Here is a 288,358-nt window from a genome sequence, read left to right as displayed (position 1 = left end):
TCTATGGCAGGATGCATTATCATCTTGAAAAATGATTTCATCATCCCCAAACATCCTTTCAATTGATGGGATAAGAAAAGTGTCCAAAATATCAACATAAACTTGTGCATTTATTGAAGATGTAAAGACAGCCATCTCCCCAGTGCCTTTACCTGACATGCAGCCCCATATCATCAATGACTGTGGAAATTTGCATGTTCTCTTCAGGCAGTCATCTTTATAAATCTCATTGGAATGGCACAAAACAAAAGTTCCAGCATCATCACCTTGCCCAATGCAGATTTGGGATTCATCACTGAATATGACTTTCATCCAGCCATCCACAGTCCACAATTGCTTTTCCTTATTCCATTGTAACCTTGCTTTTTTCTGTTTGGGTGTTAATGATGGCTTTTGTTTAGCTTTTCTGTATGTAAATCCCATTTCCTTTAGGCGGTTTCTTACAGTTCGGTCACAGATGTTGACTCCAGTTTTCTCCCATTCGTTCCTCATTTGTTTTGTTGTTCATTTCCTGTTTTGGACACATTGCTTTAACCCCTTAGTGACAGAGCCAATTTGGTACTTAATGACCGAGCCAATTTTTACAATTCTGACCACTGTCACTTTATGAGGTTATAACTCTGGTACACTTTAACAGATCCCGCTGATTCTGAGATTGCTTTTTCGTGACATATTGTACTTCATGTTAGTGGTAACATTTCTTCGATATTACTTGCGATTATTTATGAAAAAAATGGAAATATGGCGAAAATTTTTAAAATTTTGCAATTTTCAAAATTTGTATTTTTATACCCTTAAATCACAGAGATATGTCACGAAAAATAGTTAATAAATAACATTTCCCACATGTCTACTTTACAAAAGCACAATTTTGGAAACAAAATTTTTTTTTGTTAGGGAGTTATAAGGGTTAAAAGTTGACCAGCAATTTCTCACTTTTACAACACCATTTTTTTTTAGGGACCACATCACATTTGAAGTCATTTTGAGGGGTCTATATGATAGAAAATAACCAAGTGTGAGACCATTCTAAAAACGGCACCCCTCAAGGTGCTCAAAACCACATTCAAGAAGTTAATTAACCCTTTACGTGCTTCACAGGAACTGAAACAATGTGGAAGGAAAAAATGAACATTTAACTTTTTTTTGCAAACATTTTACTTCAGAACCATTTTTTTTTATTTTTGCAAGTGTAAAAACAGAAATTTAACGATAAATTTTGTTGTGCAATTTCTCCTGAATACGCCGATACCCCATATGTGGGGGTAAACCACTGTTTGGGCGCACCGCAGAGCTTGGAAGTGAAGGAGCGCCGTTTGACTTTTCAATGCAGAATTGGCTGGAATTGAGATTGGATGCCATGTCACGTTTAGAGAGCCCCTGATGTGCCTAAACAGTGGAAACCCCACACAAGTGACACCATTTTGGAAACTAGACCCCTTAGGGTACCGTCTCACATAACGATTTACCAACGATCACGACCAGCGATATGACCTGGCCGTGATCGTTGGTAAGTGGTTGTGTGGTCGCTGGGGAGCTGTCACACAGTCAGCTCTCCAGCGACCAACGATGCCGAAGGCCCCGGGTAACCAGGGTAAACATCGGGTTACTAAGCGCAGGGCCGCGCTTAGTAACCCGATGTTTACCGTGGTTACCAGCGTAAAAGTAAAAAAAAACAAACCGTACATACTCACATTCCGGTGTCTGTCCCCCGGCGTTCTGCTTCTCTCCACTGTGTCTGTGCCAGCCGGAAAGCACAGCGGTGACGTTACCGCTGTGCTCGCTTTCCGGCCGGCCGGCGCTCACAGTGCAGAGAAGCAGAACGCCGGGGGACAGACACCGGAATGTAAGTATGTACGGTTTGTTTTTTTTTACTTTTACGCTGGTAACCACGGTAAACATCGGGTTACTAAGCGCGGCCCTGCGCTTAGTAACCCGATGTTTACCCTGGTTACAAGCGAACGCATCGCTGGATCGCTGTCACACACAACGATCCAGCGATGACAGCGGGAGATCCAGCGACGAAAGAAAGTTCCAAACGATCTGCTATGACGTACGATTCTCAGCAGGGTCCCTGATCGCTGCTGCGTGTCAGACACAGCGGTATCGTATGGATATCGCTGTAACGTCACGGATCGTACCGTCGTAGCGACCAAAGTGCCACTGTGTGACGGTACCCTCAAGGAACTTATCTAGATGTGTGATGAGCACTTTGAGATCCTGTGTACGTTGATACCCCATATGTGGGGGTAAACCACTGTTTGGGCGCGCCACAGAGCTTGGAAGAGAAGGAGTGCCGTTTTACTTTTTCAATGTAGAATTGGCTGGAATTGAGATCGGACGCCATGTCGCGTTTGGAGAGCCCCTGATGTGCCTAAACAGTGGAAACCCCCCACAAGTGACATCATTTTGGAAACTAGACCCCTTAAGGAACTTATCTAGATGTGTGGTGAGCACTTTAAACCCCCAGGTGTTTCACAGAAGTTTATAACGTAGAGCCGTGAAAATAAAAAATTGCATTTTTTCTACAAAAATTATTTTTTTGCCCCCAAATTTTTATTTTCACAAGGGTAACAGGAGAAATTAGACAACAAGGGTTGTTGTCCAATTTCTCCTGAGTACGTCGATACCCCATATGTGGGGGTAAACCACTGTTTGGGCACACCACAGAGCTTGGAAGAGAAGGAGTGCCGTTTTACTTTTTCAATGTAGAATTGGCTGGAATTGAGGACGGACGCCATGTCGCGTTTGGAGAGCCCCTGATGTACCTAAACAGTAGAAACCCCCACAAGTGACCCCATTTTGTAAACTAGACCCCCCAAGGAAATTATCTAGATATGTAGTGAGAACTTTGAATGCACAAGTGCTTCACAGAAGTTTATAATGCAGAGTCGTGAAAATAAAAAATATTTTTTTTTTCCACAAAAAAGATTTTTTAGCCCCCAAGTTTTTATTTTCACAAGGATAACAAGAGAAATCGGACTGCAAAAGTTGTTGTCCAATTTGTCCTGAGTATGCTGGTACCCCATATGTGGGGGTAAACCACTGTTTGGGCGCACGGTAGAGCTCGGAAGGGAAAGAGAGACATTTTGGAATGCAGACTTTGATAGAATGGTCTGCGGGCGTTATGTTGCGTTTGCAGAGCCCCTGATGTACCTAAACAGTAGAAACCCCCCACAAGTGACCCCATTTTGCAAACTAGACCCCCCAAGGAACTTATCTAGATATGTGGTGAGAACTTTGAATGCCCAAGTGCTTCACAGAAGTTTATAATGCAGAGTCGTAAAAATAAAAAACATTTTTTTTTCCACAAAAAAGATTTTTTAGCCCACAAGTTTTCATTTTCACAAGGGTAACAAGAGAAATTGGACCCCAAAAGTTGTTGTCCAATTTGTTCTGAGTATGCTGGTACCCCATATGTGGGGGTAAACCACTGTTTGGGCACACGGCAGAGCTCGGAAGGGAAGGAGCGCCGTTTTGGAATGCAGACTTTGATAGAATAGTCTGCGGGCGTTATGTTGCGTTTGCAGAGACCCTGGTGTACCTAAACAGTAGAAACCCCCCACAAGTGACCCCATTCTGGAAACTAGACCCCCCAAGGAACTTATCTAGATGTGTGGTGAGAACTTTGAATGCCCAAGAGCTTCACAGAAGTTTATAATGCAGAGTCGTGAAAATAAAAAATATTTTTTTTTCCACAAAAAAGACTTTTTAGCCCTCAAGTTTTTATTTTCACAAGGGTAACAGGAGAAATTGGACCCCAAAAGTTGTTGTCCAATTTATCCCGAGTACGCTGATGCCCCATATGTGGGGGTAAACCACTATTTGGGCGCACGGCAGAGCTCAGAAGGGAGGGAGCACCATTTGACTTTTTGAGCGCAAAATTGGCTGTCGTTTTTGGAGACCCCCTGATGTACCTAAACAGTGGAAACGCCCCAATTCTAACTCCAACCCTAACCCCAACACACCCCTAACCCTAATCCCAACCCAATCCATAATCCTAATCACAACCATAAGGATAATCACAACCCTAACCTCAAAACAACCCTAATCTCAACCCTAACCATAACCCTAATCAAAACCCTAAATCCAACACACCCCTAATCCTAATCTCAACCCTAACCTCAAACCTAATCCTAATCCCAATACACCCCTAACCCTAATCCCAACCCTAACCTTAACCCTAATCCCAAACCTAACCCTAATCCCAAACGTAACCCTAATGCCAACCCTAACCCTAATCCCAACCCTAATCCTAACCCTAATCCCAACTCTAACCCTAACTTTAGCCTCAACCCTAGCCCTAACTTTAGCCCCAACCCTAGACCTAACTTTAGCCCCAACCCTAGCCCTAACCCTAACTTTAGCCCCAACCCTAACTTTAGCCCCAACCCTAACCCTAGCCCTAACCCTAATTTTAGCCCCAACCCTAGCCCTAACCCTAACTTTAGCCCTAACCCTAAATTTAGCCCCAACCCTAACCCTAAATTTAACCCTAACCCTAGCCATAACTTTAGCCCCAACCCTAACCCTAGCCGTAAGGCTACTTTCACACTTGTGTCATGTGGCATCCGTTGCAATCCGTCGTTTTGGACAAAAAAACGGATCCTGCAAATGTGCCCGCAGGATGCCTTTTTTGCCCATAAACTTGTATTGCCAACGGATGGCCACACGTCGCGTCCATCGTGCACTGGATCGGTTGTGTTTTGGCAGACCGTCATCACAAAAAAAAACGTCCAATATAACCTTTTTTTGTACGTCGCATCCGCCATTTCCGCTCATGCATGGCCGTAACTCTGCCCCCTCCTCCCCAGGACATAGACTGGGCAGCGGATGCATTGAAAAACTGCATCCGATGCCCACGTTTTGCACAATTTTCACAACGTGCGTCGGTACGTCGGGTCGACGCATTGCAACGGCCCCGTACCAACGCAATTGTGAAAGAAGCCTAACCCTAACCCTAACCCTAGCCCTAACCCTAAATTTAGCCCCAACCCTAACCCTAAATTAGCCCCAACCCTAACCCTAACCCTAATTTTAGCCCCAACTCCTCTCTCCTGCCGGCCGGCAGATGGCAGCAGAGAGCGGGCTCACTGCGCATGCGCCCGGCATTTTCTTTCCAAAGGAAGAAGCCGGCAGGCAGGAGGGGACACAGGAGGACCCTTGGACACCGGTAAGTATAGCAGGGTCCCCGAATCCCCCTATTTCTCTGTCCTCTGATGTGCGATCACATCAGAGGACAGAGAATTACCGATCGCTTTTTCTTTTTTTTTGTTTGCGACCGCTGGTAAACAGTTAATTACCGGTGATCGCAAAACAGGGGTCAGTAAGATCCGATCCCGATCATGTTCTTTGGGGTCTCGGCTACCCCCGGCAGCCGAGACCCCAAAGATCCTCCGAGTACCGGCCGGCGGGCGCACTGCGCATGCGCCTGCCATTTTTTTGCCGGAAGAAGATGGCGGCGCCCATCGGGAGCCACGAGGAGCACCGGGGAAGACAGGTGAGTATCGGGGGGCTATCGGGGACCCCATTTCTCTGTCCTCTGATGTGCGATCACATCGGAGGACAGAGAAATTAAAAGGGAGATCGCGTTTTTTTGGGTTTTTTTGCGATCGCCGGTAAACGGTTAATTACCGGCGATCGCAACTTGGGGGTCGTAAAAAAACCCCGAATCATGTTCTCTGGGGTCTCGGCTACCCTCGGCAACCGAGACCCCAGAGAAAATCTGACTCTGGGGGGCGCTATTCACTTTTTCCACAGCGCCGCTGTGGTTTAAGTACCCTTAGCGGCCACCGTTAAAAGGCATATCGGCGGTCGTTAAGGGGTTTTACGCTCTTGACGCTTTGATGTCTTCTTTGGTCTACCAGCCTTTAACAACCTTCCCATGTTGTTTGTATTGTAAGAGTTTAATAATCCTCTCCTTTGTTTCAATTGACATCTCTCCTGTTGGAGCCATGATACATGTCAGTCCACTTGGTGCAACAGCTCTCCAAGGTGTGATCACTCCTTTTTAGATGCAGAATAATGGGCAGATCTAATGTGATGCAGGTGTTAGTTTTGGGAATTCAAATTCAGATTGTGATTCCATAATTTTCTCCCACATAATTGGGTGAGTCCATAATTTTTCCCCTCTGCTTGTTATAAAAAAGTAAAAAATACTGACTACAACACTTTGTTCTTGATTTCTTTTAGTGTTTATTAAAGCCAGAAAGTTGTCATTTGAAATGACTGAAGTGTTGTGCCATGTCTGTGATCTGCTTTTTTTTTTTAATAAAAAAATAAACAACTGAATGAGCATCCTCCATGGCCAGTGAATACATAATTTTTGCCAGGGGTTGTACACCTGTAGAGAAATTCGTAAAGGGGTGTAATTTCCAAAATGGGGTCAGTTGAGGGGGGATTCGGCTCATCTGGCACTTAGGGGCTCTGTATATGGAGTGCAGAAACTATTCTATAATAATTTGTTCTCCAAGAGTCAAATAGCGCTCCCTCCTGAGTCTCGCTGTGTGGCTAAGGCTGCTTTCACACTAGCGTCGGTACGGGGCCGTCGCGCTGCGTCGGCCCAATGTACCGACGCATACTGTGAAAAAAATGCCCGAAGTGGGCAGTGGAAGCAGTCTTACGACGCTTCCGCTGCCCCATTGCAAGGTCCGGGGAGGAGGGGGCGGAGTTTTGGCCGCGCCTGCATGGTCGAAAATGGCGGTCTCGACGCACAAAAAAACATTACATGTAACTTTTTTTGTGGCGGCGGTGCGCCAAAACACGACGCAACCATCGCACGACGGTTGCGACGTGTGCCAATACGTCGCAATGCGTCGGTAATGTTAGTCTATGGGGAAAAAACGCATCCTGCAGACAACTTTGCAGGATGCTTTTTTTCTCCTAAACGATGCATTGCGACGTGCAGCCAAAAACACTAGTGTGAAAGTAGCCTAAGCAGTACTGTACAGCCACAAATGGGGTATTGCCACATTCAGCAGAAATTGTTTGACACAATTTGGCATCATTTTTACCCATTTCCCCATGTGAAAATGTAAAATATGGGGCTAAAACAATTTTTTTTGTGGTAAAAATATAATTATTTTTCTTCAATTCCCAATGGTATAAAATTCTGTGACCTACATTTGTTGTCAATATGATCACTACACCCCTAGATAAATTAATTCACAGGTGTAGTTTGTAAAATACATTCACTTACAGGGGTTTCTACTATTCTGGAACTCCATGCGCTCTGCCAATGTGACATGGCCCCTCAAACCAGTGCATCAAAATCTGCACTGTAATTTGGCTTCCCTTTTGAGCTTTGCACTGTGCCTCAAAGTAGTTTTTGACCACTTATGGGGTAATGATATACTCAGGAGAAATTGTATAACAAATTGTACTGTTTGTTTTCTCCTATTACCCCTTCTGAAAATTGCAAACTTGGGGTCAAAGCAACATTTTAGTGGAAAAAATAGTAATATTTCAGTTACTCAGCCCAATTTTAAACAAGTTTGTAAATCGCCAGAGAGTTAAAAATACTCACTACTCCCTTAGATAAATTCTTTGAGAGGTGTAGTTTACAAAATGGGATCACCTGTGGGGGTGGCATGTCAGGGGCTCTTCAAATGTAACATGGTATCCACAACCTATTACAGCCAAAATAGCGCTCATTCCCTTTCCAGCCCTACCATGTACCCAAGCAGTCATTTTTCAACAAAAAAGGTGTACCTGCATACTTTTGAAAAATTGCACAAAAAATTTTGACATCCATTTTCTCCTGTTACTCTTGTCGAAATAAAAAAAAAAGTTGGGGCTAAAATAACATTGTGTCTTTTAGTTTTCACAGCTCAACATTATAAAATTCTGTGAAGTCCCCGAGAGTTCAAGGTGCTCATCATACATCTAGATACAGTCCTTTAGAGGTCTAGTTTTCAAAATGGGGTCATTTGGGGGGGGTTCCACTGTTTAGGCACCTCAGGAGCTCTCCAAACGTGACATGGTGTCAGCTATTGATTCAAGCCAATTTTGCATTCCAAAAGTCAAACAGTGCAACTTCCCTTCGGTGCACTGCCATACGGCCAAACAGTAGTTTTCCACCACATGTGGGGTATTGGCATACTCAGCAGAAATCGCACAATAATTGTGAGGCCGGAGTCACACTAGCGTGTTTTACGGACATATGAGTGGCGCTGAAAATACGCATTGCACACGGTACAATGATTCTCTATGGCCCAGCTCCTATCTGGCGTATTTTACATATCCGTATTTTACGGTCTTGTACGGCCGTAGACAACTGCAGCATGCTGCGTTTGTCAGCGTATTGCGCAAATAAATCGCCAATGAAAGTCTATGGGGTCGAGAAAAATACGGATTACACACGGACCAACAGTGTGACTTGTGTAAAATACGCAAGATTACAGTAGGTGACAGGAAATGTGTCAAGCCCTCAATTAGGAAGCTCAGACATGCTTATTAGCTGAAAAAGCCAGACAGACATCCCGGAAGTCTGCCGCACGCCTCCACGGAGTCACAAGCAGCATGGCATCCATTATTAATGTGGATATGCTCCTCACCCTGGTCCAAGAAAGGCCTGAAATATGGGACCAGCGGGATCCCAACTATTCTAACCGGGCCAGGAAAGAGGCAGCTTGGAGGACCATCTGTGGGATCCTATTCCCAGATTTTGAGCAACGAACACGTGCGGTGCAGACACAACTTTGTAAGTACGCTCATGTTTCGACATTAATTAACCTAGAAAAATGCTTTACCTACATGATTTCATGCAGATTATTTTTTGGCTTAGTCCGGTATTTTTTGTTTTTGTATTTTTGATTAAAAAAAATGATGGTGGACATGAGAAAGGGGTTACGTACAGAGATAGAGATGTTGCTTACGGTAATATTTTTTTGAATGCCAGACTGGTACAGAGGGGAGTGGACCCTGTCCTTGTGGGGTTACACTTTATTGTGTATCTTTTTTTTAATTTTATTTTTTATCCATTTTTTAGTTATGAACTTCATTTAAAAAGTAATTTTAGTATCCACGTTAAAATATGATCAATCAATGACAACTTTTGTAAGCAATGTGCAGAATGACCTTTTAGAATATTTGATTCTATGTCATTGCAGTGGAAGATGTTATGAGTAGCGTTGAGCGAAACGGATCGGTCATTTTCATAAATCGCCGACTTTTAGGCAAAGTCGGGTTTCATGAAACCCGAACCGATCCTAGTGTGGGATCAACCATGCGGTCGGTGATCAGAGCGCCAAAGTCGCGTTTCGTATGACGCTGTTACCGCCGTTCTTCATCCAATGAAGGAGGACGCAGAGTGTGGGCAGCGTGATGACATAGGTCTCTGTCCCCACCATCTTAGACAAGGGCATGGCAGTGATTGGCTTGCTGTCTGCGGCGTCACAGGGGCTAAAAAGGGGCATGCACGCCGACCGCCATCTTACTTCGGCCGATCTGAGCATAGGGAGAGTTTTCTGCAGTTAGTCAGAAGCAGGGACAGAGTTAGGGAGGAAATATAAACCCCCAAACCGCTTGTGCTGGAGCGATTTTCACTGTCCCACACCACCTTTTTGTGCAGGGACAGTGGAGGTCGTATTTTAGTGCAGCAGCTGCATAGCTGTGTGCACGGTGCTGTGCAAACCAACTGCTTTTTTCAAAGCAAAAATCCTGTTGCTCCTTTCTGCAAAGTTACCTGTCTTGTTTATTTGTCTACCAATTTTTTTGTTCAGCAGTCCTTTTTATTGCTGCCATACTTGTCCTGAGATCATTGTAGGAAGCTTGTTATTGCAGTATTTTTTTTTATTTTTTTATAATAATTACAGCCACTTTCTGCCACGTTCATAGTGTTGTGTTATACCACTGTGCCAGAGTTGTGGTTCAGTGTCTCCCCCCAAAAGTGAGATAGTAATTCTCACACAGTTTATATTCTGCTGTACTGCTAGTGTGTTGTATATCAGGCAGCCACTTTCTGCCACGTTCATAGTGTTGTGTTATACCACTGGGCCAGAGTTGTGCTTCAGTGTCTCCCCCCAAAAGTGAGATAGTATTTCTCACACAGTTTATATTCTGCAGTACTGCTAGTGTGTCGTATATATACACCAATGTCCAATGTAAATATAGCTGGCACTTCCAATATACTATGAACAACAACTGGTCACCCAAAGGGTAACTATAACGAAGAGATCCAGAGTGATAATGATTAAGACTTTTATTGAAAAACTTGATAAAAAGCATACAATTGCTCTAGCACTTCAACATAAGGTGGAGGTCATATGCAGTATATCGCTTTAAAGTATCAATTGCATGGTAGAAATATCATAACAGTACATCAACTGAGTACATCTTTAGCTGCCTAAGCATGCCCAAATTATAACGATAGTAACAATGTACACAATCAGTTTATATATTCATATCTACCTGCAAACAGCACGGCACGGCACTCCACCTCACCCCAACGCGCGTTTCGCACCTGGCTTCTTCCGGGGGCGTGACTGGGGTGGGTAAGTGCGGGGTTTTTAACTAAGCAATCTGCCACTGATGGACGTTCGGCTAGAGCATGTGATCGGGAGTAAATTGGAGTAGTTACCAGGTCTATATCCAATATCCTACCTATATCTCCTCCACGTATATCAATATTGATTTGATCGATACCCTTAATTTTAAAACCACCAGGCTGCCCACCATGGTACTTTTTGAAATGTCTGGGCAGTGTCTTTAAGGTGGTTTCATCCTTAACCGACTTCGCCTTAATGATGTCCCTAACATGTTCCCTTGTTCTGATCTTAAGTTCCCTGGTGGTTAGCCCTATATATATTTTACCACATGGGCACTGGGCATGATAAATTACTCCTCGGGAATTACAGCTCAGATGTTTCCTAATGCTGTATGATCTTGATCCATCAAAATTACAGAACTCTGTAGATCTGGTATGGTTGAGATATGCCTTACATATGCCGCAGGGAAAGAACCCTTTACGATCTCCACCTACCGATCCAGTGGATCTTGACTTGGGGGCCACGTAATGGCTTCGTACTAATGCATCCTTAAGGTTCAGTTCCGGATGCGCTCACGCCTGGATTGTTTGCGTACCAGCAGGCGTTCCAGGGAGCGCAGGCCCGGAAGTGACCTTTATCTCAGGAAGCAGGCAGCGGTGCAAGCGCTGGAAAAGACCTGGTAACTACTCCAATTTACTCCCGGTCACATGCTCTAGCCGAACGTCCATCAGTGGCGGATTGCTTAGTTAAAAACTCCGCACTTACCCACCCCAGTCACGCCCCCGGAAGAAGCCAGGTGCGAAACGCGCGTTGGGGTGAGGTGGAGTGCCGTGCCGTGCTGTTTGCAGGTAGATATGAATATATAAACTGATTATGTACATTGTTACTATCGTTATAATTTGGGCATGCTTAGGCAGCTAAAGATGTACTCAGTTGATGTACTGTTATGATATTTCTACCATGCAATTGATACTTTAAAGCGATATACTGCATATGACCTCCACCTTATGTTGAAGTGCTAGAGCAATTGTAAGCTTTTTATCAAGTTTTTCAATAAAAGTCTTAATCATTATCACTCTGGATCTCTTCGTTATAGTTACCCTTTGGGTGACCAGTTGTTGTTCATAGTGTGTCATATATCAGGCAGCCACTTTCTGCCACATTCATAGTGTTGTGTTATACCACTGGGCAAGAGTTGTGGTTCAGTGTCTCCCCCCAAAAGTGAGATAGTAATTCTCACACAGTTTATATTCTGCTGTACTGCTAGTGTGTTGTATATCAGGCAGCCACTTTCTGCCACGTTCATAGTGTTGTGTTATACCACTGGGACAGAGTTGTGGTTCAGTGTCTCCCCCCAAAAAATGAGGAAGTCTGGTGGAAGAGGCCGTGGGCGGGGGTTGCCAGCTAGTACTGATGGTGGTGGTGGTGCTGCATCTGGTGGTAGTGGCAAAAGCACAGTAGCACCTAAGGCTGGAAGTGTTGAGCCTGCGTCATCGCATGGCTACACAAGGCCTCGAAGGCTCCCTTACCTGGGAGTAGGAAAACAGCTTTTAAAGGCGGAGCAGCAGGAAAAAGTTTTGTCTTTCCTTGCTGACTCAGCCTCTAGCTCTTTCGCCTCCTCTTCCCAAAGTTCAAAATCTAAGAGCAGCCAGTCGTCAGTGGATGCTTCCGGTCCGGAAAAAGACGTTTCCTTGTGTCCTTCTCCCAAACCAAGTGAAGGATGCGTCAGGCGACACTACAGGTTACTCCATGGAGCTCTTTACCCATACCGTGCCAGGGTTAGAAAGGGAAGTTGTACACTGCCCATTACAAGAAGAATCGGACATGGAGTACACTGATGCACAGCCACAGCTAGATTGTGATGCTGTTCCATTGACTCAGATCACTACATTGACCTCGCAGTTTCCTGAGCCAGAATCTGACCCTGATGAGACTATGGTGCCCTGTCCCGAACGCTATAGCACCGGCTTACACGGTGACACTGAGGAAGGTGCACATGACATTGTGGAGGAGGAGGTGACTACTCCAATTTACTCCCGGTCACATGCTCTAGCCGAACGTCCATCAGTGGCGGATTGCTTAGTTAAAAACTCCGCACTTACCCACCCCAGTCACGCCCCCGGAAGAAGCCAGGTGCGAAACGCGCGTTGGGGTGAGGTGGAGTGCCGTGCCGTGCTGTTTGCAGGTAGATATGAATATATAAACTGATTATGTACATTGTTACTATCGTTATAATTTGGGCATGCTTAGGCAGCTAAAGATGTACTCAGTTGATGTACTGTTATGATATTTCTACCATGCAATTGATACTTTAAAGCGATATACTGCATATGACCTCCACCTTATGTTGAAGTGCTAGAGCAATTGTAAGCTTTTTATCAAGTTTTTCAATAAAAGTCTTAATCATTATCACTCTGGATCTCTTCGTTATAGTTACCCTTTGGGTGACCAGTTGTTGTTCATAGTGTGTCATATATCAGGCAGCCACTTTCTGCCACATTCATAGTGTTGTGTTATACCACTGGGCAAGAGTTGTGGTTCAGTGTCTCCCCCCAAAAGTGAGATAGTAATTCTCACACAGTTTATATTCTGCTGTACTGCTAGTGTGTCGTATATCAGGCAGCCACTTTCTGCCACGTTCATAGTGTTGTGTTATACCACTGGGACAGAGTTGTGGTTCAGTGTCTCCCCCCAAAAAATGAGGAAGTCTGGTGGAAGAGGCCGTGGGCGGGGGTTGCCAGCTAGTACTGATGGTGGTGGTGGTGCTGCATCTGGTGGTAGTGGCAAAAGCACAGTAGCACCTAAGGCTGGAAGTGTTGAGCCTGCGTCATCGCATGGCTACACAAGGCCTCGAAGGCTCCCTTACCTGGGAGTAGGAAAACAGCTTTTAAAGGCGGAGCAGCAGGAAAAAGTTTTGTCTTTCCTTGCTGACTCAGCCTCTAGCTCTTTCACCTCCTCTTCCCAAAGTTCAAAATCTAAGAGCAGCCAGTCGTCAGTGGATGCTTCCGGTCCGGAAAAAGACGTTTCCTTGTGTCCTTCTCCCAAACCAAGTGAAGGATGCGTCAGGCGACACTACAGGTTACTCCATGGAGCTCTTTACCCATACCGTGCCAGGGTTAGAAAGGGAAGTTGTACACTGCCCATTACAAGAAGAATCGGACATGGAGTACACTGATGCACAGCCACAGCTAGATTATGATGCTGTTCCATTGACTCAGATCACTACATTGACCTCGCAGTTTCCTGAGCCAGAATCTGACCCTGATGAGACTATGGTGCCCTGTCCCGAACGCTATAGCACCGGCTTACACGGTGACACTGAGGAAGGTGCACATGACATTGTGGAGGAGGAGGTGATAGATGACCCAGTTCTTGACCCAGATTGGCAGCCATTGGGGGAAGAGGGTGCCGCTGGCACTAGCTCACAAGCGAAGGAGGGTTATCCGCAGCAACACCAATCTACATCGCAACAGCTGTCATCAGCCAGGCCCATATCAGGCCCAAAATGTGTGACAAAAACAGTTTTAGGACAGCGTGGCCAACCGCTGAAAGTTGCACAGCGTACAATGCCTGAAAAGGAATTTCATAGTAGGAAGAGTGCAGTGTGGCATCTTTTTGACCAAGATCCCAATGATCAGTCTCAAGTGATCTGTAAGAAATGCTCAAAGACCTTTAGCAGAGGGAAGAATCTTCTAAATTTAAATACAACGTGCATGCGTAGACATTTAACCAGCATGCACTTGCAAGCCTGGACTAATTACCAAACGTCCTGTACCGTTGGTGCACCTGGTCAGAATGAAGGTAGTCAGCAACGCTACATTGCTTCCCTCACTGTAAGCCCACCGGTTCGGACACCACCAGCAGCAAATGTGGAGGGATCGTCACAAGGCCAAAGCAGGCAGGGAATAAGAAGGTTATTGGTAGGAAGCACTGTATGTAGGCCAACATCACCAACTGTCTCTCAAACCGCCATGTCCACCACCACCACCACCGCTAGTTCCACCATCTGCAGGTCTCCTGTCCAGCTCACCCTAGAAGAGACTCTCGTGAGGAAAAGAAAGTACTCATCCTCTCATCCGCGTACACAGGGTTTGAACGCCCACATTGCCAGATTAATCTCGTTAGAGATGATGCCCTACCGGTTGGTCGAAAGCAAAGCTTTCAAAGACCTGATGGCCTACGCAATACCACGCTATGACCTACCCAGTCGCCACTTCTTTGCGAGAAAAGCCATCCCAGCCCTCCACCAGCATGTCAAAGACCGCATTGTCCATGCACTGAGGCAGTCTGTCAGTGGAAAGGTGCACCTTACTACAGATGCATGGACCAGTAGGCATGGCCAGGGACGTTACGTGTTCATCACTGCGCACTGGGTTAATGTGGTGGATGCAGGGTCCACAGGGGACAGCCATAGTGGGACAGTTCTGCCTAGCCCACGGTCTAGGAAACAGTTGGCAGTAGGCGTTCGACACCCCTCCTCCTCCTCCTCCAGAAGCGACAGCTCGTCCACAGAGCGCAGTCACCTGGCAACTCCATCCGCAGCTGCCAGTGTTGCACATGAGGTGTCTCATTATGGAACAGCTAGTGGTAAGCGTCAGCAGGCTGTGTTGGAAATGAAGTGTTTGGGAGACAACAGACACACCGCGGAAGTACTGGCCGAGTTCTTGCAGCAAGAAAGTGAGTCATGGCTGGGCAGTGTACATCTTGAGGCAGGCAAGGTAGTCAGTGATAACGGAAGGAATTTTATGGCTGCCATAGCCCTTTCACAACTTAAACACATACCTTGCTTGGCTCACACTTTGAACCTGGTGGTGCAGTGCTTCCTGAAAAATTATCCAGAGTTACCAGCCCTGCTCCTGAAGGTGCGAAAACTTTGTTCGCACATCCGCCGGTCGCCCGTACACTCCAGCCGTATGCTGAACCATCAGCGATCGCTAAATCTTCCACAGCAACGCCTAATTATAGATGTTGCAACAAGGTGGAACTCCACACTGCACATGGTTCAGAGGCTGTGTGAACAGAGGCGTGCTGTCATTTATTTGTGGGAGGATACGCATACACGGGCAGGCAGTTGGATGGCAGACATGGAGTTGTCTGGTGTGCAGTGGTCGAAGCTACAAGACCTCTGTCAAGTCCTTCAGTGTTTTGAGGAATGCAAACGGCTGGTAAGTGCAGACGACGCCATCATAAGCATGAGCATCCCACTTATGCGTCTGCTGATGCAAAGTTTGACGCACATTAAGGAGCAGGCGTCTGCAGCCGAGGAGGAGGGAACCCTTGGTGACAGTCAGCCATTGTCTGGTCAGGGAACTGTCCAGGACGAGGTGTCGGACGGAGAGGATGAGGAGGAGGATGATGGGGATGAATATGTATGGGAGGAGGGAGCTTCTCAGGGGGCAATAGAAACTGGTGCCGTTGCAAGGTCTGGTACAGGTTTCTTGCGGGACACTTGTGATGTAGATTTGCAAGAAAGTGCTCCTCAACCCAGCAGTGAATTGACACCTGGAACATTGGCCCACATGGCTGAGTATGCCTTGCGTATCCTAAAAAGGGACCCCCGCATTGTCAAAATGATGACCAATGACGATTACTGGTTGGCCTGCCTACTAGATCCACGCTACAAAGGGAAATTTCAAAATATCATGCCACATGAGAACCTAGAGCAAATATTGGCTACCAAACAAGCAACTCTTGTAGACCGTTTGGTTCTGGCATTCCCAGCACACAGCGGCGGTGATGGTTCTCACACGAGCCGTAGGGGGCAACATGGCAGAGTTGCTAGCGGTGCAGAAATCCGAAGTGGCGTTGGACAGAGGGGTTTTATGACAAGGTTGTGGAGTGATTTTTCAATGACCGCTGACATGACAGGGACAGCTGCATCAATTCAAAGTGACAGGAGACAGCATTTGGCCAGTATGGTTACAAACTACTTTTCCTCCCTTATCGATGTTCTCCCTCACAGGTCATTCCCCTTTTATTACTGGGCATCTAAACTAGACACCTGGCCTGAATTGGCAGAATATGCATTACAGGAGCTCGCTTGCCCTGCTGCCAGTGTGCTATCAGAAAGAGTCTTCAGTGCTGCTGGTTCAATACTGACACGTCTGGCTACCCAAAATGTTGATGATCTAACCTTCATTAAAATGAACCAATCATGGATTTCAAATTCTTTTGCCCCACCTTCCCCTGCTGACACGTAGCTTTCCTTTCAAAAGGTCTTGCTTTTGGACTCCTCTTACTGACTGCTCCAATTCCTCCATTTGCTGCTGCTGAATGTCCACCATAGGCCATTTTTAACACCTCCCTAAATGGGCTGACTCCCCCCACGGGCCCGTGGTCACCACTTGGGGCAAGCACCCGTGCGAGTGCCGTTTGCCTGGACAGGTGGGTGTGCCCACTTTTGGCCGACGGCACTGGCACAGGGTCCCTCATAGTACAATTAAGTGTCTCTGGTGGTGGGGGTGCACACCCAACGTCAGACACACCGTCGTAATATCAGGGGCCCTGGGCCAGTACCGCCGCCCACGAGAGAGTGTTCCCCCCCAGCTCAAACAGTGCTCCACCGCTGTTTAGTCGTTGCTGTTAAATCCTTCAATGGCACTGCCAGTACAAATTGAGAGATGATAGTAAATATATACAGGGACCATGCCCTCCATTTTGACCTGTGAATACTGTGCGCGAACTACCACTATCTGGTACTCAGCAGAGGAACCCACCCCTGTACGTTGCTTTGCCACCTGTTTATTTACGAACATTTTTTTTGCAGACATTTAGCCCGCTTTACTATTTAGGCCAACGTACTGTGTCAGCCACTTATTCCAGTTGTCCTCCACCGAACAAAGCAGTGCCACCAGTTTACTCCTGTTACCAGTTTAGAACTGCATTGAGCCAACTTTTTTACTATAGGCCTAGTAAGTCTGTCTGCGCCACTCCTAGCAATTGTCCTCTGCTGACCAAACCAGTGCTGCCTGTGTACCCCTGTTACCCATTTTAAACTGCATTGAGCCAACTTTTTTATTTTAGGCCTAGTAAGTCTGTCTGCGCCAGTCCTACTAATCGTCCTCCACTGACCAAAACAATGCTGCCTGTGTACCCGTTACCCATTTTGAACTGCATTGAGCCTACTTTTTTATTTTAGGCCTAGTAAGTCTGTCTGCGCCACTCCTAGCAATCGTCCTCCGCTGACCAAACCAGTGCTGCGTGTGTACCCCTGTTACCCATTTTAAACTGCATTGAGCCAACTTTTTTATTTTAGGCCTAGTAAGTCTGTCTGCGCCACTCCTACTAATCGTCCTCCGCTGACCAAAACAATGCTGCCTGTGTACCCGTTACCCATTTTGAACTGCATTGAGCCTACTTTTTTATTTTAGGCCTAGTAAGTCTGTCTGCGCCAGTCCTACTAATCGTCCTTTACTGACCAAAACAATGCTGCCTGTGTACCCGTTACCCATTTTGAACTGCATTGAGCCTACTTTTTTATTTTAGGCCTAGTAAGTCTGTCTGCGCCACTCCTAGCAATCGTCCTCCGCTGACCAATCCAGTGCTGCCTGTGTACCCGTTACCCATTTTAAACTGCATTGAGCCAACTTATTTATTTTAGGCCTAGTAAGTCTGTCTGTGCCAGTCCTACTAATCGTCCTCCGCTGACCAAAACAATGCTGTCTGTTGTAGCATGGCTAAAGGGTGTATAATCGACTATATGTATATAGGGTGTATATCGAGATATGTGCCACATAAGTGCCTTGTTGCTGTAATGTAGCTCGGAGTATTTCTTTGTTGTATATAAACATGTATATATATGTCTTACAGGACCTGTGGTGATGTCAGACCACATGGCTAATCATGTGATGGGTTACTGGGTGTGGTTAGCTTTATATAAGACAGGCTAATGCTCAACACAGGTTAGATGTGTGGAGCTGCTAGCCTCCAGTGGATGTTCTTGGAAGCAGACAGGGCAGTTGTCTGCAGAGCTCTCTGTGCGGAGCAGCACAGAGGCTGAGGGAGCCTGAAGGACTGGACACTTTGTTTTTCTTTCCCTGAACTAAAGGCTATTTATTTGCTGTTATCTTTCCATGTGGTTTATGAGGTAATAAACCCTGAGAACTTTTAAAGAAACGTGCCTCCTGAGTGTCAGCCATCGCACCTGAGTGAGTGAAATCCCTACAATTGGTGGTAGACGTGCGGGCAGCGTTCCCAGCGGAGACGAAGAGTCTGTTATTGGATGTCCTGGGTCAAGTCTGTTGTAAGCCAGCAAGCATTGCTGAAGAAAATGGAGGATCTGCTGAAACACGTGCTCCAGTCGCAGCAAGAGACCAACAGGCTGTTGATGCAGCAGATACAACAGAGCCAGCAGGAGCAACGGCAGAGCCAGCAAGAGCAACGGCAGCAGATTCAACAGAACCAGCAGGAGCAACGGCAGCAGATGCAGCTTCTGGCAACTGCCATCCAGGGCAAAATGAGCGCCCCAACCCCAGGTCTGGCTGATGACACCCACGTCCGGAAGACGGTAAGACGCGCATTGCAGAAAATGACTCCCGGGGATGATGTTGAGGCCTTCCTTACAGTTTTTGAGAGGGTGGCTGAGACGGAAAAACTTCCACCAGAGCAGTGGGCAGAGGTACTGGCACCATACCTGACGGGAGAACCCCAGAAGGCGTATTATGATTTAACCTTGCAGGATGCCAAAGAGTATCACAAATTGAAAGTCGAGATTCTCGCACGTTTGGGGGTGACACTGACTGTCAGGGCACAGCGAGTTCACAGCTGGGCCTATCACCGGGACAAACCGCCTCGCTCTCAAATGTTTGATCTGTTGCACCTGGTCCAGAAATGGCTGCAGCCAGAGTCGTGTACACCTGCACAGATGGTGGAGCGGGTGATGATGGATCGGTTTGTGCATTCCCTCCCGAGGTCCATACAGACTTGGGTTGCCCAGGGTGATCCCCAGAATGCCGACGAGCTGATCGGACTAGTTGAGAGATACCAAGGGTTGGAAGGCTCCTCCGGGAGGCAACACATGCCGTACTGGGGTCCCAGAAGGGAGCTGAGTCCCAAAAAGGGGTGGCGCGTCCAAGGTCACAAGGGGCGGGGGAGGTGGTGCCCAAGGTGCCTACGGGTGATATTATTTGTTGGAGGTGCCACCGGCCAGGACATATAGCTGCCCGTTGTTCCCAGACCCCTGAGCAGATGGACTGCAGCATGGGACGCCGTTGTTCATACTATGCGTATCCAGCCTGCAGTGTGAACTCTCCGCCCAACGAGGGACCTCAAGCGTGTCCCGTAAAGGTGAACGGTCGAGCAGTAACGGCACTGTTAGACTCGGGGAGCCTAGTGACCCTGGTGAGGGCCACTTTTCCTCTCCACCTGCTCCCGGGAAAGAAGGTTGGAGTGCGGTGCATACATGGTGATGCAAAGGACTACCCTTTGGCCAGGGTGGACATTGAAATGGCATGTGGCACTGAGTCCCACATAGTCGGCATCGTGCAGGACTTGTTGCACCCTATAATTATTGGCCGGGATTTCTGTTTGTTTTGGGATTTGTGGGGAAAAGGTTCTGAGCTCCCTAGCAAGAGTAGGGAACCAATGAACCCTGGAAGGGTGTCGCCACACCCAGAGTCAGACAGGTTTCCTTTCTGTGTTCTGGTTGGGGATGAGGAGGAAGTGTCCCCTGCATCTGACATTCTGGAGTTAGAGGTAACCGGTGAAAATTTTGGGACTGCCCAACATAGGGACCCCACTCTGAGGGAAGCCTTTAATAATGTCACAGTTATTGACGGGGTAGTACAGGAGCCGGGGGCAGACACAAGATTTCCCCATTTTCTGATGAGTGGGGAGTTGTTGTGCCGGGTCACAAAAGTAAGGGAGGAGTTGGTAGAGCAGTTGGTAGTGCCGGGTCCATATAGACGGAAGGTGTTGGACATGGCCCATTCACACATCTTGGGTGGACACCTAGGGGTGGAAAAAACGCAGGAACGGGTTGTGCAGAGGTTCTATTGGCCTGGGTGTCACCGGGAAATAGTGAACTATTGCAGGTCCTGCCCTACATGTCAGCTAACTGCTCCCACTCCTCATTTCCGGAACCCCCTTGTGCCACTGCCCATTATTGAGGTGCCGTTCGAGAGAATTGCCATGGACTTGGTCGGTCCCTTAGTTAAATCAGCCCGGGGCCATCAGTATATATTAGTCATCCTGGACTATGCCACACGCTATCCTGAGGCAATTCCTCTGAGAAATTCTTCCTCGAAGAATATAGCCCGTGAGTTGGTCCATGTCTTTTCCCGGACAAGTCTGCCGAAAGAGATCCTGACTGACCAGGGGACACCTTTCATGAGCAAGGTGATGAGGGAGTTATGCAAAGCCCTGAAAATCTCCCAGTTGAGGACCTCGGTGTACCATCCCCATTCAGATGGCCTTGTTGAGAGATTTAACAAGACACTGAAGAGCATGCTGAGATGCTGAGAAAAGCTATGGAGAAAGACGGAAGAGACTGGGCTTGTCTCTTACCCTATCTGATGTTTTCCATTCGTGAAGTTCCACAGGCCTCCACAGGGTTCTCACCGTTTGAGCTTCTATATGGCCGACATCCGCGAGGACTCCTGGATATAGCCAAGGAAACCTGGGAAGCCGAAGTCACGCCCCACAGAAGCGTCATTGAGCAGGTGGCCCAGATGCAGCAGAGGATTGCAAAGGTGATGCCTATTGTGAAAGAACACCTCCTCCAGGCACAAGAAGCTCAGGCCAGAGTCTACAACCGGTCTGCAAGAGTGAGGCAGTTCAATCCGGGAGACCGAGTCCTTGTGTTAGTTCCGACGGTGGAGAGCAAGTTCTTGGCCAAATGGCAAGGGCCATATGAGGTTGTCGAGAAGCTTGGGGAAGTAAATTATAAAATTCACCAACCAGGAAGAAGGAAACCATTCCAAGTATACCATGTCAACCTCATCAAGCTGTGGCAAGATAGAGTGCCGACAGTAACTCCATCGTTGTTAAGCAACCCAGAAGGTGAGGTTGGAGCGGTTATGATAGCGGAGATGCTATCAAAGACCCAGAAACAGCAGTGCCGGGAGTTACTCCAGAAAAACAGGGACCTGTTTTCAGAGTTGCCAGGACACACGAAGGTCATAGAGCACGAGGTCCTAACAGAGCCACATGTGCGGGTGAACGTGAAGCCCTATCGTATTCCTGAGGCTCATCGAGAAGTTATCTCCAAGGAAGTGGAGCGTATGTTGAAGCTTGGAGTTATTGAGGAATCCAAGAGCGGTTGGTCGAGCCCAATTGTCCTGGTCCCAAAGACTGATGGAGAGTGGAGGTTTTGCAATGACTATCGGAAGTTGAATGAGGTCTCCAAGTTTGACGCTTATCCCATGCCCCGTGTTGATGAGCTTATCGAAAGGCTTGAGCACGCCAGATATATATCCACCTTGGATTTGACAAAGGGGTATTGGCAGATCCCCATGGCACAGGAAGCCAAGGAGAAGACGGCCTTTTCGACACCTGATGGATGCTTCCAGTATGTCCGGATGCCATTTGGCCTACAGGGAGCTCCGGCGACCTTCCAGAGGGCTATGGATAGAGTCCTTGCGCCCCATAAGGCCTACGCTGCTGCATACCTAGATGATATCGTCATCTTTAGCCCGGACTGGGAGAGTCATCTGGAGAAAGTCCAAGCGGTGTTTGATGCTCTAAGAAAGGCGGGGTTTACAATAAACCCGAAGAAGTGTGCCTTGGGTAAGGAAGAAGCTAAATACCTAGGCTATATAGTGGGTCGTGGAGAAATAAAGCCCCAAATCAGGAAAGTGGAGGCAATCCAAACATGGCCGAAACCACTCTCCAAAAAGCAAGTTAAAGCCTTTCTGGGAATCGTGGGATATTACAGGAGGTTCATCCCGAACTTCGCCACAGTGGCTGCGCCTCTGACTGATCTGCTAAAGGGGACAAAATCGGTGATGGTTAAATGGTCCGAAGAGACAGAGTCAGCCTTTCAAGAGTTGAAAGGGGCTCTATGTAAGCAGCCCGTTCTGATGGCCCCAGACTTCAATAAAGAATTTATTCTTCAGACAGATGCCTCAGATGTTGGGGTAGGAGCAGTCCTTTCCCAAGAGCTACATGGGGAGGAGCATCCTGTTCTCCATCTGAGTAGAAAGCTGTCCTCATCTGAGAAGAACTACTCAGTTGTGGGAAAAGAGTGTTTGGCCATAAAGCGGGCGGTGGACACGTTACGGTACTATCTGCTGGGTCATAAATTCAGACTAATATCTGACCATGTCCCACTTAGATGGATGAGGGAAACAAAGGGTAGAAATGCTAGGGTCACCCGTTGGTTCTTAGCCCTGCAGGACTTCAGTTTCCATGTGGAACATAGGGCCGGAAAGCTGCACGGTAATGCAGATGCCCTATCAAGAATCCCTTGTTTAGTGGGGGAAAGTGCCAAGCCCCACGGCTTTAGGCAGAGGGGGGAGGTATGTAGCATGGCTAAAGGGTGTATAATCGACGGGAGATATGTGCCACATAAGTGCCTTGTTGCTGTAATGTAGCTCGGAGTATTTCTTTGTTGTATATAAACATGTATATATATGTCTTACAGGACCTGTGGTGATGTCAGACCACATGGCTAATCATGTGATGGGTTACTGGGTGTGGTTAGCTTTATATAAGACAGGCTAATGCTCAACACAGGTTAGATGTGTGGAGCTGCTAGCCTCCAGTGGATGTTCTTGGAAGCAGACAGGGCAGTTGTCTGCAGAGCTCTCTGTGCGGAGCAGCACAGAGGCTGAGGGAGCCTGAAGGACTGGACACTTTGTTTTTCTTTCCCTGAACTAAAGGCTATTTATTTGCTGTTATCTTTCCATGTGGTTTATGAGGTAATAAACCCTGAGAACTTTTAAAGAAACGTGCCTCCTGAGTGTCAGCCATCGCACCTGAGTGAGTGAAATCCCTACACTGTGTACCCGTTACCCATTTTGAACTGCATTGAGCCTACTTTTTTATTTTAGGCCTAGTAAGTCTGTCTGCGCCACTCCTAGCAATCGTCCTCCGCTGACCAAACCAGTGCTGCCTGTGTACCCCTGTTACCCATTTTAAACTGCATTGAGCCAACTTTTTTATTTTAGGCCTAGTAAGTCTGTCTGCGCCACTCCTAGCAATCGTCCTCCGCCTAACAAAACAATGCTGCCTGTGTACCCCTGTTACCCATTTTTAACTGCATTGCGCCTACTTTTTTATTTTAGGCCTACTAAGTCTGTCTGGGCCACTCCAGTCCTGACAATCGTCCTCCGCTTAACAACGCTCTGCCGCCTGTGTACCCCTGTAACCAATTTTAAACTGCATTTAGCCAACTTTTTTAATTTAGGCCTACTACCTGTGTCTGGTAGTAGAAAAACGCTACAGCACTCACCAGGCTTGCAGTTCAAAAGTTCTTTATTAGATCGCACACAAAGGCATCTTCACGGCACGGGGGAGTAACAGAGTGCAGGAGTGCAACAGACGAGACGACGACGGCCGTTTCGCGCTAAGGGAGAGCGCTTCCAAGGGTCTATGTCAGAAGGGAAGTGACGCTGCAATAAGAAGGTAAGCGAATGCAAAGCTCCTCCTGCGTCAACTTCCAATCAGACACAAAGTGCATAGTGCTGCTAAAAACAATTTAAAAACAAATATCAAAGTACATCACTCGAGAATACACCAATGGAAAGGTACATTTCCAAAAAAGATGGTAATCCTAGAACGGAAAAAATCAGCAAAGATATAAGTAACAGCAAATAGCGATTATTACCTATCATGTGATTGCGGTCAACAATGAGTTATCATAGAACCTGCGAAAAAAGGGAGGACAATTCAGAAAAATTATACATCTGTATACATGCATAAATGACCTAAAAGGTACAACTAACACAATACAAGGACGATACCCGAGACAAAAAAACACTATGGTCTGGATCTAAAGGAAAACAGACATGTCTACTCTATCATTCATACCGGCCGGACCGGTGGCTCGTGTCCGCATAATCCATTTAGCCTCTTGTCGTAGTAGCATTTTATGGAGGTCACCTCCCTGTGCAGGAAGAGATATTCTCTCGATCCCTGCAAAGGTCAACACATCGGGATTCCTTCCATGAGTCTCTCTGATGTGATCAGTCTCGGAACCCCCTTCCCTGAAAGGATCGATTGAAAGTGCTCTCTAAACCGTATGTATAACCTGCGGATAGTTTTGCCGATGTAGAATCTCTTACACGGACAGAACACAACATAAACTACATACTCTGTCTTACAAGAGATGAATTGTCGGACAATATGTGTCACAGGGCCAATATTCAACGTTTGCCCTAACACGTGAAAGCGGCAGTAGTGGCAATGGCCACATCGATAATTCCCCTTAGGGGTAGTCCGTTCTAACCACGTGGTTCTGTCTTTAGTCACCCGGTTGTGCACCAACATATCTCTGATACGAGTCCCTCGTCTATTACATATCAGTGGGCCACCTACAGTCTTACCCACTAGTTCCCTGTCTCTCTCCAGTATATAGAGAAACAAGACGTGCACTCTGGGAATCGTGTGGTAGGTGCTGGTTGAACCCAGAGAAATCCAGATAATACGAATTTAGAAGAAAACAACCGCACTCAAACTGTAGATTTGCGTCATAAATGTAAGGAATTTAATAAGGACACCACAGTGATACAATCAATTGTTGAGGTATTGCAGAGGTAACGTTTCGACCCTTACATGGGCCTTTGTCAAACCTTACTGAAAAAGTACAGAAACAAATAATTAGAAACATGTATGAAACAAAAAGAAAATATACATATGCTGCTAGCTAAATGGGGGAGTGTAAACAAGGTGCCACAAGTAGATAGTATACAAAGGGGAACCCATACCATATCATAATATATACAATATTTACATAGTATGTACAAAAAGGAGCCCTAGATAATGCAATCAAAATTGGCAGTGAACTGCTACAAAACAAGGGGGCGGAGGCCAAGGAGGAGGGCAATCGTTGTCTACTAGAGTTCCAAATTAACGTTGTCTGCTAGGGCAAATGCAAATACAAATATAAGACAATAAAGTAATACATAGGATAAACAGTAATACCAGCAGTGTAAATGCAGAGTGTTACGCATACCTGACCTTCAGGAAGGAAGAGAAGGAAGCAACGTGGAACACAGTGGCTCCTAAGGAAAGTAAAGAGATTTGTAAGGAAACCATAATAGTAGGCAGGGAGGGGTAGAGATACAGACCAGGACGCAGCAGTACAATGGTGGATAACTAAATAATGGCAGGAAGTCCAGTAATAAAAAATGAACGCACATACCACTTGGACAGGAGAACTTGGTAATCCGGAACGGCACGGATAAGGGGTATGATCCATGTAGGAGCTGGAGCGCAAATGAGAGGGGGGGGGGGGCTGGTGAGATGAGCTAACGCTGGGAAGGATATACAGGAGCGTATGGCGATGTACAGTACCTGTGGGTCCTATGTCCGGGAAAGGCGGCTATGAGGTGTGCATTGGCCAGTGGCTGTGGGTAAAATAGACCCAGAGCAGGAAATGAGGTAGGGTGGGAAGAGAATGACGTCGGAGGAGGAGCGACAGCGACGCACAAGGCAGGGAACTGTGGTGGAACGCAAGGTGAAGCGCAAGGGGCGGGCGCATGCGCCGTGCTGAGGGAATAGTGTACGGCGCCTGCGTGTTGCGGGGATAACGTCAAAGGCAGGGCGACAGGGACGCACAAGGGAAAGGACACAAGGTGGAACGCAAGGTGGAGCGCAAAGAGCAGGAGCATGCGCCGTGCTGCTAAATGGGTAGCGTACGGCGCCTATGTACTGCAGGGCTGAGAGCGTGGTGGTCTGGTACTTGGGCCAGGCAGTGGTGGCAAAGCTAGATGATGTAGTAAGGGAGGGGGCCAGCGGTACCAATATAAATGGGCTCGAATACGTGATGTGGGGAAAGAAAAAGAAAATGGAAGGGGCGAATAGAGTAAAGATGAATAATAATATAATAAAATAATGAAAATAAATAAGGAAAACGAAAAATGGATATGGTATGATGGTGAATAGGATGGATAAAAAACATGTGAAAGTTGAAAAAATAAGAGCGAGAGAAAACATTAGAGAAAATATATTAGAAAATAGAATTGAAAAATAAATATAAAATGGAACAGAAAAGCTGGTAATGAGGAAATGTGGACATAAGGGTAAAAGTAATCAAAATACCTGAGAGAATAAGGGAAACGGAAAAACATAACGGGAAAAAAAAATGAAAGGAATGAAAAATTGAAAAAAGTGAAAAAAAGGGAAAAAAATGAAAAAAATGAAAAAAATGAAAAAAGGAAATGAATGAAATGAAAAAATGAAAAAAATGAAGAAAATGTAAAAAAATGAAATGAGAAAGATGAAAAAATAAATAAAATAAAAAACTAATAAGAAAATTAATAAATAAATAAATAAAAAAAAATAAAAAAATATATAAGAAAGAATGACAAAATATTAGAAGTAAAATTAGAAAATAATGAACAAAAATGAAAAATAAAAGGAAAAAAATGATAAAAATTTAAAAGAAAAATAAAAGTAAAAAATACAAAATAAAAATGATGAATCTGGGTACTTACCCCAGTGGAATACAGTGGATAACAATATTCAGGCCACCTGCAAGTAGGGGATAGGTTAGTAAAATCAGAATAGAGAAGGTCAGCATGCTCACACCTACAAAAGACAGTAGAATATAATGAACAAAATGTACAGTATACTATAACGTCATACAAAATCATACAAAATAGCAAGAGACTCAGCAGGAGATCACGAGGTCACCTGGTGGAGAAATATTAGTTGAAATAAGTCAGATTAGATCGAGTTCCCTATTGAGACCTTTGGGTGTTAGTGTCTGTAGGGTAAAAATCCAATAGGATTCACGTTGGCGTAATAGTTTTGTGTGGTTCCCACCTCGTCTGGGGCGCTCAACCTGCTCGAGCACCTGGAAACGTAGCTGGGATACTGAGTGGTTAGCTGCTACAAAGTGATGTGGAAGAGGGAGCCAAGTTTTTTTACACCTAATGGTGGACTTGTGGCTAGAGATACGTTCGCGAATATGTTGCGTGGTTTCACCCACGTAAAGAAGCCCACACGGGCATTTAATGGCATAAACTACGTTACTAGACTCACAAGTAAAAAATCCTTTAATGGGGATTTGTTTGCCAGAATGTGGATGGGTGATGGTATTGGACTTAATCACATTGGAGCAGCATGCACAGTTAAGACATGGATACGTGCCGCGCCTCTCGGTGCCCAAGAAGGTCTGGCGTGGTGACCTAGAGGAACTACCTATGTCTGCCTTCACAACTCGGTCCCTGATGTTGCTTCAATATGTGGGTATGCATTGTGCAATAGGGACCAGTGTCTGCGAATGATGTTATAGATCAAGGGCATGGCCGGGTGATGGGTATGAACAAAGGGAACTCGCTCTGGTTTAGTTGGTGATTTGGAATTTAAAGATGGGTCAAGGGCTGACTCCTTTTCTCTGGCAAGTAAACTACTAGGGTAGTGTCTAGCTGCGAACTTGAGGGACATGTCATCCAGAAGAGTAGGTAGTAAATCTGGATTAGAGACAATCCGTACCACTCGTTTAAACTGTGACCGGGGTAGGCTATTTTTGGTTGATAGTGGATGACAACTCTGATAATGTAAAAGGCTGTTGGTGTCAGTGGGTTTTGAGAAAAGGTCTGTGCTGAGCTCTCCATTGGGACTTCTAATGATCATAGTGTCCAGGAATGAAATTTGAGATGTGCTGAAGTTCAATGTGAACTGGAGTTCGGTGTGGACAGAATTGAGCTGCTCAGAAAAAGTTATAAGAGAATCCTGTGGGCCCGTCCATAGACAAAAAACATCATCTATGTAGCAGAGCCAGCAGAGATTGTGGGACTGAAACAGAGTTATTGTATACATACTCCTTTTCAAAAGAATCCATATAGGTGTTGGCGTAGGCAGGGGCCACGTTGGCACCCATGGCTGTACCTTGGGTTTGGAGATAAAATTGATCCCCAAATAGAAAAAAATTATTACGTAAAATCAAAGACAGGAGGTCAATGCATAGCTGTTTAGAGTGGTGTGAAAATGCAGATTGCTCGAGAAGATCACCAACTGCTGCTATACCCAGATCATGTTTAATGGAGGTATAGAGGCTTTTAACGTCAAATGTGACTAGGAGGCAATCTGGCGGGGTGATGGCAAACTGCTTTAGAATTTGAAGGAAGTGGCCCGTGTCCAGGATGAAGGATCTCATGTTTTTGGTAAGGGGAGTGAGACTTTTCTCCAAATAAATTGAGATGGGAGCCAATATGGAATCGGTTGAAGCGACTATTGGTCGGCCAGGTGGACTGAGGAGTGATTTATGTATTTTAGGTAATGTATAGATGACTGGAGTAACAGGATGAGGATTGGTAAGAAAAAGACTAGTTTTTGAGTCCAAGATATTGAGAGCTTGGTACTTGTGAAGAATATTATTAATCTGTAGTCTAATGTTGGGGATTGGATCAGAGGAAATTCTTTGATATGTGGTAGTATCTGATAGTTGTCTCAGTATTTCAGCCGAATAGTCAGCTGTGTTCTGAACAACAATAGCCCCACCCTTATCGGCCGGCTTGATGGTAATTTTTTTGTTGGACCTGAGTGACTCCATAGCCTGTTTCTCAACTGGGGAAATATTACTGTGGGTAGGGAGACTACCCAAGCGGTGTTGCTCTAATATGGTATTGATATCCCTCTGGATTAGGTCAATATAGGTCTCGGTGGCATGATTAGTGCGTGGTGGATTAAAGGTACTGGTGGTACGCAGTCCTAAGTTGATAATGCTCAGTTCAGGAATAGGGTCCACCACAGCCGTGGGGGTCCTATTTGTAGCGGAGTCCTGTGACAGTCCAAAGTGAGTCTTGAGGCGGAGATTAAAACCGTAACCGTAACCGGGTAAAACCGTTGTAGGTCCTGGGTCAATTTGAATTTGTCCCATGTTGGAGTAGGGCAAAAGGATAAGCCCTTTTGTAGAACTAATAGTTCAGCAGGACTCAGGGTGTAGGACGAAATGTTGATGACTGAGTTGGGGGCCTTACCTGTGACCTCGTAGTCATGCGTTCTCGGTTTCCTGGCAGCCCTCCTTGTCGGTCGCCACCGGGGCGGATGTTGGGTCTCGAGTTGGGTCGTCCGAATAAAAAACGATTCTGTGGACCGCTTGTGGAACTGTCGCTGTCTGAGCTGTAGGGCCCATACTGTCGAGGACCACTGTAGCCTCGCCTGGTGTGCGAAGATGCAGAGTCGTTCCATCTGTAGACTTGGCCCGAGGCGTAGTCCTCTGAGTCCCGTTGGAACTTGGATCTTTTTTTGTCTTGTAGGTACTTACGATGTTCGTCTATCGATTTGTCAGTTTTAGTCTTCAGAGAATTCCAGTCTGTGGCTGTAAGTGTAGTGGATAACTGTTCCTCAATGGCAGTCAGCTTCTCTTCAGATTCGATGATAGCTGTTTGAAGGAAATCGATAGTCAATAAACTGATATCCAATGAACACTTATTCAAAATCTTCTGAAATTTTTCACAAAAATCCGGTTTGTCAGAGAAAAGTGTGGGTCTAAGATGGCTGCGGAGACCACGTGGGATCCTGCTGAGTCTATAGTATTCAGCTAATGTAACTGAGTGTAGATCAAACGAAGTCAGCCTCCTTCGCTCGCGCTCATAATCCTTGGTACGAAGTTCTTGAGGCGGAGTCTTCAGGAATTCACCTGAGCTGGTCACTTTACCAAGTATCCTGGTAGCGGCAGTATCATCGAAGGCAAAAGTATCAGTAGACATTGAGGGCACAGGTGCGAACGTCCACAGGAATTAGCAATAGAGAAACAAGACGTGCACTCTGGGAATTGTGTGGTAGGTGCTGGTTGAACCCGGAGAAATCCAGATAATACAAATTTAGAAGAAAACAACCGCACTCAAACTGTAGATTTGCGTCATAAATGTAAGGAATTTAATAAGGACACCACAGTGATACAATCAATTGTTGAGGTATTGCAGAGGTAACGTTTCGACCCTTACATGGGCCTTTGTCAAACCTCACTGAAAAAGTACAGAAACAAATAATTAGAAACATGTATGAAACAAAAAGAAAATATACATATGCTGCTAGCTAAATGGGGGAGTGTAAACAAGGTGCCACAAGTAGATAGTATACAAAGGGGAACCCATACCATATCATAATATATACAATATTTACATAGTATGTACAAAAAGGAGCCCTAGATAATGCAATCAATATTGGCAGTGAACTGCTACAAAACAAGGGGGCGGAGGCCAAGGAAGAGGGCAATCGTTGTCTACTAGAGTTCCAAATTAACATTGTCTGCTAGAGCAAATGCAAATACAAATATAAGACAATAAATTAATACATAGGATAAACAGTAATACCAGCAGTGTAAATGCAGAGTGTTACGCATACCTGACCTTCAGGAAGGAAGAGAAGGAAGCAACGTGGAACACAGTGGCTCCTAAGGAAAGTAAAGAGATTTGTAAGGAAACAATAATAGTAGGCAGGGAGGGGTAGAGATACAGACCAGGACGCAGCAGTACAATGGTGGATAACTAAATAATGGCAGGAAGTCCAGTAATAAAGAATGAACGCACATACCACTTGGACAGGAGAACTTGGTAATCCGGAACGGCACGGATAAGGGGTATGATCCCTGTAGGAGCTGGAGCGCAAATGAGAGGGGGGGGGGCTGGTGAGATGAGCTAACGCTGGGAAGGATATACAGGAGCGTATGGCGATGTACAGTACCTGTGGGTCCTATGTCCGGGAAAGGCGGCTATGAGGTGTGCATTGGCCGGTGGCTGTGGGTAAAATAGACCCAGAGCAGGAAATGAGGTAGGGCAGGAAGAGAATGACGTCGGAGGAGGAGCGACAGCGACGCACAAGGCAGGGAACTGTGGTGGAACGCAAGGTGAAGCGCAAGGGGCGGGCGCATGCGCCGTGCTGAGGGAATAGTGTACAGCGCCTGCGTGCTGCGGGGATAACGTCAAAGGCAGGGCGACAGGGACGCACAAGGGAAAGGACACAAGGTGGAACGCAAGGTGGAGCGCAAAGAGCAGGAGCATGCGCCGTGCTGCTAAATGGGTAGCGTATGGCGCTTATGTACTGCAGGGCTGAGAGCGTGGTGTGTTGTGAATTTACCTTTTGGCTCCCTCTAGTGGTTACTAGTGATTTGACTCTGGGTATGTCATTCATCCCTTGTATGCTCACCTGGGTCGTTAGGTCAGGGGTGTTGCTATATAAGCTCCCTGGACCTTCAGTTCAATGCCTGGCAACGTTGTAATCAGAGCTAATCTGTTGTGCTCTTGTCTACTGATCCTGGTTCCTGCTAAATTAAGCTAAGTCTGCTTTCTTGCTTTTTGCTATTTGTTTTTGTTTCCATTTTTGTCCAGCTTGTACATAATCTGTATCCTAACCTTGCTGGAAGCTCTAGGGAGGCTGGAGTTCTCCCCCCGGGCCGTTAGACGGTTCGGGGGTTCTTGTATCTCCAGTGTGGAATTTTGTTAGGGTTTTTGTTGACCATATAAGTTATCTTACTACATTCTGCTATTAGTAAGTGGGCCTCTCTTTGCTAAACCTAGTTCATCTCTGTGTTTGTCATTTCCTCTTACCTCACCGTTATTATTTGTGGGGGGCTTGTATCCGACTTTTGGGGTCTATTCTCTGGAGGCAAGAGAGGTCTTTGTTTTCCTCTTCTAGGGGTAGTTAGTCCTCCGGCTGGCGCGAGACATCTAGCGACCAACATAGGCATGTTCCCCGGCTACTTCTAGTGTTGGCGTTAGGAGTAGTTATATGGTCAACCCAGTTACCACTGCCCTATGAGCTGGATTTTTGTACGTCGCAGACTTACTTGTTCCTCTGAGACCCTCGCCATTGGGGTCATAACAGTTTGCCAGGCCAATATTAAATGTTAAATGCATTGCAGAAGCGGGATTATAAGAAAGAAAGTTCTGAGTTTTTTTTTCTCTCTCTCATTTTTTTTTCTTTTCCCCTTTACCTCTGAGTGGCTTGTGTTTGCTGCAGACATGAATGTCCAGACCTTGATTACAAGTGTGGACCAGCTTGCTGCTCGTGTGCAGGGCATACAAGAGTATGTTATCAGAAATCCTGTGTCAGAACCTAAGATACCGATTCCTGAACCGTTTTCCGGAGACCGATTTAAATTTAGAAATTTCAGGAATAATTGTAAATTGTTTTTGTCCCTGAAACCCTGTTCATCTGGAGACTCCGCTCAGCAAGTAAAAATTGTTATTTCTTTTTTACGGGGCGACCCTCAGGATTGGGCTTTCTCGCTGGCGCCAGGAGATCCGGCATTGGCTGACATTGATGCGTTTTTTCTGGCGCTTGGTTTGCTTTATGAGGAACCCAATCTTGAGATTCAGGCAGAAAAAGCCTTGCTGGCGATGTCTCAGGGCCAGGACGAGGCTGAAGTGTATTGCCAAAAATTTCGGAAATGGTCCGTGCTGACCCAGTGGAACGAGTGTGCATTGGCTGCAAATTTTAGAAATGGCCTTTCTGAAGCCATTAAGAATGTGATGGTGGGTTTTCCCATTCCCACAGGTCTGAATGATTCTATGGCCCTGGCTATTCAAATCGACCGGCGGTTGCGGGAGCGCAAGACCGCAAATTCCCTCATGGTGTTGTCTGAACAGGCACCTGATTTAATGCAATGTGATAGAATCCTGACTAGAAATGAGCGGAAAATTCATAGACGCCAGAATGGCTTGTGTTACTACTGTGGTGATTCTACACATGTTATCTCAGCATGCTCTAAACGTCTTACTAAGGTTGTTAGTCCGGTCGCCATTGGTAATTTGCAACCTAAGTTTATTCTATCTGTAACTTTGATTTGCTCACTGTCATCGTATCCTCTCATGGCGTTTGTGGACTCAGGTGCTGCCCTGAGCCTTATGGATCTGTCATTTGCCAAGCGCTGCGGATTTGTTCTTGAGCCATTGGAAAATCCTATCCCTCTTAGGGGTATTGATTCTACGCCATTGGCAAAAAATAAACCGCAGTTTTGGACACAGGTTACCATGTGCATGACTCCCGAACATCGGGAGGTAATACGTTTTCTTGTTCTGCATAAAATGCATGATTTGGTTGTTTTGGGTTTGCGATGGTTACAGACCCATAATCCAGTCTTGGACTGGAAGGCTATGTCAGTGTCAAGTTGGGGCTGCCATGGAATTCATGGAGATTCCCTGCCCTTGTCTATTGCTTCTTCTACGCCTTCGGAAGTTCCGGCGTATTTGTCTGATTATCAGGATGTCTTCAGCGAGTCTAAGTCCAGTGCACTGCCTCCTCATAGGGAATGTGACTGTGCAATAGATTTGATTCCTGGCAGTAAGTTTCCTAAGGGGAGACTGTTTAATCTGTCGGTACCTGAACATACCGCGATGCGTTCATATATCAAGGAGTCTCTTGAGAAGGGGCATATCCGTCCTTCTTCTTCCCCTCTTGGTGCGGGATTCTTTTTTGTGGCCAAAAAGGACGGATCTTTGAGGCCTTGTATTGACTATCGGCTTTTAAATAAGATCACTGTCAAATTTCAGTATCCTTTGCCGCTGTTGTCAGATTTGTTTGCCCGGATTGAAGGTGCCAAGTGGTTCACCAAGATAGACCTTCGTGGTGCGTACAACCTTGTGCGCAATAGGCAGGGCGATGAATGGAAAACCGCATTCAATACGCCCGAAGGTCATTTTGAGTACTTGGTGATGCCATTTGGGCTCTCTAATGCCCCTTCAGTTTTTCAGTCCTTCATGCATGACATTTTCCGGAAGTATCTGGATAAATTTTTGATTGTTTATCTGGATGATATTCTGTTTTTTTCTGATGATTGGGACTCGCATGTGGAGCAGGTCAGGATGGTTTTTGAGATTCTGCGTGAAAATTCTTTGTTTGTAAAAGGCTCAAAGTGTCTCTTTGGTGTACAGAAGGTTCCCTTTTTGGGGTTCATTTTTTCCCCTTCTGCTGTGGAGATGGATCCAGTCAAGGTCCGAGCTATTCATGATTGGACTCAACCCTCGTCAGTTAAGAGTCTTCAGAAGTTCTTGGGTTTTGCTAACTTCTACCGTCGTTTTATCGCAAATTTCTCTAGCGTTGTTAAACCGCTGACGGATATGACCAAGAAAGGCTCTGATGTAGCTAACTGGGCTCCTGCTGCCGTGGAGGCTTTCCAGGAGTTGAAACGCCGATTTACTTCGGCGCCTGTTTTGTGCCAGCCTGACGTCTCACTTCCCTTTCAGGTTGAGGTGGATGCTTCGGAGATTGGGGCAGGGGCCGTTTTGTCGCAGAGAGGCCCTGGTTGCTCTACTATGAGGCCTTGTGCCTTTTTCTCTAGGAAGTTTTCGCCGGCAGAGCGAAATTATGATGTGGGCAATCGGGAGTTGTTGGCCATGAAGTGGGCATTTGAGGAGTGGCGTCATTGGCTCGAGGGTGCTAAGCATCGTGTGGTGGTCTTGACTGATCACAAAAATCTGATGTATCTCGAGTCTGCTAAACGCCTGAATCCTAGACAGGCCCGCTGGTCATTGTTTTTCTCCCGTTTTGACTTTGTGGTCTCGTATTTACCAGGTTCTAAGAATGTGAAGGCCGATGCTCTGTCTAGGAGCTTTGTGCCTGATGCTCCTGGAGTCGCTGAACCTGTGGGTATTCTTAAGGAAGGAGTTATCGTGTCTGCTATTTCTCCAGATCTGCGACGTGTGTTGCAGAGATTTCAGGCTGGTAGGCCTGACTCTTGTCCACCTGACAGATTGTTTGTGCCTGCTAGATGGACCAGCAGAGTCATTTCCGAGGTTCATTCCTCGGTGTTGGCAGGGCACCCGGGAATTTTTGGCACCAGAGATCTGGTGGCCAGGTCCTTTTGGTGGCCTTCCTTGTCAAGGGATGTGCGGTCATTTGTGCAGTCCTGTGGTACTTGTGCCCGAGCTAAGCCTTGTTGCTCTCGTGCCAGCGGGTTGCTCTTGCCCTTGCCTGTCCCGAAGAGACCTTGGACACACATCTCTATGGATTTCATTTCGGATCTTCCGGTGTCTCAGGGCATGTCTGTCATCTGGGTGATATGTGATCGTTTCTCCAAGATGGTCCATCTGGTTCCTTTGCCTAAGCTGCCTTCCTCTTCTGATCTGGTTCCTGTGTTCTTCCAGAACGTGGTTCGTTTGCACGGCATTCCTGAGAATATTGTGTCGGACAGAGGATCCCAGTTTGTTTCCAGGTTCTGGCGATCCTTTTGTGGTAGGATGGGCATTGATTTGTCGTTTTCGTCCGCTTTCCATCCCCAGACTAACGGACAAACGGAGCGAACTAATCAGACTCTGGAGGCTTATTTGAGGTGTTTTGTCTCTTCTGATCAGGATGATTGGGTGACCTTCTTGCCGTTGGCTGAATTTGCCCTTAATAATCGGGCTAGTTCCGCCACCTTGGTTTCGCCATTTTTCTGCAACTCTGGATTCCATCCTCGTTTTTCCTTGGGACATGTGGAGCCTTCTGACTGTCCTGGGGTGGATTCCGTGGTGGATAGGTTGCAGCGGATCTGGAGTCATGTGGTGGACAACTTGAAGTTGTCACAGGAGAAGGCTCAGCGTTTTGCCAACCGCCGCCGCGGTGTGGGTCCCCGACTTCGCGTTGGGGATTTGGTATGGCTGTCTTTTCGATTTGTTCCTATGAAGGTCTCCTCTCCCAAATTTAAGCCTCGCTTCATTGGTCCTTACAAGATATTGGAAATCATTAATCCTGTATCCTTTCGCCTGGATCTTCCGGTGTCGTTTGCCATTCACAACGTATTTCATAGGTCCTTGTTGCGGCGGTACGTTGTGCCTGTGGTTCCTTCTGCTGAGCCTCCTGCTCCGGTGTTGGTTGAGGGCGAGTTGGAGTACGTGGTGGAGAAGATCTTAGATTCTCGTCTCTCCAGGCGGAGGCTTCAGTACCTGGTCAAGTGGAAGGGCTATGGTCAGGAGGATAATTCCTGGGTGGTCGCCTCTGATGTTCATGCGGCCGATTTAGTTCGTGCCTTTCACGCCGCTCATCCTGATCGCCCTGGTGGTCTTGGTGAGGGTTCGGTGACCCCTCACTAAGGGGGGGGTACTGTTGTGAATTTACCTTTTGGCTCCCTCTAGTGGTTACTAGTGATTTGACTCTGGGTATGTCATTCATCCCTTGTATGCTCACCTGGGTCGTTAGGTCAGGGGTGTTGCTATATAAGCTCCCTGGACCTTCAGTTCAATGCCTGGCAACGTTGTAATCAGAGCTAATCTGTTGTGCTCTTGTCTACTGATCCTGGTTCCTGCTAAATTAAGCTAAGTCTGCTTTCTTGCTTTTTGCTATTTGTTTTTGTTTCCATTTTTGTCCAGCTTGTACATAATCTGTATCCTAACCTTGCTGGAAGCTCTAGGGAGGCTGGAGTTCTCCCCCCGGGCCGTTAGACGGTTCGGGGGTTCTTGTATCTCCAGTGTGGAATTTTGTTAGGGTTTTTGTTGACCATATAAGTTATCTTACTACATTCTGCTATTAGTAAGTGGGCCTCTCTTTGCTAAACCTAGTTCATCTCTGTGTTTGTCATTTCCTCTTACCTCACCGTTATTATTTGTGGGGGGCTTGTATCCGACTTTTGGGGTCTATTCTCTGGAGGCAAGAGAGGTCTTTGTTTTCCTCTTCTAGGGGTAGTTAGTCCTCCGGCTGGCGCGAGACATCTAGCGACCAACGTAGGCATGTTCCCCGGCTACTTCTAGTGTTGGCGTTAGGAGTAGTTATATGGTCAACCCAGTTACCACTGCCCTATGAGCTGGATTTTTGTACGTCGCAGACTTACTTGTTCCTCTGAGACCCTCGCCATTGGGGTCATAACAGTGGTGGTCTGGTACTTGGGCCAGGCAGTGGTGGCAAAGCTAGATGATGTAGTAAGGGAGGGGGCCAGCGGTACCAATATAGATGGGCTCGAATACGTGATGTGGGGAAAGCAGGGCGTCAGTCCAGCTGGCTTGACATAATTATCCACCCTGCTGACAAAGGGGGAAAGACCGTCCTTTTGCCCAAGGAAGTATATTTGGCTGAAGCCAATGGACAGCTATCGGACACGTCAACCTATGTTAGATTGCAGGGTGATCCGACTTCTAAATTTAAAGGCGAGTTATGCACCTTTCTCAGAAGAGTAGTAGAAAATGGGGTTATTCCACAAAGGAAGGCAGAAAGGTTACTTCCTGACTTCCCTACCAAACCCCATTGGTACTATCTTCCAAAAATCCACAAATCTATGACTGCGCCCCCTGGGAGACCAATCGTGTCTGGGATTGGCTCTCTTACAGAGCCTTTATCCCAGTACATTGATTGGCTCCTACGCCCCCTTTTGTCTGACGTTCCGTCCTATATTAAGGACACCAATTCATTTTTGAGTCAGGTGCAGGGCTTTGAGTGGCAGCCGGGGTTCTCCCTGGCATCCATCGACGTGGTCAGCCTGTACACTAATATCCCCCAGAGATTGGGTGTGGATACCATTAGACGCATATTGAATACTACCAATAAAAGTCAGGAGTATACTGACTTTGTTTGTGGAGGCTTGGAATTCATACTTACGCACAATGCCTTCACTTTCCTTGATTTCTGGTACAGGCAGACCACTGGGACTGCCATGTGGACCCCGGCTGCATGTACGTTCGCCAATCTGTACATGGTCGTCTTCGAAGAAGACTACATCTATTCACGTAACAACAGGTTTTTGAGACATATAAAACTCTTTGTGAGGTATGTCGATGATTTATTCATGGTGTGGGACGGCACCGAGGTTGAGTTTGACTCATTTGTTGACTATCTCAATCGTGACAACTCTATGGGGATGTCTTTCACTCATAAATTTGGGGGTATGAGTTTGGAATTTCTAGACGTTTGTGTGGAAGTGATAGAAGATAGGTTATGTACGTCAGTTTTTCGAAAACCTACTGCAGTGAACTCGATTTTACATTACAACAGTTTTCACCCCAATCACACAAAAAGGTCGTTGCCATATAGCCAATTACTAAGGGCACGACGTACTAATAATACACGAGAGGGTTTTGAGCGACAATCTGAGGAACTTTTGTCTAGGCTCCGGGATAGGGGTTACCCTGATGAGCTTTTAGAGTCCGCAGTGAGCCGAGTAGGGGTTACCTCGCAGGGTCCAAGAGAAAGAATGCATGATATTTCTGACCAACAATTTACTTTTTGCTTCCAATATGGTCCTTTAGATCGAGAGATCAGATCAATTATTTGGAAGCACTGGCATATACTGGAGAGAGACAGGGAACTAGTGGGTAAGACTGTAGGTGGCCCACTGATATCTAATAGACGAGGGACTCGTATCAGAGATATGTTGGTGCACAACCGGGTGACTAAAGACAGAACCACGTGGTTAGAACGGACTACCCCTAAGGGGAATTATCGATGTGGCCATTGCCACTACTGCCGCTTTCACGTGTTAGGGCAAACGTTGAATATTGGCCCTGTGACACATATTGTCCGACAATTCATCTCTTGTAAGACAGAGTATGTAGTTTATGTTGTGTTCTGTCCGTGTAAGAGATTCTACATCGGCAAAACTATCCGCAGGTTATACATACGGTTTAGAGAGCACTTTAAATCGATCCTTTCAGGGAAGGGGGTTCCAAGACTGATTGATCACATCAGAGAGACTCATGGAGGGAATCCCGATGTGTTGACCTTTGCAGGGATCGAGAGAATATCTCTTCCTGCACAGGGAGGTGACCTCCATAAAATGCTACTACGACAAGAGGCTAAATGGATTATGCGGACACGAGCCACCGGTCCGGCCGGTATGAATGATAGAGTAGACATGTCTGTTTTCCTTTAGATCCAGACCATAGTGTTTTTTTGTCTCGGGTATCGTCCTTGTATTGTGTTAGTTGTACCTTTTAGGTCATTTATGCATGTATACAGATGTATAATTTTTCTGAATTGTCCTCCCTTTTTTCGCAGGTTCTATGATAACTCATTGTTGACCGCAATCACATGATAGGTAATAATCGCTATTTGCTGTTACTTATATCTTTGCTGATTTTTTCCATTCTAGGATTACCATCTTTTTTGGAAATGTACCTTTCCATTGGTGTATTCTCGAGTGATGTACTTTGATATTTGTTTTTAAATTGTTTTTAGCAGCACTATGCACTTTGTGTCTGATTGGAAGTTGACGCAGGAGGAGCTTTGCATTTGCTTACCTTCTTATTGCAGCGTCACTTCCCTTCTGACATAGACCCGTGGAAGCGCTCTCCCTTAGCGCGAAACGGCCGTCGTCGTCTCGTCTGTTGCACTCCTGCACTCTGTTACTCCCCCGTGCCGTGAAGATGCCTTTGTGTGCGATCTAATAAAGAACTTTTGAACTGCAAGCCTGGTGAGTGCTGTAGCGTTTTTCTACTACCAGTTATTTTATCATAGACTTTATATCAATGCAAGCACCTCCGTTTTTTGTCAGACGTCCAGTTTTCTCTTTATTCCACGATAGCTAATAGCTCTGACATCAGGGGCTGTGCGGCTTTCTTTTTTCTTCTCATATTCTACTACCTGTGTCTGTCTGCGCCAATCAATACAGCTGTCCTTCACTGCACAAAGCAGAGCCTCAATTTGCAGCCAATATCACATATTAAAGTGCATTTGGCCTACTAGTTTGGTTGGGCCTACTAACGGTGTCTGCCGCTCCTTGGTATTCTCCTGTGTTTTTCTCCTGAGCTTCAATCTTCAGGCTTTCGGCCTATAGGAATTTTAAAACTGCATTTGGCCTACTGGTTTGGTTGGGCCTACTAACGGTGTCTGCCGCTCCTTGCTGTTATCCTCTACTGAACAAAGCAGTGCTGCCTGTTTACTCCTGTTACCAATTTTGAACTGCATTTAGCCTACTTTATTCTTTGGGCCTATATCTGTGTTTCCTCCTCATCCTGCCCATTGCCCAGCCACTGCTAGATGAGTCTGCTGATACATTGACCCAGACCACTGCATTCCCCTTGCACTCTACATAGCCAGTATCTGACCCTGCAGAAAGTCTGGTTCCCCTTCCCGCATACTATACCACCTTACATGGGGACAAAGAGGAAGGTGCAGATGAAAGTGCAGGTTCCTTCAACAGGTGGGGGGGCATACTCGTTGGCGACGTCACTGGCACAGGGCCCCTCATAGTATGCAAAAGTGTCTCTGCCGGTGGGAGGTGCCCCCGCCATCAATCACAACGCCATACTTTGAGGGGCCCTGTGCCAGTGGCAATGCGAACGAGTGTGCCCCCCCTGCTTGCTCAGGATCACAGCCCTTGCAAAGTTGAAATACTTACCTCTCCCTGCTCCACCACCGTGACGTAGTCCGCGTTTCCTGGGCCCACGAAAATCTTGAGCCAGCCCTACTCCCCGCACAACTGTTGCCAAATGACCCCCAAATTTTCAATGGCTAACTATTATTATAAGGTAAATTAAGATTTACAAGCTTAAATAACAAGAATTGATGTTTTTGGCATTAAAATGGGCTCTGTTGGTGTTTTCCTGTCCTCCACTCACTGCCGACTTTGATTCTCCATTGACTTGCATTGGGTTTCGTGTTTCGGTCGGATCCCTGACTTTTCGAAATAATCGTCCGATTTCACCCAACCCGACTTTTGACAGAGTCAGGTTTCGCGAAACCCGACTCGATCCTGAAAAAGTAAAAGTCGCTCAACCCTAGTTATGAGACGATGGCGCAGCATCAGGGACCAATATCGGAGGGAAAGGCAGGAGCGGGCCAGGAGTGGGTCAGCAGCTCCTAGCAAAAAAAGAAAATATATCTACTATGATCGCTTCTCCTTTTTGGATCCCAGTATGGATCTAAGACCGTAAGTAAAAACCTCACAACTAGTGTTGAGCATTCCGATACCGCAAGTATCGGGTATCGGCCGATACTTGCGGGTATCGGAATTCCGATACCGAGATCCGATACTTTTGTGGTATCGGGTATCGGTATCGAAACAACATTAATGTAATAATGTGTAAAAGAGAGAATTAAAATAAAAAATATTGCTATACTCACCTCTCCGACGCAGCCTGGACCTCACCGAGGGAACCGGCAGCGTTGTTTGCTTAAAATTCGCGCGTTTACTTCCTTACGTGAAGTCCCGGCTTGTGATTGGTCGCGTGCCGCCCATGTGGCCGCGACGCGACCAATCACAGCAAGCCGTGACGTAATTTCAGGTCCTTCAGGATTTTAAAATTACGTTCTGGCTTGTGATTGGTCGCGTCGCGGTCACATGGGCGACGCGACCAATCACAAGCCGTGACGTCACGGGAGGCAGGACATGCGCGCATTTTAAAATGCGCGCGTGTCCTGCCTCCCGTGACATCCCGGCTTGTGATTGGTCGCGTCGCCCATGTGGCCGCGACGCGACCAATCACAGCAAGCCGTGACGTAATTTCAGGTCCTTCAGGATTTTAAAATTACGTTCTGGCTTGTGATTGGTCGCGTCGCGGTCACATGGGCGACGCGACCAATCACAAGCCGTGACGTCACGGGAGGCTGGACACGCGCGCATTTTAACGCTTTACGCAGAGACCGCAGAAGGAGAGAGCTGCAAGAGAGTAGGAGGAATGTTGACACTGGGGTCCTTAATTATTTGGCCAGGGCAGCCCAGGATGATGGTGAGGAGGCCTTTGCTCGCAGCCTGGCCCGGGACCTCCATCCCCTTCCCCTTGAGGTGAGGCTACGTGTGAGAGGGTGTATTAAAATCCTGATTGATTTATGCACCTTCCCAAATTATCCCTATGAGGCGTTAGAATTTATTGAGACAAGGCAGCTGTCACCACATAACCTCATGCACCTTCCACGAACTCAACAGGTGCATGGTCAACCAGGATTTGAAGCACCTCCTCCACGTGTGCCTACACCTCAACCCCTTCCCACCCAAAATCCACCAAGGCCAGCACCGTACCATATTCCAGCCTACAACCAACATTCCCAATATGGAGGCTGGTCCCAACCTGGGTTTGGACGACTTGGCCATATTGGGGGAGGGTATGAGTCACAGCCCTATTTTCACTCATCATGAGCAAGGCCACTATTTTGAGCAACCACACACATCAGCCACACAGGGCGAAGGACAATTGGCCCAACAAAGGCCACCTGACCAAGACACCCAGCAGCCGGCTTTACCTCCACCAACTTATCGAAATCTGTAATTTTTATGTTTTTATTCAAAATTTGTCTGGTTTTCAGAAAAATATTGTTCTTGTGCTTTGTTTGCACATGTTTGGTTATTATTTTGAATAATAAAATTTTGCCAAGTTTCATTGGCCAAAAAAAACATATGAAACAAATATGTTATTTTGCAAACAAAAAAAGGTTTTTCTATAAGTAAAAATTGTATTACAAAGCAAAATTTTTTTTGTTTGGACAATCATTATTAAATCAGAGTCAATTACTATGTTCATAAACATCAGAAAATGAAAAAAATAAACACGTTATGTTTGTAAGGAAAATTTAACATTATGAAACATATACAACAAGAAACACATTACAACATAGAAACAGCATTATCTTGCCAGGGAGTGGCTCCCTTAGGAGAAATAAAATAATTGGTAAAAATATCACACACTTTTAATCCAGAAAGGGGACGCCGCGGAGGAGGGCCATGTGGTGTAGGCCTATGAACATTGCTCAACATGCCTTCAACACTATCAGCTGAGGAGCACTCATGAATTCTTGTGAAGTTGTGTAAAACGACACAAGCTTTGATTATTTCATTAACATTTGTCTCACTCAGCTGAATGGCAGACTGTAGGACCCGCCATTTGGCACACAGAATTCCAAAGGTGCACTCCACCAGTCGCCGTGCCCGTGAAAGCCTCAAATTAAACACCCAGCGCCGGTGGTCCAGGTTGCGACGGGGATAAGGCCTCATGACATGCCTTGTCAACTGGAAGGCCTCATCTACCACAAGGACATATGGCACTGCTTCAACATTGGAGCCTGGGAGTTGTTGTGGTGGTGGTAGGTCCAACTGGTTTTCACGCAGCCGCCGACCCATAATGGACGAATTGAAGACTCTATAGTCTCCAGTTTGACCACAGGCCCCAATATCTACAATTATAAACCTGTAGTGACTGTCAACTACAGCTCACAGAACTACAGAGAAAAACTGCTTATAATTGTAGAATTGGGACCCAGAGTTTGGCGGTTTACACACCCTGATATGTTTCCCATCAAGGGCTCCAATACAGTGGGGAAAATCGCAATTGTCCTTAAATCCACAAGATATTTTAAGCCAATCCTCCATTTTGGGCTCACAAGTTGTTGTAGTCTGGACCAAATTTCCATACACGTAGCCCGCACTATGCCGGAAATAGTGGACCTCCCAATAAGAAACTCCAGATGGAGTCCGGCATAAGACAAGCCAGTTGACAGGAACCTGAAAGAACAATGAAAATCTCTAATTAGCAATGTACTTGTCACGGGGCAGAAATAGGAAAACAGGAGATGAGGAATCTGGGCCCCTGATCTGCCCCTCAGGCTAGGGGAAGCCCTGTCTTTCCTTAACTTGGGGGTACCCTTGAAGGTAGGGAGGCCCAAGTCACCGACCTGTCCCTGTCTCCTGTTAAACCCTGAACTAAACCCCCAACCCCCACCCCAGGAGGTGAACAGTGTAAACAGCACCACAAAGCAATAAAACAGGAACAAACAATATGAGAGTGAGGGGAACAGGATACCAAAAGGTGAATGCACAAACTACAAAGTAACAAAACTCAGAACTTAGCTTGTGCGCGCCGCTGCAGACTCCACAACACAGATTGTACAGCAACAGAGCTCCAAACACCAGACTTGGCTGACACCAGGGAGCTGCTACTGCGAGGTTGGTCTCCTAAAAGGACTTGTATAACCAGCAGTCAGCTGATACACCAGGTGACCTTATAAAGGATGGTGTCAGAGAGAGACTAGGTGAGCGAGAGCTAATAACCCGGGCTCCTGCAATTTCCGTAAGACTAGGGAAATCCTGACTGACCCTCTACCTGAAGTTTACACTGATGGTGTGCATGTTCAGGCCTCGAACCTCACCCTAACTCCTGTGCTCAGCCCTAGGCTGAAACCTCCACCCACCACCCAGTGAAGAGGTAACTTAAATACCCACAGTTAGCACAGACAAGGATAAAGGAAAATATACACCACGCCGCAGACACTCAGGAATACACTATAAATGTGCAGGGCAAAATAAACACAAATATAGGAAGGAGTAAATAAGATGAAGGAAAATACACCACCAGCAACGAATCTCCAACCACCAGCTCTTCACTCCAGACCGAGATAACAACGCAAGACAGAAGCTATAATCGGCGACGCCCAATGATCAGGAGAACTATTTAAAGGCCATGGAAATGGCCCAGCTTCCAATCCGAGGATCAGGTAAATTAACCCCGGAACAGCTAGACAAAATCTAGCAGACGCCAATGAGTAAATAGTGGTCAAAAGCGGAATTACCGCTGTCTGTCGGACGACCTGGTCTGAACAGCGTCCGACATGACAGATGGTGGGATTGGTCACAAACATCAGCTGACCCAGCAGCAATGCAATAACACCAGCGGCCACTGGGGGGGAAAACTGCATTAACCCCCAATGACCAGAAAGGAAAAAAGGTTTAAATCAGAGGGAAACCAGATCTGCCACAGATCCAAACATGGATCGTGACAGTACCCCCCTTTCAATGAGTGGCCTCTGGACACTCAACATCAGACCTCACCAGACCTACATACGGTGAGGAAGCCTCGACCCACCAGAGTTCACCTCGGCAGGCACCTGACTCTCAGGTCTATGGCAAACGCAGCCTGATGAAAATGCCAGCAAAGTAGGCTCCGGAGGAGCCACAAATCTCCAGAGCGCCGACCTGGGGAATGAGTTGTGTACATGCATAACTGGGGGTAACTCCAACTGAAAAGTCCCCGGGCTGAGAATGGCCGACACCCGATATGGCCCAATCACCCTGGAACTCCAGGTCCCAGTTGCACACTTCCACCTCATGTTTTTGGTGGACACCCATACGTACTCATTCACACACAGGTCTGGACCTGAACGTTTATTTCCATGCAAACGTTTGCCACAGGATGGAGAATACTTTGAGGAATTGACAACAGAGGCATCCCCCTGTGTCACTACACTCACACCCCCACAATGCTCCGAGGGAACCACCACCCTCAGCTGACCCCTCCTCCTAAGAGGTCTCTAACCCACCAGGTTAACCTGTAGTGAGGGTAAAGTCTTGCCCCTAATCCCTGGTAGCACCTCTGCTGCCCCCACTGAAGGGAAAGGGTTAGGTTTTAGAAGAACAGCAGAGATCGTAGCTCTCCGAGCAGCAGTCCTTACACGACTGACCCCAGCTGACTACCTCCCTGGACCACCAGCCTATGACCGGATTATGTCTTCTCAAACAAGGAAGTCCTAAAACCATGGGAGTTGGTATGCCCTCCAAGATGTAGCATGATAAAGACTCTTCATGACAAGCCCCTATACGCAGATGTATATTGTCTACAACTTGTGTAATGCTCCCCTGGCTGAGCGGAGCAGAATCAACGGCCTGGACACTTAAGGGTCTCGCTAGCATCCTACTCATCAGGCCATGGGTCTGGACAAAATGAGCATCCACCAAATTGACTCCAGCTCCACTGTCCACAAACACCGGAATATTCTCAGTTACCCCACCAATAACCACCTCAGCCGGTAAGGTACACTGAGATGAAAATATGGAGGAAATATACACACCCTGGTCGCCTCCCTCCATATGACCAGGGGGACGCGGCTCTTTAGATGGTGCACGTACTTTGGCACGCGCTGGGCAGACATTGATAAAATGACCGGTCTGCCCACAGTAGAAACATGCCCCACTCCATGGCGAACCACAGGCAACCCAGTTTGGGAACCAACTCCTCCCACCTGCATGGGTTCGTCTGCCTGCCCAGGTGTGTCCTCCTCCCTAGCAAGGACTATAGGGGGCACATTTGGTGTATGCCTCTCCCTCAAGCGTCTATCCACCCAGATGGCAAGGCCTCCAATGACCTGGGGGCTGCGTACTGCACCAGAGTATCTTGCAACCTAGGGGACAGACCCTGCACAAAATGGCTCCTAAGGGCTGGGTCATTCCACTGTGTGTCTGTGGCCCACCTCCTGAACTCTGAATAGTACTCCTCAGCCAGCCGACCCCCCTGCTTGATCTTTTGGAGTTGAGATTCTGCCAGAGAGACACAATCTGGATCACCATACACCAGAGCCAGAGCCGTAAAAAACTCGTCCACCGACCATAGGGATGGTGAACCGGTCGGCAGGGAGAAGGCCCAGGATTGGGGATCACCCTTAAGAAGGGAAACGATGATTCTCACCCGTTGTTCCTCACTCCCTGATGAACGAGGGCGGAGCCTGAAGTACAACTTGCAGGCTTCCTTAAAAACCAAAAATGTATCTCTCCCTCCAGAGAACCTCTCTGGGAGAGATATCCTGGGTTCTGGTTGAGCCTGTACCTGAGCCGAGGCCCAAAACCCCAACAATTGCTGCAGCTGCTGCACCACCTCACCATGCAGCACCTTACACTCCTCGGTGAGAGTCTGTAGCAATTAGGCAAAGGCCTGCATTTGGGCCATGGCTCACCAGAAAAAAAATGGAACGGTTGGTTATAATGTCACGGGGCAGAAATAGGAAAACAGGAGATGAGGAATCTGGGCCTCTGATCTGCCCATCAAGCTAGGGGAAGCCCTGTCTTTCCTTAACTTGGGGGTACCCTTGAAGGTAGGGAGGCCCAAGTCACCAACCTGTCCCTGTCTCCTGTTAAACCCTGAACTAAACCCCCAACCCCCACCCCAGGAGGTGAACAGTGTAAACAGCACCACAAAGCAAATAAACAGGAATAAATAATATGAGAGTGAAGGGAACACGATACCAAAAGGTGAATGCACAAACTACAAAGTAACAAAACTCAGAACTTAGCTTGTGCACAAAGGACCTGTATAACCAACAGTCAGCTGATGCACCAGGTGACCTTGTAAAGGATGGTGGGAGTGGTCACAAACATCAGCTGACCCAGCAGCAATGCAATGCAATGCAATAAAACCAGCGGCCACCGGGGGGGTGGAAACTGCATTAACCCCCAATGACCAGAAAGCAAAAAAGGTTTAAATCAGAGGGAAACCAGATCTGCTACAGATCCAAACATGGATCGTGACAGTACTAATGATTGTGTGAAATCATATGGTAAACAATTAGTAATGTTTGTATTTTCTAAGGGTGCTTAACAGTGTACTGTTGTGAATTTGGATTCTGGGCTCCCCCGGTGGCTACTGGTGGAATTGAACTGGTGTCTTCATCTTCTCTGTTCACCTGTTCCCATCAAGATGTGGGAGTCGCTATATAACCTTGCTTCTCTGTTAGTTGCTTGCCGGTCAACAATGTTATCAGAAGCCTCTCTGTGCTTGTTCCTGCTCCTAGACAACTACTAGATAAGTTGGACTTTTGTCCATGTTTGTTTTTGCATTTTTGTTCCAGTTCACAGCTGTAGTTTTGTTACTGTGTCTGGAAAGCTCTTGTGAACAGGAATTGCCACTCTGGTGTTATGAGTTAATGCCAGAGTCTTAAAGTGATTTCTGGATGGTATTTTGATAGGGTTTTCAGCTGACCATGAAAGTGTCCTTTCTGTCTTCTGCTATCTAGTAAGTGGACCTCAAATTTGCTAAACCTATTTTCATACTACGTTTGTTATTTCATCTTAATTCACCGCCAATACATGTGGGGGGCCTCTGTCTCCTTTCGGGGTATTTCTCTAGAGGTGAGCTAGGACTAATATTTTCCTCTGCTAGCATTATTTAGTCCTCCGGCTGGCGCTGGGCATCTAGGGATAAAACGTAGGAATGCTACCCGGCCACTGCTAGTTGTGCGGTAGGTTTAGTTCATGGTCAAGCTCAGTTCCCAGCTTCCAAGAGCTAGTTCCTATATATGCTGATGCTATGTTCTCTTGCCATTGAGATCATGACAGTTTGACCGGCCCACTAAAGGGTTAAAATCCTTGGCTGAGAAAGGAGAGAAATAAGAAGTCTGCTGAGATTTTTTTTTTTTTTTTTTCCTCTTGAGTGTGCTCTTAATTGGACCTCTTGCCAGTCTGTCTATGCTGCAGTCTTTTTTTTTTTTTTTTTTCTCTTTCTCTCCTTCTAATCTTTGAATGGCTCTGTGTCCACCTGTTTGTAATGGATCTTCAGAGTGTAACTGCAGGTTTGAATAATCTCGCCACGAAAGTACAAAATTTGCAAGATTTTGTTTGTCAGGCACCTGTATCTGAGCCGAAAATTCCTTTGCCGGAATTTTTCTCGGGGAATAGATCTGGGTTTCAGAATTTTCGAAATAATTGCAAATTATTTTTGTCCCTGAAGTTTCGCTCTGCCGGAGACCCTGCACAGCAGGTCAGGATTGTGATTTCCTTGCTCCGGGGCGACCCTCAAGATTGGGCTTTTGCATTGGCACCAGGGGATCCTGCGTTGCTCAATGTGGATGCGTTTTTTCTGGCCTTGGGGTTGCTTTATGACGAACCTCATTTGGAGCTTCAGGCAGAAAAAACTTTGATGTCCCTTTCTCAGGGGCAAGATGAAGCTGAAATTTACTGCCAAAGATTTCGTAAATGGTCTGTGCTTACTCAGTGGAATGAGTGCGCCCTGGCGGCGACCTTCAGAGAGGGTCTCTCTGATGCCATTAAGGATGTTATGGTGGGGTTCCCTGTGCCTGCGGGTCTGAATGAGTCCATGACAATGGCTATTCAGATCGATCGGCGTTTGCGGGAGCGCAAACCAGTGCACCATCTGGCGGTGTCCACTGAGAAGACGCCAGAGAGTATGCAGTGTGATAGAATTCTGTCCAGAAGCGAGCGGCAGAATTTTAGACGGAAAAACGGGTTGTGTTTCTATTGTGGTGATTCTACTCATGTTATATCAGCATGCTCTAAGCGCACTAAAAAGCTTGATAAATCTGGTTCCATTTGCACTTTACAGTCTAAGTTTATTCTATCTGTGACCCTGATTTGCTCTTTGTCATCTATTACCACGGACGCCTATGTCGACTCTGGCGCGGCTTTGAGTCTTATGGATTGGTCCTTTGCCAAACGCTGTGGGTATGATTTAGAGCCTTTGGAGACTCCTATTCCTCTGAAGGGGATTGACTCCACCCCCATTGGCTAATAATAAACCACAATACTGGACACAAGTAACTATGCGTATTAATCCAGATCACCAGGAGATTGTTCGCTTTCTGGTGCTGTATAATCTACATGATGATTTGGTGCTAGGATTGCCATGGCTGCAATCTCACAACCCAGTCCTTGACTGGAGAGCTATGTCTGTGTTGAGCTGGGGATGTAAGGGGGCTCATGGGGATGTACCTTTGGTTTCCATTTCATCATCTATTCCCTCTGAAATTCCTGAGTTCCTGTCTGACTATCGTGACGTCTTTGAAGAACCCAAGCTTGGTTCGTTACCTCCGCACCGAGAGTGCGATTGTGCCATAGATTTAATTCCGGGTAGTAAATACCCAAAGGGTCGTTTATTTAATCTGTCTGTGCCTGAACATGCTGCTATGCGAGAATATATAAAGGAGTCCTTGGAAAAGGGACATATTCGTCCATCGTCATCTCCCTTAGGAGCGGGTTTTTTCTTTGTGTCAAAAAAAGACGGCTCTTTGAGACCATGTATTGATTATCGGCTTTTGAATAAAATCACTGTTAAATATCAATACCCATTGCCGTTGCTGACTGATTTGTTTGCTCGCATAAAGGGGGCCAAGTGGTTCTCTAAGATTGACCTTCGTGGGGCGTATAATTTGGTGCGTATCAGGCAGGGGGATGAGTGGAAAACCGCATTTAATACGCCCGAGGGCCACTTTGAGTATTTGGTGATGCCTTTTGGTCTTTCAAATGCTCCGTCAGTTTTCCAGTCCTTTATGCATGATATTTTTCGCGATTATTTGGACAAATTTATGATTGTGTATCTGGATGATATTCTGATTTTTTCGGATGACTGGGACTCTCATGTCCAGCAAGTCAGGAGGGTTTTTCAGGTTTTGCGGTCTAATTCTTTGTGTGTGAAGGGTTCTAAGTGTGTTTTTGGGGTACAGAGGATTTCCTTTTTGGGATATATTTTTTCTCCCTCTTCCATTGAAATGGATCCTGTCAAGGTTCAAGCTATTTGTGATTGGACGCAGCCCTCTTCTCTTAAGAGTCTTCAGAAATTTTTGGGCTTTGCTAACTTTTATCGTCGATTTATTGCTGGTTTTTCGGATATTGTTAAGCCATTGACCGATTTGACTAAGAAGGGTGCTGATGTTGCTGATTGGTCCCCTGATGCTGTGGAGGCCTTTCGGAAGCTTAAGCGCCGTTTTTCCTCTGCCCCTGTGTTGCGTCAGCCTGATGTTGCTCTCCCTTTTCAGGTTGAGGTCGACGCTTCTGAGATCGGAGCTGGGGCAGTGTTGTCGCAGAAAAGTTCCGACTGCTCCGTGATGAGGCCTTGTGCCTTCTTTTCCCGTAAATTTTCGCCCGCTGAGAGGAATTATGATGTTGGGAATCGGGAGCTTTTGGCCATGAAGTGGGCTTTTGAGGAGTGGCGCCATTGGCTTGAGGGGGCCAGACATCAGGTGGTGGTATTGACTGACCACAAAAATTTGATTTATCTTGAGACCGCCAGGCGCCTGAATCCTAGACAGGCGCGCTGGTCATTATTTTTCTCTCGGTTTAATTTTGTGGTGTCATACCTGCCGGGTTCTAAGAATGTTAAGGCGGATGCCCTTTCTAGGAGTTTTGAACCTGACTCGCCTGGTAACTCTGAGCCCACAGGTATCCTTAAGGATGGAGTGATATTGTCAGCCGTTTCTCCAGACCTGCGGCGGGCCTTGCAGGAGTTTCAGGCGGATAGACCGGATCGTTGCCCACCTGATAAACTGTTTGTCCCTGATGATTGGACCAGTAGAGTCATCTCTGAGGTTCATTCTTCTGCGTTGGCAGGTCATCCTGGAATCTTTGGTACCAGGGATTTGGTGGCAAGGTCCTTCTGGTGGCCTTCCCTGTCACGAGATGTGCGAGGCTTTGTGCAGTCTTGTGACGTTTGTGCTCGGGCCAAGCCTTGTTGTTCTCGGGCTAGTGGATTATTGTTGCCCTTGCCTATTCCTAAGAGGCCTTGGACGCACATCTCGATGGATTTTATTTCAGATCTGCCTGTTTCTCAGAAAATGTCTGTCATCTGGGTGGTGTGTGACCGTTTCTCTAAGATGGTCCATTTGGTTCCTCTGCCCAAGTTGCCTTCTTCTTCCGAGTTGGTTCCTCTGTTTTTTCAAAATGTTGTTCGTTTGCATGGTATTCCTGAGAATATCGTTTCTGACAGAGGAACCCAATTTGTGTCTAGATTTTGGCGGGCATTCTGTGCTAGGATGGGCATAGATTTGTCTTTTTCATCCGCTTTCCATCCTCAGACTAATGGCCAGACCGAGCGGACTAATCAGACCCTGGAGACATATCTGAGGTGTTTTGTGTCTGCTGACCAGGATGATTGGGTTGCTTTTTTGCCATTGGCGGAGTTCGCTCTCAATAATCGGGCCAGCTCTGCCACTTTGGTGTCCCCGTTTTTCTGTAATTCGGGGTTTCATCCTCGATTTTCCTCTGGTCAGGTGGAATCTTCGGATTGTCCTGGAGTGGATGCTGTGGTGGAGAGATTGCATCAGATCTGGGGGCAGGTGGTGGACAATTTGAAGTTGTCACAGGAGAAGACTCAGCTTTTTGCCAACCGCCACCGTCGTGTTGGTCCTCGGCTTTGTGTTGGGGATTTGGTGTGGTTGTCTTCTCGTTTTGTCCCTATGAGGGTCTCTTCTCCTAAGTTTAAGCCTCGGTTCATCGGCCCGTATAGGATTTTGGAGATTCTTAACCCTGTTTCCTTCCGTTTGGACCTCCCTGCATCCTTTTTTATTCATAACGTTTTTCATCGGTCATTATTGCGCAGGTATGAGGTACCGGTTGTGCCTTCCGTTGAGCCTCCTGCTCCGGTGTTGGTTGAGGGTGAGTTGGAGTACGTTGTGGAGAAAATCTTAGACTCCCGTGTTTCCAGACGAAGACTCCAGTATCTGGTCAAGTGGAAGGGATACGGCCAGGAGGATAATTCTTGGGTGAATGCATCTGATGTTCATGCCTCTGATCTGGTTCGTGCCTTTCATAGGGCCCATCCTGATCGCCCTGGTGGTTCTGGTGAGGGTTCGGTGCCCCCTCCTTGAGGGGGGGGGTACTGTTGTGAATTTGGATTCTGGGCTCCCCCGGTGGCTACTGGTGGAATTGAACTGGTGTCTTCATCTTCTCTGTTCACCTGTTCCCATCAAGATGTGGGAGTCGCTATATAACCTTGCTTCTCTGTTAGTTGCTTGCCGGTCAACAATGTTATCAGAAGCCTCTCTGTGCTTGTTCCTGCTCCTAGACAACTACTAGATAAGTTGGACTTTTGTCCATGTTTGTTTTTGCATTTTTGTTCCAGTTCACAGCTGTAGTTTTGTTACTGTGTCTGGAAAGCTCTTGTGAACAGGAATTGCCACTCTGGTGTTATGAGTTAATGCCAGAGTCTTAAAGTGATTTCTGGATGGTATTTTGATAGGGTTTTCAGCTGACCATGAAAGTGTCCTTTCTGTCTTCTGCTATCTAGTAAGTGGACCTCAAATTTGCTAAACCTATTTTCATACTACGTTTGTTATTTCATCTTAATTCACCGCCAATACATGTGGGGGGCCTCTGTCTCCTTTCGGGGTATTTCTCTAGAGGTGAGCTAGGACTAATATTTTCCTCTGCTAGCATTATTTAGTCCTCCGGCTGGCGCTGGGCATCTAGGGATAAAACGTAGGAATGCTACCCGGCCACTGCTAGTTGTGCGGTAGGTTTAGTTCATGGTCAAGCTCAGTTCCCAGCTTCCAAGAGCTAGTTCCTATATATGCTGATGCTATGTTCTCTTGCCATTGAGATCATGACAGTGTACCTTTATAAATATACACTGACTACATAAATTTGGCTTTCCAAATATTGTTTTACTGTTATTTTGCTAGACTTTACCAATCTATTTTGTGTAACAACAACTAAAGTTGTCTGAAACTGGTAAAAAAAAGGGTGGCTTTTTTAACACATCATCAACATACAGTATGTGAGGATGGTGAATACATACCGTAAAGTAAGTAGAAGACGCTCCTCTGCGGATATAGCTTTACGCATCCTGGTATCCTGGTAGGTAATGCCTGGTCGTACTGTCTCCAACAAGATGTCAAAGGTAGGTATGGTCATGCAACAGTAATGGTAGAATTTGGAGGGATGTGTCTGCAGTGATGTATAGAGCTTGTGGAAATGGCCTTTAGTGAGGCATTGCTGCAAAAGTGGATGCACCCACAATCTTCTCCTCCTTCGCGGATCCACTATCACGGGGTATGGCTGGCCAAAGCGACGTGACAACACCCAGTTAAATAACACCCGCTCAGTTGGTGTGAAATGCAGGAGGTCACACATGTTGCCAAAGTACCACCAACACTACAATAGAAGCACAGCAGCAAAATGGCCACATGGGAGGTTACACCTGTTGTAGAGGCCTTAAATAGGGTCGCTACTCGCTGATGATTATTTAAATGAATTGCAGGCCAGAAAACCATTAAATGTCCATTTTCTAAGGTTGCATAAAAAAAAGCATTACGGATGTCATACGGATTACATACGCTGGTTTATTTGCGCAAAATACGCAGCCCCACCTTAGCAACAGATTGCATACGGAACACTGTTTTGGGAAGATTTCTGCGTATTGCGCACGTAAAAAACGGACCATATTTTACTACGCTTGGTGTGACCCCGGCCTTATGGTGCATGTTCTCCTGTTACCCTTGTGAAAATAAAAATTTGGCGCTAAAGAAAACTTTTTGTGGGAAAAGTTAAATGTTCATTTTTTCCTTCCGCATTCCATTAATTCCTGTGAAGCACCTGAAGGGTTAATAAACTTCTTGAATGTGACACAGCCGTGACACATGCAGCTGCGGCGCAGATCAGCTGATCAGCTGGCGCGATCCAGGAAGCTGGGTTTCCTTTGCAGCTTGCCTAATAAGAGGGAACCCGAGCAAATTCGCTCATCTTTAGTTTTGAACACCTTGAGGGGTTCAGTTTTTAGAATGGAGTCACTTTTGGGTATATTCTGTCATATAGGCCTCTCAAAGTCACTTAAAATGTGAAATGGTCCCTAAAAATGGTTTTGTAAATTAGAAATTGCTGATCAACTTTTACCCCTTCTAACTTCGTAAAAAAAACATTGTTTCAAAAATTGTGCTGATGTAAAGTAGATGTGGGAAATGTTATTTATGAACTATTTTGTGTGATTTAAGCGCTGTAATATTGTAGTAGCATCGTACCCAGTGAAGAGGCAGTGACCCACGAAGTTCAAACAGAAAAGTCTCTTTTAATGTGTTTCCTCACAGCATTAAAGTCCAGTTCACATAAATGCACATAACTTCAGTGTATATTATCAGTATTCAGTTTACACCAGTTCATAGCAATACAAATCATATGGCTTTAGCTTGCGGTCCATTAACAGGCCAGACTTCCCTTGTCCAGTTTCCCTGGGCAACCGCACGCCATATTACAGCCTTCATATACACAGCCTCATATGTTGCAGATACTACACATGCCAGCCTTCCTCTGACTAGTTCTCGTGGGTGTCCTGCATCGCTGTATCACAGTCTCTTTACTCACACAGCCATACACAGGCCAGGATATCCTCCGGATAGCAGCCGGGCACCTTATCCACCTGTTTGCAATAGTTACACATGCTAGTCCTCTTTTGGGCACAGGATATTCACATCTGGGCACAGGACTGTCCACATCCGACTGCTTCGTGCACAGGACATCCACCTCCGAGCACAGGACTGTCCACATCTGAGACCAGTACCATGGATGACTTGCATCACTGTATACACTGCGGGTGCCAGGCTATTCAGCTGCCCTGGGTGCTGGCTCTGCTAGCCTGTGCCTCCATGCACTCACCCAGCACTCTGCAGGCCTCTGCTCTGCACACCAGCACACACCAGACTGACACTGACGTGCACCTCACTGTTATGATCCTTAGTGGTTGAGGATCACGAATTACTCCAGCTAATTAACAAACATAGGACAAGCTCTAGGGAGGTGGCAAACTGGACTGACCGCAAATCTGAACCTATCCAAACACACTAGAAGTAGCCAGTGAACGTACCTAAAAAATCCTAGACGTCTCGGGCCAGCCTGAGGAACTAACTACCCCTAGAGAGAAAGAAAGACCTCTCTTGCCTCCAGAGAAATAATCCCCAAAGATATAGAAGCCCCCAACAAATATTAACGGTGAGGTAAGAGGAAGGCACATACACAGGGGTGAAAACAGATTCAGCAAATGAGGCCCACTAATACTAGATAGCAGAAAATAGTAAAGGGGTCTGTGCGGTCAGTAAAAAACCCTTACAAAATATCCACACTGAGATTTCAAGAACCCCCGCACCAACTAACGGTGTGGGGGGAGAAACTCAGTCCCCTAGAGCAACCAGCAAGCGAGGAGATCACATCTTAGCAAGCTGGACAAGAAACATGATGAATGCTGATAATCAAAAATGAACGGACAAAAACTTAGCTTGTCTTGGAGAGGCTGGGAGCAAGGTAATCACAAGGAATCTGAAGAGCACTGAATACATTGATAGCAGGCAAGGAACTGAGTATCCAGGTGAGCTAAATAGGAAGCCAACCAAGGATAACGAACCAGCTGATGCAGCCAACCTGCAGAAAGACAACACTACACAGTACCGCTTGTGACCACTAGAGGGAGCCTAAAAATAGAGTTCACAACAGTACCCCCCCCTTGAGGAGGGGTCACCGAACCCTCATCAAGACCCCCAGGGCGATCAGGATGAGCCACGTGGAAGGCACGAACCAAATCGGCCGCATGAACATCAGAGGCGACAACCCAGGAATTATCCTCCTGATCATAGCCCTTCCACTTCACCAAATACTGAAGCCTCCGTCTAGAGATACGAGAATCCAAAATCTTCTCCACCACGTACTCCAATTCTCCCTCGACCAGCACCGGAGCAGGAGGCTCAACAGAAGGAACCACAGGTACCACATACCTCCGCAACAAAGACCTATGGAACACATTATGAATGGCAAACGATGCTGTAAGATCCAAACGAAAAGACACCGGGTTAAGGATTTCCAAGATCTTATAAGGACCGATGAAGCGAGGCTTGAATTTAGGAGAGGAGACCTTCATATTAACATACCGAGAAGACAGCCACACCAAATCCCCAATACGAAGTCGGGGACCCACACCGCGGCGGCGGTTGGCAAAGCGCTGAGCCTTCTCCTGTGACAACCTCAAATTGTCCACCACATGGTTCCAAATCTGCTGCAACCTATCCACCACAGAATCCACCCCAGGACAGTCAGAAGACTCAACCTGACCTGAGGAAAAACGAGGATGGAAACCAGAATTGCAGAAAAAAGGCGAAACCAAAGTAGCAGAACTAGCCCGATTATTAAGGGCAAACTCGGCCAATGGCAAAAAAGTCACCCAATCATCCTGATAAGCAGAAACAAAACATCTCAAATAAGTTTCCAACGTCTGATTAGTTCGCTCGGTTTGGCCATTAGTCTGAGGATGGAAGGCCGACGAAAAAGATAAATCAATGCCCATCTTAGCACAAAAAGTCCGCCAAAACCTGGACACAAACTGGGATCCTCTATCAGACACAATATTTTCAGGAATGCCGTGCAAGCGAACCACATTCTGAAAAAATAGAGAAACCAAATCGGAGGAGGAAGGCAACTTAGGCAAGGGCACCAAATGGACCATCTTGGAAAAACGATCACACACCACCCAGATGACAGACATTTTCTGAGATACTGGAAGATCCGAAATAAAATCCATGAAAATGTGCGTCCAAAGCCTTTTCGGGACAGGCAAAGGCAAAAGCAAACCGCTGGCACAAGAACAGCAAGGCTTAGCCCGAGCACAAATCCCACAAGACTGCACAAAGGAACGCACATCCCGTGACAAGGAAGGCCACCAGAAGGACCTAGCCACCAAATCTCTGGTACCAAAAATCCCAGGATGACCCTCCAACACCGAAGAATGAACCTCGGAAATAACTCTGCTGGTCCATCTATCCGGGACAAACAGTCTCTCTGGTGGACAACGGTCAGGTCTATCCGCCTGAAATTTCTGCAGCACTCGTCGCAAATCTGGGGAAATGGCAGACAAAATCACTCCCTCTCTGAGAATACCAGCCGGCTCAGAAACTCCCGGAGAGTCAGGCACAAAACTCCTAGAAAGTGCATCAGCCTTCACGTTCTTCGAATCAGGCAGGTATGAGACCACGAAGTTGAAACGGGAGAAAAACAGCGACCAACGAGCCTGTCTAGGATTCAGGCGCTTGGCAGATTCGAGGTAAATCAGGTTTTTGTGATCAGTCAAGACCACCACACGATGTTTAGCTCCTTCGAGCCAATGTCGCCACTCCTCAAATGCCCACTTCATAGCCAACAACTCCCGATTACCAACATCATAATTCCGCTCGGCAGGCGAAAACTTTCTTGAAAAGAAAGCACATGGCTTCATCACAGAGCCATCAGAGCTTCTCTGCGACAAAACAGCCCCTGCTCCAATCTCAGAAGCATCAACCTCGACCTGGAAGGGGAGAGAGACATCTGGTTGACATAAGACTGGAGCTGAAGAAAACCGGTGCTTCAGTTCCCGAAAGGCCTCCACGGCCGCAGGAGACCAATTAGTCACATCAGAACCCTTCTTGGTCAAATCCGTCAAAGGTTTAACCACTCTAGAAAAATTAGCGATGAAACGATGGTAAAAATTAGCAAAACCCAAGAACTTCTGAAGACTCTTAACAGACGTAGGCTGAGTCCAGTCATAAATAGCCTGGACCTTGACTGGGTCCATCTCCACAGTAGAAGGAGAAAAAATAAAACCCAAAAAGGAGACCTTCTGTACTCCGAAGAGGCATTTTGAGCCCTTCACAAATAAAGCATTAGCAAGCAGGACCTGAAACACCATCCTGACCTGCTTCACATGGGACTCCCAATCATCAGAAAAGACCAAAATGTCATCCAGATAAACAATCATAAATTTTTCCAGATATTCTCGGAAGATGTCATGCATATAGGACTGAAACACAGAAGGAGCATTAGAGAGTCCAAAAGGCATCACCAAGTATTCAAAATGGCCTTCGGGCATATTAAATGCTGTTTTCCATTCATCTCCCTGCTTAATGCGCACAAGGTTATACGCACCACGGAGATCTATCTTAGTGAACCAACTGGCCCCCTTAATCCGAGCAAACAAATCAGACAATAGTGGCAAAGGATACTGAAATTTGACTGTGATTTTATTCAGAAGACGATAATCTATACAAGGTCTCAAAGAACCGTCCTTTTTGGCCACAAAAAAAAAATCCTGCACCAAGAGGGGAAGAGGATGGGCGAATATGTCCCTTCTCCAAAGACTCCTTTATATAATTCCGCATCGCGGCAAATTCTGGTATAGACAAATTAAAAAGTCGTCCCTTAGGGAATTTACTACCAGGAATTAAATTTATAGCACAGTCACAATCCCTATGAGGGGGCAGGGCAGGGCACTGGACCTGGGCTCATCAAATACATCCTGGTAGTCAGACAAAAACTCAGGGACCTCAGAAGGAGTGGAAGAAGCAATAGACACCAACGGCGTATTGCCATGAATTCCCTGACAACCCCAACTTGACACAGACATAGCTTTCCAATCTAAAACTGGATTATGAGTCTGCAGCCATGGCAGACCCAAAACAACAACATCATGCAAATTATGCAAAACAAGAAAGCGAATCACCTCCTGATGTACGGGAGTCATGCACATGGTCATTTGCGTCCAATACTGAGGCTTATTCTCAGCCAATGGCGTAGCATCAATTCCCCTCAGAGGAATAGGAAATTCCAAAGGCTCCAGGACAAAACCACAGCGCCTGGCAAACGACAAATCCATCAGATTCAGGGCAGCACCCGAATCCACAAAAGCCATAACTGGGTAGGACGACAAAGAACAAATCAAAGTAACAGACAAAATAAATTTAGGCTGTATCGTACCAATGGTGACAGGTTTAGCGATCCTTTTTAAACGTTTAGAGCATGCTGAGATAACATGAGTAGAATCACCACAGTAAAAGCACAACCCATTTTGACGTCTATGATTTTTTCGCTCAATTCTGGTCAGAGTTCGGTCACATTGCATAGACTCAGGTCTCTGTTCAGAAAATACCGCCAAAGGATGAGCAGATTTGCGCTCCCGCAAACGCCGATCAACCTGAATGGCTAAAGCCATAGAATCACTCAGACTTGTAGGGGTGGGAAACCCCACCATAACATTCTTAACGGCCTCAGAAAGACCTTCTCTGAAATTTGCAGCCAGGGCACACTCATTCCATTGAGTAAGCACCGACCATTTCCGAAATTTTTGACAATACACCTCTGCTTCATCCTGACCTTGAGAGATAGCCAGCAACGCTTTTTCTGCCTGATTCTCAAGATTAGGCTCCTCATAAAGCAGTCCAAGAGCCAGAAAAAATGCATCTACATTAAGCAATGCAGGATCTCCTGGCGCCAGAGAGAAGGCCCAATCTTGAGGGTCGCCACGCAACAAGGAGATAACAATTTTAACTTGCTGAGCGGAATCACCAGAGGAACGAGGTCTCAGAGACAGAAATAACTTACAATTATTCTTAAAATTCTGAAACCTAGATCTATCTCCAGAAAACAACTCAGGAATAGGTATCTTTGGTTCTGACATAGGGCTATGAATAACAAAATCCTGAATACTTTGCACCCGTGCAGTAAGATGATCCACACTAGCAGTCAGAGTCTGAACATTCATGTCTGCAGCTGAGCTCAAAACCACCCAGAGTTCAAGGGGATGAAAGAAGCTAAACAGACTGCAGCAAAGGAAAAGCGGGAGGGAAAAAAAAAAATGTACTCAGGTCTTCTTTTTATCCCACTTCTGCGATGCATAAACACTTTTTTGGCCTGCTATACTGTTATGATCCTTAGTGGTTGAGGATCACGAATGACTCCAGCTAAGTAACAAACATAGGACAAGCTCTAGGGAGGTGGCAAACTGGACTGACCGCAAATCTGAACCTATCCAAACACACTAGAAGTAGCCGGTGAACGTGCCTAAAAAATCCTAGACGTCTCGAGCCAGCCTGAGGAACTAACTACCCCTAGAGAGAAAGAAAGACCTCTCTTGCCTCCAGAGAAATAATCCTCAAAGATATAGAAGCCCCCAACAAATATTAACGGTGAGGTAAGAGGAAGGCACATACACAGGGGTGAAAACAGATTCAGCAAATGAGGCCCACTAATACTAGATAGCAGAAAATAGTAAAGGGGTCTGTGCGGTCAGTAAAAAACCCTTACAAAATATCCACACTGAGATTTCAAGAACCCCCGCACCAACTAACGGTGTGGGGGGAGAAACTCAGTCCCCTAGAGCAACCAGCAAGCGAGGAGATCACATCTTAGCAAGCTGGACAAGAAACATGATGAATGCTGATAATCAAAAATGAACGGACAAAAACTTAGCTTGTCTTGGAGAGGCTGGGAGCAATGTAATCACAAGGAATCTGAAGAGCACTGAATACATTGATAGCAGGCAAGGAACTGAGTATCCAGGTGAGCTAAATAGGAAGCCAACCAAGGATAACGAACCAGCTGATGCAGCCAACCTGCAGAAAGACAACACTACACAGTACCGCTTGTGACCACTAGAGGGAGCCTAAAAATAGAGTTCACAACACCTCACACTCCTGACACCTGACACACCCATACCCCTTACTGGAGGGCTTTTGACCCCTTTCTGACATATGATGTACTATCCCGTCGAGGTGGTATGGGCCTGTATGACCACCAACGGGATAGTACATCATCACCGATCAGCCGCGCTCACAGGCGCTCGCAGCTGACATCTGGCACTGTGTGCCAGGAGTGGTCACAGACTGCCCCTGGCACATTAACCCCCGGAACACTGCGATCAAACATGATCGCAGCGTACTGGCAGCATAGGGAAACATTGCGCAGGGAGGGGGCTCCCTGCGTGCTTCCCTGAGACCCTCAGAGTAACACGATGCGATCACAATGCTCCAAGGGTCTCCTACCTCCTCCTCCCTGCAGGCCCTGGATCCAAATTGGCCATGGGGGCCTTCCAGGTCCTGCAGGGAGGTGGCTTGCAAGCACCTGCTCAGAGCAGGCGCCGGCAAGCCTTCCTGCAGTGCCTGTCAGATCGCTGATCTGACAGAGTGCACTGCAAAGTGTCAGATCAGAAATCTGACACTATATAGTCAAGCCCCCCTGGGGCAATGTAAACAAGTAAAAGAAAAAATATTTACAAGTGTAAAAAAAACCTAAATAAAGAAATATATACACAGTATATATATATATATTGTTCCAATAAATACATTTCTTTGTCTAACTAAAAAAAAATAAAAGTACACGTTTAGTATTGCCTCGTCTGTAATGACCCGACTTATAAAACTGTCCCACTAGTTAACCCCTTCAGTGAACACCGTAAAAAAAAAAAAAAACGAGGCAAAAAACAATGATTTATTGTTATACCGCCGAACAAAAAGTGGAATAACACGCGATCAAAAAGACAGATATAAATAAACATGGTACAGCTGAAAACGTCATCTTGTCCTGCAAAAAATGAACCACCATACAGCATCATCAGCGAAAAAATAAAAAAGTTATAGTCCTCAGAATAAAGCGATGCAAAAATAATTATTTTTTATATAAAATAGATTTTATCGTATAAAAGCACCAAAACATAAAAAAAGGATATAAATGAGGTATTGCTGTAATCGTACTGACCAGAAGAATAAAACTTTTTTATCAATTTTATCAAATGTGGAACAGTATAAACGCCCCCTAAAAGAAATTCACGAATTGCTGGTTTTGTTCATTCTGCCTCACAAAAATCGAAATAAAAAGTGATAAAAAAGTCACATTCCCAAAAATGGTACCAATGAAAACATCAACTCGTCCAAAAAACAAGATCTCACATGACTCTGTGGACCAAAATATGGAAAAATTATAGCTCTCAAAATGTGGAGATGCAAAAACTATTTTTTGCAATAAAAAGCGTCTTGATCACCCCCTTAGTTAGGGAAATATAATAAAATTTAAAAAATGTATTTATTTCCATTTTCCCATTAGGGTTAGGGTTAGGGTTGGGGCTAAAGTTAGGGTTAGGGTTGGGGCTAAAATTAGGGTTAGGGCTACAGTTAGGGTTGGGGCTACAGTTAGGGTTAGGGTTGGGGCAACAGTTAGGGTTAGGGTTGGGGCTACAGTTAGGGTTAGGGTTGGGGCTAAAGTTAGAATTAGGGTTGGGGCTAAAGTTAGGGTTAGGGTTGGGGCTACAGTTAGGGTTAGGTTTAGGGCTAAGGTTTTAGTTAGGGTTGGGGCTAAAGTTAGGGTTAGGGTTGGGGCTAAAGTTAGGGTTAGGGTTTGGATTATATTTACGGCTGGGATTAGGGTTGGGATTTGGGTTAGTGGTGTGTCAGGGTTAGGGGTGTGCTTAGGGTTATGGTTAGGGTTGAGATAAGGGCTGATATTAGGGTTAGGGGTGTGTTGGGGTTAGAGGTATGGTCAGGTTTATGGTTAGGGTTGGGATTAGGGTTAGGGGTGTGTTCAGGTTAGGGGTGTGGTTAGGGTTATGGTTGAGATTAGGCTTAGGGGTGCATTGGAGTTAGGGTTGGAGTTAGAATTGGGGGGTTGCACTGTTTAGGCACATCAGGGGCTCTCCAAAAGCAACATGTGGTCCAATCTCAATTCCAGCCAATTCTGCATTGAAAAAGTAAAATGGTGCTCCTTCCCTTCCGAACTCTGCCGTGCGCCCAAACAGTGGTCCCCCCCACATATGGGGTATCAGCGTACTCAGGACAAATTGGACAACTTTTGCAGTCCAATTTCTCCTGTTACCCCTCTGAAAATAAATATTTGGAGGCTAAAATATCATTTTCATGGAAAAAAATATATTTTTTATTTTCACGGCTCTGCATTATAAACTTTAGCGAAACACTTGGGGGTTCAAAGTTCTCACAACACATCTAAATAAGTTCCTTGGGGGTCTAGTTTCCAATATAGGGTCACTTGTGGGGGGTTTCTACTGTTTAGGTACATCAGGGGCTCTGCAAACGCAACATGGCATCCCATCTCAAATCCAGTCAATTTTGCATTGAAAAGGGTTTCCACCTGTCTTCAGGTTGCCTGGACTCCATCGACACCTGTTGCCGGTACCCTGGACTGAGGCTGACTACAACAACAGTAAACCAGGTAAAGACTGCAACCCTGTGTCCTCTGTTTATTTACTGGCAACCCACCATCCTTGCCCACTACTCTGGGAGTCCTGGGGACCCCGCTTCACCTGTGGGAAGCGTTATCATCTTGCTGCAGTAACATCACCCCAGAGGACCCCTTTAAGCAGCATCGGTCCCCTCTGACCGAGAACCACAGGGGGTGTCATGAATGCAAACTTTATTTAACCCTTTAAAGACCTTTCCCCTTTTACTTGTGTGCCCAGGGCCATTGACCGGGTCGCTGCCACCGTACCACCCCTTTAATTGTGACCAGACCTGGAACCGAGTACCCCACTGCCCTGGTGGGTGAGTCACTCATAGTATCCGATTCATCGTGATTGGCAATTTTCTTGCCGGTCTTGATGAGGTTGTATAGTGGAGTTAGATGCTCGTGAGTCATGAGGCGGGGCCCAGCTCTTCGTGAATCAGGACCATCAGACGAGTGAAGTGTGTATACGTGCACAAGACCATAAATTGTACTCCAATGCCTGACTGGAATAACATTTCTGCGATAAGGATCAACCCAGCTCATTTCACCCCAGCTGCTTTCATTTTGGTGGAGCTGGGGAGAAACTGGTGTGAAAAGGAAAAAATTTGCAAGCAAAATTGCTTTGATGAGTCATGGCCATAGACTTTCTATTGACCGCTATGAATCATTTCTTCTAGCATGCCTTTATGAGTTGTCAAAAGTTCTGCAAAGGTGCAGTTAGTCTTTACACTTCAATAAAGGATAATTCAGAATTCTGTCTCTCCATTAGCATTCCATAAGACCAGTATAATAGTACATCACCAGATGTAAGTGTATGGAGAGGTCTCAAGAGCTAAAACTGGGCTACATGGAAGAAAAAACATCACAGTCAAAAGCAGCAAAAATTGCCACCACCAGTCAGTTCACAAAACTAATACACTGCAGGATGTCGCAGACACACATAATTTAATGCAGAGGCATTGCAGATGCAAAATACTGATGATCAATTGCTCACATGCCTACCAATCATGTGAAGGCGGTTTGTTTAGCATCATAGATACACAAGGATAAGTCTAACATATGGTGCCAGTCACACAGCTATGTGTAGTGCACCATGCCAGCTAACATTTTAGTGATACCGCTAACATACGGGGCTTCATAGGAGTTTGTAAATACGCCATGTTCCAAATTATTATGCAAATTATATTTTTCTCGGATTTTACTAAATGGTCGGTGGAAATGACAGTCAGTCTAATAAAAGTCATCACCCGTTAGAGTATACATCAAATTTTATTGAATAAACCTCCCAATGATAACAGTGTAATCTCCAAAATGAATAAAAACTCAAAATGCACTGTTCCAAATTATTGGGCACAGGAGAATTTCTAAACATTTGATATGTTTTAAACAACTGAAAATGCTAATTTGTTGAATTTGTAGCATTAGGAGGTCACATTCACTGAACAAAAAAGCTATTTAACTCTAAAACATCCTAACAGGCCAAGTTACATGTTAACATAGGAACCCTTCTTTGATATCACCTTCACAATTCTTGCATCCATTGAACTTGTGAGTTTTTGGAGAGTTTCTGGTTGTATTTCTTTGCATGAAGTCAGAATAGCTTCCCAGAGCTGCTGTTTTGATATGAACTGCCTCCCACCCTCATAGACCTTTTGCTTGATGATATTCCAAAGGTTCTCTATAGGGTTGAGGTCAGGGGAAGATAGTGGCCACACCATGATTTTATCTCCTTTTATGCCCACAGCAGCCAATGACTCAGAGGTATTCTTTGCAGCATGAGATGGTGCATTGCCAGGCATGAAGATGATTTTGCTCTTGAAAGCACATTTCTGCTTTTTAGACCATGGAAGAAAGATGTCAGTCAGAAACTCTATATACTTTGCAGAGGTCATTTTCATACCTTCAGGAACCTTAAAGGGCCCTACCAGCTGTTTCCCCTTGATTCTGCCCCAAAACATGACTCCACCTCCTTGCTGACGTAGCTGCCTTGTTGGGACATGGTGGCCATCCATCAACCATCCACTACTCCATCCATCTGGACCATCCAGGGTTGCTCGACACTCATCAGTAAACAAGACTGTTTTAAAATTAGTCTTCATGTATGTCTGGGCCAACTGCAACCATTTTTGCTTGTGAACACTGTTTAGGGGTGGCCAAATAGTAGGTTTATGCACTACCGAAAGCCTTTGAAGGATCCTACACCTTGAGTTTCGAGGGACTCCACAGGCACCAGCAGCTTCTAATAACTGTTTGCTGCTTTGTAATGGTATTTTGGCAGCTGCTCTCTTAATCCAATTAATTTGTCTGGCTGAAACCCTCCTCATTATGCCTTTATCTGCATGAACTCTGTCTGTGCTCTGTTTCAGTCACGAATCTCTTCACAGCATGATGGTCACTCTTAAGTTTTCGTGAAATAGCTAATGTTTTCATACCTTGTCCAAGGCATTGCACTATATCGCTTTTCAGCAGCAGAGATCCTTTTTATTTCCCATATTGCTTGAAACCTGTGGCCTGCTTAATAATGTGGAACATCATTTTAAGTAGTTTTCCTTTAATTAGGATCACCTGGAAAACTAATTATCACATGTGTTTGATTGATTTCAGTGATCCATTGAGCCCTGAGACACAATACCATCCACGACTTTATTTGAAAAACAAAACAATTAAATCTTTATGACACTTAAATCCAATTTGCATAATAATTTGGAACATGGTGTAAGCATAAGAGCCACCTTCACAGAATGCAGCCTTAGTGCAGCTGAACGTGGCACTTTTACTTAGAAACGCCCTATGGGGAGACAGGTTCCCTTTAAATAAAAAAAAACCTAGACATGTTTGCTGTCTATGAACTCGCAATATAAATAAAACTTGGCACTCAACTTTTAGAAATCCATTGAAAGATTTTTTAATGCAGTCCAAAGAAAGTGCAACAAACATTTTGGTCTTTAACCCCTTTCTGACATGTGACGTACTATCCCATCGAGGTGGGGTGGGCCCGTATGCCCAACAACGGGATAGTACATCATAGCAATCTGCCGCGCAGACTATCGTAGCTGTGGTGTGTTGGAGTTAGGGGTGTGGTTAGGGTTGGGATTATAGGGTTAAGGGTGTGTTGGGGTTAGGGATGTGGTTGGGATTAGGGTTAGGGGCATGTTCGGGTTACGGGTGTGTTTAGGGTTATGGTTAGGGTTGGCATTAGGGTTAGGGTGTATTTGGGTTAGGGTTTCAGTTAGAATTGGGGTTTCCACTGTTTAGGCACATCATGGGGCTCTCCAAACGCGACATGGCATCCGATCTCAATTCCAGCCAATTTTGCGTTGAAAAAGAAAAACAGTGCTCCTTCCCTTTCGAGCTTTCCCGTGTGCCAAAACAGGAGTTTACCCCAACATATGGGGTATTAGCATACTCAGGACAAATTGGACAACAACTTTTGCGGTCCAATTTCTCTGGTTACCTTTGGGAAAATAAAAATTTGGGGGACTAAAAAATCATCTTTGCGGGAAAAAATGATTTTTTATTTTCATGGCTCTGCGTTATAAACTGTAGTAAAACACTTGGGGGTTGAAAGTTCTCATAATACATCTAGATAAGTTCCTTGGGGGGTCTAGTTTCCAATATGGGGTCACTTGTGGGGGGTTTCTACTGTTTAGGTACATCAGGGGCTCTGCAAACGCAATGTGACGCCTGCAGACCTTTCCATCTAAGTCTGCATTCCAAACAGAGCTCCTTCCCTTCCGAGCTCTGCCATGCGCTGAAACGATGGTTTCCCCCACATATGGGGTATCAGCGTACTCAGGACAAATTGGACAACAACTTTTGTGGTCCAGTTTCTCCTGTTACCCTTGGAAAAATACAAAAGTGGGGGTAAAAAATTTAAAAATAATTTTTGTGGAAATTTTTTCTATTATTTTCACGGCTCTGCGTTATAAACTGCAGTGAAACACTTAGGGGTTCAAAGTTCTCACAACACATCTACCTAAGTTCCTTGGGGTGTCTAATTTCCAATATGGGGTCACTTGTGGGGAGTTTCTACTGTTTAGGTACATCAGGGGCTCTGCAAACCCAATGTGACACCCGCAGACCATTCCATCTAAGTCTGCTTTCCTAACGACGCTCCTTCCCTTCCGAGCTCTGCCATGCGCCCAAACAGTAGTTTTCTCCCACATATGGGGTATCAGCGTACTCAGGACAAATTGAACAACAACTTTTGTGGTCCAATTTCTCCTGTTACCCTTGGGAAAATACAAAACGAGGGGCTAAAAAAGAATTTTTGTGGAAAAAAAAGAGTTTTTATTTTCACGGCTCTGCGTTATAAACTGTAGTGAAACACTTGGGGGTTCAAAGTGCTCACCACACATCTAGATAAGTTCCTTAGGGGGTCTACTTTCCAAAATAGTGTCACTTGTGGGGGTTTCAATGTTTAGGCACATTAGGGGCTCTCCAAACGCAACATGGCGTCCCATCTCAATTCCAGTCAATTTTGCATTGAAAAGTCAAACGGCGCTCATTCCCTTCCGAGCTCTGCCATGCACCCAAACAGTGGTTTACCCCCACATATGGGGTATCAGCGTACTCAGGACAAATTGCAGAACAACTTTTGGGGTCCAATGTCTTCTGTTACCCTCAGGAAAATAAAAAATTGGAGGTGAAAAAATATGATTTTCTATTTTTTGCAGCTCTACATTATCAACTTCTGTAAAGCACTTGGTGGGTCAAAGTGCTCACCACACATCTATATAAGTTCCTTAGGGGGTCTACTTTCCAAAATGGTGTCACTTGTGGGGGGTTTCAATGTTTAGGCACTTCAGGGGCTCTCCAAACCCGACATGGCGTCCTATCTCAATTCCAGTCAATTTTGTATTGAAAAGACAATTGGCGCTCCTTCCCTTCTGAGCTCTGCCATGCGCCCAAACAGTGGTTTACTCCCACATATGGGGTATCAACATACTCAGAACAAATTGTACAACAACTTTTGGGGTCCAATTTCTCCTGTTACCCTTGGTAAAATAAAACAAATTGGAGCTAAAGAAAATTTTTTGTGAAAAAAAGTTAAATGTTCATTTTTTTTAAACATTCCAAAAATTCCTGTGAAACGCCTGAAGGGTTAATAAACTTTTTGAATGTGGTTTTGAGCACCTTGAGGGGTGCAGTTTTTAGAATGGTGTCACACTTGGGTATTTTCTATCATATAGACCCCTCAAAGTGACTTCAAATGTGATATAGTCTCTAAAAACAAATGGTGTTCTAAATATGAGAAATTGCTGGTCAACTTTTAACCCTTATAACTCCATAACAAAAAAAAATTGGTTCCAAAATTATGCTGATGTAAAGTAGACATGTGGGAAATGTTACTTATTAAGTATTTTGTGTGACATAACACTGTGATTTAAGGGCATAAAAATTCAAAGTTGGAAGTTTTCAGAAAATAAACACAGGTCAAATCAAAGACATTTTTACCACTAACATGAAGTACAATATGTCACGAGAAAACAATGTCAAAATCACTGGGATCCGTTGAAGCATTCCAAAGTTATAACCTCATAAAGGGACTGTGGTCAGAATTTTAAAAATTGGCCCAGTCATTAACATGCAAACCACCCTTGGGGTTAAACACGCAAACCTGTGGCCTTCAGCCATATGGAAAACCCGGACCGGAAATCTGTGACTCTCTTGCACACCGATGGACTTCATCCATCTGCATGCACAACCTGGGGAGAACACAAACAGTGCCCCCTAGCTGTAACAGAGGCCACAGCCTCACAGCGCATAAAGATTAAAAGTTTGAAAAGTTTGAAATTTTCAACATTTTTGCCAAATTTCCGATATTTTCAGAAATAAATGCAAGTTATATGGAACAAATTTTTACCAGTATCATAAAATACAATGCGCCATGAAGAAACAGTCTCAGAATTACTGAGTTATGTTGAAGCGTTCCAGAGTTATAACCACTAGGGTTGAGCGACTTTCATTTTTTTAAGATCGAGTCGGGTTTTGCGAAACCCGACTTTGTCCAAAGTCGAGTCGAGTGCAGTCGGCCGATTATCGCTAAAAGTCGGGGATCGACCGAAACACGAAACCCAATGCAAGTCAATGGGGAAGCATAGTCGGCAGTGAGTGGAGGCCAGGAAAACACCTACAGTGCCCATTTTAATGCCAAAAACATCCATTCTTGTTTCTGAAGCTTGTCAATCTTAATTAACTTTATAATAATAGTTGGGCATTGGAAATTGGGGGTCATTTGGCAAAAGTTGTGGGGGGTAGGGCTGGTTCAATGTTTTAGTGGGCCCAGGAAACGTGGACTACGTCACGGCGGTGGAGCAGTGAGAGGTAAGTATTTCAACTTTGCAAGTGCTGTGATCCTGAGCAAGCAGGGAGGCCCACTCGTTCACATTGGCCTTGGCACAGGGCCCCTCAAAGTACGGTGGTGTGTTTGCACGGCAGGGGCGCCTCCCACCGGCAGCAACACTTTTGCGTACTCTGAGGGGCCCTGTGCCAGTGACGTCGCCAACGAGTATGCCCCCCCACCTGATGAAGGAACCTGCACTTTCATCTGCACCTTCCTCTTTGTCCCTGTGTAAGGTGGTATAACATGCGGGAAGGGGAACCTTACTTTCAGCAGGGTCAGATTCTGGCTGTGTAGAGTGCAAGGGGAATGTAGTGGTCTAGGTCAATGTACCAGCAGACTCATCTAGAAGTGGCTGGGCAATGGGCAGGATGAGGAGGAAACACAGATATAGGGCCAAAGAATAAAGTAGGCTAAATGCAGTTCAAAATTGGTAACAGGACTAAACAGGCGGCATTGCTTTGTTCAGTGGAGTAGCAAACCCAGGAGCAGCAGACACTGTTTTAAGGGCCCAACCACACTAGTAGGCCAAATGCAGTTTAATATCTGCTACTATAGGCCAAAAGCCTACAGACTGAAGCTCAGCTTTATACAGTGGAGGACAACACCAGGGAGCGGCAGACACCGTTAGTAGGCCCTAACCCCCAATTTTTTTAAAAAAAGCACTTAATGAGAGCCAGAAGGTTGAAGCTCAGATTTATACAGTGGAGGACAACACCAGGGAGGGGCAGACACCGTTAGTAGGCCGTAACCAAAGTTGAAGGCCAAATGCAGTTTAATATCTGATACTATAGGCCGAAAGCCTAAAGACTGAAGCTCAGCTTTATACAGTGGAGGACAACACCAGGGAGCGGCAGACACCGTTAGTAGGCCGTAACCACCAATTTTTTTTTAAAAAGCACTTAATGAGAGCCAGAAGGTTGAAGCTCAGATTTATACAGTGGAGGACAACACCAGGGAGCGGCAGACACCGTTAGTAGGCCCTAACCACCAATTTTTTAAAAAAAAGCACTTAATGAGAGCCAGAAGGTTGAAGCTCAGACAAGGCAACCTGGAGGAGAACACCAAGGAGGAGGAGAACACTCAGTCAGGAGGACAACACCCAGGAGCGGCAGACACCGTTAGTAGGCCCTAACCCCTAATTTTTTTAAAAAAAGCACTTAATGAGAGCCAGAAGGTTGAAGCTCAGATTTAAACAATTGAGGACAACACCTGGGAGCGGCAGACACCGTTAGTAGGCCCTAACCACCATTTTTTTTTTTAAAAGCACTTAATGAGAGCCAGAAGGTTGAAGCTCAGATTTATACAGTCGAGGACAACACCAGGGAGCAGCAGACACCGTTAGTAGGCCGTAACCCCCAATTTTTTTAAAAAAAGCACTTAATGAGAGCCAGAAGGTTGAAGCTCAGATTTAGACAGTGGAGGACAACACCAGGGAGCGGCAGACACCGTTAGGAGGCCCTAACCCCCAATTTTTTTAAAAAAAGCACTTAATGAGAGCCAGAAGGTTGAAGCTCAGATTTATACAGTCAAGGACAACACCAGGGAGCGGCAGACACCGTTAGTAGGCCCTAACCACCAATTTTTAAAAAAACAGCACTTAATGAGAGCCAGAAGGTTGAAGCTCAGATTTATACAGTCGAGGACAACACCAGGGAGCGGCAGACACCGTTAGTAGGCCCTAACCTCCAATTTTTAAAAACACAGCACTTAATGAGAGCCAGAAGGTTGAAGCTCAGATTTATACAGTCGAGGACAACACCAGGGAGCAGCAGACACCGTTAGTAGGCCCTAACCCCCAATTTTTTTTTAAAATGCACTTAATGAGAGCCAGAAGGTTGAAGCTCAGATTTATATAGTCGAGGACAACACTAGGGAGCGGCAGACACCGTTAGTAGGCCGCAACCAACAATTTTTTTTAAAAAAAGCACTTAATGAGAGCCAGAAGGTTGAAGCTCAGATTTATACAGTTGAGGACAACACCAGGAAGCGGCAGACACCGTTAGTAGGCCCTAACCACCATTTTTTTTTTAAAAAAGCACTTAATGAGAGCCAGAAGGTTTAAGCTCAGATTTAGACAGTGGAGGACAATTTGAATTTGGGACTGCAGACAGACTTAGTAGGCTGTCCCCTGTGGACCATGCATCCACCACATTAACCCATTGCGCCGTAATGGACACGTAACCTTCCGTGGCCATGCCTACAGGTCCATGCGTCTGTTGTCAGGTGCACCTTTGTACTCACAGATTGCCAGAGTGCATGGACAATGGAGGTGGTGCTGGTGGAGGGCTGGGATGGCTTTTCTTGCAAAAGAAGTGTCGACTGGGTAGCTCGTAGCGTGGGACAGCGTAGTCCATCATGGCTTTTTTAATATTACATAAAATAAAGAAATAGGCTCTATGCACTTTAAAATAGGTTCCAGGGGTACACGGGCAGCATTGGTGTGGTCAGCGGAGGAGGAGGATTGCAAGGAGGGACCGCAGACAGGCGTAGGAGGCCTACAATTCCAAAAAGTGTCTCTATGCACTTTAAAATAGGTTCCAGGGGTACACGGGCAGCATTGGTGTGGTCAGCGGAGGAGGAGGATTGCAAGGAGGGACCGCAGACAGGCTTACTAGGCCTAAAATAACTAAAAATAGGCTCAAGGCAGTTTTAAATCGGTTACATGGATACACAGGCAGCATTGTGGTCAGCGGAGGAGGATTGCAAGGAGGGACCGCAGACAGGCTTACTAGGCCTAAAATAACTAAAAATAGGTTCAAGGCAGTTTTAAATCGGTTACATGGATACACAGGCAGCATTGTGGTCAGCGGAGGAGGATTGCAAGGAGGGACCGCAGACAGGCTTACTAGGCCTAAAATAACTAAAAATAGGCTCAAGGCAGTTTTAAATCGGTTACATGGCTACACAGGCAGCATTGTGGTCAGCGGAGGAGGATTGCAAGGAGGGACCGCAGACAGGCTTACTAGGCCTAAAATAACTAAAAATAGGCTCAAGGCAGTTTTAAATCGGTTACATGGATACACAGGCAGCATTGTGGTCAGCGGAGGAGGATTGCAAGGAGGGACCGCAGACAGGCTTACTAAGCCTAAAATAACTAAAAATAGGCTCAAGGCAGTTTTAAATCGGTTACATGGATACACAGGCAGCATTGTGGTCAGCGGAGGAGGACTGCAAGGAGGGACCGCAGACAGGCATACTAGGCCTAAAATAACTAAAAATAGGCTCAAGGCAGTTTTAAATCGGTTACATGGATACACAGGCAGCATTGTGGTCAGCGGAGGAGGATTGCAAGGAGGGACCGCAGACAGGCTTACTAGGCCTAAAATAACTAAAAATAGGCTCAAGGCACTTAGAGTTATCTCGCAGGGGTACACAGGCAGCATTGTTGTGGTCAGCGGAGGACGATTGCAAGGAGTGTCTGACACAGTTAGTACTCACAAAAAATAAATAGATGTTAATGTCTCGCAAAAAAAAAAAAAAGTGTGGCATACTTAGGTACAGGGGTGGGCTCATCTGCTGAGTTTCTGACATAGTAATTTGGCAGTAAGTATTTACTGGTGCCAATATAGGACACTGACCCAGACTACTTTAACTAGCATCATAGATGTCAACAAATTGGTATTGTCAGTGCCAGGCATTGAATGATGTCAGCGCATAGACTAAACATTGGTGAAGCTGTGAGAGAAAATTTTGCACGTGGTAGAGCACAGTTTGAGCTGGGGGGGTGAACTGTCTTGTGGCCGGCGGTACCGTCCCAGGGCCCCTCATGTTACAACGGTGTGTCTGACGTTGGGTGCGTGCCACCACCGCCAGAGACACTTTATTGTACTATGAGGGACCCAGTGGCTGTGCCGTCGACCGAAAGCGGGCACACCCACCTCTTCAGACAAACGGCACTCTAACGGGTGCTTGCGCCAAGTGGCGAGACCACGGCCCCATGGGGGAAGTTTTCCCATTGAGGGAGGTGTAAACATGTCGTATGCTGGACAAACAGCTGCTGCAAATTAAGAGATTGGAACACTCAGTAAGACCAGTCCACAAGCAAGACCTTTTTATAGGAAAGCTAGGTGTCAGCTGGGAAAGGTGGGGCAAAATAATTTGAAATCCAGGAGTGGTTCATTTTAATGAAGGTTAGATCATCCACATTTTGCGTAGCCAGACGAGTCCTTTTTTCGGTTAATATTGAACCAGCAGCACTGAATACTCTTTCTGATAGCACACTAGCCAGGTGTCTAATTTGGATGCCCAGTAATCAAATGGGAATGACGGTTGAGGGAGAACATCGATAAGGGATGAAAAATAGTTAGTAACCATACTGGACAAATGTTGTCTCCTGTCACTTTGAATAGATGCTGCAGTACCTGTCCTGTCTGCGGTCATTGTGAAATCACTCCACAACCTGGTCAGAAAACCCCTCTGTCCAACGTCACTTCTGATTTGTGTACCACTAACACCTCTGCCCTGTAGCCCCCTGCAGCTCGTGTGAGAACCATCACCGGCGCTGTGTGCTGGGAATGCCTGAATCAAACGGTCTACAAGAGTAGCTTGTTTGGTTGCTAATATTTGTTCGAGGTTCTCATGTGGCATAATATTTAGCAATTTGCCTTTATAGCGAGGGTCAAGGATGCAGGCCAACCAGTAATCGTCATCGCTCATCATTTTAATAATGCGTGGGTCCCTTTTGAGGATACGTAAGGCATAATCCGCCATGTGGGTCAAAGTTCCAGTTGTCAAATTTGCGGTTGTGCTGGTTTGAGGGGCTGTTACAGGCAAATCTACGTCACTTGTCTCCCTTAAAAAAACAGAACCCGGCCTTGCAACGCCACTAATTTCTGTTGGCCCAGGAGAAGCTTCCTCATTAAAAAAGTACTCATCCCCATCATCCTCCTCGTCCTCCTCCTCCTCTTCGCCCGCTACCGCGTCCTCTACACGGCCCTGACCAGACAATGGCTAACTGTCATCAAGGCTTTCCTCTTCCTCGGCTGCAGACGCCTGCTCCTTTATGTGCGTCAAACTTTGCATCAGCAGACGCATTAGGGGGATGCTCATGCTTATTATGGCATTGTCTGCACTAACCAGCCGTGTGCATTCCTCAAAACACTGAAGGACTTGACACAGGTCTTGTAGCTTCGACCACTGCACACCTGACAACTCCATGTCTGCCATCCAACTGCCTGCCCGCGTATGTGTATCCTCCCACAAAAACATAACAGCACGCCTCTGTTCGCACAGTCTCTGAAGCATGTGCAGTGTGGAGTTCCACCTTGTTGCAACGTCGATGATTAGGTGATGCTGGGGAAGGTTCAAAGACCGCTGATAGTTCTGCATACGGCTGGAGTGTACGGGCGAATGGCGGATATGCGAGCAAAGTCTGCGCACTTTGAGGAGCAGGTCGGGTAACCCCGGATAACTTTTCAGGAAGCACTGCACCACCAGGTTTAAGGTGTGAGCCAGGCAAGGAATGTGTTTCAGTTGGGAAAGGGCTATGGCATGAAATTCCTTCCGTTATCACTCACTACCTTGCCTGCCTCAAGATGTACAGTGCCCAGCCATGACTGAGTTTCTTTCTGCAAGAACTCGGATAGAACTTCCGCAGTGTGTCTGTTGTCGCCCAAACACTTCATTGCCAATACAGCCTGCTGACGCTTGCCACTAGCTGTCCCATAATGGCACACCTGGTGTGCAACAGTGGCAGCTGCGGATGGAGTGGATGTGCGACTGCGGTGTGTGGACGAGCTCTCGCTTCTGCAGGAGGACGAGGAAGAGGAGGAGGGGGGGCGAATGCCTACAGCCAACTCTTTCCTTGACCGTGGGCTAGGCAGAACTGTCCCAATATTGCTGTCCCCTGTGGACCCTGCATCCACCACATTCACCCAGTGTGCCGTGATGGACACGTAACGTCCCTGGCCATGCCTACTGGTGCATGCATCTGTTGTCAGGTGCACCTTTGTAGTCACAGACTGCCTGAGTGCATGGACGATGCGGTCTTTAACATGCTGTTGGAGGGCTGGGATGGCTTTTCTAGAAAAGAAGTGTCGACTGGGTAGCTCGTAGCGTGGTACAGCGTAGTCCATCAGCGCTTTGAAAGCTTCGCTTTCAACTAACCGGTAGGGCATCATCTCTAATGAGATTAGTCTAGCAATGTGGGCGTTCAAACCCTGTGTACGTGGATGCGAGGATGAGTACTTCCTTTTCCTAACAAGAGTCTCATGTAGGGTGAGCTGGACTGGAGAGCTGGAGATCGTGGAACTAGCGGTGGTGCCGGTGGACATGGCAGACTGAGAGAGGGTTGGAGATGGTATTCTTGCCGGTGCCCTACATGCAGTGTTTCCTACTACGAACCTGGTGATTCCCTGACTGCTTTGGCATGGAGACAAAAGCTGCACAGATACTGCAGGTGTTGCGGGAAATGGTGGGGTTGCAGTGAGGGAAGGGATGTAGCGTTGCTGACTAGCTTCATTGGCCGAGGGTGCTGCAACCTTTAGGCACGTTTGGTAGTTAGCCCAGGCTTGCAAATGCATGGTGGATAAATGTCTATGCATGCAACTTGTATTTAGACTTTTAAGATTCTGACCTCTGCTTAAGGTAGTTGAACATTTTTGACAGATGACTTTGCGCTGATCATTTGGATGTTGTTTAAAAAAATGCCAGACTGCACTCTTTCTACTATCGGATACCTTTTCAGGCATTGCAGACTGAGCTTCTTTAACCGGATGGCCATGCTGTCCTCCAACTGGTTTTGGTTTTGCCAAGCGTTTTTGGCCAGATACAGGCCCGGCAGATGGAACCTGTTGTGATGTTGATGCCTGCTGTGGCTCCTCCTCCTCCGCTTCAGAACTACTGCCGCCTGCACCCTGTTCCCCCAATGACTGCCAATCGGGGTCAACAACTGGGTCATCTATGACCTCCTCTTCTATGTCGTGTGCAACTTCATCTGTGTCACCGTGTAAGCCGGTGGTATAGCGTTCGTGATGGGGCACCATAGTCTCCGCTGGGTTTGATTCTGCCTCAGTACACTGCGAGGACAATGTTCTGGTCTGAGTCAAAGGAACAGCATAGTAATCTGGCTGTGGCTGTGCATCTGTGCACTCCATGTCTGATTCAACTTCTAATGGGCATGGCCTGTTAAGTGTTTCACTGTCTAACCCAGGAACGGTATGTGTAAAGAGCTCCATGGAGTAACCTGTTGTGTCGACTGACGCATCCTTCACTGTTGTTCTGGGTGAAGGACACAAGGAAGCGACTTGTTCCAGACCGGGAGCATCCACTGACGATGCACTGCTCTGACATTTGGCACTTTCCGAGGAGGAGGCGAAAGAGCTAGAGGCAGAGTCAGCAATGAAAGCCAATACTTGTTCCTCCTGCTCCGGCTTCAAAAGTGGTTTTCCTACTCCCAGAAAAGGGAGCGTTCGAGGCCTTGTGTAGCCAGACGACGAACCTGGCTCAACAACTCGAGACTTAGGTGCTGTACTGCTTTTACCACGACCACCTGATGCTCCACCACCAGTACCATCATTACCAGCTGACAATGACCGCCCACGGCCACGACCTCTTCCACTAGACTTCCTCATTGTTTGCAAAACGTAACCAAAGTAACGGTATTTGTTACTGTAAAACAACTTATAAGGTGAACTCAAACTTCTGTAGGATTTATATATACCTTTATAGGTGCCTGACACTGAAAGGAAAATCAGGCCCAATGTTACACACTAGGTTTTCTGTGCCCCAATAATTTGAGACAGATGGCACACACAGGACCAGCACTCAAGCATAAATGACAATCTTAATCTCCCACTATTTTTTTTTTTTTCAGGGAGAATTTAAAAAAAAAAAATTAACAGTATGACACACTAGGTTTTCTGTGCCCAAATAATTTGAGACAGATGGCACACACAGGACCGGCACTCAAGCAGAAATGCCAATCTTAATCTCCCACTATTTTTTTTTTCAGGGAGAATTTAAAAAAAAAAAAAATGGCCCAGTATTACACACTGGTTTTCTGTGGCACACAATGAGAGACAGATGCCACACACAGCAATGGCACAGAGGCAGACTTGCCAATCTTTAACTCCCACTATTTATTTATTTTTTTACAAAGAGAATTTAAAAAAAAAAAAAATGGCCCAGTATTACACACTGGTTTTCGGTGGCACACAATGAGAGACAGATGCCACACACAGCAATGGCACAGAGGCAGACTTGCCAATCTTTATCTCCCACTATTAATTTTTTTTTACAGGGAGAATTTACCCCCCAAAAAAATGGCCCAGTATTACACACTGGTTTTCGGTGGCACACAATGAGAGACAGATGCCACACACACAGCACTGGCACAGAGGCAGACTTGCCAATCTTTATCTCCCACTATTTATTTATTTTTTTACAGGGAGAATTAAAAAAAAAAAAAAAAGCCCAGTATTACACACTGGTTTTCGGTGGCACACAATGAGAGACAGATGCCACACACAGCAATGGCACAGAGGCAGACTTGCCAATCTTTATCTCCCACTATTTATTTATTTTTTTACAGGGAGAATTAAAAAAAAAAAAAAAAGCCCAGTATTACACACTGGTTTTCTGTGGCACACAATGAGAGACAGATGCCACACACAGCAATGGCACAGAGGCAGACTTGCCAATCTTTATCTCCCACTATTTAATTTGTTTGTTTTTTTTAAGGAACAATAAAAAAAAAAAAAAATTATGGCCCAGTATTACACACTGGTTTTCTGTGGCACACAATGAGAGACAGATGCCACACACAGCAATGGCACAGAGGCAGACTTGCCAATCTTTATCTCCCACTATTTAATTTTTTTTTTTTTTTTTTAAGGAACAATAAAAAAAAATTAAAAAAAATAAAGGACCAGTATTACACACTGGTTTTCGGTGGCACACAATGAGAGACAGATGCCACACACAGCACTGGCACAGAGGCAGACTTGCCAATCTTTATCTCCCTGCAGTAATCTCAGAAAAGTATGGCAGGCAGCTATAAAAAGGACTGCTGCACACAAAAGTGTGGACAAACAAACAAGATAGCTGTGCAGAAAGGAAGGAACAACAGGATTTGTGCTTTGAAAAAAGCAGTTGGTTTGCACAGCGGCGTACACACACAGCAACGCAGCTATCAGGGAGCCTTCTAGGGCAGCCCAATGAGCTACAGCGCTGAGGAAAAAAAAATGTAGCTTCCACTGTCCCTGCAAACAAAAGGTGGTGTTGGACAGTGGAAATCGCTACAGCACAAGCGGTTTGGGGATGAATGTACCCTGCAAAACACTATCCCTGCTTCTGACGAAGCGGCACCTCTCCCTATGCTCAGATCAGCAGCAGTAAGATGGCTGTCGGCGTGCATGACCCTTTATAGCCCCTGTGACGCGGCAGAAAGCAAGCCAATCACTGCAATGCCCTTCTCTAAGATGGTGGGGACTGAGATCTATGTCATCACGCTGCCCACACTCTGCGTCCACCTTCATTGGCTGAGAAATGGCGCTTTTAGCGTAATTGAAACGCGACTTTGGCGCGAAAGTCGCGTACCGCATGGCCGACCCCACGCAGGGATCGGGTCGGGTTTCATGAGACGCCGACTTTGCCAAAAGTCGGCGACTTATGAAAATGAACGATCCGTTTCGCTCAACCCTAATAACCACTGATCAGAATTGTAAAAATTGGCCTGGTCACAAAGGCGAAAACAGGCTTTGGTGCGAAAGGGTTAAAATGTTTTAGTTATTTATCAATAAATGTGCATTAAAACCATTATACCTTAGGTATACCTACTTTTATATAAAGTGACCTTAAAATGATCTGCAATATAATTTGTTTGCACTATTTCTGATCATATCCCTACTGGACACTTTTCAAATAAATATAATCATTTTGATCTTTCTCATCTCATAACTTAGATTCCTTACGCTCCTTATGAATTTTATTGATTTTCTTTGTACATTTCCTCTTGAAGAACTAGTACTCATAACTGCATTGCAAATTTTGACTTTAGGTAAATTATGTTATTTGTAGTTCTTTCATTGTTTTTTTTAATGTGTTTTTTTATGTGTTTTTATAGCATTTTTGACAATGCGGTTTTTGTTTCTTTTTAGTATATTATATTTTAAATAAAACTAGCTGTCTAGTAGCCGCAAATCATCCAGCTGCTGCAAGGAAAACTAAATCTCCGAGCAGTCATACTCGGAGACCACCTGAGTGTGCTCTGGAAAAGCCGAGCAATGAGTATACTTGCTCATCACTAATCAACATGCAAAAAATGATAGTCCCATAGAGGGACATAGTAAAAAGTAATAAAAAAAAAAAGTTGTGATGCAAAAATAATTATTTTTTCTATAAAAAAGTGTTTATTGTGTAAAAGTGCCAAAACATAAAAAAGCTATATAACTGTGGTATCACTGTAATCGTACTGACTCGCAGAATAAGGGTACGTGCACACACGTTGCAGATTTCCTGCAGATCTGCAGCTTTTTTTCTGCTCAGAAACGCTGCAGTTCCGCAAGTGATTTACAGTACAATGTAAATCAATGGCAAAAAAGAAATGCTGTGCTAATGGTGCAGAAAAATCTGCACAAAAAAACGCAGCAGATTCAAAAAAGGATCATGTCAATTCTTTGTGCAGATCTGCTGTGTTTATGCACTGATTCCATAATAGAAATCTGCAGGGGTTAAAAAAGGAAGAAATCCGCACAAAAATCTGCAACGTGTGCACGTACCAAAAAAAGGCGCAGATTCTGAACTGCCTTTTCTGCCAAGAAATACAGAATAGGCACAGAAAATTCCACAGTCAAATCTGCAATGTGTGCACATTGCCTAAAGCTGCCTTATCAATTTTACCACAAGCGGAACGACATAACACCCCCAAAAAACAAATTCATGAATTGCTGGTTTTTGTTTATTCTGCCTTCCAAAAATCAGAATAGAAAGTGATCAGAAAAGGTCATGCACCCAAAAATGGTACCGGTTTTAAATGTCAGCTCGTCCCACAAAACTCAAGCCCTCACATGACTCTGTCGGCTGAATTATGAGAAAATTATAGCTCTCAAAATAACGTGATGCAAAAACTAGTTTTCGCAATAAAAAGTGTCTTTTAGTGTGTGACAGCAGCCAAACATAAAAACCCAATATAAATCTGGTATCGCTATTAGCGCACTAGGAATGGTGTAAAAAATAAATGAAACCAATTCTTCACCTGCTGTTGATTTTTTAATTCTGCCTCCCAAAGATCGCAGTAAGCCTCGGTGCACATTTATCCTGCGCTCTGCGCTGAATGCTTACACCGGGGTTGCCGTGTAAATCTCTGGCAGAAGATTCCCTATAATGAGGCAGATGGAGGCACTGTGGATGTCATCTGACCTGTGATCTGGCGGTGTATGTCTTTTTAGGATCACATAAAAGTGCCGTCGGCCACAGTTTTGTGCACTTTTGAAAAGAAGGGCACGGCTGAACAGAGGCCAGATGGAGTCCAGAGTAACTCTGCTGCCTCATTATAGTGAACGGATCCCTCAGGGGTTTCATCTGAATTATGTCACTGTGACACTAGTCACAATCCACGGCCAGGTCCTGAATAAGAGAAGTCAGATGTTCCGGGGTCAATACCACAAGAGCCCATAGTAAACCAAGGGAAAATATGAAGTCGTAAGTCAGGTCACATGCTAGGGTCAGAATACCAGAGAAATAGCAGATATGCAAAGGGGAAATAACAAACTGAACATGGTCCAAAGGTCAGCAGCAGAATATCAGATGCAAAGGGGCAATGACTTGGGTAGTCTGAACACGGTCCAAAGGTCAGCAGCAGAAGATCAGAACTTACAGTACAGGGTACAGGCGAACACCCCAGAGAGCACAAGCTTAGAAAAAGCTTTTGACTGGCAGTGATCTGGACCAGACAGCTCATCTACACTATGTTCCAAATTATTATGCAAATTGGATTTGTGTCATAAAGATTTAATTGTCTTGTTTTTCAAATAAACTCATGGATGGCATTGTGTCTAAGGGCCCAATGGATCACTGAAATCAATCTTAAACACATGTGATAATTAGTTTTCCAGGTGATTCAAATTAAAGAAAAACTACTTAAAAATGAAGTCCCACATTATTAAGCAGGCCACAGGTTTCAAGCAATATTGAAAATAAAAATGATCTCTCTGCTGCTGAAAAGTGTTAAATAGTGCAATGCCTTGGACAAGGTATGAAAACATTAGATATTTCACAAAAACTTAAGAGTGACCATCATGCTGTGAAGAGATTTGTGACTAAAACAGAGCACAGACAGAGTTCATGCAGAGAAAGCCATAATGAAGAAGGTTTCAGCCAGACAAATTCATTGGATTAAGAGAGCAGCTGCCAAAATACCATTACAAAGCAACAAACAGTTATTTGAAGCTGCTGGTGCCTCTGGAGTCCCTCGAACCTCAAGGAGTAGGATCCTTCAAAGGCTTGCAGTAGTGCATAAACCTACTATTCGGCCACCCCTAAACAGTGTTCACAAGCAGAAATGGTTGCAGTGGGATCAGACATACATGAAGATTAATTTCCAAACAGTCTTGTTTACTGATGAGTGTCGAGCAACCCTGGATGGTCCAGATGGATGGAGTAGTGGATGGTTGGTGGATGGTCACCATGTCCCTACAAGGCTGCAACGTTAGCAAGGAGGTGGAGGAGTGATGTTTTGGGCCCGAATCATGGGGAAACAGCTGGTAGGGCCCTTTAAGGTTCCAGAAGGTGTGAAAATGACCTCTGCAAAGTATATAGAGTTTCTGACTGACAACTTTCTTCCATGGTCTAAAAAGCAGAAAAGTGCCTTCAGGAGCAAAATCATCTTCATGCATGACAATGCACCATCTCATGCTGCAAAGAATACCGCTGAGTCATTGGCTACTATGGGCATAAAAGGAGATAAACTCAAGGTGTGGCCACCATCTTCCCCTGACCTCAACCCTATAGAGCAGAGGTGTCAAACTGCATTCCTCGAGGGCCGCCAACAGGTCATGTTTTCAGGATTTCCTTAGCATTCCACAGGGTGCTGGAATCATTCTGTGCAGGTGATTAAATTATCACCTGTGCAATACAAGGAAATCCTGAAAACATGACCTGTTGGCGGCCCTCGAGGAATGCAGTTTGACACCTCTGCTATAGAGAACCTTTGGAGTATCAAGCAAAAGATCTATGAGGGTGGGAGGCAGTTCACATCAAGACAGCAGCTCTGGGAGGCTATTCTGACTTCATGTAAAGAAATATAAGCAGAAACTCTCCAAAAACTCACAAGTTCAATGGATGCAAGAATTGTGAAGATGATATCAAAGAAGGGTTCCTATGTTAACATGTAACTTGGCCTGTTAGGATGTTTTGGAGTTAAATAGCTTTTTTTTTCAGTGAATGTGACCTCCTAATGCTGCAAATTCCACAAATTAGCGTTTGCAGTTCAAATGTTTAGAAATTCTACTGTGGGGGGCGTGGTTTGCGAAGGGACAGGAGTGGACGTGCTTCTGCAGGGCTCCTCCTAATCCCTAAATTGCTACTAATTTAGCATACTTATACATGGACTATCTAACTCCTCTACATATAATAACATGCCTGGAACAAGAGAAGATAGGAAAAAAGCGGGCACACCATCAAAAACTACCGCATTTTGGCAGAGAATTTTCCGGGAGGAATATAATGGCGGCAAGCTTCACTCTGATGAGAGAAGTAGTTCCGGTAATGGAAGCAGTGGAGTTGCCGGCCGAGGTCTGGCGGGCCTGCAGCCCCAAAGTTCACAGAAGACCACAACTGTGTGGAGGAACCCTGCCCCTGCAACAACCCTGGTACAGACAGCAGGAAAGTCGGTGCGTAGCATAGAGACAGCGGAGATCAGCGGTGCAGCGATGCGGCGGAGGGATATACTAAACAGCACAACGGTGCCTGCGATGAGAATCCCGGCGCCTGTCAAGTCAGCGATGCTGGGAGGGGAGGACAGCAAGGAGCGCCGAGAGTCCTCATCATCAGCGCAAGCCACTGTGCCGCCGTGGGAGCCGATAGATGTCACACAGGCAGCGCAACAGACCAGCCGCGGAGTGGTCTCCCCGAAGCAGCGCAGCACATTAAGGTACGATACAAAGGAGTTCGTACCCGGAAGTGAGGGGAGCAGGAGACGTCAGATGCCGGGAACCGCGGCAGGAGACAGGGAAGCCACAGAGCAGCGGCGGGGCTCGCCCGCTGTATTATTCCCTGAGGGAGAGCACTTTGGGCGCCGCTCACCCCTCCAGAGCAAGGGGGGGAGGCTGTTACCTAATAAAAATAGGAGCAATAAACATAATAAATCAGAATGGGCCAGGCTCACTAGAGATGGGGCAGAATCGTACTCTCAACAGGTGTACAGCCACAGACACAACCCCCTTTCACCTCCATTGCTGAGTTATGACGAGGAGGAGGTTATATCACTGGAGCTAGGGATCCAAATGAACACCACAACTGATTGTTTACCCTTAAAAAGCAAATCTAACTTACGTGGAAACAAATCCCCTGCAATTAGAGAAATAGCAAAACATGCTGATTTGTCGCCCCAGTCACTTATCAAGTCTATTACCACAAGGCTTGAGGAGAATTTCAAAGAACAGTCTAATATTAATAATCCTCATTTGACCCTTGACCCTTTTTTGACATCATTGGAAGAGAAAAGTGCACATTCAGACAATCACACAGACTCTTCTGTCTCCTCTGACCATGATTATAAAGGTCCCTTTGACGACTGTGACAATGAGGGTCTAACAGATCTAGACCGGTACTCAGAGGAGTCCAGCGATATTGAGGATTCGAGTGTCTCAGATGACAGATCAAAAACCTCAGATATGAGCGACATGGAGCAGGAGCAGCCTTGCAATGAGGTCCCTAATTACTCCCCGATTGACGAAATCTTAGCCTCTGACGAGTATCCCTCAGTGAAATTCATGACCAACTTATGTAAGGCTCTTTTAACATCTATGGAGCTAAAGGGAACCAGATCATCTGAAAAAATTTTCAAAAAACTATTTAAAGAATTTTTTTCACAAATTAACGATGCCCCATTCTCTAACGCTAACGTTAACTTGACCTCTGACAACAACATCCCGAATAAGTCCTACACTCCAAGTGAACACCATGAGTTGGCGTCTGTTAAGAATACGGGGGGTGAGCTTGTGCGTCCAGATCCCCTGGTCAATCTAAAGAACGATATAGACTCTTTCAAGACTAAACTAACAGACTTTGAAAATTACAAAAGAAAAAATAACTTGGAAGTCCGTGGTATCCCAGAATCAGTGGGGAAATTTCCGCTGGGAAACTACATCTCCTCTATGATATCTTACATGCTCCCCGAAACTAAAGGGAAAAACCTAATTGTGAAAGCATTTAGGATACGGAGACCACCCTTTCTCCCGCCAAATACTGCCGCGGACGTCATCGTCTCACTCTACCCTAACTGGCTAAGAGACTCTTTGCTTGCCACCGCAAGGGAGCAAAGGTTCCTTTCATCTCCATATGGTCACTTGACCTTATACAGGGATCTGTGTAAGGATACCATGCAAAAATGGAAAATGTTTCAGTTTGCCACTAATAGACTGCAACAGGCTGGAATACAATATAACTGGCACCGGTTCTCTAGTCTAAGATTCCTTCGTGGCAAAATGGCGCATATTTACTTCTCCAGCAGAAGCGGTGGACTTTCTAAACCGCGCGGATATAGGTCCTCCCGGATCTTCTTCTGGCCCCAACTCCAAACCCAAAAGAAACTATGGAATATTCCTATTCTCCTCTCTTTATAGTCCACATCACAACATGTGATTAAACCGAACTTTAGGCCCAATAAAGTCCGTGGACCATTGTTGATGGCCCGGCCTTGACAGGCTTTCATATATTCCTTATAGTTACATCAAACATAGGTTACTAAATTTCTACAGGGTTTATTCTACTTTGATATGCAGTATCATATATAGTTTCAGCTGCTGATCTAAACTAATTTTGTTAATTCATTGCTTACTGCAACACCAAAATTAATACAAATGTCTGATATTATATAGTACAAGAGAGTTACATTTATCACTATCCTTGTTTATGCATATTTCACTTAATCCTTGTTCAGGTATTACTTTTATGCTACTCAGACCATGTTAATTTCTACTGAACTATGTGATCGCTTGTCTCCCCTATTGTATAGGGGTCTTTCCCTATTTCCATATCCCTTCCCTACCTTCCTCCCCTCCCTCGTTTACCCTTCCCGGTTAAAAAAAAAATAAAAATAAAAAAAATAAAATTCAATAAAATCTTTTGGAAAAAGAAATTCTACTGTGCCTAATAATTTGGAACAGTGCATTTTGAGTTTTTAATTATTCATTTTGGAGATTATACTGTTATCATTGGGAGGTTTCTTCAATAAAATTCGATGTATACTCTAACGGGTGATGACATTTATTAGACTGACTGTCATTTGCACCCACCGTTTAGGAAAATCCGAGAAAAATATAATTTGCATAATAATTTGGAACATGGTGTAAATAGCAGGGCAATCACCAGGAAAAGGGGGGGGGGGCTGTGGAAATCTCTGCACCTCCCAGTCAGATAGGTCAACCGAGCTGTCAATCAAAGCATTGACAGCTCAGCACTCCCCAACACAGGATAGGATGACAGAGCTGTCCATCACAGAGTCCCAGACACCGTGAGCAGAGGAATCATGACAGTCACTCAAAGATTTAGATGCAAACCCCAATGTAAGTGCTCAGCGTAGAGCGCCGGATAAATGTGATCCCTAACGTTATGTAAAGTGTTCCCAATAAAAGCTTCAATTCAATCCACAAAAAAAGCAAGCCCTCACTCAGGTCTGTTATCTGTTAACGGAAATATAGGGGGCTTCCACGTTACTGGTAGTACAAAGACTCTGTAAAAGCAAAATGGCTCCATAACCCTCCAAAGGAAAGTCAGGAAATTCTGCGCTCCCAATCCAAATGCCCCCTCTGAGCCCCACTTAAACCACATATAGCATCCACATGTTTGGTATTTCTGAAGCAATGAGAGCCTGCCTAACTTATGGGTGCATGTCTCCAAAAGAGTATAGCATACTAGTCACTACAACGGCAGTTTGCAATTTTCACTCAACCACTTTCTTTGCTGCTTGTTTCTGGAAAATACCCATGGAGTCAAAATTATCACAACACCTATAGATAAATTCCCAAAGGGGTATCATTTCCAAAATGGGGTCACTTGAGGGGGGATTCTGCTTCTAGCAATTAGGGGCTCTGTATATTGAGTCCTCAAACTGTTCTAGAAAAATCTGCACTCCAGGAGGCAATTAGCGCTCTGTTCCTCCCCTGTCTCTTTGTATGGCTTTGTAGTACTGTACAGCCACATATGGGGTATTGCCATGTTCAGAAGAAATTGTGGGACACATTTTGGTGCCATTTTTACCCACTTCTTGAGCGGAAATGTAAAATCTGGGGCTAAAACAAAAGTTTGGTGGTAAAAATGGAGATATATTTTATTCACTGCCCAATTGCATAAAAGTTTGTGACACACCCATGGTGTCAATGTGATCACTGCACCCCTAGATGAATTCATTGAGAGGTGTAGTTTGTAAAATGGGGTCACTTAGGCGGCGTCACACTAGGCGTAAGTAAATAAGGTCCATTTTTTACGGCCGTAATTCGCAGTAATTGTCCCAAAACACTGTTCCATATTCAATGCGAGGATGCGATTTTTATGCACAAATTCATCCGCGTGTCATCCGTATGGCTTCCGTAAGGCGATTTTTCTTCGAAGGCTTGCAAAATGGACGTATCATGGATCCATCGGCTCAAATATTCTTAAAAACATATATACAGTCTATATACACTCACTGGCCACTTTATTAGGTACACCTGTCCAACTTCTTGTTAACACTTAATTTCTAATCAGCCAATCACATGGCGGCAACTCAGTGCATTTAGGCATGTAGACATGGTCAAGACAATCTCCTGCAGTTCAAACTGAGCATCAGTATGGGGAAGAAAGGTGATTTGAGTGCCTTTGAACGTGGCATGGTTGTTGGTGCCAGAAGGGCTGGTCTGAGTATTTCAGAAACTGCTGATCTACTGGGATTTTCACGCACAACCATCTCTAGGGTTTACAGAGAATGGTCCGAAAAAGAAAAAAAATCCAGTGAGCGGCAGTTCTGTGGGCGGAAATGCCTTGTTGATGCCAGAGGTCAGAGGAGAATGGGCAGACTGGTTCGAGCTGATAGAAAGGCAACAGTGACTCAAATCGCCACCCGTTACAACCAAGGTAGGCCTAAGAGCATCTCTGAACGCACAGTGCGTCGAACTTTGAGGCAGATGGGCTACAGCAGCAGAAGACCACACCGGGTACCACTCCTTTCAGCTAAGAACAGGAAACTGAGGCTACAATTTGTACAAGCTCATCGAAATTGGACAGTAGAAGATTGGAAAAACGTTGCTTGGTCTGATGAGTCTTGATTTCTGCTGCGACATTCGGATGGTAGGGTCAGAATTTGGCGTAAACAACATGAAAGCATGGATCCATCCTGCCTTGTATGGAGCATCTTTGGGATGTGCAGCCGACAAATCTGCGGCAACTGTGTGATGCCATCATGTCAATATGGACCAAAATCTCTGAGGAATGCTTCCAGCACCTTGTTGAATCTATGCCACGAAGAATTGAGGCAGTTCTGAAGGCAAAAGGGGGTCCAACCCGTTACTAGCATGGTGTACCTAATAAAGTGGCCGGTGAGTGTATATATATATATATATATATATATATATATATATATATATATATATATATATATGTCAGTGAGACACACACACACATATATATATATATATATATTTATATTTATATTTATATTTAATTCAGTGCTAGATATAGATAGCAGAAAAGCCGGTAATTCAATTGCCGGCTTTTCCTATCTCCTTCACAAACCCGACAGGATATGAGGCATGGTTTACATACAGTAAACCTTCTCATATCCCTTCTTTTATTACATATTCCTCTTCACTAATGTAAGAAGTGTCTTTGTGTAAAATTTGGGGGCTCTAGCTATTAAATTAAAGGGTTAAATCCCGGACAAAATTAGCGTGGGCTCCCGCACAATTTTTTCCGCCAGAGTGGGAAAGCCAGTGACTGAGGGCAGATATTAATAGCCTAGAGAGGGACCATGGTTATTGGCCCTCTCCTGGCTAAAAACATCTGCCCCAGCCACCCCAGTAAAGGCACATCTGTAAGATGCACCTATTCTGGCACTTAGCCTCTCTCTTCCCACTCCCCTGTAGCGGTGGGATATGGGGTAATGAAGGGTTAATGTCACCTTGCTATTGTAAGGTGACATTAAGCCAGGTTAATAATGGAGAGGTGTCAATAAGACACCTATCCATTATTAATCCAATAGTAGTAAATGGTTAATAAAACACACACACATTATTAAAAAGTATTTTAATAATGAATAGAAAAGTTAAAAACTTGGGGCTAAAACAACATTTTAGTGCTAAAAAATGAAATTTATTCTTTCTTCACCGCTCAATGGTATAAAATTCTGTGAGGCACATGTGATGTCAATATGATCACTGTACCCCTAGATGAATTCATTGTGTAGTGTAGTTTGTAAAATGAGTTCAGACATAGGGGGGTTCTGTTGTTCTGGCTCCTCTGCCAATGTGACATGGAACCCTCAAACCATTCCAGCAAAATTATAACTCCAGTATGGCGCCTCTTCCCTTCTGAGCTTTGCATTGGGCCTCAAAAGTAGTATTCCCCCACATATGAGGTATCAGCGTACTCAGGAGCTTATTGCACAACAAATTGTATGGGGCAATTTCTACTATTACCCTTATGAAAATGCAAAATTTGGAGCTTAAAAAGATTTATCTGTGAAAAATGTGATTTATTTTTACAGCTCAACATTACAAACTTCTGTGAAACACCTTGGGGTTCAAGGTGTTAGGAGTCAAGTTCCCACTGCTGCACAGGGGGAATCTCGAGCCATGTATACTGCAGCCTCCCATTCTACTTCAGCTGCAGTGGAGCCCACTCAGCGGAGACATCTTTCCCAGTGTCTCACTCAGTCTGATACTGTGCAAAGGGTTACTGCCGCCTTTCCAGGCTCTGCTGTTGTGGCCTGCACTGGTCAGCGGCGAGCCACTTTTTTTGCTGTCTGTTACTCTAATTATATATTTGGCACTATTTAGCATAAAAAAATATAAAAAGGCCACATATTTGCCAGTGTGGTATTTCTGTGACAGCCCTCATATATCTGCGTGCTCCAAGTTTTGTCATTGTAGGCCGGTGTACCTCTTTTTTTGCTGTCTGTTACTCTAATTATATACAGCACTATTTAGCACAAAAAAATGTAAAAAGGCCACTTATTTGCCAGTGTGATATTTCCGTGGCAGCCCTCATATATCTGCGTGCTCCAAGTTTGGTCATTGTAGGCCGGTGGACCACTTTTTTTGCTGTCTGTTACTGTAATTATATACAGCACTATTCAGCATTAAAAATATATAAAAAGGCCACATATTTGCCAGTGTGATATTTCCATGGCAGCCCTCATATATCTGCGTGCTCCAAGTTTGGTCATTGTAGGCCGGTGGACCACATTTTTTGCTGTCACTGTAATTATATACTGTACAGCACTATTTAGCATAAAAAAATATAAAAAGGCCACATATTTGCCAGTGTGGTATTTCCGTGACAGCCCTCATATATCTGCGTGTTCTAAGTTTGGGCATTGTAGGCCGGTGGGTGGACCGCTTTTTTTGCTGTTTGTTACTCTACTTATATGCAGCACTATTTTGCATAAATTCACAAAAAAGCCCCAAAAAATTGAATACAGTCTGTTATGTCAGGCTGAAGCCTGTCTGGTGTTTGGGTTTGAAAAATCGTAGATTTGCAGGCAAACTGATCAGATATTATTTTGCTACAAATAAATATATTTGTGTTTAGCATTTGAAATAGTGCAGTAGTCCATTTAAAATGGGCAAGGCAAGAGACGGGGAAGTGGACGTGATGATGATGGTTCATGCAGAGGACAAGGCCGTGGCCAAGGTGAAAGTGGGCAAGAACAAAGACCCACATCTTCTCGCTCAACCGTCCTGTCCCAGTTTCTAGGGGACCGCAGCACACCACTATTGAAGCCATCGGTTGTTGGTTGGATAGCGGATAATGCTTCCAGTCATTTAGCCACCACCACCACCACCAGGTCTTCCACACGGTCAAATCTGAGTAGCCATGAGTGTGGCCCAGATATACCTCACCGTATTACTCCCTCCTCCCTCCTCCCACCATGTCGAGTGCCCTGAGACAACTGATCCCACACTTGGACACTTTGAAGAGCTGATCAGTTTTCCATTTCAAGATTCAGAACGCTCGGCCGGTCAACTTGAAGTGGGGACAGATGAGATCACATGTAGAGATGCCCAAAGCTTTGACCAGCCCCGGTCACACGAAGGCGATGGTGGGAAAGTGTAAGAAGAGGTTGACGATGATGAGGCACAATTGCCAGAAAGTTAGGAGGAGGAGCAGGGTGCGGATGTGGAAGTCAAGGTAGTGGATGACTATGTGACTGACCCAACCTGGCAGGAGGACATGCAGAGCGAGGGCAGCAGCACACATGGGGAAGGAGGCATATCCCCCCAACAATCAGGAAGAAGCAGTGTGGTGGCCACAATCAGAAGACATGCATCTGTAACGCCAACATGAGGGAAGTTGCCATTCTGGTTATTTTTTAAAGACTTTTCCGATAACCCCAAACAGGCCTTTTGCAGCACCTGCCATGCCCGCATCAGCAGTGGTAGCAAAACAACCAGCCTCATCACCACCAGCATGATCAGACACATAGCAGCAAAGCACCCGACTTTGTGGGCCGAACCCCAGGCTCCAGGACCACTGTCTGCAGGTCACACCACTGCTTCTTCCACAGTTTTGCGCAGAAGCCAATCCCCAGTACACAGTGCATGTGAAGATGCCTCTAGCCCTGCACCTTTGTGGCCCACAGTCAACCAGCACCATCATCAAGCCCGTCCACATCCTTGTCCCAGCACAACCTTCAGTTGTCTTTAACCCAGTCTTTGGGCCGCAAGCGGAAATACCCAGCCAACGCCCCACAGGCCACAGTCATAAATTCTAATATTTCTCTTCTGCTTGCACTAGAAATGCTGCCTTTAAGGCTCATAGAGATGGAAGCTTTCCCCAACCTGATGGCGGCGGCCGTCCCATGGTACTCGGTCCCCAGTCGCCACTATTTCTCCTGGTGTGTAGTACCGACATTACACCAGCATGTGTCCCACAACATTACCCATGCCCTCAACAATGCTGTATAAATAAACCCGGCACTCAACTTGAGGTGAATTTCATAGGATTTAATAAAGAAACGTTTCGGCCTATCTGGCCTTCTTCAGTCAACGTGTAGCCGAAAGGCTTGAAGAACATGGGGCAAAATGTATTGCCAATGCTGGAAATCCTGGAATGTCACAATGAGTGAACTCGCTGTGTCCGGCTTGGCTGACAAGCGGTGGATACCGCGTCGCCTGGACTCGCTTCTACACCGCTCCTTCTTCCAAAGGCCGCTGTTTACCTATACTTTGCTCTATTGAGCCGGACACAGCGAGTTCACTCATTGTGACATTCCAGGATTTCCAGCATTGGCAATACATTTTGCCCCATGTTCTTCAAGCCTTTCGGCTACACGTTGACTGAAGAAAGCCAGATAGGCCGAAACGTTTCTTTATTAAATCCTATGAAATTCACCTCAAGTTGAGTGCCGGGTTTATTTATACTGGTTATGGTGTGGGATCCTACCCGAGCACCCTCACTCGATAGTGCATACGGTTCTTTATTTAACTCAACAATGCTGTGACTGGGAAAGTCCACCTAACCACGGACATGTAGACAAGTGCTTGTGGGCAGGGATTGTACATATCACTGACGGCACACTGGGTTAACATAGTGGAAGCCAGGACCAAGTTAGACCTTGGGATGAAACACATCCTCCCCACGCTGAGGATTGCTGGCCCTACGTCAATCAGGGTTGCCCCCAGTCTACAGCTCCTGCACCTCCTCCTCCTCCTCTTCATCCTCCATCTCTGAAATCAACACATTAGTCAGAAGCTGGAAGCACTGCAGCACTGCCTCAGCCAAGCGGCAACGGGCGGTGCTGAAGCTAATCTGCATAGGTGACAAACCACACAATGCAGAAGAGTTGTGGACAGCGCTGAAAGAGCAGTCAGATGTTTGGATGACACAGCTGAACCTACAGCCAAGCATGGTCATGTGTGACAATGGCCGGAACCTGGTGGCGGCTCTGAGGCAAAGTGAGCTCACACATGTACCTTGCTTGCCATGTGCTTAACCTCGTGGTTCAACGTTTTCTGAAAAGCTACCCAGAGCTGCCGCATCTGCTAGTGAAAGTACGCCATCTGTCTGCCCATTTTAGAAAGTCAGCTACAGCTTCAGCTGCCCTTGCCGTGCTTCAGCAGTGTTTGCAGCTTCCAGCTCACCAGCTGGTGTGTGATGTCCCCACGCACTGGAACTCTACGCTGCATATGTTGGAAAGGATTAGTGAGCAGAAGAGGGCAGTTGTTGACTACCAACATCAACAAGGCCATCGATATTCTGTTCAGACTCCACACATAAGACTTCAAGAGTGGACATGGATGTCCGACATATGTACCATCCTCAAAAACTTTGAGGACTGCACCAAAATGGTGAGAGGCGATGACGCCTGTTGTGAATTTGGATTTTGGGCTCCCCCGGTGGCCACTGGTGGAATTGAACTTGTGTCATCATCTTTCCTGTTCACCTGTTCTCATCAGATCTGGGTGTCGCTATATAACCTGGCTTCTCTGTTAGTTGCTTGCCGGTCAACAATGTTATCAGAAGCCTCTCTGTGCTTGTTCCTGCTCCCAGACATCTACTAGATAAGTTGGACTTTCGTCCATGTTTGTTTTTGCTTTTTGGTTCCAGTTCACAGCTGCAGTTTCGTTACTGTGTCTGGAAAGCTCTTGTTGATCAGGAATTGCCACTCTGGTATTATGAGTTAATGCCAGAGTCCTAAAGTAATTTCTGGATGGTGTTTTGTTAGGGTTTTCTGCTGACCATGAAAGTGTTCTTTCTGTCTTCTGCTATCTAGAAAGCGGACCTCAAATTTGCTAAAACTATTTTCCTGCTGTGTTTGTTATTTCATCTAAAATCACCGCCAATATATGTGGGGGGCCTCTGTCTCCTTTTTGGGCATTTCTCTAGAGGTGAGCCAGGTCTTATATTTCCCTCTGCTAGCATTATTTAGTTCTCCGGCCGGCGCTGGGCATATAGGGATAAAAAGTAGGACATGCTACCTGGCTACTTCTAGTTGTGCGGTAGGTTTAGTTCATGGTCAGTACAGTTCCCATCTTCCAAGAGCTTGTTCCTATATAGGCTTATGCTATGTTCTCTAGCCATGGAGATCATGACAGTTTGACCGGCCCACTAAAGGGTTAATTCCTTGGCTGAGAAAGGAGTGAAATAAGAAGTCTGCTGAGAGTTTTTTTTTTTTTTTTTTTTTTTTTGTGCTCTTAATTGGATCATTTGCTAGTCTGTCTATGCTGCAGTCTTTTTTTTTTTTCTCTCTCCTTCTAATCTTTGAATGGCTCTGTGTTCACCTGTTTATTATGGATCTTCAGAGTGTAACTGCAGGTTTGAATAATCTCACCACGAAAGTACAAAATTTGCAAGATTTTGTTGTTCATGCTCCGGTATCTGAACCGAGAATTCCTCTGCCGGAATTTTTCTCGGGGAATAGATCTGGTTTTCAGAATTTTAGAAATAATTGCAAGTTATTTTTGTCCCTGAAATCTCGTTCTGCCGGGGACCCTGCACAGCAGGTTCGGATTGTGATTTCTCTGCTCCGTGGCGACCCTCAAGACTGGGCTTTTTCATTGGCACCAGGGGATCCTGCGTTGCGCAATGTAGATGCGTTTTTTCTGGCCTTGGGGTTGCTTTATGACGAACCTCATTTGGAACTTCAGGCAGAAAAAACTTTGATGTCCCTATCTCAGGGGCAAGATGAAGCTGAAATTTACTGCCAGAGATTCCGTAAATGGTCTGTGCTTACTCAGTGGAATGAGTGTGCCTTGGCGGCTACTTTCAGAGAGGGTCTCTCTGATGCCATTAAGGATGTTATGGTGGGGTTCCCTGTGCCTGCGGGTCTGAATGAGTCCATGACAATGGCTATTCAGATCGATAGGCGTCTGCGGGAGCGCAAACCAGTGCACCATCTGGCGGTGTCCACTGAGAAGACGCCAGAAAGTATGCAGTGTGATAGAATTCTGTCCAGAAGCGAGCGGCAGAATTTTAGACGGAAAAATGGGTTGTGTTTCTATTGTGGGGATTCTACTCATGTTATATCAGCATGCTCTAAGCGTACTAAAAAGCTTGATAAGTCTGTTTCCATTGGCACTTTACAGTCTAAGTTTATTTTGTCTGTGACCCAGATTTGCTCTTTGTCATCTATTACCACGGACGCCTATATCGACTCTGGCGCCGCTTTGAGTCTTATGGATTGGTCCTTTGCCAATCGTTGTGGGTATGATTTAGAGCCTTTGGAGACTCTTATTCCTCTGAAGGGGATTGACTCCACCCCATTGGCTAATAATAAACCACAATACTGGACACAAGTAACTATGCGTATTAATCCGGATCACCAGGAGATTATTCGTTTTCTGGTGCTGTATAATCTACATGATGATTTGGTGCTAGGATTGCCATGGCTGCAGTCTCACAACCCAGTCCTTGACTGGAGAGCTATGTCTGTGTTGAGCTGGGGATGTAAGGGGACTCATGGGGACGTACCTTTGGTTTCCATTTCATCATCTATTCCCTCTGAAATCCCTGAGTTCCTGTCTGATTATCGTGACGTCTTTGAAGAACCCAAGCTGGGTTCACTACCTCCGCACCGTGAGTGCGATTGTGCTATAGATTTAATTCCGGGTAGTAAATACCCAAAGGGTCGTTTATTTAATCTGTCTGTGCCTGAACATGCTGCTATGCGAGAATATATAAAGGAGTCCTTGGAAAAGGGACATATTCGTCCATCGTCATCTCCCTTAGGAGCCGGCTTTTTCTTTGTGTCAAAGAAAGACGGCTCTTTGAGACCATGTATTGATTATCGGCTTTTGAATAAAATCACGGTTAAATATCAATACCCATTGCCGTTGCTGACTGATTTGTTTGCTCGCATAAAGGGGGCCAAGTGGTTCTCTAAGATTGATCTCCGTGGGGCGTATAATTTGGTGCGGATCAGGCAGGGGGATGAGTGGAAAACCGCATTTAATACGCCCGAGGGCCACTTTGAGTATTTGGTGATGCCTTTTGGTCTTTCTAATGCCCCTTCAGTCTTCCAGTCCTTTATGCATGATGTTTTCCGCGATTTTTTGGATAAATTTATGATAGTGTATCTGGATGATATTCTGATTTTTTCGGATGACTGGGACTCTCATGTCCAGCAAGTCAAGAGGGTTTTTCAGGTTTTGCGGTCTAATTCTCTGTGTGTCAAGGGTTCTAAGTGCGTTTTTGGGGTTCAGAGAATTTCCTTTTTGGGATATATTTTTTCTCCCTCTTCCATTGAGATGGATCCTGTCAAGGTTCAAGCTATTTGTGATTGGACGCAGCCCTCTTCTCTTAAAAGTCTTCAGAAATTTTTGGGCTTTGCCAACTTTTATCGTCGATTTATTGCTGGTTTTTCGGATGTCGTTAAGCCATTGACCGATTTGACTAGACAGGGTGCTGATGTTGCTAATTGGTCCCCTGATGCTGTGGAGGCTTTTCAGGAGCTTAAGCGCCGTTTTTCTTCTGCCCCTGTGTTGCGTCAGCCTGATGTGGCTCTTCCTTTTCAGGTTGAGGTCGACGCTTCTGAGATCGGAGCTGGGGCAGTGTTGTCGCAGAAAAGTTCTGACTGCTCCGTGATGAGGCCTTGTGCCTTCTTTTCCCGTAAATTTTCGCCCGCTGAGCGGAATTATGATGTTGGGAATCGGGAGCTTTTGGCCATGAAGTGGGCGTTTGAGGAGTGGCGCCATTGGCTTGAGGGGTCCAGACATCAGGTGGTGGTATTGACTGACCACAAAAATTTGATTTATCTTGAGACCGCCAGGCGCCTGAATCCTAGACAGGCGCGCTGGTCATTATTTTTTTCTCGGTTTAATTTTGTGGTGTCATACCTACCGGGTTCTAAGAATGTTAAGGCGGATGCCCTTTCTAGGAGTTTTGAGCCTGATTCACCCGGCAACTCTGAGCCCACAGGTATCCTTAAGGATGGAGTTATTTTGTCAGCCGTTTCTCCAGACCTGCGGCGGGCCTTGCAGGAGTTTCAGGCGGATAGACCGGATCGTTGTCCGCCTGATAGGCTGTTTGTTCCTGATGATTGGACCAGTAGAGTCATCTCTGAGGTGCATTCTTCTGCATTGGCAGGTCATCCTGGAATTTTCGGTACCAGGGATTTGGTGGCAAGATCCTTCTGGTGGCCTTCCCTGTCACGAGATGTGCGAGGCTTTGTGCAGTCTTGTGACGTTTGTGCTCGGGCCAAGCCTTGTTGTTCTCGGGCTAGTGGATTATTGTTGCCCTTGCCTATTCCTAAGAGGCCTTGGACGCACATCTCGATGGATTTTATTTCAGATCTGCCTGTTTCCCAGAAAATGTCTGTCATCTGGGTGGTGTGTGACCGTTTTTCTAAGATGGTCCATTTGGTTCCCCTGCCCAAATTGCCTTCTTCTTCCGAGTTGGTTCCCCTGTTTTTTCAAAATGTTGTTCGTTTGCATGGTATTCCTGAGAATATCGTTTCTGACAGAGGAACCCAATTTGTGTCTAGATTTTGGCGGGCATTCTGTGCTAGGATGGGCATAGATTTGTCTTTTTCGTCTGCTTTTCACCCTCAGACTAATGGCCAGACCGAGCGGACTAATCAGACCCTGGAGACATATCTGAGGTGTTTTGTGTCTGCTGACCAGGATGATTGGGTTGCTTTTTTGCCATTGGCGGAGTTCGCCCTCAATAATCGGGCCAGCTCTGCCACCTTGGTGTCCCCGTTTTTCTGTAATTCGGGGTTCCATCCTCGATTTTCCTCCGGTCAGGTGGAGTCCTCGGATTGTCCTGGAGTGGATGCGGTGGTGGAGAGATTGCATCATATTTGGGGGCAGGTGATGGACAATTTGAAGTTGTCCCAGGAGAAGACTCAGCTTTTTGCCAACCGTTACCGTCGTGTTGGTCCTCGGCTTTGTGTTGGAGATTTGGTGTGGTTGTCTTCTCGTTTTGTCCCTATGAGGGTCTCTTCTCCTAAGTTTAAGCCTCGGTTCATCGGTCCGTATAAAATATTGGAGATTCTTAACCCTGTTTCCTTCCGTTTAGACCTCCCTGCATCCTTTTCCATTCATAACGTTTTTCATCGGTCGTTATTGCGCAGGTATGAGGTACCTGTTGTGCCTTCCGTTGAGCCTTCTGCTCCGGTGTTGGTTGAGGGTGAGTTGGAGTACGTTGTGGAGAAAATCCTAGACTCCCGTGTTTCCAGACGGAGACTCCAGTATCTGGTCAAGTGGAAGGGATACGGCCAGGAGGATAATTCTTGGGTCACTGCATCTGATGTTCATGCCTCCGATCTGGTTCGTGCCTTTCATAGGGCCCATCCTGATCGCCCTGGTGGTTCTGGTGAGGGTTCGGTGCCCCCTCCTTGAGGGGGGGGTACTGTTGTGAATTTGGATTTTGGGCTCCCCCGGTGGCCACTGGTGGAATTGAACTTGTGTCATCATCTTTCCTGTTCACCTGTTCTCATCAGATCTGGGTGTCGCTATATAACCTGGCTTCTCTGTTAGTTGCTTGCCGGTCAACAATGTTATCAGAAGCCTCTCTGTGCTTGTTCCTGCTCCCAGACATCTACTAGATAAGTTGGACTTTCGTCCATGTTTGTTTTTGCTTTTTGGTTCCAGTTCACAGCTGCAGTTTCGTTACTGTGTCTGGAAAGCTCTTGTTGATCAGGAATTGCCACTCTGGTATTATGAGTTAATGCCAGAGTCCTAAAGTAATTTCTGGATGGTGTTTTGTTAGGGTTTTCTGCTGACCATGAAAGTGTTCTTTCTGTCTTCTGCTATCTAGAAAGCGGACCTCAAATTTGCTAAAACTATTTTCCTGCTGTGTTTGTTATTTCATCTAAAATCACCGCCAATATATGTGGGGGGCCTCTGTCTCCTTTTTGGGCATTTCTCTAGAGGTGAGCCAGGTCTTATATTTCCCTCTGCTAGCATTATTTAGTTCTCCGGCCGGCGCTGGGCATATAGGGATAAAAAGTAGGACATGCTACCTGGCTACTTCTAGTTGTGCGGTAGGTTTAGTTCATGGTCAGTACAGTTCCCATCTTCCAAGAGCTTGTTCCTATATAGGCTTATGCTATGTTCTCTAGCCATGGAGATCATGACAGACGCCATAATTAGCGTCACCATCCCGCTTCTCAGCATTCTGAAAACCTCTCTGCTCACAATTAAAGGGGATGCATTGCAGACAGAGCACCAGGACATGGAGCAAGGAACCATACAGGGGGATTACACTCAGCCCAGTCTCATGTATTCTCAACGTGGATTCGTAGTCAATGAGGAGGAGGAAGAACAGGAGCTACTTTCATGCGCTATAGATGTTACTACAAACACAGCTGTCATACCGTCTGTTCAGCGGGGATTGCCTGAGGACAGGGAGGAGGATGAGGATGAGGAGGAGGACAGCATGGTCAGTCATCCTGTTAGTGAGGACACAGAAATCTTGCCTGTTAGCAGTCTGGCATGCATTTCTAACTTTATGTTGCGCTGCCTTTCACGTGACCCCCGCATTATAAAAATTTGGGGTGACATTCATTACTGGTTGGTGACACTTCTAGACCCAAGCTGCAAAGAGAACTTTCAATCTCTTCTGCCAGAGGCAGAGAGGTGTACTAAAATGTTGCAGTACCAGAGGGCCCTTGTAGCGGAATTACTTAGAAAATTCCCATGTGAGAACGCTGGTAGCAGACGTCAGAGTTTGTTGTACAACCAAGGAGTCCAAGTGAGAGAGACAGAAGTACAATCCAGCTCAGGCAGGGGAACAATGGCAAAGTTCTGGGACAGTTTTCTCAGACCCTCCCATCGTGACAGCACAGTGGCAAGGGGTGCGGTCACAAGAAGTGCAATGTTTGGGAAGATGGTGAGAGAGTACCTTGCAGATTGTACAAATGTCCTCTGTGTTCCTCTGTGCCTTTTAATTATTGGGTATCCTAGCTGGACACGTGGCATGAACTGGCTCTCTATGCCTTGGAGGTCATGGCCTGCCCTGCTGCTAGCGATCTGTCAGAGCGGGTTTTTAGTGCCGCTGGTGGAATTATAACAGATAAGCGCATCCGCCTGTCAACTGAAAATGCTGACAGGCTGACTCTTATAAAAATGAACAAGGACTGGATTAGGAAAGACTTCTGTACACCACCAAGTGAAAACAGCGAAACATAACCTTAAATACATTATCTCTTTTGGGGAGGTGTATTCTCATGCACCTCTTCACAACCACACATGAGTATATGCTTCCAGATTTGGTCTGTTTGTTGTTATCCGCCTCCTTATCCTCATCCTCATCATCCAGAACCACTAGATGACTAGGGTGAACGTGCTATGTACTGTTATAGGTCGTTGCATTTTGGGGAAGGGGGCTGTGATGGCACTATTTTACTTAGTAAAAAAAGGACCCCACATTGGGGAATTGGGCATGACATTATATTGGGCCGACCTCTTAACTCTGTCTCCTGCAATGTGTCCTTTAACTGCCACTAGTTCACCAGGGTGAACGTGCTCTGTACGGTGAATTTTGGGCAAGGGGGCTGTGATGGCATTATTTTATTTGGTTAAAAAAGGACCCCACATTGGGGAATTGGGCATGACATTACATTGGGCCTACTTCTTAACTCTGTCTCCTGCAATGTGTCCTTTAACTGCCACTGGTTCACCAGGGTGAACGTGCTCTGTACGGTGAATTTTGGGCAAGGGGGCTGTGATGGCACTATTTTATTTAGTAAAGAAAGGACCCCACATTGGGGAATTGTTTGTCAGCTCATGCCCTCCATTACAAGTCTCAGAGACCCACACCCCTGCATTGTGCCTACTTCTTTACTCTGTTTCCTGCAATGTCTCTTCCTTATCTCCGACGACATGACCTGGGTGAATGTGTTCTGTACTTTTATAGGCCCCAAAATTTTGAGCAAGGGGGACTGTGATGGCAATAGTATATTTTTAAAAAAGGTATTCCCCATTGGTCAAACCACATCCTTGTTGGCAAAGACTTCATAACATTTGTGTACCTTAAAAAGCTCACTTGAAAAGCTCCTTTTTGTGTTGCCTGGATGCTCACATTGGACTCAATACACTTCATATAAACTTGATAAAGCAATGCTGTTAGTTTGGCTCAGTAGTTCATTACAAATATTTCTTTGTCGACTATATTTGTTTCTCTCCTTGAGAGCCATAACTTTGGCTGCCTCAAATGTACAAATGGTGAATATACAAATGGCGAATTGGAATCCAGTTTAAAATACTGTATACCGAATGCATTCAGATAATCACATAGCTGCATTTCCAGTAAAACATTTACAGATGTGACAGACAATGCTCATAGTGACACAATCTTGAGAAATGTTTGTTTATTCATTTCACAAACAGTTCTAAGCCTCTATATGTTTGCTGTTTGTCATTGTAAAACATTAAGGTTTACTGAAACTCTGCTTGTGGTGGTTTGATCTAAATCCTTGTGGCTTTTATATTCTAGGGGTTTATGGCCCCTCGTCTGATGACTCAATGATATCTCAGTTTCATACAACCTTGAAAGCTGGCCACTTGAAGGTCTGGGTGAAACTAGAGTTACTACATAGTGTAAATCACTATATAAGACCAGAGAAACATGACTAAGACAGATGCCAAAACTGGGGTATCTGTACATGTACAGTGTGCTGATACCTGCATAATTGGGAACGCCCATTGTAGAATCTGCTGAAGTAATCTCCCAGGGGTTCTCTGTCTTGGTGTTGCTTCTCTGATATTCCAGACGGATGATGTTTAAAAGCCTCTTGTGGATGATGTAGGTATATTGTATGTAGTTAATCTTCATATATATGTAATCACTATATGTATTTAATCCTTATTTGTACTTATTAACCTTTGTATGTGGAGCGCCCCCACACCGCCGCAGGGCCGAGGGGTACCCGGAGCCGGGCCTCTGGGTCTCAGTCCTGGGGTTGTCACGGTGGCTAGACCCGGTCCGTGGCCCTGTCTGTCAGTGGGGGACGTCCGGTGCAATAAGTGGTGTTGTATCGGTGCAGTTGTGAGGTGCAGGTCGCGGTAAATAACGAGGACACCAGGTTGCAGTCTCTTTACCTCTTTACTGAAGATCTCTGAGTCCTCAATCCAGAATACGGCTCACCAGGCTACGCAAGTCCGGCCGGTCCAATGACACTTCCAGAGTTCTCTTCACAGGAGGAAATCTGTGCCTTCCCCCTAGCGCTATGTGTTGTAGTCCTTCCCTGCTGTGCTTACGGAAAGTACCCCACAACTGTTGTGTCTGTTTCTGATGTTCCCTCACAACTCGACTAGATGATGTTCTGCTAATCCTCCGTCCCTCCCTGAGGTTCGGGTAGGAACGGCACCCGTTTGTCGGGTAGGCCTGGAGTTCTTCCGGGACCCTAGAGACGCCCCTCTCCCGCAATTGCCTCCCAAGACTTCATAGGTGATTTGAGTTAGACAGCCCGCCTGAGACTGACTGGCCTGCCGCTGTTTGGAGTATTGCTTGAAGCTGAATGTTATTCTACTCCCTCGGCGTTCCGGCCACCGGTAGTGCGCCTCAGTAGGATGTTGCTTCGGTCTTACAGCACGACTCCTACTGGTATTTCTCCTTTGCGTGATCCCGTTTCTCACTCAGCACAATCTATCTCGCTTCTAATCCTTTCTTGGGTCCCGCCGCTTCCCGGAGCTGGCGCGGACCCGTTACGTTCTTTTCAATGCCAAGCCTCTGTCAGGATCCCACCCCTGACAGAGACCCTACTGTCTCTTCCTCCACAACACCCTCTGCCACCAGGTGTTGCTTCGTCCAATCCAGTCAGCTTTCTCATCTAACTTCCTGCCTGACCCCCAGTTTACCCACTATGGTGGGGAGTGGCCTAATGAATAGCACCCTTAGCTCCCCCCGGAGGCCCAGCTGTGAAATGTATTGGTGTCTGTGATACCTGATCAGATGAACTCCTTCAGTGCCATCGGACGCACCGCAGCTCCCCATAGTGGCGGAGCCACAGTACTGCAACGACCAGGACTCTGGGGCGCTGCATGTGTATATAACATACTGTATACAAAAGTGTACGCACTCACACTATTCAATCTTACTATTCCTTCAATTTTGTAGTTTGCAATAGAATTCCGTTGTATTGCAAGTATTAGCCTTATTTAAAGCTGTATCTGAAACTTAGTGCCAATGCGTAAAACAAAGGAGTACAACAGTACAAAATTCATATTGTGATTTGGATTTTCATGGGCCCATCCAGTATGTGGGTTCCAAGGTGTAATGGGGTGTATATGACTGACTATGCAGCAGGGATGTCCTTCCTGCCAATGTGTAAAACAAAGGAGTACGGGAGTACAAAATGCATACTGTGAAGTGGATTTTCATGGGCCCATCCAGTATGTGGGTTCCAAGGCCTAATGGGGTGCATATGACTGACTATGCAGCAGGGCTGGCCTTGCTGCCAATGTGTAAAACAAAGGAGTATGGGAGTACAAAATGCATATTGTGAGGTGGATTTTCATGGGCCCATCCAGTTTGTGGGTTCCAAGGCCTAATGGGGTGCATATGACTGACTATGCAACAGGGCTGGCCTTGCTGCCAATGTGTAAAACAAAGGAGTACGGAGTACAAAATGCATGTTGTGAAGTAGGTTTTCATGGGCCCATCCAGTATGTGTGTTCCAAGGCCTAATGGGGTGCATATGACTGACTATGCAACAGGGCTGGCCTTGCTGCCAATGTGTAAAACAAAGGAGTACGGAGTACAAAATGCATGTTGTGAAGTAGGTTTTCATGGGCCCATCCAGTATGTGTGTTCCAAGGCCTAATGGGGTGCATATGACTGACTATGCAACAGGACTGGCCTTGCTGCCAATGTGTAAAACAAAGGAGCACGGAGTACAAAATGCATGTTGTGAAGTAGGTTTTCATGGGCCCATCCAGTTTGTGGGTTCCAAGGCCTAATGGGGTGTATATGGCTGACTATGCAGCAGGGCTGGCCTTGCTGCCAATGTGTAAAACAAAGGAGTACGGGAGTACAAAATGCATATTGTGAAGTGGATTTTCATGGGCCCATTCCATTATGTGGGTTCCAAGGTGTAATGGGGTGCATATGACTGACTATGCAGCAGGGCTGGCCTTGCTGCCAATGTGTAAACCAAAGGAGTACGGGAGTACAAAATGCATATTGTGAAGTGGATTTTCATTGGCCCATCTAGTATATTGGTTCCAAGACCTAATGGGGGCATATGACTGACTATGCAGCAGGGTTGGCCTTGCTGCCAATGTGTAAAACAAAGGAGTATAGAGCACAAAATGCATATTGTGAAGTGGATTTTCATGGGCCCATCCAGTATGTGGGTTCAAAGGCTTATTGGGGTGCATATGAATTGGTAGCAGGGCAGGCCTTGAATTCAATGCCACACTTTTTCAGGAGTCCCCCTTGGACATCTTATGAAAGGGGTTTTGTGGTGCGTCGTAATTCTTGGCAGCCAATCCACTCACAGCATAGGCTACAACAGCTTAGGAGACCCACTGTTTAATAATGGCCCTGTAAGAAGATTAATGCCACCTAATGCGCCAGTAAAAATAGGCCCTGTGAATTTAAGAGTCCCTCCATAAATGAAACAAGATGGGTCTGCTTATGTGTCACACACCACAAGGCCAGCTAGGGTTGTTAAATGTTACAATGACATTTCCCAGTGAACGCATTTGTAGTGATTGAAAGCAATGTTAAAGTTGAAAAACGCTTCAAAATCGCTGCATCTGAACTAAGCCCAAGTGGGGGAGGAAATTTTCAGTCTGGGGTTAAATATTTGGCCTTACAGGCAAGTCATTAACCTGCAAAGGATGTACCTTGACATATTTCCCAGCAAAATCGGCTTTAGTGTGTTTTTTGTGGCACCGGGAAAAATGGCATGAATCTCGGAAAAAAATGTTTACAGCTGTGAACTAGGAGTCAGGAATGCTTCCAGGGGCGATCCCCATGATGTCCCTGTTACATTTAAGCAGTGTTTCCATCATTTTCAGACATTTTTAGACCTTAACCCCTTTCTGACATTAGACGTACTATCCCGTCGAGGTGGGGTGGGCCCGTATGACCACCAACGGGATAGTATGTCATATGCGATCGGCCGCGCTCTTGGGGGGAGTGCGGCTGATCGCGGCCGGGTGTCAGCTGACTATCGCAGCTGACATCCGGCACATTAACCCCCGGCACACTGCGATCAAACATGATCGCAGTGTTCCGGCAGTATAGGGAAGCATCGCGCAGGGAGGGGGCTCCCTGCATGCTTCCCTGAGACCCCCGGAGCAACGCTATATGATGGCGTTGCTCCGAGGTCTCTTACCTCCTCCTCCCTGCAGCAGGCCCGGATCCAAAATGGCCGCGGGGCTGCATCCGGGTCCTGCAGGGAGGTGGCTTCACAGCGCCTGCTCAGAGCAGATGCCGGAAAGCCTCCAGGAGTGCACGTCAGATCGATGATCTGACACAGTGCACAGCAAACTGTCAGATCAGCGATCTTACACTATAACATGATGCCCCCCCTGGGGCAATGTTATAGTGTAAAAAAAAAATATTCACATGTGTAAAAAAAAATAAAAAAATAAAAAATATGTATATATATTGTTCCTATAAATACATTTCTTTGACTAAATAAAAAAAACAACAATAAAAGTACACATATTTAGTATCGCCGCGTCCGTAACGACCCGACCTATAAAACTGTCCCACTAGTTAACCCCTTCAGTGAACACTGTAAAAAAAAAAACGAGGCAAAAAACGCTTTATTATCATTCCGCCAAACAAAAAGTGGAATAACACGAGATCAAAAAGACGGATATAAATAACCATGGTACCTCTGAAAAGGTCATCTTGTCCCGCAAAAAACAAGCCACCATACAGCATCATCAAATAAAAAATAAAAAAGTTATAGTCCTCAGAATAAAGCGATGCAAAAAGAAATATTTTTTCTATAAAATAGTTTTTATCGTATAAAAGCGCCAAAACATAAAAAAATATAAATGAGGTATCGCTGTAATCGTACTGACCCGAAGAATAAAACTGCTTTATCCATTTTACCAAACACAGAAAGGTATAAACGCATCTCCCAAAAGAAATTCATGAATAGCTGATATTTGGTCATTCTGCCTCACAAAAATCGGAATAAAAAGCGATCAAAAAATGTCACGTGCCCGAAAATGTTACCATTAAAAACGTCAACTCGTCCTGCAAAAAACAAGACCTCACATAACTCTGTGGACCAAAATATGGAAAAACTATAGCTCTCAAAATATGGTAACGCAAAAAATATTTTTTGCAATAAAAAGCGTCTTTCAGTGTGTGACGGCTGCCAATCATAAAAATCCGCTAAAAAAAACGCTATAAAAGTACATCAAATCCCCCTTCTTCACCCCCTTAGTTAGGGAAAAATTAAAAAATTAAAAAAATTTATTTATTTCCATTTTCCTATTAGGGTTAGGGTTAGGGCTAGGGTTAGGGTTAGGGCTAGGGTTAGGGCTAGGGTTAGGGTTAGGGCTAGGGTTAGGGTTAGGGTTAGGGCTAGGGTTAGGGTTAGGGCTAGGGTTAGGGTTGGGGCTAGGGTTAAGGCTACAGTTAGGGTTGGGGCTAAAGTTAGGGTTGGGGCTAAAGTTAGGGTTAGGGTTTGGATTACATTTACAGTTGGGAATAGGGTTGAGATTAGGGTTAGGGGTATGTCAGGGTAAGGGGTGTGGTTAGGGTTACCATTGGGACTAGGGTTAGGGATGTGTTTGGATTAGGGTTTCAGTTATAATTGGGGGGTTTCCACTGTTTAGGCATATCAGGGGCTCTCCAAATGTGACATGGTGTCTGATCTCAATTCCAGCCAATTCTGCCTTGAAAAAGTAAAACAGTGCTTCTTCCCTTCAGAGCTCTCCCGTGCGCCCAAACAGGGGTTTACCCCAACATATGGGGTATCAGTGTACTCAGGACACATCGGACAACAACTTCTGGGGTCCAATTTCTCCTGTTACCCTTGGGAAAATACAAAACTGGGGGCTAAAAAATAATTTTTGTGGAAAAAAATTATTTTTTATTTTCACGGCTCTGCGTTATAAACTGTAGTGAAACACTTGGGGGTTCAAAGTTCTCACAACACATCTAGATAGGTTCCTTGGGCTTGTCTAGTTTCCAATATGGGGTCACTTGTGGGGGTTTCTACTGTTTAGGTACATTAGGGGCTCTACAAACGCAATGTGACGCCTGCAGACCAATCCATCTAAGTCTGCATTCCAAATGACGCTCCTTCCCTTCCGAGCTCTGCCATGCGCTCAAACGGTGGTTCCCCCCCACATATGGGGTATCAGCGTACTCAGGACAAATTGGACAACAACTTTCAGGGTCCAATTTCAACTATTATCCTTGGAAAAATACAAAACTGGGGGCTAAAACATAATTTTTGTGGAAAAAAAATAATTTTTATTTTCATGGCTCTGCGTTATAAACTGTAGTGAAACACTTGGGGGTTCAAAGCTCTCACAACACATCTAGATGAGTTCCTTTAGGGGGTCTACTTTCCAAAATGGTGTCACTTGTGCGGGGTTTCAATGTTTAGGCACATTAGTGGCTCTCCAAACGCAACATGGCGTCCCATCTCAATTCCTGTCAATTTTGCATTGAAAAGTCAAACAGCGCTCCTTCCCTTCCGAGCTCTCCCATGCGCCCACCTTGGGAAAATAAAAAATTGGGGCGAAAAGATCATTTTTGTGAAAAAATATGATTTTTTATTTTTACGGCTCTGCATTATAAACTTCTGTGAATCACTTAATGGGTCAAAGTGCTCACCACACATCTAGATAAGTTCTTTAGGGGGTCTACTTTCCAAAATGGTGTCACTTGTGGGAGGTTTCCATGTCTAGGCACATCAGTGGCTCGCCAAACGCAACATGGCGTCCCTTCTCAATTCCTGTCAATTTTGCATTGGAAAGTCAAACGGCGCTCCTTCCCTTCTGAGCTCTCCCATGCACCCAAACAGTGGTTTACCCCCACATATGGGGTATTAGCGTACTCAGGACAAATTGTACAACAACTTTTGGGGTCCAGTTTCTTCTCTTACCCTTGGAAAAATAAAAAATTGGGGGTGAAAATATAATTTCTGTGAAAAAATATGATTTTTTATTTTTACGGCTCTGCATTATAAACTTCTGTGAATCACTTAATGGGTCAAAGTGCTCACCACACATCTAGATAAGTTTTTTAGGTAGTCTACTTTCCAAAATGGCATAACTTGTGGGGGGTTTCAATGTTTAGGCACATCAGGGGCTCTCCAAACGCAACATGGCATCCCATCTCAATTCCAGTCAATTTTGCATTGAAAAGTCAAATGGCGCTCCTTCGCTTCCGAGCTCTGCCATTTGCCCAAACAGTGGTTTACCCCCACATATGGGGTATCGGCATACTCAGGATAAATTGTACAACAACTTTTAGGGTCCATTTTCTCCTGTTACCCTTGGTAAAATAAAACAAATTGGAGCTGAACTAAATTTTTTCTGAAAAAAAGTTAAATGTTCATTTTTATTTAAACATTCCAAAAATTCCTGTGAAACACCTGAAGGGTTAATAAACTTCTTGAACATGGTTTTGAGCACCTTGAGGGGTGCAGTTTTTAGAATGGTGTCACACTTGGGTATTTTCGATCATATAGACCCCTCAAAATGACTTCAAATGAGATGGTGTCCCTAAAAAAACTGGTGTTGTAAAAATGAGAAATTGCTGGTCAACTTTTAACCCTTATAACTCCCTAAGAAAAAAATTTTTGGTTCCAAAATTGTGCTGATGTAAAGTAGACATGTGGGAAATGTTACTTATTAAGTATTTTGTGTGACATATCTCTGTGATTTAATTGCATAAAAATTAAAAGTTGGAAAATTGCAAAATTTCCAAAATTTTCACCAAATAAACGCAGGTAATATCAAAGAAATTTTACCACTATCATGAAGTACAATATGTCACGAGAAAACAATGTCAGAATCACTGGGATCCGTTGAAGCGTTCCAGAGTTATAACCTCATAAAGGGACAGTGGTCAGAATTGTAAAAATTGGCGCGGTCATTAACGTGCAAACCACCCTTGGGGTAGAGGGGTTAAAAGGTCCTCCGGGGGGGATCGCGGTAAAAATATTTGGGTCTCCCATAGACTTACATTGGGCTCCTTGTTCTGGCCGAGTACCTGAGTATTCCAATCTGCTCGACCCGAGCAACGAGCACCCGAGCATTTTAGTGCTCGCTCATCACTAGTTATTACTTTCATTATGTATATTTACTTCCATTAACATTGTGCTACTAAAATCCATGTGACATGTATTAGAATTGAGAGTTCTGTAATTTTTATCGTAGGTACACTTCAACAGTGAGCGACAGAATTAAGAAAAAAAATCCAGAAAATCACATTGTATGATTTTTACATAATTTGACATAATAGAAAAATAGAACTTAATATTTAGTACAGAATTTTTTTTTTGCAATTATTGATGTTTCCTGTAGTTCTTGACCAAGTTTTCACACACATTGCAGCAGGAATTTTGGCACACTCTTTGATACAGATTTTTCAGGTTTAGGGGCTGTCCCTGGGCAACATTGAGTTTCTTCTCCCTCCAAAGATTTTCCATTGAGTTCAGGTCTGGAGACTGGCTAGGCCACGCCAGAGCCTTGAAATGCTTTTTACGGAGCCACTCCTTAGTTGCCCTGGGTGTGTGTTTTGGGTCCTTGTCATGCTGGAAGACCCAGCCACGACCCATCTTCAATGCTGTTACTGAGAGAAGGAGGTTGTTGGCCAAAATGTCACGATACATGACCCCATCCATCCTCCCTCCAATACGGTGCAGTTGTCCTGTCCCCTTTGAAGAAAAGCATCTCTGAAGTATGATGTTTCCCCTAAATGCTTCATACTTTTGACAGCGTTCTTGGGGTTGTACTCATATCAAAAAGTTCTATTTTGGTCTCATCTGACCACATGACCAACTCCCATGACTCCTCTGCATCATCCAGATGGTCATTGGTGAACTTCAAACAGGTCTGGACATGTGCTGGCGTGAGCAAGGGGACCTTGCGTGCCCTGCAGGATTTTAATCCATGATGGTGTGTATTAGTGAGTTACTGACGATAATGTTTGACACTATGGTCCTAGCTATCTTCAGGTCATTGATCAGGTCCTCCCTTGTAGTTCTTGGCTGATTCCTGACCGTTCTCAAAATCATCCTTACCCCACGAGGCGAGATCTTGCATGGAGCCCCAGGCTGAGGAAGATTGACAGTCATCTTGTGTTTGTTCCATTTTCTAATAACTGTGCCAACAGTTGTTGCATTCTCACCAAGCTGCTTACCTATTGTCCTGTAGCCCATCCCAGCCTAGTGCAGGTCTACAATTTTGTCCCTGGTGTCTTTAGACAGCTTTTTAGTCTAGGCCATGGTGGAGAGTTTGAAGTGGGATTGATTGTGTGTGTGGACAGGTGTCTTTTAAACAGGTAACAAGTTCAAACAGGTGCAATTAATACAGGTAATTATTGCAGAGTAGGATGGCTTCTTAAAGAAAAACTAACAGGTCTGTGAGAACCAGAATTCTTGCTGTTTGGTAGGTGATCACATGCTTAGTTCATGCAATAAAATGCAGTTTAATTATTTAGTAATGATACAATGTGATTTTCTGTTTTTTATTTTTAGAATTTGTCTCTTACAGTTGAATTGTACCTACGATACAAATTTTAGACCTCTCCATTCTTTGTAGGTGGGAAAACTTGCCTAATTGGTAGTGTATCTGTGAAGGAGGGCCAGGAGGACCATAAACATGGCTGAGACTATCTGCTTGCACGCACCCTGGCCTCCCGCCACATTTAAACAATGTCCCCCTTCTTGCGTACCTTCAGCCACATCATCTGCACTGTAAGGGTCCCATGTGAGCAGCCGAAGCTCTGATACTGGTGTTGTTGCACAAAAAGAAACAGAGTTCACATTCAACTTTAAACAGATAACTTTACTTTCTTCTCTTCGTAGCACATCCTTATTAAATACAACGTCAGCATAGGGTTCCAAACAGTCCTCATTCTCCTCTTTCCCTGCAGTTCTTCCTACGGCCTACAGTATGTGCCCGGGTCCTACCGCCTCTTGCGGTAATGCAGCATCCTCCCTGTTCAGACTCACTGTACCTAGGCGTTCCATCTTCCGTTTTGCTCCAGATCTTAGGGCATCAGCCCATGCGGTGAGCTGTCACATGATGAGCCACCTGCGCCCCCGTACTGCCTGGACCTTCACTGTAGTCTCCGCTCCACCACTGCTGTCACTTTGCTGCTAGGCTGTACTTCTGCCCCACTGGACCATGGATGGCTGGGTTCCTTGACTTAAACATTGTGGGGCCCACTGTGTGGCTCCGGGACTAGGGCCCTCCGGGACAGTCTGGGCTCTCTGGCCCCTCCTGAGCTGTGTTTCATCCCTGGCTGTTCTGACTCAATCAGGAAATGCTTTCCATCTTATACCACAGTGGCCCCTCCTAAGTTAAATATTTACTTTACTAATCTTCTATTCCTATCCTTCTATTATTTAATCCTAATTTCCTAATTAAGGTACTGCACTTTCCCTAAGTAATCATATACATAAAACAGCATATACATCAAGACAATATATAAAAATATATGTACATATACGTACTCGATATGGCAGTTTAAATACAGCATTATATAAACTGTTAACCGGGATGTGTTTAAAGGGGTGGTTGCATGCACCAGTCTCTGTTACCCCTTATATATCAAATACTTATTTTCCCCACTGTATATGACCTTAGCATGTTTTCATTCCATTGTTCCAAGAGCGACTGAACAATTGCCTTGGAACATAACCAATCAATCACAGAAGCATTACTTATTTACGACTTTGATTTCCATTCCTTTTTGCTGGTCTAATCATTGAATGAGCAATCATTCTCCATGTAGATTACACAATTTCAAAAGATGAACAAAACTTGTTGCATAAACAATTTCATGCGCAATGAAAGAGCGTTTTTGGACACATTGTACAGTCACGCAACCCATTGACATTACACAATTATCATAAATGATGGTTCATTAACATTAGAATCTAGCAGAGTAAATACACCTTATCTCTTCATTTAATATATCTGCAGAAGAGATAGAAGAAATTAGCATACTCTATTTTGCCTTGCTTAAATGTTCATTTGCAATTATATATGGACATACCATATACAGTGGGTACGGAAAACTCTTTGTTTCATTGCAGCCATTTGGTAAATTCAAAAAAGTTCATTTATTTTTTTCTCATTAATGTACACTCTCCACCCCATCTTGACTGAAATAAAACAGAAATGCAGTAATTTTTGCAAATTTATTAAAAAAAGAAAAACTGGAATATCACATGGTCATAAGTATTCAGACCCTTTGCTCAGTATTAATTAGAAGCACCCTTTTGAGCTAGTACAGCCATGAGTCTTCTTGGAAATGATGCAACAAGTTTTTCACACCTGGATTTGGGGATCCTCTGCCATTCTTCCTTGCATATCCTCTCCAGTTCCGTCAGGTTGGATGGTGAACGTTGGTGGACAGCCATTTTCATGTCTCTCCAGAGATGCTCAATTGGTTTTAGGTCAGGGTTCCGGCTGGGCCAGTCAAGAATGGTCACAGAGTTGTTCTGAAGCCACTCCTTTGTTACTGTAGCTGTGTGCTTATGGTCATTGTCTTGTTGGAAGGTAAACCTTTGGCCAAGTCTGAGGTTCAGAGCTCTCTGGAAGTGGTTTTCATCCAGGATATCTCTGTACTTGACCAGCATTCATGTTTCCTTCAAAGACAACCAGTCATCCTGTCCTTGCAGCTGAAAAACACCCCCATAGCATGATGCTGCCAACACGATGTTTCACTCTTGGGATTGTATTGGACAGGTGATGAGCAGTGCCTGGTTTTCTCCAAACATACCGCTTAGAATTATCACCAAAAAGGTCTATCTTCGTCTCATCAGACCAGAGAATCTTATTTCTCATAGACTGTGAGTCCTTCAAGTGTTTTTAGCAAACTCTATGCAAGCTTTCCTATGTCTTTCACTAAAGGTACCTTCACACTGAACGATATCGCTAGCGATCTGTGACGTTGCAGCGTCCTGGCTAGCGATATCATTGAGTTTGACACGCAGCAGCGATCAGGATCCTGCTGTGCCATCGTTGGTCAGAGCAGAAAGTCCAGAACTTTATTTCGTCGCGGGACTCCCGCAGACATCGCTGAATCGGTGTGTGTGACGCCGATTCAGCGATGTCTTCACTGGTAACCAGGGTAAACATCGGGTTACTAAGCGCAGGGCTGCGCTTAGTAACCCGATGTTTACCCTGGTTACCAGTGTAAATGTAAAAAAAAACAAACACTACATACTTACATTCCGGTGTCTGTCCCCCGGCGCTGTGCTTTCCTGCACTGTCAGTAACCTGATGTTTACCCTGGTTACCCGGGGACCGGCATCGTTGGTCGCTGGAGAGCTGTCTGTGTGACAGCTCTCCAGTGACCACACAACGACGAAACAGCGACGCTGCAGCGATCGGCATCGTTGTCTAGATCGCTGCAGCATCGGTAAATGTGACGGTACCTTAAGGAGAGGCTTATGTCGGGCCACTCTGCCATAAAGGCCAGCCTGTGAAGGGCTGCAGTGATAGTTGACTTTGTGGAACTTTCTCCCATCTCCCTACTGCATCTCTGGAGCTCAGCCACAGTAATTTTGGGGTTCTTTTTTACCTCTCTCACCAAGGCTCTTCTTCCATGATTGTTCAGTTTGGCTGGATGGCCACGTCTAGGAAGACTTCTGGTGATCCCAAACTTCTGCCAGGATTATGGAGGCCACTGTGCTCTTAGGAACCTTGAGTACTGCAGAAATTCTGTTGTAACCTTGGCCAGATCTGTGCCTTGTCACAATTCTGTCTCTGAGCTTCTTAGCCAGTTCCTTTGACCTCATTATTTTTAATTAGTCTGACATGCAGTGTGAACTGTGAGGTCTTATATAGACAGGTGTATGCCTTTCTAAATCAAGTCCTATCAGTTTAATTAAACACAGCTGGCCTACAATAAAGGAGTAGAACCATCTTAAAGAGGATCACAAGGAAATGGACAGCATGTGACTTAAATATGAGCGTCTGAGCAAAGGGTCTGAAAACTTATGACCATGTAATATTTAAGTTTTTCTTTTTTATTGCATTTGCACAAATTTCTACATTTCTGTTTTTTTCAATCACGATGGGGTGCAGAGTGTACATTAATGGGAAAAAAATGAACTTTTTTGAATTTACCAAATGGCTGCAATGAAATAAAGAGTGAAAAATGTAAAGGGGTCTGAATACTTTCCGTACCCACTGTATATACAGCTCTGGCAAAAAATTAAGAGACCACCACATCAAAACCCTGTCATGGGCAGCCCAATCTTCAGACCTGTACCCCATTGAAAACCTTTGGAATGTAATGAAGAGGATGATGGAAGCAGTGGGAAAGACTGGTGGAAAGCATGCCAAGACGCATGAAAGCTGTGATTAAAAATCATGGTTATTCCACAAAATATTGATTTCTGAACTCTTCCTGAGTTAAAACATTAGTATTGTTGTTTCTAAATGATTATGAACTTGTTTTCTTTGCATTATTTGAGGTCTGAAATCTCTGTTTTTTTATTTTGACCAAATATTTATTGCTTGTAAATTCAGAGACATGTTGTCAGAAGTTTATAGAATAAAAGAACAATTTACATTTTACTCAAAAATATACCTGTAAAGAGAAAAATCAGACAAACTGAAGATTTTGCAGTGGTCTCTTAATTTTTTCCCGAGCTGATGCATTAGAGCTTTTTAACACCACAATCTATTTGTGTAATCAGTTGCCTTATTTCAATGCTAATTGGATGTCATCCAGATATTTTCTTTTGCAAATTCTATATTATGTCTTTAGTATGATTTATTAGTTTTGTCTATTAGCATTTTCATATCAGTTTATTTTATATTTGCACGTTTACCATTTTTCAATCACAAGGGCCCCTTGGTGTACTTTATACTAATATTAATTTGTGATTATATTTCTGATCATTGTATTTGTGTTTATGCTTAATTTATTTGGTTGATTTCCATGTTCCAGTTATTATTTTAATATTTGTTAATTCTTTTTAGTCTGTTGGATGTCAGCATTCACTAGCGCATTGAAATCCATCAGCTATTATTACTATTTCTAGAGTGAGCCCCAATCTACTTTTTTGCATATTTAACAAACAACCTGTGTTGTGTGATACCATAGCTATATTCATGTCTATTATACTTTTCCTTTTTCTAAACTAAAAAACAAAGTTAACAAGAAGTAGGCAGATGAAAGATGTAACAAAGGAACGGTGACTTGGTTTGTAACCTCTCAGGTGAATACAATACATGTTTACGATGTTAAATAAACAGTTATAAAACTTCCCCAACTATTTCCTTGATTTCATGTAGACATTCTTTCTTCAAGTAAAGCCACTCCCTTTCTTTAGAAAATAAAAGCAGCAGTGGATGCATAAATACACCCTCGAGGTACAATTTTAGCTCACATTTCCTTCTGTAAAGTGCACAGAAGACATGGAAGCATCATTTTCTACAGAGACTGGAGAGAACTCAAATACAATGACTGATGTGACAAACCACTCAATAGAAGACAGAGATAAGTATGGGACTATCCATCTACCTATTATGTATTTATGTATGTATGTATCTATCTACACTACATTAGCAAAAGTATTGGAGCACTTACACATTACACCAACAACAGCATTTACGACATCCCATTCTAGATCAGTAGACATTATTATGGAGTTGATTTCCCCTTTGCAGCTTTCTACAAGATCATAGAGCATGTTTGTTCACATTTTCACATAATCATCCAGAAGGTCAGACTCTGATGTTGGATAAGGTTGCCTGGCTTGCAAATTAAATTCTAATTTATCCTAAAGGTGATGGTTGGAGTTGAGGTCGGGGCACTTTTAGGGCTTGTCAAGTTCTTTCACACTAAACTCACCTATTCATGCTTTTATCAAGTTTTCTTTGTGCGGTCAGGAACAGTAATACTGGAACAGAAATGGGCTTTTGCCAAAACTATTTCCTCAAAGTGGAAAGCATAAAATGTCTTGGTTCTTGAAGTATTAAGGTTTCCCTTCACTGGAACTAAATAGCCTAGTCCAACCCCTGAAAATCAACCCCATAGCATTATCCTTAATCCACCAAAATACAGTCAAACAGGTAATGTTCTCCAAGCATTTACCAAACTTCTTCACAAGACTGACAGATTCAAAAGTGTGATTCGTCAGTCCATAGTACATGTTTCCCCTGCTCCGGAGGACACTGTTGACATGCTTTACATCATTCCATTTGATGCTTGACATTGTGCTTGGTGTTGTAAGGCTTGCATTCAGCTAATTAGCCATGGAAACTCATACCATGAAGCTACTGGAGAGCAGATTTTATGCTAATGTCAATGCCAGAGGAAGTTTGGAACACAGCAGTTATTAAGTCAGCAGAGTGTTGGTGATTCATTAATGTGTCTATGACACAATTCTGACATAAAACACCATCTCAACATTTTTGGGCAATTTAGAAGCTTTTGATGTTGACACGCCAGTCTAATTTTGTCAAAATGGACAGAGCATGGGTGAGACTGGGCATGTCTTATTCCTGAAAATGTACATACCTTTGAAAATTATCACCAGAAATGTACTCCAATACCAGACTGGAGCACAGCGGCATTGGTGCACATCACTTATAAGGTACAACTAATGTACAATGCTGATTTTAATGGCCTTCTGTGGTCCCTAAGCGCTTCAATTTTTCAATAATTTCACTCACAGTTGATCATGGAATTTTTAGGAAGGAAGGAATTTCATTAACTGATTTATTGCAGCTGTGTCATCCTATTATAGTATCAAGTTAAAATTCAGTGAGCTTTGTAGAACACAAACATTTGTGAAAATACGGGTCAAAGGCAGATTGCATGGCTAGGAGCTGGATTTTTTAAACCTCTGGTAATGCAAATGAATGAGATACCTGAATTCAATGATTAAGTGGCATGTCCCAATAGTTTTTGTCCATACAAATCTATCTATCTATTGTCTATCTAATAGCTGAAGAGCTCAGTGTTGCCCGGGCATAGTAACTCTGTGGTTAGTTATAACAAATTATAATGATTATACTCCATCCCATAGTCCCATGCCCATATACCCATCACACATCCTCCATCCCATAGTCCCGTGCCCATATTCCCATCATACATTTCCTCCATCCCATAGTCTCATGCCCATATACCCATCATACACATCCTCCATCCCATAGTCCCGTGCCCATATACCCATCACACATCCTCCATCTCATAGTCCCATGCCCATATTCCCATCATACATATCCTCTATCCCATAGTCCCATGCCCATATTCCCATCACACATATCCTTCATCACATAGTCCCGTGCCATATACCCATCACACATCCTCCATCTCATAGTTCCGTGCCCATATACCCACTATGATGTCATTGTTGCCATGGCAACCATTCTGACATCATTGTCGCCATGGCAACCTATTATGACATCATTGTCACCATGGCAACCATTATGACATAACCGTCACCATTGCAACCTATTATGACATCATCGTCACCATGGCAACCATTATGACATCATCTTCGCTATGGCAACGTTTATGACATCATCGTTGATAATCACATGCCCCTTCCAGTAATAATGTCCCCCATCCTAGGCTCCTTCCAGTAATAATGTCCAACATCCTTGGCCCCTTTCTGGTATTATGTCCACCATTAAGGCCCCTTTCTTGTATAATATTCCACATCCTAGGCCCTTTCTAGTAATAATGTCCAACATCCTGAGCCCCTTGCTGCTATACTGTCCCCCATCCTGGGTACCTTCACAATAATAAATTTCCCGAATCCTGGGCCCCTTGCTGTAATATATGTCCTCGATCCTGGGCACCTTCTTATAATATATGTCCCTCATCCTGGGACCATTCTAGCAATAGTGTCTCCCATCATGATGTAAAGTCCCAGTCCTTTCTCCTTCCAGTAATATTTGTCTCCCATCCTGGCACCATCCTGGTATAATGTCCCAGCTCATGGGGCCATAATGTTATAATGCTCCCTGTTTTAAGAAAAACAATTCTTCTTTCTTTCCATTGCTCCCACAATGTGCAGCGTCCAGGGCCGTATTTGCCACTAGGCACTTGAGGGCACGTGCCTAGGGCGGTAAGATGCGGGGGGGCGGCACCTGAGCAAGGCAAGGTGTTTTTTTTTTTTTTTTTTTTAAATAGTCCGGGTCCGCCCGCCCTCCTTCCCTCCCTTCTCCCGCCCTCCCTTCGCCCGCCCTCCTAAGTCTTATGGCTGCTGCGGGGGTGTCAGATACAGCGCGCCGCCCTCATGTGTACTGCACAGGGATCCGGAAACAAGTCACAGTGCAAGCCCTACCCCCTCCTCGCTGAGGCGCCAAGTTCAGTTTCTGCCTCATAGTCCTGTGTCGGGCCGCCAACCCACCTGTCTTCCGGCTGCTGTGGGAGTATCGGATCCCACCAGGGGCAGGCTGGGCTGGGGCGCAGGGTTCAGATGCCCCTGGGACGGTCCCCCAGCTTCTGGCTGCTTGCTGGGTTAAAGGCTGGGTGTCGGCAGCTGCATCCCTGCACTACAGACACGCCCACTCTGTGTGCAGTCAGTGTCTGCCGAACTCACCTGACTGGAAGGAGGAGATCCAGAGTGGCACAGCGTCCCCAGTCCAGATCGCAGCTGGTTAGGACGGTCCTGGGATCTGACAGGTAGTGGAGAACACTGGGCCAGAGCGAGACCTCGGTTTGAAGTGAGGCACTCATGCCGGCACACTGCTGCGGGGTTATCCTGCTGAGGCTCTGCTCTACTGCTCACTGGAGACTGCTGGGCTCTGGTGGCACTGGCTTGTGATGGGTGTGTGCAGTCTGTGTGTGTGCCTACTGTGCCCCCCTGTGCAGTCTGTGTATGTGTGCCTACTGTGCCCCCCTGTGCAGTGTATGGGTGTGCCTACTGTGCCCCCCTGTGCAGTGTGTGTGTGTGCCTACTGTTCCCCCCTGTGCAGTGTGTGTGTGCCTACTGTGCCCCCCTGTGCAGTCTGTGTATGTGTGCCTACTGTGCCCCCTGTGCAGTCTGTGTGTGTGCTTACTGTGCCCCCCTGTGCAGTCTATGTATGTGTGCCTACTGTGCCCCCCTGTGCAGTCTGTGTGTGTGCCTACTGTGCCCCCCTGTGCAGTGTGTGTGTGCCTACTGTGCCCCCCTGTGCAGTGTGTGTGTGCCCCCCTGTGCAGTGTGTGCCTACTGTGCCCCCCTGTGCAGTGTGTGCCTACTGTGCCCCCCTGTGCAGTGTGTGTGCCTACTGTGCCCCCCTGTGCAGTGTGTGTGTGTGCCTACTGTGCCCCCCTGTGCAGTGTGTGTGTGTGCCTACTGTGCCCCCCTGTGCAGTGTGTGTGCCTACTGTGCCCCCCTGTGCAGTGTGTGTGCCTACTGTGCCCCCCTGTGCAGTGTGTGTGTGTGCCTACTGTGCCCCCCTGTGCAGTCTATGTATGTGTGCCTACTGTGCCCCCCTGTGCAGTCTGTGTGTGTGCCCCCTGTGCAGTCTGTGTGTGCATACTGTGTCCCCCTGTGCTGTCTGTGTGTGTGTGTGTGTGTACATACATACACATGTCCCTGCCCTGTAATAGCGTCCCCGATCCAGTAATAGCGGTTTCCCGCCTTGTAAACCGGATCACAGGAGGCAGAGTCCCTTCCTCTGGAAGTCTGCAGTGGCAGAAGTGGGACAATGCAGCAGGCCCTGAATGGGAGGAGGGGGTGTCACATCCGTGCAATGCTGCGGGCCCAATGTTGGCGGTAAGAGCTAAGTGAAGCGCATTGCTTTCCTGCCGGCCATATTTCTGAAGCTGTGGGCCACCGAAGGTGGAGATTCGGATCTTGGTCCAGATGCGATCTCAGTCTGCACATGCGCCGCCTGTGGCGGCCGTCTTCCTGAATCCCTCCACAGGGAAAACAATGCACTTACGCCGTAGCCTGGAGTCCTCATTATCGTAGGAATGTCAGTTAATAAATTGTTTTTCTAAGCTTTATAGTGTAGTTTTAGGTCAGAGAGGGATGGTTAGGGATGAGCTAGCAAGGTGCAGGGACAGGTAGTGATGTCTACTTGCGGACATATGCGGCACTTGTGGTGATACAAAAAACACTGCTAGCAACTTTTCTTTCCATTGCTGCAAGTACCGCATTTTCTGGATCACGGCAAAACCGCAAGTGCTGCACATGTCTGCAAGTCCCATAGGGAATGAATGAGGCCGAACACAGTGTTGCCGTAAGTGATCTGCTATGTGGCAGATGCAGAAAAACTGCCAGATCTTCCGCAAATGGCAAAAATCGCTGATGTGAAAGTAGCCTAAGGCTACTTTCACACTAGCGTCGTGCACTGCACGTCGCTATAAGTCATTGCAGCGCACCGACGCTAGCGTTGAAAGCGCCGCACAACGGGGGCAGCGGATGCTGTTTTTCATCGCATCCGCTGGCCAATTGTGAGGTGCGGGGAGGCGGGGGCGGAGTTCCGGCCACGCATGGCCGGTCGGAAAAGACGTTCTCGACGCACCAAAAAGCGTTACATGCAACGTTTTTTGGTGGCTACGCAACACGACGCAACCGTCGCTAATGCAAGTCAATGGAGAAAAAACGCATCCTGCAAGCAGTTTTGCAGGATGCATTTTTTCTGCAAAACGACGCATAGCGACGTGCAGTGCACGGCGCTAGTGTGAAAGTAGCCTTAGTCACTGCCGAGAGGGTCTGCATTAGTCATACTCACCAATGGGGGAGGCAGCTAACTTTGGAGTGTCTGCTATGGGTGATGCATGACATGACTTATATGCGACATGTGACTGGGACTCCGATGTTAGCTGCCGACCCTTGATTGGCAAGCAGCGTGCAGGAATCTGGCAGTCTCTTTACCACAATACATTTTAGCTGAATGTGTGTCCTCGGAAACACACACGCAATAGTCGCTGAAAACAGTGGGCCCCCCTCCTGCACTTGCTCCTTTACCGCAGGTTTTCAATGGAGTTCATGAAGAGCAACTGTAACGATTATTTCAGAATCTTCCAAGACTAAATCTAAAATTGGTGGTTTAAGGCCACGTGCACACGTTCAGTATTTTATGACTTTTTTACCTCAGTATTTGTAAGCCAAAACCAAGTATAATAGAACACACATCACCTCTTCCAGCTTCCTCAACAAAGAAATTATGTTTTCTCCTAGAATTTCCAAATACTTGATTGAATTCCTCTTGCCCATCACACACTGCCTGTTTCCAATGCCAAAGAAAAGCAAGGCAGCCTCAGAGCATCACCTAGCCACTGTCATCATAGCCAGGGTCTTCTTTTCAGCGTATGCTTCATGCTTCCTACACTGGACATACTACTGATCCATAGTCCCAATAAGTTCCAGTTTTTGTTTATTGCTCCACAGAGAGATTCCCAAACATCTGTGGTTTGTTTATATGGGTTTTAGCACTAGTTTTGTACCTTTTGATGAGTAGATGAATTGCCACCAAATCTCACTGCAGGTGTTTTTGACCACCTGTCTCCTCAGCAATCTGGTGCCAGCTGTTGGTATATTCTGCTTGTCCAGGTTGTATAGTCATTTGTAAACTATGCATCCAACTGAATGCCTAGAAATATTCAATGCCATTGCTATCTTTTTACATTGTCGTCCTTGTTTGTGCAAGGCAATGATCTCAACATTTTCGACCACTCTCTTGACTTTGCCATATTTCTAACATGCAATCAAACTGAATATGTATGTAGTTTATTTATGAAGATTTTAGAATAATACATTGAATACACAGGATTCGGCCAACCGCGACCAATTAGTGAAGCGTGGTTCAAATCCCGCGCCAATTCACGGCCGGACTGCGCCTGTCGCTGATTGTTCGCAGCCGGCCACGTATTATATAGTACAGCCACGTAGTATATAACAGCCCACGTAGTAAATAGCACAGCCACATAGTACATAGCACAGCCACTTAGTATATTGCACAGCCACATAGTATATAGCACAGCCACGTAGTATATAGCACAGCCCACGGAGTATATAGCACAGCCCACGGAGTATATAGCACAGCCCATGGAGTGATAACAGCCCACATAGCATATAACACAGCCACATAGTTTATAACAGCCCACGTAACATATAACAGCTCATGTAGTATATAACAGCCCATGCATGCAATATATAGCACAGCCCACATAGTGTATAACACAGCCCATGTAGTGTATAACACAGCCCACGTAGTGTATAAGACAGCCCACGTAGTATATAACAGCCCATGTAGTGTTTAACACAGCCCACGTAGTATATAGCACAGCCTACGTAGTATATAGCACAGCCCATGTAGTATATAACAGCCCATGTAGTGTATAACACAGCCGCGTAGTATATAGCACTGCCCATGAAGTATATAGCACAGCCAAGTAGTACATTGTATAGCCATGTAGTATATTGCACAGCCCATGTAGTATATTGCACAGCCCACATAGTATATAGCACAGCCCACGTAGTATATAGCACAGCCCATGTAGTATATAACAGCCATGTAGTGCATAACACAGCACACGTAGTGTATAACACAGCCCACACAGTGTATAGCACAGCCCACGTAGTACAGTATATTGCACAGCCCACGTAGTATATAGCACAGCCCACGTAGTATATAGCACAGCCCACATAGTATATTGCACAGCCCATGTAGTATATAGCACAGCCCACATAGTATATTGCACAGCCCACGTAGTATATTGCACAGCCCACGTAGTATATAGCAATATGGGCATCATATCCCTGTTAAATAAAAGAATTAAAATAAAAAATAGTTCTATACTCATCTTCTGTTGGCCCCCGGATCCAGGCGAAGCGTTTACCGATGCTCCTCACGCGCTCCGGTCCCAAGAGTGCATTTCGGTCTCGCGAGATGATGACGTAGCGGTCTCGCGAGACCGCTATGTCATCATCTCGCGAGATCGCAATGCATGGAGCGGTCACCTGAGTGTCACGAGGATCGGGAAAGGCCTATTCTGGATCCAAGGGGCCGACGAACGGTGAGTATATAATGATTTTTTTTTTTATTATTATTTTTAACATTAGATCTTTTTACTATTGATGCTGCATAGGCAGCATCAATAGTAAAAAGTTGGTCACACAGGGTTAATAGCAGTGTTAACGGAGTGCGTTACACCGCGGCATAATGCTGTCTGTTAACGCTGCCATTAACCCTGTGTGTGCGCTGACTGGAGGGGAGTAGGGAGCGGGAACTGACTGCGAGGAGTAAGGAGCCGGACTGTGCCCGTCGCTGATTGGTCATGGCTGTTTTGCCGCGACCAATCAGCGACTTGGGATTTCCGTTACAGACAGACAGAAAGACACACAGAGAGAAAGACGGAAGTGACCCTTAGACAATTATTAGTAGATTAAACCCTTAACCCCGGAGATTTTTTAAATTTTGCATTTTCGTTTTTCGCTCCCCTCCTTCCCAAAGCCATAACTTTTTTATTTTTCCATCAATATGGCAATGTGAGGGCTTATTTTTTGCAGGACGAGTTGTACTTTTGAATGACACCATTGGTTTTACCATGATGTGTACTAAAAAGCAGGAAACAAATTCCAATTGCGGTAAAATTGCAAAAAAGTGCAATCCCACACTTGTTTTTTGTTTGGCTTTTTTTGCTAGGTTCACTACATGCTAAAACTGACCTGCCATTATGATTCTCATTACAAGTTCATAGACACCAAACATGTCTAGGTTATTTTTTTATCTAAGTGGTGAAAATAAATTACAAACTTTGTTAAAAAAATAAATAAATGAATTGCGCAATTTTCCAAGACCCGTAGCGCCTCCATTTTTCAGGATTTTAATGATACCTTTTTGGTGCAGATATGTTCTTTTGATCTCTCGCTATTGAATTTCAATGCAAAGTCGCGGCAACCAAAAAAAGTAATTCTGGCATTTTAAATTTTTTCTCGCTACGCCGTTTAGCAATCAGGTTAATTCTTTTTTTTATTGATAGATCGGGCGATTCAAAACGCTGCAATACCAAATATGTGTATGTTTGATTTTTTTATTGTTTTATTTTGAATGGGGCAAAAGGAGGGTGATTTAAACTTTTATATTTCATATTTTTCAAAACATTTTTTTTTACTTTTGCCATGCTTCAATAGCCTCCATAGGAGGCTAGAAGCTGGCATAGCCTAATTGGCTCTGCTACATAGGAGCAATGCTCAGATGGCTCCTATGTAGTAGTATAACAGCATTGCTATGAGCACCGACCACAGGATGGCGCTCACAGCAATCTGGCATCAACAACCATAGCGGGCTTCAGGAGACCTTTGGTTGTCATACCAACCCACCAATTACGTGACGGGTCAGCAGTGTGCGCATTTCCGTCCGGATGTCAGAGTTTGACAGCGGCATTTAACTAGTTATTAGGCGTGGGCGGATCGCGATTCCACCCATGCCTATTGCAGGCACATCTCAGCTATTCAAAACAGATGACATGTCTCGGCTTTGATGCGTGCTCACTGCCGGAGCCCGCATCAAAGCAGGGGATCTGCTATCGGATGTACTATTCAGTCCGATGGCAGAAAGGGGTTAATATCAGATCAGTAGGAGTATGATTTTCAACACCAACCAACTCTCTGAAAGGATAGTGGTACTCATGCGATTGCAGCAGCCTCTTCAGTGTTGCACTTTGTTGACCATATTTTGTGGACTATGAGATGCATCGGACCATAAGACGCACCTCAAATTTTGAGGAGGAAAATAGGAAAAAAAATTTTTACTGTGTCAAATGGGGTTTCATCTTATAGTCCGAATTTAGCTTACTGGAGGTCACATGAAGTAGGGCCAGAGGAGGCAAGGTCGCCAGCAGAGGCTGGAGTGGGGTGATGTTGCGTGCCCTGGGCTGGGGCGAGGGGGAGTCCCAGTGGTGGGTTTCATCAAAATGTTGGGGGTGCAGACAGGAGCGGAATCCCCCTCTACACATCACTCTCCTATCAGTGGGCTTCAGGAAAATGTCTGCTGGAGGTGGGGCATGCGCAGATTGAGACCTCGGCTATAGGAGCAATTTTTTTTTTTGGAACATGCCGAAATATACATTCAAAATACAGTGCATAAAATCTTTTTAAATAACTGAATTTCCCTGTATATGTTTAAAAAAATGTAGGATCAATAATAAGAAGTGTTGATATTACATAATTCATCTCTATAAAATACACTGTATAGACCTGTCAAAAGGTCCCATATCTTGGCACCTACTTGATTCAAAGAAACTTGCAAGGAAGCATTGATTCGTATCTATAGCATGACTAATAAGCACTTGGCTTTAGACAGGTTCTGATTGTATCCATTCAGTTGTGTCTGACCCCTGGATACTTTTGCCATACTTATCTGTTCTCCATGGCTTATTTCAATTGCTTGATGTTGACCTTAGGACTCCCATTCCCTTTTCACCACTGACCATTCCAAGTTGTATCTCCTTTTCTAGTAAATTTGTCCTCGTCACCTGTCCAAAATAGACAGCTACACGTATTATTGCCCTTACTGCAAAACAGATAAAACTCTGTGAAAGAAGTTTTCTATACATGTTTTTGTATCTCATGTGACTCATGGGAGTGTATTACATGTAATTCATAAGCCTCCATTTTTTCCAAATTAGATTTAATAGAAGTTGGGATCCATTTATGATACAACCCGTGGATGATGGAGAAGAAAAAACAGGAAGATGTACAACATTACTAATATATCTGTTTTGTTTTACCATTGGGCTAATAGTTTTTGCTTCTGCATTCTTCAGTAAGGTATGTAGCTTCACACCTCCTTGGCACTGCATGGAACTATTCCTTTATTTGCAGGGCCGGACTGGCCATTTGGCAATTCTGGCAAATGCCAGAAGGGCCTGTCTGGTTGTGGGCTGCCTTGCTGCTGCATTGTTAACAAAATCTGTGTTATCAGGACACCCATACTGTTAAGAGTTGTGACGGAGCACAAAGTCGCTGACTTCTTTACTTACCCAGAAGGCCACGGGTATCATGAGACATATTGGTCTTGTAGTAAATCTTGTCTTCCCTCTATCCAGGGTAATATTAGTAATATATCCCATCTGGTGCTTGGTGACGAAGACAGCATGGGCCTGTGTGATTTCAAATGCCAGGGCTGAATTTCAGCCCCAGTCCGTACCTGTTTATTTGGCACTACCACATAACTCCAGAGAGTAGCCCTAAACTTGCATTGTGGAAATATTATGTTCCCACACCCTATTCCACTTTTCTAGCTATTAAAGTACTACGCAACTTTAGTCATACGCTGCTCTTTCATGTTACATCTATAAGAAAATAAAAGTGATTTTTAATAGTAATATGTGAATGTAACTTGTGAACACAGCCATACTGCTAGTACCATGGCATGATAGGTGAAGGAAGCATTGAAAACCTATGATTTACAATTAGATAGTAAAGTTTAGTATAAAGTCATTTTTTTTCATTATTGTGTCACATACTATATACAAATAAAACCACTTTGCACAAGGAGTAGATAACTGTTTGACTTTAATAAATAGAAATATGATAAAAGGAAACTGGAAAAAAGGTTACGCTTCCACTGTGTTTCTCTTCTTCGGTTTCTTACTGCCAGTATTGATTGACAGGTTTCCCTCTATGTACAAATAGGGACAGACCCATTAAAGGGGTTGTCTGGGACTTTAACATTGATCGCCTATCCTTAGGTTAGGTTATCAATATCAAATCAATAGGGGTGGATGTGCTGCACTCGGTCATTGCCTCTACAGTAATCTGTCAATGGAGCTTTTCTGCGCAGCTCACCAAGTGAGCAGTTCCGGCTGCCACTGGCGCAAGAAACAGCTGATTGGCTGGTTTGTGGCATTTCATCAGCTGACGTGTGCCTCTAATATCCACGAGTGGAATCGATCCACTTGTGGCTGTTTAACATGTTAACTGGCGCTGTCAATCTCCGACAGCGGCATTTAACAAGGCTGTACTGGAAGCACATCATAAGACCTGCCTATTTGCGCCCCTCTAACAGGATCACGGGTTTCCGAGTTCGATGGGTTGGCATGAAAAACCTGTGATCTGCAGGAGACCTTTGTGGCTGTCATGGCCGCTCAGCTATGAGCTCCTCCCAGTGGAAGGTGTGCATAGTAGATGAGCATTTCTGCTACACATAGCAAGGCTGATGCCCTGCTATGTGTAGCAATAAAAAAAATTAAAAATACATGTTTGGTATCGCCATTTTCAGAAACACCCGATAAAAATATAAAAAATAATTAATCTGATCTGATTAACGACACAGATTAACAAGAAAAAAAATCTTTGCAAAAGTGCAATAACAGGGGATCAAAACATGACATTTGCCCCAAAATGGTATCAATAAAAACATCAGGTCAGTGCGCAAAAAATAAGCCGTCACCGAGCCCCAGATTTTTTCACCACTTAAGTAAAAAAGAAGATATACAAGTTCGGTATCTATGAACTCGTAATGACCTGGAGAATCATAATGGCAGGTCAGTTTTAGTATTCACTGAACATAGTAGAAAAAAAAAAACAATTGTGGAATTGCACTTTTTTGCAATTTCACCGCACTTGGAATTTTTTCCCCATTTTACGGTACACGATATGTTAAAACCAATGTTGACGTTCAAAAGTAAAACTCGTCCCGCAAAAAATAGAATTATTCTTACCGTTAATTCGGTTTCTAGGAACCTTCCACGGTTGTCTCTTTGCCCTAATGGGGAACAGGAAACACAGAGAGGTTAAAAGGACCTCCCACCTCCCACTTGCCAGTGACTTACAACTGAGACCATAGCACCGGTTTAACTTCTGAATCCCAGAATTATATCGAGGAATAGAGGGTGGGAATTAGCGCCGTCGTGGAAGGTTCCTAGAAACCGAATTAACGGTAAGAATAATTCTATTTTCTCTAGTCACCTTCCACGATGGCATATGGAGGAATACCAACTAATTTGGCACTAGGGAGGGACAACGGCCTAAAGAACTTTGCGGCCGAAGACTAAATCCTTATTGGATAATACATCCAATCTATAATGCTTAGAGAAGGTATGGAGTGAGGACCACGTAGCTGCCCTGCAGATCTGCTCCGGAGATGCGCCTGCTCTTTCTGCCCAGGAAACTGACGTAGATCTGGTTGAGTGGGCCTTGATCCCTACTGGAGGTATTTTATTTTGAGCAAGGTAGGATTCTGTTATGGCTTTTTTAATCCATGTAGCAATGGTATTTTTAGCTACCTTCTTCCCCTTATTTTGCCCCGAGGAATGGAAAAAAATGTTATGATCAATTCTAAGATCTCGAGTTTGATCCAAGTAATGAAGCAGGATACGACGAACGTCCAGAGTGTTGAATTTCCTTTCCTCTGAGTTTGCAGGTTTGTTGCAAAAGGTAGGTAGAACGATTTCTTGAGAACGATGAAATTCAGAGACCACTTTTGGAAGGAAAGAAGGATCCAGACGGAGTACTATTGAGTCATCTCTAACCAGTAAATAAGGTTCTCTTATTGATAAGGCCTGTAATTCACCCACTCTTCTGGCTGAAGTTATGGCTACCAAAAAAACTGTTTTGTAAGCAAGATTTTGTGGGGAACAGGAAGACAGAGGTTCAAAGGGTGGACCCATAAGACCTTGAAGTACAATGTTAAGATCCCATGGAGGAACTATGATTTGTTGCCTAGGGTTTATCCTGATTGCTGAGGTCATGAATCGTTTGATCCAGCGATGGCCTGCTAGATCTTGATCGAACATAGAACTGAGCGCAGAAATCTGGACCTTCAGAGTACTGGGTTTCAGGCCAATTTCTAAGCCTTTCTGTAAGAAATCTAATATTCTAGGTATATCCGGCCTGAGAGGGTCTGGAAGGATAGGTAGGCAAAAAGATGAAAACTTTTTCCAGATTTTATTGTAAATGGCGTTTGTTACTGGCTTCCTGGATTTTTGTAAGGTGGCTATGACAGGGATTGATAGCCCTTTTGCTCTCAAAACCTGGGCTTCAGAAACCACGCCGCTAAATTCCATTTCTGAGGGTCTGAGTGGAGAACTGGCCCCTGAGAGAGGAGATTGTCTTTTATCGGTAACATAACCGGCCCGTCCACTTGTAGTTGGATGATCAAGTTGAACCAACTTCTTTTGGGCCAAAATGGAGCAATCAGAATAGTTGGAGTCCCTTCCATCTGAGTTTTCCGCAGCACCTTTGCAAGGATTGGGATTGGTGGAAAAGCGTAGGCTAGATGAAAATGCCAATCCTGAACTAGAGCATCCACTGCTCTGGGATTGCCTGTTGGATTCAGGGAAAAATATGTTTCGACTTTTGCATTTTGATGGGAGGCAAAGAGGTCGACATCCGGGAGACCCCACCTGCTTACTAGAAGATTGAATGTGTGAAGATCCAGACTCCATTCGCCCGGGTGGATATCTCGCCAGCTCAGATAATCTGCCTGAATATTGGCAGTACCTTTCAGGTGAGTTGCCGTCAGGGACAGTAAGTGCTTTTCGGCCCAAGCAAAGATTCGAGCAGAGACCTTCTTTAGGCTGGCGAATTTTGTACTGCCCTGGTGCTTGATATGAGCCACCGTGGTCATGTTGTCTGAGTGTATCAGAACATGTTGGCCAGAAATCTGACGATCTGCTGCTAAGAGAGCTTCTTCCACCGCTTTCAGTTCCCGGAAATTCGAAGATCTCCCTCTGATCATCTGGTCCCAAAGACCCTGATAAGGAACATGATTTATCATGGCTCCCCAGCACCTCTTGCTGGCATCCGTCTTGATTGTAGTTATTGGGGACTGAACCCAACTCACACCTCTGAGAAGATTTTCCAATCTCATCCACCATGTTAAGGATGCTTTCACCCGACCTGGTGTGCGAATCCTTTTGGTCAGTGAGCTGGGACGACCATCCCAATTGTCTAAGACATGGGTTTGAAGAATTCTTGAGTGGGCTTGAGCCCAAGCCACCGACTGAATGCAGGCTGTCATAGAGCCTAACAGCGACATTCCCTCTCGGAGTGTAGGAGATCTCATCTCCTTGTATTTCCTGATCTTTACTACTAATGGTAGTCTGTGATCGTCTGGAAGAAAGGACATTTGTTTTACCGAGTCCAGAACCACTCCTAAAAACTTTCTGGTTTTTGAGGGTTGAAGCTGAGATTTCTTCATGTTCGGAATCCAACCCAGAGACTTCAATATCTCTAATGTAGCTGACACATGGGACATCAGGGTTGCCTCGGTAGGAGCTACTATCAGCAGATCGTCCAGATAGGGCACTATAGAAACCCCTTGTCTCTGGATAAAGGACACTGCCTCTGCCATTACTTTGGAGAACACCCTCGGGGCTGATGAAATGCCGAATGGGAGGACTCCAAACTGATAGTGCTCCACCTGGTGATTTCCCTGTATCGCAAACCTGAGATATTTTCTGTGTCTCGGGTGGATAGGAATGTGGAAATATTAGATCGATAGTTGCCATAAAGGAGTGTTGATTTATTAGGGGGATGGCTGATTTTACAGACTCCATCTTGAATCTTCGATATTTCACGTACTGATTCAGACCCTTTAAATTTATAATAATCCGAACTTCCCCTGATGGTTTGGGAACCAGGAATAATCGGGAATAATGTCCCAGACCCTGTTCTGATTGTGGAACCGGGGAGATCACGTTTGATCTCAGAAAATCTCTGAGACCCAACGTTAACAAATTGTGATGTCTTGCCGGAAGGGAAGTAATTTTTAGACCCTGAGGGGGAGAGAAATTAACTCGATCAAAAGGCCCTGTTTGATAACATTGAGGACCCAGTGGGAAGTGGTGATGTTTTCCCACTGATCCACATATTTTGAGAGTCTTCCCCCCACCGGGTCGGAGTCATTGTTTATCTTGTTGGGATGACTGCTGCTGCTGCTGTTGTTGAGGGACAAAAATATTTTTCCCTCTCCCTTTTGCATAGCTCCACCTGCCGGTCTTGCCTTTACCCCTCGGTTGAGAGGGCTGCGACATTGGGGCACGAAAAAAACGTTTTTTCGGTTGTTTTTGCTCCGGGAGCGCCTTTTTCTTGTCAGTCGCTTTGTCAAGAATGTCGTCTAAGGCTGGGCCAAACACATAGTCTCCTTTAAAGGGAATGGCACACAACTTAGCCTTAGAGGTGATATCGCCACTCCATAGTTTGAGCCAGAGAGCCCTTCTGGCAGAGTTGGAGAGTACTAGAGACCTGGCAGCAATCCTAACCGATTCCAGAGAAGCGACCGCCAGAAAACCAGTAGCTCTATGTAATATAGGAAGTGAATCCAACATTTCACCTCTAGGGGTACCCTGCAATATGTGAGACTCTAGTTTTTCAAGCCAACAGGAGAGGGCCCTGGCTACGCAGGTAGCGGCGATATTAGCCTTCAGGACAGACTTGGAGGTTTCCCAAGACTTCTTTAGGAGACTCTCAATCTTCCTGTCCATAGGATCTCTCAATTGCGAAGAGTCCTCAAAGGGGAGTGCCGTTTTTTTGGTGACTCTGGCTACCTGCACATCCACTTTGGGAATGTCAAGTTGACAAAATCACCTTCTAGAGGAAATCTATGTTTCATCTCTGAAGACATGTTAAGGCGTTTTTCAGGGAGTTCCCATTCCTGCTCAATCATGTTAACCACATTAGCGTGAACGGGAAACCCTGCTTTTTTCTCCGATCTGAGCCCACCGAACATATGATCCTGTATGGACTGTGGTACAGGTTCCTCTTCAAGTCCCATTGTGTTACGTACAGCAGAGACTAGGTCCTCGATATACTCTGAGGAAAAGAGGTATTTCCTGACCTCAGCCTTAGGGGATGCAGGATCTTCCCAGCCAATAGATGAGATTTGAGAGTGGTCTGAATCAGAGTCCGATTCAATGACCTGTATCTTCCTTTTCTTAGCTGGGGAATGTGGTGGCAGAGGTGGAGGTGGAGGTGTGAAAGCTGCCAAGGAAGATTGTACCTCCTGTTTAACAAGAGAGCGAATCTCATCTAGTAGCGATGGTTGCTCCGCTTTAATTATCCTGTCAGTGCATGGCTGACAGAGTTTTTTATCCCAGTTAGGAGGGAATTTAACAACACAGACCGGGCACTTCTTCCTATAGTTAGCTTTAGGGGTAGACCTTTCTCCCTGAAATAAAGAGGGAGAGAGGAGTGAGGAGCTAAACCCCTTAAGGGAACTACCTCCCGGATCCCGTCCCTGCATACTCACAGTAGCAGGGGCAGCGCTGGGCTCTGCAGACGCAGGGCATAAGGAACTGTCCATACTGAAGAATTTTAGTCTTACCTCAGTGGTGGTTCAGCAGGCTTTTATGGAGCAGCGCTCCTAGCACCTGCCTCCAGTGGCCGAATCTCCCCCTCCCCCTCCGGGATCCATGTGTGGGACGCCATTGCTCCGACAACTCCGGCCGGCAAAACCCAGAAGTCCGGCTTCAGGGTGCATACGAAAACCGGAAGTGACGTCACTTCCAGAACGCCGAGCCGAGCCGCATGGAGGGGAAGAAGCCGGGAAGCTCAAAGAGGATCCCGGCTGGGGAACCAGGCCTGCTTTACCCTCGTGGGGGCGCAGGAAGGCCTGGAGGGGGTCCTGAGGTACCTGGTATACAGGACGACGGGAGCAGCATAAGGGGAGGCACGGAGCGACGCCAGCTGCCTGGCTAAGCAGATAAAAAATACTGCAGCCGCCGGCCACTACAGCATATGGAAAAAAACCTCTCCCTGTCCCAAGGGGAACAGGAAAGACACTGGCAAGTGGGAGGTGGGAGGTCCTTTTAACCTCTCTGTGTTTCCTGTTCCCCATTAGGGCAAAGAGACAACCTCCATATGCCGTCGTGGAAGGTGACTAGAGAAAACAAGCCTCACATGGCCATATTGATGGAGAAATAAAATAGATATGGCTCTGGGAATAAGGAGAGCAAAAAATGAAAATGCAAAAATGGAAAATCCCAGGGTGGTGAAGGGGTTAAAGTCCCAGACAACCGTTTTAATTTAGTTGGATGTGCAGAAAGAAGGAGGGAAGGATACCAGAAAACATTTCTCTCTCTGCCATGCCTGTAAAAAAAAAAAGAAGAAATTCTGAAAAGGACCACATTTTACTTTTGAGTTAAGTCCTTGTAATGAGAGAGCCTATTGATTTTCTGTTCTGCCTGTGGTGAGGAAAGCATGAATCTGCTGACAATTGCCTTTAAATACAACCTATAGACCGAGATTCAAACCATGAAATAAGACCAGGCTAGGATCATGTATGTTCCCTTAACCATATACAGTTGTGCTAAAAAGTTTAAATACCTCAGCAGAATTTTTGCTTTTTTGGCCTTTTTTTCCAGAGAATATGAATGATAACACCAAAACTTTTTCTCCACTCATGGTTAGTGGTTGGGTGAAGCCATTTATTGTCAAACTACTGTGTTTTCTCTTTTTAAATCATAATGACAACCAAAAACATCCAAATGACCCTGATGAAAAGTTTACATACCCTGGTGATTTTGGCCTGATAACATGCACAGAAGTTGACACAAATGGGTTTGAATGGCATTGGCTACTAAAGGTAACATCCTCACATGTGACCTGTTTGCTTGTAATCAGTGTGTGTGCATAAAAGCAGAGTGAGTTTCTAGGAGCCAGACAGATGCTTGCATATTCATCCAGCCACAGACATTTCTGGATTGTGAAAGCAAAAGACTTATCAAAGGATATACGGGAAAAGGTAGTTAAACTGTATAAAACAGGAAAGGAATGCAAAAAGATATCCAAGGAATTGATAATGCCAGTCAGCAGCATTCAAACTGTGATTAACAAAGGGAAAATCAGGGGCTCTGTAAAAACAAAACCATGGTCAGGTAGACCAGCAAAAATTTCATCCACAACTGCCAGGAAATTTGTTTGGGATGCAAAGAAACACCCACAAATAACATCAGCTGAAATACTGGACTCTCTGAAAACTAGCGGGGTGGCTGTTTCAAGATGCACAACAAGCAGGCACTTGAAGAAAAATGGGCTGCATGGTTGAGTTGATAGAAGAAAGCCATTACTGCGCAAATGCCACAAAGATTCTCGCCTACAATACACAAAAGAGCACAGGCACAAGCCTCAAAACCTCCTGGAACAAGGTAATTTGAGTGATGAGACCAAAATTGAACTTTTTGGCCACAACCATAAATGTTACTTTTGGAGAGAGGTCAACAAGGCCTATAATGAAAGGAACACCATTCCTACTGTAAAGCACGGAGGTGGATCGCTGATGTTTTGGGGATGTGTGAGCTACAAAGGCAAAGGAAACATGGTCAAAGTTGAAAGAAAGATGAATGCAGCACGTTATCAGCAAATACTGGAGGCAAATTTGCAATCATCAGCCCGGAAGCTGCGCATGGGACGAACTTGGACATTCCATCATGACAACGATCCAAAACAGCAGACCAAGTCGACCTTCTTTGGCTACAGCAGAACAAAGTGAAGGTTCTGGAGTTGCCATCTCAGTCTCATGACCTCAATATCGTTGATCCACTCTGGGGAGATCTCAAGCGTGCAGTTCCTGCTAGACAGCCCAGGAATTTACAGGAACTGGAGGCTTTTTGTCAAGAATAGTGGGCAGCTTCACATCTGAGAAAACACAGGACCTCATCCACAACTACCACAAAAGACTTCAAGCTGCCATTGATGCTAGAGGGGGCAATACATGGTATTAAGAGTAGGGGTATGTGAACTTTTTATCAGGGTCATTTGAATGTTTTGGGTTGTCATTATTATTTAAAAAGAGAAAACACAGTAGTTTTACAATAAATGGCTTCACCCAACCACTAACCATGAGTGGAGAAAGTTTTGGTGTTATCATTCAGATTCTCTGAAAAAAGGCCAAGAAAGCAAAAATTCTGCTGCGGTATGTAAACTTTTGAGTACAACTGTAGCATCACAAATGGTTGGTAATACACAAAAATGGAATTGAAACATATTTTGTTCCTCCTGCATAAGGGAATAAATCCTCCATATTGTAACATTTTGCAATCTGTTTATTGTATTTTAATTTTTCTTCCTGTAGGCCTGTCTTCTACTTCTAATATTGGTCAATGGAGATTCCTCCAAAATTGTTTCTAACACTCCATTAAAAATAATCGTTCTTGGGTTAGTGATACAAGTACCCTACATCCTAACACTTATAAAATGTCTGTGGATGGTGATTTTCACTCATTCTCCCAATCCAAACAAAGTCAAGATATTGAAGGTAAGAATTTAGTTCTGACTCTAGAAACAATATTTGTACTTATCAAGAAATATAAATTTTAGATTTTAGAATAAGAAAGATTATGAAGTGAGCTGTATACCAATACAGATACTGTATATCTGACATGTCAACAGCTGAAAATGCCAGCTGTATTAAATGCCCCCCTTTTGAACGCCCCCATTCCTGCCACCCTGGAACTCCAATGAAGCTACAGGCTGGACTCAACAGAAGAACCGCAATTTCACTACATACTGAAATATCATGGTATTGCAGCATATAATAATAGTGATCAAATGATACGAGGTTCAAGTCCCCTTGTGATGGTGTGATATGCTATGTGGGTATCATTTTTGTGCATATTTCTATTGTACTTATTTTCATGGTGTTCTCTTGTAGAAGGAGTTATTTGCTAATTGATGAATGGCTGTTGCTGCCATCTGATATCAGCCCCCACAGCACTGTATTGCTTGCTAATATGCTAATGACATGTTGACCTAGTTTGTTGAAACAATGAGCCCCTGAGACCTTCCCCCTCCTGACCTGAGAATGAGGAGGGAGACTTAAAATATCAGGGATGTGAGACACAGATGAGTCCTGTGTGGAATGATGATGTGTTCACAGCATCTCAGAGAGAAAGAAGAGTATATGGACTATGCTATCCTCTGTCTGTTGGATTGTTGGACTTTTACCCTGTTACTGAACTGCATTCGTGTTCTGGACTATTTTATCCTTTGTGTGGTGGATCGTATATGGACCTTTCATATTTTTGCCTAAATAAAGGTCTTGGGATTGTTCACTCTTCACTGGCTCTGTTGATTGTGTGGTACCAGAGAAGGACCCCATGACACCCCTAAAAGGACTAAAAATTAATAAAAAAAAGGTTTTTTAAAAAATAACAATTCAAATTACCACTCTTTTCAAAATAAATGTAAAATAAATAGATAAACAAATAATCGACATTGGCAGAATAGCAATATTTGAGTTGCTGAACTTCTGTACCTCAAAGATAAATATCTTGGTACTGTGTTAGCCAGTAACCCAATAAAAGCTATCATATCTGGGTGAAGTGTCAGTGGATGCACTGCTGATAATAGAGTTCCACGACTATTTTCCTTAGACACTTTATTTTAACAGGTTTACAAAGTCAACGCGTTTGATGAAGAGGTCCTGTGTTGACCTGGAAACGCGTTGACTTTGTAAACCTGTTAAAATAAATTGTCTAAGGAAAATATTTGTGGAATTCTATTATCAGCAGCGCATCCAGTGATACTTCACTGTTGTGAATTAGACTTTTTGGCTCCCTCTTGTGGTTACTAGTGATATGACTCTGGAATTGTCTTTCCTCAGTTTGGCTCCCACCTGGGCCGTTAGTCCAGGGGTGTTGCTATATAAACTTCCTGGATCCTTAGTCCAGTGCCTGGCATCGTTGTAATCAGATCCTTCTGTTTGCTCCTGTCTGCTGGTCCTGGTTCGTGTAAATTAAGCTAAGTCCTGCTTCTTTGTTTTTTGGTTAATTGCTTTGCTCTTATTTTTGTCCAGCTTGTACTAAATGTGATTCCTGACTTTGCTGGAAGCTCTAGGGGGCTGGTGTTCTCCCCCCGGGCCGTTAGACGGTTCGGGGGTTCTTGAATATCCAGCGTGGATATTTTGATAGGGTTTTTGCTGACCATATAAGTCATCTTACTATATTCTGCTATTAGCTAGTGGGCCTCTCTTTGCTAAATACCTAGCTCATTCTTACGTTTGTTTTTTCCTCTTACCTCACCGTTATTATTTGTTGGGGGCTTGTATCCTACTTTCGGGGTCTTTTCTCTGGAGGCAAGAAAGGTCTTTCTTTTCCCTTCTAGGGTTAGTTAGTTCTCCGGCTGGCGCGAGACGTCTAGAACCAACGTAGGCACGTTCCCCGGCTGCTGTTATTTGTGGTGCTAGGATTAGATATATGGTCAGCTCAGTTACCACTGCCCTATGAGCTGGTTTTTTGTGTTTGCAAACTTAGTAATTATTTCTGAGACCCTCTGCCAATGGGGTCATAACAGTATGCCAGGCCAACATTGAATGTTTAATGCATTGCAGAAGTGGGATTATAAGAAAGGAAATTCTGAGTTTTTTTTTTTTTTTTTCCTCTCTTCCTCCCCTTTACCTCTGAGTGGCTTGTGCTTGCTGCAGACATGAATGTCCAGACCTTGATTACAAGTGTAGACCAGCTTGCTGCTCGTGTGCAGGGTATACAAGATTTTGTTACCAGTAGTCCTATGTCTGAACCTAAAATACCTATTCCCGAACTGTTTTCTGGAGACCGATTTAAGTTTAGGAATTTCAGGAATAATTGTAAATTGTTTCTATCTCTGAGACCCCGTTCATCTGGAGATTCAGCTCAGCAAGTTAAAATTGTTATCTCTTTTTTACGGGGCGACCCTCAGGATTGGGCCTTCTCGCTAGCGCCAGGAGATCCGGCATTGGCAAATATTGATGCGTTTTTTCTGGTGCTCGGATTGCTTTACGAGGAACCCAATCTTGAAGTTCAGGCAGAAAAAGCCTTGCTGGCTATTTCTCAGGGCCAGGATGAAGCTGAAGTGTATTGCCAAAAATTTCGGAAATGGTCCGTGCTTACTCAGTGGAATGAGTGTGCTCTGGCCGCAAATTTCAGAAATGGCCTTTCTGAAGCCATTAAGAATGTGATGGTGGGTTTCCCCACTCCTACAAGTCTGAATGATTCCATGGCGCTGGCTATTCAAATTGACCGGCGTTTGCGGGAGCGCAAAACCGCTAATCCTCTGGTGGTGTTGTCTGAACAAACACCTGATTTAATGCAATGTGATAGAATTCAGACTAGAAATGAGCGGAAGAATCATAGACGTCAGAATGGGTTGTGTTTTTACTGTGGTGATTCGACACATGTTATATCAGCATGCTCTAAACGTCTAACAAGGGTTGTTAGTCCTGTCGCCATTGGTAATTTGCAACCTAAATTTATTTTGTCCGTGACTTTAATTTGCTCATTGTCTTCTTACCCTGTTATGGCGTTTGTGGATTCAGGTGCTGCCCTGAGTCTTATGGATCTGTCATTTGCCAAGCGCTGTGGTTTTGTTCTTGAGCCGTTGGTAAATCCTATTCCTCTTAGAGGTATTGATGCTACGCCATTGGCGGAAAATAAACCGCAGTTTTGGACGCAGGTAACCATGTGCATGACTCCTGAACATCGGGAGGTGATTCGTTTTCTTGTTCTGCATAAAATGCATGATTTGGTCGTTTTGGGTCTGCCATGGTTACAGACCCACAATCCAGTCTTGGATTGGAAGGCAATGTCTGTGTCAAGTTGGGGCTGTCAGGGAATTCATGCTGATTCCCCGCTGGTGTCTATTGCTTCCTCTACTCCTTCGGAAGTTCCTGAGTATTTGTCTGATTATCAGGATGTATTCAGCGAGTCCAGGTCCAGTGCTCTGCCTCCTCATAGGGACTGTGACTGCGCCATAGATTTGATTCCGGGTAGTAAATTTCCTAAGGGAAGACTATTTAATCTGTCTGTACCTGAGCATGCCGCAATGCGTTCGTATATCAAGGAGTCTCTGGAGAAGGGGCATATCCGTCCATCCTCCTCCCCTCTTGGTGTGGGATTCTTTTTTGTGGCCAAGAAGGACGGATCTTTGAGACCTTGTATTGACTATCGGCTTCTGAATAAAATCACTGTTAAATTTCAGTATCCTTTGCCTCTGTTGTCGGACTTGTTTGCCCGGATTAAAGGTGCCAAGTGGTTCACCAAGATAGATCTTCGTGGTGCGTACAACCTTGTGCGCATTAAGCAAGGAGATGAATGGAAGACAGCATTTAATACGCCCGAAGGTCATTTTGAGTACTTGGTGATGCCTTTTGGGCTCTCTAATGCTCCCTCAGTGTTTCAGTCCTTTATGCATGATATTTTCCGGAAGTATCTGGATAAATTTATGATTGTTTATCTGGATGATATTCTGGTTTTCTCTGAAGATTGGGACTCACATGTGGAGCAGGTCAGGATGGTGTTTCAGGTTTTGCGTGAGAATGCTTTGTTTGTTAAGGGCTCAAAGTGTCTCTTTGGAGTACAGAAGGTTCCCTTTTTGGGGTTTATTTTTTCCCCTTCTGCTGTGGAGATGGACCCAGTCAAGGTCCGAGCTATTCATGATTGGACTCAACCCACGTCAGTTAAGAGTCTTCAGAAGTTCTTGGGTTTTGCTAACTTCTACCGTCGTTTTATCGCTAATTTTTCTAGCGTTGTTAAACCTTTGACGGATATGACCAAGAAAGGTTCTGATGTTGCCAGCTGGGCTCCTGCAGCCGTGGAGGCGTTCCAGGAGTTGAAGCGCCGGTTTACTTCGGCACCTGTTTTGTGCCAGCCTGATGTCTCACTTCCCTTTCAGGTCGAAGTGGATGCTTCTGAGATTGGGGCAGGGGCCGTTTTGTCGCAGAGAGGCCCTGGTTGCTCGGTAATGAGACCATGTGCTTTCTTCTCTAGGAAGTTTTCGCCTGCTGAGCGGAATTATGATGTTGGCAATCGGGAGTTGCTGGCCATGAAGTGGGCATTTGAGGAGTGGCGTCATTGGCTCGAGGGTGCTAAGCATCGTGTGGTGGTCTTGACTGATCACAAAAATTTGATGTATCTCGAGTCTGCTAAACGCCTGAATCCTAGACAGGCCCGCTGGTCATTGTTTTTCTCCCGTTTTGACTTTGTGGTCTCGTATTTACCAGGTTCAAAGAATGTGAAGGCTGATGCTCTTTCAAGGAGCTTTGTGCCTGACTCTCCTGGAGTCGCAGAACCAGTTGGTATTCTTAAAGAGGGAGTTATCTTGTCGGCCATTTCTCCTGATTTGCGACGTGTGTTGCAGAGATTTCAGGCTAGTAGACCTGACTCTTGTCCACCTGACAGACTGTTTGTTCCTGATAAGTGGACCAGCAGAGTCATTTCCGAGGTTCATTCCTCGGTGTTGGCAGGGCATCAGGGAATTTTTGGCACCAGAGATCTGGTGGCTAGGTCCTTTTGGTGGCCTTCCTTGTCACGGGATGTGCGGTCATTTGTGCAGTCCTGTGGGACTTGTGCTCGAGCTAAGCCTTGCTGTTCTCGTGCCAGCGGGTTGCTCTTGCCCTTGCCTGTCCCGAAGAGGCCTTGGACACACATTTCCATGGATTTCATTTCAGATCTCCCGGTGTCTCAGGGCATGTCTGTCATCTGGGTGGTATGTGATCGCTTTTCTAAAATGGTCCATTTGGTGCCTTTGCCTAAGCTGCCTTCCTCTTCCGATCTGGTTCCTGTGTTCTTTCAGAATGTGGTTCGTTTGCACGGCATTCCTGAGAATATTGTGTCTGACAGAGGATCCCAGTTTGTTTCCAGGTTCTGGCGATCCTTTTGTGCTAGGATGGGCATTGATTTGTCGTTTTCGTCTGCCTTTCATCCTCAGACTAATGGACAAACGGAGCGAACTAATCAGACTCTGGAGGCTTATTTGAGGTGTTTTGTTTCGGCAGATCAGGATGATTGGGTGACCTTCTTGCCGTTGGCTGAGTTTGCCCTTAATAATCGGGCTAGTTCCGCTACTTTGGTTTCGCCATTTTTCTGCAACTCTGGTTTCCATCCTCGTTTTTCCTCGGGACATGTGGAGCCTTCTGACTGTCCTGGGGTAGATTCTGTGGTGGATAGGTTGCAGCAGATCTGGAATCATGTGGTGGACAACTTAAAGTTGTCACAGGAGAAGGCTCAGCGTTTTGCCAACCGCCGCCGCGGTGTGGGTCCCCGACTTCGTGTTGGGGATTTGGTATGGCTGTCTTCTCGATTTGTTCCTATGAAGGTCTCCTCTCCTAAATTTAAGCCTCGCTTCATCGGTCCTTACAAGATATTGGAAATCCTTAATCCTGTGTCCTTTCGCTTGGATCTTCCGGTGTCGTTTGCCATTCACAACGTGTTCCATAGGTCTTTGTTGCGGCGGTACGTTGTACCTGTGGTTCCTTCTGTTGAGCCTCCTGCTCCGGTGTTGGTTGAGGGTGAGTTGGAGTACGTGGTGGAGAAGATCTTGGATTCTCGTCTCTCCAGACGGAGGCTTCAGTATCTGGTCAAGTGGAAGGGCTATGGTCAGGAGGATAATTCCTGGGTGGTTGCTTCTGATGTGCATGCGGCCGATTTAGTTCGTGCCTTTCACGCTGCTCATCCTGATCGCCCTGGTGGTCTTGGTGAGGGTTCGGTGACCCCTCCTTAAGGGGGGGTACTGTTGTGAATTAGACTTTTTGGCTCCCTCTTGTGGTTACTAGTGATATGACTCTGGGATTGTCTTTCCTCAGTTTGGCTCCCACCTGGGCCGTTAGTCCAGGGGTGTTGCTATATAAACTTCCTGGATCCTTAGTCCAGTGCCTGGCATCGTTGTAATCAGATCCTTCTGTTTGCTCCTGTCTGCTGGTCCTGGTTCGTGTAAATTAAGCTAAGTCCTGCTTCTTTGTTTTTTGGTTAATTGCTTTGCTCTTATTTTTGTCCAGCTTGTACTAAATGTGATTCCTGACTTTGCTGGAAGCTCTAGGGGGCTGGTGTTCTCCCCCCGGGCCGTTAGACAGTTCGGGGGTTCTTGAATATCCAGCGTGGATATTTTGATAGGGTTTTTGCTGACCATATAAGTCATCTTACTATATTCTGCTATTAACTAGTGGGCCTCTCTTTGCTAAATACCTAGCTCATTCTTACGTTTGTCTTTTCCTCTTACCTCACCGTTATTATTTGTTGGGGGCTTGTATCCTACTTTCGGGGTCTTTTCTCTGGAGGCAAGAAAGGTCTTTCTTTTCCCTTCTAGGGTTAGTTAGTTCTCCGGCTGGCGCGAGACGTCTAGAACCAACGTAGGCACGTTCCCCGGCTGCTGTTATTTGTGGTGCTAGGATTAGATATATGGTCAGCTCAGTTACCACTGCCCTATGAGCTGTTTTTTTGTGTTTGCAGACTTAGTAATTATTTCTGAGACCCTCTGCCATTGGGGTCATAACACTTCACCCAGATATGTTTTTTCTCTAACTCCTTAGGACTCATGTCTGGCAGTAGCTGATCTATGCGTTTGTTACATATTACTTTGTTGCAACACCACCAGGTGAGCAGATCCATGTTGGTTTATGTGTTGTTTTAACATTTAAAGCCCTATTGAGCGCTCTTCCTTTTCCTAGTTTGCCTAACTAAAAGCTATCATGTTATACTAGATGGTGGCCCGATTCTAACGCATCGGGTATTCTAGAATATGCATGTCCACGTAGTATATTGCCCAGCCACGTAGTATATTGCCCAGCCACGTAGTATATTGCACAGCCACGTAGTATATTGCCCAGCCACGTAGTATATTGCCCAGCCACGTAGTATATTGCCCAGCCACGTAGTATATTGCCCAGTGATGTAGTATATTGCCCAGGCATGTAGTATATTGCACAGCCCACGTAGTATATTGCCCAGCCACGTAGTATATTGCCCAGCCACGTAGTATATTGCCCAGTGATGTAGTATATTGCCCAGCCACGTAGTATATTGCCCAGTGACGTAGTATATTGCCCAGTCACATAGTATATTGCACAGCGATGGAGTATACAGCACAGAGCCACTTAGTATACAGAGTTAAAAAAAAATAAACATATACTCACCCACCGTAGGCCCGTTGAAGTCCTGGCTCTGTGCACAGTGCAGGCGTCAGCTTCCGGTCCCAGGGTGTGATGACGTCGTGGTCACATGACCGTGACGTCATGGCAGGTCCTTCTCGCGCAGGACTTGTGATGACGTCGCGGTCACATGACCATGACGACCGCAGGCGGCAGCTTCCGGTCCCAGGATGGTATGCCAGAAAGACCTTCCATGACGTCACGGTGTCACGGGAGTACTGGGTAGACTAAGGCTGGTTACCCGGGCCCCTGCGATTTCCCTTAGGCTAGGGAAAGCCTGTCTGTCCCTTTCCCAGAAGTTACACTAAAGGTGTGCATGTCTGGGCCGCCAGGCCTGACCCTGTCTCCTGTTTCAGCCCTAAGCTGAAACCACGACCCGCCACCCAGTGAAGAGCCCAAACACCAATCCCCACAGAAAGCACAGACAGGAAAAACTGAAAATCACACCATGCCGCAGACACACAGGAATACACTATAATGTGCACAGGGCAAAACAAATACAAATATAGGAAGGAGGAATATGACAAAGGATAATACACCACCAGATACGATATTCCTCCAACAAGACCACCACTCCAGACCGGAATCACTAGGCACAAAGCACAAGCTATAATCGGCGATGCCCAAAGTCCAGCACGACTATTTAAAGGCCGTGGGCGTGACCCAGCCTCCAACCAAATTACCAGCTAGATTAACCCCGAGCAAGCTGGATAAAGTCTAGCCGATGCCACTGAGTGTGTAGTGGACGTATGTGGAATTACCGCTGTCTGTCGGACGCCCTAGCGTGAACAGCGTCCCACATGACAGTACCCCGCCTTCTACGAGGGACCCCAGGGCCCTCACGACTTATAGGACCCGGCTAGTCCGGATGGCGGCGGTGAAACATACTGACCAGCCGGTCCGCATGTATGTCCGAGGCTGGTACCCAGGACCTCTCTTCCGGCCCATAACCACGCCAATGAACCAGGTACTGTAATGTGCGGTGCACTACTCGAGAGTCAACCACCTTGGAGACTTCAAACTCCAAATTGCCATCCACCAAGACTGGAGGTGGCATAGGCGACGTGTCCACAGAACCCACCACCTTTTTTAATAAAGATCTGTGGAACACGTGTATTTTATATACCATAGGGAGCGCCAAACGGTAGGCTACCGGGTTAATGATGGCAGCAACCCTAAATGGACCAATAAACCTTGGACCCAATTTCAAGGATGGAATCTTGAGTTTTATGTTTTTTGTGGACAACCACACCCAGTCACCCACACTCAGGTCCGGACCTGTCACACGTTTACTGTCAGCCACTCATTTGTACCTTGCACCTACGCTTAGCAAGTGCTGTTTCACTCTCCTCCACACGGATGCCAGTTGTGCTCCTAAGTGGTCCTCCTCCGGGACACCAGAAGAACCCCCTTGACGTAGAGTACAAAACTGAGGATGGAGCCCATAAACACAAAAGAACGGGGACTCCCCAGACGATTCCTGACGGTGATTATTTATAGCAAACTCAGCCAAAGGAAGGAACGTCGATCACTCCTCCAGATTGTCAGAAACAAAACAGCGTAAGTACTGCTCCAAATTCTGGTTCATACGCTCGGTCTGACCATTTGACTGAGGATGAAATGCAGAAGAATGCGACAACTTGATCCCCAGCCGTGAGCAAAAAGCTTTCCAAAATTTTGCCACAAACTGAGTACACCTATCAGACACAATGTCAGACGGGACCCTGTGAAGTCTGACCACCTCCTGCACAAATACCTGAGCCAGAGTCTTAGCGTTAGGCAATGAAGGCAAAGACACAAAATGCGACATCTTTGATAACCGATCAACAACCACCAGAATGACCGTGTTCCCAGCAGAGAAGGGCAAATCTGTGATAAAATCCATGGAAATCTCCATCCATGGCCTACTGGGTACCCCGAGAGGATGTAGTGTGCCAGCAGGACGAGAGCGGGACGTCTTAGCCCTAGCACACGTGGTACATGCTGATACGTACGAGACCACGTCCTGTCGGATTTTGGGCCACCAAAACCGACGCGACACCAACTACAAGGTACCCCTAACCCCTGGATGGCCAGCCAGGACAGCATCATGATGCTCACCCAACACCTTTAGGCGAAGATGGAACGGTACAAACGATTTATTAAAGGGAAGCTCTGGTGGTACCTCCTCCTGAGCCTCGGCAATCTCAGCCTCAACTTCGGTCGTGAGAGCCGAGACCACTACACCCTTTTGGAGGATGGGTACCGGATCTTCCCGAGGTTCTCCCCCCAGAAAACACCTGGACAAAGCATCCGCCTTAGTGTTCTTAGACCCAGGTCGGTACGTAACAAAAAAGTTGAACCGCGTGAAAAACAATGCCCAGCATGCCTGCCTGGGGGACAGACTCTTGGCTGACTTCAAATACAGCAGATTTTTATGGTCGGTGATAACTGTAACCTGATGGACCAACCCCTACAAAAAGTGTCGCCATTCCTCAAAAGCCAACTTGATAGCCAACAACTCCCTGTTGCCGATATCGTAATTACGTTCGTCAGACGACAGCTTCTTGGAAAAGAAGGCGCAAGGACGCAACTCGCCCAAGGATGAGCCTTGTGACACCACCGCCCCCACTCCAACCTCAGACGCATCAACTTCCATGGTAAATGGTTTTGATACGTCCGGTTGCTCCAGAATGGGGGCCGAAGCAAAACTGTTCTTCAGAAATTCAAATGCGCGCACAGCAGCCTGAGGCCAGGTGGAGAAATTGGTACCCTTTTTCGTCATGTCAGTAAGCAGTTTAGCAATGGTAGAAAAATCCTTGATAAACTTTCTATAATAGTTGGAAAACCCAAGGAACCGCTGGAGTGCTTTTAGGTTATCAGGCCGTTCCCAATGCAGCACCGCTTGCACCTTAGCGGCGTCCATTTTAAACCCTGAAGCAGACACAATATAATATAACCCAAGAAAGGCAACTCCTGAACCAAAAATACACATTTCTCAAGTTTAGCATAGAGCTTATTTTCCATGAGTAGCTGTAACACCTGCCTCACATGCTCTAAATGAGTATCACGGTCGCATGAATAAATGAGAATGTCATCTACACTCACCGGCCACTTTATTAGGTACACCTGTCCAACTTCTTGTTAACACTTAATTTCTAATCAGCCAATCACATGGCGGCAACTCAGTGCATTTAGGCATGTAGACATGGTCAAGACAATCTCCTGCAGTTCAAACAGAGCATCAGTATGGGGAAGAAAGGTGATTTGAGCGCCTTTGAACGTGGCATGGTTGTTGGTGCCAGAAGGGCTGGTCTGAGTATTTCAGAAACTGCTGATCTACTGGGATTTTCACGCACAACCATCTCTAGGGTTTACAGAGAATGGTCCGAAAAAGAAAAAAAATCCAGTGAGCGGCAGTTCTGTGGGCGGAAATGCCTTGTTGATGCCAGAGGTCAGAGGAGAATGGGCAGACTGGTTCGAGCTGATAGAAAGGCAACAGTGACTCAAATCGCCACCCGTTACAACCAAGGTAGGCCTAAGAGCATCTCTGAACGCACAGTGCGTCGAACTTTGAGGCAGATGGGCTACAGCAGCAGAAGACCACACCGGGTACCACTCCTTTCAGCTAAGAACAGGAAACTGAGGCTACAATTTGTACAAGCTCATCGAAATTGGACAGTAGAAGATTGGAAAAACGTTGCTTGGTCTGATGAGTCTCGATTTCTGCTGCGACATTCGGATGGTAGGGTCAGAATTTGGCGTAAACAACATGAAAGCATGGATCCATCCTGCCTTGTATGGAGCATCTTTGGGATGTGCAGCCGACAAATCTGCGGCAACTGTGTGATGCCATCATGTCAATATGGACCAAAATCTCTGAGGAATGCTTCCAGCACCTTGTTGAATCTATGCCACGAAGAATTGAGGCAGTTCGGAAGGCAAAAGGGGGTCCAACCCGTTACTAGCATGGTGTACCTAATAAAGTGGCCGGTGAGTGTAGGTACACAATAACGAATTTCCCCAGAACATGCGAGAATACATCATTTATGAAATGTTGAAAAACTGCAGGCGTATTTGTCAACCCAAATGGCATCGCCAAATTTTCAAAATGACCCTCAGGGGTATTAAAAGCCATCTTCCGCTCATCACCTTGACGGACTCTTATGAGGTTGTACGCCCCCCTGAGGTCAAGCTTGGAAAACCACTTAGCACCAGCCACCTGGTTGAACAAATCAGGTATCAGTGGCATAGGGTATGGATCACGAACCGTAATCTGGTTTAACTCCCTGAAATCCAGACACGGGCATAGTCTGCCATCTTTCTTTTTAATGAAGAAGAACCCCGCTGCCACCGGCGAGGACGAAGGCCTGATGTGCCCTTTGCTCAGACTCTCAGCAATGTAGTCTTTTAACGCTTACCTCTCAGGACCAGAGATGTTGAACATCCTAGCTTTCGGCAATTTGGCCCCTGGTTTAAACCTAATAGTACAGTCATAGGGGCGATGTGGTGGCAATTCTGAACAACTCTTCTCTGAGAACACATCCGCAAAATCCAGCAGTGACTCAGGAATGCTAGGAGTCACAGCGGACACACATGTGGCCAGGCACTTCTCCTGGCAGAATCCGCTCCACTGGATTATGTCCTGAGTTTTCCAGTCAATCACCGGGTGGTGCATAGACAACCATGGAAAACCTAGAACCATTTGTGCAGGAAGATTACTGAGCACCCTACATGTAACTTGCTCAGAATGTAGGACCCCTATGTGGAGTTTAACCTCAGCCACAAACTCAGTAATCTCCCCCTGTGGGAGTGGAGTAGCATTGATGGTGACCACCCGGACAGGATAAGGCAGTTTTTCGACCGTGAACCCGGCTGTGCGCGCAAATTGCTCATTAATGAGATTAGTGGCCGAACCACTATCCACAAAAACAGTGATTGGCAGCTCTCTGCCAGTGACCATGGAGGATATGCATAAGCTCGGATTGGCCTCCTCCACACCCTCTGAGCTTAGTAGTTTTCTGCCATTGTGCTTTTCTTAGAAAACAGAGGACAAGCATTTACATAATGCCCCTTTTTACCACAGCAAAAACAGGCTCCCTGCTTCCTGAGCGAGGGGGCTTGCTGACGTGACACCCCTGCGATTTGCATAGGCTCCGTGGGCTCACCTGCAGCAACCTCACGTGCACCTATGACCTCCCCCATAGGCGGCGTCTCTAGCGCCCCCTGACACAAACGGCGATCAATGCGGACAACAAGACTCATGGCAGACTCTAGAGAAGCAGTAGTCTCATACATCAGAAGGGCTTGTTTAACCCTTCTCGAAACCCCATATACAAACTGACTCCGCAGTGCCGGGTCATTCCATTGTGTGTCCACTGCCCAACGGCGAAATTCAGAACAGTAATCCTCCGCCATTCGCTCCCCCTGGCGGAGAGCACGTATTTTAGATTCTGCTAGAGCCAATCTGTCAGGATCATCATATATGAGTCCAAGAGCAGAAAAAAAACTCTCCACTGAGTTAACTGCAGCTGAATCAGAAGGTAATGAAAACGCCCATGCTTGGGGATCTCCGTTCAGTAATGACAAAACCAGGCCCACACGCTGGGCCTCATTACCTGAGGAAAGCGGGCGCATACGAAAATATAATTTGCAAGCTTCACGGAAAACAACAAATTTACTGCATTTCCCAGCAAATCTCGCAGGTAAAGGGATTTTTGGCTCTGCAACTCTACCTGCAGTTTCCACTTGCACATTAGACACCACAAGACCCTGTTGCTGAACTGCCCCCTTCAATTCAGTGACCTGTAAGGACAGCGCCTCCAAGTGGCGGGTTATAGAAGTCATGGAATCCATGACCTAAAAAAACTTTTTTTTTTTTTCTTCTTTCTTTTTTTTGGGCCGATTATAATGTCATAGGAGTACTGGGTAGACTAAGGCTGGTTACCTGGGCCCCTGCGATTTCCCTTAGGCTAGGGAAACCCTGTCTGTCCCTTTCCCAGAAGTTACACTAAAGGTGTGCATGTCTGGGCCGCCAGGCCTGACCCTGTCTCCTGTTTCAGCCCTATGCTGAAACTACCACCCGCCACCCAGTGAAGAGACCAAACACCAATCCCCACAGAAAGCACAGACAGGGAAAACTGAAAAATGCACCACGCCGCAGACACACAGGAATACACTATAATGTGCACAGGGCAAAACAAATACAAATATAGGAAGGAGGAATATGACAAAGGATAATACACCACCAGATACGATATTCCTCCAACAAGACCACCACTCCAGACCGGAATCACTAGGCACAAAGCACAAGCTATAATCGGCGATGCCCAAAGTCCAGCGCGACTATTTAAAGGCCGTGGGCGTGACCCAGCCTCCAACCAAATTACCAGCTAGATTAACCCCAAGCAAGCTGGATAAAGTCTAGCCGACACCACTGAGCGTGTAGTGGACGTATGTGGAATTACCGCTGTCTGTCAGACGCCCTAGTGTGAACAGAGTCCGACATGACACACGGTCCATGACCGCGACGTGGCCCTGCGAGAAGGACCTTCCATGACGTCACGGTCATGTGACAGCGACGTCATGCAAGGTCCTTCTCGCAGGGCCTGTGATCACGTCGCGGTCACATGACCGTGACATCATGGAAGGTCCTTCTGGCATACCATCCTGGGACCGGAAGCTGCCGCTTGCATGGAGCGGTCACCGTAGCGATGCCAGGAGCGCGAAAGGCGGCGGATGGTGAGTATAGCAGGTTTTTTTTTTATTATTATTTTTAACATGACATATTTTTACTATTGATTCTGCATAGGCAGCGTCAATAGTAAATAGTTGGGGACACACAGGGTTAATAGCAGCGGTAATGGAGTGCGCTACACCGCAGCCCATTACCGCTGCCATTAACCCTGTGTGAGCGGTGACTGGAGGGGAAGGGGATTATGGAGCGGGCGCCGGGCAGTGACTGCAGGGAAGTAGGGGAGGGACTAATCGGACTGTGGCCGTCGCTGATTGGTCGCGGCAGCTATGACAGGCAGCTGGACTTGGATTCCATGACAGACAGAGGCCGCGACCAATGAATATCTGTGACAGACAGAAAGAAAGACAGACAGAAGGACAGACAGAGGGAAGTAACCCTTAGACAATTACATAGTAGATATTCCCAAAATTGCATCAATAAAAAGTTCTCGTATGGCACTATGGACTGAAAAATTAAAAAAAGGTGCAAGTCTCAGAAAATGGTGACCGAAACAATTTTTTTTTTTTTTACAAATTTCAGAATTTTTTCATCACTAAAACACCAAAAAACTGAACATATTTGGTACCACTGTAATTTTGCTGACCTGGAGAATAATGTTGGCAGTTCCTTTTTTCAATGAACGCTGTAAAAACAAAACCCAAAAAGTCAGACTTGCAGTTTTTTTTCGCAATTCCACTGCACTTTTAATTTTTGCCACATTCTTGTAAATTGCATGGTAAAATAAACAGTATCATTCAAAACTGTAAGTTGTCCACAAAAACACAAGACTTATGGTAACTGAAACACAAAAATAATATTGCTCTTGGTACAAGGAAAGGAGAAAATGAAAACACAAAAATGGAGAAGTCCTGGGTCATTAAAAGATTAAAGTAACACTGCATGCAAAACTGATACAATGTTACACCCAAAAGTGTCAGTCAGTATTGTGAAAGGCATCGTATCTTTAGGCTATGTTCACACGCTGCGGTTTTTGCTGCGGATCCACAGCGGATTTGCAGCTGCGGATCCGCAGACGTTTTCCATGCAGGGTACAGTACAATGTTACCCTATGGAAAACCAAATCCGCTGTTCCCACTTTGCTTTTTTCCGCTGGAAAATCCTCTCTGATTTTCTGCGGAAAAAAAAAAGTAGCATGTCACTTCTTTCTGCAGATTCCGCAACTGTTTTCCACCTGCACCAATAGGAAAGTGCAGTTGGAAAACCGCAGTGGAATCCGCAGAAGAAACCGCACAAAAAACCGCAGGGAAATCCACCGCGGTTTTGCACTGCGGGATTTCCAAATCAGGACCTGAAAAATCCGCAGGAAAAAAAGGATGGTGTGAACAAGCCCTAAGGGTATGTGCACACGCTGCGGATTTTGCTGTGGATCCGCAGCGGATTTGACGCTGTGGATCCGCAGCAGTTTTCCCAAAGTTTACAGTACCATGTAAAACAATGGGAAAAAAAAACCGCTGTGCACATGCTGCGGAAAAATCAGCGCGGAAACGCAGCGGATTATTTTCCGCAGCATGTCAACTCTTTGTGCGGATTCCACAGCGGTTTTACACCTGCACCAATAGGAAACTGCAGTTGTAAAACCGCAGTGGAATCCGCAGAAGAAACCGCGATAAAATCCGCAGTGAAAACCGCAGTGGTTTTGCACTGCGGATTTTCCAAATCCGCTGCGGAAAAATCCGCAGCAGAATCCGCAACGTGTGCACATACCCTAAAACGTCCTCAGGTGCTTATATCCTCCCTTTTTTTTTTTACAATTTTTAAAAAAATTTTCCTCATACATGGTGGCCCCTGGACTGGACCATCACCTGGGGCAAGCTGTCAGCCATCACCATCTCCACTTTATTAAGGATTTCTGCACTATGGAGGGCCCTGCTTGAATATTCCCAGAATAGGTTCATTGTGAAGAGAAAGGAAACAAGGGGGGCTGTAACATCACCTATTGTGATTAGTTTATACTCTGTTAACCGCTGTGCATAGACGTGTTACCTGCCAATGCTGATAATGAGATCTCTGAAGACACTTATAAGAACAGAAAGTAATACCGTAATCAAAAATAGCCCCAGTGGCTATTATGAAAATTGCAATATTTCTATTTTTGTTTATTAATACTGATCGACTTATGACAAAAACATTTACTACAATTTTTTTAAAAATACATTTAACACAAAAATATTATTTAAACAGTCGGTCATTTTCTAAAGCTATGTTCCTTTTTTCTTTTTTAGAACTCTGTTATACATCATCCCTTCAGGCCCTCCTACAAATACAGATGTTTCTTTCAAAATTAGAATATCATCAAAAAGTTGTTATTTAATTTCTTCAATACAAAAAGTGAAACTCATATGTTATATAGAGTCATTACAAACAGAGTAATCTATTTCAAGTGTTTATTTCTGTTAATGTTGATGGTTCTGACAGTAAATTAAAACTCAAAAGTCATTATCTCACTAAATTAGAAAAAATAACAAAAACACATGCAAAGGCTTCCTAAGCATTTAAAAAGGTCCATTAGTCTGTTTCAGTAGGCTCCACAATCATGGGGAAGACTTAAAAACCACAAAAAGAGGAAAAAATCCTCCAATATTCAAGAAAAAGCAAAAACTGGCAGAGATGCTTAACTGTCTAACTGTTTTTTTGTGCACTTTATAATTTTTTTGGGGTACAGTTGGGCCCAAATGGTTCTGTAAACTGTGGCCTCTGTTCGTACAGGATGCATTATAGTTAGCACTGGGCAGCCCACCATAGAGCGTCATTAATAGGCTGGGAACCAGATGCTCTGCATTCCTTGTGTGAACATTGCCACATACAGATTATATATTTTTTGCACTGGTGTGCCACACAGCCAATCCCTGATTGAAGGCTGGCTGTCTCATTTGGTATTATTGTACTTGTGCGGTTGCCATTATACTTGGGTCCACTGCACCCTGGTAGTGCATTTGTATTGAGGCCTAGTTAGACAGGTAAGCATCTCTGCCTGTTTTTGTTTTTTCTTGAATATTGGAGGATTTTTTTCCTCTTTTTGTGGTTTCTATATTAGAGTAGGACTGGCAAGTGTAAGGACCCTTGACGCGCATTGCCAGCTTACGTATTATGGCCAGAATATCAACCAATACCTTACATATATTGATATGTATTTGTGCACTTTATATTTTTTGCAGTTGGGCCCAAATGGTTCTGTAAACTGTGGCCTCTGTTCACACAGGATGCATTAAAGTTAGCACTGGGCAGCCCGCCATAGAGCATCATTAATAGACTGAGAACCAGATGCTCTGCATTCCTTGTGTGAACATTGCCACATTCAGAATACATTTTTTTGCACTGGTGTGCCACACGGCCAATCCCTGATTGAAGGATGGCTGTCTCATTTGGTATTATTGCACCTGTGCAGTTGCCATTTTACTTGGTTTCACTGCACCCCGTTGCATTTGTATTGAGGCCCACAAAGACAGTGTACTTAACATATGTCCCGAAGGCAGGCATTGACACACACCACAAGGAGGGTAAGCCACAAAAGGTCATTGCTAAAGAAGCTGGCTATTGACAGAGTGCTGTATCCAAACATATTAATGGAAAGTTGAGTGGAGGGAAAAAGTGTGGTAGAAAAAGGTGCACAAGCAACCGGGATAACCGCAGCCTTGAAAAGATTGTTAAGAAAAGGCCATTCAAAAATTTGGGGGAAATACACAAGGGGTGGACTGCTGCTGGAGTCATTGATTCAAGAGCCACCACACACAGATGTATCCAGGACATGGGCTACATGTCTACATGTCAAACCACTCATGACCAATAGACAATGCCAGAAGCATCTTACCTGGACCAAGGAGAAAAAGAACTGGACTGTTGCTCAGTGGTCCAAGGTGTTGCTTTCAGATGAAAGTAAATTTTTCATTTCAATTGGAAATCAAGGTCACAGAGTCTGGAGGAAGAGTGGAGAGGTACACAATCCAAGGTTGCTCTGCCTTCCTCCATATATGATGCTGTGTGGATTTCCACATACGGCTAAACCCTCGTCCACTTCCCAGTAAGCAGACCATATGGATTCTTAAGTCTATATGTATTGAGATGATATAAATTCTACAAAAAGAGCTACGGAGTATATACACCCATCAATTATGAGAGAATAAAGAATTTTATTTGAAAACATATAAACATCAATAACCATAAATATAAAAACAGACAAGGTACACGTTTAAGCACATGTATGGCGGAACAACCACACTGAAAAAGTAGCACCTAGGGTTCAGAGATGACACACGTAAATATCACCTGGGAACATATTGATCACTATATATATATGCCCAGTAGTAGTACTACTGGGCATATTCGCCACTCATACAAAGCACTATGCACTTTATAGTTTTAGTCACTAGTTTTTGAGTGATCAATATGTTCCCAGGTGATATTTACGTGTGTCATCTCTGAACCCTAGGTGCTACTTTTTCAGTGTGGTTGTTCCGCCATACATGTGCTTAAACGTGTACCTTGTCTGTTTTTATATTTATGGTTATTGATGTTTATATGTTTTCAAATAAAATTCTTTATTCTCTCATAATTGATGGGTGTATATACTCCGTAGCTCTTTTTGTAGGATTTATATGTAAGTGGAGGTTGCCCTGTTATATCATATGTCCAATATAGGGTGTTTCCCGTTTGATGTCTGATATGCATCAGTGGTATCTGTATTTATTTATTGAGATGATGATGTTAACGATAATGGGTAAAAACTACAAAGAAATAACAGTGTACCAGTACTGGTACATTATAGCAACAACAGCATGATACAGGGTACAATTAGCATCAGTAACTGAGACATTACAGCAACTGCACAGTAACAGCATAATACAGAGATGCAGTAATCATAGCCATCTAAGGCAAAGTTCATGCTGCCAGCACTGTTCTGCTCTATACAGAAATGCATCTATCTGTATGCAGTGTAAATTGCATTATAACTAAGCTGGAGGATACAGAGCACAATATACCTCTCTTCACAATATATTACATGGTGGCTGCATATGGTTCACATATACAGATTCTACACAAACACATAACTGCATTGTGACTCTTACCGGGATCCACTGGACAGGAGGAGCGATTGTAGGAAAGAGAGAGCCAGAACACACGTGTATCACTCTAAAGGCCTGAGAAAGATGTATGCATATCTTGCTTTCCCAGGGAAGCTAAGGGGTGGTTCTAATCAGAACACACTTAAAGGAGAAATACTAATGTATACAAAAAGCAAGATAGATGGGTAAGTAATGACCTCTAAGGGTTGTGACTGGTATTAGGCTATGAATATTTAACCTGCTGCTCATAAATGGGCAGAACAAAGGTGGTTGAAGTCTATTGTGAAGTTTCCACAATCAGTGATGGGTTGGGGAGCCTTGTCATCTGCTGGTGTAGGTCCACTGTGTTTTATCAAGACCAAATTCAGTGCAGCCGTCTGTGAGGAAATTTTAAAGCACTTCATGCTTCCCTCTCCCGACAAGCTTTTTGGAGATGGAAATTTCATTTCCTAGCAGGCCTTGCCACCTGTCCACACTGCCAAAAGTACCAATACCTGGTTTAAAACTAACAGTGCTTGATTAGCCAGCAAACTCGCCTAACCTTAACCCCATAGAAAATCTATGGGGTATTGTCAAGAGGAAGATGAGAGACACCAGATCCAACAATGCAGACGAGCTGAAAGCTGCTATCAAAGCAACCTGGGCTTCCATAACACCTCAGCAGTGCCACACGCTGTTCGCCTCCATGCCATGCCATATTGATGCAGTAATTGATGCAAAAGGAGCCCCAACCAAGTACTTGTTACGTTTGCTGAACATACATTTCAGTAGACCAACATTTCGGATTTTAAAATCATTTTTTAAGCTGGTCTTATAAAGTATTCTAACTTACTGAGATAATGACTTTTGGATTTTCATTGGCTGCAAGCCATAATCATGAACATTAACAGAAATAAAATCTTGAAATACATCACCCTGTAATGACTCTATATAATATGAGTTTCACTTTTTGTATTGGAGAATTGAAATAAATTAACTTTTTGATGATATTGTAATTTTGTGAGAAGCACCCATATTAAGGTGTATCAGTTTGCCGTACGGTATTCTTTTAATATTATATTTTACTGCCAAAGGTTGAAGTAAAAATAACTGACAATACAGTACATTAAAAACAATTCAACCAATATTATGTTTTGTACCACTATACTTTTAATAGTTGGTATCGGTTAACCCTTTCCTGACATTGTAAATTTTCATGCTCTTTTTTTCCTCCTCGTATTCAAAGAGCGTTAACTTTTTTATTTGTCTGTTAACATACCTATATGAAGGCTTGTTTTTTGCAGGATGAATTTTACTTTTGAAATGATGTAATGTACTGTGGAACTTGAAAAAGATTTTAAGTAAGGTGAAAGTGCAAAAATAAAGTGCAATTACACAATTGTTTTTTGCTTTTACTGTGTTCATTGTATGGCGAAATTGTCCAGGTAGTATGATTTCCCTGATCCGTATGATTAAGGCAATAGATTTTATTATATAAGTGTTGAAAAAAAATATGACATTTTTGAAGGTCCTAAAAAAATATTTTCTTGTTACTTCTTGGACTTTTTTTTGTACCCTGAGCTGTCACTTATATTGAGATAATTTGGGGGTAGATACAATTTTTGATCTCTTTTTTATTAAATTTTTTGTGGTTTTGTGGCTCGTGAAGAAACGCAATTCTGGTATTTGGATTTTTTTCTCATTACGGTGTTTGCTAAATGAGATAGTTAATTTTATATTTCGATAGATTGGACTTTTGCGGATGTGGAGATACCAAATATGTGCATTTTTCATGTATTTTTAATGGGTGGAAAGGGTGGGTCATTCACATTTTTACTTTTTTTCATATTTTTACATACTTAATATTTAAATACTTCATATTTTGTAATATTTAAAAATATATCTTGTGTACTGCATTTTGCAGTCCCCCTAGGGAATCATGTGATTGTCTGATCCCTTATTACTGTGTGTAGCCATAGGATTGCCATAATGTCTGGCACAGGGGTCTTCAGCATACTCCTAGCTGCTATGGCAACCCATCGGCATCTCATAATAATGTTGCGTTGGTGCCAATTGATGGTTAGATTATTGCGCTGTAGATGCTGCTGTCACAGATTGACAGCAGCATTAATTAGGTTAACTTACTGGGGCAGAGCTCCTCTCTACTCGCAGCTGTTTGAGGCAGATGATGTCTGTATAACACAGTCATCATCTGCTGGCAAATATGTACTCAGCTCCTAAACTCATATCAATTAACAGGACCTGATATATGACTAACCAGTATGGCATATGTCAGGAAGGGGTTAAACATGTAGCTATCAATATTACATAGATGTCATTATAATGCTTTGTCAGGTAATGTGGTGATGTACTGACCCTGGGTAGGGAATAACCAAAAGTCACCACACCGTATTATACTTAACAAGAGGCTTCCAATCAACATAAAATGCAATGATCCATCTTAAAAATGACATGTTTTGGAATGAATGCTCTTTGAATGCTGAAAAAAATATATAAAATACGTACTAATTAGTATTTCATATTTGATAATTTTAATTTATTCCTACAGGTCTGTGCTGTTGATTTTCTGGTTGCTCTTGGATCCTCATTGCTGATAATTGTGGCTATGCCTCATTTCAATATATTTACCAACATCACAATCCTAAGCAGTGTGCACTTGGCTTCATCAATTCTTCAAATATATCGTGGCTTCAGAAAAAAAAACTGGAAGTGGGTTATGGCAATCATTTCTGTCCTGCTATGCATTTCAGGCCATGCCGTCTTTTTGGTCATGTTTATAGTTAGAGACACAAATACCCGGAACATTGATTTTGAGTTTGTCACAATGGCAGTAATAGGAACATTTTGTGTTTCCTGGAATTGGTATCGAAAATTTCTACCACAGAAAAATACACTTAATGAACTCAAACTAGATGAGGATGAGAGAAATGTTCTATATATGTGCGGCAGCATCGTCAGGATCACCGTCACCTGGTTGGTTATAATCCCATATGTCTGGTCACACGGAGGAGACGTCTGGACCACAATCAAATCTGCAAGTTCCAAGGATCAGAATTTACTCTTCGCGCTCTTCGGAATCCAAGCCGTCAGTTCAGTGTTGTGTCACTGGTTTGGAGTCATGACATGTAAAATGCGCAATGTTAAGTTAGGTTTTTACATCCCTTTAACCCTTTCAGTGCTATCGCTGATTATAGCCATTATATCCATTTTTTATATAAAGTACAGAGAAGTCCAGAGTGAATCGGAAGCACTGGTTCAGACATTTAATGCCTCCTATTTTTGTCAAAATACTTTATTGATCAACAACAAAACATTGATTGACAGTCTGCTCCTGGAAATAACTCAGCAGACGTGTGAAATAGTTCTGAATATTGACACTGCCAAGTATGTCATAGCATCTGGCATATTATGGTATGTGGGATCCATTTGTGCCAATTTCCAAGTTTGGAGGCTGAAGGTTCAAAGGATTGAAAGAACCACGCAATTGTTAATCAGACACTTGTTTGAAGCCACCTTTATCGACCAGTCCATGCTTCTGAACTTACGAACAAAATTAAACAAAAATACATTTGACGATGTTGACAGGTAAGAAAATAAAACGAGTGCCTGACCTTACATGTTACTTCTCCATGGCTTATTCACTTCACATACAGTGGGGCAAAAAAGTATTTAGTCAGTCAGCAATAGTGCAAGTTCCACCACTTAAAAAGATGAGAGGCGTCTGTAATTTACATCATAGGTAGACCTCAACTATGGGAGACAAACTGAGAAACAAAAATCCAGAAAATCACATTGTCTGTTTTTTTATCATTTTATTTGCATATTATGGTGGAAAATAAGTATTTGGTCAGAAACAAAATTTCATCTCAATACTTTGTAATATATCCTCTGTTGGCAATGACAGAGGTCAAACGTTTTCTGTAAGTCTTCACAAGGTTGCCACACACTGTTGTTGGTATGTTGGCCCATTCCTCCATGCAGATCTCCTCTAGAGCAGTGATGTTTTTGGCTTTTCGCTTGGCAACACGGACTTTCAACTCCCTCCAAAGGTTTTCTATAGGGTTGAGATCTGGAGACTGGCTAGGCCACTCCAGGACCTTGAAATGCTTCTTACGAAGCCACTCCTTCGTTGCCCTGGCGGTGTGCTTTGGATCATTGTCATGTTGAAAGACCCAGCCACGTTTCATCTTCAATGCCCTTGCTGATGGAAGGAGGTTTGCACTCAAAATCTCACGATACATGGCCCCATTCATTCTTTCATGTACCCGGATCAGTCGTCCTGGCCCCTTTGCAGAGAAACAGCCCCAAAGCATGATGTTTCCACCACCATGCTTTACAGTAGGTATGGTGTTTGATGGATGCAACTCAGTATTCTTTTTCCTCCAAACACGACAAGTTGTGTTTCTACCAAACAGTTCCAGTTTGGTTTCATCAGACCATAGGACATTCTCCCAAAACTCCTCTGGATCATCCAAATGCTCTCTAGCAAACTTCAGACGGGCCCGGACATGTACTGGCTTAAGCAGTGGGACACGTCTGGCACTGCAGGATCTGAGTCCATGGTGGCGTAGTGTGTTACTTATGGTAGGCCTTGTTACATTGGTCCCAGCTCTCTGCAGTTCATTCACTAGGTCCCCCCGCGTGGTTCTGGGATTTTTGCTCACCGTTCTTGTGATCATTCTGACCCCACGGGGTGGGATTTTGCATGGAGCCCCAGATCGAGGGAGATTATCAGTGGTCTTGAATGTCTTCCATTTTCTAATTATTGCTCCCACTGTTGATTTCTTCACTCCAAGCTGGTTGGCTATTGCAGATTCAGTCTTCCCAGCCTGGTGCAGGGCTACAATTTTGTTTCTGGTGTCCTTTGACAGCTCTTTGGTCTTCAGCATAGTAGAGTTTGGAGTCAGACTGTTTGAGGGTGTGCACAGGTGTCTTTTTATACTGATAACAAGTTTAAACAGGTGCCATTACTACAGGTAATGAGTGGAGGAAAGAGGAGACTCTTAAAGAAGAAGTTACAGGTCTGTGAGAGCCAGAAATCTTGATTGTTTGTTTCTGACCAAATACTTATTTTCCACCAGAATATGCAAATAAAATGATAAAAAAACAGACAATGTGATTTTCTGGATTTTTTTTCTCAGTTTGTCTCCCATAGTTGAGGTCTACCTATGATGTAAATTACAGACGCCTCTCATCTTTTTAAGTGGTGGAACTTGCACTATTGCTGACTGACTAAATACTTTTTTGCCCCACTGTATAGAGTTTGGGAATACTTTTTTCAAATATACAATACCATACTCAATTGTATTGGCATACCAAAATGCGTTCTGCACATTGCCTTAAGTCTTATGTTGCACATGAACCTCTGTGGGACACCCCTTCTAAATAGTACTTAAAAGAAATCTGCATCTTAAACAGGATGTCCAGGTTTGGAATGAAAGTCTGCAATCACTTTATGTGACTGCAGACTTTTGCATCCTCACAGTGTGCACTCAACATGCTGTCAAGATTCTCCTGTGCCAGTGGTGAGAATGTATACATGTGGTTACATACCGGCTAGAAATGCTCGGCCTTACTCAATTTAATGGTATTGAGTAAGGCCGCACACGTCTAGTTGGAATGTGACCTGAAGTATGCTTATCACATAAGGGTATGTGCACACGTTCAGGTTTTTTCGTGTTTTTTTCACGTTTTTTCACTATAAAAACGCTATAAAAACTCATTAAAAACGCATACATTATGCATCCTATCATTTAGAATGCATTCTGCATGTTTTGTGCACATGGTGCGTTTTGTTTCGCGAAAAAAAACGCATCGTGGTAAAAAAAAAGCAGCATGTTCATTAATTTTGCGTTTTTCCCGCTATTCTATGCATTGGGAAAAACGCACAAAAAACGCGTCAAAAACACGGTAAAATCGCGGTAAAAACGCTATGTGGATTTCTGGCAGAAATGTCCGGTTTTTGGCAGGAAAATTTCTGCCAGAAATCCTGACGTGTGCACATAGCCTAATGGTTTCACTGGAGAATCCTGCCAGCATATGGTGAGCGTGCTGTGAGGATTCAGAAGTCTGCAGTCACGTAGAGTGACTGCAGACTTTCATCCCTAACCTGGACAACCTCTTTAAACTCAGAGCAGCATAACATATTGACAGAGAGACCCTGATTCAGAAAACAGAAAAGATAATGCCAACTCACTGTTGAAGTTTATAGAAGTTTATAGAAGTCCATCGTGCACGGAACCATGAGCCGACCACTCATGTATAGCAAGCGCAAAAAAAAAGAAAAAATGTTCCAGCTTCTGGTAAAATTTTCAGAGTAATCTTTATTGCATCAATATACAATTACAAAAATATAGTGGACAGGAACAGGAGCGAGTGACGCGTTTCAAACACAGTTGTTCTTTATCAAGCTTATCAAAATTTTACCAGAATATTTAAACCAGAAGCTGGAACATTTTTTCTTTTTTTTTTGCAGAGACCCTGATTCCAGAGGTGTGTCACTTACTGGGCTTCATGCTGTAGTTTTGATAAAATCAGTGTCTAACTGCAACCGCACCATTGACTGACACTTTTCTACCTACCTTGTGCATAAGTCAAATGCTATCAATTTTTAGTTAGACTAAGTAAAGCTGATGTGAACTCATGTATATTAAGGACTACATAGTAGAAGCTTATCACTGAGATTAAACAAGTTGCAGCGGATAAAGCAGTGTACTATCAAAACCACAGCAAGTAGCCCAGTAAGTGACCCATTGGAATTAGGGTTTCTGATCCTATTTTGTGCTGCCCTCAAATGTGGCAGCAAAAGAACCTGGTGATAGAATCTTTTTAAATCACTTATGCAACTTAATAATATAGGTCAGGTCTGAAAGGTGCCTTGGTGCTAGGTGTTATGCTACATTGTACATGAATCTTTGGACTGGGAGTTTTATTTATTTTTAAGGATTTGCGTTCTATTTGTGCCCCATATGGGGCAGCATGGTGTAAGGGCAGAGAACTCGATTTCAACAAAGTATCACATGTGGGGTTTCTTGATGTAGTTTTGATAAAATCACTGTTTTTTTCCTGCCACAGATCTACCAGTTCTCTGAATGCTGAGCTTTGAATAACCCTACCCATATCACTGATTGGCAGCTTTCTGTGTGCACTGTGCATAGGCAGAAAACTGCCAATCAGTGGTGGGACAGCATTAAACAGAGCTGAATAATATAGAGGAATACATGGCAGTAGGTTAACTACTGTAGTTTTCTAGTGATAATCTTCTAGTGATAAAAAGAGATTTTATCAAAACTACAGCAAGTGGCAGAGTAAGTGACAAATTGTATCAGGGAGTCTGCAGCTTCATTATGCTGCTCTTAGATTAGGTGTCAATAACCTCGTGACAGATTCTTTTTGTAATTGAAGAGGCTGCAGCTGATCAGAGGTCACTGATTGGTTGTAGTGGTCACTTGATATAGTGTATGTCATGAAACCAACAGAGGATAGAGAGCTGAAAGTGGAGAAGCTCATGATCTAGAACAGGGGTGGGGAGCCTTTTTCCAGCCGGGGGCCATTTGGAAGTTTTTACCATCATTCGGGGGCCACACAAAAATGATCACCTTGAAAATTACCCCGGTATATTTAGTCAAACAATTAATTACAGTAACTCACCCTTAATGTGACGGCTGGAGCCCCTTCTCTTTGGTGCAGCTCTGATGTTAGGTGATACTGATCATGTTGCTTCTCACAGCTGCTTTTCCAGGTTTGTGTTGGTCAGGAAAGCAGTCAACTTTTTGTCATAATAAGTTTTGTAAATCATGTACATTGCATAGGAGATGCTGGGACTACTGTATATACATCACATAGGAGACGCTGAGACAGCTGTATATACACCACATAGGAGACACAAGGACTGTTGTATATACATCACACAGGAGATGCAGGGACTGCTGTATATACATCACACAGGAGACCCAGGGACTGCTGTATATATATCACACAGGAGACGCAGGGACTGCTGTATATACATCACACATGAGAAGCTGGGACTGCTGTATATACATCACACAGGAGACGCTGGGACTGCTGTATATACATCACACAGGAGAAGCTGAGACTGCTGTATATACATCACACATGAGACGCTGGGACTGCTGTATATACATCACACAGGAGAAGCTGGGACTGCTGTATATACATCACACAGGAGACGCTGGAACTGCTGAATATACATCACACTGGAGACGCTGGGACTGCTGTACATACATCACACAGGAGATGCTGAGACTGCTGTATGTACATAACAGGAAACATTGAGACTGCTATAGATGCATCACAGGAGATTCTGGAGTCGTATAAATTACAGGAGGGGCTGGGGGGCATAGACATCACAGGAGATGCTGTGACATATTCATCACCGGGGAGGCTGGGGGGAATAGACTTCACTGAGGGGCTATATACATCACTAAGAAGCACATACAGCACTGGGGGTATATATGTCCCTGGGGGAATATACATCACTGGTGGGGTAACATAGATCACTGGGGGCTATATATACAGTATCACAGGTGGGTGGATATTCAGTACTCGGTGGGATATACAGCACTTTTGGGGTAAATGCAGCACTGGGGAATATACACATCACTTTGGGGCACATACAGCAGAGGAGGGATATACAGCACTGGAGGGGACAGGCATCGCCAGGGAGGCACATAGATCACCGGGGTAGGGGGGCTCATAGATCACCAAGGGCACATAGCTGGAGGGGACAGAGATCACAGGGGGCACAGAGATTACATGGGAGCACAAATATCAAAGGGTATACATAGCAGGGGGATCACAGGGATAACAGGGGGCACATAACTCACAGGGTGCACAAAGCCGGGAGCCACAGATATCAAAGGGGTGCAAATAGCTGGGGGGCACAGAGATCACAGGGGGGCAAATAGCTGGAGGGCACAGATCGCAGGGACATATTGCTGGGGGCACAGAGATCACAGGGGAGCACAAAGCTGGAGGGCACAGAGGTCACAGGGGGCATACAGCTGGAGGGCACAGAAATCACAGGGGGCATATAGCTGGGGGCACAGAAATCACAAGAGGCACATAGCTGGGGGAACAGGGATTACAGGGGGACATATAGCTATGGGCATAGAGATCAAGGAGGGGGCACATAGTTGGGTCCACAGAGATCACAGATCACATGGGGCACATAGCTGTGAGGCACAAAGATCACAGAGTGGCATATAGTTGGGGGGGCACAGATCACAAGGGGCAAAAAGATCAGATGGGGCACATAGCTGGGGGGCACAGAGATCATAGGGGGCACATAACTGCATAGCTGGGGGCACATAGATCACAGAGGGCAGATATTATCAGTAGAAAAGCACAGAGCTGCCAGCACAGAGATCCTCTGGGAGACACAGAGCTTCCGGCACAGAGATCACTCTGGACTCAGCAGCAGCTCCTCTTCTGGGACAGGAGAGCATTGGGTGCTAACCCCGCCCACCCCGGCGCTGACCCCACCCACTCAGACAACGTCATCTTTCATGTGCAGGGCAGGCAGCATTCTATAATGAACGCTGCATGCCATGCACTTGGGGGTTAAAGGGCTGGCAGCCGGCAGGATATGGCTGCCGCCCAAGCATTGGGGACTCCGGGGACCTGCCCGCGGGCTGCATGAAAAGGGCCGGAGGTTCCCCACCCCTATTCTAGAAGGAGGCATACATTTTCTTTAACTCTATGCAGCTCCCTGAAGCCACTAATAAGGGGTTGTCCTGTACTGGATAACCCCTTTAAATTGAAAACAGGTTGTGACTTTAATTTTTTATATAGCTGTTGCACGTTAATTTAAGAGGCTGCTTTTTAATTACAGAAATGTCTGTACCCAAAGTTTTTAATTAAAGGGTGTGTATACAATTTAATATTGGTTGATTATAGCTTCCTGATAAAAAATGTTGATCTTTAAGGTGAGTCCTCAGTGGTTGATACTTTTTGGTTAGCTGACAGGGTGTGGACAAGACTTAAACCATGTCTGATGATCAGACCTAAGTCATCTCAAAAGCTTTGTCATCACTTTTTCACTTAGCAAAGAAAAGTTTTTTCTTTTGTTCAATGACTAATATGACATAAAAATATGTTTTCATCTTACTTTAATGTCCAATTGTTACATTTTATTGCTTGGTTCATTCATTTGAATTCTCCAAACATCTAAATTCCAAAGTAATGTTCATATTTGCTTTTTTTGGCTCATTGTTAATGTACTATTTTTTCATAAAGGATTTACTAACAGATCCTATTTTTCTATGGAATTTTGATAAAAAACAAAATACATAATTTCTATGATTATTTGCTTTTGCAGAATAGACTATGATCTTTTTAACGATTGTGGTCAATGCGTGAAAAAAAATAAAGCTGATTTCCATTCACTTTAGATCCCTTGAGAGCCTTACGCAGTGTTTCTGTTTAATTAAATGTGCCAGTAAAAAAACAAAAAATAATTTGAAATATATTTATTTATATAGTGTTCTTATATAGTTAAATAAAATATATGTAATTTGTATAATGTCATTTTTATTTCCATACAGGTCTAAAGAGAAAGTAATGGTCTATTTATGTGCTACAATGTGGCATGAGACTTATGATGAAATGCTAAAAATTCTCACTTCAATATTTAGGTATTACTTTTCCGTGTATTTTATAAAATACATATCAACTCAGTAATGAAATAAATGCTTAAAAAATAAATAAATCTAATGTAATGAAAAAGGGGAAACACATATTCTTTGGAGGAAGACTATAAAAACTGCTGCAAATAATACTAATGCAAAGGCAAAACCTAATCGATTACTCATGTATATGGAAGAGTTCAAAGAACGAATGCTTTAAAAAACCTGAAGTGTCAATAATTTATTTTTATGAATTAATAAATACGAAGCAAATAAACAAAAGAGAAATCTAAATCAAATGAATATTTGGTGTCTTCAAAACATCATCAAAGCATCAATTTTTTATTCCTTCAACACTTTCATTGGGAGCATGTTCCAAACATCTTGGATCACCAACTACAGATCTTCTGTGAATGTGATCTTGTTCAAATCCATGTATCTGGACTCTGTGGGGGCCAAATAATCACATCCAGGACTTCTTGTTTGGGGGTGTTCTCCTGCTGTAGAATACATTTGGCACCAATAAGATGCTTCCCTGATGTTACTGTATGATGCAAGTATCATCCTACATGACCACATTCATATTGAAGCATTTTGATCAGTATTTCATATCTATATTTGTAGGCCAAAACCAGGAGACAAACATTCAGAGGAAAAGTATAATAGAAACACGCCACCAATTCTGTATTTCTCACTCCTGATTTTGGCTTTCTTAAATACTGATGTGAAAAACTGACCAAATGCTGCCATGTAAATGTAGCTTATTTCTCGGCATACCTGCAGCATGGGGACTAGGCCAAGTAACTCAACTAAAGAAAAAAGTCAGCATGCTTATGGACTAATAAGCCATAATGTGAAATATTTGGCTGTAACAGAAGACTTTGCTAAAGGGCTGGAAAGCAGTATAATGCTAAGTGTCTGCAGGCAACAGTGAAGCATGGTGGAGGTTCTCTGAAAGTTTGGGGTTGCATTTCAGCAAATGAAGTTGGGCATCTGATTAAAATTAATGATGTCCTCAATCCTGAGAAATACAGGAAGATACTTATTTATCATGCAATACCATCGGGAAGGCATCTGATTGGCTCCAAATGTCATCATTGTCACTAAATGGGTTGTCTGGTCTAAAATGACAAGCCTGCAGCCAGTCTATGTGACTACAGACTAGTGAATCCTCATATTGCTTGCACTGCACTTTGTGAGGATTCTCCAGTGTCAATGCCAGGAAAGGCAGTCTCGAGACCGGAAGTACGCAACATGCATACACTCAGGCAGAATCTGAATTTACTGTTTCCAGCATGCTCAATGGCATATCACATACTTGCGGTCACGTGACCTCCGTTCCCGGTGCGGATGCCAGACAGTCCTCACAGCGCACAGTGCAAACCATGAGAAGATGTACAAGTCTGCAATAACAAAGAGTCATTGCAGACTTGTCATTTTAGACCAGAAAATCCCTTAAGTACTATCTTAAACATAAAGAAGGACAAGGATTCCTGGAAGTGATAATATGACTCACTGGGATTATCTGAAGAGACAGAAGGATTTCCACAAGCCTATTTTCACAGATCTGGGATTAGTTTATCTAAGATGTTTGGAACAATCTCCCTGCTGTGTTCTTCAAAAACTGTGCCAGAAAAGAATTGACGCTTTGATGCTGTTTTGAAGGCAAAAGGTGGTCACATCGAACATTGAATGTATTTATATTTTTATTTTGTTAAATCACTCTCCATTTCCTTAACTGATAAAAATAAATTATCACTTCTATCTTTTAAGCATTCTTACCTTGCAGAAATCTTTTGCACACCTGCCTTAAACTTTTGAAAAGTACTGTAGTTGTCAAAAAACAAGAGTTCAGCCAACAGCAGTCTAAGATATATGGGCACCTTTTATGCATCATTTCCAGTAACTAGCATTAAAACACAGTAAGTGTTAAAAAATCAAAATAAATATTTAAAAGGAATCCATCACCACATTTGACTTTTCTAAAATATTAATATAGGCATACAGATTCTAAACTGCTGAAAAGAGTCCTACCTGTAGGTCTCATATCAGATGCCCTGCTATTGATAAATCATCTATTATCACTTTATATAAGTGACCTCTTCCAGGCTCTGGGGAGGACATTGCCTAAAATATAACTCTGCCTCCAGAGCTTATTTTACATGAAGGGGAAGTTACCAGTGTGATGTGTAATGGCCGCTCTCTGCTCTCCTGATCTCACTGCAGAGCTGTGTGTGGTTATACCTGACACATCTGCAGGTTCCTCTCAGCTTCAGTTTCCAGCTCACAGGGAGATAGAGTTGCAATACAGCAGAGCTCAAGAGCTGCAAAAAATGTGCTTGAAAGAAGACATCTGTGTTAGTTACTTGTCTCACAGTTTAAGCCTATTGAAAAAATAAATTTTTATAATCAGTCAGTCAGTTTTTTTAATGTCTGTAAAATAAGTATCTGCTCTATTGCACAAACTGTAGCCTAGGCTTCAAAATTATCAGCAAAAAAATAAATACAGCTTAATAAATAATAATAAATAATAATGTTATTTATAGAGCGCCAACATATTCTGCAGCACTTTACAATTGAGGGCGACATGTACAGACAATAAAGACATTATAGAGTAACAAATATATCAACAGTTACAGAAGAAGTGATTTACCTCCTCACAGGATTACAATCTATAAGCAAATAGGGGTGGGCATAATAGATAAAAAGTGTTTGTCATGTATGGTCTAGCCATCATTATCATACATTGGGGATGTGACATAAAGCTGCATGAGCTGGTCATCAACCAGTGGAGCATGGTGGCTCAGTGAATAGCACTGTTGTTTTGCAGCGCTTGAGTCTTGGGTTCAAATTCCATCAAGGACAACATCTGCAAGGAGTTTGTATGTTCTCCCTGTGTTTGTGTGGGCTTCCTTCGGGTTATCCGGTTTCCTCCCATATTCCTTCCAAAGACTTAGATTGTGAGCCCCAATGGGGACAATGCCAATAGTGTCTGTAAAGTGCTGTGGAATTAATAGCAAAGCATAAAAAATATCTGTATAAGTACAATTACCAAGCGCTATTGGGTGCATTAAGGATGTGGAGGCAGATGGATGAGAGGGACCAGATTCTGATTAGTAGGAGGAACAGGGAAGAGGTTAGATTAGAGAAGTGTGCTGGCAATTACCTGGATAGTCCAGGATAGTGCATTCCAGAAAATTGGCGCACTAGAGATGTCTTGGAGATAGAGATACAAAGTTCAGATTATGGAGGATGTTAGTCTTAGATCAGTTGCCGAATGGAGAGCAACTTGACAGCTTGAGGTTACATACAAATGAGTTCATATAACCTTACATAGCGTGGTTTAGTTTTACTTCCTTTCTGTTGCAGTTTTTTTTACTTTATTTTGCCAGTCTTTGGTCATATTATATTTATATATATATTTTTTTGACAGGCTAGACAAATATAAGTCTACCACCAGTGATGATACCTTTGATTTTGAAGCTCATATTTATTTTGATGATGCGTTCGACAATAAGTCTGAGCCCGATGACAATAAAAGAAAAAGAATTGCTAACAGCTATGTTGAATGCCTGGTCACCGTAATCGAGGAGGTCTACAGGTGGGAACAGACACTATATTTAAACTTCTATTTTGTGAAATCTAAACAATCTCTTCTGGTTCCAGATCCTATTGAGGCAATCATGTACCTAGGAATAATATTTATTTGATCTATACATATAACTAGATGGTAGCCCGATTCTAACACATCGGGTATTCTAGAATATGTATGTAGTTTATTTATGAAGATTTTAGAATAATACATTGAATACACAGGACGCTGATTGTTCACGGCCGGCCACGTAGCATTTAGCACAGCCACGTAGTATATAACAACCCACGTAGTATATAGCACAGCCACGTAGTACATTGCACAGCCATGTAGTATATAGCACAGCCACGTAGTATATAGCACAGCCCACGGAGTATATAGCACAGCCACGTAGTATATAACACAGCCCACGGAGTATATACAGAGCCACGTAGTATATAGCACTGCCCACGGAGTGTATAACAGCCCACATAGCATATAACACAGCCACGTAGTTTATAACAGCCCAAGTAGCATATAACACAGCTCACGTAGTATATAACAGCCCACGCACGCAGTATATAACACAGCCCACGCAGTGTATAACACAGCCCATGCAGTATATTGCACAGCCCACATAGTACATTGCACAGCCCACGTAGTACATTGCAAAGCCCACGTAGTATATTGCACAGCCCACATAGTATATTGCACAGCCCACGCAGTATATAGCACAGCCACGCAGTATATTGCACAGCCCATGCAGTATATAGCACAGCCCACGCAGTATATAGCACAGCCCATGCAGTATATAGCACAGCCCACGCAGTATATTGCACAGCCCAAACAGTATATTGCACAGCCCATGTAGTATATTGCACAGCCCATGTAGTATATTGCACAGCCCACATAGTATATTGCATAGTCCACGTAGTATATTGCACAGCCCACGCAGTATATAGCACAGCCATGCAGTATATTGCACAGCCCACGCAGTATACAGCACAGCCCACGCAGTATATAGCACAGCCCACGCAGTATATTGCACAGCCCAAGCAGTATATTGCACAGCCCACGAAGTATATTGCACAGCCCACGTAGTATATTGCACAGCCCACGCAGTACATTGCACAGCCCACTTAGTACATTGCACAGCCCACGTAGTATATTGCACGGCCCACGTAGTATATAGCAATGTGGGCATCATATCCCTGTTAAAAAAAATAATTAAAATAAAAAATAGTTATATACTCACCTTCCGTTGGCCCCGGATCCAGGCGAAGCATTTACTGACGCTCCTCGCACGCTCCGGTCCCAAGAGTGCATTGCGGTCTCGCGAGATGATGACGTAGGTGTCTCGCGAAACCGCTACGTCATCATCTCGCGAGACCGCAATGCATGGAACGGTCACCGGAGCGTCGCGAGGAGCGGGAAAGGCCTGTTCTGGATCCGAGGGGCTGACGGACGGTGAGTATATAACTATTTCTTTTTTTTAAATTATTTCTAACATTAGATCTTTTTACTACTGATGCCGCATAGGCAGCATCAATAGTAAAAAGTTGGTCACACAGGGTTAATAGCAGCGTTAACGGAGTGCGTTACACCGCGGCATAACGCGGTCCGTTAACGCTGCCATTAACCCTGTGTGAGCGCTGACTGGGTGGGAGTATGGAGCGGGCACTGACTGCGGGGAGTAAGGAGCGGCCATTTTGCCACCGAACTGTGCTCGTCGCTGATTGGTCGTGACCGTTTTGCCGCAACCAATCAGTGACTTGGATTTCCATGACAGACAGAGGCCGCGACCAATGAATATCCATGACAGACAGACAGACAGAAGGACAGACAGAAAGACGGAAGTGACCCTTAGACAATTATATAGTAGATTGTCTAAGGGTCTGTTTGTCTGTAACCGAAATCCCGCGTTGCTGATTGGTCATGCCTGGCCGGCCTTGACCAATCAGCATTCATAAATAAACTAAATACATTTACTAGAACGAGAATAACATGAAGGACAGTCTGTGAGGGAGAGAATAACATGGAGAACAGTCTGTGAGGGAGAGAATAACATGGAGGACAGTCTGTGAGGGAGAGAATAACATAGAGGTAACATGGAGGTCAGTCTGTGAGGGCGAGAATAACACGGAGGACAGTGTGTGAGGGAGAGAATAACATGGAGGACAGTCTGTAAGGGAGAGAATAACATGGAGGACAGTCTGTGAGGGCGAGAATAACATGAAGGACAGGCTATGAGGGAGAGAATAACATGGAGGACAGTGTGTGAGGGAGAGAATAACATGGAGGACAGTCTGTGAGGGAGAGAATAACATGGAGGACAATCTGTGAAGGAGAGAATAACATGGAGGACAGTGTGTGAGGGAGAGAATAACATGGAGGACAGTCTGTGAGGGAGAGAACAACATGGAAGACAGTGTGTGAGGGAGAGAATAAAAATTTTCCCCGTTTTTAAATTTATCATATGGTAAAATAAATGGTGTATTTGAAAACTATAAGTCATCCTGTAGAAAACAAGCTGTCATACAGCGATAGATGACTAATAAAGTTTTGACTCTTAAAATAAAGATAGGAGAAAAACAATGGCAGTGTGTCCAATGGGTGAAAACATAAATGTAAGCACCAATGTTTATATGAATACTAGATGGTGGCCTCATTCTAACGCATTGGGTATCTACTATATAATCATCTAATTCTTTCTGTTTGTCTGTAATGGAAAACCCGCGTCGCTAATTGGTCTCACCAGCTGCCCATGACCAATCAGCGACAGGCACAGTCCAGCCGCGAATTGGCACGGGATTTGAACCACTCTTCGCTGATTGGTCGCACCTGGCCGGCCGCGACCAATCAGTGATATTGGCGCAGTTCGGCCGCGAATTGGCACGGGATTTGAACCACGCTTCGCTGATTGGTCACGCCCGGCCGGCCGTGACCAATCAGCGACAGGCGCAGTCCGGCCGCAAATTGGCCTGGGATTTGAACCACGCTTTGCTGATTGGTCGCGCCCAGCCGGCCACGCCCAATCAGCGAGATTGGCTCGGGATATAAACCCCGCTTCACTGATAATGTATATATTTTACCCGGAAAATCCTGTGTATTTATTGCATTCTTCTTAAATCTTCATAAATAAACTACATACATGTTCTAGAATACCTGATGCGTTAGAATCGGGCCACCATCTAGTATGTATTTAATAAAATGCAGGTCATTTTCTGCACAATTTATATTTTAATATCATGATAAATTATTTATTCTATTTAACCTCATTTTTCCAAGAATTACATCATGTTCTGGGACCCCTCACCTTCTATTTGCATATTTACTCTGTTGTATTCTTGTGGGTCTCAGGTCCCATGGCAAGGTGCCACTACTCCCTCTGTACCCACTATGGCTAAGACCCTGCACACAAGAAAGGTGGTACTGTCATTAGGACACAACGTATTCTTGGCATCAGGCCTGAAACATAAGTATTTAAAAAATATCTAGTTTTCATCTTTACTTCAGTTAGAACATTTGTATGTTGATTGTGATCATTTATATTATTATTCTTTTGCATTTTATTATTTTAAATGTTGAATTCTCAACTCTTAGAGTCTTCACTCGCAACAAGAATCAGGTCTTTCATCACCGCAATACATCAGAATGCAAAATACAAGCAATTATGCCTACACCATATGGAGGACGGCTGTGCTACAATCTTCCTTGTGGGAATATGCTGTATGTTCATCTGAAAGACAAACAGAGAATACGCCACAAAAAGAGATGGTCACAGGTAAAATAGGAAAAAATCATATGATGCCTGACCTCTTTTTGGCTTTATACATTTAGTGATGCCTAAATATACTATAGGATCATAACTTAGTAAAATAATGACATATTCTGTACTCTACAATGAAGAAATACAGTCTTACTGTTGAGTGTGGGATCCGCACACTGAGATCCAATGAAAGGACTAGATGTCATGGCATCTTATTCATCCTGTCCAAACTGCCCACGATCAGCTATTTTTAGTGCCGCTATTAGTGATTGACAGGTGTGTCCCATAACGAGAGACCTGTCTATCACCTGGAGCTGTGCTGGATGCAGAGTCAGACTAGTCTTGTCTCTGGCTATGGTCCCTAGGCTAGAGTGTTTCAGAGAATCAGTAATGTGCTGATTCATATTGCCCAAGATTTGGTCAGCCTGAATCAGATGACAGGTTTGCTTAAAAGTGGTATTCCCTTCTCCAAGATCCTATCCCAACATGTAGTATAATCAAACCAATATATGTCCAACTAAATAATAATCAGCTATCATACTAGGTTTCACTAGAGAAATACAATAAATCTAAGTGTCTAGACCAATATATATATATTAGCTGAAGAGCCCAGCATTGCCCAGGCATAGAAACAAACTATGGTTAGTTATAACAAATAATAATGATTATATTGCACATAAAAACATTTCACATCATAAATTCAGCACTCCAGATTTGCAACACAAATTAACTAAATGATTACCCTGATATTGATAGTATTTCATTTTCAACTCATTCAAGAGCCTTTTGGTAAACAACATTTTTGTTTTTTCCTTCCGGTGCAAAGATGAACAGATTTCCCACATCATCCCAATTGTAGAAAAAGAAGCAGCATCCGTTCCAGGTGAAAAAAAGGGGTATCAAAAGAAGTCTTTATTCTGCCATAGAAACATACAACGTTTCGGCCCTATTGGCCTTTATCAAGTATACCATGTGCAACACCTGGCCACCTTAAATAGTGTGGCGCCACAACCAGCACCAATCACAAATAGAGGGCAGCCCTAATACAATTCCATAAATAAATACAAAAAACATATGTGTGACACCAATTAAAAACACAGTATAATCAATACTTTGTTAATTTCTCATAAAATGCACAAAATTCGCTATATTCAATAGGGACTAATCCGCTGTGCACGCCGCAGACCAATCACAGCGTTGCTGTTCCGGTTGTCATAGCGACCACCCACCGATTGTTGTGATCTCATCTCTGGGGTGTATAACCTCTGATCGCAGTTGTTCATCTTCTGAGTACGCCACCTGTGAGTAACAAAAAGCCTTCACATCATCAGAGACCTATCATAGTCACCTCAGGATCCGCCGATCGGTAGCACCGGAGACAGCGTGAGGGTACATCACGTGCACGCGGTCACATGACCGCAGCACCGACGGGCCCCACAACGCATGCGCCGGCCGCATCAGATCAGACAACACTCCCAGCAGTACAGGAGCTCACACGCGACCACGTCAGAGGAAGGGAGGAGCCAGGGCAGAAGGCCCTGTCATGCTCCAAAACCTCTGAGTGACGCAGTGTAACCCCTCACTGCACGGGAGGTACAGACCCAGCCAACTCCATGGCAATCAAACTAACTGGCGACTTGACACATAAACACAAGGGAGGGGGGGGGGGAAAGCAAGGAAAAAAAAAAAAAAAGGGGGAGGAGGCACCTTGCGAGCAGACCGGACAACAGGATAACACATCAAAGAAAGATTATTGTATAAAAAGTCCCATGTAAAACATAGTGAACAAAATAATGACAACACATATATTAAAAACAAATATACAGATTTAGACACCACCTAGAGAGGGAGGGAATTAGGAAATACATATTTGTAAGTTGTATTCAATATTCAGCCCTTTTGGTTGCAAAGTCTCCAATGTGGAGATCCACCTAAGTTCTTTCTGCTTTAACAACTGTATCCTATTCCCACCCCTTCTCAATGCAGGGACCCCATCGATCACTCTGAATCTAAGTTGATTAACAGAGTGTCGGCATTCATCAAAATGTTTGGGAACTGGTAATTCAAGTAACTTGGTTCTTATTGTGCTTTTATGCTTACTTATACGCGCTCGAATCTCCATCGTAGTCTCCCCTACGTACATCAGTCCACAAGGACACACTATTAAATAGATTACAAAGCTTGAAGAGCACGTATATCGATCTCTAATCAAAAATTTTTTTCCTGTTTGAGGGTGGAAAAAACTGTCGCCCCTCAGCATATTGCCACAGCAAGCACAGTTGAGACAAGGAAAATTGCCCATCCTAGGTGGACATAGAGTCCTTTGGAGGGCAACCTTCCTGGTCCCAACATCAGACCTGACCAGCTTGTCCTTTAAATTACGTCCCCTCCTATAGGAAAGAATAGGTCGTGAATGAAATTCCTTGATCTGCGGTAGTCCTCTATTCAAAAGACCCCAATGCTTATTAAGAATATTAGAAATCCCCCCACTCGCTGGACAATAAGTTGACACAAAAGGGATCCGTTTCTGCATTCTGCAGAAATGCAGAAACGGATCCCTTTTGTGTCAACTTATTGTCCAGCGAGTGGGGGGATTTCTAATATTCTTAATAAGCATTGGGGTCTTTTGAATAGAGGACTACCGCAGATCAAGGAATTTCATTCACGACCTATTCTTTCCTATAGGAGGGGACGTAATTTAAAGGACAAGCTGGTCAGGTCTGATGTTGGGACCAGGAAGGTTGCCCTCCAAAGGACTCTATGTCCACCTAGGATGGGCAATTTTCCTTGTCTCAACTGTGCTTGCTGTGGCAATATGCTGAGGGGCGACAGTTTTTTCCACCCTCAAACAGGAAAAAAAATTTTGATTAGAGATCGATATACGTGCTCTTCAAGCTTTGTAATCTATTTAATAGTGTGTCCTTGTGGACTGATGTACGTAGGGGAGACTACGATGGAGATTCGAGCGCGTATAAGTAAGCATAAAAGCACAATAAGAACCAAGTTACTTGAATTACCAGTTCCCAAACATTTTGATGAATGCCGACACTCTGTTAATCAACTTAGATTCAGAGTGATCGATGGGGTCCCTGCATTGAGAAGGGGTGGGAATAGGATACAGTTGTTAAAGCAGAAAGAACTTAGGTGGATCTCCACATTGGAGACTTTGCAACCAAAAGGGCTGAATATTGAATACAACTTACAAATATGTATTTCCTAATTCCCTCCCTCTCTAGGTGGTGTCTAAATCTGTATATTTGTTTTTAATATATGTGTTGTCATTATTTTGTTCACTATGTTTTACATGGGACTTTTTATACAATAATCTTTCTTTGATGTGTTATCCTGTTGTCCGGTCTGCTCGCAAGGTGCCTCCTCCCCTTTTTTTTTTTTTTTTTTTTTTTTCTTTTTTCCTTGCTTTTCCCCCCCCCCCTCCCTTGTGTTTATGTGTCAAGTCGCCAGTTAGTTTGATTGCCATGGAGTTGGCTGGGTCTGTACCTCCCGTGCAGTGAGGGGTTACACTGCGTCACTCAGAGGTTTTGGAGCATGACAGGGCCTTCTGCCCTGGCTCCTCCCTTCCTCTGACGTGGTCGCGTGTGAGCTCCTGTACTGCTGGGAGTGTTGTCTGATCTGATGCGGCCGGCGCATGCGTTGTGGGGCCCGTCGGTGCTGCGGTCATGTGACCGCGTGCACGTGATGTACCCTCACGCTGTCTCCGGTGCTACCGATCGGCGGATCCTGAGGTGACTATGATAGGTCTCTGATGATGTGAAGGCTTTTTGTTACTCACAGGTGGCGCACTCAGAAGATGAACAACTGCGATCAGAGGTTATACACCCCAGAGATGAGATCACAACAATCGGTGGGTGGTCACTATGACAACCGGAACAGCAACGCTGTGATTGGTCTGCGGCGTGCACAGCGGATTAGTCCCTATTGAATATAGCGAATTTTGTGCATTTTATGAGAAATTAACAAAGTATTGATTATACTGTGTTTTTAATTGGTGTCACACATATGTTTTTTGTATTTATTTATGGAATTGTATTAGGGCTGCCCTCTATTTGTGATTGGTGCTGGTTGTGGCGCCACACTATTTAAGGTGGCCAGGTGTTGCACATGGTATACTTGATAAAGGCCAATATGGCCGAAACGTTGTATGTTTCTATGGCAGAATAAAGACTTCTTTTGATACCCCTTTTTTTCACCTGGAACGGATGCTGCTTCTTTTTCTACAATTGTGAGTACTGTTCAGTTTGGATCCTTGAACTTTGGAGCGTGCATCCCAACACTCTGGTGCTGTTGGTTGTGCTTGTTTACATTCCCACATCATCCCGTCAGCCAGAGCCATCGGACTACTACCCCTAATATCCCAATCATCCCATCAGCCAGAGCCGCCAGACTACTAACCCTAATATCCCACATCATCAAGTCAGCCAGAGCCACTGGACTACTACCCTTAATATCCCACATCATCCTGTCAGCCAGAGCCACCAGAATACTATCCCTAATATCCCAATCATCCCATCAACCAGAGCCACTGGACTACTACCTGTAATATTCCACATCATCCCATCACTGAGAACCACCGGACTAATACCCCTAATATCCCACATCATCCCGTCAGCCAGAGCCATCGGACTACTACCCCTAATATCCCAATCATCCCATCAGCCAGAGCCGCCAGACTACTAACCCTAATATCCCACATCATCAAGTCAGCCAGAGCCACTGGACTACTACCCTTAATATCCCACATCATCCTGTCAGCCAGAGCCACCGGACTACTACTCCTAATATTCCAAACATACCATCAACCAGAGCCACCAGACTACTACCCCTAATATTCCACATCATCACGTCACCCAGAGCCAATGGACTTCTACCCCTAGTATCCCACATCATCCTGTCAGCCAGAGCCACCAGACTACTATCCCTAATATTCCAATCATCCCATCAACCAGAGCCACTGGACTACTACCTGTAATATTCCACATCATCCCATCACTGAGAACCATCGGACTAATACCCCTAATATCCAACATCATCCCATCAGCCAAAGCCATCGGATTACTACCCCTAATATCCCATATCATCCCATCAGCCAGAGCGACCGGAGTACTACCCCTAATATCCCACATCATCCCGTCAGCCAGAGCCACCGGAGTACTACCCCTAATATCCCACATCATCCCGTCAGCCAGAGCCACCGGACTACTACTCCTAATATTCCAAACATACCATCAACCAGAGCCACCAGACTACTACCCCTAATATTCCACATCATCACGTCACCCAGAGCCAATGGACTTCTACCCCTAGTATCCCACATCATCCCATCAGAGACACTGGATTACTACCCCTAATATCCCACCTCATCCCATCAGCCAAAGCCACCGGACTACTACCCCTAATATCCCACATCATCCCGTCAGAGCTGCCGGATTACTACCCCTAATATCCCACATCATCCAGTCAGCCAGAGCCACCAGACTACTACCCAAAATATCCCACGTCATCCCATCAGTCAGAGCCACCGGACAACTACCCCTAATATCCCACATCATCCCATCAGAGCCACTGGACTACTACCTCTAATATCCCACATCATCCCAACAGCCAGAGCCACCAGACTACTACCCCTAATATGCCAAACATCCCATCAGCCAGAGCCACTGGACTACAACCCTAATATCCCACATCATCTAGTCAGCCAGAGCCACCGGACTACAACCCTTAATATCCCACATCATCCTGTCAGCCAGAGCCACCGGACTACTACCCCTAATATCCAACATCATCCCATCAGCCAGAGCCGCCAGACTACTACCCCTAATAGCCCACATCATCAAGTCAGCCAGAGCCACTGGACTACTGTCCCTAATATCCCAATCATCCCATCAACCAGAGCCACTGGACTACTACCCATAATATTCCACATCATCCCATCACTGAGAGCCACCGGACTACTACCCCTAATATCCAACATCATCTCATCAGCCAAAGCCATCGGATTACTACCCCTAATATCCCAATAATCCCATCAGCCAAAGCCACCGGACTACTACCCATAATATCCCACATCATCCCATCAGCCAGAGCCACCGGACTACTACCCCTAATATCCCACATCATCCCATCAGCCAGAGCCACCGGACTACTACCCCTGTTGAGTCCTTCTCCGTCCCTGGCTTCCTGGATGGGATCCAAATAAATAACACGCAGCACAAAGGTTGTGTGTTCATAGACAGGGATAGCCCTGGAGCCCGCGCCTCTCCTCACTGGGCGCTCCCCCTTCTTTATATAGATAAAAAGTTTAGACATTTTACAGACATGCGCACAAGCGCTCATATTTCACACACTTACAAAGCAAATCTTATTCTAGTGAAAAAGTTACAATTATTTGGCATGTAGATAAAAAGCTACAATATCAAGGAGGAATGTGCGCGTGATTACTAACAAAACAAAGAAAATGTCAAGTTTGCAGAAATATTTCTTGTTGTATACCAGATTTCTCAGGAAGAACACAAAATGGATTCCCCGGTTCAGTCTGATCTCCACAATTCCCCCCTTTGACATATTCTTTTTTTTATTACCACAGGGCCAAAGACAAAGCCTTTATTTTTTGGTATTACACATGCACACACTTATATTATTAATAAGAGAATCAAATCTAGTATTAATTCTTCTATCGCAAATTATTTTCTTCTTTAGCAGTATACTAAAATATAAAAACAAAAATTAGTACGGTAATATTAATTAGAATCACTAGAGGATAACATAAGAATAAAGAAAAAAAAAATTATACTCTTGCATCTATTACACAAAATGTATCTGTGCATACTGAGATACCCTTGAGCACAATCTTGAATAATACATATATAATTACAATAATTATAACTATATGTATTATGCTCTGCATAATCCCAGCAACCCACCCACCGATCCCTCTGAACCAGTTGGCTGGGTTAAGAAATGAGAAGGTATCAGACCACCAGCTATCCTTATTCTGGTCATTGTCTTTGTCATACTGATCTCTGAGCCGTTGTACATCCTTTAATTTAAATGTCATACTCATAGTACTATTCGGGTCTATATAATGACAACAGGTGGGTCCAATGATTTGACACATACCCCCTTGTGAGGCAGTTAAGTAATCCAATACCAGAGTATGTTGGTTGATGACTATTATAAGCTGGTTCTGTACAGCTATACTAGTGTTTAGTATATCCAATATATCCCAGATCTGATCATCTAGATAATCCGTGGCTCTAACTAATTTATCCCACATTTGTGTTAACATAGGATAAATAAAAATGGTACTAACAATTTTGTTGGGAATTCCCATTTGTACTATATGTGGCCTTCCCGAAGGACGTGGTGAGTTGTCTGCAGCTCTTTTATACAGTGTGTGCTTGGGCACGGCTTGCATATTATTTAACAAATCATGCACTAATTTTCTATGATGTTGTACGAATCTATTGTTCAAAGAGGTTAGAGAATTTAGTCTTTCCCATGCCTTCGTCGTGGTTAATACTATTAACATCAATATCATGAGTTTTATACTGCTCTTTTGCAATGGCTTGCATGTATCCATGATGCTTTTCCTTCAAGCTTGACTGATGTAGGTGTTGTCAACAGGACTTGAAAGGGTCCGTCAAATCTTGGTTCAAGAGCCTTTCTGGTGTGTCTTTTTACATAGACTTGATCACCTGGTTCCAACTTGTGACTTCCTTCAGTGTTGTCAGGATCTGGAAGGGAAGCAAAAACTTGTGCATGCACCTTAGTTAATTGTTTCTGAAGATTTTGCACATAAGAAGTCAATGATTCTACATTTAACACAAGTTGTTGTGGAAAATAACATCCTAAATTGGCAGTCCTGCCAAACAAAATTTCATATGGAGACAGTTTAGTCTTACCCCTTGGGGTATTGCGTATTGAGTAAAGGGCCAGTGGAAGGCATTCTGTCCAAGGCTTTCCTGTTTCAGCCATGGCTTTCTGTATTTTTAATTTTAAAGTTCCATTCATGCGTTCCACCTTACCAGAACTTTGAGGATGATACGGAGTGTGTAACTGACTTTCAACACCCAACATTTTCAGTACATTTTGAAATATTTCTCCAGTGAAATGAGTACCCCTATCTGACTCGATCACTTCAGGGAGACCGTAACGGGGCACCAGTTCGGCAACTAGCTTTACAGCAGTGTTTTTAGCTGAAGCCTTCCGAACTGGATAGGCCTCTGGCCACCCTGAGAACATGTCCACACACACCAACACATACTCATACCCATTACTTTTTGGCAGCTGGATAAAGTCTATCTGTAACCGCTGAAACGGGTAGAGGGGTCGGACGTGGTGTTTCATAGGGGTCTTTGTTGTCTGTCCGGGATTATGTGCCAGGCATATAGCGCATGCAGCACAATAGTCTCTTGCATAGTTGCCAAAACCTGGAGCCAACCAGACTTGCTTTGCCAGCAGTGTCATTGCATTTGCAGACACATGAGTAGGGTGGTGTAGTCCACCAACTACAATCGGGTACCAGGCTCTAGGTAGACATATTAGTCCATCTTTCTTCCAAATTCCCGCTTGTTCTTCTGCCCCTTCCTTTTTCCACCTGTCCCTCTCCTCTTCTCCTGCATCTTCCTGTGCTTGTCTCAGTCTATCTTCAGTATTTTCTGTGGGGTTTACAGTATGAACCTGTTGTAAGGGTTTGACTGCTGCTGCTTTGGCTGCTTTATCAGCCCTATCATTTCCCCTAGATTCCCTAGTGTCGAGTCTCACATGTGCAGCTACCTTGATTACTGCTACTTCTTTTGTTTCTTGTGCAGCCTCTAAGATATGTTTGATCAGAGAAGCATGTTTTACAGGTTGTCCTGACGCAGTCATGTAACCTCTAGCTCTCCAGATTACTCCAAAATCAAACACAATACCATGTGCATACCTAGAATCAGTGTATATATTAGCTGTCTGATTCTCAGCTATTTTTAGCGCTTCAATCAATGCTGTTAGTTCTGCTTCTTGTGCAGACTGTTTCGGTGGAAGTGGTTCTGCTTTGAGAGTTTCAGATTCTGACACAACTGCATACCCTGTATGGAAGTTACCTGTGTCATCTGCAAATCTACTACCATCTATAAACAGCTCTAAATCTGGATTTTGAAGTGGTGTTTCGGATACATTGGGTAAGCCTACCGTTTCTTGTAAAATGAGCTCTGTACAATCATGTGTGTCTGTAGGGAAAAAATTTGCGTGTGGATCAGTGTCCTTATTCCCCCCTTCAGACTCGAGAGGTAGCAGTGTTGCTAAATTAAGAGTCTGAAGCCTTGCAAATGTGATAGTAGAGGGGAGCAGCAAAGAACACTGTAGCCGCAAATGTCTGGCCATGGAAATGTGTTTTGGTTGGACCTGGTTTAATATCCCGTAAACATCATGTGTAGTTTGAACTGTGAGTGGATGCTCTAGGACAATTTCTGATGCTTTGTCCAACAATAGTGAGACAGCAACAACTACACGTACACAGGTTGGCGCTGCTCTAGCTACGGGATCTAACCTTGCTGAAAGATATGCAATTGGTCTTTGTTTCCCTGCATGCTTCTGGGTAAGAACTCCTGTAGCATGGGAATCAACTTCTGCAGCCATAAGCTGAAATGGTTTAGTGTAGTCTGGTAGCCCTAATGCTGGAGCTGAAACAAGGGCATCTTTTAATTGTTGGAACGAAATCTGACCTTCTTTTGTCAACAAATAAGGTTCACTTTTTACACAGTCATACAGTGGTTGCATTAGTTGACTGGCATGTATAATCCATTGTCTACAATGAGACACTATTCCTAAAAATGCTCGTAGCTGTTTATGATTTTTAGGCTCATTCATCTGTCTTATTGCTTCAGTTCTTTGAGGTGTAAGATGCTTTTTACCTTGAGAAATGCAATGACCTAGAAAGACCACTTTGGTCTGACAAACTTGTAGCTTTTGTCTATTCACTTTACACCCTTCTTTTTCTAGAAAACATAGTAAACTTACAGTGGACCTTTCTGCGGTTTCTAGATCTGGGCAGCAAAGTAGTATGTCATCCACATACTGCAAAATTACTACCTGTGGTTCAGGTTCAAACCTCTGAAGAACGGTTTGTAGGGCATTTGAATAAAGAGTAGGGGAGTGTATCATTCCCTGTGGAAGGCGTGTCCACGCCAACTGTTTGCCCTTAAATGTAAATGCAAACAAATGCCAACTATCTTGGTGTAAAGGAACCGAGAAAAATGCATTTGAAAGATCTATTACAGTAAATACATGAGAACTGGCTGGTATCTGTGATAGTAACGTATGAGGATTGGGTACAACTGGGGTGATTGGATCTAGAACTTTGTTTATTTCTCTTAGATCATGTACCATACGATATTTGGGCATAGAACTCTTATCAAGAGTTCTCTTCTTGACTGGATACAGAGGAGTGTTAGCAGGTGATTGTATCTCTACCAAAACTCCTTTCTCTCTGTATTCCTCTATCTGTTTTGTAATTGCTAGTTCCTGCTGGGCACTCACAGGGTATTGTCTGAGCTGTGGGAGAACAGTTCCTGGTTGCACAGATAATTTTACAGGAGAAATATGCAATAATCCCACATCAGTGTCACCCTGTGCCCACAGTGTTTCTGGGATCATTGAGAGGTCTAGATCTGTAGTGTACTCTTTTTCTTCAGTATAATCCTCAAAAGCCTGAATTCTGACATATTGTTCTAATGTTTCTGCATCATCAGGGATAGTCAGCATAACTGTGCCATCTTCCCTAAAATTGATGTTAGCTTCTAATTTCTTTAGGACATCAGTTCCTAACAAACATGTTGGGGCACCTCTGGCATACAAAAATCTGGATGCAAAACATTTAGGTCCTAATGAGACCTCTAGGGGCACAGTATATGGCAGTGTTCGAATTACCCCATCATAACCCTCAGCAAAAGTTGTTTGTTGTGAAATATCTTCCAGATTCGGAAGAAAATCTTGATTCAAAATTGAGGAAGTTGCACCTGTATCTATCAAAAATGGAATCTCTCTCCCCCCTACATTCACCTGTATCATAGGTCTTCTAGCTGGTAGGGAGGTTTGTAACACATTGAGTCAATCTGAATCTGGTATGGGACCATCCACGATGGTAGATTTCTGCTGGTTGTCCATTTGGGGAGGGTTATTTCTGGGAACAAATTTTCCTGACTTTATATCTGCCAACTTTTTCCTGCACTCTTTTTGGAAATGACCTGGCTTTTTGCAGTAATGGCAAGGAAAATTGTGTCTTGCTCTCCCTCCTGTTGTGTTTGCTTGCGCTATTCTGACAGGTTTGCGACTTTCTCTCATGTCCATTGCTATTCCTAAACATCGCTGTTTCACAACATTTGGTTGTTCTAACGTCCTCCAATCTGGAGTAGCGGCTTTGAACTTTTCCTTTAGTTTCTCAAACATTGTAACAAAAACTTGGCAAAATGCCAAATGCTAATTTTTTGCACGAAGAATTATCAATCAAAACATATCACTTTGATAAAAACAGAACTTCAAAATTATGTTCAGACAAAAAGTTATAAGGATTTCTAAAAAAATTGGCTTTGCGCCAAAAAGAAATAATCTTCCAGCAACTTAACAATTTCCTTTGTCTAGACAATCAAACTTACAAAAATCCATCTATTATCTTTAATAATTCCACCTCGTTCCTTGCTCATTCTTTCCCATTCTGTGCTGAACACAAGTGCTTCTGAGATTCCCAACTTCTTTCTTACCCTTCTGATTTGTTTCCTAACTGAATTCCCACACCTTTCTTGTATGATATCTGCTGCTTCCACTTGTCCTAAGACGGTTTTTGTCTGTTTATTTCCCATTTTTCTTTTCAATACTAGCTATGACTACCCTAGGTGACGTTTGGACAACCACTTCCTCTGTTGGTGGCGTCTCGTTGCCTTCTCTCCTAGGGAGCTAAAATATTGAAAGGCTCGTCTGCTCCGTTTCTTCTAATATGCAGGACGTACTTAAGTGCTATTATGCACGCAAACAGACTCAGCAACACCATACAGATCACAGAACTTTCTGTCTCAGTTAGCATACTTGTCCCAGGCTCATGAAACCGCGTCCTGGGCTCATTCTATCAAACCTTATCCAGAAATAAAGGGTTTCAAGCACTTAGAGAGAGTCAAGCATGGGCGGAGGTCTCCCCGAAAGGACGCAACCACATGACCCAGTTAGGCTGACTTTCGTGTATAAGGCTTGTGTCCCAAATATTTTGGCTTATTGTTCTACATACTTTTGCTCTTCTTTCACAACATGCCACAACCTTCACACTGTTCACACACTGCCAGGGACAGGACTTATAAATCTATACAATATGGTAACCCGAGTTTTATAGGTATCTACTCACTACTAGACTAACCCAGCGTGACACGGCTCGTAGAGATCTTCCGGATAATACAGGGCAGATAAAAGAGAACTAATAATGTCTCTTACCTGGCCAGGTTTTTCAGTTCATTTGCCGTCCATTATCCCAGATCTCCGTTGTCCGTATCCGCAGGTGAATCTCGAGCAGATACTCTCGCCTCGGGTCCCTGTTCGGGCGGCCAAGAAATGTTGAGTCCTTCTCCGTCCCTGGCTTCCTGGATGGGATCCAAATAAATAACACGCAGCACAAAGGTTGTGTGTTCATAGACAGGGATAGCCCTGGAGCCCGCGCCTCTCCTCACTGGGCGCTCCCCCTTCTTTATATAGATAAAAAGTTTAGACATTTTACAGACATGCGCACAAGCGCTCATATTTCACAATCACTTACAAAGCAAATCTTATTCTAGTGAAAAAGTTACAATTATTTGGCATGTAGATAAAAAGCTACAATATCAAGGAGGAATGTGCGCGTGATTACTAACAAAACAAAGAAAATGTCAAGTTTGCAGAAATATTTCTTGTTGTATACCAGATTTCTCAGGAAGAACACAAAATGGATTCCCCGGTTCAGTCTGATCTCCACAACCCCTAATATCCCACATCATCCCATCAGCCAGAGCCACCGGACTACTACCCCTAATATCCCACATCATCCCATCAGCCAGAGCCACCGGACTACTACCCCTAATATCCCACATCATCCCATCAGCCAGAGCCACCGGACTACTACCCCTAATATCCCACATCATCCCATCAGCCAGAGCCACCAGACTACTACCCCTAATATCCCACATCATCCCATCAGCCAGAGCCACCGGACTACTACCCCTAATATCCCACATCATCCCATCAGCCAGAGCCACCGGACTACTACCCCAAATATCCCACATCCCAAATATCCCACATCATCCTGTCAGCCAGAGCCACCGGATTACTACCCCTAATATCCCACATCATCCCGTCAGAGCCAACATTGTCAGGTGGGCACTTTTACACCAATTAAAATAATACCTGGGTTGGAGAAATCCATCTTGGGTTTCTTTTTTTAATCTGTGAAGTTAATGAGGATGTTTCTTGCCAGACACAGAGAAGTTCCTGATTCCGGGCTCCCCCTGCAGTCTGTGTCAGAGGGTGATCTGTGGGCACAGTAATAAATTGTGTTATTTCCAGCTTTACAGAAGGACGATAACACCATAGAAATGATAAGAATAATAGGCCTCAGTTACCACAACTGTCTACAAGGAAAACTGTTGCTCATAGCAACCAATCACAGCTTAGCTTCTTTTAAACAGCTCTGGTGAAATGAAAGACGCTTAGTGATTGGTTGGGGCTATGTGGAGTGGGCGTGGCTAATGCACACGCCCATGCTTAGTGATTGGTTAGGGCTAAGTGGAGTGGGCTCATTTTTATATATAGATGGTTAAGCATGTTTAGCCTCGCTTCCTCAGGGGGTGTTTGAGTGGAGGGACACTGGACCTGTCTTGCATGTGTGACCTAGATAATAGTCAGCAACACCTTTTACTACTAATGGAATTATTTATTTACACATATTGGAACTTTAATCTATGGCGCTATATCCAGTTTTGGACAGGCATCATTGTTAATGATTGATGAGTACTGTTGCCATTGATGCTATTTTGCTACATCACATGTCTTAGGAACAGATCTATTATGTATGTCCCTCAGTTTTGTGACGCACCTTAGTTTTTAATATTTTTGCGTTGCTAAATATATATTATTAATAAACTTTGGTATTTTAATTAATTTGGGCTTTTCACTTATCTGCTCAGCCGCATATATACATAGAGGTCTAGGCACTTATATTTATCCCAATATGTAGTATGTATAATAATAAATTATATTAGCAAATACCTCCAATTAGAAATATAGTATAGTTCTTTAGATAAGATATATAGTTTACCCCATGTGCAGGGCATTGCAGTAGCTTAGAGATCCATAGTTACAGTCACTCATATAGTGACAGTTAGTTGGGTATTTATTTAGTTAGTTAATTAGTTACTGTTGATCATAACCATGTATATCTAAGTTACTGCAATGCCCTGCACATGGGGTAAACTACATAGCGAATCAGAAGAACTATACTACATTTCTAATTGGAGGTATTTGCTAATATTATTTTTACACCTACTATTGGGATAGAAAATTGGGAACACCCCTTTAAGTTATTCTATAATGATTAATTTATTTACATATATTATTTGACAAATTAAGTATTTAGCATAAAAGTTTATACAAAAAATATTTTTTGGGGATATATTCTATTATTTGCCCTAAACATAGTTTGTCCTATTATTTTGCAGATAATGTACATGTACTACTTGCTAGGATGGAAGCTATATCGCAAATATGCAGAATTGGTTGAGAAAAATCCTGAAAAAAAGCCTACTATCGAGGAAAAGCTATTGGTAAGGGAAGGGAATGATTTTTCCCATTTAGCTTGGGTAATATATTCATTCAGTCTGTAACCTAGCAGTTTCACAACACGGGAGTAAAAAAATGATATACTGTATATGTTTTAGATAAACCACATCTATTGTCTTTCATTATATAGATTATCATTACCATTTTTAAATATTACAGTACATCTTGTCTTATTCAATCTAAGCATCTATTAGATTAATTTGTTTATTTCTCCACAGAAGGCAAAGTCAAACACATACATATTGGCTCTAGATGGAGACACAGACTTTCAGCCATCATCATTAATGCTTTTAGTAGATCGCCTGAGAATATACCCAGAAGTTGGAGCTGCTTGTGGAAGAATTCACCCAACAGGAATGGGTAGAAATAATAATATTGTATAATACAAGTTTAGAGAAATTATTATGGATTTAGTGCAGTACTAAATCATATATAGTTGTGCTAAAAAGTTTACATACCCCGGCAGAATTTTTGTTTTCTTGTCCTTTTTTCAGAGACTATGAATGATTACACCAAAACTTTTTCTCCACTCATGGTTAGTGGTTGAGTGAAGCCATTTATTGTCAAACTACTGTGTTTTCTCTTTTTAGATCATAATGACAACTCAAAACATCCAAATGACCCTGATCAAAAAATCACATACCCCATTTCATAATAACGTGTATTGCCCCCTCTAACATCAGTGACAGCTTGAAGTCTTTTGTGGTAGTTGTGGATGAGGTTCTTTATTTTCTCAGATGGTAAAGCTGCCCACTCAGGGGGCGTGGCGATGCTGTGGAGCTAGAAGGACATGCTAAGACAGAGCTATTCAGATCCTGAGCAATGTCCTGATAATTAAACATCCTAAGCGGTATTTACCTGCAGGCAGCACAATCCCCTGGACCTCGGGAGACTTCCGGTATCTAGAGAGGTGCGATACTCTACTTTAGTGAGTCGGGCTCTGATGAGACGCCGGTGAGACAGCAGGGCCTGTGGAGGACAGCTGCCATCTTCCACTGTGCGCTCCGACAGGAAGGAGGCACAGAGCTGTGGATCTCAGTCCCGGAGGAGCCGTTGGAACAGTGCGACTTTCTCCTGGAGGTATAGCACAGGGAGATGCAGTGATAATAATTGATAATATAGCTGGCCTGTGGGCTCCCGCCATTTTGGGGATCTCTGGTCTCTTGCCGCTGCCCCTGCAGGTGCTGTGAGGCATTAATTCATCCTGCTACACAGGACTTGAGCAATAACTTTAAACCTACTGCAACATTCAACATTTTACCCTATTATACTATCTAGAACTGCTTACACTCCCCCATATTATTGAGTTAAGACAAGTATATAAACTCTTTTGTGGTAGTGCTTTTGCTTCTGGAAATGGAGGAAGAGAGATTTTACAATTATACATTAATTAAATTTGCCGTAATATATATCACTATTAACTATGGATCGCTCAAAAGGGTCAGGGATGGCAGACAAACTAAAAGAATTTAAGAAAATTATAAATCAGAGCACATACATCTATCATACGTTCACTGACTATTACACTGTGTCAGTATGATCATAGAGTCCCACAGATAGATGGAGACACTCTGGGAGATGAATTCTCCATATTTTCTGTGGAAAGGGCTCATAAGGTCCCTACAAAACTGCTTCCCCCAGGCAGCCCACTTAGACCCTTTATGGCGCATCTCCTCAATTGCAAGGACAGAGATGCTATACTGCTGTCAGGACTCTGAACATTTTTTACCTTTTGTGCATTACTGCCCTTTTCCAAGATGGCATCTTTGGTCTCATGTGCACTGTGTCTTCCTGCTATAAAACTCCACCCCAGCCTTCAGTCTGTGCTAGAGTATTCTGCCTTGCATCCAGCTCCTGACCTCTTATTACTCCCTGGCTATATACCTGCCCCTGTGAACCTGTGTGGTGATCCCGCTACTTTGAGTTCCTGCTGCATACACCAGTTCCAGTAATCCTCCTTCATCTACTGCTCGTGTTTACTTCCATCTGCATTTGCTGGACATGTAAGCTGTTTCTGCTCTGCAAAAACCTGAGACTATTAACCAGGCCTCCCTGGTTGAGCTAAGATATGATTTGAACTGCCTTATAACTTATCTATCTGTGTTTGGACTAAGACGAGGATTTATTCGTGTCAAGTATCCTCAAGAATAACTGTGCTTCATAGACTTTCTGCTTGATTGCATTTTCCTCTGAAGTTTCCTATAGACTGCTGAGCTGCATTTAATATTTACACCAAGTGTTGTGGACTTGAGTTTCTCTCTGCACCTGTTTGAATCACCGTGTGATAATATAGACTTTACCACTTATAAAACTGTGTCCTGTAGTTGTCTTGTTCCACGCAGAGTCTCCTGAGTTATCCCCTATAATTATTACAACTGCGTATGGCGCTGCAGCAAAGTCCTATCAAGTTCAACAGTGCAATGATTTCGATATTGCCTGATTTTTCCATGGAACTCCAGAAGTAACGGGCACGATTCACAGAGGTCAAGAAGCAGCTCAGAGAAAATGTCCTATATTCCATGATCTATCCAGCCCGACTCCAATTTGTCCATGAAGGCTCTTTCATATTCTTTACAGATCCGGGGAGGGCATCTAAGTGGTTAAGGTCCCACATGGGACCTCGTGAAAAGAAGTCCTGATCTGCTTGCAGTTAATTGGAACTCTCCTAATAGATATATGATTGGAGCTCTCTCCACTAGCATCCAACTTAACAACAAAACTGAACACTGTATTCAGTAAAGGTATCCCCTTTTCTAATTCATGCTGGGAGCACAGGACTCTGCTCCTTTACCTTTGAACTTTCTTTGAGCTTTCTGTCGTATTATTTCCGTTTGTTGTTTGTTATGTAGATGCAGCTGCCAAAAATCTTTACATGATGTCTATAAACTCAGACGATGTAATAATGTATACCATATTTAGAGAAGGAGGCATGAGGTCTGATATTATATGCATGACCTGGAATGTAAGAGGTCTCACGTCCCCTCGTAAGAGAGTCAAGTTATTCTCCCAAATTAGGCACTATCACCCTCATATTGTAGCTCTGGTTGAAACGCACTTAACCAGAGATTCCGCTCGGCATGTACAGAGGCCATGGGTACAATGGTTCATTCATATGTTCCATACTAGTTATTCAAGGGGGGTTTCATTGTTGATACATAGAGATGTCAGGTGGGAGGTTAGAGAAGCTTGGAGGGACCCTGAAGGGTGTTTTATCTTTGTATACGCATTGATAAATTGTAGAAGATATGTCATACTGTGTATCTATAATCCTCCTCCAGCTAATGTGTTAATTCTTCAAATGGCATTGAGTTTTTCTTTAAACTACCAAGATGTGCATGTTATATGTATGGGAGACTTTAATCTAGTTATGGATAATGGCCTTGATAGAATTAGATTGGATAGTGGGATTTCTGGGGAGACCACTCCCTGTCTCCATCTCAACTAGCATTATTCATGGAGGGCAGTGGTTGGCTAGATTTGTGGAGGATGCGTCACCTCACGGTAAGGGAATATACTTGTCATTCCTCTACTAAAAGCACTTTATCCCATATAGATTACATATTTGGTTCCAGCAGTCTAGCGATGTAGGTAGATGACGTGGAGCATGGTAACAGGGGGATCTCAGATCACAGTCCGATTATACTCAGACTTAGTTTTGGCCAGTCAAATCACACTATATTGTGGAAGCTAAATCCATTCTGGCTGAAGCTAATAGGTTCTAATGATAGAACTGTAGATCAACTAAACTGCTTCATCTCATCCCATCCTGAACCCCAGAATATTAACCTGTACTGGGATACCCTTAAAGTGTACTTGACAGGATGCCTATCGTCTACAATTTCCTATATTAAACAGGTGACCTCGAAGGAGGATAATGAAATGTAACAGCATCTGAAGGACTCAGAAGCAGCTTGTATATCTAGTCAGACTAATGAGAATAGAGTTGCATGGTTGACTTCCCATAGGCTATATTCCCAATATACGGACACCAAATTTAAACGCAAACTGTTTTTCACCCGTCAGTCCTACTTTGAACTGGGAAACCAGGCAAGTAAAATTTTGGCTTTTTTGGTGAGTCAGCACCACACATCTAATACTATACTTCAAATTCACAAAACAGATAATTCAATAGCGACCTCAACTGAGGATATACTCCACTGCTTCTATAACTATTATAAAACATTATACACCTCTGGGAGTAGTCATGATGTCCTGGAGCGTCTGGATTATTTATCAGACATAAAATTCCCCACATTAGACTCTACTCAGCAGGCTATTTTGGACACTGATTTTACTATAGAAGAAATAGAAGGTGCTATGATGGATATGGTCTCTGGGAAGGCTCCTAGACCGGATGGGTTCCCTATTGAGCTGTGCAGAAAATATAGGTATATATTAGCACCACTTCTTTTAAAGGTGTTTGAGGGGATTTGGGGGGGGGGGAAGATATATGCCCAATTCCTTTTATGAAGCAAATATTATTATACTTAAAAAAGAAGGGAAAGACCCCCTTGAGTGTGGATCATACCGTCCCATATCACTGGTAAATGTAGATTATAAAATCTTTACTAAGGACCTGCCCAATAGACTGAACTCAGTTATATTGGACCTTATACACTCTGACCAGACTGGTTTTATGCCCGGTAAGAGAACCTCTATTAATATCAGACGGGCCCAGTCGGTTCCTTGATACTGGACAATAACTGGGCTCTGGCGTTGTTAGACGCTGCTAAGGCCTTTGACTCCCTTGAATGGCTGTTTTTATTTGCATGTTTACGGAAATACGGTTTTGGTGATAGATTCTATCTCCACTTCAAGGGTTTGGCTGGGGAAATAAATGTCCAGCCAGTTTTTTTTCGGTGGTCTGTGTTGTGCCTATATGTTGACGCTCCTGTGAGAGCTGCCATATATGTTGGAACAGAAGTGTTGGGCAGGACAGTTTATGAACTTTTTATTTCCCTATGAGTCAGAAAGGCTGTTTTTCTGTTACCATTTTGGGTTTATGATACAATAAACAACCCAGAGACTTTAACCCATGTGTACCTGTGTCTACCTCGAGGAGCAGCTAAGTGAGTCGACCTTCCACAGCATGCACACATACTAAAAGAGCTACACACACTCGCACATGTACTCACCTGCACACTTTCTGTTATAGGCATTACACAGCATATGTGATCACATACCTACATGCAAGCAAACTTTCTGTTGTAGAAATTACACAGTATATATGTGCACACACACATGCAAACGCACAAACACACACACGCACACAGACGCTTTCAGTCATAGGCATTACACAGCATATGTGCGGACAAACATCCGATAATGAAAACATATGCAATAATATACAAAAATAAGCATATCATTAACTGATGAATGATTGTAGGGATAATATTAAACCTGTGTGTGTTTGATTAATTATAGACCACAAACATCCTTCTGTTTTATGTACATTTTGGGCACCTCTTGTCATATAACATATTGCATTATATAACACGTTTGTAGCCGAAACTTAAAGCGAATTTTACACAAAAGTACATACAAGACTAATTGCATTATGGCAGTGTTTTAGTAGCTACAAATGTGCTTGGAGTTCCCCTTTAAAGATTTATTTGACCAATATTTATTAGGGATAAGTATAGGCATATGCAAAGGATTAAGCATCCTGTCAATCAAAAAGTGTAATGCCGCTGAAATCACAACGTCCTATTTTATGGAACCATCTCTCAACTCATGCTTTACTCTTGTTTTCTATATTTTCCCACTCTTTCTTACAGAATACTTTTTTTTTTAGATTTTTTGAGGAGTGGGAGGTAAAACACATGTACAGCATCTTTGACATCTAGCATACAAATTATAATATTCAAATCTAAGGAACAAGTGAAAGACCACACAAAATACCACTTTAATGATGTATTGTAGCTCAAGCAAGATGTTGTATCAGTGTCTGTATGTATGATTGTATTCATTGTAGAGTTTAAGGCTTAAAATAATAATGTTATTTTGCCTCCTTAGGACCCATGGTTTGGTACCAAAAGTTTGAATATGCTGTAGGACATTGGTTACAAAAATCTTCAGAACATGTGTTTGGCAGTGTCCTGTGCAGTCCTGGATGCTTTAGTCTTTTCAGAGCATCTGCTATAATGGATGACAATGTACTGAAAACCTACAGCATAAAAGCAAATACTGCCATGGAATATGTTCAGTATGATCAAGGTACCAGTTACTGTTTTATTAAATACTGCAATGTATATTAACTCTGAATGGAGACATGAGCCCACAATTCATGAAGCAACTTTCAACAATTTTCAAAGGACTGCTTGAAATGTAACAGATTGTGAAATCTTGTGATTTTTGGCCCCAATTCATTAAAGCATTTATACATAAAACGTTTTGAAAAGTTGCTAAATTTTTGTGTGAGTTGCACAAAAATGTTGCAGCTTTTGTCCAATTTAAAGCAGTTTCATCACAATAAGGGCAGAGCTAGGGATAAGCTGAGGCAAGACAGAGCATGGTTACACCTGCCCATTGAATTCATCACTAGTGGTGGTGCTTCATATGCCAAAAATGTTTCCAGTGTCTTGAATTCGTTAAGTTGCATGTGCAACTTAATGAATTTGGCACATCTTATTCCTTATGACATCGTTAAGACTGGCATATGAAACACCAGTCTTAATAAATCAGGGAATAGATCAGGGTGTTTTTATATCAGTCCTGTCCAGATTCGCCAACAACTTTTTGAAAAGTGGGCAGAGCTTAGTGGAGATTGGGCAACTGGAGACTGAGCACAGACGTCAAATTCATCCTAATTTACAGTAAAACAGTGGCATCAATTACAACACAAATGTAAATCAGGCCCCGATGGAGTACATCTCTTGAACTGGCGCACAGTAGATGAAAGATGTGCAGAATTCATAAAAAGTAGGGAAACCCATCATCTGATTCGTACTGCACAAACTGAAGCCAACTTGAATCAGATCCTAGATGCATGATTGTAGCAATAGACATAATCCTTAAAGTTCTGGCTGGGGAGCATAGCCGGAGAGTAGACTAGTCAAGCACCACCCCCAGTTTGCTCTTCACAGCACTGCTAGGGGTGATTGATAGGTCTCTTGCTATGAAAAGGACCATTTGATCACATAGCGGTGAGTTTAGAGAAACCAGCAGGGGTGAGGCCGGATTTACTGAAAATATATACCTGGCAGAAATCATGCGATTAACATGATTCAAATGACATGTACCCTTGCATCTTACTCAAGCATATTCTTCATGAAGACTAGTGCCCAAAATGTCAAAATGTAATTCGGTCTTATTAGGGCCATAGACTTTCAGCCATCAACAATAATCCCTAAATAATTGAGGGGTCAGCACATCAATGAGTTCTGTCAAAATCCATTTCGAAATAAGAATCATCATTGGAGTCATGACTGCCTTAAAAATAAAAGACTAAAAGACATGTCACTTCTGTAAACAGAGTTTAGCTGTTTTTGATAGAAAGTGCTGTTGTCAATACTACAGATGGACATGTTGTGTTGCTTGTTTTGACGCTCATGCTTTTTAATCATTGATGTTACCAGGTGAAGATCGTTGGCTTTGCACATTGCTCCTCCAACAAGGCTGGCGTGTTGAGTATAATGCAGCCTCGGATGCCTACACTAATGCGCCACAAGTATTCCATGAGTTTTACAACCAGCGCAGGAGATGGTCTCCTTCAACATTGGCAAACACCTTGGATTTATTGCACAATGGAAAACAAACATCAAAGAAAAATCCTTCCATTTCTTACTTTTATGTCCTTTATCAGATTTTGACAATGGCATCTTCAATTCTCAGTCCTGCTACGGTGTCCTTAATGATTGCAGGTAGTGTTCCATAACTCCAATTATCCCGTTACTTCAGCATTATTTCATCATTTATCATAAAGAGTTACTTTATTATGTTATCTAATTTAATTGGCTGTGCTTCATACAAAATGGCACTTTGTGTGACTAGATAAGATTTTGTGACACCTAAATATGATCTATTGGTTTCTATTTGCAGGATCCTTATCATTTCTTTTTCAATGGGATGCTAATGGAAGCATTGTGTTTGCAATTATTCCTCCTGCTTTGTACATTCTGGTGTGTTTTATCACGAAGCCCAGCACTCAGATTAATATAGCTGCAATTCTCAGTATTTGCTATGCTTTTTTGATGATGGCAACATTTTTAAGTATTATTGGTAAGTGAATATTATTAGCTACCATTTTCTTGGGACATATTATACAAATGAATGCCCCAGTTTAGACTTAAAAATGAAATATCAGTACTTTATTACAATCAGATTCAAATAAGCTTTATTGGCAGAACTAAATACACATTAACATTGCCAAAGCAAGTGTAGAGTATTGGGGGATAGGAACTGGTGGATAGGAATAGGAACTGTGAAAATGATGGATAGGGAATGTGGGATAGGGGCGCATCCAAGTTAGTGGCTATAAAAGTCCATTATGTGTCATGTTCCCTGCAGTCTAAGGCATGCACTCTCATATTGAAATGATATGTCCACTATGCTCTTATCTTCCCCCAGCAGGATGCACAGATTATGCTCCACCTCCAAGGAGCTGAAGTCTAGGAAAAGATCAGAGAGTCTGAAGCGAGTGTGCCTCATTGCTGAGTATTTGTTGCAGTGTAGCAGAAAGTGGGTCTCATGGTCCACAGCCTCCAGGTTGCAGTCTGTCTGTGGTGGCTGGATTCAATGGCCAGAATGCAGTCACAGAGTCTGCACCAGCTTGGGATCTCATGGTCTTTGGGTTTAGGAGAGTCTCCAGATATGAGACTGGTTTGTAATTTTTGATATATGGTCAGTTTCTTTGAGTCGGTTATATTGTTCCTCCAGTCACCAATCTACCTATCTTCTTCGTCTATCATCTTTATAATTCTGGCTTTTATCAGGCTACTCAGGTTGGAGTTTTGAATAGGATGGGTTTACGTGAGCTGTTCTGGGGCACCTGGTTTGCCTGGACCACCTACTGTATGTGTAATGGGGATTTAGGGTGATAATAGCTCGGACTGCTATTACACATGGGAGGCCCAAAATGAGAAAGCCCTCATCTGGACTTTTAGGTTTAAATGGAATCTGCCTCTCTCAGCTCGACAGGCACTAGTAGAGGTACATTGATGGATATGTAAAAGGGTGGGTATATGTAAAGACCCCAGACATCTCAGCTACACAGGATGATTGGGACAATGATGGAATCAAAGATTTTAGCTTGACCCTCACTTGTGGCTTTAGATGGTAGAGTATTCTCCAGATGGAATATATGTTTCTGCAGGCTTTGTTTTTCAATATCTTGATAACTTGTTTGAAGTGCCCTGACTGATGAATTTTTAGCTTCAACTGAGTTTTTGTCTATTCCTGTAACTGGGCATGTTTTTGGCACAAATGAAGGGAGCCATTTTGACCTTCTGTTTCTGAAATACTGTTATGTTGGTTTTGTTCAGATTGATGAGTAGTGCCTTTATGGAGCTGAATTTCTCCAGGATTTGCAAACTATCTAGGAAACCTTTCTCAGATGGTGATAGCAGAAACAAGTCATCTGCGTGTAGGAAAAATTTCACATGAAATGTACTGTAGGATGAGACCTAGTACTGGGAAGGATTCCAAAGCTGTTGCCAGCTCATTGATGTAGATGTTGAGATCGTTGCATTTAGGCTGCAAGCCTATCTGACTTAATCTAGCTTTTCTGGAAATAAGACTTTCTTCTCCCATTCCTGGTCATAGGTTCCCACAGTAGAAGCCTGTAGAAGCCTTAGAGTCGAAGACCATTTTAAAGTCCACAAAACAGGCTTTAATCTTTACATGCTTTGTGTTGTGGACACAGTTCTGAATGAGGCTGTGCAGAGTATAGTGGTCAGTGTGATGCTGCTTGGCTTTTGCTAAACATGTTGTAGTGAGTGAGAAAGCTGAGGATCGTCTTATTCGGTTATTCTTCTGAATGATTGTGATGAGGCCTTGGCTCCAGGTATAAGGGAAGTAGCCAACACTCAACACAATGTTAAAGAGTTTATCCATTGCAGCCTTCATTTCTGGTGGGATTACATCGAGGCTGCTCTGTTACTTCTTGCAGTGTTATAGGTATAGCTAAAGGTTTTTGAAATTTTTGAGATTTTCCTCCTCTGCTTTCAGTTTTGTCATTATCTGCTTCATTCTTGGCTTAGTCCTTCATTTTGGATGTCTTTGTAGAGGTCATTGAAGTACTGAAGACACTTATTGCCATTTTGGATATAAAGATTGCTTTACTTAAAATTTCTGCCCACATTATTCCACAATTCCCATAAGGAGTTGTCTTTGAGGGCATCTTTGAGTTGGTTGAGTTGATGTAACTTTCCTTCTTCCTCCTTAGGATGACCAAAGAAATATCCAAAAAACATATCAAAATTAATAAAGAGTTTAAAGATATACAATAGGTAATCACATTATAAGCAAATTAGTAGTTGGGCAAATAACTAATCGATGCAGCCAAAAAAAGGATACAAAGTATCCAAAAATCACCACTCAAAGAGATATACTGTATAGTATTAAAATAGAAAATACATTCTATTATAAATTATAAGATATTAAAAAAGGACATGAATCAAAAAGTAAACCTGAAACATGTTGGAAGAATCAAAGAGGACATAAATCAAGTGTAAAGAAGTAGCATAAGAGGAGTAGAGTCGGGTTGCGGATACTAATAGCATAAGTATATGAAAACCCTTCATGTTATGGATGCCAGAAAAGATGGTGAGTACTTATTTAAATATGCAAGTATCAGCAAAATATTAGTGAATCCACATGGAGACAGGTTTGGGGTAAGGCTTATGGCCTTACATTCCTTTTTTTTGGCCTCTAGCTCTTGCCTTTTTTAAGATCAGACATTTGTGGACAATATATTATTTAGGACTTTTATTGCTAAATTTACTCCTTTTGAGTTTCTCATGCACCGTGGGAGAAGGCTGATTAGTCAACTTTGCTGTGGCTTTTGTGTAGACGGTTTTGTTGTGGGTTTCATTTGTAGAAGCAGTTGGTTGTCATCTGGGTCGATATCCATAATGGCATAGTCTACTATGCATTTGCCTACTTGAGATTTTTTATTGCATGCCTTTATAAAGAGTATCCCTTGGTGCAGCCATTAATAATGTGGAGTGCAAGATTTCTACATAAGTTCAGAAGCTTTTCACCACCATTGTTGATGGTACTTTGGTAGCTATTTCTCATCATTTGTACTAAGCTATGACAGTCAGTCTCTGCAAATATGCAGATATCTATTAGTGGTCAGAAACTCTTTTTCTCTCCTTGTATGTGCATTGAGGTCTGCAAAGAGCATAACTTTGCCCAGGGCCTGATAATGGGCGGCTTTGCCTTGTAATGTCTCAACGATGTCTAGATTTAATTAGGGTATCAGGATATTTTGGCTCATTTTGGATGCTGATGAGGAGCAGTGCTAGAAGTTTTCTGGTTCATTTTAATTTCAGGTTTATTATTTTAATTACTGTATTTTTCAGATTATAAGACCCAAATTTGGGGGGGAAATGGGGGTGCCTCTTCTAATGCAGATATACCTTACCAGTACCATTGCTGCAGGCTGCAGGCTGAGATGAGGGGGTGTCCGGCGCTGGTGCGGGTGTCTCAGCACTGAGATCTCAACTCCCGAGATTTTGGTGATGAGATCTCCATCTGCCCCCTGGCAGCCATTTCCCCGGAGTCCACCGCATAGGAAACCATGGAACTGTGGGGGCTTTGGCATTTCACAAAAAGTCGGCAGAGCCCCCCGCAGCACTGGAGACACCTGCAGCAGCACCGGACATCACTGCAGCAGCACCGGCCACCCGCAGCAGCGCTGGACATTGGAACACCCCCTCATCCCAGCCTGCGGCCTGCAGCATCACCCTACTCCTGCTTCTTCCAGCAGCGACCATGGGACCACACTTCACCGCAGCCACCATGTCATGGTTAGGACATGGCTAATGTCCTGTTCTCTGAGGGTTAATTTTGCTGGCCTCTCTTTTGATCTGGGAGGGGTATTTATACTCACTGCAGACTAGGATTCGCTGTAAGCTATACTTTCTGTTCTAGTATGTGTGCCTGACCCCTGGAGTATGTGCCTGGTTTGCAATTGTTTTCCTTGCTCTCTGTGCGTTACTCTGTTTGTTTGTTCTTCTGAATTTCTGACCTCTGGCTTCACTTCTGACAATCCCCTGTCTCACCCCTTTGGTACTTCGTGATCTCCTGGCTCCGATCTTAGCTTTTTTGACTACTCTCTTGTGTTTATCCTTTCTCTGTTCCCTGATGTCTGGCTCCGCCCCATCACCTCCCACTCTGTCACATGGTTCAGGTCCTGTTTTTATCTAGTTAGTTACCCGGTGCTTTGCTCAGCTCCCTTGCTGCTGTGTGCAGCATTTCCCACAGCAGTATTTCCCGGGAGCTGTGACACACCAACCCGGTAAGCAATAAGACGCATGGAATATAAAAAGCATCACCATTTTATTAAAAAAAAATCCTTTTTGTCTCCTCAAAATTTAGGGTGCGTCTTATAATCTGAAAAATATGTTGTTGTTTTTTTACATATTAGCATCCTGGTCACTGGATGTCATTTTGACTTCTGTGCTCTTTGTTTTGGTAGCCCCCACTTGGTTCAAATGTTCAGGTGTTTGTGTTTTTAGATTTTTAGTTCTTAGGATATGTTCCCAGTTAGAATGCTCGAGCAGCAATCTGTTGGTGAAAAAATTGTACAGACACAACTTTTTAGTCCTCTTTTAAATCACTGATCTCAACTGGATTCGTTTTTTTCACATTGAAGTCTATGAAAAACGAATCCATTTATCAGCCATTTCTTCCATTTGCAATACATCCATTTTTTAATTACTGGATCCAATTACACACTTGTATATGTATTTATAATGATTGGACAAGCTAGTTTGCCAGGCCGAGGGTGGAAAATTGTGATGTTGTGTTTTTTATTAATTTACATTTTGCACAAATAATTTTCTTTTTATCTGTAAATTCATATAGAAAATCCAATGGCAAAATGGCTGAAAAAATGCCATATTTGAAGTATGCTGAACAAAATGTCACTGACCACCTGTTGTGAATTCTGCTCTTGGGCTCCCTCCGGTGGTTGTTAGTGGTAGTGCAGTGGTCTCTGGATTATAAGCTTGGGCAGGTGTTTCTGCTTATTGCAGCTCTATTAGGTATTTAGGTTTGTAGGATCCATCTTTCCCTGCCAGTTGTCCATTGTATCTTGGAGGGATTGCATCTCTGTCTGGCTCCACTTGCCCTGCTGTCATTTCAGCTAAGATAAGTGTCTGGTTTTGGTTCTCTGTAGCACGCATGCAGTGTGCTTTTATGTGCAGTGCAATCTATTGTGTTTTTGTCCAGCTTAGACTTTGTTTGGATTTTTCTATCATGCTGATTTCTCTGGAGATGCAGATATACATCCTATGTCTTTAGTTAGATGTAGTATATAGTATATTCTGCTGTGGATTTTTCTAGTGTTTTAATACTGACCGCTTAGAACTCTGTCCTATCCTTTTCTATTTAGCTAGAAGTGCCTCTTTTGCTAAACTCTGTCTTTTCTGCCTGTGTAAGTATTTCCTCTTAAACTCAGTCAATATTTGTGGGGGGCTGCCTATACTTTGGGGCTCTGCTCTGAGGCAAGATAGGATTTCCCATTTCCATCTTTAGGGGTATTTAGTCCTCCGGCTGTGTCGAGTGTTGTGAATTCCGTCTGGGCTCCCTCTGGTGGCCTTTAGCGATACTGCGGGTCTGGAGATGGGCTCAGCTGCCTCATTTCCTGCTTTGCTGGTTCCTATTTAACTCCACCTGCACCTTTGTTTGTTGCCTGCTGTCGTTGTATTCAGTACTGGTTCTGATCTCTCTGGACTTCCTTGTGACCTGTCTCCATCCGGAGAAGCTAAGTCTTGCTAGTTCATGTTTGCTCATTTTTCTCTTGAAAATATGTTTCATTATATGATGAGTTCAGTCCAGCTTGCTTATATGTGATTTTTTGCTTGCTGGAAGTTCTGGGGTGCAGAGTGCGCCCCTCACATCGTTAGTCGGTGTGGGGGTTCTTGTATTTTCTGCGTGGATAGTTTTTGATAGTTTTTGTACTGACCGCACAGATCCCTTGCTATCTTCAGTCTATTTAGCGTTAGCGGGCCTCATTTGCTTAAACCTGTTTTTCATTACTACGTTTGTATTTTCCCCTTAACTCACCGTTATTATTTTTATTTATGGGGGCTGTCTAAACTTTGGGGTCATTTCTCTGAGGCAAGTGAGGCTTGGCTTTCTCTCTAGGGGTAGTTAGTTCCTCAGGCTGTGACGAGGCGTCTAGGTTTTTAGGTAACGCTCCACGGCTGCCTTTAGTGTGTATTGGATAGGTTCAGTGTTGCGGTCAGTATAGTTTCCACATCCCCAGAGCTCGTCCTAATATTCTGGTTTACCTATCAGGTCAGTTTGGTGATCCTACCACCGGATCATAACAGTACAGCAGGCCAATAAAGAGTTAATGCATCGCAAAAGAGGGATAAGAGAAATCCTGAGTTCATTTTTTTTTTTTCCTGCAGTGTGTCTTGCCTCTCTCCTCCCCTTAATCTCTGGGTGGTTCAGAATTCAGCTGCAGCTATGGACCTTCAGAGTCTGTCTTCTAGTGTGGATCATCTCACTGCTAGAGTACAAGGCATTCAGGATTATGTAGTTCGCAGTCCTATGTCAGAGCCTAAGATACCTATTCCTGAGTTGTTCTCCGGAGACAGATCTAGGTTTTTGAACTTTAAAAATAATTGCAAATTATTTCTTTCTCTGAGACCTCGTTCCTCTGGTGATCCGGTTCAGCAAGTTAAAATTGTTATTTCTTTGTTGCGTGGCGACCCTCAAGACTGGGCATTCGCCCTGGCGCCAGGAGATCCTGCATTGCGTAATGTAGATGCGTTTTTTCTGGCGCTGGGTTTGCTTTATGATGAACCTAATTCTGTGGATCAGGCAGAGAAAATCTTGCTGGCTTTGTGTCAGGGTCAGGATGAAGCAGAGGTTTACTGTCAGAAGTTTAGGAAATGGTCTGTGCTCACTCAATGGAATGAGTGTGCCCTGGCAGCGATTTTCAGAAAGGGTCTTTCTGAAGCCATTAAGGATGTTATGGTGGGGTTCCCCACGCCTGCAGGTCTGAGTGAGTCAATGTCTTTGGCCATTCAGATTGATCGGCGTTTGTGGGAGCGCAAACCAGTGCACCATCTGGCGGTATTTTCTGAGCAGAAGCCTGAGTCTATGCAATGTGACAGGATTCTGACCAGAATTGAACGGCAAAATCACAGACGTCAGAATGGGTTGTGCTTTTATTGTGGTGATTCTGCTCATGTTATCTCAGATTGTTCTAAGCGCACAAAAAACTTCGCTAGGTCTGTCACCATTGGTACTGTACAACCTAAATTCATTTTGTCTGTTACTTTAATTTGCTCTCTGTCATCCTACTCAGTTATGGCTTTTGTGGATTCAGGTGCCGCCCTGAATTTGATGGATTTGTCTTTTGCCAGGCGCTGTGGTTTTGTCTTGGAGCCTTTGCAATTCCCTATTCCACTAAAGGGAATTGATGCCACAGCATTGGCCAAGAATAAACCTCAGTACTGGGCTCAAATGACTATGTGCATGACTCCTGCACATCAGGAGGTGATTCGCTTTCTTGTGTTACATAATTTGCATGATGTTGTCGTGTTGGGTCTGCCATGGCTGCAGGCTCATAATCCAGTCCTGGATTGGAAAGCAATGTCTGTGTCAAGTTGGGGTTGCCAGGGGATTCATGGCGATGCTCCTTTGGTGTCAATTGCTTCTTCTACTCCTTCTGAAGTCCCTGAATTTTTGTCGGACTACCAGGATGTATTTGATGAGCCCAAGTCCAGTGCCCTACCTCCTCATAGGGATTGTGATTGCGCCATAAATTTGATTCCTGGTAGTAAGTTCCCTAAGGGACGACTTTTTAATTTGTCTGTACCAAAACATGCCGCTATGCGGAGTTATATCAAGGAGTCTTTGGAGAAGGGGCATATTTGCCCGTCCTCGTCCCCTTTGGGTGCGGGGTTCTTTTTTGTGGCCAAGAAGGATGGTTCTCTAAGACCCTGTATAGATTATCGCCTTCTAAATAACATCACGGTCAAATTTCAGTATCCTTTGCCACTGTTGTCCGATCTGTTTGCTCGGATTAGGGGGGCCAGTTGGTTCACCAAGATAGATCTTCGTGGAGCGTATAATCTTGTGCGTATAAAGCAGGGCGATGAATGGAAAACAGCATTTAATACGCCCGAAGGCCATTTTGAGTACTTGGTGATGCCTTTTGGGCTTTCTAATGCCCCTTCTGTGTTCCAGTCCTTCATGCACGACATCTTCCGAGAGTATCTGGATAGGTTTATGATTGTGTACCTGGATGATATTTTGGTCTTTTCTGATGATTGGGAATCTCATGTGAAGCAGGTCAGGATGGTATTTCAGGTCCTGCGAGCCAATGCCTTGTTTGTGAAGGGCTCTAAATGTCTCTTCGGAGTCCAGAAGGTTTCCTTTCTGGGCTTTATTTTTTCTCCTTCTACCATTGAGATGGATCCAGTCAAGGTCCAGGCTATTCATGACTGGACTCAACCTACATCGGTAAAAAGTCTTCAGAAGTTCTTGGGTTTTGCTAATTTTTACCGTCGCTTCATCACTAGTAGTGTAGCAGTCATATTACTCATCAAACTCAATTTGACAGGTGGACACGCCCCTATCAAGATGTATCAAAGTGTGTAACCCCTCCCCTCCCCCTTGTCTTCTAGCAGCAGCTGTGTGGCAGCTCCCCCTCCCTTTTTATATAGTTTAATATTATCACTGTATTTGATACGGTGAATATTATCCCAGTAATTGTTTTATATTAGAGTTTTATATTTATATGTGATTTATAATGCACACATTATGTATGTGGGCATGTTACAACATGAATGTTATCCCCGGGGCATGTTACAACATGAATGTTATCCCCGTAATTGTTTTATATTAGAGTCTTATATTTATATGTGATTTATAATGGGCGCATTATGTGTGCGGCCATATTACAACAAGCGCATGTATGAATCGTGGTGTTTTATACGTTTATATAAAAAAAGCAAAAGACAGGGTATTGTAAAAGTAAAAAGATATTTATTGTAAACAAACACATCTCAGAGACATTTCAACACGGCACCGTATAAAAGCAATCGCATTCAATAGCACGTCGGTTATACAGCAACAAATTTCTTACAAAAATAAATAGTATCGCATGAATATACACCATTACGTTTCTTACAAAAAAAAAATAAATAAATAAATAGTATCGCTACTACATTCTTTACATCGTGAGCCACATGGTTTGTAGCATCGGTAGAGACCTTCTTTTAGGTAGCAGAGTTCCACGTGTGGTACCTAATGACGGGGAATGTAAAGATTGGATTGTACGCGGGGTCGGGGTAGTGTAGCAGAGGTATGATTCGTCAAACTCAATTTGACAGGTGGACACGCCCCTATCAAGATGTATCAAAGTGTGTAACCCCTCCCCTCCCCCTTGTCTTCTAACAGCAGCTGTGTGGCAGCTCCCCCTCCCTTTTTATATAGTTTAATATTATCACTGTATTTGATACGGTGAATATTATCCCCGTAATTGTTTTATATTAGCGTTTTATATTTATAGGGGATTTATAAATGCGCACATTATGTATGCGGGCATGTTACAACACGAATGTTATCCCCGTAACTGTTTTATATTAGAGTTTTATATTTATAGGGGATTTATAACGCGCGCATTATGTATGCGGGCATGTTACACCATGAATGTTATCCCCGGGGCATGTTACAACATGCCCCCCGGGGCATGTTACAACACGAATGTTATCCCCGTAATTGTTTTATATTAGAGTTTTATATTTATAGGTGATTTATAATGGCCGCATTATGTGTGCGACCATATTACAACAAGCGCAGGTATGAATCGTGGTGTTTTATACGTTTATAAAAAGCAAAAGACAGGGTATTGTAAAAGTAAAAGATATTTATTGTAAATAAACACATCACAGAGACATTTCAATGATTCTTGCAGGGTATAAAAGCAGTCGCATTCAATAGCACGTTGGTTATACAGCAACAAACGTCTTACAAAATAATGTGATTATTTATCCACTATAAGTTGTGGTTCATTATCACCGAACACATTCTAACTGCAGAAACTCTGGCTGTCTAGTTAATGGCCCCACAACTGCTTGCATTTAAGTAAGGAATACTGTCTCCTACTTAATTACCCTAACAGCTGCGATCACGGTGCTTGGAAAATGACAGCATATGATTCACACCGGTGTTTGTGGGGCTCCCCGCAGCTGTTTCTCAGGTACCCCAAATAACGGCGCAAGCAGAGGATGGCTAAAAATAGTTTACTGTGTGAAGTAAAGCACGGTAGAATTCCCACTAGCTGAGAAAACACAGAATTTGCTAGCAGCTGCCACCCAAAGCAACTGTCAGCTTGAGCGCACATTTTGTGTTAGATCACCGAAGACAAGTGCAGTTTTGATTAAACTGATAATTACAATTAGAACGAGTTAAATTTGAAAATGTTGACGAAATAAAAGCTGTTACTCTATTCTGGGTGAGTCTGTGTACAGGCTGCAGGGGCTGCAGTCAGAAAAGTGTGTACCCCACCCCTCCCTGTCAGCCAGCTGTCCTCCATGTCTGGCTCTACCTTTTTGATATAGTTTAATTTGCTAATACAGCGAATATTGTCCCAGTAATTGTTTTATATTAGATGTTTATATGATATATTAAGATTAGTCTTGTTTGATAATCCACGGATAGGGAGAGTGAGGCTGTGTTTCTACAGTATTATTCTGCTGTGAGCTTGAAGGATTCTAGTACTATAATAGCTAGCAGATGCTAAGAGTTTCTGTGATGCAGATACAAACACTCCACTAGTCCCAATAATATTTATTTGGCCTGCAGATAATTAATTAAAAACGGATAAAATGTGTTAAATAGACATCATAGCGAGTATAAATTGTATTAATTTGGTTACTGATACGCTTCCAACAAGTTGATAATAATATCAAAAGTATACCAATAATATTTATTCTCTTTTTATTGACATTTTCATAAACCTATAGCGCCAATAATATTTATTTGACCACCAGATAGAAGACAAGTGCAGTTTTGATTAAACTGATAATTACAATTAGAACGAGTTAAATTTGAAAATGTTGACGAAATAAAAGCTGTTACTCTATTCTGGGTGAGTCTGTGTACAGGCTGCAGGGGCTGCAGTCAGAAAAGTGTGTACCCCACCCCTCCCTGTCAGCCAGCTGTCCTCCATGTCTGGCTCTACCTTTTTGATATAGTTTAATTTGCTAATACAGCGAATATTGTCCCAGTAATTGTTTTATATTAGATGTTTATATGATATATTAAGATTAGTCTTGTTTGATAATCCACGGATAGGGAGAGTGAGGCTGTGTTTCTACAGTATTATTCTGCTGTGAGCTTGAAGGATTCTAGTACTATAATAGCTAGCAGATGCTAAGAGTTTCTGTGATGCAGATACAAACACTCCACTAGTCCCAATAATATTTATTTGACCACCAGATAATTAATTAAAATCGCATAAAGCGTGTTAAATAGACATTACACCAAAATCATAGCGGATCAAATTGTATTAAATTGATTACTGATACGCTTCCAACAAGTTGATAATAATATCAAAAGAATACCAATAATATTTATTCTCTTTTTATTGACATTTTCATAAACCTATAGCGCCAATAATATTTATTTGACCACCAGACAATTAATTAAAATCGCATAAAGCGTGTTAAATAGACACTACGTCAAAATCATAGCGGATCAAATTGTATTAAATTGATTACTGATACGCACCCAACAAGTTGATAATAATATCAAAAGTGTACCAATAATATTTATTCTCTTTTTATTGACATTTTCATAAACCTATAGCGCTAATAATATTTATCTGACCATCAGACAATTAATTAAAATCGCATAAAGCGTGTTAAATAGACATTACACCAAAATCATAGCGGATCAAATTGTATTAAATTGATTACTGATACGCACCCAACAATTTGATAATAATATCAAAAGTGTACCAATAATATTTATTCTCTTTTTATTGACATCGGATATCGTAGTGCCTGTGCCGTCTATTTGCACACAACCATTTGAATCCATGTTTTGCTGACCTTAAACATTTTGTATAACAGATGTGTTTCTCCTGATTTTTCTAGCGCAGCTCGCTGAGCGTTACCACTGCACTCATTTCTCTTTGCTGCTGCTGAATGTACACTATTCTCACCCATAGACAGCTTTCCTTTAAAAAATACGAATATTATTGAATATAATGTTTTACATATGTTACAGTATTTTATTTTTCCTGGTGTTACTTTAATAATAATAATGATAATAATAATAATAATAATCATACACCGCAAAATTGTGTCAATATTGGACGACTATGAAATTTTCCATAAAAATCTTCTTGGTTAACCCAAGACACGTAAGAAACAAATGCATGACTTTTAGCACCGCCACAGACACGTATATTATTCCATCTTTCTTTAATTCAACATTATTTTATCACATATTAATTTCACAGATGTCTGTGCCGGCTATTTGCACACAACCATTTGAATCCATGTTTTGCTGACCTTAAACATTTTGTATAACAGACGTGTTTCTCCTGATTTTTCTAGCGCAGCTCGCCGAGCGTTACCACTGCACTCATTTCTCTTTGCTGCTTCTGAATGTACACTATTCTCACCCATAGACAGTTTTCCTTTAAAAAATACGAATATTATTGAATATAATGTTTTACATATGTTACAGTATTTTATTTTTCCTGGTGTTACTTTAATAATAATAATAATAATAATAATAATAAGCTTACACCGCAAAATTGTGTCAATATTGGAATACTATGAAATTTTCCATAAAAATCTTCTTGGTTATCCCAAGACACGTAAGAAACAAATGCATGACTTTTAGCACAGCCACAGCCACGTATATTATTCCATCTTTCTTTAATTCAGCATTATTTTATCACATATTAATTTCACAGATGTCTGTGCCGTCTATTTGCACACAACCATTTTGAAACCATGTTTTGCTGACCTTAAACATTTTGTATAACAGATGTGTTTCTCCTGATTTTTTTATTTATTTTTATTTATTTTATTTTTTCTAGCGCAGCTCGCTGAGCGTTACCACTGCACTCATTTCTCTTTGATGCTTCTGAATGTACACTATTCCCAACCATGGACAGTTTTCCTTTAAAAATATGCGTATTACTGAATATAATGTTTTACATATGTTACAGTATTTTATTTTATTAATAGTTACTTTTAACTATTCTTTTAGAGTGTCTAGTAGATTTATATTCTTTGCCTGATATATTTCTACACAAAGCTTCAAACTATTTTGTAATTTATAATGTATCACAGTAGTTTCATATGAAGTTACATCTTAGGCCCCATTCAGACTATTGTAATATCTGTAGCTTAAAATAGAGCCAAATAGCTACTTTCAAATCCGGACATACACCACTGATTTTAATGGGGTCTAAGGGGGTTCTATCAAGGTTTCCACATAATAGTTATGGAAAGAATAATGCTACAGAATTGGCCGCTCCAGTTATAAAACAAAAATGATGAAAATTATCCATGATGTTAATGTGAAAAAAGGCTTATGCAGAGGGTTTATGGATCTCTACAATAAACACCATGTGTAGAAATTTGGTTCTAGAACTTGTTGGATTAGTGAATATAATAACGTTTGTCATATTTTATAACATGCAGCTAATGATTCTTGCTTTCAACTTGTATGTAACTGGGTTAAAATAAAGAATAATGACCTAGCTGATTTGGGTGATATTGTAAAACCATTTATTGTTTCTACTACTTGGCAATTGTTACATTCAGTTATTTTTATTTATTTATTTATTTATTTATTTTCCATGGAATTTGTTAGTCATTACAATTATTTTTTGCTCCCAAGATAGGCTATTAGAGCCACCAAGCTACATAAATGTGCAGGCTCCTGAATATTACAATTACAAAACATTCAAAGTTTGTTTCTCCACTTTTTGCAGATAATAAATCTTAATTTCTTTATCATCTGACTTTTAGTTATAGTCTGTCGCAGTTCTTTGGCGCTCTATGTATACCGTAAATTTTGCTTCCTTTCAGTGAATAATATAAGACAAATTATTTTTATTCAAAAAACATCTAACTTATGTATACTTTTAAAGCTTTGTTACATTTCTAGCCAGTCTACACCATGCTGTGTAACATAAATACATGCGGTCTTGTAGTGATTTAATATAGTGCACCAAACATGATATGGTTTTTGGTTTCTCTGAACTGACGCAAACAAAACATATAAGGTAGTACGGCACAAGACGTGAGCGTGCCCGCAGCTCAATCTTTATAGAAATAATACTTCTGCACTCATGGCCGCTTCTCCTCTACCTTTGCCTCCTGAACTCATCATACACTGTGAAATAATGCAAAAATCCAGCACACAACACACAGAACACACGCACAACAAACACACAGAACACACACACACATAACATGCAGAACACACACAACGCATACAACACAAACAGCAAACATACACACACACACAACATACAGAACACACACAACACATGCAACACACACACACACACAACAAACACACACAACACATACAACACACACACAACAAACATACACACACACAACATACAGAACACACACATCACATGCAACACACACAACAAACACACAAAACACATACAGCACACACAACAAACATACACACACACAACAAACACACACAACACATACAGCACACACAACACATGCAACACACACACAACAAACACCCACAACAAACATACACACACACAATATACAGAACACGCACAACACATGCAACACACACACAACAAACACACACAACACATACACCACACACAGCACATGCAACACACACACAACAAACACACACAACACATACAGCACAAAGCTGGATTTTTGCATTATTTCACAGTGTATGATGAGTTCAGGAGGCAAAGGTAGAGGAGAAGCGGCCATGAGTGCAGAAGTATTATTTCTATAAAGATTGAGCTGCGGGCACGCTCACGTCTTGTGCCGTACTACCTTATATGTTTTGTTTGCGTCAGTTCAGAGAAACCAAAAACCATATCATGTTTGGTGCACTATATTAAATCACTACAAGACCGCATGTATTTATGTTACACAGCATGGTGTAGACTGGCTAGAAATGTAACAAAGCTTTAAAAGTATACATAAGTTAGATGTTTTTTGAATAAAAATAATTTGTCTTATATTATTCACTGAAAGGAAGCAAAATTTACGGTATACATAGAGCGCCAAAGAACTGCGACAGACTATAACTAAAAGTCAGATGATAAAGAAATTAAGATTTATTATCTGCAAAAAGTGGAGAAACAAACTTTGAATGTTTTGTAATTGTAATATTCAGGAGCCTGCACATTTATGTAGCTTGGTGGCTCTAATAGCCTATCTTGGGAGCAAAAAATAATTGTAATGACTAACAAATTCCATGGAAAATAAATAAATAAATAAATAAATAAATAAAAATAACTGAATGTAACAATTGCCAAGTAGTAGAAACAATAAATGGTTTTACAATATCACCCAAATCAGCTAGGTCATTATTCTTTATTTTAACCCAGTTACATACAAGTTGAAAGCAAGAATCATTAGCTGCATGTTATAAAATATGACAAACGTTATTATATTCACTAATCCAACAAGTTCTAGAACCAAATTTCTACACATGGTGTTTATTGTAGAGATCCATAAACCCTCTGCATAAGCCTTTTTTCACATTAACATCATGGATAATTTTCATCATTTTTGTTTTATAACTGGAGCGGCCAATTCTGTAGCATTATTCTTTCCATAACTATTATGTGGAAACCTTGATAGAACCCCCTTAGACCCCATTAAAATCAGTGGTGTATGTCCGGATTTGAAAGTAGCTATTTGGCTCTATTTTAAGCTACAGATATTACAATAGTCTGAATGGGGCCTAAGATGTAACTTCATATGAAACTACTGTGATACATTATAAATTACAAAATAGTTTGAAGCTTTGTGTAGAAATATATCAGGCAAAGAATATAAATCTACTAGACACTCTAAAAGAATAGTTAAAAGTAACTATTAATAAAATAAAATACTGTAACATATGTAAAACATTATATTCAGTAATACGCATATTTTTAAAGGAAAACTGTCCATGGTTGGGAATAGTGTACATTCAGAAGCATCAAAGAGAAATGAGTGCAGTGGTAACGCTCAGCGAGCTGCGCTAGAAAAAATAAAAAAAATAAAAATAAATAAAAAAATCAGGAGAAACACATCTGTTATACAAAATGTTTAAGGTCAGCAAAACATGGTTTCAAAATGGTTGTGTGCAAATAGACGGCACAGACATCTGTGAAATTAATATGTGATAAAATAATGCTGAATTAAAGAAAGATGGAATAATATACGTGGCTGTGGCTGTGCTAAAAGTCATGCATTTGTTTCTTACGTGTCTTGGGATAACCAAGAAGATTTTTATGGAAAATTTCATAGTATTCCAATATTGACACAATTTTGCGGTGTAAGCTTATTATTATTATTATTATTATTATTATTATTAAAGTAACACCAGGAAAAATAAAATACTGTAACATATGTAAAACATTATATTCAATAATATTCGTATTTTTTAAAGGAAAACTGTCTATGGGTGAGAATAGTGTACATTCAGAAGCAGCAAAGAGAAATGAGTGCAGTGGTAACGCTCGGCGAGCTGCGCTAGAAAAATCAGGAGAAACACGTCTGTTATACAAAATGTTTAAGGTCAGCAAAACATGGATTCAAATGGTTGTGTGCAAATAGCCGGCACAGACATCTGTGAAATTAATATGTGATAAAATAATGTTGAATTAAAGAAAGATGGAATAATATACGTGTCTGTGGCGGTGCTAAAAGTCATGCATTTGTTTCTTACGTGTCTTGGGTTAACCAAGAAGATTTTTATGGAAAATTTCATAGTCGTCCAATATTGACACAATTTTGCGGTGTATGATTATTATTATTATTATTATCATTATTATTATTAAAGTAACACCAGGAAAAATAAAATACTGTAACATATGTAAAACATTATATTCAATAATATTCGTATTTTTTAAAGGAAAGCTGTCTATGGGTGAGAATAGTGTACATTCAGCAGCAGCACAGAGAAATGAGTGCCGTGGTAACGCTCAGCGAGCTGCGCTAGAAAAATCAGGAGAAACACATCTGTTATACAAAATGTTTAAGGTCAGCAAAACATGGATTCAAATGGTTGTGTGCAAATAGACGGCACAGGCACTACGATATCCGATGTCAATAAAAAGAGAATAAATATTATTGGTACACTTTTGATATTATTATCAAATTGTTGGGTGCGTATCAGTAATCAATTTAATACAATTTGATCCGCTATGATTTTGGTGTAATGTCTATTTAACACGCTTTATGCGATTTTAATTAATTGTCTGATGGTCAGATAAATATTATTAGCGCTATAGGTTTATGAAAATGTCAATAAAAAGAGAATAAATATTATTGGTACACTTTTGATATTATTATCAACTTGTTGGGTGCGTATCAGTAATCAATTTAATACAATTTGATCCGCTATGATTTTGACGTAGTGTCTATTTAACACGCTTTATGCGATTTTAATTAATTGTCTGGTGGTCAAATAAATATTATTGGCGCTATAGGTTTATGAAAATGTCAATAAAAAGAGAATAAATATTATTGGTATTCTTTTGATATTATTATCAACTTGTTGGAAGCGTATCAGTAATCAATTTAATACAATTTGATCCGCTATGATTTTGGTGTAATGTCTATTTAACACGCTTTATGCGATTTTAATTAATTATCTGGTGGTCAAATAAATATTATTGGGACTAGTGGAGTGTTTGTATCTGCATCACAGAAACTCTTAGCATCTGCTAGCTATTATAGTACTAGAATCCTTCAAGCTCACAGCAGAATAATACTGTAGAAACACAGCCTCACTCTCCCTATCCGTGGATTATCAAACAAGACTAATCTTAATATATCATATAAACATCTAATATAAAACAATTACTGGGACAATATTCGCTGTATTAGCAAATTAAACTATATCAAAAAGGTAGAGCCAGACATGGAGGACAGCTGGCTGACAGGGAGGGGTGGGGTACACACTTTTCTGACTGCAGCCCCTGCAGCCTGTACACAGACTCACCCAGAATAGAGTAACAGCTTTTATTTCGTCAACATTTTCAAATTTAACTCGTTCTAATTGTAATTATCAGTTTAATCAAAACTGCACTTGTCTTCTATCTGGTGGTCAAATAAATATTATTGGCGCTATAGGTTTATGAAAATGTCAATAAAAAGAGAATAAATATTATTGGTATACTTTTGATATTATTATCAACTTGTTGGAAGCGTATCAGTAACCAAATTAATACAATTTATACTCGCTATGATGTCTATTTAACACATTTTATCCGTTTTTAATTAATTATCTGCAGGCCAAATAAATATTATTGGGACTAGTGGAGTGTTTGTATCTGCATCACAGAAACTCTTAGCATCTGCTAGCTATTATAGTACTAGAATCCTTCAAGCTCACAGCAGAATAATACTGTAGAAACACAGCCTCACTCTCCCTATCCGTGGATTATCAAACAAGACTAATCTTAATATATCATATAAACATCTAATATAAAACAATTACTGGGACAATATTCGCTGTATTAGCAAATTAAACTATATCAAAAAGGTAGAGCCAGACATGGAGGACAGCTGGCTGACAGGGAGGGGTGGGGTACACACTTTTCTGACTGCAGCCCCTGCAGCCTGTACACAGACTCACCCAGAATAGAGTAACAGCTTTTATTTCGTCAACATTTTCAAATTTAACTCGTTCTAATTGTAATTATCAGTTTAATCAAAACTGCACTTGTCTTCTATCTGGTGGTCAAATAAATATTATTGGCGCTATAGGTTTATGAAAATGTCAATAAAAAGAGAATAAATATTATTGGTATACTTTTGATATTATTATCAACTTGTTGGAAGCGTATCAGTAACCAATTTAATACAATTTATACTCGCTATGATGTCTATTTAACACATTTTATCCGTTTTTAATTAATTATCTGCAGGCCAAATAAATATTATTGGGACTAGTGGAGTGTTTGTATCTGCATCACAGAAACTCTTAGCATCTGCTAGCTATTATAGTACTAGAATCCTTCAAGCTCACAGCAGAATAATACTGTAGAAACACAGCCTCACTCTCCCTATCCGTGGATTATCAAACAAGACTAATCTTAATATATCATATAAACATCTAATATAAAACAATTACTGGGACAATATTCGCTGTATTAGCAAATTAAACTATATCAAAAAGGTAGAGCCAGACATGGAGGACAGCTGGCTGACAGGGAGGGGTGGGGTACACACTTTTCTGACTGCAGCCCCTGCAGCCTGTACACAGACTCACCCAGAATAGAGTAACAGCTTTTATTTCGTCAACATTTTCAAATTTAACTCGTTCTAATTGTAATTATCAGTTTAATCAAAACTGCACTTGTCTTCGGTGATCTAACACAAAATGTGCGCTCAAGCTGACAGTTGCTTTGGGTGGCAGCTGCTAGCAAATTCTGTGTTTTCTCAGCTAGTGGGAATTCTACCGTGCTTTACTTCACACAGTAAACTATTTTTAGCCATCCTCTGCTTGCGCCGTTATTTGGGGTACCTGAGAAACAGCTGCGGGGAGCCCCACAAACACCGGTGTGAATCATATGCTGTCATTTTCCAAGCACCGTGATCGCAGCTGTTAGGGTAATTAAGTAGGAGACAGTATTCCTTACTTAAATGCAAGCAGTTGTGGGGCCATTAACTAGACAGCCAGAGTTTCTGCAGTTAGAATGTGTTCGGTGATAATGAACCACAACTTATAGTGGATAAATAATCACATTATTTTGTAAGACGTTTGTTGCTGTATAACCAACGTGCTATTGAATGCGACTGCTTTTATACCCTGCAAGAATCATTGAAATGTCTCTGTGATGTGTTTATTTACAATAAATATCTTTTACTTTTACAATACCCTGTCTTTTGCTTTTTATAAACGTATAAAACACCACGATTCATACCTGCGCTTGTTGTAATATGGTCGCACACATAATGCGGCCATTATAAATCACCTATAAATATAAAACTCTAATATAAAACAATTACGGGGATAACATTCGTGTTGTAACATGCCCCGGGGGGCATGTTGTAACATGCCCCGGGGATAACATTCATGGTGTAACATGCCCGCATACATAATGCGCGCGTTATAAATCCCCTATAAATATAAAACTCTAATATAAAACAGTTACGGGGATAACATTCGTGTTGTAACATGCCCGCATACATAATGTGCGCATTTATAAATCCCCTATAAATATAAAACGCTAATATAAAACAATTACGGGGATAATATTCACCGTATCAAATACAGTGATAATATTAAACTATATAAAAAGGGAGGGGGAGCTGCCACACAGCTGCTGTTAGAAGACAAGGGGGAGGGGAGGGGTTACACACTTTGATACATCTTGATAGGGGCGTGTCCACCTGTCAAATTGAGTTTGACGAATCATACCTCTGCTACACTACTATCACTAATTTTTCCAGTGTGGTTAAGCCTTTGACGGATTTGACTAAGAAGGGTTCTGATGTGACGAATTGGTCTCCTGAGGCCGTGGAGGCCTTTCAGGAGCTCAAACGTCGGTTCTCTTCGGCTCCTGTCTTGCGTCAGCCGGATGTCTCTCTACCTTTCCAGGTCGAGGTTGATGCTTCTGAGATTGGAGCAGGGGCTGTCTTGTCACAGAGAAACTCTGATGGCTCTGTGATGAGGCCATGTGCTTTCTTTTCAAGAAAGTTTTCGCCTGCCGAGCGGAATTATGATGTTGGTAATCGGGAGTTGTTGGCAATGAAGTGGGCATTTGAGGAGTGGCGACATTGGCTTGAGGGAGCCAAACATCGTGTGGTGGTCTTGACTGATCACAAGAATTTGACTTATCTCGAGTCTGCTAAATGGCTAAATCCTAGACAGGCTCGATGGTCGCTGTTTTTCTCCCGTTTCAATTTCGTGGTTTCATACCTTCCGGGTTCGAAGAACGTGAAGGCTGATGCTCTTTCTAGAAGCTTTGTGCCTGACTCTCCGGCAGTTTCTGAACCGGCTGGTGTCCTCAGAGAAGGGGTGATTTTGTCTGCCATCTCCCCTGATTTACGACGGGTACTGCAGGAATTTCAGGCCAATAGACCTGATCGTTGTCCACCGGAGAGACTGTTTGTCCCGGGTAGATGGACCAGTAGAGTCATTTCCGAGGTTCATTCTTCGGTGTTGGCAGGTCACCCTGGGATTTTTGGTACCAGGGATTTGGTGGCTAGGTCCTTTTGGTGGCCTTCCTTGTCGCGGGATGTGCGTTCCTTTGTGCAGTCCTGTGGGATTTGTGCTCGGGCCAAGCCTTGCTGTTCTCGTGCCAGTGGTTTGCTTTTGCCTGTCCCGAAGAGGCCCTGGACGCATATTTCCATGGATTTTATTTCGGATCTTCCAGTCTCTCAGAAGATGTCTGTTATCTGGGTGGTTTGTGATCGTTTTTCTAAAATGGTCCATTTGGTGCCCTTGCGTAAGCTGCCTTCCTCCTCTGATTTGGTTCCACTGTTTTTTCAGAATGTGGTTCGTTTGCATGGTATTCCTGAGAATACTGTGTCTGATAGAGGATCCCAGTTTGTGTCCAGATTTTGGCGGTCCTTTTGTGCTAAGATGGGCATTGAATTATCTTTTTCATCGGCCTTCCATCCTCAGACAAATGGCCAAACCGAACGTACTAATAAGACCTTGGAGACTTATCTGAGATGTTTTGTTTCTGCTGATCAGGATGACTGGGTGACTTTTTTGCTATTGGCTGAGTTCGCCCTCAATAATCGGGCTAGTTCTGCTACTTTGGTTTCGCCTTTTTTTTGCAATTCTGGTTTTCATCCTCGTTTTTCCTCAGGTCAGGTTGAGCCTTCTGACTGTCCTGGGGTGGATTCTGTGGTGGATAGGTTGCAGCAGATTTGGAACCACGTGGTGGACAATTTGACGTTGTCACAAGAGAAGGCTCAGCGCTTTGCTAACCGCCGTCGCTGTGTGGGTCCCCGACTTCGTGTGGGGGATTTGGTGTAGTTGTCTTCTCGTTATGTTCCGATGAAGGTTTCCTCTCCTAAGTTCAAGCCTCGTTTCATCGGTCCTTATAAGATTTTGGAAATCCTCAACCCTGTGTCATTTCGTTTGGACCTCCCAGCATCGTTTGCCATTCACAATGTGTTCCATAGGTCATTGTTGCGGAGATATGTGGTGCCTGTGGTTCCTTCTGTTGATCCTCCTGCTCCGGTCTTGGTCGAGGGAGAATTGGAGTATGTGGTGGAGAAGACCTTGGATTCTCGTGTTTCGAGACGAAGGCTTCAGTACTTAGTTAAATGGAAGGGCTATGGTCAGGAGGATAATTCCTGGGTTGTCGCCTCTGATGTCCATGCGGCCGATTTGGTTCGTGCCTTTCATTCGGCTCGTCCTGATCGGCCAGGGGGCTCTGGTGACGGTTCGGTGACCCCTCCTCAAGGGGGGGGGTACTGTTGTGAATTCCGTCTGGGCTCCCTCTGGTGGCCTTTAGCGATACTGCGGGTCTGGAGATGGGCTCAGCTGCCTCATTTCCTGCTTTGCTGGTTCCTATTTAACTCCACCTGCACCTTTGTTTGTTGCCTGCTGTCGTTGTATTCAGTACTGGTTCTGATCTCTCTGGACTTCCTTGTGACCTGTCTCCATCCGGAGAAGCTAAGTCTTGCTAGTTCATGTTTGCTCATTTTTCTCTTGAAAATATGTTTCATTATATGATGAGTTCAGTCCAGCTTGCTTATATGTGATTTTTTGCTTGCTGGAAGTTCTGGGGTGCAGAGTGCGCCCCTCACATCGTTAGTCGGTGTGGGGGTTCTTGTATTTTCTGCGTGGATAGTTTTTGATAGTTTTTGTACTGACCGCACAGATCCCTTGCTATCTTCAGTCTATTTAGCGTTAGCGGGCCTCATTTGCTTAAACCTGTTTTTCATTACTACGTTTGTATTTTCCCCTTAACTCACCGTTATTATTTGTGGGGGCTGTCTAAACTTTGGGGTCATTTCTCTGAGGCAAGTGAGGCTTGGCTTTCTCTCTAGGGGTAGTTAGTTCCTCAGGCTGTGACGAGGCGTCTAGGTTTTTAGGTAACGCTCCACGGCTGCCTTTAGTGTGTATTGGATAGGTTCAGTGTTGCGGTCAGTATAGTTTCCACATCCCCAGAGCTCGTCCTAATATTCTGGTTTACCTATCAGGTCAGTTTGGTGATCCTACCACCGGATCATAACAGTCGAGGTGTCTAGGCCTGGTTAGGTACATCCCATGGCTACTTCTAGTTGCGGTGTCAGTATTAGGATTGCGGTCAGTACAGGTACCACCTACTCCAGAGATAGTCTCATGCGGCTCCAGGGTCACCGGATCATAACAGTACAACTGGCCAACAATGAGTTAAATGCATCTCAGAAGAAGGGAAGAAAAGTGCTGAGCCATTTTTTTTTCTGCAGTCTCTTTTGTCTTTCCTTCCCTCTTTTCCTCTGGGTGACTGAAGAGCTGTGTGCTAGCATGGATGTTCAGGGATTAGCTTCTCATGTAGACCAACTAGCTGCTAGGGTACAGGGTATTTCCAATTATATTGTTCTGACTCCGGTTTTAGAGCCTAGGATTCCTACTCCTGATTTATTTTTTGGGGACAGGTCTAAATTTTTGAGTTTTAAAAATAACTGTAAACTGTTTTTTGCTCTGAAACCTCGTTCTTCTGGTGATCCCATTCAGCAGGTTAAAAATGTCATCTCCCTGCTGCGTGGCGATCCTCAGGATTGGGCATTTGCCCTGGAATCTGGGAATCCTGCCTTGCTTAATGTAGAAGCCTTTTTTCAGGCTCTAGGGTTATTATATGATGAACCAAATTCTGTGGATCATGCAGAGAAGACCTTGTTGACCCTGTTTCAGGGTCAAGAAGCGGCAGAATTGTATTGTCAGAAATTTAGAAAATGGTCTGTGCTGACTAAATGGAATGAGGATGCTTTGGCGGCAATTTTCAGAAAGGGTCTTTCTGAATCTGTTAAAGATGTTATGGTGGGGTTTCCCACGCCTATTGGTCTGAGCGATTCTATGTCTCTGGCCATTCAGATTGATCGGCGCCTGCGTGAGCGCAGAGCTGTGCACGCTGTGGCGTTGTCCTCAGAGCAGATACCTGAGCCTATGCAGTGCGATAGGATTCTGTCTGGAGCTGAACGACGGGGATTCAGACGTCAGAATGGGTTGTGTTTTTACTGTGGTGATGCTTCTCATGTCATTTCGGTCATTTTTTTGCCCTAAGCGTACTAAGAGAATCGCTAGTTCAGTTACCATTGGTACCGTACAACCTAAATTTCTGTTATCTGTGACATTGATCTGCTCATTGTCATCATTTTCTGTCATGGCGTTTGTAGATTCTGGCGCCGCTTTGAATTTAATGGACTTTGAATTCGCTAGACGTTGTGGTTTCCCCTTGCAGTCTTTGGAGAACCCTATTCCTTTAAGGGGCATTGATGCTACACCTTTGGCTAAAAATAAACCCCAGTTTTGGACACAGGTGACCATGTGCATGGCGCCAGCCCATCGGGAGGATTGTCGCTTTTTGGTGTTGCATAATTTGCATGATGCTATTGTGCTGGGTTTTCCATGGTTGCAGGTACATAATCCGGTGTTGGATTGGAAATCTATGTCTGTGACTAGTTGGGGTTGTCAGGGAGTTCATGGTGACGTTCCTTTGATGTCAATCTCCTCTTCCCCCCCTTCTGAAATTCCAGAGTTCTTGTCTGATTTTCAGGATGTGTTCAATGAGCCCAAGTCCAGTTCCCTTCCACTGCATAGGGACTGTGATTGTGCTATTGACTTGATTCCAGGTTGTAAGTTTCCTAAGGGCCGACTTTTCAACCTGTCTGTGCCTGAACATACCGCCATGCGGAGTTATATTAAGGAGTCTTTGGAGAAAGGGCATATTCGGCCATCTTCTTCACCATTGGGAGCGGGATTTTTTTTTGTTGCCAAGAAGGATGGCTCCTTGAGACCTTGTATTGATTATCGCCTCTTCAATAAGATCACGGTCAAATTTCAATACCCTTTGCCTCTGCTTTCCGATTTGTTTGCTAGGATTAAGGGGGCTAGTTGGTTTACTAAGATTGACCTTCGAGGGGCATATAATCTTATTCGTATTAAGCAGGGTGACGAATGGAAAACTGCGTTTAATACGCCCGAGGGCCATTTTGAATACCTTGTGATGCCCTTCCGGCTCTCTAATGCTCCATCTGTTTTTCAGTCCTTCATGCATGATATCTTCCGGAATTATCTTGATAAATTCATGATTGTATATTTGGATGACATTTTGATTTTTTCCGATGATTGGGAATCTCATGTGAAACAGGTCAGGATGGTTTTTCAGATCCTTCGTGACAATGCTTTATTTGTGAAGGGGTCTAAGTGTCTTTTTGGAGTGCAGAAGGTTTCTTTTTTGGGCTTTATTTTTTCTCCCTCATCTATAGAGATGGATCCGGTTAAGGTTCAGGCCATTCATGATTGGATTCAGCCCACATCCGTGAAGAGTCTTCAGAAATTTTTGGGCTTTGCTAATTTTTATCGCCGTTTCATTGCTAATTTCTCCAGTGTGGTTAAACCACTGACCGATTTGACGAAAAAGGGCGCTGATGTGACGAATTGGTCCTCTGCGGCTGTCTCTGCCTTTCAGGAGCTTAAACGCCAATTTACTTCTGCCCCGGTGTTGCGTCAGCCAGATGTTTCTCTTCCGTTTCAGGTCGAGGTTGACACTTCTGAGATTGGGGCAGGGGCCGTTTTATCTCAGAGGAATTCTGATGGTTCCTTGATGAAACCATGTGCCTTCTTTTCCCGAAAGTTTTCGCCTGCTGAACCTAATTATGATGTCGGCAATCGGGAATTGTTGGCTATGAAGTGGGCGTTCGAGGAATGGCGACATTGGCTTGAGGGAGCCAAGCATCGTATTGTGGTCTTGACCTATCATAAAAATCTGATTTACCTCAAGTCTGCCAAGCGGCTGAATCCTAGACAGGCTCGATGGTCTTTGTTTTTCTCCCGTTTTGATTTCGTGGTCTCATATCTTCCGGGTTCTAAGAATATTAAGGCTGATGCTCTCTCTAGGAGCTTTTTGCCTGATTCTCCGGAGGTCCTTGAACCTGTCGGCATTCTAAAGGAAGGGGTGGTCCTTTCTGCCATCTCCCCTGAGCTGCGACGGGTTCTTCAGGAATTTCAGGCTGACAAACCTGACCGCTGTCCAGTGGGGAAACTGTTCGTTCCTGATAAATGGACTAGTAGGGTGATTTCGGAGGTTCATTGTTCTGTGTTGGCTGGTCATCCTGGTATTTTTGGTACCAGAGATTTGGTTGGTAGGTCTTTTTGGTGGCCTTCTTTGTCGCGGGATGTGCGTTCTTTTGTGCAGTCCTGTGGGACTTGTGCGCGGGCTAAGCCTTGTTGTTCCCGCGCTAGTGGGTTGCTGTTGCCTTTGCCGGTCCCTGAGAGGCCTTGGACGCATATTTCTATGGATTTTATTTCAGACCTTCCGGTTTCCCAGAGGATGTCGGTTATCTGGGTGGTTTGTGACCGGTTTTCTAAGATGGTTCATTTGGTGCCTTTGCCTAAGTTGCCTTCCTCTTCTGATTTGGTTCCATTGTTTTTTCAGCATGTGGTTCGTTTGCACGGTATTCCGGAGAATATTGTGTCCGACAGAGGTTCCCAGTTTGTTTCTAGGTTTTGGGAAGCCTTTTGTGCTAGGCTGGGCATTTATTTGTCTTTTTCTTCCGCATTTCATCCTCAGACAAATGGCCAAACCGAGCGAACTAATCAGACTTTGGAAACTTATTTGAGATGCTTCGTGTCTGCTGATCAGGATGATTGGGTGGCTTTCTTGCCATTGGCCGAGTTTGCCCTTAATAATCGGGCTAGTTCGGCTACCTTGGTTTCGCCCTCCTTTTGTAATTTTGGTTTTCATCCTCGTTTTTCTTCAGGGCAGGTTGAGCCTTCTGATTTGTCCTGGTGTGGATTCTGTGGTTGACAGGTTGCAGCAAATTTGGGCTCATGTGGTGGACAATTTGGTGTTGTCTCAGGAGGAGGCGCAACATTTTGCTAATCGTCGTCGGTGTGTTGGTCCCCGGCTTCGGGTTGGGGATTTGGTCTGGTTGTGTTCCCGTCATGTTCCTATGAAGGTTTGTTCTCCTAAGTTTAAGCCTCGGTTTATTGGTCCTTATAGGATTTCTGAGATTATCAATCCGGTGTCTTTTCGTTTGGCCCTTCCGGCATCTTTTGCTATCCATAATGTTTTCCATAGATCTTTATTGCGGAAATATGTGGTGCCCGTTCTTCCCTCTGTTGATCCTCCGGCTCCTGTGTTGGTTGATGGGGAGTTGGAGTATGTGGTTGAGAAGATTTTGGATTCTCGTTTTTCGAGACGGAAGCTTCAGTACCTTGTCAAATGGAAGGGTTATGGCCAGGAGGATAATTCTTGGGTTTTTGCCTCTGATGTCCATGCTGCTGATTTGGTTCGGGCCTTTCATCTGGCTCGTCCTGATCGGCCTGGGGGCTCTGGTGAGGGTTTGGTGACCCCTCTTCAAGGGGGGGGGTACTGTTGTGAATTCTGCTCTTGGGCTCCCTCCGGTGGTTGTTAGTGGTAGTGCAGTGGTCTCTGGATTATAAGCTTGGGCAGGTGTTTCTGCTTATTGCAGCTCTATTAGGTATTTAGGTTTGTAGGATCCATCTTTCCCTGCCAGTTGTCCATTGTATCTTGGAGGGATTGCATCTCTGTCTGGCTCCACTTGCCCTGCTGTCATTTCAGCTAAGATAAGTGTCTGGTTTTGGTTCTCTGTAGCACGCATGCAGTGTGCTTTTATGTGCAGTGCAATCTTTTGTGTTTTTGTCCAGCTTAGACTTTGTTTGGATTTTTCTGTCATGCTGGTTCCTCTGGAGATGCAGATATACATCCTATGTCTTTAGTTAGATGTAGTATATAGTATATTCTGCTGTGGATTTTTCTAGTGTTTTAATACTGACCGCTTAGAACTCTGTCCTATCCTTTTCTATTTAGCTAGAAGTGCCTCTTTTGCTAAACTCTGTCTTTTCTGCCTGTGTACGTATTTCCTCTTAAACTCACAGTCAATATTTGTGGGGGGCTGCCTATCCTTTGGGGCTCTGCTCTGAGGCAAGATAGGATTTCCCATTTCCATCTTTAGGGGTATTTAGTCCTCCGGCAGTGTCGAGGTGTCTAGGCCTGGTTAGGTACATCCCACGGCTACTTCTAGTTGCGGTGTCAGTATTAGGATTGCGGTCAGTACAGGTACCACCTACTCCAGAGATAGTCTCATGCGGCTCCAGGGTCACCGGATCATAACACCACCACAACCATAAAAAATAACCTATGTATGCAGACATACATTTGTTGCTATTTACTTTAAAGTAAAATCAGTTTTTTATTTTTCTGAAAGTAAAAGCAAATATAAGTCAAAATTCTTTATGAAAGAATATATATATATATGAATATATTGATTAGAATCATCATTTGTGCCTATGGTTACATAGAAAAGTAAGAAATCGACCCTAATCAGTGTGCACGAGACATGAACTTACAGTACAGACCAAAAGATTTAAAGATTTTGCTGTATTTTCATGACTATGAAAATTGTAAATTTACACTGAAGGCATCAAAACTATGAATTAACACATGTGGAACTATATACTTAACAAAAAAGTGTGAAATAACTGAAAATATGTCTTATATTCTAGGTTCTTCAAAGTAGCCACCTTTTGCTTTGATGACTGCTTTGCACACTCTTGGCATTCTCTTGATGAGCTTCAAGAGGTAGTCACCGGGAATGGTCTTCCAACAGTCTTGAAGGAGTTCCCAGAGATGCTTAGCACTTGTTGGCCCTTTTGCCTTCACTCTGCGGTCCAGCTCACCCCAAACCATCTCGATTGGGTTCAGGTCTGGTGACTGTGGAGGCCAGGTCATCTGGCGTAGCACCCCATCACTCTCCTTCTTGGTCAAATAGCCCTTACACAGCCTGGAGGTGTGTTTGGGGTCATTGTCCTGTTGAAAAATAAATGATGGTCCAACTAAATGCAAACCGGATGGAATAGCATGCCGCTGCAAGATGCTGTGGTAGCCATGCTGGTTCAGTATGCCTTCAATTTTGAATAAATCCCTAACAGTGTCACCAGCAAAGCACCCCCACACCATCACACCTCCTCCTCCATGCTTCACGGTGGGAACCAGGCATGTAGAGTCCATCCATTCACCTTTTCTGCATCGCACAAAAACACGGTGGTTGGAACCAAAGATCTCAAATTTGGACTCATCAGACCAAAACACAGATTTCCACTGGTCTCATGTCCATTCCTTGTGTTCTTTAGCCCAAACAAGTCTCTTCTGCTTGTTGCCTGTCCTTAGCAGTGGTTTCCTAGCAGCTATTTTACCATGAAGGCCTGCTGCACAAAGTTTCCTCTTATCAGTTGTTGTAGAGATGTGTCTGCTGCTAGAACTCTGTGTGGCATTAACCTGGTCTCTAATCTGAGCTGCTGTTAACCTGCGATTTCTGAGGCTAGTGACTTGGATAAACCTATCCTCAGAAGCACAGGTGACTCTTGGTCTTCCTTTTCTGGGGCGGTCCTCATGTGAGCTAGTTTCTTTGTAGCGCTTGATGGTTTTTGCAACTGCACTTGGGGACACTTTCAAAGTTTTCCCAATTTTTCGGACTGACTGACCTTCATTTCTTAAAGTAATGATGGCCACTCGTTTTTCTTTAATTAGCTGCTTTTTTCTTGCCATAATACACATTCTAACAGTCTATTCGGTAGGACTATCAGCTGTGTATCCACAAGAGATCTGCTCAACACAACTGATCGTCCCAACCCGGTGACTACCTCTTGAAGCTCATCAAGAGAATGCCAAGAGTGTGCAAAGCAGTCATCAAAGCAAAAGGTGGCTACTTTGAAGAACCTAGAATATAAGACAAATTTTCAGCTGTTTCACACTTTTTGGTTAAATATATAATTCCACACGTGTTAATTCATAGTTTTGATGCCTTCAGTGTGAATGTACAATTTTCATAGTCATGAAAATACAGCAAAATCTTTAAATGAGAAGGATGTAGTATCATTACTGCAGGGAAGGCAGCGAGCACCATGTTATGCTGTCGAGGTGAAGGGCAGAGTAGGGTCACAGTTATTTTTTTGTATTCACATATTGCCTAATATTTGCCCATGTCCTTTCCTTTCTGAAAAATTAATTTTCTTTTTTTTTGTAGCTGACATAATCAAGCAACAAACCTTCATGACACCCACGGGCCTATTTCTCATCTCCATGGGCATAATATATGTCATAACAGCCTTACTTCACCCTCAGGAGTTTTTTCTACTGATATATGGACTTTTATACATTATATGTGTCCCAAGTGGTTATCTTCTACTAACAATATACTCATTAGTTAATATGCACATAGTGTCCTGGGGAACTCGAGAGACAGTGGCACCTAAAGAAAAAAAGAAACAAAAAACAAAAAAAGTCAAATGCCAAAAAAACTGTAAATGCCTCTGTTGGCATATCGATGTACAGGTCTATGACTCAAAATGTGATGACCAAGAAAAAAAATCAGATATAATAGAAGATCAAATTGATAACATGGATGCAAAAAGGTAACGTGAAGCAGAAGACATCTTAATCTTGTTTAGTATTTCCATCACTGGATAAAAAAACTATGATATTGAGAATGTGATCTTACATAAAACTTATATAAAATTCCAACTTAGAGCCAATAGATATCTTTTACCAGCATTGCCCTGTTTAAAAAGTAGCAACATTTCAGATAATACAGCAATGCAAAAAAGCCGCATGCATTTAGGGCCCAATTCATCTTTTGCAGTTTCGGTGAATTCTCTTTTCTTGCTTTATTGTATGCAGTGCCTTATTATTGCGAGAAACTCTTCAACTGCATGTGATTAATGACTTCTGCTCAATATGTAGAAATGCTCTTTATTTTTGTCCATATATTTTTTTTGCCTTACGTTTAGACTCGAAAAGTTGCATGTACAACAAAATTGTCGCAAAATTTGTGCAAAAACATTTTGACAAGGGTGAACATAAAAAAACAGGTGAATATACAGATTGATTCACTCACTACTTTACCCCAAAAAGTTACTGTAACTTCTAAAAGAGCCGATCTGCCGTACTGAAATTTGGACCTTGGTTCATGAGAAACTGAAGTTTTAAAGCACATGTTGAAAATGTCCACCAGTCGCATCCAAGCACGTCTGCACACACCGTTCCATATTGTTGAATGTATTTCAGAGGATGTCTGGGGACAAAGCCTGAATTTGTAGCTCTATGTTCTCAGGGAGTGCCTGTAATGTTCATGGCTCGTTACTGTACACATGGCCTCAAAGAAAAAATTCAGCAATCATGAATTCTTTTCTCGTGATCGGACCCTTTCAATTCCTGAACAACAGTGATTTCTAAGGGTGAACATGACCTTTCTTGGTCGCTCATTGACATGTGGAATATGACATGCCTGTCTACTAGGAAATCCTGTGCAACGATTTACATGGAAATGCCAAAAGTCGCAGTTTCACATCTTGAATTTTTTTCTCGGACATTTTCAGAAATCCTCCATCATGCCTACCCAGTAATATTCCGTTAAATTCCGACTTAATCACTAATGACAGAATACACGGTATGGACGGAGGATTTTGACCTTAAAAATTATTTAGAAACTCACTTTGGCACATCTTAAGGGCTCAGTTTTTCACAAGTTTTCACAAAGAAAACACGCTCCTCCAAACTGTATCTGTACATTGTTAACAAATAAGGAACTTGCCTGGAGTGAAATGCAAGTACCACGATAAACTACTATAAACTACTGATGCACAGAAAGACAAATCTATCTCACAGTGGAGATGACCGGTAAGGCAACAAGTTGGCGAGACCACTTCTCATGAACCAAAGTATGTACAGTACAATTTTCAGCATGGTCAACAACATTTTTTTAGAAGTTACAGCAATTTTTCAGCAAAGTAGCAAATGAATCACCCTGTATATAAAATGATGATGTCTGTAAAGCTCTGTGTAATTTGATGGTGCAATAAAAGTAGCTAAAATAGCTAAAAAAAAATAGACTTTAAAAAAATTAGCAGATAAAAAAAACAATTAAGCACAAATTAAAAACAGGCAAAAAACACCAACACTTAGACAAAAGGGGATCAACTGCAATAATAACGAATAGAGTGTTTTGTCCTTCATTCGCTTCATATAACGACTTTTCCATTACAGTTATTGAATTCTAGGAAAAACTCAGTCTGATATACAGGATCTTAAGGATCTTGATGTGTTTCGAATCATACCTTTTCTAGGCAGGAATATGAACATAGTAACGTGACTATCCCTAGTGACAAATATTACCTACAAGTTATAGAGGAGAATGGAATGAATAGTTGTGGTTATCAAGTCTTACTTTTTCTGCAGATAACAGGTCTCATTCAGACATCAGTGATATTTCGCTACGCAAAAAAAGGGACAGTTTTGTCCAATGTTTTGGATCTGATTTTCATCAGTCTTTCATCTGAGATTTTCACATATGGAAAAATAAAAAACCTTCTCCAATCTCTTACAATCTCTATAACAGACAGCACACAGACGACAATGTCTTCTGTCAGTGATTTTTAAGGACCCATAGACTTGTATTATTATTATTATTATTATTATTATTTATTTATATGGCACCATTGATTCCATGGTGCTGTACATGAGACGGGGTTACATCAAAATACAAATATCACTTACAGTAAGCAAACTAACAATTACAGACTGATACAGATGGGTGACGACCCTGCCCTTGCGAGCTTACATTGTACAGGATGGTGGGGATGGAGACAATAGGTTGAGGGTTGTAGGAGCACCGGTGTTGGTGAGGCTTGCATGACTATTTTGGATCTATGACATGGATAAAAATGAGACATGTCTCCATTTTTTTGTGGACCACTCAACCCAAAAGAAGCCACGGACATGTGAACAACCACATGGACTATAATTAATTCTATCCATGGAAAATGTGTATAGAACACGTACTGTACATAATTCACAAATGTCTGAATGAGGCAAAACATTGATGACAGGTTTGGCAAATTAAATTGTGGGTACCTTGCCTCATGACCTAGATTGGCTATGGGCATGGAGGGGGATTATGGTTGTAGATATAGTGTAGGTATTTTTTATGATAGCACAATGCTCAAACTCATTAAAGAAGTTGTCCAATACTGAACAACTCCTTTACAATTTCACTGTCCATCATGAAATAAAAAAAACTGCATATTACCGCAATGCTGTGATTTTAGGAATGTCTCCTATACAGTTTTTTTATTTTATGATGGGCAGTGGAGCTGATAAGAAGGGGTTGTCCAGTAGAGGACATCGTCTTTATGTTGAGATTCATTTTATTAGAGCAGAAAAACAAAAACAAAGAGTAATTATGTCAAATTAAAGCTTGGTTAGGCTATTACATTGTCTGTATATCTTTTTTCTTGCCTGCAGGGAACTTTATGAAAATGAATGTGAAATTAAAGAAAACCAAGTAACACATGAGGAAGGTAAGTCTGCATTGTAAGCTGCATAAGTAGTGATAATAATAAGCTTTATTTCCATTTTACCAACGCATAAAAAAAAGTAAATGAATAGTCTTTAAGGCAAGCAAGAGACAAGAGTGGGCTACCACAGAGTGTGCTATGTCAAAACAAAGATGGTGGCACCGGCAGAGATTTATTGCACATTGCATTTTTGTTGCAGTTTTTCCTTGAATTGCAATAAATAATGAGTTGCAACTACTTTTCCGGAAAGATACCAGGGGTCTCTATTAATTTAGGCAAATTGTACATATTTTGAGGGTTTGTTTTGGTTGTTTTTAATTTAATTGTATTTATTTATGGGGACTGGTCTAGGGTCTGCAATTATTTTAAGGGTCTATTTATTATAAGGTCTGATCCAAGGTCTGTATTTTAGGTCTATGCTCATTCAGCATGGTTTATACAGCTCTGGCAAAAATTAAGAGACCACCACATCAAAACCCTGTCATGGCAGCTTAATCTCCAGACCTGAATCCCAATGAAAACCTCTGGAATTTAATAAAGAGGATGATGGATAGTCACAAGCCATCAAACAAAGAACTTCTTAAATGTTTGCACCAGGAGCAGTGTGAAAGACTGGTGGAAAACATGCCAAGATGCATGAAAGCTGTGATTAAAAATCATGGTTATTCCACAAAATATTGATTTCTGAACTTTTCCTGAGTTAAAACATTAGTATTGTTGTTTCTAAATGATTATGAACTTGTTTTCTTTGCATTATTTGAGGTCTGAAAGCACTGTTGTTTTTTTGTAATTTTGACCACTTCTCCTTTTCAGAAAAAAAATACAAAATTTATTGCTTGGAACTTCGGAGACATGTTGTCAGAAGTTTATAGAATAAATGAAAAATTTACATTTTACTCAAAAATATACCTATAAAGAGAAAAATCAGACAAACTGAACATTTTGCAGTGGTCTCTTAATTTTTGCCAGAGCTGTATATGTATTGTGGGGTCTGTATTTATTCTTGGATCTTTTTTCTAATATTATTTTATTATAGAGCCAGTTGTTAATTATAAATACAGCTGTGTGAAAAAGTGTTTGCTCCCTTCCTGATTTTCTATTCTTTTGCATGTTTGTCACACCTGTATTCTTCTCACCGGGCCCCAGTGGCTTCAGTAACTGATTGTGAGTTCTCAGACAGTTAACGGCAACAGTTAACAGACACCAGCCAATCACAAGCTGGCACCTGACGTCAGCACACACATTGCCGATGTATGACGTTACTGTAATACACCGGAACAATGAGGCGCACCTCAGCTGAATTGTAGGGGAGGACACCGCTGGACCTCGGCCAGGTAAGGAGAAACTTTTTTTTTTGTAAAACCGCAGTATGGGGCACATTAAACTGCTATGGGGTGCATTATTCTACATTCCCTGATAGAAGTTATGTCGCTTATCCATTTTATGTAAATAAAAACCTATAACCTGACGTTAAATTCATTCATTGTTTGAATAAATTATTCTTTTGAAAGCTGAAACCCTCCAAAATGTGGTTTAGGTTAAGAAAATAAATTGGCATCAATGCAGAAATATTGATCAGTTAATGGACACAGAATGGTCAGATTTTGACAAGACAAAAGTTTTGTCACCTGGTCATATAATGCACCCAATCCTATTTTACATCCTCATCTGTGCTCAGTAAATGTTCGGTTAATTAGTGTGTGTGTGTGTATAAAAAGAAACCCAGCACCCCAGATCTTCACTTGAACTGCAACTTGAGCTATGACAACATGCAAAAATCTACCCTACGACCAAAGCCTGGATTATCAAGAGGCTGAAGACCAGATCCAAGTACGTCAAGTACAAAGAATTAAAAAACTATTTGAAGAGACTGGAGATGTGTTTGACAAGCCCAGGTCTGGCAGACCCCGCAAGACAACTGCTCAGGAGGAACGTTTGTTGGTTAGAAAATCCAAAGCAAACCCCTCTTCCACTGCAGCAGAGCTCCAACAGGCCAGGTCACCTCAAGTACCTGTGTCAACTAGAATAGTTTGTAGGATTCTGTCTCGAAATGGCCTCCATGGTCGAATCAGTGCCCAGAAGCCAGCACTAAACAAAAGGCAAATAAAAAACTGTGTGGCATTTGCAAAGTCCCACAGCCTGCTAAACAGATGGATGCTGGAAAAGTGGCAGAAGGTGGATTTCTCTGATGAATCTTCAGAATAACACCACAGCCGCCACAATTACTGCAGGAGACATACTGGAACCCGTATGGATCCAAAATACACCCAGAAAATAGTTAAATTTGGTGGTGGAAAGATCATGGTCTGGGGTAACATTCAGTATGGGGTGTGCGATACATTTGCAAGAAGGAAGGCAATATCTATAGCCTAAAATATCAAGAAGTATTAGCTACCTCTTATAAACCAAATCATAAAAGGGGTCAAATTCTGCAGCAGGATGGTGCTCCATCTCATACATCCATCTCTACAACAAAGTTCCTCCAGGCAAAAAAGATCAAGGTGCTCAAGGACTGGCCAGCCCAGTCACCAGACATGAACATCATTGAGCATGTTTGGGGTAGGATGAAAGAGGAAGCTTGGAAGACAAAACCAAAGAATCTAGATGAGCTCTGGGAGGCATGTAAGATTGCGTTCTTTGCTGTTCCTGATGACTTCATTAATAAATTGTATGAATCATTGTTGAACTGCATGGATACAGTCCTTAAAGCTCATGGAAGTCACACAAAATATTAAATATGACTCTAATAGCACCACAACTTCATTCACCAATGTTATGCAACATATATTTGTATTTTAAGTTAATTATTTGTTTGAATATCACATTACTTTCTGTGGGCGACAAAACTTTTGTCTTGTGAAAATCTGACCATTCTGTGTCCATTAACTGATCAATATTTCTGCATTGATGCCAATTTATTTTCTTACCCTAAACCACATTTCAAAAGGTTTCATGTCATGATTCCCAATGGCAAGGAAACATCAGAACACAAAAATAACGGACGAGCTCTGGGTGATGGAATCTCGAGCTGACCGTGAGCTAAATCTACCACACAACTAATAGTAGCCAGGGAGCATACCTACGACTTCCTAGATGCCACGCGCCAGCCGGAGGACTAACTACGCCTGGTAGAGGAAGGAACAGACCTGGCTTACCTCTAGGGAAATACCCCAAAAGATGATAGCAGCCCCCCACATGTAATAACGGTGAGTTAAGAGGAAAAGACGTACACAGTATGAAAGTAGATTTAGCAAAGAGAGGTCCACTTACTAGATAGCAGAAGGATACAAAAGAGGACTTCACGGTCAACTGAAAACCCTTTCAAAAAACCATCCTGAAATTACTTTAAGACTCCTGTGTCAACTCATGACACAGGAGTGGCAATTTCAGCCCGCAAGAGCTTCCAGCTACAGAGAATAACAAAAACTGCAAACTGGACAAAAGATACAAAACAAAAGGACAAAGTCCACTTAGCTGATCAGCAGACTAGTAGCAGGAACATGCAACCGAAGGCTCTGGTTACAATGATGACCGGCAAGGAAATGACTGGAGAACAAGGCTAAATAGGAAACTCCCAAACACTGATGGGAGCAGGTGAACTGAGACAGCAAAGCACACACAAGTCACCAGTACCACCAGCAACCACCAGGGGAGCCCAAAAAGCGGATTCACAACAGTACCCCCCCCCTTAAGGAGGGGGCACCGAACCCTCACAAGAACCGCCAGGGCGATCTGGATGAGCCCTATGAAAGGCACGAACCAAATCCGAGGCATGAACATCAGAGGCAGTTACCCAAGAATTATCTTCCTGACCATAGCCCTTCCATTTAACCAGATATTGAAGTCTCCGTCTGGAAATACGGGAATCCAAGATCTTCTCTACAACGTACTCCAATTCACCCTCCACCAGCACAGGAGCAGGAGGTTCAGTAGAAGGAACCACCGGTACCTCATATCTCCGCAACAACGACCGATGGAATACATTATGGATAGCGAAAGATGCCGGGAGGTCCAAACGAAAGGACACAGTGTTAAGTATCTCCAAAATCCTATAAGGACCGATAAACCGAGGCTTAAATTTAGGAGAAGAAACCCTCATAGGGACAAAACGGGAAGACAACCACACCAAGTCCCCAACACGAAGGTGAGGACCAACACGACGACGGCGGTTAGCAAACTGCTGAGTCCTCTCCTGGGACAGTTCCAAATTATCCACCACTTGTCCCCAAATCCGATGCAACCGATCCACCACCGCATCCACTCCAGGACAATCCGAAGATTCAACCTGACCAGATGAAAAACGCGGATGAAACCCTGAATTGCAAAAGAAAGGAGACACCAAAGTGGCAGAACTAGCCCGATTATTAAGAGCAAACTCTGCCAACGGCAGAAAGGCAACCCAATCATCCTGATCCGCAGACACAAAACACCTCAAATAAGTCTCCAAAGTTTGATTAGCTCGCTCCGTCTGGCCATTGGTCTGAGGATGGAATGCAGACGAAAAAGACAAATCAATGCCCAACCTGGCACAGACTGCCCGCCAAAATCTAGACACGAACTGGGTACCCCTGTCAGAAACGATGTTTTCCGGAATACCATGCAAGCGAACCACATTTTGAAAAAACAGAGGGACCAACTCAGATGAGGAAGGCAACTTAGGCAATGGCACCAAATGAACCATTTTAGAAAAACGGTCACACACCACCCAGATGACAGACATCTTCTGAGAAACAGGGAGATCCGAGATAAAGTCCATAGAGATGTGCGTCCAAGGCCTCTTCGGAATAGGCAAGGGCAACAACAACCCACTAGCCCTAGAACAACAAGGCTTGGCCCAAGCACACACATCGCAAGACTGCACAAAAACACGCACATCTCGAGACAGGGAAGGCCACCAGAAGGATCTAGCCACCAAATCTCTGGTGCCAAAAATTCCCGGATGACCTGCCAGAGTAGAAGAATGAACTTCCGAGATGACTCTACTGGTCCAATCGTCAGGAACAAACAGTCTACCAGACAACGATCAGGTCTATCCGCCTGAAATTCTTGCAAAGCACGTCGCAGATCTGGGGAGACAGCAGACAAAACTACCCCATCCTTAAGGACACCAGCAGGTTCAGAATTCCCAGGAGAGTCAAGCTCAAAACTCCTAGAAAGAGCATCTGCCTTAACATTCCTAGAACCCGGTAAGTACGAGACCACAAAATTAAACCGAGAAAAGAACAACGACCAACGTGCCTGTCTAGGATTCAGGCGCCTGGCAGACTCTAAATAAATCAGATTCTTGTGATCAGTCAAAACTACCACCTGATGTCTGGCACCCTCAAGCCAATGACGCCACTCCTCAAATGCCCACTTCATGGCCAAAAGCTCCCGATTACCAACATCATAGTTTCGCTCGGCGGCCAAAAATTTTCGAGAAAAGAACGCGCAAGGTCTCATCACCGAGCAGTCGGAACTTTTCTGCGACAAGACCGCCCCCGCTCCGATCTCGGAAGCATCGACCTCAACCTGAAAGGGAAGAGAAACATCAGGCTGGCGCAACACAGGGGCAGACAAAAAGTGGCGCTTAAGCTCCCGAAAGGCCTCCACAGCAGCAGGGGACCAATTGGCAACATCAGCACCCTTCTTAGTCAAATCCGTCAGAGGTTTAGCAACGCCAGAAAAACCAGCTATAAATCGACGATAAAAATTAGCAAAGCCCAAGAATTTCTGAAGACTCTTCAGAGAAGTAGGCTGCGTCCAGTCATAAATAGCCCGAACCTTGACAGGGTCCATCTCAATAGAAGAAGGGGAAAAAATGTACCCCAAAAAGGAAATTTTTTGAACCCCAAAAACACACTTTGAACCCTTTACACACAAAGAATTCTCCCGCAAAACCTGAAAAACCCTCCTGACCTGCTGAACATGAGACTCCCAGTCATCAGAAAAAATCAAAATATCATCCAAATACACAATCATAAATTTATCCAAATATTCACGGAAAATATCATGCATCAAGGACTGAAAGACCGAAGGTGCATTAGAAAGGCCGAAAGGCATTACTAAATACTCAAAATGGCCCTCAGGCGTATTAAATGCGGTTTTCCACTCATCCCCCTGCTTAATTCGCACCAAATTATACGCCCCACGAAGATCAATCTTAGAGAACCACTTAGCCCCCCTTATGCGAGCAAACAAATCAGTAAGCAAAGGCAACGGATACTGATATTTGACTGTAATTTTATTCAGGAGTCGATAATCAATACAAGGCCTCAGAGAGCCATCCTTTTTAGAGACAAAGAAAAAACCGGCTCCTAAAGGTGATGAAGAAGGACGAATATGTCCCTTTTCCAGGGACTCCTTAATATACTCGCGCATAGCAGCATGTTCAGGCACAGATAAATTAAACAAACGACCCTTTGGAAATTTACTGCCAGGAATCAGATCTATGGCGCAATCACAATCCCTGTGGGGAGGGAGTGAACCAATTTTAGGCTCTTCAAAAATATCACGATAATCAGACAAAAATGCCGGAATCTCAGAGGGAGTAGATGACGAAATGGACACCAAAGGTATGTCCCCATGAACCCCCCGACATCCCCAGCTTAACACAGACATAGCTTTCCAGTCAAGGACTGGGTTATGAGATTGTAACCATGGTAATCCAAGCACCAAAACATCATGTAAATTGTACAACACAAGGAAGCGAATCACCTCCTGATGGTCTGGAGTCATACGCATAGTCACTTGCGTCCAGAACTGTGGTTTATTACAAGCCAAAGGTGTAGAATCAATACCCTTCAGAGGTATAGGGACTTCCAGAGGCTCTAAGTCAAACCCACAGCGCCTGGCAAAGGACCAGTCCATAAGACTCAGAGCGGCGCCAGAGTCCTCATAGGCATCCACGGTAATAACTGATAATGAACAAATCAAGGTTACAGACAAAATAAATTTGGACTGCAAAGTGCCAATTGAAATAGACTTGTCAACCTTCCTAGTACGCTTAGAGCATGCTGATATAACATGAGCAGAATCACCACAATAGAAGCATAACCCATTTTTACGCCTATAATTCTGCTGCTCGCTTCTGGACATAATTCTGTCACATTGCATTTTCTCTGGCGTCTCATCAGAAGATACCGCCAAATGGTGCACGGGTTTGCGCTCCCGCAAACGCCGATCAATCTGAATAGCCATTGTCATGGACTCATTCAGACCTGTAGGCGCAGGGAACCCGACCATAACATCTTTAACGGCATCAGAAAGGCCCTCTCTGAAATTTACCGCTAGGGCGCACTCATTCCACTGAGTAAGCACAGACCATTTACGAAATTTTTGGCAGTATATCTCAGCTTCATCTTGCCCTTGAGATAGGGCTATCAAAGCTTTTTCAGCTTGAATCTCCAAATTAGGTTCCTCATAAAGCAACCCTAAAGCCAGGAAAAACGCATCCACATTGAGCAACGCAGGATCCCCTGGTGCCAATGAAAATGCCCAATTTTGAGGGTCACCTCGCAGCAAAGAGATTACAATCTTAACCTGCTGGACAGGATCTCCTGAGGAGTGAGGTCTGAGAGAAAGGAATAATTTACAATTATATTTGAAATTCAGAAACCGAGATCTATCACCGGAAAACACCTCTGGTGTAGGGATTTTAGGTTCAGAAATAGGAGCATGTATAACAAAATCTTGTAAATTTTGAACCTTCGTAGCAAGATTATTTAAACCTGCAGCCAAACTCTGAGGATCCATCTTTAAACAGGTGAGCTCAGAGCCATTCAAGGATTATAAGGAGAGAAAGGCAAAGGCTGTAATTAGAGCTGAAATACAACTGATCCAACTATGGAGCAAGCATAGGGGGAAAAAAAAAAAAAAAAAATCTACAGACTTCTTTTTTCTCTCCTTTCTTCTGCCAATAACTTTAACATAGGCCGGTCATACTGTCATGATTCCCAATGGCAAGGAAACATCAGAACACAAAAATAACGGACGAGCTCTGGGTGATGGAATCTCGAGCTGACCGTGAGCTAAATCTACCACACAACTAATAGTAGCCAGGGAGCATACCTACGACTTCCTAGATGCCACGCGCCAGCCGGAGGACTAACTACGCCTGGTAGAGGAAGGAACAGACCTGGCTTACCTCTAGGGAAATACCCCAAAAGATGATAGCAGCCCCCCACATGTAATAACGGTGAGTTAAGAGGAAAAGACGTACACAGTATGAAAGTAGATTTAGCAAAGAGAGGTCCACTTACTAGATAGCAGAAGGATACAAAAGAAGACTTCACGGTCAACTGAAAACCCTTTCAAAAAACCATCCTGAAATTACTTTAAGACTCCTGTGTCAACTCATGACACAGGAGTGGCAATTTCAGCCCGCAAGAGCTTCCAGCTACAGAGAATAACAAAAACTGCAAACTGGACAAAAGATACAAAACAAAAGGACAAAGTCCACTTAGCTGATCAGCAGACTAGTAGCAGGAACATGCAACCGAAGGCTCTGGTTACAATGATGACCGGCAAGGAAATGACTGGAGAACAAGGCTAAATAGGAAACTCCCAAACACTGATGGGAGCAGGTGAACTGAGACAGCAAAGCACACACAAGTCACCAGTACCACCAGCAACCACCAGGGGAGCCCAAAAAGCGGATTCACAACAGTTTCAGCTTTCAAAAGAATAGTTTTACAACCAATGGATGAATTTAACGTCATTATATAAGCTTTTATTTACATAACATGGATAAGCGACATAACTTCTGTCAGGGAGTGTATATATGACAAGGGGGTGCATTATACTATGAGGATGCATTTTACTATAGGGGTGTATTATAATAAATATGATGAAAGGGTGTAATATACAATGGGGGTGCCTTGTACTATGGGGTGCATTATTCTACTTTGGGGTGCATTATACTATGTGGGTGCATTATACTATATATGACAAGGGGGTTCATTATACTATGGGGTGCATTATACTATATATGACAAGGGGGTGCATTATACTACTTTGGGGGTGCATTATACTACTATGGGGTGCATTATACTGCTATGGAGCTGCATTATACTACTATGGGAGTGCACTATACTATATGTGACAAGGGGGTGCATTATACTATATATGACTATGGGGTGCATAATACTACTATGAGGGTGCATTATACCACCATGGGGGTGCATTATACCGCTATGGGGTGCATTATATCGCTATGGGGGTGCATTATAACGCTATGTGGGTGCATTATACTGCTATGGGGGTGCATTATACTTTTATGGGGTGCAGTATACTACTATGGGGCTGCATTATACTACTATGGGGCTGCTTTATAATAATATGGGGGTGCATTATACTGGTATGGGGCTGCATTATACTATATATGACTGTGGGTGCATTATACTATGGGGGTGCATTATACAATATATGACTATGGGGTACATTATACTACTATGGGGGTGTATTATACTGCTATATATGACTAGGGGGTTCATTATACTACTATTATTACTATGGATGACTATAGGGGCAATATGGAGAGATATGGGGAAAGTATGGAGAGACATGAGGCAGAATAGGAGGACATATGGAGTCTAGAATGTGGGATATTATTACTGTAGGGGCAAATTAAAGGATATTATTTTTGAGGATACTGTTTTCAGTTTGGGGGAGGAGAAGTCCTGTTAGGCCAGGGTCACACTTGCAAGTGCAATGCGAGAAACTCGCATCAATATACACTGTATACTATATACAGAGCTCTTGTGTATAATGTCACTGGTGATCACTGTATTACCTCTACACTACTCTATATACATAGTTCCTGTGTATAATGTCACTGGTGATCACTGTGTATTACCTGTATACTATACGCTATATACAGAGCTCCTGTTTATAATGTCACTGGTGATCATTGCATATTTCCTGTATACTGTGTAAGGGGTTGACACACTTTAGCTGCTTCACAATGTAGACACAGGAACAGTTCTAGTAGTAGTTAACCTGCTTATTATAGATAGCATAAACCTTAGCAGGGTTCAGCAAAATAAACAGAACCCATTACATAGGTTCCTATTAACCCTCTCAGCACTGGAGGAAAAAAACACTCTGGTTTTACATCACTGATTGCAGTATGCGCAGTGACACATATCTCCCTTCACATACTGTGTCTCCTGGAGATCTCTATGGTTGTCCGTACCGGCTTGCTGTGAGCGTCACCCGATGGTCAGCGCTCGTAGCAAGTAAATCTGCTATATAGAGGCGACCTGATCATCGCCTCTATGGAATCAGAGTCGATTGGGTTGTGGCAGCTTCTAGTCTCCCATGGAGACTATTGAAGCATGCCAAAAGTAAAAAAAAAAAATGTTTTTAAAAATCTAAAAAAATCTAAAAGTTCAAATCACCCCCTTTTGCCCCATTCAAAATATAACAATAAAAATAAATCAAACCTACACATATTTGGCTTCACCACATTCAGAATCACCCGATCTATCAATAAAAAAAAGGATTAACCTGATCACTAAACGGCGTAGTGAGAAAAAAGGTCAAATCGCCAAAATTAGGTTTTTTTGGTCGCCGCGACATTGCATTAAAATGCAATAGTGGGCGATCAAAAGATCGTGTCTGCACCAAAATGGTATAATTAAAAATGTCAGCTCAGTACACAAAAAATAAGCCCTCACCCAACCCGAGATCATGAAAAATGGAGACGCTACGGGTATCAGAAAATGGCGCTTTTTTTTTTACAAAGTTTGGAAAACTCCGGTCATGAAAGGGTTAAATCATAATGTCAACTCAAAACATCCAAATAACCCTGATGAAAATTGTACATACCCCATTTGTTATTACTGTGTATTGCCCCCTTTAACATCAATGACAGCTTGAAGTTTTTTGTGGTAGTTGTGTGATGAGGTTCTTTATTTTGCCAGAAGGTAAAGCTGCCCACTCTTCTTGGCAAAAAGCCTCCAGTTCTTGTAAATTCCTGGGCTGTCTTGCATGAACTGCACGTTTGAGATCACCCCAGAGTGGCTCAATGATATTGACAAGGTTGTCCAAGACTTTCTTTAACTATGGGCCTAAAAGTTTTGTTACCCGTTGCCAGCTCAGAGCACTCACCAACTTCTCCTGCCAGTGATTCGACTGTTCCACGTCAACAGAGCAACTCCTCATCTTCCAGGCTGCTCTGTCGATGGGGTGTAACTTCCAATTGTCATGCCACTTCACATAAACAGAGCAGAGAGAAAGAGAAGCCGCTGCTCTGTCTATGTGACATCAGTGGTAGTTGCTGAATTGCTGGCAGGAGTGGTCTATGACCACTCTGTACCAGCAAAAATTGGTGCCGGCACAGCAGGCAAGTAATAGCAACTACTTGTCTCTTATCTCTTAAGGCCCCGTCTCACATAGCGATTTACCAACGATCACGACCAGCGATACTACCTGGCCGTGATCGTTGGTAAGTCGTTGTGTGGTCGCTGGGGAGCTGTCACACAGACCGCTCTCTCCAGCGACCAACGATCAGGGGAACGACTTCGGCATCGTTGAAACTGTCTTCAACGATGCCGAAGTCCCCCTGCAGCACCCGGGTAACCAGGGTAAACATCGGGTTACTAAGCGCAGGGCCGCGCTTAGTAACCCGATGTTTACCCTGGTTACCAGCGTAAATGTAAAAAATAACAAACAGTACATACGCACCATCTGATGTCCGTCAGGTCCCTTGCCGTCTGCTTCCTGCTCTGAGTGCTGCCGTACAGTGAGAGCAGAGCGCAGCGGTGACGTCACTGCTGTGCTCTCACTTTACGGCGGCAGTCAGAGCAGGAAGCAGACGGCAAGGGACATGACGGACATCAGATGGTGCGTATGTACTGTTTGTTATTTTTTACATTTACGCTGGTAACCAGGGTAAACATCGGGTTACTAAGCGCGGCCCTGCGCTTAGTAACCCGATGTTTACCCTGGTTACCAGTGAAGACATCGCTGGATCGGTGTCACACACACCGATTCAGCGATGTCAGCGGGACCTCAACGACCAAAAAAAGGTCCAGGCCATTCCGACACGACCAGCGATCTCGCAGCAGGGGCCTGATCGCTGGTACGTGTCACACATAGCGAGATCGCTACTGAGGTCGCTGTTGCGTCACAAAACTTGTGACTCAGCAGCGATCTCGCTATGTGAGACGGGGTCTTTAGGCTCATAGTAAAAAAATAGTTTCAGATAACCCCTGTAATGATGGAAATCACAGGATGGATAGACATGTTAGCGATATGCAAATTATGAAAAATGGAAACATATTCAAAACTTCTCGATTTATTTAGAATTGAGTATCAGTGCTATGTGCAGAAATACACGCACTTACAATTCTCAAAATGAGCATGCTCAGGTCATTAATGGTTGTCTGAACAAGGTTTTGAGATGCTTAAAGCACTTGAGTAGGCATGTCAGCAAGATCCCCTGCCAACTGCTCACGATTTATGATGTGCTTATGTAATGGTATGCCATGCTATAGTAGCATGTTTGGGGGACACAGGCTACTCACTGTAACACGAGCAACTGTGGCCATTGAAAAATGTCTCCTTGAGCACTTTAGACAAACTGTACCACTTATTTCATGATCAATCCATTTTGTACTGCAAGTGAAATTGGATGTCACATACCAAGCAAAAGGCATCACATAGTGTCTACTCAAACCATCAGCAGGCATTTGCACAACACTGGGCCAGATGTCAAACTATAGGTGACTCAATTGATCTCACTCCACTGCTCTCATAGATTGTCATTGTGCAAAGCAGGACAGCAATAAAGGCTGAAATGGAGAGCTATCTGTTTCAATAATGAGTCCCACTTTTGTCTTAGATACAATTATACTCAAGGAATTGGTCTGGAGACTATATGGACAATACCATGAAGAGGCCTTCATGAGGGAAGTCACACCAATCCTACTTCAGGGATTATGGTGTGGTTTATCATAATGTACAGTATTGGGACTCCTCTAGCCTTCATTCCAGGTTCTCTTACAGTCCAGCTATTTTTTTTTCCAAAGATGATGATAATACCAGACCACATGTTGCTTTTGATACTATGAGCAGCTTGTGTGTTCTAAATGTGCAGCTTCTTGGATGTCATCGATCAGCAATTGAAAAGGTAGCTGCGAGCAACGCATCTTGATGATTAACTCGAGTGCTCTTGGGTGTGCTCAAATAACATGTTTGAGTCCCCGCAGCTGCATGTGGAACGCCCGCCAGGGCCATTGGGTACTCGGTACCGGGCCCGGTACTTAAAGAGATGTGTCATGGTGGCGGTGACCCGGTCAAAGGCCCTGGCGCTCAAGTAAAAGGGACGGTCTTTAAAGGAGTTTGTGAAATAAAGTTTGTGTTCGTGACGCCACCTGTGGTATTCGGCCAGAGATGACCGACACTGCTTAAAGGGGTCCGCTGGGGTGATGTTATGGCAGCTAAGATGGCATAGCTTCCCACAGGTGAAGCTGGGTCCCCAGGGCTCCCTGTGTGGTGGATAAGGATGGTGTAGTAAGAAACGGAGGACACAGGTTTGCAGACTCTTTACCTAGTTTACTGATGAATTCAGGCAGCTACAGTCCAGGGTACCAGATCACAGATGCAGGTGTGGTCCGGCCGGCTTGGAAGCAAGTTGGGAGTACCAGATGGGGTTAGAAGCCTTCCCCTTCTTGCGCTGTGGTGTAGTCCTTTTCTGCCTTAGGCCTCTCACAAGATCCTCACGTATTCTCTCTGTCCTCCTTGCAGGTAGGACACTACCCGTATGACGGTAGCTCAAGCCTTTTTACAGGGTCTCTATCATAACCCAGGCCCTATGCTCTACTGTGTCTAAGGTTTCAATGGTGGACAGGTGACTTGCAATCCAGCTGTCCTGCCGGTTTCTGCTGTGAGCCGTGGAGTGCTTTACAACCCCGGTCTTCCGGCTACCAGTATCTGCGCTCAGGAGGTAGCTCAGTCGCAGCTAACTCCCCAGCTCTTCACTCTCCTGCACTCCACTTCCCCTCTACGCTCTCTACAGCTTGTTCTGCTATCCATTCTATCGCTTTCCAGGAGCTGCAGCACCTCTCGTAGCTGCACGGCCCCTTCAGTCCTTCTGACTCTCACTGTCTGACTGCTCTCTTCTCTGTCCCTCTGTTCAGGACTGGAGTATGAACATGTTGCATGTTTGTGGATACCTGATAAAAGAGATTCTTTGTCACTTCCAAGCATCAGTCTCCCCGTAAGGAAAGCAATGCCATTGTGACAACCAGGAACCTGGGGTGTCACACTCCACACCCCCCCCCCCCTTTAAATACAGTACTAAAACAACAATAGCAGGTCAAGCAAAAACATACAAACATTTTTGAAATGCATGTAAACAGGTTAAACTTAGGCTTCCCTTTATGGGAGGTAATTAATTTTTAAACGTTACCTAACTTTAATACAGAGTGTAAAATATGACAATATAACTTTCTTTTCAAAAACAGAACTCTCTATGACTTTAAATAGGAAATAATAACTAGTTAAGGACGATTACCCATTACGAGTATACTATATTTGGTAGCACTTCTTTAGTTGTTCTACAAATATACAAAACTCTCTCTGCAATATTTACTATCACTGGTGCATACATTAACTGACATATAAAATACAATACCAATACAATACCAGCTCACTTCTCTAACAATATTAAATTATCACTTTCATAAAGTGCAACAGATTCGACATTTCTTTACTGTGGTACTGCATTTAAAGGTGCAAACATTATTCAAATCTTTCAACACGATAACAGCAGCAATGAAGCGGGGGACCCGTAATAAACCCCCAACGTAGTCTTGGGCAGGCTACAAGGCGTAACATCCTGACCTTGTCGTCGGCCACGCCAGACGGTTTTTCTTCAGGTCCCTTTAAAACAAAACAACTTTTTAGTGCAAAACAATGAACAATATCTTCTTTGGCCATATGTAAAGCCAGTAGAAAGCACCTAAAGAGGTGCCAACTACATACAAAGGAAAGTTTGTGGACCACTCACTGTTCATGGCCTCAGTGTCTTTAAGCAAATTAACTTTTTAAACGGAAACCTGGCCAGATTAAACAAATTTTCAAACTTGAACAACTACAACGTTCAGCAGTCATTAGAACCTTCAGGAACTGTCTATTTCCTTTGCCAGGGTTGCTCCATATGGCTGCTACTCCTTGACCGGGAAAACTCAGGATCATATTGCTCCACTGGTACAGCATACCAAGACCTACTGGCTGGTTCCACCACTGGTGTCTGGGTGGACTGGTGGCATCTATTTACTGGCCTGGCCTGGCCCGCTACTCCTCTTGCAGGGACTGAGATTGGTACACATCTTCTGCACTCCAGAGCGTACCACCCTTTGTCGCCGATATGGCGGGTATAAGTCACTCTGTCACCAGGGTTCAGGTCCCTGTCCGGGTGTCCCTCCATTAATTGGGATTCCACATCCTTCTGGTTAACAAAGATTTCGTTGATCATACCAGTCTCTTTTATGAAGCCCCAGCCTCTCCTCTGGTTGAAGACCACTACCTCTCCCTGTTGCAGTGGTCCCGTTTGTGCCCAAGGGATTTTGTGTGTTTGGGCCTTTGCCTTTAAATTTTTCTCCTCAAAAGCTGCCTGTCGGGCCATAGATTGCGGTTTCTCTCTCTACTGCTCTTCCCGACATCTACAGTGCTCCTACCGTGTAATAATGGGAATTTCTCCTTTGAGTACTATCATGTCCTCCCCTGCTGGTCCCTCTTCAAACACCATGGGTTCAGTATAGTTAACCTGGGGCCCACAGGATGGAATTAGCGGGGCTGTCATCTGACCCAAGCTGCTGTCCCCCTGGTCCCAGTGTAGCTGATGGTGTACTCCTCAGGCCATAGAGTCAGTGGGGTCAGTAGGGGGCCTACCAGGGTGCCATCTGGTGCAGGGGTTGCAGCAGAACTTGAGGTCGGGTACCCTCGGTGTACGGTGACATTTCACCGAAGGACCCAAAACCCCGGTCAGGTGTATACAGCGGTGGGGTGACTCGGGTCTAACTGTTGGGCCTTCCGCCGCCGGGGTCAAGGTCATACCCCTTACCTTTTCTTCCGGAGCACCGGATCTTCTTTCCCACTCTGGACCAGACAAAGTTGCTAGCAGTTGTCTGGTAAGGCTCCCGATTAAGGCCTCCTTCCACCCGGCCACAGCCTCCAGCTGCATCTGCATGAGCTGCCGGGTACGTTCTTCCACTTTTCTCCGCATAAGGTCCGGATCCAGCTTCGGTGAGGGGTACAGCTCTTGCAAACCTTGGCTGGGGAAGTCCTCCTGCTCCACCCCACACTCCGGTGCTCGCTCACCTCCCTCCGCCATGCTGCTTTCCGGCACTTCCTCCTTGGACTGGTTTCCCGTGGTTTCATTCCACCACGCCCGTCTTCGTGGGCGGTTCTTTCTCTTCTTCTTCCCGCCATCCCAGACTAGGAGGCGAACTTCTCTAGTTGATGGCCATACTTCTTTCACATAGTAGTATTGGTAAGGGGTGGCCATTGTTTTCACCGTGCCGCCCATTACAACATGCCCTTCTCCTCCTGCGCACCACATGCTGCAGTAATGGCGGCAGTTTTTGTGGCAATTTAGCAGTTCAATGGTTTCTTAGCAAAACACAGTCTCTTAGACGCACAAGACCTATTTCAATGGGTCGGTCCATCCTGTTCGTGATGCCAAGTTGGAATGCCCGCCAGGGCTGTGGGGTACTCAGTACTGGGTCCAGTACTTAAAGGGATGTGTCATGGCGACAGAAACCCGGTCCATGGCCCTGGGCGCCCAAGTAAAAGGGACGGTCTTTAAAAGAGGTTTGTGAAATAAAGTTTGTGATCGTGACGCCACCTGTGGTATTCAGTCAGAGGTGACCAACGCTGCTTAAAGGGTCCATTGGGGTGCTGTTATGGCAGATAAGATGTTATAGCTTCCCACAGGTGAAGCTGGGTCCTCAGGGCTCCCAGTGTGGTGGATAAGGATGGTATAGTAAGAAACGGAGGACACAGGTTTGCAGTCTCTTTACCTGGTTTACTGGTTTACAGGCAGCCACAGTCCAGGGTACCAGATCACGGATGCAGGTGTGGTCCGGCCAGCTGGGAAGTGAGTTGGGAGTCCCCTTTACCAGGTGGCGTTAGAAGCCTTCCTTCTAGCGCTGTGGTGTAGTCCCTTGCTGCCTTAGTCCTCTCACAAGGTCCTGACATATTCTCTCTGTCCTCCTTACAGGGAGGACACTACCAGTACGACAGGTAGCTCGAGCCTTTTTACAGGGTCTCTATCATGACCCAGGCTCTATACTCTACTGTGTCCTCAGGTTTCAATGGTGGACAGATGACATGTAATACAGCTGTCCTGTCAGTTTCTGCTATGAGCCGTGGAGTGCTTCACAACCTCAGTCTTCTGGCTACCGGTATCTGCTCTCAGTAGGGAGGTAGCTCAGTTGCAGCTAACTCCCCAGCTCTTCACTCTCCTGCGCTCCACTTCTCCTCCATGCTCTCTGCAGCTTGTTCTGCTTTCCATTCTATCGCTTTCCAGGAGCTGCAGCACCTCTTGTGGCTGCACGGCCCCTTCAGTCCTTCTGACTCTCACTGTCTGACTGCTCTCTTCTCTGTCCCTCTGACAAACAGACTGACTTTCCCTCCAGACCAGAATATATAGGTGAGTGTAACGGTTCACGGGGAGGATACCCTTATCATCCCCACCACTCACACCAATTTGTCATGAACCGGGGTTGTTTGGTTGCCCCTGATTCTTTCTGAAGGGGATTTATCTATATCCCACTTCCCAGTTGCGGTTGGGAACTTGCAGCTCTCTGGCGCCCCCCTTACCCTCAGGTCAGACAGGGCACTGCACCTAGAATAATTAGTCACCAGAAAGGCTGTCTTACTTTGTACTGGCTAATGGCACACTGCAGCGAGGGCATTATAACTGCTCCCACTCAGGCAGGAACAAAAATTATCAAAACCACCAGTCGCTACAAAGGCTCCCAAATGCACAGGACAAATTCTGCTGCCTCCAGCTCTGATTTCTTAATTATTAACAGCGCCGGAGCCAACCCAGATTAGTAGCGTAATTCACTTCAGAGGACGTGACCGTACGTTATAGAGCAAGGAGAGACAAAGCTAGTAATTTTATATTTTACTCCAGAAAAAGTAGGCAGTGTTTACAGAAGTATAAAAAGATATTATAAAGAAGACAAGTATCGTATGTACAGTACAATTACAAATAAAATGGGATTAAAGTTGAAAAGAACACTTACATTTTGTTATGTCATTTCATCTCATGGTAAACCATGTGCTGTGGGGGATGGGCGACACATCAAGATGCATATCACACATCTGTATAGCAGCTAGACCGTGGACAAAAGACACTGGAAGACTGATGTCCCACTCAGTTATCTCCTAGCCTAAAACCAAGGCACTCCCCCTGTGGTGACCTCATTAAGGGGCTGAATCCTCCCTTTTCTTAGAGTTATGAAATGTCATTTTTACACATATCTCGCTGTATGAACCTCGTATACAAAAGCCACAATGATCAGCTTTGCACCCCGTCGGGGGGATTCTTTTAAGTGTAAACTCGGCGTAGTTATATGACCCACTTACGGTAAAACCCGCTCCTTGCACTCATTGGGTTTAGCTCCTAGTGATTTCCGTGAGCTATACTGTAGATCTCTCGATGGACATCCGTAATATATAATCCTTATATCTCTAGCCCTGATCGGTGCCAATATACATATCCTTAAAAGAACAATAGAATTCCATGCTTTCTGTACCAGTTTTAGCCAGTATCAGGTTGGAGGGGGATGAGAGGTTTAAGGAGACCTGCTTTTTCAGCTCAAAGCCATAAAAATTCTTGAAGGAGGGGGAAATGAGGGGTTTAGGATTCCAGTCTTCTGCTGGCAGGCACAGAAAACTGCATCTGAGAGCTCTGTATGTGTAGTTGAAGTAATCAGAACTTCTTCCTATATTCTGACAGGGAGCCACCCACAAACTGGATCAGAGCTCCCCCTTATGGTCTGGAGTAGGGTTGAGCGAAACGGGTCGGCAATTTTCAGAAGTCGCCGACTTTTGGCAAAGTCGGGTTTCATGAAACCCGACCCGACCCCTGTGTGGGGTCGGCCATGAAGTCGGCGATCTTCTGAATCTGGAATCGGAATTCCGATACCGATTCCCGATATGTTTAAGATATCGGGAATTGGTATCGGAATTCAGATTTAAGTGTAAAATAAAGAATTAAAATAAAAAATATCGCTATACTTACCCTCTGATGCGCCCTGGTACTAAGCGGGAACCTTCCTTCCTTAGAATCAGCCTTCCAGGACCTTGCGGTGACGTCGCGGTGACGTCGCGGCTTGTGATTGGTCGCGCGGCCGCCCATGTGACCGCTCGCGTGACCAATCAAAAGCCGCGACGTCACCGTGACGTCACCGAAGGTCCTGGAAGGGCTGATTCTTAGGAAGGAAGGCTGCCGGAAAGAAGCAGGGCGCGTCCGAGGGTGAGTATATACCTAATAGGAATATACTCACCCTCGGCTTCTTTCCGGCAGCCTTCCTTCCTAAGAATCAGCCCTTCCAGGACCTTCGGTGACGTCACGGTGACGTCGCGGCTTTTGACCAATCACAAGCCGCGACGTCACCGCGACGTCACCGCAAGGTCCTGGAAGGCTGATTCTAAGGAAGGAAGGTTCCCGCTTAGTACCAGGGCGCATCAGATGGTAAGTATAGCGATATTTTTTATTTGAATTCTTTATTTTACACTTAAATATGGATCCCAGGGCCTGAAGGAGAGTTTCCGCTCCTTCAGACCCTGGGAACCATTGGAAACCCAATGCACTGCATTGGGTTTCGAGTTTCGGCCGACCCCGACCCCGACTTTTTTATAGGATCGGCCGATTTCACTCGACCCGACTTTTGAAAAAGTTGCGTTTCGTGAAACCCGACCCGATCCTATAAATATAAAGGTCGCTCAACCCTAGTCTGGAGTATGAACATGTTGCATGTTTGTGGTTACCTGATGAAAGAGATCCTTTCTCGCTTCCAAGCGTGACATCACTCTCCCTGTAAGGAAATCAATGCCCCTGTGACAGCCAGGAACCTGGGGTGTCACACATGATTCGTGGCTGTTAGGAGATTGCCTGTTTGTTAGACAATCCCCGCATGTGTTGCAGCTGTCTAACAACAGCAAAACATGCACCCACAGATACTCAGATAACACCAGAGCATGCTTGGTTGACACGTTATCCGAGCACGTTCGCTCTCCAGTAGATAACAACCAATGTGTGTAAATTTATGTAATTCAGCAAGTAATGATTATACAAGAAACTGAAAAAATCTAGATGGTTTGTAAAATGTTGCTTTCATTTTTTCATCATTTTCTTATTATTAACAAATATCTCAATCCTGTCATTTCCATAAGGTTGAAATTTCAATGTTGAGGATGAGGAGTGTTAAGGAGATGTTTTTTCACTTATGCATTTAGGTGCATTTTGTGTATCCTTTTCTAATTACTAAGTGTTCTGTCAATTCTTCTCTGTGGTCAGATTGGATCTCACAGTTGCAGCTGAAAGCAAGCTACTCTAAATTAAAAGAAGAAAAACTTGAAGAGGTGAGTGATGGTCGACTTCTGTTTACTTTTGGCTGCTTAATCCCTTCACTACCTTGGGTCTTTCTGTTTTTGTGTTTCTGTTTTTTGTTCAGTTTCTTCCCAGAGCCATATCTTTTTTATTTTTCCATCAATATGGCCATGTGAGGGCTTGTTTATTGAAGACTGAGTTGTACTTTTGAATGACACCATTGCTTTTACTATATCATGTACTGGAAAATGGCAGAAAAATTCAAAGTTTAGTAAAAAAATTCAAAGTATTAGTGATGAACTTTTACATCATAGGTCATGAAGGGGTTAATAAAGAGAATATAATAGTTTCCAATCAGGATCACTAGCCTTAAAAAGCATATTTGTTTTATTTAGTAGGTGAAATGAGTATTGAACACATCACAAGTTTTCGAAGTAAATATATTTCTAAAGGTGTTATTGACATGAAATTCTCTCCAGATGTCGGCAACAACCCATCCTATCCATGCAGGCAAAGAAATCAAACCATAAGTGTCACTAGTCCACCACTCAGTGTGTCTTGGGTGCAGTGACTGACTGCTCAGTCATCCAGTCTTGTGCAGGGGCGTGATGAGCTGTTGGTATTTTGATTGACCGCTCAGTCGTCCGATCTCGTGCAGGGATGTGCTGAATATTTTGTTTGACAGCTCAGCAGTCCAATGTCAGACCGGAAGGTGCTGAGCTTTGTTCAGGTATTCCCTATTCTTAGTGATCATCCAGCTATTTTACTAAGCTGTCAGTCCCTGATAGCGGACAGTCATAGCTTTCAGCTCGGTGTGGTGTGTTCTCAGGCTTTGTGCTCTGAATCAGTCATACTACTCTTTTGTATTATCATTCTTGCCTTGATGCACTCTGACCTTGGAATTCTGACTCTGGACTGTCATTTGACTGTGCCTTTGTCTCTTCCTCTGCTTATTATCTACCCTCCCGTCTCCTGACCTCAGACTCCTTGATTTCCCTGATTCACGGCTTGTATGTGAGAAGTGACTCAGCGTCACATTAAGTTATGTGTAATAATGAGAAATGGCACAAGAAAAAATAATTGAAGACATGAATAAAGAAAAAAAGACATGGAAAGCCATTGTACCAGTTGAAATCTATCAGTAATTAGAAAGCAATCCTGCAATTTAGTGAAAAATAAAATCTGCTCATGATGGATAAAAAAAGTGAGCTGTCTCCAGACCATCACAACAATATTGCTGCAAAATCTACTGATGGCATTGGTTACCGAAGAATTTCTAAACTAAGAAAGGTTCCAGTGAGCACTGTTGGGGCCATAATTCAGAAGTGGAAAGAACATCATTTCACCATGAACCGGCCACAACCAGGTGCTCCCCAAACAATTTCAGACAGAGGTGTGAAGAGAATCACCTCCTATGGAATGTTACTAAAAGATCTGGAATCAGCAGGTACAATTGTTTAAAAGTAAACAATAAGTAATGCACTCAAACTTCATAGCCTGTATGCAACCATGCAATACTCAATTACTGAGCAAAAAGCATGTCCAAGAGCGTTTGTAATTCAGATGAGACCAAAATTGAACTCTTTGGATGCTATACACAAAGACTTTGCATATCACCCCAAAAATACCATACTAACAGTTTAGTTTGGAGGTGGGAACATCATGGTGATGGGCTGTTTTTCACCATACGGCATTGGCAAACATCATACTGAAGGATGAATGGACAAATGTACTAAGACATTCCTGGTAAAAAATCTGCTGCCATCTACCAGGTTGATGAAGATGAAATGAGGGTGGACATTTCAGCAAGACAATGATCCCAAACATACAGCCAAGGAAACTCTTAATTGGTTTCAGAAAAAGGAAATAAAGCTGCTAGAATGGTCCGGCCAATCACCTGACTTGAATCCTGTAGAAAATTTATGGAAGGAAATAAAGCTCAGCATCTGTAAAAGGAGATCATGGAACCTTCAGGATTTGCAGTGTGTTTGTGTAGAAAAATGGGACAAAATCACACCTGAGCAATGCATGCGACTAGTTTCTTCATACACTAAGTATCTTGAAGTTGTCATCACCAACAAAGGCTTTTGTATGAAATACATTTCAGCAAGTGTGTTCAATGCTTTTTTTTCTCTCCAGTGTCACTTCTCATTATTATATAACTTAATTTATGGACATCTATGGATTGAGCTCTTTGCCTGCGTGGATTGGTTGGGTTGCTACCGACATCTGGTGAGAATTTCTTGTCAATAGCACCTAAAAATATATTTACTGAGAAAATTGGTGACGTGTTCAATACTTATTTCACTTGTTTTAGATAACTGAATTGCATGACGTAACACTGGTCTAGGTCTGTTACAAAGCTATACCATTGTGAGGGTCCTCCTGGTATGATGCCCACTGATCACAAGGTGCTGTGCTGGGAACGGCATCTTAGCCTTATAAATGAAGCTGCAGAGTGGGGCTGAACTGTACAAAGAAATAGCACAAAGAGTTATGAATTTCCATAGAGTGATGTAGCTCCTTCATTCTAGCAATTGAGATCAACATGGTTCCTATATTGCAAGGGTGAATTTGATTGGAGCTGCAGTTAAGCTTGCACACTGACACTGTATTCAAGGTCTTTGTGAGTAATTGATACAGCTAAGCTGTAACGTATGAATAGGTGGAAGAATAATCTCTGTGATGGAGATGTGCTTTATCCAGTTACACGTTGATGTGCAATCAAAACACAAACAACTCTATGTAATATTGGTAAATAGCAATACAATGAACAATCGTATTATCTTTGTAGGAGGAAGAACCATTCTGGGAAGGAGTTATCCAGCAACACCTGAAGCCCATCAACGAGGATGAAAAGAAGCAAGCTATGATTCAGAGTGAATTAAAGTCTTTGAGAAATAAAGTAAGTGACTGCTGATAACATACTTATACTTGTCAAGGAAGCAGCTAACGCCTTAACCCCCGGGCTTTTTTCGGTTTTGCTTTTTCGTTTTTCGCTCCCCTTCTTCCCAGAGCCATAACTTTTTTATTTTTCTGTCAGTATGGCCATGTGAGGGCTTGTTGTTTTCTGGATGAGTTTTTCTTTTGAACAACACCATTGGTTTTACCATGTCATGTACTAGAAATCGGGAAAAAAATTCCAAGTGCGGTGAAATTGCAAAAAAAAATGCAATCCAACACTAGTTTTTTGTTTGGCTTTCTTACAAGGTTCACTAAATGCTAAAACTAATCTGCCATTATGATTCCCCAAGTCATTACGAGTTCACAGACACCAAATATGTCTAGGTTATTTTATATCTAAAATTAAAGAAAATGCGTCACTCACCCTTTGCAGTGAAGTCGTAAGTCTGTATTAAACCATAAGAGGTTTCAACCAACAAAATCCATGGGTGCGGCAGGTGTTCAGAGGGATGCGGGGAAGAGGAAAGTGGACAACGGCCGCTTCACTCGGTGTGCGCTTCAACGGGTCCTGGACTTTTGTTGTCCAAGAGTGCATGTTGCCCTGGTGCCGTTCATTCCCTTTTCTTTTTTTATATCTAAGTGGTAAAAAAAAATTCCAAACTTTGTTAAAAAAAATAATAATTGCGCCATTTTCCAATATCTGTATCGTCTTCATTTTTTGGGGGTTGGGTGAGGGCTAAATTTTTGCGTGCTAAGCTGCCGTTTTAATGATACCATTTTAGTGCAGATACGATCTTTTGATTGCCCGTTATTGCATTTTATTGCAAAGTCGTGGCGACCAAAAAAATGTAATTTTGGCCTTTTTACTTCTTTTCTTGCTACGCCGTTTATCAATCAGGTTAATCCTTTTTTTATTGATAGATCGGGCGATTCTGAACACGGCAATACCAAATATGTGTATGTTTGATTTTATTTTTATTGTTTTTATTTTGAATATTTTTTTAAAACATTTTTATTTTACTTTTGCCATGCTTCAATAGCTTCCATAGGAGACTAAAAGCTGCCATAGCCCAATTTGCTCTGCTACATAGAGGCAATGTTCAGAATGCCTCTAAATAGCAGAATTACTCACTTGCTATGAGCACTGACCACTGGGTGACGCTCACAGCAAGCTGGCACTGACAACCATAGAGATCTCCAGGAGACCTCAGTTTGTCATGCCAACACATCGGTGACCCGTGATCACGTGACAGGGGTCACCGGTGTGCGTATTTCCTGCCCAATGGCCGGAAGCGCGATTTAAATGCTGCTGTCAGAGTTTGACAGCCGCATTTAACTGGCTAATAGCTGCGGGTGGATCGTAATTCCACCCGCGGCTATTGCGGGCACTTGTCAGTTGTTCAAAACAGCTGACATGTCTCCAGAAAGATGTGGGCTCACCGCTGGTGCCCACATCAAAGGGAGGGAGACCGACATTGGCGTAAATGTACACCAGATGTCGGTAAGAGGTTAATGTATTTAATAACATCTATAACTACAGATTTGATATTTACATTCTTTTATTTTCTGAACACCAACAGGTCACATTCGTCATCTTTATGATCAACTTGCTGTGGATTGTTGCAACATTTTTTCTGCAAATGATAGGCTCATCTGTGCATATTGTTCTGCCTAAGGTTTATGTGAATGGCAGCCATTCAAGCACTGAAAAACTGTATGTGGATCCCATTGGATTCATGTTCCTACTTTCGTTTGCTATTTTGCTGTTATTACAGTTCAGTGCTCTTTTGTACCACAGGTAAAAATGCTAAGCATGAACTATTTGATTGCATTATTTAAAGGGAATGCGTTACCAGGTTTTTGGCACCTAATGTAAGAGCAGAATTACTGGGCTGCTTGCTGTAGTTTTGATAAAATAACTGTTTTATCACCAGGAGAATGATCCACTGTTGTCATCTCCATTGCTCATTTTATTTACAGTATGCAGTAAATTTAGGTTTCAACAAACGGTTTATAATTCTTAAAGGGGTTATTGTTTTTACTATGGGCCTAAGAAATAGCAGACATGGGTGGCTATATGGCATTTTATATTATAATGAAGTATCAGTAAAGTAGTATAATTATATTAAAGGTGTTGTCAGTCTAAAATGAAAAGTTTTCAGTCACTTTGCGTGACTGCAAACCTCTGTGCGCTGCAAGGATTCACCGATATCTACCCCAGGAACAACACATATGTGGTACGTATGCGATATGCATACTCCCGGCCAGAACTCATGGGCACAAGTGTATAGAGCAAGGCCACACCCGGTGTTTTGGGCACAGCCGTCTAGTGGACGAACTATTCTGGACGGGAGTATGTATATTGCATACTTGGCAGCTGTTTCCAAGGTATACAACAGTGAATCCTCGCAGCATACATTGCATGCTCTGGGAGGATTCACAGGTCTGCAGTCACACAGAGTGACTGCAGACTTTTCATTTTAGACCAGAGAAACCCTTTAAAGTGCATTGTTGAAGTGTAACCAACAGTGGGTTTTGCATAAGAAACAATAAACAGGAGACTTATGACAAACCTACATGGTCTGAGTATGAAGCCTGTCAGTGTATAGCCCAGCGCCCCAATACAGTTTGTCAAAGCTACTGACAGATTTGCTCCAACATCTTCCCAATATGGGTAACTCAATTATTGGGTGTGAATCTGTGCAATATTGTAGAGACAGCTTTTATTGCAATCCTTCATATGGCTCTATCGACAAATAAATGAGTTATGAGTTTCAGAAACTGAGGACACAATACAGTAAAATATAAAAAAATCTATATAAGTTTGATATTGCTTTAACCTTACTGACCTTATGATATTGTGAACAACCTTCACAATATCATACCACTTAATTTCTTTATTCAAATTTTTTCTGTGCAGTATCTGATAAAGTGAATTATGTAATTCAAAACTACAACTAGTTCCACAAGCAAAGCACGTTCTCACATGGCTGCATCATTCAAACATTAAATAAGTTATGGTTCTTGGAAGAAGGTTAGGAAAAAGTTAAGGCGCAAAAAAACTAAAAATTGGCTTTGACAGGAAGGGGTTCAATTTCTTAAGTGAAAGAATGTCCCATTTGGGGTTGAAATGTTTTAATTTGGGCTAAACTGTAAAATGTGAAACAAGCTAAATGCCCAGATATTTACATTATGGCCACCGAATAAGTCAACTTTAAACTAGATGAAATGTTTTACTACTAAAGTTTTATTAATTGTAATGTATGCTTGGCTAGTCAATACTGAGGAAAATCCTTTTGTGCCTGCAGAATCTTCACCTTTATCCATTTTATTGCTTATAAGAATAAAAAGGCAAGAAAAAACAGAAAAAGGGTAAGTTATCTTACTCCGAACATCTATGTCTATTTTGAGACAGTGTGCACCAGATAAATGTTAGCTTGGTCATCCAATGGTCTAACATTTCTTGCTCAAGTATTCTCTCTTAGGGTTCATTAAGATGTCAGTATTTTCCATGTACAAGAAAAACGGACCTGTTGCTTTGATCAGAGTTTGAGCAGAGGGTGGTCCGAGTGTCATCAGTTTTTCCATGCATGTGGATAAAAAAGTTTCTCCACCTTCTCCTTACTGATAGTCCATGAAAATCGGACTCTTAGGCTTGCATTGTTGATTTTGATTCAATGCTTTGATCAAAATTGGACACGTCTCTGCAATTGTCCACAGACCATCCAGTCCGCGACATATGAATGACCCTGTACACTATTGCAGGTACGAGTGCTATCAGCAAAAACCACAGATAGCACCCTAAAAAGGATGTCTGAATGAGCCCTTAGAACACAGCCGTACCAAATCGGATTAAATATTTTAGCTAGGCTCTGCACAATGCATTCTGAACTTTGCACATGCCCCTACCATTTCCATTTGTACATCTATAGACTTACGTTTGTCATTGACTGTCTTGTTACGTTAGAGTATTTAACCAAAAACACCTGCTAAGACTTCTTAAGCATTTAAAAAGGTCCCTTAGTCTGTTTCAGTAGACTCCATAATCATGGGGAGACTGCTGACTTGACGAAAGTCCAGAAGGCAGTCATTGACACACTCGACAAGGAGGGTAATACACAAAAGGTCATTGCTAAAGAAGCTAGCTGTTCACAGAGTGCTGTATCCAAGCATATTAATGGAAAGATGAGTGGAAGGAAAAAGTGTAGTAGAAAAAGATGCACAAGTGTTGTAGCTGTTTGCGTTCTGACCCAATGTCAGACATGCCAGATCACCAGTGAGGCCAAATCAGGAGGTTACGCCCTTCATTTACAAGCGCTTGGAGAAAAAAGGAAATCGCACACATTCTGTGAGCAAAGTCACTTTTATCTGATGTAATGCAGCAAGAGGCAGTATTTTATACCATTTACAACAAATGTAACTCAATGTAATTCATGTAGCCCTCCCCCTGTTACCCTGGGCCATGCTGACCTTTATTTCTCACGTACACAGAACATGCTGTGGCTGACTATTGAGAACATATATGATAAGAAGTATAAAATCCTTGAAGAGGAGCCTACCAGACTACTGCATCAGGACTAAACACATTCTAGCAATTAAAGGCAAAAGACAATTAAAGGCAAAACATTAACCCTTCTATATCACAAGCAACTGGGATAACCACAGCCTTGAAAGGATTGCTAAGAAAAGGCCATTCAAAAAATTTGGGGAGATTCACAAGGGGTGGGCTGCTGCTGGAGTCATTGCTTCACGAGCCACCACACACAAATGTATCCAGGACATGGGCTACAAGTGTCGCATTCCTTTTGTCAAGCCACTCATGACCAATAGACAATGTTAGAAATATCTTAGCTGGACCAAGGAGAAAAAAAACTGGACTGTTGCTCAGTGGTCCAAGGTGTTGTTTTTAGATGAAAGTAAATTTTGCATTTCATTTGGAAATGAAAGTCCCAAGGAGGAAGAGTGGAGAGGCACACAATCCAAACTGCTTGAGGTCTAGTGTGAAGTCTCCACAATCAGTGATGGTTTGGGGAGCCATGTCTTCTGCTGGTTTAGGTCCACTGTGTTTTATCAAGACCAAAGTAGAGCTCCACTGTCTACCAGGAAATTTTAAAGCACTTTATGCTTTCCTTTGCCACCAAGCTTTTTTGAGATGGAATTTTCATTCCCCAGCAGGACTTGGCACCTGTCCACACTGTCAAAAGTACCAATATCTTCTTTAAAAACAACAGTATCACTGTGCTTGATGGGCGGGCAAACTCGCCTGACCTTAACCCTTAGAGAATCTATGAGGTATTGTCAAGAGGAAGATGAGAGACACCAGAGCCAACAATGCAGGTGAGCTGAAGGCTGCTATCCAAGCAACCTGGGCTTACATAACACCTCAGCAGTGCCACAAGCTGATCACCTCCATGTCACGTTGCATTGATGCAGTAATTGATGCAAAGGAGCCCCGACAAAGTATTGAGTGCATTTACTGAACATATATTTCAGTAAGCCAACATTTTGGATTTTAAAATAATTTTTCAGGCTGGTGTTATAAAGTTTAAAAGTGTAAAGGTAGGCGCAAAAAATGGTTAATATTGGGAGGAGAGTGCAGCTGCAAACAGGGCAAAACCACAAATTTGTCAAAAAATGTCAGCCAAATAAATAACTAAAAATATTTGCGCTATCCAACACTCTCTCCACCATGTGAAAATAAATATATAATATTTAATAGGGAGGTCACATTATAGCAAAAAACACACCAATGGCACTGAATTAACGCATTACATTGAGCAGTATATGTGTATGCTGCTCAATGTAATGCGTTAATTCAGTGCCATTGGTGTGTTTTTTGCTATAATGTGACCTCCTATAAAATATTATATATTTATTTTCACATGGTGGAGAGAGAGTTGGATAGCACAAACATTTTTAGTTATTTATTTAGTGTTATAAAGTATTCTAATTTACTGAGATAATGACTTTGGGTTTTTCATTGGCTGTAAGCCATAATCATCAACATTAACAGAAATTAACACTTGAAATAGATCACTCTGTTTGTTATCACTTTATATAATATATGAGTTTCACTTTTTGTATTCAAGAACTGAAATAAATAGTCTAATTTAGTGAGAATCTCTTGTATTTGAGCATATATGTGAGTAGGGTATTTCATAATTCAGTTTGGAAAATAAGTCAAATTTGTGACACATGCTGACATTTGCTCAAGTTATTTAATACAAATGTATTCATAAAACATTGAGAAAAAGACAATAAACTTCTAAGGTACTTATTTAATTTATTTTAGGGGTGCAGACAGACAGCCATACAACATGGATGGCGATTGTATTGCAATGGCTGGCTGGCGGCTCTCCTGACCACAGTGTGAAGGCTTGTATTTTTATGCAGCTGAAAAACTCGGGTCAGGAAAGCCGCCGGCCGGTCTGAGCATTGCAATACGATTGTCACCTATGTTGTACGGCTGTCTGTCTGCACCCTAAAGGGGTTTTCAACTTTGAACAATATGGACCAAACACATGCAGACTAGCATAAAAAAAAGTCAGACAGTACTCAGTGTCTCAGTTTTGCGTGAGTAATTGACCACTGAAGCATTGTGAAGCATTTGCTAAAAATATTAATGAATAAAAATAAAATTACAAAGAAACTCATATTTTTCTTTTGTAGGAGTCTATGGACAGACTGAATGAAGTAGCAAGAGGGATCACCATTGAAAATACATATGTATAAGACGAATATGATAATACAAATGTGTTTTATTCTGTATATCCTAATGCAATCTCCAATATTTTCAATGTTATGACATGAAGCACAATCATAATGGAAGCTTCTATAAGTTATATTAACTTTTTCAAAACATAATTGAATTGAATACAGCCCCCCGAGGCAGCCCATGCAAGACGTGCTTCGGGACTGTGTACACAAACACAGTAAAATGCAGTAACATAGATGAGCATTAATTTTTGCATGTACTGCTGTTTTTTGCACTGTTTGTCTGATTATCCAGGTTATTTCTCTCAGTTGTATTGTCACTATATGTGTTGTATGTATTAGAGGACTAATATATTCAAATTGAAGTTACGTTTGTGGATGCACCCCGTATAGTCCCTCTACAGTTGTGCTCAAAAATGTACATACCCCGGCAGAATTTTTGATTTCTTGGCCTTTTCTCAGAGAATATGAATGATAACATCAAAACTTTTTCTCCACTCATGGTAAGTGGTTGGGTGAAGCCATTTATTATCTAGCTACTGTGCTTTCTCTTTTTAAATCATAATAACAACCCACAATATCCAAATTACCCTTATCAAAAGTTTACATACCCTGGTGATTTTGTCCCTATAACATGCACAGAAGTTGACAAAAATGGGTTTCAATGGCTACTAAAGGTAACATCCTCACCTGTGACCTGTTTGCTTGTAATCAGTGTGTGTGCATAAAAGCTGAGTGAGTTTCTGGGATCCAGACAGACTTTCATCCAGCCACTGACGTTTCTGGATTGTGAGTCATGGGGAAAGCAAAAGATTTGTCAACAGATCTACGGGAAAAGGTAGTTGAACTGTATAAAACAGGAAAGGGATACAAAAAGATATCCAAGGAATTGATAATGCCAGTCAGCAGCGTTCAAACTGTGATTAACAAATGGAAAATCAGGGGCTCTGTAAGAACAAAACCACGGTCAGGCAGACCAACAAAAATGTCATCCACAACTGCCAGAAAAATTGATCGGGACGCAAAGAAAAACCCACAATTAACATCAGCTGAAATATTGTACTCTCTAACAACTAGTGGTGTGGGTGTTTCACAATGCACAATAAGGAGGCAATTGAAGAAAAATAGGCTGCATGGTCGGGTCACCAGAAGAAAGCCACTACTGTGCAAATGCCACAAAGTATCTCACATACAATACTCAAAACAGCACAGAGACAAACCTCAAAAATTCTGGAACAAGGTAATTTGGAGTGATGAAACCAAAATTGAACTTTTTAGCCACAACCATAAATGTTACATTTGGAGAGAGGTCAACAAGGCCTATGATGAAAGGAACACCATTCCTACTGTAAAGCACGTAAGGAGATCACTGATGTTTTGGGGATATGTGAGCTACAAGGGCACAGGAAACCTGATCAAAGTTGAAGGAAAGATGAATGCAGCACGTTATCAGCAAATACTGGAGGCACATTTGCAATCATCAGCTCGGAAGCTGTGCATCGGACGTACTTGAACCTTCCGACATGACAACGATCCAAAACACAAGGCCTAGTCAACTTGTCATTGGTTACAGCAGAACAAAGTGAAGGTTCTGGAGTGTCCATCTCAGTCTCCTTACCTCAATATCATTGAGCCACTCTGGGGAGATCTCAAGCGCGCAGTTCATGCTGGACAGCCCATGAATTTACAGGAACTGGAGGCATTTTGCCAAGAAGAGTGGGCAGCTTTACCATCTGAGAAAATAAAGAACCTCATCCACAACTACCACAAAAGACTTCAAGCTGTCATTGAGGTTAGAGGGAGTAATACATGGTATTAAGAAATGGGGTATGTGATTTTTTGATCAGGGTCATTTGGATTTTTTGATCAGGGTCATTTGGATGTTTTGGGTTGTTATTATGATTTAAAAAGAGAAAACACAGTAGTTGGACAATAAATGGCTTCACCCAACCACTAACCATGAGTGGAGAAAATGTTTTGGTATTATCATTCATATTCTCTGAGAAAAGGCCAAGAAAGCCAAAATTCTGCCGGGGTATGTAAACTTTTGAGCACAACTGTATATGGACATTTACTACTTGACTTTCCTTTTCAGCAGTCTCTAATCCCTCAACTACCTCTACACACTCAACCTTCTTGTCCCTTTGTGTGCTCTTTTTGTCTTTTTTCTTTGTGTCTTTACCATTGACCATTTTTCTACTATAGCTTTTGTAAAATTTTTTGTAAATGTTGACATGTAATAAAATTTGTTATATTTTTATACATATCCGCTATTTGTTCACTTTTTGTGGGGTTCATAAACACATTTTTGTAGGTATCATGTAATTTATTAGTATAATCACTTATTACTTATATCTAAATGTTTTTCAGCGATTTTCAAATCATTATCTGAGTGTTACAACATTTAGTTCAGTACATGTGTTGCAGGGTGACTGCAGACTTGTATCTTAAGACCAGACAATTCCTTTAAGGACTAGTGCCCAAAACAGGCCCACATATTTATGATGTGGTGTCACACCAATGCTATATAACAGAGTAATAGCACTGCAGCCTTGCAGCGCTGGAGTCCTGGGTTCAAGCCCCACCCTGGACAACATCTGCAAAGAGTTTGTATGTTCCCTCTGTGTTTGCGTGGGTTTCCTCCGGGTACTCCGGTTTCCTCCCACATTCCAAAGACATACTGATAGGGAATTTAGATTGTGAGCCCCATTGGGGACAGCGATGATAATGTGCGCAAACTGTAAAGCGCTGCGGAATATGTAAGGCTACGTTCACATTTGCGGTCGGCGCCGCAGCGTCGGGCGCCGCAGCATCGCCGCATGCGTCATGCGCCCCTATATTTAATATGGGGGCGCATGGACATGCGTCGCACTTGCGTTTTGCGGCGCCCGCGTCCGGGCGCAGAGGACGCAGCAAGTTCCATTTTTGCTGCGTCCAAAATCAATGAAAAAAAGGACGCATGCGGCGCAAAACGCAGCGTTGTGCATGCGTTTTGCTGCGTTTTTGTTTGCGCTGTGCGTTGCGGCGCCGACGCTGCGGTGCACAACGCAAATGTGAACGTAGCCTTAGCGCTATATAAAAATAAAGATTATTATTATAAATGTGCCTTTTGTAATACAAGATAATCACCAATATTCTGCTTGCTTTTGAAGCAGTAGACTGACGCTGCATGATATTTAGTTTAATATTGACAATTATACCCAAACCCTTCTTTATTAGACTCACCCCACAATAATCCAACACCTTCAGTCCAATTAGGATATGACACGTTTATAACTACTCTCTAAATATATTTTAACCAACTTTGTTTCACAACACAAACTGTAAAATTTCAAGCAACAGAATTAAACGGGCATCACAACAACCTTGAAACAAGTACAAGAAAATATATATGTTTTTATATACTGTATCTTATTGCAAAAAAAAAGCTTTTCTCCACTTACAGTCGTGGCCAAAAGTATTGACACCCCTGCAATTCTGTCAGATAATACTCAGTTTCTTCCTGAAAATGATTGCAAACACAAATTCTTTGTTATTATTATCATCTTCATTTAATTTGTCTTAAATGAAAAAACACAAAAAGAATTGTCCTAAAGCCAAATTGGATATAATTCCACACGAAACATAAAAAAGGGGGTGGACAAAAGTATTGGCACTGTTCGAAAAATCATGTGATGCTTCTCTAATTTGTGTAATTAACAGCACCTGTAACTTACCTGTGGCACCTAACAGGTGTTGGCAATAACTAAATCACACTTGCAGCCAGTTGACATGGATTAAAGTTGACTCAACCTCTGTCCTGTGTCCAGGGCCGGACTGGCCATCGGGCAGTTCTGGCAAATGCCAGAAGGGCCGATGGCAGTAGTGGGCCGCTCGAGTGTGCCGCTGTCGGCACACTCCCCACGCTGTCGCGGCACACTCCCGGCCCCGCATTCAACTATACCGGCGTCATAGACACCGGTACAGTTGAATGCAATGATGGAGGAGAGAGCGTCCGCTGACGCCCCCTCTCCCATCATTCCCCGCTCTGCCTGCCGCTGACACTGCGGGTGCGCGATGACGTCATATCATCGCGCACCTGCTGTGTGACCGGGCGGGCAGACTGCATCTGCTGAGACCGGAGCAGCGCGGGGCACAAGGAGAGAGGTGAGTAGTGTGTTTGTTTTTTTCTTATCAATGATTGTGACTGACTGGATTGTGGAGCTGGGGGGGGGCTGCCTGCCTGCCTGCATGCATTACATTCTGTGGGGGCTGCCTGCCTGCATTACATTCTGTGGGGGCTGCCTGCCTGCATTACATTCTATGGGGGCTGCCTGCATGCATTACATTCTATGGGGGCTGCCTGCATGCATTACATTCTGTGGGGGCTGCCTGCCTGCATTACATTCTATGGGGGCTGCCTGCCTGCATTACATTCTGTGGGGGCTGCCTGCCTGCATTACATTCTGTGGGGGCTGCCTGCCTGCATTACATTCTATGCGGGCTGCCTGCATGCATTACATTCTGTGGGGGCTGCCTGCCTGCATTACATTCTGTGGGGGCTGCCTGCCTGCATTACATTCTATGGGGGCTGCCTGCCTGCATTACATTCTATGGGGGCTGCCTGCCTGCATTACATTCTGTGGGGGCTGCCTGCCTGCATTACATTCTGTGGGGGCTGCCTGCCTGCATTACATTCTGTGGGGGCTGCCTGCCTGCATTACATTCTGTGGGGGCTGCCTGCCTGCATTACATTCTATGGGGGCTGCCTGCATGCATTACATTCTGTGGGGGCTGCCTGCCTGCATTACATTCTATGGGGGCTGCCTGCATGCATTACATTCTATGGGGGCTGCCTGTATGCATTACATTCTGTGGGGGCTGCCTGCCTGCATTACATTCTATGGGGGCTGCCTGTCTGCATTACATTCTGTGGGAGCTGCCTGCCTGCATTACATTCTGTGGGGGCTGCCTACCTGCATTACATTCTATGGGGCCTGCCTGCCTGCATTACATTCTATGGGGCCTGCCTGCATGCATTACATTCTGTGGGGGCTGCCTGCCTGCATTACATTCTATGGGGGCTGCCTGCATACATTATATCCTATGGGGGCTGCCTGCCTGCATTACATTCTATGGGGGCTGTGCTGCATTATATTGTATGGTGGCTGCCTGCATTACATTATGTGGGGGCTGCCTGCCTGCATTACATTCTATGGGGCCTGCCTGCCTGCATTACATTCTATGGGGCCTGCCTGCATGCATTACATTCTGTGGGGGCTGCCTGCCTGCCTGCATTACATTCTATGGGGGCTGCCTGCATGCATTATATCCTATGGGGGCTGCCTGCCTGCATTACATTCTATGGGGGCTGTGCTGCATTATATTGTATGGTGGCTGCCTGCATTACATTCTATGGGGGCTGGCTGCATTCCTTTCCATGGGCCTGTGCTGCATTATATTCTATGGGGCTGGCTGCATTCCATTCTATGGGCCTGTGCTGCATTATATTCTATGGGGCTGTGCTGCATTACATTCTATGGGGCTGTGCTGCATTACATTCTATGGGGCTGTGCTGCATTACATTCTATGGGGGCTGCCTGCATTACATTCTAAGGGGGCTGGCTGCATTCCATTCCATGGGCCTGTGCTGCATTATATTCTATGGGGTTGGCTGCATTCCATTCCATGGGCCTGTGCTGCATTATATTCTATGGGGCTGGCTGCATTCCATTCCATGGGCCTGTGCTGCATTATATTCTATGGGGCTGGCTGCATTACATTCTATGGGGGCTGTGCTGCATTATATTGTATGGTGGCTGCCTGCATTACATTCTATGGGGGCTGGCTGCATTCCATTCCATGGGCCTGTGCTGCATTATATTCTATGGGGCTGGCTGCATTACATTGTATGGTGGCTGTGCTGCATTATATTGTATGGGGCTGTGCTGCATTATATTCTATGGGGCTGTGCTGCATTATATTCTATGGGGCTGTGCTGCATTATATTCTATGGGGCTGTGCTGTATTACATTCTATGGGGCTGTGCTGCATTATATTCTATGGGGCAGTGCTGTATTACATTCTATGGGGCTGTGCTGCATTAAATTCTATGGGGCTGGCTGCATTACATTCTATGGGGGCTGTGCTGTATTACATTCTATGGGGACTGTGCTGCATTAAATTCTATGGGGCTGTTCTGTATTACATTCTATGGGGCTGGCTGCATTACATTCTATGGGGGCTGTGCTGCATTACATTCTATGGGGGCTGTGCTGCATTACATTCTATGGGGGCTGTGCTGTATTACATTCTATGGGGGCTGTGCTGTATTACATTCTATGGGGGCTGTGCTGTATTACAGTCTATGGGGGCTGAGCTGTAATGCTGGATACAGCTGTAATTATGTTATATAGTCGTGTTACACTCCCCTCACTTCTTGTAGCCTACAAGTGTACAAAGATATTATACAGTCACCATGTGACAAGTGGGCCTGTGTGACTTCAAATGCCAGGGCTGAATTTTAGTCCCAGTCCGGCCCTGCCTGTGTCCTTGTGTGTACCACATTGAGCATGGAGAAAAGAAAGAAGACCAAAGAACTGTCTGAGGACTTGAGAAACCAAATTGTGAGGAAGCATGAGCAATCTCAAGGCTACAAGTCCATCTCCAAAGACCTGAATGTTCCTGTGTCTACCGTGCGCAGTGTCATCAAGAAGTTTAAAGCCTTGGGCACTGTGGCTAACCTCCCTAGATGTGGACGGAAAAGAAAAATTGACAAGAGATTTCAACGCAAGATTGTGCGGATGTTGGATAAAGAACCTCGACTAACATCCAAACAAGTTCAAGCTGCCCTGCAGTCCGAGGGTACAACAGTGTCAACCCGTACTATCCGTCGGCGTCTGAATGAAAAGGGATTGTATGGTAGGAGACCCAGGAAGACACCACTTCTTACCCCGAGACATAAAAAAGCCAGGCTGGAGTTTGCCAAAACTTACCTGAAAAAGCCTAAAACGTTTTGGAAGAATGCTCTCTGGTCAGATGAGACAAAAGTAGAGCTTTTGGGGCAAATGCATCAACATAGAGTTTACAGGAGAAAAAAAGAGGCATTCAAAGAAAAGAACACGGTCCCTACAGTCAAACATGGCAGAGGTTCCCTGATATTTTGGGGTTGCTTTGCTGCCTCTGGCACTGGACTGCTTGACCGTGTGCATGGTATTATGAAGTCTGAAGACTACCAACAAATTTTGCAGCATAATGTAGGGCCCAGTGTGAGAAAGCTGGGTCTCCCTCAGAGGTCATGAGTCTTCCAGCAGGACAATGACCCAAAACACACTTCAAAAAGCACTAGAAAATGGTTTGAGAGAAAGCACTGGAGACTTCTAAGGTGGCCAGCAATGAGTCCAGACCTGAATCCCATAGAACACCTGTGGAGAGATCTAAAAATGGCAGTTTGGAGAAGGCACCCTTCAAATATCAGGGACCTGGAGCAGTTTGCCAAAGAAGAATGGTCTAAAATTCCAGCAGAGTATTGTAAGAAACTCATTGATGGTTACCAGAAGCGGTTGGTCACAGTTATTTTGGCTAAAGGTTGTACAACCAAGTATTAGGCTGAGGGTGGCAATACTTTTTTGGAGTTTTGTGTGAAATGATCAATGTTTTGCTTTTTGCTTCATTCTCTTTTGTTTTATTTATTTAATCGTATGAACATATATTTAAACATCATATAAGAATACATAAATGATAAACAGTGATTGAAAAAAACAAAGGAACAGAAATCAGAGTCGGATATCGAGATTTTCTATGTATGCAATAACATTGTCATTTCCAGTATAGAAATCATTCTTGTCACCAGTATAAGATCTGAGGGGACATTCCTCGACAATGTGCTGAATTGTTTGATGGTCAACTCCACAGTCACAGGCAGGAGAGTCAGATTTTCCCCACTTATGCATAAGATCTGCACAGACACCAAAGTTTGTTCTGATACGATTCAAAGTGACCCAGGTTTTCCTTGGTAGATTGAAACCTGGTGGTGGATTTTGAAAGTGAGGAAACGTTTGAGGCTCACCATCTACTGCACTGACCCAAAGTTCACGCCATTTCTCTTCTGAATTGAAATCATGATCATACAGGGTAATTGCGGTTCGGATGGGTGGATGTCTTGATTTCAGTCGCTGTATTTGAACATCTTGGATATTTTGATGTATTGGGAGATTTTCATTATTCACTACTTTGGTGTATTCTTTAAGTAGGAGCTTTTGTCTTCTCAGATTTGCAGGTGCGATATGGGTCAAGACAGGTAACCAATGGATGGGCGTAGGTCTGATAGCACCAGAAATTATGCGCATAGAGTTGTTCAATTGATTGTCGATTGCATTCACATGACAACTATTCAGCCATACTGGAGCACAATATTCTCTTTTGTGTTCTTTCATTTAAGTCAAATTAAATGAAGATAATAATACCAAAGAATTTGTGATTGCAATCATTTTCAGGAAGAAACTGAGTATTAGCTGACAGAATTGCAGGGGTGTCAATACTTTTGGCCACAACTGTATGAGCTCATGATTTCCTCCATATCCCACTGCCTCCTACGCTGAAAATATATGGATCACAACACAGAGAGTGATGGCATGCTGCCGATAAAAATCTAGAGATGATCAAGGGATGGTAAAGCATTTTCTGAGTGAAAGAATACTAATACTGAGTGAAAGATACTAATGCTGGAAGCTCTAGTAATTGTTTTATCTCACTCTAATGCTGGACTCACAGATACCCTAGTCAGTACTGATATTTATTGCCCTACTTAATGCTTCTGAAGGTGCTGTACACACAGATTTATGGGAACATGATCTTCCCATATCTTTGTGCAGTGTATGCAAAACATCACAGTAGTTAGCGTCCAGCCCTAAATTCAGAAATAAATGGGAATTAGAAATGTCTAAAGAAGGGAAAACAAATATATGTCACAAAATGGCCAAAAATATTGCTGCTCCTCATACACACAAAAGAGCTCATTATGAAAAGTCACCTGAAACAACATGTCATCTTATTCTAATCCAAGACAGTATCATATTAAAACAACATAGCATCACACCTTCCTTTCCCTGCATGGTGACCTCTTTACATGTCACAGAAAATGCCCGAAATGTACTACAAGCACCCTATCCAATGTCTTAGTAGAAAATAAAAAACAAGTATACTTGACAAGAATTAATTCTATAATACGTTTACAAAACATCTAATGCTTGAAAAAAAATCATGTATTATAATACATTATTAATATTTATTGTTGGCTTAATTTGTAATATTTATTTGTCACATATTTTAACCCCTCTATGACATGCGCCATATATGTATGGCTCAAGGGGAGGTATGTTCCCGCTAACCGCCGTACATTTATGGCGTGATGATCACTCAGCGCGTGTCAGCAATACATTATAGCTGACACCCTGCAGTAATTCCCACAATCGGTACTAGCGCCAATCGTGGACATTTAACCCTTGTGTTGCCACTGTCTATAGCGACAAGGGCATCAATTGGCTTCAAAGGGAGATAGTTCCTTCTCTGCTCTGTACGGCACGAAGAGATCACATTGTACCGATGGTCTCCATGGTGACCGCAATGTCACCCAGGTAAGGTGGTCCATAAGTTCCTGCTGAGAGCAGGAGCTGACATACCTCTTCACTGTGTGCAAGTCACTGATCTAATATCCTGCTATGCAAAAGCATTGTAGAGTATTAGATCAGCGGTTAGGGCAGGGAAAGTTGATGTCCCCTGGAGTTAAAAAAGTTTAAACATTTTTTTAAAAAAGTTGTAAAAAATCCTTTAAAAAATCACAAAATAAAGAACAATAAAATGAAAAAAATATTATACCAATAAATACATATATTAATGTAAAAACAAAACTAAACAAAAAAAGTACACATATTTGATAAAATAATCCGATTTATAAAACTGACACACTACTTAAAGGGACACTGTCACCCCCTCCAGCCGTTATAAACTAAAAGAGCCACCTTGTGCAGCAGTAATGCTGCATTCTAACAAGGTGGCTCTTTTAGTTTTAGGTTCAAGTATACCCCAAATAAAGCGTTTTTATACTTAGCCACAATTCCTGTCTCTAGCCAGGTAAGCGGGTCCTCACTCCCCAGCTTGGCCAGCTCCTCTGCCGTCACTCACATCTTCCTGCGCTTTCGGCGCCGCTCCCTCAGCGCTGTTATCGTTTCAAAACCGGCGCCTGCGCTGTGTACAGGTGTCCTGCGCAGACGCAGTAAGCTCTGGCCGTCTGATGTCCCAGCCAGGCTCGCACACTGCGCCTGCACGGGCATTGCGGCCAGCCACCTTTGGAATCCCCGCCCCGCACTGTGTTATGCATTATGCACAGTGCGGGGCGGGGATTCCAAAGGTTCCACCTATACAGAATATTCCGTGTAATGGCTGATACCAGAGAACAAAAGACATCCACAGAACACCAGGATGGATCGCTGCACAGCAAATAGCTGTAGGACCTGCAATGACGTCACTGCCATGTGATTGCCCTAATCACATGGCAGTGACGTCATCGCAGGTCCTACAGCTATTTGCTGTGCAGCAGATCCATCCTGGTGTTCTGTGGATGTCTTTTGTTCTCTTTTATCAGCCAATACACGGAATATTCTGTATAGGTGAAACATAAATATATACTGATAAGAAGACGTTTTCCGGGGATTCCAAAGGTGGCTGGCTGGCGGCCGCAATGCCCGCGCAGGCGCAGTGTGCAAGCCTGGCTGGGACATCAGACGGCCAGAGCTTACTGCGTCTGCACAGGATACCAGTACACAGCGCAGGCGCCGGTTTTGAAACGATAACAGCGCTGAGGGGGCGGCGCCGAAAGCGCAGGAAGATGTGAGTGACGGCAGAGGAGCTGGCCAAGCTGGGGAGTGAGGACCCGCCTACCTGGCTAGAGACAGGAATTGTGGCTAAGTATAAAAACGCTTTATTTGGGGTATACTTGAACCTAAAACTAAAAGAACTACCTTGTTAGAATGCAGCATTACTGCTGCACAAGGTGGCTCTTTTAGTTTATAATGGCTGGAGGGGGGTGACAGTGGCCCTTTAACTACGTCAATGAACACCATAAAAAAAAAAAATTAAGAAACATGGCCAAAAACGTAGATTTTTCATCATTCCATAATAAAAAAGGGGAATAAAACGCAATCAAAAAGTTGAATGTAAACACGTGGTCCAAATTGTTGGTACCCCTCGTTTAATGACAGAAAAACCCACAATGGTCACAGAAATTACATGAATCTGACAAAAGTAATAATAAATAAAAAATCTATGAAAATGAACAAATGAAAGTCAGACATTGCTTTTCAACCATGCTTCCACAGAATTAAAAAAAAATAAAACTCATGAAATAGGCCTGGACAGAAATGATGGAACCCCTGAAAATAATGTGAAAAAAGGGACATGTTAAATCAAGGTGTGTCCACTAACTAGCATCACAGGTGTCTACAATCTTGGAATCAGTGAGTGGGACTGTATATAGGGCTAAAGATACTCACTGTGCTGTTTGGTGACATGGTGTGTATCACACTCAACGTGGACCAGAGGAAGCGAAGGAAAGAGTTCACAGGCTGAAAATGAAGTGCAGCGCCCCAGGGTCCTGGTCGTTGCAGTAATGTCATTTTCCTCTAGGGGAGAGTGATATTACGTTTGGAGGCAAACAAGGACAACTGCATCCAGGTATCACAGACATGCAACAGATTTTGCACTCCAGGCCACCAGGGGGAGCTCTGCTCCTATTTATTAGGGCACTCCTCACACTTAGGTAAAACTGGTTGCCTGGGGAGGAAGTTAGTTAGTTGCTGGCTGAGTTTCACTCAGGTAGTTGGTCCCTGACAGGGGTGGGAACCTGTCAGAGATCGAGACAGAAGGACACGGAGCTGTGCATGCCCTGAGAGCTGCAGCTCCTAGAAAGAGACAATGAAGGAGAACTGTATTGCAGAGAGGATGAGAGAAGTCGTAGCAAAGGAGTGAATTCCCGGAGGGGAACAGCCCTACATAGGCTGCCTCCTTCTGAGGCGCAGGATCCCGGTAGCCGGGTCACCGAGGGAGCAACGATCCTTTATGCCTTGCTCCAGAGACCGGCAGGACAGCTAATTTCACATTACCTGTCCGCCCCTACACCCAGGAGGCAAGGTGGCCCCCGTTAGAGGCTGGGGCATGATAGAGTCCCTGTAAAACGCCTCAAGCCACCGGTCATATAGGTTTGTCCTATCCATCTGGGGGACAGAGAGAGAGACATAACATCTACAACATCTGTGAGGACCTTATGAGAAGCTTAGCAGTAAAGGACTGCAAGGCCATGTTCACACGGTGCGGTTTTTGCTGCGGATCCGCAGCGGAATTGCAGCTGCAGATCCGCATCCTTTTTCCATGCAGGTTACAGTACAATGTAACCCAATGGAAAACAAAACCCGCTGTGCCGACGATCCTTTTTTCCCCTGGAAAATCCGCGCGGATTTTCTGCGGAAAAAAAGAAGGACCATGTCAATTCTTGCTGCGGATTCCGCTGCGGGTTTCCAGCAGCACCAATAGGAAAGTGCTGTTGGAAACCCGCAGAGAAACCCGCAGAGGAATCCGCAGGAAAATCAGCAGTGCTGTTTTGCACTGCGGATTTCCAAATTCAGGACCTGAAAAAAAAAGGATCAAAAAAAGGATCGTGTGAACATGGCCCAACACTGCAGTGCTAGAGGAAGGCTACTGATTTCCAACTGGACAAGGGGACTCTGGACTTGCCTCCAAACTGGCCAGACTCTGTCTGCCCTGTGGTCTGGTGCTCTGGACTGTGGATGCTGAAGCCTTCAGTAAAGAGACTGCAACCTTGTATCCTCGTTCTTCACTGTGCCTCTCACCATCCACCATCTACACACTGGGAAGCCCTGGGAATACACTTCACCCGTGGGAAGGTATACCATCTAGCTGCCATAGCATCACCCCAGCAGACCCCTTAAAGCAGCATCAGTCACTCTGACCGAAAACCACAGGTGGCGTCACGAACATTTCCCCTTTAAAGACATTTCCCTTTTAACATGGATGTCCCAGGGCCATGGACCGGGTCAGCCACCGTGACATCCCCCTGTGAACCGAAGGACCTGGTACCGAGTACCCCACTGCCCTTGGGAGCGCTCCAGTATTGGCGTCACAAACAGGATCTACTTAAGCCTGAAAAGTTGGGTCATGTGCGCCTAGAGACTGTGCCAGAATTGTGCTTGAACTGTGATTTATTGAAGGACTGTGAAATGCAAAAGACCGCCAAAATTCCCGCCAAAGCCGCCGCCATTACAGGACCACAAGGAGCGCTGGAGAAGAAGGGCGTGCCGTCGTGGGCGTGAACGAACTGAGAAGCGCAAAGATAATGGCCGCCCAGTCCAAATATTTCTGTACCTTGAGGACGTGTCAGTCAGCAGCAGAGATCAGCCTCTGATCCTCAATGGAAGGAGGAGACAAAGAAAGAGAAACCGCCCCGGAGGAGAGAGCGAGAAAAAGACCAGGAAGGAGCCAGCCACAAGGAGGACGCCATGGCCAGCCGCCCAGAACCAGAGCATGGGGTGGAAGCAGAGGACTCCCCCAGCCACCTGGAGAGACACCGCGGCCAGGCATCACCCGTTGGCCCTGACTTCCTGAAGGCCGGCGTGGAGGAGTTAATAGACCAGCTCCTGCAGATGCGGCTGAGCGCTAAGGCCACATGTTGGATGGTGCCTGCGGAAGATCCATCAGCAACGCTTCCAGCATCGCTTCCGGATCCGTTGCTGGCACTGCTGCAGGCTCCGCCACCAACGGAACCAACCGGCATCGAAGACACCGATGTGGCAGGTATGGACACCGACCCTGCCCTTGTGACGAGGGACTGCTGATAGGCCCCGTGGCAGCGCCACCTCCTCGCGGTTCCAGCCGGCTCCAACATCTCGAGCCCTGGAACCAGGCCACGGGGATGGAACAGTTTTTAAAGGCTCCGATCCAGCCAGCCAGCTTGCCTAGTGAAATCCATGCGGAGAAAGTCGTTTACTGCTGGGTGAATCCCGGACCAGACTTTATGGGGTTCCCCGGGGTGGAGAAGCAGAAGGGAGAGACTGTAGAGATCTTACGTTGGGAGGACTACCAGTCCCAGCTCACCCACAGGTGGGAGGAAAAAGAGGAGAGACACCAGGCCCAGCTCAGAGCCTTTGACAAGCGGGATCTGTAGGTCAAAGCCCAGGCCCACAAGGACCGCACCACTAAGCAGGCCCCACGTAAGCAGAGCACAGTGGTCACCTTTAAGTTGTAAGGAGGATGGGGCTTTATAAAGGAACAGGGACTATATGCAGAGATTTTCGTGAACAGGAGGGACGTGGAGTCTAACTTGTGAGAAGGACACCCGGATAGGGACCTGTATCCGGGAGATAGTGTCACCTACACCAGGCACCTTGGTGAAAAAGGTTGGTTTGCTTTGAACGTGCACAAGCGTAGAGACCCTATGACACCCAGCTCCAAAACACCAGCCATGCCTCTTCATGTTGCAAAAGCGCCGCTTTGTACTAAAACAGCTGACACTACCACGACCACTACCCATACACTTACTCCTGCCTGCACCCTTACAAAGACCCCCGTGTGCACTATCACTACCACAGAGACTGCGGTAGCCACAGGACCAACTGTAGTATGCACCAAAGCTGTTCCGGAACAGAACTCAGTGGGCACTCAGACCCCTGTCTGGAGCGAAGGAGCCCCATATGTAGCACCTAAAGGGCTACCTTCACCAGTGCTACCTCCAGAACTGCAATGAGGCCCATAAAACTGGAACCATTACTGTAAATAGTTTATGTTCGTTATTCTGCTGCTAAAGTTTGTTGCACCCAGTCAAGGTATTTCTTAAAGGGGTCCCATGTTAAAGGGATCCTGTGTTTTGCACAAGTTACTTCCCATTTAAAGAACATTGGAATTATGGACGGTGAATGATTCACAAACTGTCTTGTATATAGTTTGCACCTTCTTAAAGGTGTTTCCTACTGGTTTTACAACGGAGGCTTTTACAGAGACTGCCTCCAACAGAGACTGATACTAATCTTGTTGTGAGAACTGCTCTTGTTTTTCAGAGATCTGAAGAAAAACCTGTTGGTGTAGCAGAATTCTGGGTCTGGATACATGCCTTGTAGCCCGCCCAAGCCCACCGTTGGGGGTTAATAACGGGTCCCTCGCATCGTTTCTGCTGTTATAATGTTATTAATTGACTTGAATATTGATTATTTCGCACAACCTCAGAAAAGACTTGAGTTCGCCCTTAAAGGGAATGTTTCATTGTTGCCTTTGAAAGAGTTTATTAAAGAGTTAATATAATAGATAGAATTGAGTTTACATAGTCGATAGTATGTAGCTGAAGATATAGAGAATGATAATAAAATTGAGATTGAGATAGATAATAGGAAAATATTTAGTGCTGCACTTTTTAATAAAATGAAGAGAAGGAAAATGCAGTGAGCCCGTGGGGGTTGATAGACAGTCCTGCATGTGAAGAAGAGTAGGAGTAATAAAATGTTGATTTGCACTTGAATAAAGAAAATGTTGATTTGCGCTTTAAGGTTTTAAGATAGTATACCTGTAAGGGTACTTGTGTTTCATAGCTAGTTTATAGCTATATTGTTCATGACTAGAGTTGAGCGACACGGATCGGACAAATTCAAAAATCGCCGACTTTCGGCAAAGTCGGGTTTCATGAAACCCGACCCGATCCTAGTGTGGGATCGGCCATGCAGTCGGCGATCTTCACGCCAAAGTCGCGTTTCATATGACGCGTTCAGTGCCATTTCTCAGCCAATGAAGGAGGACGCAGAGTGTGGGCAGCGTGATGACATATGTCTCGGTCCCCACGATCTTAGAGAGGGGCATAGAATAGGGAAAATGGTGTGCACTCAGGTCATGGGATAGTGAGGTGCTGGTAAACTGACCGTGCGGTCAAGTCTATCATAGAAAAAATTACCGCACTCTCAATACTGATATGATGCAAAAAAAGGTTTATGCCAATTTTATTCAAGAAAAAACAAAGTGATAGTTTGCCACAATGATAGAGCAAAAACCCGACGTTTCGACCCTCCTGGGTCTTATTCATGGGGTTACTGAAAAAACACAAGAACATTTTATGTTTGACATACATTTGGCAAAATTACATCTTTCAATAAAATAAAATAAAACAAAACAAATCACCAAGAGAGAAAACAAACAAAAATTATATACAAAGCAACTCAAGAAAAAATGACAATGGTCATACAATCAGGAGCTGCGAAATTATACTGCCATATAGTGCAAAGGCCGTAAAAATAGAGTATACAAAGTTTACCTCTAGTCCTTTGGTATGTATGCAAAAAGGTGGCAGTAGTAGACGAGGACCAAGCGATCCCTGATTTAGAGAGCATAACCTGTCATAGTGACAAGATAATAATGTTATTAGATATAACTCATACGGGTATGAGGTAGAGATCCTATCAGTCAAGAATAGGTACCAGACACGTGTATTGTTGATAAGATGTTATACATGGCCACACTGGTAATGGAGTGTTAATACGGGCATAGTAGTTATATAGATAATGGGGTGCCTCTATACGCAAAGGAAATATAGTTATAGTGAATAAGTTCTGTATAGATAGTGTCCCTCTGGGGGTGCCCCCACTAATGTAGATAAAAGGGACCCTCCTAATCACTAGGTCATAGCATGTAAGATACCTTAAATGAGGCCAATGAGGGCTGCTGTCTCAGATAGCTTATTTAGAAAGTGCCGTGCATATCATGGAGGACCTATGGATGAGGTGGAGAAACAAGGGTAAAATTGGTAACCACGGGTTACCAGGTGTAAACGGTCGGGATTGACCGGTCGCATATTGTTAATTTTTTCTCATTATTTTTCATTTTATTTTATGTTTTATTTTTTATTTTTAATTTTATTTTCTATTTTATTTTTAATTTTATATTCATTTTTCCTAATTTTCCCTTTTTTTACGTTGTTTAATTTTCATCTACTCCTTATTATTTTATTTTTTTATTTTATCATTTTTGTAAAGTTCATCTCCACCATCCTCTTCCCAGTATTTATCTTCAATATGGCCTTTTTTCCATTTTTTTCATCTTTTTCCTTCATTATTTTCGTCATTTTCTTCATTTCATCTTTATTTTTTATTATTTATTATTTATTTCATATTATTTTATTTTTTTAAATTCATCATTAATTTTGTATATTTTTTACATATTTTTTTTCGGTTCTCTTTTTATATATATATTCTCCTTTTTTTTGTAGCCATCTATTCCATCCATACATCCCCTATTTATCCCAGCTACTACCACACTATGAATTCCCTCTCCCATTGGGCGCCTCTATATGGCTTCTACAAGTTTCCACCAGCACTTCTAACAGTGCTACACCACTCCCACTCTTGGGCAAAGTTTTTTGCCCATACATACACACAGGGCCCAGTGCGCATGTGCGGTGACGTCACTTCCGGTCCGGCGATATTTCAGGGCGGCAATCCTGTCCACCCTCACTTGCCAGGCTTCCATTCAGGACTGCACAGCAGGGCGCGGGATTCGCCTCTGACCCCACATAAGACCCCCATCAGGTATTTATATGGCGCCGCCCTCCCTTCCTCTGCCGGTCAATCCCGACCGTTTACACCTGGTAACCCGTGGTTACCAATTTTACCCTTGTTTCTCCACCTCATCCATAGGTCCTCCATGATATGCACGGCACTTTCTAAATAAGCTATCTGAGACAGCAGCCCTCATTGGCCTCATTTAAGGTATCTTACATGCTATGACCTAGTGATTAGGAGGGTCCCTTTTATCTACATTAGTGGGGGCACCCCCAGAGGGACACTATCTATACAGAACTTATTCACTATAACTATATTTCCTTTGCGTATAGAGGCACCCCATTATCTATATAACTACTATGCCCGTATTAACACTCCATTACCAGTGTGGCAATGTATAACATCTTATCAACAATACACGTGTCTGGTACCTATTCTTGACTGATAGGATCTCTACCTCATACCCGTATGAGTTATATCTAATAACATTATTATCTTGTCACAATGACAGGTTATGCTCTCTAAATCAGGGATCGCTTGGTCCTCGTCTACTACTGCCACCTTTTTGCATACATACCAAAGGACTAGAGGTAAACTTTGTATACTCTATTTTTACGGCCTTTGCACTATATGACAGTGTAATTTCGCCGCTCCTGATTGTATGACCATTGTCATTTTTTCTTGAGTGCTTTGTATATAATTTTTGTTTGTTTTCTCTCTTGGTGATTTGTTTTATTTTATTTTATTGAAAGATGTAATTTTGCCAAATGTATGTCAAACAATTGTTTATAAAATGTTCTTGTGTTTTTTCAGTAACCCCATGAATAAGACCCAGGAGGGTCGAAACGTCGGGTTTTTGCTCTATCATTGTGGCAAACTATCACTTTGTTTTTTCTTGAATAAAATTGGCATAAACCTTTTTTTGCATCATATCAGTATTGAGAGTGCGGTAATTTTTTCTATGTTAGAGAGGGGCATGACAGTGATTGGCTTGCTTTCTGCGGCGTCACAGGGGGTATAAAGAGTGTGAAGGAACAGATGATTGGCCTCGGGGAGACCAAAACATCCAACACCGTGGAGACACCATCACGTGTTTCTCAACGCAGTGATCCAGAACACTGCCCCCATCCCTTATGGGAAATATGCAAATGCATGTAGGATAGCTGCGGAGACACCATCACGTGTTTCTCGACGCAAGCAGTGAATAGCCAGACCTTTCCCCGGGAGGGAACAACCACGGGAAGGGCAGCATCCAATAAAGGAAACATCCAATACTGGAAAACCACCTATGCCAAGCATGGTATCCATCCACAGACAGCTGTTTCGGGGTGTTTGCCCCTCATCAGTGTGGAGTAGGAATCTGGCTATTAGGAGCAGTGCCTAGTAAAAGGCTGTGAAGGAACAGATGATTGGCCTCGGGGAGACCAAAACATCCAACACCGCGGAGACACCATCACGTGTTTCTCAACGCAGTGATCCAGAACACTGCCCCCATCCCTTATGGGAAATATGCAAATGCATGTAGGATAGCTGCGGAGACACCATCACGTGTTTCTCGACGCAGGGGGTATAAAGAGGCGTGCACACCGACCGCCATCTTACTTCTGCCGATCTTAGTATAGGGAGAGATTGCTGCAGCTTCGTCAGAAGAAGGGATATAGTTAGGGAGGGAAGATTAACCCCCAAACCGCTTGTGCTGTAGCGATTTCCACTGTCCAACACAACCTTTTTTTGCAGGGACAGTGGAGGCTATTTTTTTGTACATCAGCTCTGTAGCTTATTAGGCTGCATTATAAGGCTCCCTGATAGCTGCATTGCTGTTTGCACGCTGCTGTGCAAACCAACTGCTTTTTTAAAAGCAAAAATCCTGTTGCTCCTTTCTGCAGTTATCTTGTATATTTGTCCACACTTTTGTGTGCAGCAGTCCTTTTTGTTGCTGCCATACTTGTCCTGAGATCATTGTAGGGAGATTGAAATTGTACTACAGTCCTTGTATTTTTTCAGATATCTTCCAGCCACTTTCTACCACTAACATTGTGTTGTGTTACACACTGGGCCTGAGTTGTGGTGCAGTCTCCCCCCTAAAAAAGGGAGTTTCAAATTGTCACAAAGTGGATATACGTCAGTTCTGTTAGTTTGTCGTATATCAGCCAGCCACGTTCTGCCACTTACATTGTGTTGTGTTATACACTGGGCCTGAGTTGTGGTGCAGTCTCCCCCCCAAAAAAGGGAGATTCAAATTGTCACAAAGTGGATATACGTCAGTTCTGTTAGTTTGTCGTATATCAGCCAGCCACGTTCTGCCACTTACATTGTGTTGTGTTGTACACTGGGCCTGAGTTGCGGTGCAGTCTCCCCCCCCCCCCCCAAAAAAAAAGGGAGATTTAAATTCTCAACAAGTTTATATACACCTTCTACCTTGTTTTACAGTACCATATAACGGTTGTTATTTTGGTAACATTTTCCCAAAAATGAGGAAGGCTGGTGGAAGAGGCCGTGGGCGGTCATTGCCAGCTGGTACTGATGGTGGTGGTGGTGGTGGAGCATCTGGTGGTAGTGGGAAAAGCAAAATAGCACCTAAGGCTGGAGGTGTTGAGCCAGCGTCATCGTCTGGCTACACAAGGCCTCGAAGGCTCCCTTATCTTGGAGTAGGAAAACCGCTTTTAAAGCCGGAGCAGCAGGAAAAAGTTTTGGCTTGCCTTGCTGACTCAGCCTCTAGCTCTTTCGCCTCCTCTTCAGAAAGTTCCAAATATAAAAGCAGTGAGTCGTCAGTGGATGCTCCCGGTCAGGAACAAGACGTTTCCTTGTGTCCTTCACCCAAACCAAAAGTGAAGGATGCGTCAGGCGACACTACAGGTTACTCCATGGAGCTCTTTACACATATACCGTGCCTGGGTTAGAAAGGGAAATTGTTAACTGCCCATTACAAGATGAATCGGACATGGAGTGCACTGATGCACAGCCACAGCTAGATTATTATGCTGTTCCATTGACTCAGATCACTACATTGCCCTCGCAGTGTACTCAGAATCTGACTCTGATGAGACTATGGTGCCCCGTCCCGAACGCTATAGCACCTTACACGGTGACACAGAGGAAGGTGCACATGACATTGAAGAGGAGGTGATAGATGACCCAGTTGTTGACCCAGATTGGCAGCCATTGGGGGAAGAGGGTGCCACTGCCAGTAGCTCAGAAGCGGAGGAGGATGATCCGCAGCAGCCATCTACATCGCAACAGCTTTCATCTGGCAGGCCCGTATCAGGCCAAACCCGTGTGTCAAAAACAAAAACAGTTTTAGGGCAGCGTGGCCATCCGGTGAAAGTAGCACAGCGTGCAGTGCCTGAAAAGGTATTCGATAGTAGGAAGAATGCAGTGTGGCAATTTTTTAACCAAGATCCGAATGATCAGTCAAAAGTTATCTGTAAGAAATCCTCAAAGACCTTTAGCAGAGGGAAGAATCTTCAAAATTTAAATACAATGTGCATGTGTAGACATTTAACCAGCATGCATTTGCAAGCCTGGACTATCTACCAAACGTCCCGTACCATTTGTGCACCTGCTCAGAATGAAGGTAGTCAGCAACGCTACATTGCTTCCCTCACTGTAAGCCCACTGGTTAGGACACCACCAGCAGCAAATGTGGAGGTATCGCCGCAAGGCCAAAGCAGTCAGGGAATCACAAGGTTTTTGGTAGGAAACACTGTATGTAGGCCAACATCAAGAATACCATCACCAACCCTCTGTCAATCCGCCATGTCCACCACCACCACCACCGCTAGTTCCACCATATGAAGCTCTCCAGCCCAGCTCACCCTACAAGAGACTCTCGATAGGAAAAGAAAGTACTCATCCTCTCATCCGCATACACAGGGTTTGAACGCCCACATTGCTAGACTAATCTTGTTAGAAATGATGCCCTACCGGTTGGTTGAAAGCGAAGCTTTCAAAGACCTGATGGCCTATGCAGTACCACGCTATGACCTACCCAGTCAGCACTTCTTTGCGAGAAAAACCGTCCCAGCCCTCCAACAGCATGTCAAAGACTGCATTGTCCATGCACTGAGGCAATCAGTCAGTGGAAAGGTGCACCTCACAACAGATGCATGGACCAGTAGGCATGGCCAGGGACATTACGTGTCCATCACGGCGCACTGGATTAATGTGATGGATGCAGGGTCCACAGGGACAGTTCTGCCTAGCCCATGGTCTAGGAAACAGTTGGCTGTAGGTGTTCGCCACCCCTCCTCCTCCTCCTCCTCCAGAAGCGAAAGCTCGTCCACAGAGCGCAGTCGCATGACCATTCCATCCGCAGCTGCAAGTGTTGCACATGAGGTGTCCCATTATCGAACAGCTAGTGGTAAGCGTCAGCAGGCTGTCTTACAAATGAAGTGTTTGGGCGACAACAGACACACCGCGGAAGTACTGGCCGAGTACTTGCAGCAAGAAACTCAGTCATGGCTGGGCAGTGTACATCTTGAGGCAGGCAAGGTAGTCAGTGATAACGGAAGGAATTTTATGGCTGCCATAGCCCTTTCAGAACTGAAACACATACCTTGCCTGGCTCACACCTTGAACCTGGTGGTGCAGTGCTTCCTGAAAAATTATCTGGGGTTACCAGCCCTACTCCTGAAGGTGCGAAGACTTTGCTCGCACATCCGCTGGTCGCCCGTACACTCCAGCCGTATGCTGAACCATCAGCAATCGCTGAATCTTCCCCAGCACCGCCTAATAATCGACGTTGCAACAAGGTGGAACTCCACACTGCATATGCTTGAGAGGCTGTGCGAACAGAGGCGTGCTGTAATTTATTTGTGGGAGGATACACATACACGGGCAGGCACTTGGATGGCAGACATGGAGTTGTCTGGTGTGCAGTGGTCGAAGCTACAAGACCTCTGTCAAGTCCTTCAGTGTTTTGAGGAATGCACACAGCTGGTAAGTGCAGACGACGCCATCATAAGCATGAGCATCCCACTAATGCGTCTGCTGATGCAAAGTTTGATACACATTAAGGAGCAGGCGTCTGCAGCCGAGGATGAGGGAAGCCTTGATGACAGTCAGCCATTGTCTGCTCAGGGAACTCTCCTGGACAAGGTGGCGGACGAAGAAGAGGAGGAGGAGGAGGATGATGGGGATGAATATTTATGGGAGGAGGATGCTTCTCAGGGGGCAATAGAAACTGGTGGTGTTGCAAGGTCAGGTACAGGGTTTTTGCGGGACACAAGTGATGTTGATTTGCAAGAAAGTGCTCCTCAACCCAGCACAAGCAGTGAATTGACACCTGGAACATTGGCCCACATGGCTGAGTATACCTTGCGCATCCTAAAAAAGGACCCCCGCATTATCAAAATGATGACCGATGACGATTGCTGGTTGGCCTGCCTCCTGGATCCACGATATAAAGGAAAATTACAAAATATCATGCCACATGAGAACCTTGAGCAAATATTGGCTACCAAACAAGCAACTCTTGTAGACCGTTTAGTTCAGGCATTCCCAGCACACAGTGGCGGTGATGGTTCTCACATGAGCCATAAGGGGCAACATGGCAGAGGTGTTAGAGGTGCACAAATCCGAAGTGGTGCTGGACAGAGGGGTTTTATGACCAGGTTGTGAAGTGATCTCGCAATGACCGCTGACACGACAGGTACTGCTGCATCGATTCAAAGTGACAGGAGACAGCATTTTTCCAGTATGGTTACGAACTACTTTTCCTCCCTCATCGATGTTGTCCCTCACAGGTCATTCCCCTTTGATTACTGGGCATCTAAAATAGACACCTGGCCGGCCTGAATTGGCAGAATATGCATTACAGGAGCTCGCTTACCCTGCTGCTAGTGTGCTATCCGAAAGAGTCTTCAGTGCTGCTGGTTCAATACTGAGCGAAAAAAGGACACGTCTGGCTACCCGAAATGTCGATGATCTAACCTTCATTAAAATGAACCAATCATGGATTTCAAATTATTTTGCCCCACCTTCCCCTGCTGACACGTAGCTTGCCTGAAAAATGTCTTGCTTTTGGCCTCTTCTTACTGACTGCTCCAATTCCTCCATTTGCAGCTGCTGAATGTCCACCATAGGCCATTTTTATACCTCCCTAAATGGGCTGACTCCCCCCACAGGGCCGTGGTCACCACCTGGCGCAAGCACCCGTGCGAGTGCCGTTTGCCTGGACAGGTGGGTGTGCCCACTCTTGGGCGACGGCACTGGCACAGGGTCCCTCATAGTACAATGAAGTGTCTCTGACGGTGGTGGTGCACAACCAATGTGAGACACACCGTCGTAATATGAGGGGCCCTGTGCCAGTACCGCCGCCCACGAGAGTGTTCCCCCCCAGCTCGAACAGTGCTCTACCACTTGCAATACTTACCTCTCCCTGCTCCACCACTGTGTAGTCTGTGCTGTTAAATCCTTCAATGGCACTGCCAATACAAATTTGTTGAAATGATAGATGATAGTAAAAATATACAGGGGCCCTGGCCTCCATTTATACCAGTTAATACTTTGCGCCTACTACCACTGTCTGCTACTCAGCAGAGGAGCCCACCCCTGTACCTAGCTATGCCACCTGTTTATTTATGAAAAAAATGTTGGCAGACATTTAGCCTACTTACTTATTTTGGCCTACTCACTGTGTCAGCCTCTCCTTACAGTTGTCCTCCGCTGAACAAAGCAATGCCGCCTGCTTAGTCCTGTTACCAAATTTGAACTGCATTTAGCCTACTTACTTATTTGGGCCTACTCACTGTGTCAGCCTCTCCTTACAGTTGTCCTCCGCTGAACAAAGCAATGCCGCCTGGTTAGTCCTGTTACCAATTTTGAACTGCATTTAGCCTACTTACTTATTTGGGCCTACTCACTGTGTCAGCCTCTCCTTACAGTTGTCCTCCGCTGAACAAAGCGATGCCGCCTGGTTAGTCCTGTGACCAATTTTGAACTGCATTTAGCCTACTTACTTATTTGGGCCTACTCACTGTGTCAGCCTCTCCTTACAGTTGTCCTCCGCTAAACAAAGCAATGCCGCCTGGTTAGTCCTGTTACCAATTTTGAACTGCATTTAGCCTACTTACTTATTTGGGCCTACTCAGGCCGGCCTCACGCTAGCGAGTATTACGGACGTATGAGAGGTGCAGAAAATACGGGTTGCGTACGGTACAATGATTCTCTATGGCCCAGCTCCTATCTGCCGTATTTTACTGATCCATATTATACGGTCTTGTACGGCCGTAGAAAATCGCAGCATGCTGCGTTTGTCACCGTATTGCGCAAAACAATCGCCAATGAAAGTCTATGGGGGCGAGAAAATTACGAATTACACACAGATCATGCGTGTGACTTGCGAGAAATACGCAGGGGTGTTCTCTAGAAAAGCCGGCAATTCATTGCGGTGTACAGTAAAAATCACACTGACAGAATAGAATAGAATAGGTAGAATAAATGTGTACACATAGAATAGGTATATATATATATATATATATATATATATATATATATATATATATATATACACTCACTGGCCACTTTATTAGGTACACCTGTCCAACTTCTTGTTAACAATTTCTAATCAGCCAATCACATGGCGGCAACTCAGTGCATTTAGGCATGTAGACATGGTCAAGACAATCTCCTGCAGTTCAAACCGAGCATCAGTATGGGGAAGAAAGGTGATTTGAGTGCCTTTGAACGTGGCATGATTGTTGGTGCCAGAAGGGCTGGTCTGAGTATTTCAGAAACTGCTGATCTACTGGGATTTTCACGCACAACCATCTCTAGGGTTTACAGAGAATGGTCCGAAAAAGAAAAAAAATCCAGTGAGCGGCAGTTCTGTGGGCGGAAATGCCTTGTTGATGCCAGAGGTCAGAGGAGAATGGGCAGACTGGTTCGAGCTGATAGAAAGGCAACAGTGACTCAAATCGCCACCCGTTACAACCAAGGTAGGCCTAAGAGCATCTCTGAACGCACAGTGCGTCGAACTTTGAGGCAGATGGGCTACAGCAGCAGAAGACCACACCGGGTACCACTCCTTTCAGCTAAGAACAGGAAACTGAGGCTACAATTTGTACAAGCTCATCGAAATTGGACAGTAGAAGATTGGAAAAACGTTGCTTGGTCTGATGAGTCTCGATTTCTGCTGCGACATTCGGATGGTAGGGTCAGAATTTGGCGTAAACAACATGAAATCTTTGGGATGTGGTGGAACGGGAGATTCGCATCAGGGATGTGCAGCCGACAAATCTGCGGCAACTGTGTGATGCCATCATGTCAATATGGACCAAAATCTCTGAGGAATGCTTCCAGCACCTTGTTGAATCTATGCCACGAAGAATTGAGGCAGTTCTGAAGGCAAAAGGGGGTCCAACCCGTTACTAGCATGGTGTACCTAATAAAGTGGCCGGTGAGTGTATATATATACAGTATATATGTCAGTGAGACACATATATATATATATATATATATATATATATATATATATATATATATATATATATATATATATATATATATATATATATATATATATATTTACTTCAGCGCTAGATAGCATAAAAGCCGGTAATTCAATTGCCGGCTTTTGCTATCTCCTTCCCAAACCCGACATGATATGAGACATGGTTTACATACAGTAAACCATCTCATATCCCTTCTTTTATTACATATTCCTCATTAGTAATGTTCCAAGTGTCTGTGTGTAAAATTTGGTGTGTCTAGCTATTAAATTAAAGGGTTAAATCACCGAAAAAATTGGAGTGGGCTCCCGCGCAACTTTTTCCGCCAGAGTAGTAAAGCCAGTGACGGAGGGCAGATATTAATAGCCTAGAGAGGGTCCATGGTTATTGGCCCCCCCTGGCTAAAAACATCTGCCCCCAGCCACCCCAGAAAAGACATATCTGGAAGATGCGCCTATTCTGGCACTTGGCCTCTCTCTTCCCACTCCCGTGTAGGGGCGGGATATGGGGTAATCCAATAGTACGAAATGGTAAATAAAACACACACACACATTATTTAAAAGTGTGAAAACACTAATGTGTCTACCTGAGTCAGTGTGTGTGTGTGTGTTTTATTAACCATTTCGTACTATTGGATTAATAATGGATAGGTGTCTTAATTGACGCCTCTCCATTATTAATCTGGCTCAATGTCACCTTACAATAGCAAGGTGACATTAACCCTTCATTACCCCATATCCCACCGCTACACTGGAGTGGGAAGAGAGAGGCCAAGTGCCAGAATAGGCGCATCTTCCAGATATGCCTTTTCTGGGGTGGCTGGGGGCAGATGTTTTTAGCCAGGGGGGGCCAATAACCATGGACCCTCTCTAGGCTATTAATATCTGCCCTCAGTCACTGGCTTTACCACTCTGGCGGAGAAAATTGCGCGGGAGCCCACGCCAATTTTTTCCGCGATTTAACCCTTTATTTTAGCAGCTACAGCGCCCAAATTTTGCACATACACACTACTAACGTTAGTAGTGTGGAATATGCAAAAAAAAGGGATATGAGATGGTTTACTGTATGTAAACTATGTCTCATATCATGTCGGGTTTGGGAAGGAGATAGCAAAAGCCGGCAATTGAATTACCGGCTTTTATGATAGCTAGCGCCGTCTGAAATATAAATATATATGTGCCTCAATGATATATATATATATATATATATATATATATATATATATATAGATACTGTATATATGTTTTAACGAACATTTGAGCCCATAAATCCATTAGATATCGGTTTTGCAAGCCTGCGAGAAAATATCGCAGTACGGATGCCATACGGATCACATACGGAGGATGACATGCGCAAAATACGCTGCCACACCCTGCCTACGGATGACATATGGACCACTATTTTGGGAACATTTCTGCGTATTACGGCCGTAAAAAACGGACCGTATTTTCATACGCTGAGTGTGACGCCGGCCTTAGAATCGGGCCACCATCTAGTAGTAAATAAACACCCAAAAAACTATTGTGGAATTGCACTTTTTTGCAATTTCTCTGCACTTGGGAGTTTTTTTTTCCAGCTTTCCAGTATAGTATATGGTCAAATCAATGGTGTAATTCATAAGTACAACTCGTCCCACAAAAAACAAACCCTCATATGGCTTTATTGACATAGAAATAAAAAATGATGGCTCTGGAAAGTAGGGGAGCAATAAACAAAAGCGCAAAAACGGAAATTTGTAAGTTCGTGAAGATTCTGGCTCATGGTTATTGGTCCTTTCCTAGCATAAAAATTCCATCTCTCAGCCGCCCCGGAAGTAGCCCATCACATTAGATGCACCAATTCTGGCGCTTTACTTTTGCTCTTCCCGATTGCCATGGTGAATTGGCAATCGGGGTAATAGGGATTGGGGTTGCTGTCATCTGTGATTTGTCAGTAACGATAATGCTCATCAGAATTGCTGCACTGTGTGAGACTCGGCCACTCTGATGAACCTTCTGATGTTACCTCTGTTCAGAGCCATCAGTTCTTGAGGAGTGCAGCATGAGCCGGGAGT

At 43.8% G+C, this 288,358-nt stretch overlaps 1 protein-coding gene across 1 annotated transcript; it reads left to right on the top strand.

Annotated features, from left to right (window-relative positions):
* The first annotated feature begins 116,118 nt into the window (after positions 1-116,118).
* On the top strand, positions 116,119-257,381 carry LOC143803909 (chitin synthase chs-2-like). The gene is made up of 19 exons (XM_077281668.1): positions 116,119-116,258; positions 126,338-126,479; positions 135,727-135,909; positions 157,895-158,931; positions 165,912-166,001; positions 169,426-169,593; positions 173,167-173,347; positions 188,059-188,163; positions 188,398-188,539; positions 194,195-194,395; positions 195,757-196,041; positions 196,220-196,399; positions 226,774-227,161; positions 230,049-230,104; positions 250,623-250,687; positions 253,450-253,560; positions 255,140-255,357; positions 256,868-256,931; positions 257,325-257,381. Exons 1-19 carry the CDS (start codon positions 116,173-116,175, stop codon positions 257,379-257,381), a joined length of 3,759 nt encoding a protein of 1,252 aa, XP_077137783.1. The 5' UTR covers positions 116,119-116,172.
* The last annotated feature ends 30,977 nt before the right edge of the window (positions 257,382-288,358 follow it).

The sequence above is a fragment of the Ranitomeya variabilis genome, chromosome 2, assembly GCF_051348905.1.
Source record: "Ranitomeya variabilis isolate aRanVar5 chromosome 2, aRanVar5.hap1, whole genome shotgun sequence".
Lineage (NCBI taxonomy): Eukaryota > Metazoa > Chordata > Amphibia > Anura > Dendrobatidae > Ranitomeya > Ranitomeya variabilis.
The sequence above is the reverse complement of the archived record's forward strand: the minus strand, read 5'-3'. Positions and strand labels throughout refer to the sequence as shown.

Coding starts and splice junctions, on each gene's coding strand:
- LOC143803909 (XM_077281668.1), top strand. CDS start 116,173: ATGGAAGCATCATTTTCTACAGAGACTGGAGAGAACTCAAATACAATG. Junction 169,594..173,166: donor GTAATCGAGGAGGTCTACAG/GTGGGAACAGAC, acceptor CTCAACTCTTAG/AGTCTTCACTCGCAACAAGA. Junction 255,358..256,867: donor AGTGCTCTTTTGTACCACAG/GTAAAAATGCTA, acceptor TTGTGCCTGCAG/AATCTTCACCTTTATCCATT.